General features: G+C 49.4%; 8 protein-coding genes and 1 long non-coding RNA gene across 16 annotated transcripts; 5 read left to right on the top strand and 4 right to left on the bottom strand.

Moving 5' to 3' along the window:
- Positions 1-2,540: 2,540 nt before the first annotated feature.
- On the bottom strand, positions 2,541-27,394 carry Dao (D-amino acid oxidase). Of its 5 annotated transcripts, none has more exons than XM_048342775.1 (11): positions 27,188-27,393; positions 20,700-20,902; positions 14,018-14,132; positions 11,570-11,646; positions 10,685-10,750; positions 9,388-9,442; positions 7,463-7,567; positions 6,489-6,571; positions 5,306-5,423; positions 3,990-4,088; positions 2,541-3,032 (listed from the first exon to the last, which is right to left on the bottom strand). In XM_048342775.1, exons 2-11 carry the CDS (start codon positions 20,891-20,893, stop codon positions 2,901-2,903), a joined length of 1,044 nt encoding a protein of 347 aa, XP_048198732.1. In that variant the 5' UTR covers positions 20,894-20,902; positions 27,188-27,393; the 3' UTR covers positions 2,541-2,900. The 5 variants fall into 5 exon arrangements, with proteins under 5 accessions (XP_048198732.1, XP_048198729.1, XP_048198731.1 ...); XM_048342772.1 differs by having other exon boundaries at positions 27,174-27,392; XM_048342774.1 differs by lacking the exon at positions 27,188-27,393 and adding an exon at positions 26,987-27,116.
- Positions 27,395-29,951: 2,557 nt separating this feature from the next.
- On the top strand, positions 29,952-82,513 carry Ssh1 (slingshot protein phosphatase 1). The gene is made up of 15 exons (XM_048342771.1): positions 29,952-30,136; positions 34,760-34,800; positions 54,275-54,378; positions 56,310-56,374; positions 56,769-56,890; positions 60,570-60,638; positions 61,959-62,024; positions 63,480-63,674; positions 64,752-64,845; positions 65,777-65,905; positions 68,266-68,312; positions 70,903-71,049; positions 72,610-72,810; positions 76,930-77,479; positions 81,120-82,513. The coding sequence occupies exons 1-15, from the start codon at positions 30,068-30,070 to the stop codon at positions 82,368-82,370; spliced, it is 3,150 nt and encodes a 1,049-aa protein (XP_048198728.1). The 5' UTR covers positions 29,952-30,067; the 3' UTR covers positions 82,371-82,513.
- A 1,373-nt stretch (positions 82,514-83,886) lies between these two features.
- LOC125349015 lies at positions 83,887-104,758 on the bottom strand. The gene is made up of 3 exons (XR_007210436.1): positions 104,467-104,758; positions 92,666-92,671; positions 83,887-83,926 (listed from the first exon to the last, which is right to left on the bottom strand). It is a non-coding gene; the product is annotated as an uncharacterized LOC125349015 (long non-coding RNA).
- Positions 104,759-110,887: 6,129 nt separating this feature from the next.
- On the top strand, positions 110,888-181,642 carry Coro1c (coronin 1C). Its single transcript, XM_048342767.1, has 11 exons — positions 110,888-110,988; positions 140,099-140,298; positions 157,838-157,960; positions 170,433-170,562; positions 172,575-172,756; positions 173,615-173,734; positions 175,053-175,157; positions 176,267-176,412; positions 177,932-177,989; positions 178,107-178,352; positions 179,465-181,642. The coding sequence occupies exons 2-11, from the start codon at positions 140,104-140,106 to the stop codon at positions 179,582-179,584; spliced, it is 1,425 nt and encodes a 474-aa protein (XP_048198724.1). The 5' UTR covers positions 110,888-110,988; positions 140,099-140,103; the 3' UTR covers positions 179,585-181,642.
- Positions 181,643-189,296: 7,654 nt separating this feature from the next.
- On the top strand, positions 189,297-194,774 carry Selplg (selectin P ligand). Of its 2 annotated transcripts, XM_048342770.1 has the most exons (3): positions 189,297-189,612; positions 193,528-194,061; positions 194,152-194,774. In XM_048342770.1, exons 2-3 carry the CDS (start codon positions 193,533-193,535, stop codon positions 194,739-194,741), a joined length of 1,119 nt encoding a protein of 372 aa, XP_048198727.1. In that variant the 5' UTR covers positions 189,297-189,612; positions 193,528-193,532; the 3' UTR covers positions 194,742-194,774. The 2 variants fall into 2 exon arrangements, with proteins under 2 accessions (XP_048198727.1, XP_048198726.1); XM_048342769.1 differs by having other exon boundaries at positions 189,301-189,612; positions 193,528-194,773.
- A 12,581-nt stretch (positions 194,775-207,355) lies between these two features.
- On the top strand, positions 207,356-209,218 carry Tmem119 (transmembrane protein 119). Its single transcript, XM_048342766.1, is given in 2 exon segments — positions 207,356-207,393; positions 207,395-209,218. Coding segments are annotated over 2 exon segments (813 nt in total). The 5' UTR covers positions 207,356-207,358; the 3' UTR covers positions 208,173-209,218.
- Positions 209,219-220,975: 11,757 nt separating this feature from the next.
- Positions 220,976-225,589, bottom strand: Iscu (iron-sulfur cluster assembly enzyme). Its single transcript, XM_048342765.1, has 5 exons — positions 225,434-225,589; positions 224,034-224,147; positions 223,164-223,274; positions 222,120-222,198; positions 220,976-221,474 (listed from the first exon to the last, which is right to left on the bottom strand). The coding sequence occupies exons 1-5, from the start codon at positions 225,545-225,547 to the stop codon at positions 221,392-221,394; spliced, it is 501 nt and encodes a 166-aa protein (XP_048198722.1). The 5' UTR covers positions 225,548-225,589; the 3' UTR covers positions 220,976-221,391.
- Positions 225,590-226,809: 1,220 nt separating this feature from the next.
- On the top strand, positions 226,810-248,265 carry Sart3 (spliceosome associated factor 3, U4/U6 recycling protein). 2 transcript variants are annotated; one of them, XM_048342764.1, is made up of 19 exons: positions 226,810-227,115; positions 231,425-231,551; positions 232,848-232,952; positions 233,980-234,164; positions 235,799-235,850; positions 236,795-236,919; positions 237,970-238,125; positions 238,804-238,942; positions 239,588-239,695; positions 240,233-240,310; positions 240,403-240,461; positions 241,573-241,682; positions 242,460-242,572; positions 243,140-243,216; positions 243,781-243,949; positions 245,077-245,522; positions 245,764-245,916; positions 246,275-246,465; positions 247,491-248,265. In XM_048342764.1, exons 1-19 carry the CDS (start codon positions 226,825-226,827, stop codon positions 247,660-247,662), a joined length of 2,856 nt encoding a protein of 951 aa, XP_048198721.1. In that variant the 5' UTR covers positions 226,810-226,824; the 3' UTR covers positions 247,663-248,265. The 2 variants fall into 2 exon arrangements, with proteins under 2 accessions (XP_048198721.1, XP_048198720.1); XM_048342763.1 differs by having other exon boundaries at positions 235,745-235,850.
- Positions 248,266-249,998: 1,733 nt separating this feature from the next.
- Positions 249,999-254,991, bottom strand: Ficd (FIC domain protein adenylyltransferase). 2 transcript variants are annotated; one of them, XM_048342762.1, is made up of 3 exons: positions 254,898-254,991; positions 253,346-253,703; positions 249,999-252,057 (listed from the first exon to the last, which is right to left on the bottom strand). In XM_048342762.1, the coding sequence occupies exons 2-3, from the start codon at positions 253,644-253,646 to the stop codon at positions 250,985-250,987; spliced, it is 1,374 nt and encodes a 457-aa protein (XP_048198719.1). In that variant the 5' UTR covers positions 253,647-253,703; positions 254,898-254,991; the 3' UTR covers positions 249,999-250,984. The 2 variants fall into 2 exon arrangements, with proteins under 2 accessions (XP_048198719.1, XP_048198718.1); XM_048342761.1 differs by having other exon boundaries at positions 249,999-252,060; positions 254,898-254,989.
- Positions 254,992-271,157: the final 16,166 nt, after the last annotated feature.

Raw genomic sequence — 271,157 nt, 5'->3', positions numbered from 1 at the left:
GGGAGGAACTGGGGGTGCTGACAGCCATGACATGACATGCAGAGCCACCATGTTCCACTCACCAAAAGATCTCTGAAGATCCCTACCCTCCAGGCCCCTGCCACCACCACCAGCTGGACTTAGTTGGTAGGTTTCTTCCATATCCTGGCCATGACTTCCTTTGGAATTACAGGTAATTTAGATGTGCGGCCTGGGCAGCTTTACTTTGGGTCAGAGTTCTCCCCAATTTAAAGTTATCCCAGGCAAAGAGACTCTTCTGGCTGCCTCCCAGGGCCCTGGCTGCTGGAGACACTGGTGGATAGACTTGTATTTGTGCTTGAGCCACTTCCTCACCTGCCCCCTCTGCAGTTGCTGTTTGAGGGTCTAATGGGAGACAGGTAGGGAGGAGGAGCTAGTCTGGCACCAAGTAACAAGCTCAGAATGTGGCTACCCCATCTCCAACCTGGAAATTGGGAATGGAGGCCCAGAGGTGGTGGGGGAGGTTCAAGTTCAGAGCCCATGTGCCCAAGAGGCAGGCTGGGGCTACTTTTCCATCTTCTTCTTGATTGGTGATGGTTAGGGAAAGAAATGGCTCTCTCAGGTTCCAGGACCTTGGATTTTGTGCCTAGGTAGATGGCCAAATGGGCTGAGAAACCTAAAGGGTGTGGCAGAGTTACAGGGACTAGGCTGGGTGTCTCAGGATTCCCCAGGGGGATGAACTCCCCCATGGTCTGAAGCATTTCCACCACCTCATCTATTAAGGGCATGCAGCGCTTCCCACAGGCTTAGCTCCTGCCATGGCTTCTAGGACAGGATGCCCTGGCATGGGGAACAGCAGGATGGATCGGATGGGCAAAGTGTGTGCATTGCACAAGAGGAGAGGGAGGCCTGGTGAGTTGGATTCAGGAGGAAGAGTGGCCCCTGAGTCTCCCAAGTCTATACCTACTCCTGGGGCTGGGTCTACACAGCCTCTTTCCAGCCTGGAAGGTAGGCAGGAGAAACTCCAAAGGAGGAAGGAGGCTGTGTAGTCCTGGCAAAAGCCAGAGGGGACTGACTTCTTGCTGGATCTAAACATGGCAAGGAAGCCAAACGTGTGAACAGCTCATCTCTTATTAAAACACGTTGATGATGGACCCTGCAGGGCTTCAAGTTTGGTCCTTTGTAAATGACGTGTGTGTGTGTGTGTGTGTGTGTGTGTGTGTGTGTGTGTGTGTGTGCTGGGGCCTCCTCACACTTATGTGGCTATTGTACAAAAGACTGGTATTCCACCACTTGAACCACACCTCCACTTTGGGTTTTTGGTGGTTAATTGGAGATGAATGTCTCATGGACTTTTCTGACCAGGCTGGATTCAAGCCATAATCCTCAGATTCCAACCCCCTGAATAGCTAGGATTACAGGTATGAGCTACTTGAGTGTAGTGACAATTCAGCCTCACAGTGTGGCTACTTTGCCATCCCAGGGAGTCCCCATGTTTATACAGCACGCTCTCCAATGAGCCAGGAAGCTGAGTGGTTGCCTAGCAATGTTGTGTCCTGGAGTCTAATGCAAGTAACACTTTGTTCCAATGGTGCAGAAACCTGACTTCAGGCTCAAGTCTTAGGTCAGCTGTGACATTCTCCTTGTCCCTGAAGTAGAAGCTGTGAGTTTCTCTTCCCAGGAGGGCAGTCGGGCAGACACAGTTGTATAGAGCTGCCTCTGCCTAACATCTGCTTTTTTGTTTTTATCCAGCCAGGCCTGGGACTTGAACTCAGGGCCTGGGCACTGTCCCTGTGCTTTTTTTTTTTTTCTCAAGGCTAGCACTCTACCTCTTGAGCCACAGTGCTACTTCCAGCTTTTTTTGTCTATGTGGTACTGAGGAATCAAACCCAAGGCTTCATGTACATGAGGCAAGCACTCTACCACTAAGCCACATTCCAGCCCTGCTTTTTCACTAGGCTCTTTCATACTCAACCTACTAGCCAGGTTGAGGATTGGTGGACCGGAATGCAACCCAGGGGCTGAGGTAAAGTGGGGGGGGGGGCGGGCACAGTGCAGTTTACTACCCAAGGAAAAAAAGGTTAAAAAATTCTCTGCATCTACATAACCTGACCTTTAAAAACATTAATATGGATGTCTAATTCTGAGCACTCCTGTTCAAAAAAAGGTTTCCATTCCATTCATGGAAATGTCATGCACTTATTTCCATGTTAGAGAAAATTTCAGGAGATGTCAGAAGATGTTGAGAGTAGCCTGGATTCTATGTGTATTCCTCTCACATCGCGTACTCTCAGTGGAGCGGAAATGGCCTCAAGCTGGGTGCTGGTGGCTTATGTAATCCTAGCTACTCAGGAGGCTGAGATTTGAGGACAGACGTTCAAAGCCACCTTGATGTGAGACTCACATCCCCAGTTAACCATCAGAAATGCCAAAAGTGGAGCTGTGGCTTGAGTGGTAGAGCACTAGCTTTGAGCACAAAAGCTCAGGCCCTGAGTTCAAGCCCTAAGACCAGAGAGAGATAGGGAGGGAGGGAGGAAGGGAGGGAGGGAGGGAACGAAAGAAAAGAAGTATCTTTGTTGTAGATCTTTCCAAAACCTTTAATACATTAGTGTGACTTATGATCTGATTACTTAACCTTATCTAGCCTTGTTATTTTTTTCCTTTTGGCTCTGAGCAGCTGGCTTCTTTGATTTTCTGTGTTTTCCTTTCTTCTGAGAATTTGTGGGATTAGAGCTCCAGCTGCCCACAGCCTCAGACCCAGAGGCCCAGGTGCCAGCAGAGGGGGTAGAAGGGAGATTGGATTTCCCTCCAGTAATGGCCTTGACATTTCCTCCAATCAGCTGCCTCCTGTTTGGAAGGAAGCCAGGGGTGGGGGCGTCTCAGGGAACACTGTTGATTAGTAGGTTGAGGGGTATGAGGAGTCCTCCTGATCATGGGAGTCCTTAGAGGTTGGATGGTGGCATCCTGCACAACTTCTTTTCTTCCAGAATTTTCCCAAAGAGCTTAGCCACCTCCAGGGCACAACCCCAGTGAATGGTGAGCCCGTAGCCACTATGGCCATAGTTGTGGATGACCTGGGAGAGACAAAAACAAATGGTAGCCAGGCTGTGGGAGCCAGTGAAGGTTTACTTTCCTGGGAGATTCAGGAACTTTCTGAGGCCTCTTGGGATTTCCATGTTGTTTTGGGGAATGATGGTGAGGCCCCTGAGCCCAGCAATAAGAGATCCCCAGTTCTGTGTGGGGAGCTGGAGGACAGCACCCCAGGCTCTTGCCTTGTGGGTACAGCATGGGCCTCAGGTTACTGAAGTGTCCACTCGGGGTGGATGGTCCCTCCATGCCCCTGGACACAGTCTTGTGCCCACCACGAGATGGGGAAAAGCAAGGCTCCTGTTCAGGCAGGCGCTACAGGTGGCAAGACCTATGGGTCTCTGTCAGACCTAGAACCATTGTCATTCCCACACACCCTTGTCCCTCCACATTTGTACATACACAACTCTCCATACATAAACAATTACACACACACACACACACACACACACACACACACACACACACACACACACACCGGAGATAAGGGTAAGGCAAGGAGGATGGTGTCCATAAGGAGGTTGCTCTAACACTGGGACCCCCCACTGAGCCTCTGCCCAGATCAGCCCCTTGGTTTTCAATAAGCCTAGTTCCTACCTCAGAAGCAGGAACCTGAGAGGGATTCTCCCCACCCCCAAAAGATGATGACCACCTCAGAAATGGCTCTGGAGTAAAGTTCAAATCCTTTCAGCACACTGTCCTGTGGGTGCCCTGGGCTTGCAGGCTGTGGACTACAAACTACCTAAGTTCCTTCCACTCCACCACATCCTGTAGCAAACTAAGGCAGTGCCCTCGTTCTAAGCTGGTCCGTGGTGGAGCCTCCATTTGCCCATTTGCAGAGGGTCATTAGTCACCGCCGTGCTCCCCTACCCCCCATCTCAGGCTGTGTGGACTTTGTCATCTCCAGAGCCAGGAGGGGGCCCTGTTGCTCTGTCAGGATCTACCTCTGCATTTGCAGATCCTGAGCCAAGCCGTTCTCTTTCTAGTCGGATCTGGGGGCGAACTGGCCGGAAGCCAGTAAATTCACCAACAATTCTTGCATTCTGAAAAGAAAGGAAAAGTTGCCTGTGGTGGCTCTGGATTGTTCTTTCGGGCTGTCACACTAAGATGATGAAGCAGTAGGGAGTTAGCCTTTAGAAACCTGTTGCCATGGTTACCAACATCTTCCCCTTTTCTCCCCATTATTCCTGTCTATTAATCCCCACTTTCATCATCTACCACATCCCTCACCCCCACCACTACCAACCCCCACCTGTCAACTCCTCCCTCTACCTCAGCTTCTGCCATCCGCCACTGCCACAGTCTTGTCAACAGCCCTAGCTGATCACCATAACCATCAACACCAACCACCACTGCCACCCCCACCCCCATACCATGAATCAGGCCAGCACCAAACCAGACTTCCACAGTAAGTGCATCTGCTCCTTCCCAAGACAGACAAAGGTGTTTTATTTATTTATTTTTTTGGACAGTACTGGGATTTGAACTCAGAGGTTCATGGGTAATAAAGCTTGCTACTACTTGAGCTATATTCCCTGCTTTATTTTCCTTGTTTATTTTTTTCAAATAGGATCTGGGCTTTATGCAGTCCTCTTATGTGCCTTAGAATGATAGGCTTTCCCCACTGCATCTGTCTTTCTTTCTTTCTTTCTTTCTTTCTTTCTTTCTTTTTTTTTTTTTGCCAGTCCTGGGCCTTGGACTCAGGGGCTGAGCACTGTCCCTGGCTTCCTTTTGCTCAAGGCTAGCACTCTGCCACTTGAGCCACAGCGCCACTTCTGGCCATTTTCTGTATATGTGGTGCTGGGGAATCGAACCCAGGGCTTCTTGTATACGAGGCAAGCACTCTTGCCACTAGGCCATATCCCCAGCCCCATGCATCTGCCTTTCTACTGGTTGTGACTGGGGAGAGGGTGGAACCTCACCAACAGTTTGCTGGAAGTGATTGATCTTAAGCCACAGTGTTTCCCATCTCTGTTTCCCAGGTTCCTAGGATTTCAGGTGTGACTCACAGTGCTTGGCTCAGACTACGTTGTTTTTCGAGATGCTACTCCAGGAGAGGTGTTTTGCCACATGCCTGGTTACATTTATTCATCCATAGGAAGGATCTCCTTGTACACTATCACATTCTGGTGGATGCCCCAAGTCCTTGCTGGAATGAATTTGCTTATTTCATCCAAGGGGGTCCCTTCCCATCTCTGCCATCCTGGGGACCTCGCTGCCAGGGCCCTGGTCTAGGACACCGATGTGACTGCCCACCTACCTTCAACGTGGGCTCCAGGCTGCAGCAGCCCTTCCAGATGGTGGCATGGTCCTGGCTACTGCTCACCTCACTCCAGTTCCCCAGCTGGAAGATGCCTCCAAGCGTCACAGAATGCATCCTACATGCAAACACGGAGAGAAGCCCGGCCAGTCTTCACCCTCATCTCTACCAAACCGCTACTGCGTCCAGGCCTGTCCTCTGCCAGCACCAGCCTCATCATCCTCAACTGCACTTCCTTCTCTTCTCCCCACCATAGCGCTACCATGCACGCTGTCATCTCCATCAGCATCACCGCCTCCACCATGTCATCACCATAGAGATGGCACAGGCAGCCACACCACCTCCATCAGCCCAGCCATGGACCCCATTCCACTGTCAACAACACCAATCTCCCCAAGCCCTGTCCCCATCCCCATAAACATCCCTGCCAGCCTGACACTAACCTACACACCCTCAGCGTGGTCTTGCCCATCACTAGCAATATTCCCTACTACTGTCATTCCACTACACATCAGCCCTCCACATCACCACCATTCCACTCACACTGGTGCCTCCTCCATGCCTATAATCATCACCACTGGTCCCTGATGCAGTCGTCATTTCCCCACCCCCATTGTCTCCGATACTACTTCTGGTAACACCATTACTGTCATCCAAAAGAATGTTCAAGACGCAGCCCACAGCCAGACACGGGTGGTTCATGCTTGTAATCCAAGCTACTCAGGAGGCTGAGATCTTAGGAGCACAGTTTAAAGCTAGCTCAGGCAAGAAAATCTCTGAGACCCTCCCTTATGAGCCACCAGAAAACCAGAAGTGGAGCAGTGGCTTAAAGTGGTAGAGCTCTAGCCTTGAGCAAAAGAGCTCAGGGACAGTGCCCAAGCCCTGAGTGTAAGCCCCACAACCAATAAAAACAAAAAACAAAACAGAAAGAGAGAGGGAGAGAGACAGAGAGAGAAAGAGGAGAGAGAGAGAGAGAGAGAGAGAGAGAGAGAGAGAGAGAGAGAGAGAGAGAGAGAGAACACCCAATTGGAGCAGTCTGTTTTTCCAGATGTAGTAAAAACAACAAACAAACAAAAACAACTCTGGGAGAAAGCCCAAGGAAGGAAGCCAGGCCTGTGCAGGAGGCAGGGGGGCATGGGGAGAACTGGAAAGTGAGTCTCATCCACTCTGCACTGGGTTTTACCCTGGGATGATGTAGGGGGATGTGTAGATACCGCTCCCCGGCTCATGGGTGATAATGAAGTGTTTCATCCACGGGGCCTCCACCTGTGGGTTTAGGACACAGAAGTCTTTTCAGGAAGCTGGATAATGGGCTCACTTTGATCTAGCACCCCTCTCTAGGCAGCAGGTTGTTTCTCTCTCTCTCTCTCTCTCTCTCTCTCTCTCTCTCTCTCTCTCTCTCTCTCTCTCTTTCTCTCTCTCTCTCTTTTCAGTGGTGGTCAAGAGGCTTGAACTCTGGGCCTGGGCGCTGCCCCTGAGCTCTTTTGCTCAAGGGTAGAACTCTACCACTTTGAGCCACAGTGCCACTTCTTCTGCTTTTCTGGTGGTTAGTTAGGTATAAGAGTCTCCTGGACTTTCCTGCCTGGGCTGGGCTTTGAACCTGATCCTCAGATCTCAGCCTCCTGAGTTGCTAGGATCACAGACATGAGCCACCAGTGCTCAGCTCTAGCCAGCAGTTCTGCCAAGAGTAGAAATGCTGATCCCCAAGCCCTCAGGCCCATGATTATACCTAGCTGTCTGCTTCTCCTGGGAAGACCACCCCCACTCCTTGAAGTGCCACGTGTCCCCACCTACCTGTTGCATGAGCAAGCAGGAACATACCCCTGCACATCCATGCACACATACACATATACACCAATGTGCAGGCACACGTGTGCCCACCATAGGCTTGCACTAGCACATAGCACCCTACCCACCTCAGTGAGGGCAGCCTCGGTTAGTGGTGACTGTCCAGGCTCCTAAGATAGGTTTCCTGGGTTTGAATCCCAGTCACACATGGACTGCTGTGTGTGGACTCGGCTACCTCAGTGTCTCACCTCTGAAAGGTGGCAATGGCGATGTAATGGCATCTATCTCAAAGGGTGGCAGTGACCACTAGATCTCATCAGCTCAGTAAGGTGTGGAGTGAGTGCCTGGAACTGAGGAAACCACTCTCACCTTGATGATCTGCCCCCGGCCTGGCTGCAGCAGGGGGTCAGGCTGCAAGGTCCCAGCCCACACCCCTGGGCAGTTGATAATCACGTCCACACCTCCTCCTGCCACCTGGCAGCAACAGCAGATGCATAAGAAGCAGCAAAGACCCCCATGCCCCTCCTCCTCTCCTTCCTCCCTCTCACCTACTCTGTGAAACAGTGGCTACAAGTCCTAGTGAGGAAATCAGATGGGCCAGAATCCAAATTTCCACTCTGCCATTTACCTAATATGTGATCCTCCCCTCCCCCCAAAAATCACTTTATTCCGGGAGGTTATAATCATTTTATAATTGGGACGGTAATGCCTGGTCACAGGCTACTATGTAACCCTCAACATAAAAGTGCTCCATGCTAGGGTACAGTGCACCCCACCTGTAATCCCATCCACTCAGGAGGTGGATGTAGGCAAGCACTCTACCACTGGGCCATATTCCCAGCCCCAGGAGGTGGAAGATCAAGTTTCAAAGCCAACCAAGGCAAACATTTGCAAGACCTCATTTCAACCAAGAAGCCAGATATGAAGGCACACATCCGCCATCCTAGCTATGCTAGAGGTGTGTGTAGAAGGACCTTAGTTTCAGGTCTGCCCAGACAAAACAAGACCTTATCTGAAAAATTACTAAAGTGAAAAATGGCTGAGGGAGTGGCTCAAGTGATATAGCACCTAGCAGTCAAGGCCCAGAGAGAGAGAGAGAGAGAGAGAGAGAGAGAGAGAGAGAGAGAGAGAGAGAGAGAGAGAGAGAGAGGCATTGGTGGCTCATGCTTGTAATCCTAGCTAAAGAGGAGGTTGAGATATGACGATCACAGTTCAAAGCCAGCATGGGCAAGGAAGTCTGTGAGAATCACTAATTAAAAACCAAAAAGCCAAAAGTGGAACTATAGTTCAAACGGTAGAGTGCTAGCTTTGAGCAGAAAAACTTAGGGACAGCCCCCAGGCCCTGAGTTCAAGTCCCAGGACTGGCACAGAACCAACAAAAAAAAAAGACAAGAAAGAAAGGAAACAAAAAAAAAAAGAAAGGAAACAAAGAAGGAAGGAAAGAGGAAGGGAAGAAGGAAGGGAGAGAGGGAGGGAGGGGGAAGAGGGAGGGAGGGAGATGAAATGATGCTAGATAAGAAATATTGTGGACCCCTTCTTGCAACCTCAAAGGAGTCAGAAAGGAAGGCAAGGTGCTACTCTAGTCACAATTTTGCTTTGTGTCCTTCTCTTGCCCTTGACTCTGCTCAGACATTCACTGGAAGGCTGAGCACTACGTCTTGGACACTTGTTGACTCAAGGGCATAGTGTGAGAAGCCCCAGGCCTCCCACCCAGCCCCAGAGCAGTGGCTCCCCTCCCAAATCATGGACACACACACTTTACAATGCACTCTTATTATTCATGAGCCAGCCATTGAGAGTCAGGCCAGTGGTGGAGTCACCCATGAGTCTCAAGGGCTCAACCGGAGCAGGAGAGTCACTACTGTGGAGACCTAGCTACCTTCTGGATATAAAGAAGAATTATGGGAAGTGCTGGGACTGAATGAGGTCACATGGTCAAGCTCTGGTATGCTACCGAGGCTGACAATGGTAGCTGTTCCTGGCTATTTCTTAGGGTGGGTTGGGGTTGCTTTAACCAGTATCCCAGCTGAGGGCCTGTGTTATGCAGAAACCTCAACCAGAGGCCAATAGGAAGAACTTGGCAATGGAGTGTGGCTGATAGGAAAGAAAGAAGCAGACAGCTCTCTAGCCCTAAAACTTAAACTGGGATTTAGGTGGCCAACATGATTTCATTCTTTCTTTGTTCTTGGAACCCACACCAAGGAAGATACCTTCAGCAGCAGGAGACAAAGCCCTGTGACTCATCTCTCTCCCCCCTTCCCCTCTTCCCATCTCCTCCCAGTCCTGCAGCTCACCTCCTCCAAAGACTTCACCTTCCGCTGGAAGAATTGCACTCCCCTCTCTTTCAACCTGGAGACATCAGACACCATAAAAAGGGTTTCAGCTTGGAATGAGGCTTAGTGGTAGAGTATTTGCCTAGCATGCATGAAGTCCTGGGTTCGATTCTTCAGCACCACATAAATGGAAAAGGCCAGAAGTGGCACTGTCACTCAAGTGGTAGAATGCTAGCTTTGAGCAAAAAGAAGCTCAGGGACAGTACCCAAGCCCTGAGTTCAAGCCCCAGGACTGGCAACCAAAAAAAATAGTTTCTCTATCCCCTCCTTCTTACTGAGTGGCATAAAGGACATCTCTGAGGTCATTTGTCTCACAGGACACTCCCTGAGAAGATGACTGTGTAGTCAGATCTGTTCATGAGCGCAAGGCTGGACTAGTGGGCCACAAAAAAAAAAATGTCCTTTTTGGGAAATAGTCCTCTGAGATGGCCCAAGCCCTTCAAGGGGAAGATGAAGAAGGGACCAACGGCTTTCTGAAGGTCATCTGTAAGTCTCAGTGAGTGTCTGGGACTGGGACCCAGGCCTTTTCTTTTCCTCCAGTTCGACTGTCATTGCATGGCTTTGCAACGTCAAAGGAGATGAGATTTGGGATGGGGGGGGGGGAGTAGGACAAGGTTGGGCCAATGCCAACTGTCCCTTGGTTAGAAGCTGGGCTCAGGATACCTACTACTACCTCTGAAAGTTTTAGATGACAGCTAGAGGCCGGAGGCTCATTCCTGTCATTGTAGCAACTTGGGCCCTGAGATCTGAGGATCTATAGTTTGAAGCCAGCCTGGGGCAAGAAATTCTGTGAGACTGTTATCTCCAATGAACCAGAAAAATGGCGGGAGTGGAGATGTGGCTCAAGTGGTAGAATGCTAGCCTTGAGGGAAAAAGCTAAAGGACAGTGCCCAGGCCCTGAGTTCATGCATACACAAGTGCACACACACACACACACACACACACTAAATATATCCATAAGGCTTAAGAGAATCTGTTTTAAACTATTACACAACAATGGGGTATTTGGGTGACGTTGCCAGTGAATCTAGTATATGAAAAGCTGTCCAGGTTATTCTGATACCCAGCCAGATACAGAACAATGGGCTCAGTGCACGGTGTCTGTCAGGACCAAGGACAGCACCCATGCCCTGGCCTCAGGGTTTTCCTCAGAAAGCTTGGGGACTAGTCAGTACCTAGAGAAAAATCCCATGACCTCTCTTTCCTACAGCTTGGCCCCTGGAAAATGCCTTCTTCAAGCCATAGATTAAATCCTTACCTTTCAGTCAGCCACTGCAGATAGCTCTTCCCCTCTAAGATCAGGCTTGTATTGAACCAGCCGTAGCTAGAGTCACAGAAGGCAAAAGGTAGCAAGCAATCAAGGTCAGCACCAGCCATGTTGACAGAAAAGGAGTTGGGTCACCAAAGTCTAGAGCCAGAACCACCACCGGGTGATGTTCAAGGGGTGGGGGGAACAGGGAGAGATCTTCAGCTCAATGCAAGGAAAGGGTTCCTATTAGAGGAGGCCATCACCGGCAGGGGGGTGTGAGTGGATATTGGATGTGCTTTGCAGAGAGGGCTCAGGCATGGGGTGAGGTGAGTTGAGGAGAGGACTCTAGGCTGCAGAGGAAAGGTAAGGAGGGCTTGGGATAACAAAGGCAGGGCTGGAATCCTAGTGGGCAACCTGGGAAGTCACTTGACCTCCTAGGGGGTGGGGTGCAGTTAGGTAATCAGGGAACTTTCTTGAAAAGGTTCGTGAGACCCCTGACCCATCCTCAGTCTCTGCTTCCTGGCTTGTGATGTGAATTGCTCAGGGGCACTGTCCTGCCCTGACAAGCCCCCTGCCCCTCCTCAGAGGCCCTAACTCAAGATCTTGGACTTGAACCTCAAGAACCAAGCAGCCTGCATTGGGTATTTTATTACAGTTATGCAAATCTGCCTGATACACAGAACTTCTGGGCTTGTGATGTCTGACTCCATATCAGCCCCCTTCCAGCCCCATGTGAGTAGGGCCTATGTGAAGAGCTGGACAGAATGCCAGGAGACCCATACCAGGGACTCTAGATGATATGGGGGGTTTGGTGCCTCCATCCTCTGCTGTTTTCAAGGTAGTTCTGTCCAGATCGTGGTGGCCCAGACCCTTTGTGTGTGACAATAACCTTACCTGTAATTAGGAAACACATCCAGCTCTCTAGGGGTGAGCTTCCTAAATCCCAGAACTATGTCTTTCCAGGGAGGGTCCTGAAGAGGAAGGAGAGAAGGGTACCCTTGATGATGATGATGATGATGATGATGATGATGATGATGATGATGATGAGGATGATAAAAGCTTATATAATGTTTTCAATGCCTAAGATATATACTATTGCAGGCATTTACTTACATGGATTCCCTTAATCCTCAAAGCAAACCATTGGAGGTGGACACCATTCTTGTCCCCAGTCGAAAAAAGGGCGGCTTAGAGAGGTTAAGTAACTTACCCAAGGTCACACAGCTCACAAATGGGCAACTGAGATTTGAACCCTCACTGTGTGGAGATCATGTAACTCTCAGAGTCAGATGAGGACTAAGTGGTGGAGTCAAGGTAAGAAATAGGGGAGAAATGGGGATCACATGAAGCTCCTCAAAGGGTGGTGCAGGAGGCAGTGGGCACATGGGCTCCGCTCACCCAGGAGGAGAGCCCAGCCCCACCCCTAGCCACCTTGCAGCCTCTGAGCCTCTGTAGTCCTGTATCATGCAGTCAGTGAAAAAGCACTCTTGGGCCCATGGAAAGTAACAGATAATGTGTTTATTTGTTTTGTTTTTGTTGCCGGTCCTGGAGCTTGGACTCAGGGCCTGAGCACTGTCCCTGGCTTCTTTTTGCTCAAGGCTAGCACTCTGCCACTTGAGCCACAGCGCCATTTCTGGCTTTTTTCTATTTATGTGATGCTGAGGAATTGAACCCAGGGCTTCATGTATATGAGGCGAGCACTTTACCACTAGGCCATATTCCCAGCCCAGATAATGTGGATAAAGCTCTAAGTCCAGTGCTCAAGGCTGAGTAACTGTGAGATCTGGCATGGGGTAGGTGCTTAGTATCATACCATCCTCCCCAGCAGTCTGAGTGTACCCCCAAAGGCTGGGGGCACACTGGACACCCTACATCTGAGGCTGCCTGGGTCCAAACCCCAGCTCTGCATCTGATGAGCTTTGTGGCTTTGGGTGTTGCTGCAGTGCTCTGAGCCTCTGCTTCCTTATATGCAACGTGACCAGCAGAAAGTCATTACAACTGCATCTGTCACAGGGGTTTTGTGCTCTCTCTGCCTCTCTCTCTCTCTCTCTCTTTTCTGCCTCTCTGTCTTTCTCTGTCTCTCTATCTGTCTCTGTGTCTGTCTCTCTGTGCCAGTACTAGGGCTTGAACTCAGGGCCTGGGTGCTTTTTCTGAGTTTCTTTTGCTTAAGGCTAGCACTCTACCACTTGAGCCACACCTCTACTTCTAACTATATATATATATTTATTTATTTGGTGCTGGTCCTGGGGCTTGAATTCAGGGCCTGGGAACTGTCTCTGAGGTTTTTTGTCTGTTTGTTTGTTTACTTAAAGCTAATGCTCTACCCCTTGAGCCACAGCTCTACTTCCAGCCTTTTGGTGGTCTATTGGAGATAAGAGTCTCCCAGACTTTTCCTGTCCAGGCTGGCTTCCAATGGAGATCCTCAGATCTCAGCCCCCTGAGTAGTAGGCCTACAGGAGTGAACAACCAGTGCCCAAGTTTATGATTCTATCTTGAACAAGAGCCCTGGGATATCCTTGGGTGCCTGGTATTTGTGATTCAACTGTGAGAGCCCACTGCTGCAGGACATGTAACCGTTTTGCCTGCACCAATGAACGACTACTATCCTCTACCTATATACATCAAACTTGTTGGTATCTGCCAAATTATAACAACATTTGAAACAAGCAAAATATGTGGGTATATACACATATCACAATTATATATATATATATATATATATATATATATATATATATATCACATGTTTTAAGGAGAGGGAACTTTGCCTCACTGTGCCTGCATTTACTTATTGCTTGCTTTTGTTTTGTTTTGTTTTGCAGTATCAAGGCTTGAACACAGGGCCTTGAACCTGTTAGACTAGTATGATGTCACTTAACTATGTCCCCAGGTGGGAAAAAGCAATTTTTTAAAGCACAACCAGAATTTAAAGTGATGGGTTAGGAACATAGTTCAAGTTGGTAGAGCACTTGCCTAGCATGTAAAAGGCTGTGGGTTCAATCCCTGTACCAAAGGATTAAAGGCAAAGAAAGTCAAATACACTAAATGAGTTAAGTGATCCTAGTGGCCCGTAGTGGCTGGCATGAATCTATAGTTGCAATACTCAGGAGGCTGAGGCAGGATAATCACTTGAGCCCCAGAAGTTCTAAACCAGCCAGGACAACATAGCAAGACCCGGTCCTCCTTGTGACCCCCACCCAAATAAAGAAATATGACTGAAGTTAAATAAAGTAAATGTAAGTTCAGCTCTGGCGTCTGGAGCCTAGGTGATACCAAGTGTTTTCCCCAGGCTTGGAGCCCCTGCCCCTTCTTGGCTGTGATTTCTCAAGGTCAAGTACTCACCGGAATGGCTTCACGGAAGAGGTTGTAGCCTGAGACCAGAGCCAGGCCCATTTGCTCAGCATCGGGAGAATGCACGTGGCTCAAGAGATAGTCAAAGGTCTGCCGGTTCCACTCCCTAGAAGGGAAGGGCACCCAGGATCTCAGCTTGTGCTGGGACACACCCAACCCCAGACATTCCCAGGAGATCCTGTAGTACCCTGCCCCACGCCTCCCTTCGGCTGGATGCAGTGCAGGAAGCCCTTGGGGTGCACCTCAGGCTGGGGCTCAGCAGCCCATGTGCTTCAAGGAAGGGTCTGCCCTGGCTTCTCAGGCAGCCTGGCTCTGGGTGTCCTGCGCTGCTCCCCATGAGGCCCACTCTGGCTTGTTTCTTTCAGATGGTTATCCTCTACATCCTGGGCACAAAGGCTCAGCTACATTTCTTCCACATGCCCGCTGGCACAGAGGCAGGACTATGTGATGTAAGACTACACAGGGGGCCAGAAGCTGGTGACTCATGCCTGTCATGCTCATGCCTACCCAGGAAGCTGAGATCAGAGGATCGCAGTTCAAAGCCATCCCAGGTAGGAAAGGCCATGAGACTCTCATTTCTAATGAAGCGCCAGAAAATTGGAAGTGGAGCTGTGGCTGAAAGTGGTAGAGCCTTAACCTTGAGTAAAAGAGCTCAGGGACAGCATCCAGGCCCTGAGGCCCCATGTCCAGGCAGCCAGCCTACCTGCTCCTTCCTTGGTCACATGGGAGGACATGGGACATTGATGTTGACCTTAGAAGCCTTGCCAAGGATGAAGAGTGGTGAGATGGAAAGGGCCTTACCGCCCCTCCCCCCCATACACTGACCAGGGCTATTGGTTATGGAATTGACAAGAGTGGGGTTTATGGTTTGTTTGAGATGTTATTCTCTAGAAGGTTCAGTTGCGGAGGCACCTGGCAGCTTCTAAGCTGACATAGTGACCTGTGCGTCTTCCGTGCCCCATTTAGTTCTCTAGACTCTTTGATACAGAGGGTACTGAGGGCCACCTACGTGCAGTGGGTGGGGGGTGGGGGGTGGGGACAAAGCCCTTCTGTTCCAGCCACATCTCTGACATAGCAGAGGGCGTAGTCAGCACCATTTCCTTTTTCTTTCTTTCTTTTTTCTTTTGCTCTTAGAGACAGTGTCTTGCTATGTTGCCCAGGCTAGCCTTGAACAGCTGGGCCAAGAATCCCCCAGCCTCAGCCTCTTTGTAGTTGGGACAACAAGCATGTGCCACTTCTGGCTCATTAATTGTTTCTTCCATCTCCTCCTCTTCCTTCTCCTCTCCTTCCTCCTGCTCCCCCTTTCTTTCCCTTTCCTCCTTCTCCTCCTCCTCCTCTTTCTTCTCTTTTCCTCTTTTTGGTAGTACCAAGTACTTTGGCACTTTGGTAGTACTTCAGACGAACTCAGGACTTCAAGAATGCTAGGCAAAACAGAAAGAACAGCTCACTAAAGACAAGAAAAAAAAAAAAGAGGAAACAACAGCCCAACAAGAAAATGTAAAGAGAAAGAACACCCTTATCCTTGATCTCTTTAAATATAAATGGCTTAAACTCTCTGATAAAGGGGAGCAGACTGGCAGAATGGATTTGCAAACAAAAAGGTGACATCTGCTGTCTACAAGAGACATACCTTACAGCAAGGGACAAAAACAGGCTCCAAATGAAAGGATGGAGCAAGATCTACCAAGCAAATGCACCTACCAAAACAGCAGGTGTAGCCATCCTGATCTCAGATAAGCTGGACTTTTCATTAAAATCAACTCAAAAAGACAAAGAAGGACACTAAAAATTAATACAAGGAAAAATACAGAATCAAGACATCACGGTGATAAATGTATACTCACCGAACAAAAGAGGCCCTACATATGTCAAGCAAATTCTCACAGAATTACAGAACAAGATAGACGCAAACACAATCATAGTGGGTGACCTTAATACCCCACTCTCTCCAAGAGACAGATCCAACACCCAGAGGATTAGCAAGGGAGCTGAGGACCTAAGTAACACCATTTCCCAAATGGATCTGACAGACCTATACAGAATCTTCCACCCTACAGAGACCCAATACACCTTCTTTTCAGCAGCCCATGGATCATATTCCAAAATAGACCACATCATAGCCCACACAAAGAACCTCAGCAAATACAAAAGTATTTATGTCATCCCATGTATTGTATCTGATCACAGTGGTTTAAAGGTAACCCTCAACAACAAAGGATACCACAGAGGCTATACACACTCTTGGAGGCTAAATCCCACACTGCTATCCAACACTTAGGCCACAGACCAAATTAAAGACGAAATCAACGAATTCATAAGCCACAATGACAATGAAAACACATCACAAAGAAACCCATGGGACACAGCTAAGGCAGTACTGAGGGGCAAGATCATTGCCCTCAGCACTCACATTAGAAGAATGGAAGCAGAGCAGGTGAATAACCTCACAATGAAACTAAAACAAATGGAGAAATAAGAAATGACAGACTCTAAAACGACTAGGAGGGGAGAGATCACAAAGATTAAAGAAGAGATAAATCTGATTGAAAATAGAAAGACATTCAACAAATAAATAAGACTAAAAGCTGGTTCTTTGAGAAAATAAACAAAATTGACAGACCCCTTGCAAGACTTACAAAAAAAAGAAGAGAAGAGACTCATATACGTAAAATCAAGGACTCCACCGGAAAAATTACAACAAGTACACACGATATTCAAACAATCATAAGGAGCTATTTCCAAAACCTCTACTCAGCAAAAAACAATAATTTTACAGAAATGGATCAATTCTTAGAGAAGTACAAACTGCCCAAACTGAACCAAGAAGAAATAAATCAACTAAATAAACCAATAACTTACAGTGAGATACAGGAGGTAATCAAGAACCTCCCAACAAAGAAAAGCCCAGGCCCAGATGGATTCACCAACGAATTCTACAAAACCTTTAGTGATGAGCTAATACCAATACTCCTCAAACTCTTCCGTGAAATAGAAACAGAGGGAGAAATCCCAAACTCATTCTACAAAGCTAATATCATACTCATTCCCAAACCAGGCAAAGACCCAACAAAAAAAGAGAACTACAGACCAATATCACTAATGAACACAGATGCAAAGCTCCTCAATAAAATATTAGCTAACAGGATCCAGAAACTGATCAAGAAAATCATACATTATGACCAAGTAGGCTTCATCCCACAGTCACAAGGATGGTTCAACATCCGTAAATCAATCAACGTAATTTACCACATAAACAGAACTAAAATCAAGAATTACATTGTTATCTCAGTCGATGCCCAAAAAGCCTTTGACAAAATACAACATCCATACCTATTAAAAGCTTTGGAGAGAACAGGAATAGATGGAACATTCCTCAAAACAATAAAAGCCATATACAACAGACCAACTGCTAATATCATATTAAATGGAGAGAAACTTAAATCATTCCCCCTAAACTCAGGAACAAGACAAGAATGCCCACTCTCCCCACTTCTTTTCAACATAGTGCTGGAATCCCTAGCCATAGCAATAAGGCAAGAGCAGGACATCAAAGGGATCCACATCGGCAAGGAAGAAATCAAGTTATCCCTATTCGCAGACGACATGGTCTTATATGTGAAGGACCAAAAAAACTCAGTACCCAAACTCCTACACCTAATAAACCAATTTGGCAAAGTAGCAGGATACAAAATCAATCCACAAAAGTCAGCAGCTTTTCTGTACACCAGCAATATACAAACAGAAAAGGAAATTATGGAAACAATTCCATTTACAGTAGCCAAAAAAAGAATAAAGTACCTAGGGATCAACTTAACCATGAAAACTATAAAAATCTAATAAGGGAAATCAAAGAAGACACAAGGAGATGGAAAGACCTCCCATGCTCATGGGTAGGCAGAATCAATATAGTGAAAATGGCCATATTGCCCAAATTGTTATACAAACTCAATGCAATATCTATCAAAATCCCAGCCACAGGGGCTGGGGAGATAGCCTAGTGGCAAGAGTGCCTGCCTCGGATACACGAGGCCCTAGGTTCGATTCCCCAGCACCACATATACAGAAAAACGGCCAGAAGCGGCGCTGTGGCTCAAGTGGCGGAGTGCTAGCCTTGAGCGGGAAGAAGCCAGGGACAGGGCTCAGGCCCTGAGTCCAAGGCCCAGGACTGGCCAAAAAAAAAAAAAAAAATCCACATTCTTCACTGAAATAGAGAAACCAATCCATAAATTCATATGGAACAGCTAAAAACCTAGAATAGCCAAAGCAAATCTAGGCAAAAAAAGCAGTGCAGGAGGTATCACAATATCAGACTTCAAGCTCTACTACAAGGCCATCATAACAAAAACAGCATGGTATTGGTATAAAAACAGATCAGAAGACCAATGGATTAGAATTGAAGACCCAGAAATAAAACCGCACTCTTACAGCCAACTGATATTCGACAAAGGAGCTAAAGACATACAATGGAATAAACATAGCCTCTTCAACTACTGGTGCTGGGAGAACTGGGCAGCCATATGCAGAAAACTCAAAGTAGACCCAAGCCTATCACCATGCACCAAGATCAACTCAAAATGGATCAAGGACCTCAATATCAGACCTGAATCCTTGAAACTACTGAAGGACAGAGTAGGAAAGACGCTAGAACTTATAGGCACAAGAAGGAACTTCCTGAATAGAGTCCCAGGGGCACAACAAATAGGGGAGAGACTCGACAAATGGGACTACTACAAATTAAAAAGTTTCTGCACAGCTAAGGACATAGCCACCAAAATAGAAAGACAGCCAACGATATGGGAAAGGATACTTACCAGCACAGCAACAGACAAAGGCCTGATATCTGTCATCTACAGAGAGCTCAAAAAACTAAGCTCCTCCAAGCCCAATAAACCTATTAGGAAATGGGCAAAGGAGCTAAAGAGAGACTTCACAAGAGAAGATATAAAAATAGCAAAGAAACACATGAGGAAATGCTCAACATCCCTGGTAGTAAAGGAAATGCAAATAAAAACAACCCTGAGATACCACCTCACCCCAGTTAGAATGGCCTATACTCTGAACTCAGGCAACAACAAATGCTGGAGGGGGTGTGGGGAAAGAGGAACCCTTCTCCATTGTTGGTGGGAGTGCAAATTAGTACAACCACTTTGGAGAACAGTATGGAGGTTTCTCAAAAAACTCAACATAGACCTACCCTATGACCCAGCCTTACCACTCCTAGGCATCTATCCTAAACAGCAAACACCAAGATATCAAAAAGACATTTGTACTTCCATGTTTATCGCGGCACAAATCACAATAGCCAAAATATGGAAACAACCCAGATGCCCCTCCACAGATGAATGGATCCAAAAAATATTGTACATATATACAATGGAATACTACACAGCGATTAGGAATGGTGAAATATTGTTATTCGCAGGGAAATGGTCAGAACTCGAACAAATAATGTTGAGCGAGACAAGCCTAGAACACAGAAAACAAAGGGGCATGATCTCCCTGATATATGACTGTTAACAAAGGGAGACGGAGAGACAGTAGAGACCAAGTCTGTGAAACCAAAAACTGCTTGTCAAATAGTATTCCCCACAGGATTGGGGCAGCGACCCAACAGTATGTAACTAAAACCAAACAATTACTCAACATATAAATGTCAAAAATTGACCTCTCAGGGGAATACAATAGCTCAAAAGCTAGGTATGTACGCTCATATAAGACTATTGTTGACATATGGTCTAATATCGACATTACATTTAAAGCCCTAGGCGAACTTTCTTGGGCGTGGCCACATGGCTACTGTATATGTTCTTGATACATTGTATATTGTATATATGTCTACCTGACCTAGAGAAGAGATAGAAAAACAGGACGTAAGATATCACAAGAAATGTACACACTGCCCTACTATGTAACTGTACCCTTTTTGTACAACACCTTGTCAAAAAATTTGTGTTCAATTAATAAACAAATAAATTTTAAAAAAATGCTAGGCAAGTGCTCGACCACTTGAGCAACATCAAAAAGTCTTTTAAAATTTTTTATTATTATGGTTATCACTATTGTTATTATTATTTACCCATCCTGGGCCTTAAGCTCAGAGGCTGGGCACTCTCCATGTTTTTTGTTTGTTTGTTTGTTTTGCTAGCACTCTACCACTTGAGTCACAGCTCCTCCATTTCTGGCTTTTTGGTGGTTCATTGGAGATAAAAAGTCTCACAGACTTTCCTGAACGGGTGGACTTCAAACAAACTTCAGATCTCAGCCTCCTGGGTAGTTAAGCATGAGCTACCTGCTCTGATCTGTGCTTTCACCCTTTGTAGGTATGTACTTTTGCCCAGGGTCAGCCTCCGTCCTTGATTCTCCTATCTACAGCCTCCTATGTAGCTGAGATCAGCATATGTGCATGCCACCGCACCGGGCTTATTGATTGAGATAGAGTCTTGTTAACCTTTTAACTGGGCTGGCTTCAAACTGCCATCCTCTCAGCCTCCACCTCCTGAGTAGCTGGGATAGTAGGCACGGGCCACTGTGCCCAGCCTAGAATTTTCTTTCTGGGTCAGATCAGAGCTTCCATGAAGGACTTGTTCTTGGTGGTGCACAGCTTAATGGCAGGGCCCCCTCTTCAGCCCCATCCCCGTGGGAGCCCATGTCTACCCTCAGGACCCTCACTCACATTTCCTGGGGGTCGCTGGGGGTAGAGAGATAGGGCTGCCAGAGGCCAGCAGCCACATCAGTGGTGGTGAGCGGGGTGAAGCGGTCGGCATAGATCTTTATGTCCAGTGGCTGCAGGACAGAGTGGTAGCGCTCGTGAATGCACAGGGCAGTGGAAAGCCCGATGACCCCCGCTCCAATCACCACCACATGCATCGGGCTGGCCTGCAAGAAGGAAGCGGGGATTGTAGCACTGCATTCTTTCTATAGCCTCTATTATTGTCCTGGTCATCGACAACATCTCTTGATGGCTTGGAATATCAGGCACTGCCAAGCCTGTGGCTTGAACTCGGGGCCTGGGTGCTGTCCCTGAGCTTCTTTGGCTCAAAGCTAGCACTCTACCCTCTGAGCCACTCAGTGCTACTTCCAGCTTTTTTGAGTAGTTTATTGTAGACAGGAGTCACATGGACTTTTCTACCCTGGCTGGCTTTGAGCCCCAATTCTCAGATCTCAGCCTCCTGAGTAGTTAGAATTACAGGCATGAGCCACTAGCACCCAGCCAAAACTCTTTTTATAGGAGGTTATCAAGACCCAAACATATTGGGATAGAGGGTTATTCGATTTTTCTACCTAACAGGTAGAGGCACAGAAAGGCAAAGCTGTTGGCCCAAGTCCATACAGTGACAAGTGACAGCTTTTGCTGGAGAGCTTCCTGAATGCCCCCAACCTTAGGCTGGGCACATAAAAGGTGGGTGATGTGTGGGTAGAACAATGAGTTCTGCCTTGGAATCTTAGTGCTCACCTCAGCCACCCACTGATCATTAACCTTGGGCAAAAAGCTTCATGACCGTCAGTTTCATGTAAAGGGGCTCTCGGAAGATCAGCGGGCTATTTAACCTGACGTCAAGCCCAGGTGCTAAGGGGAGGTGAAGCGATTCGCTCACTGACTTTCGTGCAGTACCTGCTGTGTTCCAGCCCCAGGGCTGTATCTCATGTGCATGGCTTTACCTCCATCTTCCCACAGTCTTCTGAGGTAAAGGCTGCTGCATCGAATCCCATTTCACAGATAAGGAAACTGAGGCTGAGGGTGGTGGAGTGACTTACCTGAGGTCACACAGCCAATGAGTGGTGCTGCTGGGAGGACTGAATTCTAATCTGCACTGACTGCACACCTACTATGTGCTAAACTGGCAAATGAAGTGGCTCAGAACTCGGTCTTCAGCACAGAACTTGGCCTGCCTTGGGCTGGCCAGATCCTCAGAAGTTTATAAGGCCAGTAGCTTTTGACCTTGAACTTCTCTACTGGCTCCTGCTGAGGCAGAACAAGAGGACTGTTTGTGCCCGGAAGGACCAGATTTAACTTTTCCTCTTTTTTTTTTTTTTCTTTACTCACAACTCCATAGACCCAGCTCCTGGCAACTCGGGCCTCTATGGTCCTGAACAGCAGGACATTCTCAATATGGCCTAGTTTTGCAAAGGGGGGAAACGGCTCCAGCCCGAGAAAGCTGGACTCCGCTGGGGTTTCAGAAGCCAAGTTGGACATCGAGTCAACAAACAGAAAGGTATCATTCTTTTAGACTGTTCTCCTTCCAGCTTGAAGTCTAGACTTAGATGCTGATGGGTAGGGGGAGCAGACATGACCAAGGACCCCCTAGTCTCCTCCCTCCCCTTTTCTCCTGCACTTTGTCTCCCTTGTAAGGCAGTGGTAACCACAAATCTTCCAGGCTACACTGAGATGAAATGATGAGCTCTGGGCTGAAAATGTAGTTCAGTTACAAGGCCTTGCATACTTGAAGCCCTAAATTCAATCTCCCTGTGTACCACTAGTGTGTGTGTGTGTGTGTGTGTGTGTGTGTGTGTGTGTGTGTTCTACAAAGGTCCCCAATTCAGAGCCTGGCTCTAAATAGTAGGTCCTCTGCACACAGTAGGTTTTCTCTGTCCCCTAGCATCCTGAAAAATCTCGGTTGAAAAACAATATCAAGAGATAAAGGAAGAAAGAGAAGACATGTCAGAGCTAGTGTGATTTCTGGTTTACTGTGTGATTTTTTCCAGATTCTTTTCCTCTCTGGGCCTCCTGACTGTTGCATCATCTCTAGGTCATTCTTTTTTTTTTTTTTTTTTTTTAAAGAAGCAATAGTAACTAAAGGGCTTTCCTGTATTTAAAAAAATCCTCCCTGATAAAAATGCAAGAAATTGGCTGGGATTGTGGCTCAGTGGTAGAGTGCTTGCATAGAATGCATAAAGCCCTGGGTTTGATTCCTTAATACCATATAAACAGAAAAAGCCAGAAGTGGTGCTGTGCTCAAGTGGTAGAGTGCTAGCCTTGAAAAGAAGCTCAGGGACAGTGCCCAGGCCCTGAGTTCAAGCCCCACGATTGTCAAAAAATGCAAGAAATGAGGGTGGGTGAGGTGCTGGCAGGAACAGCTAGATAGGGCCTCCCAACCTGGTGTTGGCACACACTAGCAAAGTTCCTCTACTTGACTAGGTGATGGGTCACTGGCCTCTCCAGTTTGCCCTGGTGTCCTCTGGATGCTCATTTTCAGTGACAAAATATGGAGAACCTTGGGTGAGTTAGGATAAGTTGGTGTATACTAAATGAGCCTCAGTTTCCTCTTCCAGTGATGTTTCCATGGTAACAAAGCCCACCCCTTAGGGCCTCCACCCCCTCCTCCCCCAGCACATCAGCCTGCAGGACATTGGTCTTGGTCTTTACTCTGTCTCCAGGCCTATATTAGTGACAGGCAAAGCCTGGCTGCATGAATGGAGTTCTTACAAGGATTAAGGAAGAGAAAAGTGCTTGGAGACCCATCCATGACAGCAACATAGCTTGTCCCAGTGTACAGATGAGGGGCTGAGGCTCAGAGTGACCAAAGTCAGCTATTCAAGGGCACAACAAGAACCTCACTTTTCCATTCTCACACTACCTAGAAGATCAGTACAAGACTGAGGGTGGGAAAAGAGAAAGGAACTACCTATCAATAGAAATGCATAAGATGGGAGAAGACAGGTCTCAGATTAAAAACAATAACTTCAAACCAGGTGTAGTAGCTCTTGCCTATCATCCCAGCTATGTTGGAGCTAAGATTAGAAGGACTGAGGCCATCCCTGGAAAAAAGCAAGTCCTGATTTCCATGAACAAGCTGGACATGGTGGTGTAGGCCTGTTATCCCAGCTACGAAGGAGGTATAAGGAAGATCGAAGTTCAGAATGGCTCAGGCAAAAACATGAGACTCTATTTGAAAAAGAGCTAGCTGGGCACTGGTGGTTTACACTTATAATCCTAGCTAGTTGGGAGGCTGAGAGTGAAAGGATTAATGTTTGAGGCCATCCTGGGAAGAAAAGATCTTGAGACTCTTTCTCTCCCTGTAGCTGGTGAGTGTGTGCTATTATCCTAGCTTTGTGGGTGGCTGAGAACGGGAAGATCATGCCTCTAGGCCAGCTCGGGGCAGAAAGTTCTTCAAAATTCTGTCTTAAAGGTAAAAGTTGATTATGGTGGCACATTCCCAGTTATGTTCAGAAGCCTAAAAGAGGTGAGTCATACCCAAGTGCATGTCTGAACAGGAAGCAAAATCCTACCTCCAAAGTGTTAGGTCATCCAGGGAGAAACAGCTCCTTCCCGAGGCTCTCTCCCCAGGCACCCAAGAAGCTCCCAGCCCAGCACTTGTAACCTAGACAACAGTCACGCCTGGGGGCAGTGGAAGGTCCTCTGGGCTCTGAGGTCATTTCCTCATCCTCTGAGGCCACCTCCCCTTCTGCTGTGGCCACACTGTCTCCCTTATATAATCTCTCTCCTCTACCATAATCTCTCTTCCTCTACCCGACTCTACCTTGTGCAGCTGGAGGTTTGCTCTCTCCTTCTCTCAATAAACCCTCTTTCCTTGAATGGCATAGGAGTTTCCTTTCAGCAACCCCTACAGAAAGTAACCTGTGAGCCAGGTGCTGGTGATTCACACCTGTAATCCTAGCTACTAAGGAGGCTGAGATCTGAGGATGGCAGTTCAAAGCCAGCCCAGACATGAAAGTCCATGAGACTCTTATGTCCAATTAACCACCAGAAAAATAGAAATGGAGCTGTGGCTCAAAGTGGTAGAGCATAGCCTTGAGCAAAAAGAGCTCAGGGAAAGCGTCCATGCCCTTTAAACCCCATGACTGATAAAAGGGGGGGGGGGGAAGTAACCAGTGCCAAAATCAGCTGGGGCATGGCTCAGAAGTATGGCATTTGCCCAGGAAGCATGAGGCCTGGAGTCCAAACTCCAGTACCAGTAAAAGAAAAATAATCACAAAATAATTCAAAATAAACGAGGCTGAGGGCATGGTTCAACTAGTAACGTGTTTGCTTAAAAAGTGTGAAGCACTAACTTCAAACCCCAACACTGCCAAAAGAAGGAGGAGGGCTGGGAATGTGGCTTAGCAGTAGAGTGCTTGCCTAGCATGCACAAAGTCCTGGGTTCCATTCCTCAGCACCACATACACAGAAAAAGCCGGAAGTGGCACTGTGGCTCAAGTGGCAGAGTGCTAGCCTTGAGCAAAAAGAAGCCAGGGACAATGCTCAGGCCCTGAGTTCAAGCTCCAGGACTGGCAAAAAAAAAAAAAAAGATAGCCAAGAAAAATATCCCAGCTTCCAGTCAATTATATGTATGGAGAGAAACACACACACATAGGAAATGAACCATGCTCCATACTGATTGTAGCAACTTCATTTAAGAAAGTGTAATATAGGGCTGGGGATATAGCCTAGTGGCAAGAGTGCCTGCCTCAGATACACGAGGCCCTAGGTTCGATTCCCCAGCACCACATATACAGAAAACGGCCAGAAGCGGCGCTGTGGCTCAAGTGGCGGAGTGCTAGCCTTGAGCGGGAAGAAGCCAGGGACAGTGCTCAGGCCCTGAGTCCAAGGCCCAGGACTGGCCAAAAAAAAAAAAGAAAGTGTAATATAAACACATGAGTTTCTGAATAGAATTGGGAGCCCCATTGTAGGACCCAATGTAGTCAACCACAGGTAAATCACTTGTACGTGTGAGCAATGAACTTCAGCACCCATGTGCAGTGAGCTGGGCTACTGAGTCAGCTATTTCCTTGTTGCTGTGGTTAATGTTTTCATTTGTCCGTGCGTGCGTGTGTGTGTGTGTGTGTGTGTGTGTGTGTGTGTGTGTGTGTGTGTGTGTACCTGAACTGGAGCTTGAACTCAGGGCCTCGGCCTTAACTTTTTCCCTCAAGGCTGCTGCTCTACCACTTGAGCCACAATTCCACATTCCAGCTTTTTGATGGTTAATCCAGGTTGGCTTTGAACCTTGAACCTCAGATCTCAGTCCTTTAAGTAGCTACAGGCACAAGCCACTGGCACTGGTTTTGTGCCCATTTTATACCAATAACTGCAACCAAGCAAACATGAAGTGTGCATGCAGGGAGGTGAAGCAACTGAGGTTCTTAAGTGTGTCACTGTGTATGCATGTATGTGTGTGTGTGTGTATGAGAAAGAGAGAGAGAGAGAGAGATTATAATATTCTGCAAGCTCAGAAGAACAAGGAAACCAATGCATTTTGTTTCTGTCACTTGCCGAGTCATAGGAAGATTCTGGATAGACATACAACCCCCCGACCCCAGCTCTCTCCATTGCTTAAGGAGCTTGGAATTATTGTTATCCTCAGTCTATGCCCAGGACTTAGATTCAGAGAGGGAAGCCAGTTACCTCAGGTGGCACGCCAGGACGATGACACTCAGCTATGACCCAGTTCCTCTCAGGTTTGCACACTGCACAGTAGAAATATTTAGGCAGCTGGCCGTAAGCTGAACTGGAATTCTTTTTTTTTCTTGTCTTTTGGTCTTGTCTGAGTTTGTCTATGACCTTCTTGTCCCCTGGGAAGCCAGCCTCCCAGGCAGCTTCTGTCTTTTGACTGCTCTGTGTTCACAGCAAAGAAGGTGAAAGATGCTAAGAAAACCAAAAAGTTTGCCAGGCCAGGATGGCTTATACCTGTCACCCTAACTCAGGAGGCTGTCAGCCTACTCAGGAGGCTGATATCTGAGGACTTTGAAGCCAGCCAGGGCTGGACAGTCTGTGAGACTCTACTTCTAAGGAATCATCACTACCCCGCCCATCCCCTCCAAAAAAAAAAAAGCCAGAAATGAAGCTGTGACTTAAGTGGAAGAACATTAGCTTTGAGGGAAAAAAAAATCTCAGGGACAATCATCTATCTAGGGCCTGAATTCAAGCTTAGGACCAATACAATAGACAGATAGACAGAGGGAGTTGAATTACGATCCCAAGTCTCAGATGAGAAAGTGGAAGCCTAGAGATGAAAAGTCACTTACCTGCAAACCCCCATCGGACTCCAGGGCTAGAACTTGACCTCTCTGGGGAGACTGTCAGTCACCCAAGGCCAGGTCTGTTTTCTCATCTGTCAGCTGTATCTAACGCTGAGTCTGGTCTATTGACACTGGGAAGACCCTGTGTCCTCCCCCCCCCACTCCCCCTCAAAAGTGCACCTGTGTCACTCACCCCACGGAGCAGACCTGTGGAGAAACGTGGCAGATTCTGGGGTGCAGGGTCCTGTTTCCTGCAAGGAGACTCCTTTTTTTTTTTTTAGGGGAGACCGTTCTGACTTCAGTCCCTCTGCCTGACAGCCAGGAGAGCAGCACGCCGTGTCAAAGTCTGAATACATGGACCCAAGGGTAGTAAGGGGTGGGGCTGACCATCCCTGGAAACTGGACTTAGCCCGACCAGCCAGAAGACCTCTCCTCCCCTCACTCCAAGTCACTGAAAAGTTGCCTGACTTTTCTGGCTGATCCCAAGTCCCTGGGGACAGGCTTGGGAGGGGGGGTGGGTAGGAGAGGGAGGGCTTTCTCTGAGGGTACAGGGAGGTCCGTCTCTCTGGCCAGCTGGAGACGATCTTCATCTTTTTTCTGTCTCCGTCTGGCTGACAGAGAGTAGTTCCCTGGCCTGCTGTGAGCCTGGCCTGCAGCATTGGGGGTGGTCACCAAGCAGTCCCTGAGTTAAGCCACAGCCCCAAGACAGAGGCTCCCAGGCCAGCTGGCCAGCTCACTACCATTCTGGGACATCGGACAGATGAGGCCAAGGAGGGACTTGAGGGGGCATCCATTTGGGCTGGGAGGATGTTGGCTTATTGCTTTTCCTCCCCTTCCCTCTTTCCCTCTTTCTCTCTTTCCCTCCCTCCCTCCCTCCCTCCCTCCCTCCCTCCCTCCCTCCCTCCCTCCCTCCTTTCCTTCCTATGCTGGAGTGGGTAACTCAGAGCCTGGGAGCTGTCCCTTAGCTTTTTTCTTCTCAAGGCTGCCACTTTACCACTTGAACCACATAGCCACTTCTGGCTTTTTAGTGTTTAACTGGAGATATGTGTCTCATTCCTTCCTGGACTGGCTTTGAACCAGGATCCTCAGCTCTCAGTCTTGTGAGTGGCTAGGATTATAGGTGTGAGCCACCAGTGCCAGGCTCTGTTTTTGTGTCTTTCTATAAGCTATACACCTGGCTGACACCTTAGAATTCAGGAAGGACAGTACTGACTGATAACTTATTTATAAGAAAGAATGGAGGAAATTGCCATTAAGAAAAGGAACCAGAAGTTTCCTCAGGTAGGACCACTCCCACCCTTCTCTACACCCAGGCAACAAAGACTTGCTGCTTGCCTCAAGAGATGACAGAGGTAACTCCAGAATCACCTTTAAAAGCTGCTTTTTCTGGGCCCCTGAATTAACACAAAGCAGGAGAAAAGCTTGATATCTCTGCCTTCATTTCATATGTATAGCTGCTGTAAACCATTCTCTCTGCAGTCACTTTGCAATCAACTTGGAATCTGGGAAGGACAGGTTATCCTTATGGGACCAGTCAAAATTGCCCTTAAGGACAGCCCACCTACCAGGCAACTACACTTGTTTATGCTAACTAGTAGTGACAGTGCTAACAACTCTCCAGAATCCTCCCAAAACAAAGACTGAAATAATGACCAACCAGGCCGTACTTTGGCCAGGACTGTTTAATAATTATAAATCCCTCTCTTCCACTGCCTTCCCCCAAGTTCTTTGTTTACAAAACCTGAAGCTCCGGTCTATAGCTCAAAACATGGACAAAGCGGTACTTAATTGCTGTTTTCCATGGCACACCTGTGCTGTGCAAAAAAAAAAAAAAAAAAAAAATCTCTCCCTGCCTTCACCATGTCTATTTAATTGGCTCACATGAGCAAGTAGCCTGAGCTGTGGAGGTCCTGACATTTGGGCCTGGGGTCCAAAATTCCAGTTTTACAAGGAGTTAGCTGGGTTTCTGGACACATAGAAAGCTTTCAAATCCTAGGCCTGGAGCATACTAGGTAAGTGTCCTACCACAGAACCAGCCTCATCCACAAGAAAAAAAACATTGTCAGTCTTGGGGCTTGAATTTGGGGCCTGGGTGCTGTCCCTGAGCTCTACCACTTGGGCCACATCGCCACAGCGCCACTTCTGGTTTTCTGGTGGTTAATTGGAGATAAGAGTCTCACACACTTTCCTATCCAGGCAGGCTTTGAACTACCATCCTCAGATCTCAGCCTCCTGAGTAGATAGGATTACAGGCATGAGCCACCAGCGCCAGGCTAGCAAACTAACTTTTAAGTGTATGTAATAATCTCAGGCACCTCAAATCCCCAAGGATGGGCCTAATCTTATTTTGCTCACTTTTGTATATTCAATGCTTAATTTGGTAGAAGCTCAACGAATAGTTCACAAATGCACGAGTAAGCGAATTGAATTTCTGCAAAGTTTAGCAGGAGGAATTTTTTTAATTCCTGAATCATTGCATGTCTCATCCCCTGAAGAGTCTGGCGCACTTGCTCCACAGACCTCAGCTTTCCCACCCGGCCAACTCAGCAAACCGACTTCCGGGGGAGGGGGCGGTCCCCATTTTGGCCCGCCCCCACCCTCGGGCACCCAGGCCAATTAGGGCAAAGGAGAGGCCGCTGCTTCCTCGGACTCCTAGAACCTGCGCGTGCGCAGTGTTCCGCTCCGCCCACTCATCCCCGCCCCTCCTTTCATTCTCTTCCGTCCCGCCCCCTCCTCCTCTGATCAGCCCCGCCCCCATCGCACGTCTAGCCCCTCCCCGCCCCGCCCACTCAGCTCCTCCTCCAACCCATCCTCGAAGCCCCGCCCCCTCTTCGGCCGCTCGGCCCCACCCCCTTCTTTTCCCCTCCTCCCCCGCCTCCAGGCTCAGCGGGCGGGGCGCGCGGGCGCGAGGGGCGGCGAAGCGGGGGCGGCGGACGCTGAGGGCGAGGGGCGGGCTCGGCCCGGCTCGGCCCGGCCGCCCGCCCGCCCGCCCGCGCGCGGCTCCTGGAGGCCCCGGGCTCGGCCCGGCGGCGTCGGCGGCGTTTCTAGCTTCAGGCCGCGGCGGCGCCCGTGTCCCACGCGGCAGCCATGGCCCTGGTGACCCTGCAGCGCTCGCCCACGCCCAGCGCCGCCTCCTCCTCGGCCAGCAACAGCGAGGTGAGCCGGGCCCGGGATCCTGGACTCACCGAGTGGGCCTGATGGGGACCCCCGGCGGGCGCGGCTTCGGGGAGCCCGGGCATCGTGCCCCTGGGGGCGGGTCTGCAGCCCCTTCCTGCGGGCCTGCGGCGGCGTGTGACTGCGTGTGACCCGGGGACCGTGCCCACCGCCCCGGACCCGGCCTGGCTGCCGGCCTCGGGGGTTGTGGCCCTGTCTTTTGGGTGGGCCCCCGTGTCCCGCGTGACCATCCCTGGGCATGCTCTGGGCTCGGGGCTGGGTCTTGTGTCTCTCTGTGGCTGAGAGCAGAGTTTTCCTTTCCATCCTTTCCCTGGGGCTGTGTGTTCCTTGGGCACCCGTGTGGTTTCTAGGCCTTTCTAGGGCTTGGGGGGTTAGGAGTGCAGCAGGGGCAGTGGATGTATAGCTGCTCCGTGCTAGTGACCAGGCCCTTGTTTAGTGGGCTCCATGTTTGTTGTTGTTGTTGTTGTTTTTTAATAATTGGGATAAGTGCCCCCCTGTGAGCCTGCAGAATGAGGCTTTCTGCCCAAAGCCGGGGCCTGTCCTCTGAGTAGGTCACAGCAGCAGCTGAAGGCTGGCTCCCCTTTTCTTGGAGAACCCTTAAGGCCCCTGGTCTAAATTCCTGAGCCGACTGAAGACAGCAGGGCAGCTGGAGCCCCTTAGCTCTGTTTAGAGAAGACAGGAGGAGCAGCCCTGAAGGAGGAGGAAGTTGCTAGCCAGCATCTAGGGTAGTACAACTCCCGGGGCAGCAAAATTGACTGTCAACATGGTGACTGACTGAGACCCAAAAGAGGATCCTATCTGGTGTCATCACAGCGCTGTCCCTTCCCCCTTGGTTCTTCAGCTTCTTCACTGGGACTGGCAGGAACTTTCCCAGAGTGGCTGTGAGATCTGGGAGCTTCCCCCTTGCTCCCCGTCTGTGGAGAGGAGGGCCTGTAGTGACTTTTATCTTTTCTGCAGACCAAAGGGTTCTTACCATCGGCATCTCCCCCCTCCCCCACTGATTTAGAGGCAAAAATAATATTGGTGGTCTGTAACCAAAAAGTTAGGTTGCTGTGGTGACCCTGCCCTGCAGCCCTCTGTTCTCCTAATCACTTCTGTTACTGCCAGTCTGGAAGTTTACAAAGTACTTTCAATGCACTTAATCTCATGTTCTCTTCGCAAAAACTCCTGAGAGCTGGGGGATGAACCTGGCTGCCAGGAGCAACAGAGCCCCACTTCATGTCACCTATGAAACCGTAACACCTGATCTGCTCCTGTCTTAGACACATTTTTCAGTTCCTCTTTTATTTTTGCAGTGGAGCTACATTTCATGTACTGTCCACTCACTGTTTCAAGTGCACAATTCTGTGGTTCTTTAGGGTATTCACTGGATTGTGCAACCATCACCACTAATTTCAGAGCCTTCCAGTCACCCCAGGAAGCAACCATACCCATTAACTATTGCCCACTAATCCTTTCTCCCTCCCTCCCCCCCCTCCCCCCGGATTTGCCTGTTCTGACCATTTCATCTAGGAAGAATCATGCATCATAATGACTTTTATGTCTGGCTTCTTTCACTTAGCATCACAGTTTTAAAGTTCATTCACATGTAGAATGTGCTGGTATTTAATTCCTTTTTGTGGCTGAATAATAAATATTCTTTGGTTGTACTACGTTGTGCTTATTTCTTTTTTTCTTTCTCTTTTGCCAGTCCTGGGGCTTGAACTCAGGACCTGAGCACTGTCCCTGGATTCATTTTGCTTAAGGCTAGCACTCTACCACTTGAGCCACAGCACCCCTTCTGGCCTTTTCTGTGTATGTGGTGCTGAGAAATGGAACCCAGGGCTTCATGCATGCAAGGCAAGAACTCTACTGCTAAGCCACATTCCCAGCCCCATTTTGCTTATTTCTCTTAGACACATTTTAAATTATAAACCATGATGTATTACCAAGGGCCAGTGACATCAACAGGCGAGAACTGCAGGCAGCTTTTCTGTTACTTCAGTACATCAGCACATGCTTTGCCCCGTGAGGGAGCAGAGGCTGGGATGTACCTTGGAAGGCAAAGACTGTCTTCCAGACTGTGGTTTGTCCTTTCCCCATTTGCTTCCTCCTTTGTCTGTGCCTCAGCTCATCTAAACCTCCCACATTACCTCTTATGGAGTTCTTTGACATCTGTAGCTTCTCTGGAATAACTGGCCGTGTGTTGCCCTTTACCCGAGTACCTCAGAGAGTGACAGAGACATCTGTACCCACAAATCACTACATCACTCTTCAAGATGCAACTCTTTCTGTGAGTCAGAAGAACTGTTTCCTGACAGAGCCAGGCTAGTTCAAAGCGTGGGAAACCCAGTGAACTCACAGCCCTCTGCCCTAAAGCAACTCCCCTCTTGGCTATTTTTTTTCCTTCCTCATTCTTTAATTATCTCATGTATGTCGTTTTCCTGTTAACCTAATCTCAACTCCTTTGTGAGAACAGGCAGCTCAGAGGCCCAGATAAACCAGCGATCTGCTGGAAGGGATGGCTAACATTGTTATTTTTGACCAGTATTCAAAGTGACTAAATTTTCTTGGGCAGATCTCCAGGCATTTTCGTGGAGGGTTCTAACACATGGAACCAGAACATTCTCTGTAGTGAGGACTGCCCTGTACCGTAGGATATTTTAGAGCCTCCCATCTTCTACCCACTAGATAGCAACAGCACCCTCCAGAACCCACGGTAGACATTGCCCAGTGTTCCTGGTGCAGGGGACTTACCTCACTGTGCCGGCATCCACCTTTGCTGTCACTGTAGCTTTGTCGTTTGCTGCCCTGCAGATCTGATGACCCAGCTCTGTGGTCAGCAGTGGGCAGAGCCTTCCCCAGCTTTCCCACTGCCCCTAAGTGCAGGACAGGACATGTGGACAGGAGATGCAGTGCTTGAGGCCACATCATTCCATATAGACATCTTCATGCCCTTGATGTGCTTATTCTCAGTAGAGATGACTGACCACCTTCCTGTGATGCCTCCTTCTTTAAAGCTCTGGATTGGTCCAGTTTTTTTGAGTGTGGGTTTTTGTTTTGTTTTGTTTTGTTTTGGCTTTTGGCATTGGCCTCCTTTCTGTCCCCAGTCAGCCTTGCCTTTGTCCTGGCCTATATGCTGTTCCAGGATTCTCATCCCATTCTGTGGGCACCTCTGTATAGCATGTAGATGTTCCAAGGCCCTGTTGCGCAGGAAAATAGCAATGGAGGCTGAAGTCAGAGTTAAATTTGGAGATCAACCTCTTGGTCTTTGGCTTTTAGAAAATATTGAATATTCTTTTCTGTCAATTACATAAATAAACTAACAGCCTCCAATGTTTCATATTAAACATTTAAGTCTTTTTGAGAACCAGCAAGAGCTTTTGAACTCCACAGCCTGACTCCTGGCTGTCTTCCATAGTACAGGCATGCTGAAGTGGACTGGTTTTGTTTTTATTTCTTGAGACAGGGTCTTCAGGCTGACCTCGAATTTCGGGACTCAAGGATCCTCTTCTTGTGTCATTCTCCTTAGTAGTTATGAGGTGATAAGTGTGCAGCCACCTTTGTGGCCATTTTATTTGCTTATTTGGAATTTTTAAAGTTTTTTATATTTCTGTTACTGTGGATTGAACTCAGGGCCTCACGCTTGCTAAGGTGGCACTCTACCCCTTGAGCCACACCTCTAGTCCCTTTCTGCATTGGTTCTTTTCCTTTTTGTGTGCCAATACCAGGGCTTGAACTCAAGGTCTCACATTCTTGCTCATAGCTAGTGCTCTACCTTGTGAACCTCTAATCTAGCATTATGCTAGTTAATTGGAGATGTAGTCTCTCAGACTCCTGCCCCTGATCCTCCAGGTCTTAGCCTCCTGAATAGCTGAGATTTCAGGTGTGACTCACAGGTTGCAGTCATTGGTTATGTCCAAAGTAGGGTCTAACTTTCTGCCCAGGCTGGCTTAGACTGTGATCCTCTTGTGCTTCTCTGTGTTGCTGGCAATGATGGGAATTTGCCATTGTGCCCAGACATTGGTTGAGATGGAGTCTCATGAACTTTTGGCCTTAGCTGGCCTGGGACCATGGTTCTCCCACCCCCCATCTCTACCTCCCAGGAAGCTAAGATTATATAGGCATGAGACACTTATTATACCTGGCTTTGGAGGTGGTCTTCTGTTTTTTGATGATCAATTGTGTAGCCCAGGCTGGCTTTGAATGGAATGGTGTTCCTTGTTCAGCTCTTGACTGGCTTTTGACAGAAGAGATGCATTCTCTTAAGACCCTAGCCCCTCTCCTTAAAAGCAAAACAGGATAAGATCCAGAACAGTTTGGGAAGTTAAAGCTGAGGGACAAGATGGTGGTTGGGTAAGGACACCAGGTAGGAAATCCTGTGTTTGCAGGGGTCAGTCCTCCGGATGGTAGCAAAAATGTGGGTAAACATTTGGAAATCTGGAAATTCCTCAAAGGCACAATGGTAGATTGGGGAGGAAAGGGCAGGTCTGTTCAGAAGCAGCCAGGTTTCCTGGATGTCTTTATCTGTTCTCCGGACACCAGGGAGGAGAATGTGAGCTGCTGGCCTGGCCCAGGCTGCCTGAGAGTGCTGTCTGGTGTGACATTCTCTTTCTTTCTCTCTAGCTGGAGGCTGGCAGCGATGAAGAGCGAAAGTTAAACCTCAGGTAAGCGGATTGTATTTGGGTTCTTCAGTCTTTCTTCCAAGTAGGGAAGGGTTACATTACATTTGTTGCCTTCGAGAAGGAAAAACCCTCAGGAATGCGCTGGGATTTTTTTTTTTAGTACTTTTAAATTTTTATATAAAACATCAAAGTCATACTTTACCAAACTGCACAATGTTAAAAGCGTTAAAAACTACAGGATTGTGAATTCAAGACCAGCCTGGGCTACATGGCAAGACCCTGTCTCAAGATGAAATAAAAAGTCATAATTTATTATTATCTATAGATGGCAGGTGGAGGGGTGTGATGCTGGGGATCAAACCCAGGGCCTCAAACCTGTTAAGCTGTATCACTAAGCTCTGTCCCAGCCTTTTAAACAGCTGTAATAACAGTATATCACATTTAGAAAGAAGGCATTGCAGTTATTCTACCCTCTTAGCGTGCTAAGGATCTTCATGTATTTTCCTGTAGACTTTTCCTGTGTCATTAAAAACAGCCTTTATAGTATGCCCTTACTTTCATATCCTGTTTGGGTTAACTTTTCCTTTTCCGGTTAAATACATGGTCAGTTTGAAATTGATGTTCAGCCTCCTAAGTTAATCAGCTAATTCAAGGTGCCCTATTAACATGAACTTGTGAGAGAACCCTTCAGTTGTCCATGCTTATTTTTTAAAATCCCTAAGATGTAGTCCTGTTTACTGTATTCACTAGTGGACACCAAAGACATTTGGTTCTTCTTTGCCAGCGATGCCTTCCCTTTGTTTTGGTATTCGCTGGTTTACAGAAGAGCAGGCACACACTTCATTATAGAACATTCCTTTGTAGCATGGAGGCCAGCTTCAAGTCCAACCTTAGAACATCAGCACCATAAACAGACCATCAGGGATTTCATTCCTTAAAAAAAAAAAAAAACTATCTGTTTTGTCTTATGAGGAGGAAGAACATTAGTTGGGAGAGGAAAGAAGTATTCAGAAATTGGGGTCAGCCATTTATTGCCGAGAGCAGGATGTTCTCTGGGCTAAACTCACACTTACACGGTGGAAACATGCCTATCCATCTTTGAAGTTTTTCTGTGTTGTAGCGAAGGGAGGGAAGCTGTTCACGGTGATTGTGGTACATGCTGCTGTTTGTAAAGATTACAGGGCTAGGGAAATACTAGCCTGCAAAAATCAGAGATGTTTCTTCTTAGTGGCTGGGTCTTGTTTAGAATGTTAGTTAGACTCAAGGCAGAAGACAAATTGCCTCTTTTACCCTAGGGTTAGGGGCTGGTCAGGGCCAAGGCCTGGGTTCTCAAGCTAGAAGCCTTTGAGTTCCCTAGAAGGGGTGGAAATGGGTCTTGTTGCTTCAGCCTCTGGTGGAGGGAGGGGGAATGGAATTCAGGCAGGAACTGGGAGAGGAGCTTGCTGACCCCTGGGACAAGCCCTCAGGGGCTGTGCAGCTGTGTGCCCTACCCCCACCCCCCCTTCATCCTGGCAGCCCTTTCTTGGGGTCAGAATTCCTTCTTCCTTCCACCTACCCATTTCCAGGCTCTGGTCCCAGTTTAGCATTGAGCTTGCTCCCATCCACTGTCTTTGGGCAGTGAATTGGTCTGTTAATTACCCTTCATTAGCTGACAGCTCGGTGTTTAGAGGAGTGTGTGGTTAGAAGCTATCACTGTGTGTGGAGAATTGCGGATGTGGTCCTCTCTCACTGACAAAGGCCCCTTCTCTGCCTGGAGGGGACTGGATCTAAAGGAGGGATTGGAACTCACCTCACCCCAGCTTTAGGTGTCCTGTTTTATCCTTAATACAGCCCCAAAGGAAGGCATTTTTAACTGGTTCCAGGTGAAGAGCTTGAAGTTCAAGGTTGCATGTGGGAAATAACCACGCTCAGATTGAGGCTCTGTCATCTCTAAACCCCAGGTAGACCATGTAGCCTTTCTGGCGACCAGGGATAGTTGTCCTGCTGAACCAGCTGTCCCGACTTGCAGGTGAGGGTGCTTGTCTCAGGGCACCCAGGTGGCTCACTGCCAGGCCCAGAACCCAGGACTCTAACTCCAGGCAGGTGCCTCCTGGGGCATTAAATCACTCTGGGCTCACAGCAGGTCCCCAGTGCCATTGGGAACACCTGGAAAGCTTGGGGACTGGGGCTCTCACACAAGATGAGACACTGGCTTCTGCATTTATCCAAGTTCTGATTCAGTCCCCTTCACAACTCACTCCTGGTTTTTTTTATTTATTTTATTTGCTGGTCTTGTCCTGGGCACTGTCCCTAAGCTCCTTTTGCTCAAGGCTAGCACTCTACCACTTGAGCTACAATACCACTGGCTTTTTCTGTAATTAATTGGAGATAAGAGTCTCACAGACTTTTCTTCCCAGGTTGGCTTCAAACGTCCATCCTCAGATCTCAGCCTACTTAGTAGCTAGGATTACAGGTGTGAGCCACCGACAACCCGGCCTCCACCCCTGACTTTTAGGCAAAGAACACCATCCTACCTTCTATTCTTTCCCAAACAAGAAGATTCTGTGTCCTGATTTAACCTTTGAGCCTTATTTGCATTTTTAGGCCCAGCCAGTCCTAGAAAAACATTGTGGGGTCTGTGGTGGTTTTTGTTTTGGCAGGAGAATCGAGGGAGAGATTCCTTTCTGTTCAATATGGATCCAGGAGGTAGTGCTGTTGTTGAGATTGTTTCTTCTTTCTTTTTTTCCAGTCCTGGCTCTTTGATTCAGGGCCTGAGCACTGCCCCTGCCTTCTTTTTGCTCAAGGCTAGCACTCTGCCACTTGAGCCACAACGCCACCTCTGGCCTTTTCTGTATATGTGGTGCTGAGCAATTGAACACAGGGCTTCATGTATACAAGGCAAGCACTCTTGCCACTAGGCCGGATTCCCAGCCCCCTTTCTTCCTTCCTTCCTTCCTTCCTCCCTTCCTTCCTTCCTTCCTTCCTTCCTTCCTTCCTTCCTTCCTTCCTTCCTTCCTTCCTTCCTTCTTTCCTTTTCTGAGACAGGTGTCACTACATAGCTCAGCTTGAGCTTGTGAATTTCCTGCTTTGGCATCCCACATTTTGGGATTATAGGTATGAATCACCATGCCTGGATGAATTATAGTTCCTAAAGAATGCTAATAGGGAGAAAAACTAGGGGAGCAGTGGCTTTCCTCTCCTCCATTTGATCCATCACTAATTATCCCTAGTCCTCTGTACTCTCACGTCTGCATCCCAAGTTCCACCCACTCAGGCTCAGTTACGGTGTTGCTGGCCAGCACACATACAGTTTTCCCTAAACAATTTAGGATAGCAACTGTTTACACAGTGTTACTAGTAGTTGGGTCATAAACAAGGCATGACTGAAAGTACACAGGAGGATGTAAATAGGCCATTTTATATGGGCGACTTGAGTACCTGCACATTTTAATATCTGTAGGGTGTCCTTGAGTCCCTGGTGCATGGATGTGGAGATAGTTTACTTCTTCAGTCACCTGGGAAGTCAAGGGGTCATGCAATTTGTTGGATCCCTGGGTTGAGTTTTCTGAGTTTGGCCTGCTGTTCTCTTCCATATTCCCTCTTCCACGTCCCCTCGATGCCTCCTGACCTCATTCCCATACCTCCTATTGCAGCTCAGATTCACCTAATCAACCTACCCTTCTCTCGAGAGTGCTTCGCCCACAGGGCCTATTTTACTTCTCCCTCTTGGTCCCCCTTTCCTTCCCATCCTCCAGCACATACTGTTTCTCCATCTGACTTTGGGACTACTCCCTGCCCCTCCCCACACCCTATTCCTTTCTCACTGGCCTGTTGAAAGTGCCCATCCCACTGCTGTCATCAGTGCGTTTCTTTGTGACAGAGGTTGCCATACCCAGCCTTTGGCTGCTATGTTTTGTCATAGCTCTGACTGCACGTGCTCTCTTTCCTGGCAGGCCTTGTTGGCTGCCTGCAGATGGTGGCACCTAGACAGTTGGAGAAGGGAACTTGGGCCTTACAGACATTGCAGGCCTCTGAGAAATAGCAGGGGAAAGCACATGAACTCCAAGTTAGGCAAGTGTGCATGTAGCTTCTGGCTCCCATGCCCACATTCAAGCTCCTGTGCCAATATAAGTGTCTGGAGACTCTGGGACTGAGCGCTGTGCCTGTGTGGGTTCCTGGGGCTCTGTGGGGTGGCTAGCAGCTGGTCTGATGGCTCCTTGCACGGAATAGCATGCCCATGGACTTTGGGGCTGCATTTGGTATTGCTCACATGTAGTTTTGGCTCCTGGCAGTGCTGTGTCCTGACCTTGGAGGGCCATGGGGTGGGCACTGTGCCTGGGAGCAGCCCTCTTGCCTTGAGCTCTGTTTCCATAAGATACAAATAAATGCACTGACCAGTAATCGGACAGTTTCTCTGAAGGCCTTTTAGAAAAGTCTCAAGAACTGACTGTCTCCCACTCAAATGTAGACGATTGATGCCCAGTGGCAGAGCCCAGGTTCCCCTCGTTCCCTGCACATGGCTGCTGGGCCTGAGCTGAGCACTTCTGGAAGCGATGCTGTTCAGACTGTGGGAATCAGTGAGCAGATGGCACTGCTGGCAGCAGCTCCTGGCTCCCTTGCTGTCTTGGGAGCTGGGTTGGGCTGGCATCAGATATAAGTGGTGTGCGCCAGGCAGGGCACGGGAGAGAGGAGATGGTAGTGAGCTTCCCTGTGTGTGGATCTTCTTTTTTTTTTTTTTTTTTTTTGCCAGTCCTGGGTCTTGAACTCAGGGCCTGCTCACTGTCAAGTTTCTTTTTGCTCAAGGCTAACACTCTACAACTTGAGCCATAGAACCACTTCCAGCCTTTTCTGTTTATGTGGTGCTGAGGAGTCGATCCCAGGGCTTCATGCATGCTAGGCAAGCACTCTACCAATAAGCCACATTCCCAGCCCATTGTATCTTTTTTTTCTTTAACCTGGTGTTTTGTTTGTTTGTTTGTGGTTTTTTTCTTCTTTTTTTGGCCAGTCCTGGGGCTTGGACTCAGGGCCTGAGCACTGTCCCTGGCTTCTTCCCGCTCAAGGCTAGCACTCTGCCACCTGAGCCACAGTGCCCCTTCTGGCCGTTTTCCATATATGTGGTGCTGGGGAATCGAACTGAGAGCTTCATGTGTAGGAGGCAAGCACTCTTGCCACTAGGCCATATTTCCAGCCCTTGCTTTGTTTTTTGAGAGAGGATTAGCAATACTGGGTATTGAACTCAGGACCTTAGTCTTGCTAGGTAGGTACTCTGCCACTTGAGACCCACCTTCAGCCTTTATAGCTTTAGTTACTATTTAAATAGCATTTTACCTGTATGCCTGGTCGTATATCTGGACAGTAGTCCTACATATGCTTCCTGTGCAGCTGGGGTGACAGGTGTGTACCAAGGCGCCCAGCTCTGGTTTGTTTCTGTTTTATTTGGTTTCAGTGGTAAGCTGTAAAACTCCCTTCCTCCTCTCTCTGCTGTCCTCAATATTCCTTTCCCTTCTGGTTTTGACCTGGGGCTCGCGGGGAGCCCTGTTCTGCTTACAATTTCTGGAAGTGGTTTTGTCTTCTCTCCTTTCCATAGTGCTGGGATGGTCAGAGGTCAGCATGTCCTTGCTCTGCAGGCCACACTTCCTCTTCATTGAGCCCCTGTCCTGTGTCCGGCCCCCTTTCGGGTTCCTCTCTTCCTTGCTCAAGAGTGATTTCAGCCTGGGCTCTCCTGTGCCCAGGAGAGTCCTGCTGAGCGGCGTTGCCCCTGCCATGTGTCCAGGTTGTGTTTGGCTTCCCTGCTCCATGCTGCTCCTGGTCATGTATGTTGGTCACTGTCAGTCACACATTGCTGCAAAACAAGTTGTGAACTTTTAGCAGTTAAAAATAGTTGGGTTGGGAGTATAGGTCATATAGTTCAGTGGTAGAGCACTTACCTCCATGCGCAGGGCCCTGGTTCCCTATGAGAGCCAGCCCATATCCACAATCATTATGCTAAGCCTAGGCTGGGGAATAAGCTGTCAGCCCTTTCTGGGCCTCCCTCCTGGCCTTTGGCTCACAGTGCCCAGCATGCACCGCATAGCCCATGGAGTTTGTGTACATAGAATTTTCTGTGGAGCAGCCTAAAGTAGTTGTGGACCACATGCAGTAAACAGGACCAAGAGGCCTCCCTGCCCCTTTCCTCTGTAGTTTGGTAGCAGAGGCACTTTAGAGCAGCCTTAGTATCCTTCTACCCCAATCTTTACACCAAGGAGCCATTTATTTTTTTATTTTATTTATTTGTTTATTTTTGCCAGTTCTGGGGCTTAAACTCAGGGCCTGAGCACTGTTCCTCAGCTTTTGCTCAAGGCTAGCACTCTACCACTTGAGCCACAGTACTACTTTTGTTTTTATCTGTTTATGTGGTACTGAGGAATTGAACCCAGGGTTTCATGCATGCTAGGCAGGCACTCTACCACAAAACCACATTCCCAGACCCCCAAAGAGCTGTTTATTAACATGTTTATTGAGCCCCTACTGTGTGCCAAGCTTTGTTCTGGCATGGGGGAATACAGCAGTGGGTATGACAGACAAAACTCCTGCCCCAAGGCTGACATTCTGTTGGTAGACAAGACCAGAAGGGAGATCAACTAGCTCTACAGTCACTGAGGAGGAAAATAAAGCAGGGATGGAAGGAGAGAACTGAGTGCTCAGCTGTGTCCTTAAGTGTCGGTCTCATTTCACTTGTGCTAAAGTACTGGCAGGAAGATACTGTGTTTATTCTGCTCTGCTCAGCTGGATTCTTGAGAAGACAGCTTCTGCGAGGTGAGCAGCCTCATTTTATACAGTGGTACATGGAGGGGCCACAGTACAGTCTGCCGTCCACCTAAAAACTCAAAAACCTCATCCCCCTCGTCCCACAGAACACTAGGTGGCAGCGTGGCGTTGTCTCGAAAACCATTCTGGCTGCAGCCCTCTGGTCCAGCAGAGCTGTGTGCTTTCTCCAGGAGATAACTGGGAGCTGGGCCTGTTAGGTCAGGCCCTGAGTTGGGCTCTGAGTCTGTGAATACAGGTGTGCCCTTCCTCTCTCCACACTTCCCTCCCAGGAGTGCAGAGCAACACACATGTCAGTCTGTGTGTAGTTTGTGCCTTTCTGTCCTGTCCCATTCCCACCCCCTGCCCCCAGCCTCCAATTTTGAATATTGAGGTATAAAGACTGTTAAATTTGTGGGCCATTAAGACAGGAACTATGGTTCATGTCTGCAATTCTAGTTACTCAGGAGGTTGAGACATGGAGGATCAAAGTTTGAAGCCAGACAGTTCATCAGAAAAATCCTGGAGACTTCATGTCCAGTTAACCAGCAGAATGCTAGTGTGGAGGCATGGCTCAAGGTAGAGCACTAGCCATGAGCAAAAAACGCTGAGAGCTCGAGGTCTGAAGTTCAAGCAGTACCAGCACAACACAAAGAAATCTGGACCATTATATTATACTACTGAGATGTTCCCTTTAGCTCAATGTAGGTATTATTCCCAAACAGGTTGTTGGAATCTTTGATTTTAAAATCAGAATTTTCTTTCAGAGAGAGAGAGAGAGAGAGAGAGAGAGAAAGAGAGTGTGTGTTTCATACTTGTAGTAGGTATTAATTGAAGACAGTGAGGCGAAGGGTTAATTTGGTTCTAACAGTTAACTTAAGTGAAATTTGCTTAGTGCTAGTCGGCTTCATTAATCTTTTTTTTTTTTTTTGGCCAGTCCTGGGCCTTGGATTCGGCCTGAGCACTGTCCCTGGCTTCTTCCCGCTCAAGGCTAGCACTCTGCCACAGCGCCCCTTCTGGCCGTTTTCCATATATGTGGTGCTGGGGAATCGAACCGAGAGCTTCATGTGTAGGAGGCAAGTGCTCTTGCCACTAGGCCCTATTCCCAGCCCCTTCATTAATCTTTTGACATACCAGTACTCAGAGTTCAGAAGAGCACCTGGCTCATTCTCTTCGTTCTGGAATGCCACACAGGAGCCAGGAGCACCACAAATCTGGCAGTGGCTCTGAGGTATGGGGCAAAGCTGCTGTTCTCTCTGCTGTCCAGGGGATGAGAAGACTTGCTCAGAAGCCTCTGCCCACCCTGGGAAAAGCCTGGGCAGCTGCACCATGGTGGCAGGAGGGTAGAGGGAGGAGGATCTCTTGTGAAGCAACCTGATTATAAGGGTGTTTCTAATTTTGTTATTTGCTTTATTTATCAACCCAGTCACTGTGTATTTGATTCTTATCTATGGCTGCTGTGCCGAATGCTCAGAATTCCATGTTGAGTAAGAAGAGTCCTTCCCCCTCTTCTTACCCATAATGTGTGGGCTGTGTCTATTGTGGCTCATTCCAGAAACTATTTGAAAGACCTTTAAATTCATAGAAAGCAATGGATTATTACATTAGTGAGAACATTGAAGCATGGTAGAGAGAAATAAAGTTGGATAATATTTATACATGGAATACATGACATACATTGATAATTAACAGGATTTGACTGCAAGTCTGACTGAGCCTCTTAGTCATCAAAGCAAGAGAGAAACACGATCTATGGTTGATTCATTATGTCCTTAAAATATCAGCAAGTCATGGTGGCTGGGAAAGTGGCTTAGTGGTAGAGTGCTTGCCCAGCATGTATGAAGCCCTGGGTTCCATTCCTCAGCACCACATACACAGAAAAAGCCAGAAGTGGTGCTGTGGCTCAAGTGGTAGAATAGCTAACCTTGAGCAAAAGGAAGCCAGGGGGCTGGGGATATAGCCTAGTGGCAAGAGTGCCTGCCTCGGATACACCAGGCCCTAGGTTCGATTCCCCAGCACCACATATACAGAAAACGGCCAGAAGCGGCGCTGTGGCTCAAGTGGCAGAGCGCTAGCCTTGAGCGGGAAGAAGCCAGGGACAGTGCTCAGGCCCTGAGTCCAAGGCCCAGGACTGGCCAAAAAAAAAAAAAAGGAAGCCAGGGACAGTGCTCAGGCCCGGAGTTCAAGCCCCAGGACTGGGGGGAAAAATCAGTAAGACAGAGAGCAAAGCATGGTAGTGCATACCTGTAGTTCCAACTGCTTGGCAGTCTGTGTTCTTTTGGGAGGGGGTGCGGGGGGGTCATTGTGGCATTTGAACTCTGGGCCTGGGTGCTGTCCCTGAGCTCTTCAGCTCAAGGCTAGTGCTCTACCACTTTGAGCAACAGCACCACTTCTGGTTTTTCTGGTGGTTAATTGGAGATAAGTCTTGTGTCCTTTCCTGCCCAGGCTGGCTTTGAACCATGATTCTCAGATCTCAGCTTCCTGAGTAGTTAGGATTACAAGCATGAGCCACTGGCACTCTGCGAGTCTGTGTTGTTAATGCACTTGGAAGATCACTTGATCTTGTGTTCAAGACCAGCCAGGGTAACATTAGCCAGGCCATTCTCAAAACAATAAGCAATTCCTCTGAATAACTCTACTGAGAAATAATGTGTGATGTTTTACCAGTTGACACAGTGGGACAAATGAGCAAGCAGGTTGTCTTGGGTATGGTCCTGAGGCCCATGGGGAAGGCCTGGTGCTGCATGCCCATCTTGCCAGTTAACCTGGTAATTGTGGGCCTACAAGGTGAGGTAAAGGCAGCACTTGGTGCCAAGGCTGTCACTGCCCCACATGGGAGTCGGATGCTGAGTCACATCCTGCAGGGGCTGAGCATCCTGGCTTCCCTGCTCTCCACAATGGGAGGCCCACTCAGGCAGGGCTGCCCCTGTGATCCCAGACACATGGTCACAGCAGGAGAATGCTAAAATTAGGCCTTGTGTATGGGAGAACCCTGGGGTTTGTGCACGCAGATGAGAGGCCCTGAGAGAGCAGCACTTCCTGCTGTTTTCACCCTCTCTGTTCTGGGAAACACTAAGAGGGAAAAGGGCTCCATTAGTGAGGGTAAAGAGATGGAAAGGGAAAGTCATGAAATATACCAGTAAAAATGATCAGTCTAGTGACACATACCTGGAACCCAGCACTAGAGAGGTTTAGGGAAAAGAATCACAAGTTTGGGGCCAGCCTGGTCTTTATGTTGAAACCCTGTCTTAAAAAACCACAAACCCAAACCACAGCAAAGCAAAAAGGTCAGTAAATGGGCATGTTTGCCTAGCATGTAGCAGGCCTGGGTTCCATCCCCAGTGACACAAACACACACATATACACACATTACCAAAATCTAATTAACTGGGACTTGTAAAAGGAAACAATTTTTAAATTTTTGAGATAACTTCAAATTTACAGACAAGTTGTTACTATGATGTCTTTCATAGTAAAAGCAGCTAGCTCCGGACAGCTTATTGCTTTTAGCTGTTTTGGTCTGGCCCAGTCCTTGGGTTTCCTCTGGCTCTTACAAGGTGGGCTCTGTGGTTATCTGAGTGCACGTTTGGTAGTGCCTAGCATCTTGTTGTGGTGTCTGCCGACTCGAGTGGCTGTGTTGTGCATCTTTGGCAGAAACAGAACAGCACGTGACTGAGGCGAAGCCTTTAACACATGATCCCATGCCGGCTGCTCACCGCGTCCTCATGGTGGGTTTCACCTGGCTTTGGTTACCATCTTGTCCCCATCAGTGTACTTCTCAGTGCATTTGTGTCTGTGTGTACGCATGGCGTACCATCTAGTAACTGTGTCATTGTCTTTAATGTCCAAACGTGGCTTCAGTGTGCCTCTGACATGTGCATGAAGTATTTCTGTGTTTTTGTTCCAGACATTCCAGGCCTCATGATGTCCTTCCCTGCCTGCTTCCTTTCAGTGGAGGATGAGGTTTATGGCCGTTGGGCCTATGTTTATTGCTTTGGGGTATCATAGCTTCCGGTCCTCTTGGGTAGAGATCATACATGTGGGTGTGCATGTATGCTCATGTGTCTGTATTTATCTGTTTAAAGTTATTGAATACCAGGATTTCAAACTGATGCCTCCAGTTCTCATGAAGTACATCTGAATCTATTCTGAGCTCTTTTCCCCCGCCTCACCTGGGCTTCTGTCACTCAACATGTGTGAGTTTGAGTAAGTGATTCAACCTGCAGAGGAGAGAGTGAGCCATGGCCTCAGCTAGGGAAGCCAGGGAAGGCTTCCTGGGGGAGGCAGGGTGTCAGAAGGCAGCACTTTGGGGAGAGGGGGAGGCCATGATAGCACCCAGCGTCTCTTAAGGACAGCAGTGGGCAAGGAGGTGTCAGGAATTGTGGTGTGGTGGAGGGGGAAGTCATGCAAGAGTTCATACAAGGAAGGCTTTTATTACAGTCATTTCTCTGTATTATAAGCTCCCTGAGTTCAGGACTGTCAGCTTAATGAAATCGAAATTACTGATATATGACCAACAGCTATAGACTGTTGTGACTACCATAGAAAGCCTTACCCTAGGAAGTTTGGGCTGTGTGGATAATGTCATGTTGTAGAAAGTTCTGGGGCTTGGGAGGAATGCACTGAGATCAGTGACTAAACTGGGGAGCAGGCTTGAGACTCAGAGGCCTCTGCCCAGCTTCTTACCAGCCTGAAGCTCCCCTGGCTTCAGCCATTAGCTCTGAGATAAAATTGTTGTTCTTTTTTTGTGGTACTAGGAATTGAACCCAGGCTCTCACATGTTAGGCAGGTATCCTACCACTTTAACACTAAATTAACAGTTTCTTGGTCACACTGAATGAATTTCAAGTGTCCCCTAGGCCCCTATGGTCAGTAGCTACCATATTGGACAGTACAAACATGTCCACCCTTTCAGACAACTCTGCCCTACAGGACTTTCTGGGCACTCAGCACGAGGGGGCTGGGGGATTGTTGTAAGACTGGAACTCGAGGTTCTCAGAAGCTGGGAAGCCCCTGAAAGAGTTGTATCCAGGTAACTAGTGCCTAGGCGACCGAGCAACAGCACGCATGGTGCTAAGTACCTAGTATGGTAGAGCTAATCTGCTGTGGGAACTTGAGTTGTTACAGAGTCAGTTGCTCTGCACCTGCTGTTTCTGGCTGGCTGGCTGTCTTTGCTGCCATAGCGTTTCCTGCACAATGCAGCCTTTATGCCTTCTGCCCCCAGGAAGAGGGGCTTTGTGCTGGCCTGGTGTCCCAGATGAGGGAGAAAGGCCACAGAACTTTGATCCCACCAGCCGGAGGGCTCCCAGGGCTATCCTAAAATTTCTCATCACTGGCCACCTTTCTCTCTTCTTAGGTGAACTAATGGTCGGCTTGCCCCTGCCCTTTAGTATGAAGGCAGCTGTGGAACTGGCTCAGAGACTGTCTCTTGATGTCTGAAATGCTGCTGTACATTCCTTCTCTCTGAAAGAAGCCTACGCCTCCAGCCAAACAATATATAGCCTGGCAGCACATATGTCTGTTATGAGTCCTGTTCCAGGGGCATATAGCCCCACACAGCCAGAAGTTCCCTCTAGTCAGCACTGTGTGTTTAGGACAACAGTTTGGGAGCACTGACTGACAGGTGTGTCCCCTGAGCCACCTATCTCCTTATGGTCTGAAGAATAGTATGATTCAAAGAACAGCTCAGAAGTCTTGTGATCTAATGTGTGCAAAATGAGTAAGGGCATAACTTACATACATACATCAGCTTTATATAAACTATTTATTTTTAGCCAGTCCTGGGACTTGAATTCTGGGCCTGGACACTGTCCCTGAGCTCTTTTGCTCAAGACTAGCACTCTACCACTTTGGACCACTCCTGGTTTTCTACTGGTTAATTGGAGATAAGAGTCTCATGGACTTCTTTGCTCGGGCTGGCTTCAAACTGCAATTCTCAGATCTCAGTCTCTTGGGTAGCTAGGATTATAGTTGTGAGCCACCAGCGCCCAGCAGATCCAACCATCTTGCCCTCTGCCCTGGGGTTCTGAGGGAAAAGACCATGACTTGGAGCTTCCCTACTCCATCCTGCCCATTTTCCATAAACCTACAGAAGATGTGAGTCTTCTCCCAGTCTTGATTCTAAGAATGTGATCGCATTGATTAAGTGAACCGGCAGGTGAGCTCTCCATTAACTACAAAGTACTATTCAGACCAGAGCTGTAATTTACTTAAGATGATATGCGCTGAGTTGCCTGCAGGGGACCAGACTTTTGGGTGCTGAGAACCTGCTATGCTGACAGATTGATGGCTCAGCCACAAGCCTAGGGTTTGGTTTCTCAGCTTTACACATTCTGCAACTTGATTTATGAGTTTACTCAGCGATGATCAAGTTCTCAAGAGCCAATTTATGCTCACTAAACTTCTAAAAAACTGATATAAAAAAGTAGAATTTATAAACTCATTTATGAACATCCACAGTGGGGTCTTTTACATCCCCTTTTGGTCCCTGGAGGTTATGTGTCACATGTCCTTTCAACCCTATTTAGCCTGGCTCAGCCTCAGGAGCCCCTGTGAATGTGCACCCGCAGCACCTGAATCTCCTGTCCTGAGCCTGTCTGGCCCACTATACTGTGAGATTTCCCCTGGGCAGGTGCCAAGCTAGTATTTTTAGTTCCAGGGCTTAGCCCTTTCTGGGCACTGTAGACATTCAGTAAATAGTTCTGATCTAAAGAATTAGCAGAGGGCTGGGGATGTGGCTTAGTAGTAGAGTGCTTGTCCAGCATGCATGAATCCCTGGGTTCTATTCTTCAGTACCATATAAACAGAAAAAGCAAGAAAGGCGCTGTGGCTCAAGTAGTAGCGCACTAGCTTTGAGCACAGAGAGGCTCAGGGACAGAGCTCAGACGCTGAGTTCAAGCCCCAGGACCACAAAAAAAAAAAAAAAAAGTCATAGTGTCTCTGACATGCATCTCATCTGCAGTGACTTCACGTTAGTTCCTTTTACCCCAGAATTACCATCAAGTTTTCTGCACAGACTGCAGACCCCTTGGCAGTCACCATGCAGAGTTGAGGACAGCCCAGGGTTAATTCTCTCCATAGGAAAGCAGTTCCCTTAGCTTCAGCCTAGTCAATTTAAGATGATATATACCAAGCCTGTGCTTTAGGCTTACGCTGTTTTTTTGTAAGCTACACACAGGCAGCATCCTGTCTCTTCAGGTACAATGTAGTATGATCGCACTGATTTGGTCTGCCTCACAGTTGTGTGTTGATCCAATGGACCAGCATCTGCCAGAGTGCTTTGCCAAAGCAGAGCCTGTGCAAGATATATCCAATTGTCACTGTCTTCTTCCCTTCCCATCATAGTGCCTGGCTGCCTTTAGTTTATCCCAGTGTGGCTCTGAGGTACTTGGGTGCAGTGACCACCAGCCTCTAGTTTTGCTGCTTCCTAGGTGTAGCAGTTTGGCTTCTCAGCCCCTTGTGGCCTCCCTACATTTCACCTCCTTGTGTTGCTCCCTTCATGAGGAGAATGCGCATGTCTGTTGATGTTTGTTTCTGGGTAGATCTTCCAAGTAGAGAGCATCCTCCATTGACTAGGAGAGACACAGGTGGAAATAAAAGATTTCATCACCTACAGGGCCTGGGGGTACATAGCACTTTCATACACTTGTGCATTGACACACACACACACACACACACACACGTACACACATTGTGGGGGCAGTGGGCAAACACTCTTGATCTGTTCAAGAGTTATCCGAAGAGGTTTCCTACAAGGAGTTCTATTTCCTTTCTTCTTTCCTTCCTTCCCCTCCCTTCTTCTCCCCTCCCTTCTCTCTCCTCCCCTTCCCTCATTCTCCTCTTTCTCTCCCTCTCTCTTCCATTTTTTGCAGTACTAAGGATTGAACCCAGGGCCTCACACTTGGTAGACAGTACTCTACCACTTGAGCCACACCCACTCCTGCAAGAAGTTCTAACTGGCCCATTTAAGCAAGCAGTCCTTTGAGATCACGCAGTGTCTGGGAGGTGGTGGCTGTGGTTTATCTGTAGTCCATTCAGCTGTGGGGATCAGCAAGGCCAGCCAGGCAAGCCTGTCCTGTCCTCTAGGGAACGTGGTCATCAGCTGTATAAGGCTGACATCCAGATTGATGACCTTGAAGAACTTAGAGTAGATGGAGAGCCGGAACCATGTCAGGGTGGCTGCACCCTGATCCTGGTTTGAGTCTTTCTTACGTTGCAGGTGACTTCCGTGGCAATGGAAATCAGGATTTCCATTGTGATGCTCCCCTTCCTAGACCATGTCCGCAGATGGCAGCAGAAAACACTGTGGAGTGCCAGGGTGTAAGGGGTTTCTTTTTTCTTTTTTGTCTGTTATGGGGCTTGAACTCAGGGCCTAAGAGCTGTCCCTGAGCCTCATTTTACTAGTATTCTACCACATGAGCCACAGCATCACTTCCAGTTTTTGAGTGGTTAATTGGAGATAAGAGTCTCACCAGGGACTTTTCTGCCTTGCTGGCTTTGAACCGTGATCCTCAGATCTCAGCCTCTTGAGTAACTAGGATTATAGACGTGAGCCACTGGTGTCTGGCTTTATGGGGTTTGTATGAAACCAACCCCTAGGCTTCTATGTGCCCCAGAATCCCACTGTGGGTGCCCAGGCTGTCCCTGGAGATTTGAGTTCCAAAGCTTTGTCTGCTTCTTTGACTTGTTTTTGTGGAGAATAAATTGCTGAGCTGCAGGAAGCTGACGATGTGGGTGGCTGACCGCACAGGCCTCTGCCAGCTTTGTCCGGGCGCATTGATGGAGGCCCACTTTGAAAGCGTGGCTCTGTCATTCAGGGCCACTTGGGAGCTGGGGGGAAGCCTCCCAGACAAGACGTTCTAGAATCATCTACTCTGGGCCCTACCTCCTCCCGTGTTCCCCACCTACCACTTACCTGCTGGCTTTCCTTTCCATTTAGGACACTTACTGTGTCTTGCCTTGTAGCTATTCGTGTCCTTATTTCCCAGGGTGAAAGAAGGGCCTCAAAAAACACAGCTCAGGCTGGGAATATGGCCTAGTGGCAAGAGTGCTTGCCTCGTATACATGAAGCCCTAGGTTCGATTCCCAAGCACCACATATATAGAAAACGGCCAGAAGTGGCACCTTGGCTCAAATGGCAGAGTACTCGCCTTGAGCAAAAAGAGGCCAGGGGCAGTGCTCAGGCCCTGAGTCTAAGGCTCAGAACTGGCAAAAACAAAACAAAACAAAAAAAACACAGCTCACTCCTGGAACTTCTGCTGGTTAATTTGGGGATCATGGCTCCTCCCTCTGGGATCTGAGCCCTGCTTTACCTTTGCAGTCTGTCTGGCCTAGCCCAACACTGTGTGCTCAAGGCTCCCCATAAAAGCTTCCGGGTGTGGCTCCCTCCTTCTGGACCATCCCCAGCCCAGGGTCACTAGGCTGTTCATGCAGCTATTAGCATGACTGAAGCATTTTCAGAATGTGAAAGCACTGAAAATGAGGCGTGAGTAACTGTGGTGCTGCCCACATCCCTTCCTCCCCTGTTGGGTAGACGTGTGATGATTTGAAAGAACATTGATTTTAACTGGAATGGGGTCCTCTTGCTTGTGTTTAGTTACTTAGTGGCCAGCTGTGGCTCCCAGTGCACCCCCATGGTTTGTTCCCAAAGCTACCGCAGCAAAGCTGTAGGAGTGAAGTGATGAGAGGAACTTAGGCTGTTTTGCTCCTCTGAATGGGTCCCTTTCATCCTGCAAGGCTGGGACAAGGGCCTTTTCAAGCCAAAATATCAGAGCAAGACGAGAGCCACTTGCTCCTTGGGTGTGACCATCGTGGAACGACTTCACCACTGCCATTTCTGTGGAAGAGCAGCCAGCCTTCTCACCTGTCCTGTATCCAGTGGGGAGTGGACGGCAGGACTCCTCGGCACTACATGTCTCAGGGGGTGGTAAATACATGAACTCTGCAGTCATGGACCTCTTTTTTCTGACTTCTGCGTCTTCCTTCGACCAACTAAGCATCTCCACTGTTCAGAGGTTTGCAGCCCAAATTAGTACGTATGACCACAACAGCCTGTCTTTCCCCTGCCCTGCCCATGGGTTCTGGATGGACCTGCTGTTTATGTTCCGAGGGCTGGACTGCTGGAGGAGTGCTGATTGAGGGGTGTTTGTTTTCCTTGTCTTCCTTGCTTTTAGAAACTTGCAGGTCTTGCAGGTCTCCCCAGAGGTGGCTGGGATGTCAGTGTCACTTGCACTGCAGAGATAAAAGCACTGAGTGTGGTGGGGGGGGGGGGGGAGTTTTCTTAGCAGGAGTCTGACCCAGTGTGTCTTCTGGGGACATGGAATTCTTTTCTGGGAAGGCTGGTTTGTTGGTGGCTGGGGTGGTGGGTGGGTTTATAGGCTTCCTCACCATGGTGCATACCATCATCCATGTGGACATCTTAAACAGCCCTCTCCAGCAGGTGCTCCAGGTGCCGATGGACCTGGGTACGGAGCCGCTGGGTGATGGAAATTGCAGGGAGAACCCTGGGAGGCCCTGGAAGTCTAGGGGGAATGGTACTCACCCCAAACGCTTGCAGGAGAGGCTGGGGGGGGGGGGGGGACGTTAGTGCAGGGTCCAGGTCATGGAGAGTGTCTGCGTAGATGCCTTGACTGGCCACATTCTGTGGCATCTAAACGAGAGGCATGGTATGCAGTTTTTTCTTGATGTGTGCCTTTCTTGTATCTCTAGGTCCCAGGACATAGGTGAGCTCAGTCTGTGCTCCTGGACTTCTGTGTCAGGCTTGCTCCTTGTGAGACTCTCAGGACTTCAGCCAGGACTTGGTGGGCTCATGGGGGTAGGGGGGACTCCTTATCCGGCTGAGCACAGCCACTTGGTAGTGATCAGAGTTCAACCAACTTTTTTTTTTTTATTGTTCCCTTTTTTCCAAAGGAAATGTAAGGGAAGCTAAGGGGAATTTTTGCTCATGATTTCCAAGACAAAGGTCACCATTCATGGTTGGCTGTTTCCAGTATGCTGTGGTTTCTCGTCAGTATGGATAGATTTCCCCCCACCCCCACCCCCCTAAACTCATCAACAAAAAAAGGTTGATGTTGCCTTGAAAAGATTGTTGTTTTGTTTCCTGGGCCTGAGAGCCCCTGGCTGGGCGTTTTCAGTTTGGAGGTGCACTCGTAGCAAATAGTGTCTGTGAGGTTCAGCATTGTTCCATACTGCCTTGGTGTGAAAGTTGGGGGGTGGGACAGTTAGGGGGTCCAGCAGCCTGCTGAGGAGACAGCCTGCATCGTGACTGTGCCAGGTGGGTGCTCAAGAGCTCTGTTCTTCATGTGGGGGAGGGGTGTCAGGGGAGAAGGATGCATCCCCCTTCTTTTATTCCTTACAGCCCTGGGATTCCTGGTCCTTGGAACTCGAGGCAGGGAGGGAAACTTGGCAGTGGATTTGGGTAGTAGTGGACCTGTGAAATGTAGGTGTCAGAAATAATCAGTTGTCAGTATCCAAAGGCTGTAGGAGCAAGGCAGACCAAGCCTTACTTTTCAGGGTTGAGCAGTCTAACATAGGAATTTAGCCAGAACAATTAATAGATCTTACGATGGACTTTCTCAGAAGCCGCTGGCCTACTTGCTAGTTCTTATGCCATTTCCTTAACATTTGGAGTTATATTCTGACCTTAGCTGAGTTTTTGTTGCTTGTTTGTTTGGGATGGGACCTTTCTATGTAGCAGGGTGGCTTTGAACTTGAAATCTTCCTATCTCAGCCTCCTAAGTACTAGGCTTATGGGCATGCACTACTTTTTTTCTCTTTAACTACTAAGTTTTTAATTCCAAGATAACAATGTTTAATTACTAAAATTAGATACTTGGAGCAAAGATGATCTTGCTTTTTTATATTATGTTAAATACCTTCTGTTTTCTGCCAGGGACTGATTTCCCTAGGTCTTAAAGTTTCTATTTTTGCAAGTACTGCTTTTTTTAAAAAAAGATTTCCCTTCAAGACACTTACATGTTAAATGGTTGTGCCTGAGAGAATTGCTGCATTTTTATATATCTCTGTAGTTTGAACTGATTTTTTTTTGCAAAATTTAAAAAATGTTTTTATTATCATGTTTCATGTCACTTTTGAAATAAAACAAAAGTAGTCATTTAGAAAGTTAATGTGTTGGGCACTGGTGGCTCATGCCTGTAATCCTAGCTTCTCAGGAGGCTGAGATCTGAGGATCATGGTTCAAAGCTAGCCCAGGCAGGAAAGTCCATGAGACTCTTATCTCCGATTAACCACCAGAAAACCAGAAGTGACACTGTGGCTCAAGTGGTAGAGCACTCACCTTGAGTTGAAGAGCTCAGGGACAATGCCCACGCCCAGAGTTCAAGCCCCAGGACCAACACCCCCCACACCCAAAAAAAGTTAATAATGTGTTTAGAATGGGGCTAAACATTGGGGAGGTGGAAACAAAACCAAATAGCAGGAAAGTTAGGCATGCTTACCATGTGTGTTCTGTTTTGAGGAGATACTGTCCTGTCTGCTGGAAGGGGCTGTAGGCCCTGAGAGAGCACACAGAGAACCCAGGGCATTTTAACAGGGCTGTTCCTTCATTCCTGAGACTGCAGCAAGACGTTTGGAAGGGTGAGGTTGGGAAGAGTGGCGAGTGAAGTTAAAAAACAATTTCTTATCATGTGCCTTGTGTGCTGGTTGTCCACTCTGAAGCTTTTCCTCTGCAGCAGGTCTGGGCCCATTGTCCACTGTGAATGCAGTCTTAACTGTGCTCTGGTTTTGTCCTTCCCAGCTTAAGCGAGAGCTTTTTCATGGTGAAAGGAGCTGCGCTCTTCCTCCAGCAGGGAAGCAGTCCTCAGGGCCAGCGGAGTCTCCAGCACCCTCACAAGCATGCAGGTGACTGCTCTCCCTCACTGCTCTTACCTTGGGAACCTACCATGGTGGGTGGGGAGCAGTTTGCTGGGGTCTTGAGGCCAGGCAAATAGTGGACAAGAGTGTGTGAGGACAGGTACGAGTGGAGATTCATGTGCTTGTGAGGAGCCCTGGGAGGAGCGAGCCTTCGCAGCCGTGTGTGCCATGAGAAGTGTGGGGTCAGCAACACCCTGTTGGGGATATCTGCAGATTTTCAGTTTTGCTGGGACTTGTAAACAAATGTGCCAAATGTAATCTAGGCTAATGCAGTCTACTTGAAAATAAGCACCTGATATTTCCAAGTTTGGGTCAACAACTTTACATTATGTATCCAAAACCAAACAACTACTAAACAAACATAAAAAGATCTAGGATATACCTATCAGAGGATCATAATAGCTCAATAGCTATGTACACATGATTATAAAAGATGAGGATATGCAAAAAGATCTCCAGGAGAAGAACACCGGAGGATTCTATTGTTGTCGTTACGTTTAATGTTCTAGGTGAATTTCCTTTGGCATACCCCACGTGGTTACTGTATATGATTTTGGTACACTGGATATTGTATATATGCTTACCTGAACTAAGGCAGGGAAAGAAAAATGAGGGAGGGTATGTCAAATATGACAAGAAATGTACTCACTACCTTATTATGTAACTGTACCCCCTTTGCACATCACTTTGTCAATAAATTTTAATTAAGAAACAAAAAGAAAATAAGCACCTGAGGTGCTGTGCACCTGGGGTACACTGCCATTTCTCTCAGCATTTGGATAACCCTACTTTTGGAGTGGTTTTTGGCACCACCATCCTTCCGATTTCTGCCTTCCAAGCAGCTGTGATTACAGGTGTGCACCACTGTACCCAACAGGAATTTCTTTAAGAACCTTGGCTTATACTCCGAGTGGTCTTTGTGATGAAATATGTTCATTCAATAATGACCAGTTTGGTTTTGGAAAAAGGACAGAAAACTGGAGTGGCATTCATATAGATATTGACATAGGTCCAAACACAAACTAGTAGGTAATGCCTGGAAAGTATTAAGCCTGGTTTTCTTAAGCAACATGACTCTGAAGCCGAAGGCAGTCTGAAAGAGGAATTCAGGCACTTGCCTGCAGGTAGATCCTGAAGTAGGTCAGGGCCTCCTGGGGGCACCTCTTGGAGAGGCAGCACAGGAGCCAGGAAGACATTGCCTTTCATAACAGTATTGGGTGAAAACAGCCAGCTATGGAGTTGTTGTCCTGTCGATCCTCTGTCTGCTTAGGATCTTAAGGTTCAATTCAGAATTTCATGTCCTACAATTTCAGCCTTGTAGCTCAGTCCAGATTTTTATATACTGATAATGACAAAGGGAAAAGTCTCAGCTGGGAAGGTGGCTCAGTGGTAAGAGTGCTTGCCTAGCATGCATGAAGCCCTGGGTTCAATTCCTCAGTACCACATAAACAGAAAAAGCGGGAAGGGGCACTGTGGCTCAAGTGGTAGAATGCTAGCCTTGCACAAAAGAAGCTCGGGAGCAGTTTTCAGGCCCTGAGCTCAAGCCCCAGGCCTGGGGGGGAAAAGAGAGAGAGAATGCTCTTTGCTACCAGGTATTGTCCACCAAGTATGAGAGCAGTTCCATGTAGCTCTTGAACATACACCAGAGCAAATTCCTCCCCGCTACCCTAAAGAGCCCACCCATTGCAAGTATTTCAGCTAAAAGAGAACTTTGCACCTTGGAGCAATGAACTGTGAATTGGAGTCCTGGTCAGGGCTCTGGAGGGACAAGAAGGGTTTATTTGATGTTTCTCCTGTGGTGAGATAGTTTTAACTTGTAAGTCTTCAGCCCTCAAGGAAGCCCTCAGAGGTTCCTTCCCAGAAAGCAGGTGAGCCCTTCCAGCAGCCTTCACTTCTCACCTTGCCCGTTGCTCCCACAGGGGACCTGCCACAGCACCTGCAAGTGATGATTAACCTCCTGCGCTGTGAGGACAGAATCAAGCTGGTAGGAATGGCTGGTGGGGCAGTTCTTGTTCCTTCTGGAACTTGGTGGAAGCTTCTACATACCAGTGCCTTCTCCCACACTGGGCTGAGTGTGGAGCTTGGCAATAGAACTCAAGCTTAGCATGGGCAGGGCCCTGAGAAGCAGAGCCAGGGGTCCAGCAGAGGTGGCCCCTGTGTTGGCCTGTACAGATGTCTTCCTCTGGTTCACGCATGCTGGATGGCTCTTGGCACCAGCTCTGTGTCTGCCAGCGATGGAAGTGAGGCCTGCCTTCTCCTCTCAAAAGAAATGTTCTTTGTCTTTGCCCTCAAGAAGGGAAAGCCATTGGTCTTCATTTGGGGAGGGAGGGAGGCTGGGAGGGCCAGCCAGTGAGAGCAAGAGCATCGTCCCCATGCAGGCTGTGCGCTTGGAGAGCGCCTGGACTGACCGCGTCCGCTACATGGTGGTGGTGTACAGCAGTGGGCGCCAGGACACCGAGGAGAATATCCTGCTGGGTGTCGACTTCTCCAGTAAGGAGAGGTGAGTCTCTGGCATGCTGCTTCATTCTGGCATGCTGTGGAAGAGGTTCTTGTGGTCTCTTATATCCACAGGAGAGGGTGGGAGGCATGATGGGGGTCAGGGAGGACTTGAAGCCTGGTAATAGTGCTACTGGCTCAACTTCTGCATGCCAGTGCCACTTCTGGGCCACTGTCTGCCGGCAGGAAGTCAGAGTATACCAAGAAGTCAGTACTCTGCCCAGAGCTCAGCACTAGGGGAGAGGGGAGGAGGGCCTTGGTCCTCTCCCTGTTGTTATAGCAGAATACATGGAACCGCCAGTTGATGAAGAAGAGGTTTGTTTAACTCACGGCTTTAGAGGCTGAAAGTTGAAGATGGGTAGGCAGGTGCTCACTCCTGTAATCCTAACTACTCAGGAGACTGAGATCTGAGAATTGCGGTTCAAAGGCATCCCAGGTATGAAGGTCTGTAAGACTCTCTCTTATCTCCAGTTAACTACTAAGATGTCAAAAGTGGAGCTGTGGCTCAAGTGGTAGGACAAAAAAAAAAATGAAGATGGGTAGTCTCTCCTGTGTGGGTTCTTCTGTGGGCCTCCGCTGTGTAGTCTGCTATGAATGCCCTCTTCTGCATGGCCTCATCTTTGCAGCCTCTGTGCGTAGTATTTCCTACATGGCCACTTCTGTGTAGTCTCTTCTGTGTGCCCCTATGGCATGTGACAAACATCACAGTGGGGGAGCCAATGTGTCAGAGGTCACATATTGAGACAGGTTTGCTCTTGTTATAACCACTGGCTCTCAGAGGAACTGAGCACTCTGTGAAACCACACTCATTCCTTCCCTAGGTACCAGTGCTACCACCTAGGGGTGGAAGCTGGAGGTCTGCACTTTGTTGCGACTGTCAGAAACAGTCAGAGGCCTCCAGCCTTGGCATGAGGCAGAGACATTAGCATCTATCAGAATGGCAGTTAAGATGGTTTGTTCCGATGAGAATGGGCATGTTCTGGTTGGTCTGGCTGTCAATTGTGGTTCTTTCTTCAATGATTGCCCAACCCTTTAGGCACCTTCCAGGGCCTTCTCTCACCACAGAGTCCATTCCCATTACCCACTTTATTCTTGAACTGGAGCCTGCCTGTGTGCCCTGTCCCCCTCTCTTTGATCTAATATGACAGGTAGAAAAAGCCTCTCCCCGTCATCTCTGTGGTGAGCTGTGAGCACAATACAACATAGGAAGCCCAGGTGCAGATGAGGAACCATGGGGTCACCAGGGTCTGCACGTAGCTGAGCTCACACCCTCTCTCCTACATGTTTGGATCATTCATTCATAACTTCTTACCTCATTCATTTATTCATGATTTATCATGGAGAAGATAGCAGAAGCCGGAGAGCCTCACATTGTATCTGCACACACTCCTTGGGAGGCCAGAGTGGCCACCTGTGGATGCTGAGTGCAGGAGGGGTCAGGGTCAGGAGCATTTCAAGCACCGTAGCGTTGTGTGTTTGTGTGTTGCCTGTTGCTCTCTAGGAAGGTCTTCCAGAATGGACTTTTGGAGTAGGCCTGTCTCCTGCCAGTACCTCTTCTGACCAGGTCCAGCTAGCCCCTGCTCTGGTTGCCTTGGAATCTGCTTTCTGCTCACATAGTTGCTCACACCCACTTAATTCTTCAGGAACATCAGGAACATTCTTCTTCTTCTTCCTTTTTTTTTTTTTTGTGGTCCTAGGGTTTGAACTCTCGGCCTGGGCACTTACTCTGAGCCTCTTTTTGCTCAAGGCTAACACTCTACTACTTGAGCCACATTGCCACTTCTGGCTTTTCCTGAGTAGTTTATTGGAGATATCATGAGCATTGGTACCCGGCACATTCTTCTTCTTTTTTTTTTTTTTTTTTTTTGGCCAGTCCTGGGCCTTGGACTCAGGGCCTGAGCACTGTCCCTGGCTTCTTCCCGCTCAAGGCTAGGACTCCGCCACTTGAGCCACAGCGCCGCTTCTGGCCATTTTCTGTATATGTGGTGCTGGGGAATCGAACCTAGGGCCTGGTGTATCCGAGGCAGGCACTCTTGCCACTAGGCTATATCCCCAGCCCCCCATTCTTCTTTTTAAAAGATCTTCAGTGTCCCTTCCCTGTCCCCACACGTGTGACCTCATAGTCCCTCCTTTACTATAGAATCTTTTTTTTTTTTGGCCAGTCCTGGGCCTTGGACTCAGGGCCTGAGCACTGTCCCTGGCTTCTTCCCGCTCAAGGCTAGCACTCTGCCACAGCGCCCCTTCTGGCCGTTTTCCATATATGTGGTGCTGGGGAATCGAACCTAGGGCCTCGTGTATCCGAGGCAGGCACTCTTGCCACTAGGCTATATCCCCAGCCCCTTTACTATAGAATCTTAACTGCTAATCACTATGGGGCTGTTGAAGGGAACATGTGTGGAGGTGCAGTTGTGTCATGTTCCTGCTAGTTCTGGGACTCTGCTCCTCTGTGGGGTTTGGGCTCACCAGTATAGAGCACACCTGCTTCTCACTGCCTCTGTGCATAAGGAAGGAAGGAAGGCCAGTATGCCTCCACGCCCTGGCCTGGAGCTGTAGCCTATGCATCTTGCAGCTGCACACCACAATCCCCTTCTCTCCATCACTCCTGGTGTGGGCAATCAGCTCAGACCCAGTCTTCCAGGACCAGGCCTGCCTGGTTATTGGGAGTGTCACATTGTTGTTTCCTGTCACTGACTTGGCTGAGTGGTGCTGAGGGCTCTAGAAACTCAACGTGAATCTTCTTTTGCAGCTCTGCAGAGGAAATAAAGTGAGCAGGAAGGGGAGTCAGAATTTGCCAAACCCTAAAGGCGTAACCTGGAGGCCTTGGAACTACCCCTCTCCCCCAAAGATGCAGAAAAACAGGACCCAGGGGGCACGCTTGGTGAGCAGTGCCCCAGAACAGGAGTTAGCTCCATCCCTAGAGCTGCTCCATCTGTGTGGCACACCAGGGTAGAGTGTTGCCCCCTCCACACCCCCCAAGGTTGTTAAGCAGTAGCAGAGGTATAAGCGCAGGATTGCTGAGGCTTGGCAGGGCTGGCTCTTGGCACCACTGCAGCTGTTCTCACAAGCCAACTCTTTTCTTAAGTGCCCAAAGCATTTTCAACATAATCTGAGGAGACCCTCTGAGAAGCCCTTTCTTTCCATCTGTTTTTCAGTGGCGCCAGTTTCTAACGTCGCTAAGTATCATTTCACTGTTGGGATGGGCAAAAAAAAATCCCAGTGTAAGCTAGTGTGTGCAATGCACAAAAGTTAGAAAAGCAGAAATCTGAGCATAAACTGCAATAATGATATAGGCTGCCTCCCCTCTCCTGTCCCCCAGGACAGACGAGGCTGGGGTTGGCTGCCACTGATTGCCTGTAGACCCTGGCAAGGTGTGGACCTCTGCCAGTTCCCCTGCCACTGTGTGGATGTGCGGCCAGCTCACAGTGCTCACAGTTCCCCGAGCGACTCAGCTGGTTTATGGAGGTGCAGCCACACAAGTAGTGCAAGCAGCCACTTAGTGACTTGCTTTCACACCCGGACCCATGTCTCATAGAACCCAGCGGTGAGGGGCTCCTGCCAGGCAGCCTGAGAGCTTGTCCACATACACAGCCGGTGGTAGGCTGTGAGCTGGCCAGGCTGGGTGAACACTGAGGGAAGACTATTTCTTGGGGATGCTGACTCCTTGCCTTCTCTTTCCCCACTAGTAAGAGTTGCACCATCGGGATGGTTCTCCGGCTGTGGAGTGACACAAAGATCCACCTTGATGGAGACGGGTAAGGACATGCCTGAGAAGGTGCCTCCTCGTGGGCCCTGAGCCTGCACTGGTTGGGTGCCTGGGAAAAAGGGTTCAGCTCATAGAGTGTCACTAGAAGCGTTCCCAGGAGGTTTGCTGCTGTGTGATGCGCAGGAGTGCAGACAGCTCCCTTGGTAGGCGAATCCTCTCTGTGTGCCCTCTATGGGCTGGGCCCAAGGCAGTGCACAGTGTCGCCCAGCAGGGCTCTGTTCTGTGGGGTCAGAAAGGAAGGTACAACTTCAAGGGCCACTTTGGAGACTGCAGAGGAGAGGCGGGTTGAGGGAAGGGCTGCTTGGGTTCCATGTATACCCCCTCCAGGGAACTCCTGGGAAGAGAAATTTCATCACTTCAACATGTATCAAAACAAGTATCTGCTAAAATGGCAGGATTATGGGGACATTTTCCCCTTTTATAAATATTATGTTCCATTAATATATTTTCATTAAATTTTAAAAAAGAAAGAGATGAGTACACAGTGCCTGAGGCAGTGGGTGACAAGGACGGTTGTGGAAACAAGATGCTCCCTTGCCTGGCACTTTTTTCTGGTTTTCTGTTTCTGGCCTGGCTGGTGAGAAACAGATTTTCCTGGGGTGACACTGATCAAGGTGTATTGTACTCATAAACTAAAATGTTGAATTTAAACCCCTTTGTACAACTATTTCTAAAGATAATGTTAAAAAATTTAAAAAGTGGGGCTGGGGATATGGCCTAGTGGCAAGAGTGCCTGCCTCATATACACGAGGCCCTAGGTTCGATTCCCCAGCACCACATATACAGAAAACGGCCAGAAGCGGCGCTGTGGCTCAAGTGGCAGAGTGCTAGCCTTGAGCGGGAAGAAGCCAGGGACAGTGCTCAGGCCCTGAGTCCAAGGCCCAGGACTGGCCAAAAAAAAAAAAAAATAATTTAAAAAGTGAATCAACAGCTGGGCATGCGGGTGGCTCACACCTATAACCCTAGCTACGTAGGAAGCTGAGATCTAAGAATCTAGTGGCTCAAAGCCAGCCCTGGCAGGGAAATCTGTTAAAGACTCTTATCTCCAGTTAACCCCCAGAAAACCAGAAGTGGCGCTGTGGCTCAAAATGGTAGTGTGTTAGTCTTGAACAAAAGGGCTCAGTGATAGTGCCCAGGCCCTGAGTTCAAGCTCTAGGACCAAAAACAACAAGAGCAGCACTAATGGAAAAGACATCAACAGGTCTTCCTGTAATCCCCTTCACAAACCCTCTGAGTGCACCCTCCCATGTGATTCTGTTCAGGGCCTGACTGCTCAGCACAGTGTCTTCTTTTTGTGTTTCATTCTCAGTGGATTCAGTGTGAGCACTGCAGGAAGGATGCACATATTTAAGCCTGTATCTGTCCAGGCCATGTGGTAAGTAAGGTTTGGGAGACTTTTAATTCCTTGGAAATAACTTTCTAGCCAGGCACTGGTAGCTCAGGCCTGTCTGTAATCCTAGCTACCTCAGGAGGTTGAGATCTAAGGATCACAGCTTGAAGCCAGTGTGGGCAGGAAAGTCTGTGAGATTCTTAATTCCAATTAACCACCACAAAACCAGAAATGGGGCTGTGGCTCAAAGTGGTAGAGTGCTAGCCTTGAGCAAAAGATCCCAGGGACAGCACCCAGGCCCTGAGTTCAAGGTTCACTTTTCTCTGGAGTGGTGAGAGTTAGGCAGAGTTCTTCCAGGTCACAGAGCAGTGTCATGCCTCATTCCTGCTCCATGCTTCCTCACGGCAACCAGTCCAGGGTCGCTGGGAAATCTGGAAATCATGATCTTGCTGCTGAACCACCCCATGCCCAGATGATTTTTGGTGTCTGGCTAATTTCTTTGTTTCTTCAGGGAAGTGAAAAAATTAGGTCCACATATTTTTTTTCCCTGAAAACTTCAGCAGTGGGGCAACTTGCAATCTTTCTATGGCATCTTGTACATTCTCCATAACCCCTCTTTCCCACGACTCTCTTGTACCCACTCACTGAGACATGGCCAGCCTGGATTTTTGTAAAAGGTAAGAGAGGGTGACTAAATAAAACAAACAGTATTGTGTCCTCTGCCTCCCCAAACCTGCTCTCAGGGGGCTTTTAGAACTCATCACTTTCAGAAATCCAAGCATCTGAGCTCTTAGCATATGGTAGGCCAGTGAGGGCTTGAATGGCCAAGGATATGGTCAGATGCCATGCCAATCGTCAAGAGCTTTTTTTCCTGCCATGAGGCCTCACTGTGGTTCCTGCATGCATGGTTACCAGGGCTACAGAAGTAAAGCTTAATTCTATGTAGTGAATTGTTAGAGTATAAAGTAACCTGTAGCTGGGCACTGGTGGCTCATGCCTATAATCCTAGCTACCTAGGAGGCTGAGATTTGAAGAACACAGTTTGAAGCCAGCCAGGCAAGAAAGTCCTGCCTGTGAGTCTCTTATCTCAATTAACCACCAGAAAAGCCAGAAGTGGAGCTGTGGCTCAAGTGGTAGAATGCTAGCCTTGAGCATGAAAGCTCAGGGACAGTACCCTGGCCCTGGGTTCAAGCCCCATGACCACCACCAACAAAACCTGTGAACTAGCCTGGTTGGAACTTCAGGGGTAGGGGCTTTGTTTATATTTCCCCTTTGGAGACAGGACTGTTCCATGCACTTGGGGATTCTGTTGGTACCTGGGTCTGAGACCAGCAGTAGGACTCCACAGCTGTAAGTTTCAGTCTGTGTGTGTCCTCCATACAGCCTGTATGTACGCAGCACTCCAAAGGACTGACCCACTTCCCTGTCCTAAACCCTGCGTTCGAGAGGAGAACCAGCCCTTCTTGCGCCTTCCTAGACCTGACCCCCTCTCCTCCTCAGGTCTGCACTGCAGGTGCTGCACAAGGCCTGCGAAGTGGCACGGAGGCACAACTACTTCCCTGGGGGTGTAGCACTCATCTGGGCCACCTACTATGAGAGCTGCATTGGCTCTGAGCAGAGCTGCATCAATGAATGGAACGCCATGCAGGACCTAGAGTCCACACGGCCGGACTCCCCAGCCCTGTTTGTGGACAAGTACGTGCCATGCCTACCTCCCCATCCCCTGGGCCTGACCTTGAGCCTGCACAAGGTCATTCTTCCCTGCAGGCCCTTGATGACAGTCACCTTCCTAGAGCCAGCTTTTAAAGCCCTGTCCTGGTCTGGGGTTTGTGGGTGGTCGCTGACTGCAGGATGAGTTTGTAGGGTGGGGACGAGCCCCTCACTTCCATCACCCCCACAGGACTGCACTGCCCTCTGCATTTCCCACTCCTAGCAGTGCTGTGTCCAGGCCTTTCTGCAGATGCCAGTGACTTCACTTCTGAAGCCTGCCTTGCTCCTGGGAGGGGCGGGGAGATGCACCTCTGCTTCCTGAAGCTTCTTGTTGGAGAGCAGCTCTCTTTGCTGCACTCAGAGCACTTGGCTGTGTCATGCGAGCTGAGGCTGTGTCATGTTACCTTCAAAGTCTAATTTGAGAAGAAGGAAGCTATTCTTCGCTTCTCTCTTGATCAGGCTTCCAGTCACCCCAGACCGCTGTGTTGTGCTGGGACCCGTGTTTTAGGAGGATGTGGACAAGCTGCAATGCCCAGAGGGTCACAGCCTGAGTCCTGAAAAGGAGTGGGAGAAGTGATGGTCGCCTTTTGAGGAAGGATTGTTGTGGCCTGTGGCTTTGTTAGTATGGCACTGGCGTGTAGAAATTACGAGCGAGTCCTAGGTTGTGATTCCGTGTGAGAGGAAGTTACAGGAACTGGACACAGCTAAGACAGGTCTCTCAGGAAACGGCAGTAGCCACCTACCCAGGCATGCTCAGGCAAAGCCCCAAGGGCCTAGTGGAGTGGATGTTCCACAGGCAGTTCCGGCGTCTTGCCCCAGAGGTCTCCCAGCCTGCAGGGTCTGAATGGGAGGAAGTCTCCAAATGGTCACCTGTTCTGATCTGCTTCCCACTCTGGCTCCTCCCGTGAGAACTGGAACACGGTCCACTTCTCTACCTCCCCTGACCCCTGAGAATGTGCCTCTGTGTAACCAGCCACCACTAGACCCAAGTGCCTGGTGTTTCTGTGTTCTTGAACCTCAGCCCTGTGCTTCTGCAGTTTCCTAAATGTCATTTCTCTCCAGGCCAACAGAAGGGGAAAGAACCGAGCGTCTCATCAAAGCCAAACTTCGGAGCATCATGATGAGCCAGGATCTTGAAAACGTGACCTCCAAAGAGGTAAGAGAATGCTCCCTGTTCTCTGCATGTGCTGTGGGGGCAGCAGGACCAGTGGGGGCACAGGTATTAGAGTCAGGCTTCCGTTTCACTGCTGGTAAAGTTGTGACATCTCAGATTCATGTCTGATCCTCTCTAACCTTATCTGTACAACCTAAGTCCTGAGGATACACCACAAAGCACTTTCCTACTTGTTTATTTGCTTATTTATTATTGATCTTGGGTCTTGAACTCGGGGCTTTAGCTGGCACTTTATCACTTGAGCCACAGCTCCACTTCTGGCTTTTTGCTGGTTAGCTGAAGATAAGAGTCTCATGGACTTTCCTGCCTGGGCTGGCTTTGAACTACAATCCTCAGATCTCAGCCTTCTCAGTAGCTAGTATTACAGGCATGAGCTGTCAGTGCCCAGCTAGCATTTTCCTTTAAAAGCCCTTTCTTTCTGTACAAAGAGTACAATGGATTTTAATGGCAGCTTCAACTAGGTAGATCTAAGAAGTTGAAATCAGTATTCCTGTCTCAGTCTCCTGAATACTGGGATTACAGGTGTGCACTACCCCACCTGGCTTAATTTATACACTTTAGAATTTTATTGTGATATGTTCCTGAGACTGACTACATTCTCAGGATGATGTATTTAATAGTTAATTATAAACATAAGCACGTTAAATTCAATGGAAATGAGCACAGACAAAGCAGATCCCCTGTTTGAAATAATAAATTCTGCTTCAGTTTACTCATTAGCTGAGTAACCACTTTCCTGCCACCTACACACAAGTGTGGCGATTGTCCAGATGCTTTACTGTGGGTGGGGGGAGATAAGACATACCTCCTTTTTTGTAAACAGCTGTGGTTTGCATTGTGACTTTAATCGTGTAGAGGTGGGCAACTATTTTCTTTAACAAATCTCTTTTCCTGATGTTTTGTGCTCCCGCAGATCCGTAATGAGTTGGAAAAACAGATGAACTGTAACTTGAAAGAATTCAAGGAATTCATAGACAATGAGATGCTACTTATCTTGGGACAGATGGACAAGCCTTCCCTTATCTTTGACCATCTTTATCTTGTAAGAGGCGCAGCTCAGCATTATCTAAGTTGGGATCATAAATCACTCCTGTTTGTTGGGGGTGGGGGGGAATAAGTAGGCAGAAAGCTTGCATCATGGAGCTGCCCTGCTCTGGAGCCAGGTGTTTGAGGTGTTGTTCAGCTGAGCTTCAGGGAGTTCATCTGGAAGCAATTTGGCCTCATCTGGTGGTATGTGCTTTCAAATCCTGTTGACACGCTGGCTCATCTAGTTACCCCCAAGTGGTTCCTGAGATACACACACACACCGCTCCCATGACTTAACAGACACATAGCCACCAAGCTCCACAGTGTCACCAAGATGGACAGTACGTGACTGAATTGTAGCTTCTCCCCCCAGCTGGCCAACTCCTGTACCCTGCCCCTAACCCACCTGGTCACAGACCCGGGCAGCTTGTGCTGACTCCTAGCACATCTGCCCATGCTCAGTGTCTTCGTGTTGTAAATATCCTTAGAAGGCAACTGGAAAGTTTTCAAAGGCAAGCATGTTGCTAAAATTAGGCAGCTGAAGGGTGGAGAGAAAGTCAGATCTAGCAGGGCAGACTTCCTTCTCCGCTGCCTCACCTGCCCTCTCACTTGTGTCTAGTCACTTGGCCTCTCCTGTCCTCCTTCCTGGACCTCATGGGATGATGATGGGATTGCGTAAGACACCCCTCCCCCGCCCCCCCCTCCAGAAGCCAGGGCAGTGTCTTCGTGCCTGGCTGTGAATGGAGATCCGGGCTAGGGAGGCTGAGGGAGGAGGGCCCTGGCTGCCAGGACAGGAGGCTTCCCCCTCTACTGCAGAAAGTGAGCAGTCCCTCAGGTGGCTCTGTGGGGCTTTCTGCATAGGTACATGTGTTTTAATGCTTTCAATGTGTGGACGTCTGCCTATTCCTAGAGGCTTTTTGTTGACATTAAGATGTAGAAGGACATGTGAGTTTGAAGCTGTCCTTGAAAGACACTGGAATCCGCTGGGCTGATGGCCCTGGAAACTGTGAAGACTCCCCTCCTCTCCTCCCTCCGCTCTCCACTAGGTGGTGGTCACAATCAGAGAAAACTCAGCCTCCGTGGAGCCCTGGGCCCTCTCTATGTGGTTTGGTGCTTTATGTCACTTTTTCCATGAGAAATATTAAAAGAATTTTTATGGTTGAGGTTGTCCTGCAAGCATGAAAATCCAGCTTACAGCACCCGTAAGTGCCAGCGTGGTCAGAGCCCTTGAGCCCCAAAGCCCTGCCTCTGGGAACTGGAGGGACTTGGCCAGGAGCTGAGTACCTGGGTGTCAATATCATCTACCTCCTAGGAGCTGTCGCCCTTTCTATTTGCTGTTTGCCCTTCCATGTTCTCTGAGTGCTCAGGAGGGGAAGGGATTTTTATGATAATATTTTTTGTTTTAAGTATTAAGCTGGCATGTTGTAGACAGTTGGGAATAAGACTCCATCTGGAGAGGAAGAAAAAGGCACTTCTGAGTCTCCCACACTCCGAGGTGGTCCTGCGTAACATCTTGGTGGGTTTGTTTTCCCGTTGGTTTTTTTTTTTTTTTTAAATTTAGTGAGGGCTTTCATGATTTGGCTTCTTCAGTGCCTGTGTAGCTTCTTTCTTTTTTTTTTTTTTAACTGTATTTTTTTGTGTTTTCTTTTTTGGTACTGGGGATCGAACCCAGGACGTTGCACTTGTTTGCCACTGAGCTACATCCCAGCCCCCGTGTAGCTTCTTAAAGAAGGAAGAAAGAAAAGGAAGCAATCATAATGTTGGTTTATAGATGTTCTTTTTTGTTGTTGTTTTTATTTTTCCTTACATGGCATGCCCAAAAGGCTGCTTTATCTTAATAGCTCCATCATAGGCCTCTGGCCATTTATTTTATTGGTTTCTTCCTGTGAGACCTTTGGTTATTTCCATTGTTTTATTATGAATAACTGAAAATATCCTTGCCCTTAAATCTGTGTGAATTCTGGCAATTTCCTCGGAACAGCTTTTTTGCAGAGTGTAATTACTAGGTCAGAGGGTAGGAACTTTTATAATATTGCCAGGATATTTCCCAGCAAAGGTAGACCAATTCCCAGTTCCTGTGGTGATCAGGAGTAAAGGAGGCACAGGCTTTAACCTCTAATGGCTGAAGCAATGAACAGGGAAGAACTGAGGTCCTTAAAGCCAGGGGGCCAGGGAGGACTGTGTACACACACACACACACACACACACACACACACACACACACACGCATACGCATGCACGCACGCTGTTGGACCTCAGGATCCTGCTTGGATTTCAGCCTCGGCCAAGGCCACAGGGTTAGGGCACTCTGTGCATCCATAGCAGCTCTGAGGCTGATGTGTGACACTCACGGGGTTTGTGTGATCTGTCCCCCAGGGTTCTGAATGGAATGCATCCAATCTGGAGGAGCTGCAGGGCTCAGGGTGAGTCTGCTCCCTTGTCTTCCCCTCCTTCCAGCAGCTTAGGAAGCCTCCCCTCAGCCTTGGCTGCAGAGGCCCAAGACCGTGGGCTGCCCACTGCTGACTGCCTCGCCCTGCTCTCAGAAGTGGCAGGAAGAGCTTGTTCATAATGAAACCAAAGCCCATCAGTGATTACCTAGTGATGGATGAGTTTTTAATTCTGGAGTCTTCGGTGATGGCATGTGTCAGGGAGAATCCTCCTAAATGGACACTCAAATGACGCGTAGGACAGCCTGGACCTTACTCTGGCTCTGATCTCCCTGCCACCACCTCCTCCATGGCTGCCACCCCCAGCATTCACCTAGTGTTGGTGGACTGTGTGAGCACTCCATAGCCCTGACAGCTCCATCATTCCTGCCTCTGTCTGGGGTTCTACTTTGAGGCCTGAGAGTAGCCTTGAATTAAAGTAATGTGTGTTGTATGGGAACATGCTTGTCTCTGAGCAGAACCCGATTTGTGGGAGTGAAAATGTTTAACTGAGACCTTCAGGAACAGATGTCTGGACTTGGTTTTTTTTTGTTGGGGAAAAAAAAAAAACCAAAACAGCTGTGAAATCACTGTTCTGTGGTCTGTGTGATGGCCTTCTTGAATTGCTGCACTTGAAAACCAAGACTAAACAAATCTTAAAATATATCTTTAAAACTACTGATTAAGATGTGTGCTCAGCTGACTGGCACTCAGATGTGGGGAGATGTTCTGTGTTTCCATCTTGCCGGGACCGACAGGTGGCTTTTAAGGATACTGTTTGATGCATCTTAAGTATTTGTCTATGAAACCTCTGTGAGACGCTTTCCAACTCCTGAAATTATTTTGGTGGACTTGCAGAAACTAAAGTACAACTTTGATGCCATCTCTTATACTTCTTCTATACCTCTTATACACAGCTGAGACAATAGGTGTGAACCACCACATCCGGCTCCCTCCCTTCCTCCTTCCTTTTTCTCTTTCTCTCTCTCTTTCTTAGTTTTTTTTTTTTTTTTGGTCAGTTGTGGGGTTTGAACTCTGGGTGTTGCACTGTCCCTGAGCTCTTTAGTGCTCTACCACTTTGAGCCACAGTGCCACTTGTGGTTTTCTGGTGGTTAATTGGAGATAAGAGTCTCATGGACTTTCCCAGACTTTCCTGCTCAGTCTGGCTTTGTTCCATGATCCACAGATCTCAGCCTCCTGAGTGGCTAGGGTGACAGGTGTGAGCCACCAGCTTTTTCTTGAGATGAGTCACATTAACTTTTTGTCCTTGCTGGCCTTGAACTGAGATCCTCTGGATTTCTGTCTCTTGAACAGCTGGGATTATAAGTGTGAGCCACCATACCTTGGTCCTAACCTTTGTTTTTGTTTTTTTGAGATATGGTCTCATTTCTGCCTTTGCCATAGCTGGGATTACAGGTAATGGTTGTAAGTTTTGGAACTTTAGAAATGTATTTAAATAACACATAAATAAATGTTTATTTTCCAGGATTAGTGATTAGTACTGGTTAACACTTCTTCAGACTTTTTCCCTCCTTCCCCTTCTTCCTTCCTTTCTTGTTTCCTTCCTTCCTTCCTTCCTTTCTTTCTTTTTTTTTTAATGTTATGGTACTGGGGCTTGAACTCAGGGCCTGGGCTCTGTCCTTGAACTTTTTAAAGATTAATACTCTACCATTTGAGCCACAGCTCCACTTATGGTGTTTTTGGTGGTTAACTGGAAATGTAAGTTTCACAGACATTCCTGGCTGGGCTGGCTTGGAACCTCAGACCTCAGTCTCCTGAGTAGGATTACAGACATGAGCCACCAGTACCCAAATCAGTTTTCTTTATTAAAAGTTTTTGTTGTTTTTTTGTTTGTTTTTGGTTTTGGGTTTGTTTTTTTTTAATTGTCATGGGGCTTGAACTCTTAGCCTGGATGTTGTCCCTGAGCTCTTCAGCTCAAGGCTAGCACTCTACCACTTTGAGCCACAGTGCCACTTCTGGTTTTCTGGTGGTTAGTTAGAGATAAGAGTCTAAGAGACTTTCCTACCTGGGCTGACATTGAACCATGATCCTCAGATCTCAGCCTTCTGAGTAGCTAGGATTACAGATGTGAGCCACTGGCACCTGGCTAAAAGTTTTTTTTTGTTGTTGTTTTTTTTTGCCAGTCCTGGGCCTTGGACTCAGGGCCTGAGCACTGTCCCTGGCTTCCTTTTGCTGAAGGCTAGCACTCTGCCACTTGAGCCACAGCGCCACTTCTGGCCGTTTTCCATATATGTGGTACTGGGGAATTGAACCCAGGGCTTCATGTATACGAGGCAGGCTCTCTTGCCACTAGGCCATATTCCCAGCCCCTAAAAGGTTTTTTAAAATAGATTTGTGTGTGTGTGTGTGTGTGTGTGTGTGTGACAGTCACATTATGTATGTGTGTGTAAATATACATTCTTATCTACAGGGAATATAAAAAATTACTGTTCAGTGAAAACAGAATCTCAGCCTTTATTTGTATATGTTTAAATTGTTTTTCTCTGCCAGTTTTTTGTTCCTTTGTTTTTTTAATAGCTTCTCATCCTGAGTCTCCAGATTTGTTTTTGCTTTGTTTTCATTGCAGGGTTGACTATATTTTAAATGTCACTAGAGAAATAGACAATTTTTTCCCCGGCTTATTTGCATACCACAACATCCGAGTGTACGATGAGGAGACCACAGACCTGCTTGCCCACTGGAACGAGGCATACCACTTCATAAACAAAGCCAAGTAAGTGGGCAGCGAGCAGCGTGGGGAGAGACTGGATGCCAGATGCCCACGGGCTGAGGTGCAGGGCAGGCCAGGGCCTGGGTACTTGCTGGGTGGAGGAGGCTTTGCCATCTGCTGACCTTTGGTTTTAGCTGCAAGACCCCAGGCACCAGAGAGGATGTGGGGTCTTCTCCAGGTGGGGTCCTGATAGGCTTCTCTCCCAGCTGCCTGGATGATGGCACAAAAGGTATCATGAGCCACACTGACTGGCAAGGGTCCCATGCCAGAGGCCATTGGCAGCTCCTTATATGGGAGTGGGGCAGGTCTCTGGGTCAGGGAAGGGCTGGCACTGGCATGTTCTGGCTTAGATCTCTTGGGGAGTGCTCCCCAGAATACAGGCTGCTTCCTCTCCCCATGCTCCTGTGTGCCAACAATGAGATAGGCCCTCTGCCTCTGAGCTCTGGTTCATCCACTGGTCTCACTGAGGTCCAGAGTGGTGACATAGTTAACCCTGAGTTACTGGAAGAGAAGTCCCTCTTCTCACTGCTCCAGCTCGAAGATGCTGGTGCATCTTCTCACTGGGATCTTCTCACAGTTCCCAGGGACACACTCGGCTCCCTGGATGAAGACTGTAGTGGACAAAAACACAGCTTTGGGAAGGAGTTGTAGGCCTAGGGTACAGAGAGCTGGAGCCCAGTCATACTAGTTGGGTTTCCCTCCTCTCCCTCTTGTGAAAAATCAAGGTTCACTGGCGCAGCCCTTCCTATCATGACATTCCCTTCTTTTTAATCAGTTGTGTGGCTTGAACTCAGAGCCTGGGTGCTGTTCCTGAGCTCTTTGCTTAAGGCTAGTGCTTTACCACTTTGAGCCATAGCTCCACTTCTGGTTTTTCTGGTAATTAGAGATAAGAGTCTTGTGGGCTTTCCTGCCTGGGCTGGCTTTAAACCACGATCCTCCAATATCAGCCTCCTGAGTAGCTAGGATTATAAGCATGAACCAGCCACTCTTCCTTCTTGTCAGAAGCAGGATTTAGAGAGATAGTGTCCCTGCTCTGGCTGTATACCTTCCTCCCTGAATCTTAAGCTGTGCTGTCTTCGCTCTTGCTCTAGCCACTCTGTCTGGCTAGCACCACACTGCTCATTCCCCAGGGCCCAGCTTTGCTGACCTAGTTTCCTCAGCAGCCCAGCCAGCACCTCCATCTGCAGAGGCAGTGGGGGACAGCCTTTGCTGAGGCCCCTCAAGCAGCTCCTGGCTTCCCAGGAAGGTCTGTGGGTGGCCTCACCTGTCCCAGGTGCTGGACTGGCTCCCAGTTTGTCCCTAAGGACTGTGCACTTGAGCTCAGCTGCTAAGTGGGGCCAGGTTTGGACAAGCCAGGTTTCTCATGCTCTCTATTGAGTGCCGATCCACCTCTCGGCTGCGTTACTTCCTTTGCAGGCAATGTCACTGGAATGTGCTCCAGAAATGGAGGGCTTGGGTGAGTGTGGGCTGTGAGATGAGTTAAGGGTTTAGAAACCTCAGGTGGTGGAGCCTGAGTGATGAACACTTCTAATCCCTGCTCCCCTCTGCCACCCCACCCTGCAGGAGGAACCACTCCAAGTGCCTGGTCCATTGCAAAATGGGTGTCAGCCGATCTGCGTCCACAGTCATCGCCTATGCCATGAAGGAATTCGGCTGGCCCCTGGAGAAAGCGTATAACTATGTGAAGCAGAAGCGCAGCGTCACCCGGCCCAACGCCGGCTTTATGAGGCAGCTGTCTGAGTATGAAGGCATCTTGGACGCCAGGTGGGTGCCAGCCTGGGGGGGCGGACAGGCAGAGCCCAGCCAACCAGGCTGTCCTGGGTATCCCTTGGGTTGGCAATGGCTTTTGAAGCCAGAAGTCTGGTGGGAAGAGGGGAACTGGGCGGGGGGGGAGCAAGTTTGAGAAAAACATCTATTATTTGGGCTTCAATTTGTAGTTTCTGGGAGGCTCCGTTTGAGTTTGTTGGTGCACACTGGAAGCTTGAGAGAAGGAGCCTGACTCCTTAATTGAGGCAGCTTGCTGTCTGGTGTGTGCTGTGAGTACGCGCCCCTGCATTTCCTGACTCCCTGTCGTCAGGTGCCACCAGGGATGTGCTGGCGGTCCCCCCCAAGCCCCATGCCCCTCTTGTGAGGTAAGATTCAGTACCTGCCTGAATGTCAGCTCTGCAGGCACTGGAGAAGCAGTATGGTGGTCCCTCCAAAACCCGAAAGAGATGCATGGTCCAGGCTTTCACGCGGGGCATGGACCAGGAGAGCCGAGGGCAGGACTCTTGGGTTTACTTCCCAAAGCAGCAGCCCTGGAAAGCAGCCCAAAGGTGGCTACTGATGGGCTGATGGATAAATAACGTGAAACATACACACAATGGGATCTTTCTCTGACTTAAAAAGGAAGAGAATTATAGTCAGGCTAGGTGGTGCCTACCTGTAGTCTTTGTTATGTGGCAGGATCACTTGAATCTGGGAACTCAAGGCCAGTCTGGGCCACATAGAGAGGCTACATGTCAATGAAAAGAAGGAAGGCAGGAAATCTGTCACTTGCTACACCATGAATGAACCTTAGGATATTATGCTAAGTTAAAGAAACCAGTGGCGGGGCTGGGGATACAGCCTAGTGGCAAGAGTGCCTGCCTCGGATACACGAAGCCCTAGGTTCGATTCCCCAGCACCACATATACAGAAAACGGCCAGAAGTGGCGCTGTGGCTCAAGTGGCAGAGTGCTAGCCTTGAGCGGGAAGAAGCCAGGAACAGTGCTCAGGCCCTGAGTCCAAGGCCCAGGACTGGCCAAAAAAAAAAAAAAAAAAACCAGTGGCGGGCTGGGAATGTGGCTTAGTGGTAGAGTGCTTGCCTAGCGTGCATGAAGCCCTGGGTTCAGTTCCTCAGCACCACATAAACAGAAAAACCCAGAAGTAGTGCTGTGGCTCAAGTGGGAGAGTGCTAGCCTTAAGCAAATAGAAGCCAGGGACAGTGCTCAGGCCCTGAGTTCAAGCCCCAGGACTAGCAAAGAAAAATCTCATTAAAAAGAAACCAGTGGGGCTGGGGATATGGCCTAGTGGCAAGAGAGCTTGCCTCATATACATGAGGCCCTGGGTTCAATTCCCCAGCACCACATATACAGAAAACGGCCAGAAGTGGCGCTGTGGCTCAAGTGGCAAAGTGCTAGCCTTGAGCAAAAGGAAGCCAGGGACAGTGCTCAGGCCCTGAGTCCAAGGCCCAGGACTGGCCAAAAAAAAACAAAAAAACAAAAAACAAAACAAAAAGAAACCAGTGGCAATAAAGGCATAGAACAGGATTGCACTTATTGAAGGCAAAAAGTAATCAGAGACAAAGTAGAGGAGTGTTGGCTGGGGTAGGGGAAAGGAGAGTTAGTGTTTAATGGGTCCTGGAGCCTTAGTTTTGCAAGATGAAGGCTGGTACAGAAGCAGTGGTGATTGGTGCACATTATAAATGTGCACTGCAGAGCTCTGCACTTGAAATGACTAATATGGCATATATATATACATATTATAAATAAATATATGCATATATGCATATGTTGTTGGTGATGGTGGTCATGGGGTTTGAACTCTGGACCTGGGCACTGTCCCTGGGCTCTTCAGCTCAAGGCTAATGATCTACCACTTGAGCCACAGCACCACTTCCGGTTTTCTGGTGGTTAGAGATGAGTCTCGCAGACATTCTTGCCCAGGCTGGCTTTGAACCGCAATCCTCAGATCTCAGCCTCCTAAGTAGCTAAGATTACAGGCCATGATCCATTGGCGCCCAGCTAACCACAATATTTTATTTACTTATTTATTTTTAGTAATACTTATATCTCTCTTTTTTTTTTTTTTGCCAGTTCTGGGCCTTGGACTCAGGGCCTGAGCACTGCCCCTGGCCTCTTTTTGCTCAAGGCTAGTACTCTGCCACTTGAGCCACAGCGCCCCTTCTGGCCGTTTTCTATATATGTGGTGCTGGGGAATCGAACCTAGGGCTTCATGTATACAAGGCAAGCACTCTTGCCACTAGGCCATATTCCCAGCCCCACTTATATCTCTTTTATATATATATATATGTGTGTGTGTATATATATATGTATGTATATGTATGTATATGTATGTATATATATATACATACATATATATTATTATCAAACTGAATTACAGAGAGGTTACAGTTTCATATATTAGGCATCGGATACAGTTCTTGTAGTTTGTTACCTCGTCCCTCATTCCCCTCTCCCCAACCACAATATTTTAAAAGAAGGGAAAAGGGGTCAACATCCACAAGAAGGGCTGTTGTAAGGTTTGCATGTTGTAAGGTTTGCAGGAGCACCAAGTAAGCTCACCTTCACAGGTGCTTGTACTTCGTTTTCCAGAAAGTCCTCAATAAGCCAGGTGTTGATGGCTCATGCCTATAATCCTAGCTACACAGGAGGCTGAGATCTAAGAATTGCAGTTTGAAGCCAGCCCAGGCAGGAAAGTCTATGAGACTTTTATCATCCATTAACCAGCAAAACCCTGAAAGTGGACCTGTGGCTTAAAGTGGTAGAACAAAAGCGTTCAGGGACAACACCCAGTCTAAGAGTTCAAGCCTCACAACCAACAAACATAATAATAATTAAGTCCTCGATAAGTGTAGGTGCTAAAATCTGTGAATTTATCCACGAAAGGATCTTTCTTCTTCAGGCTCTCCCCTTTACAAGGAGGGAGAAGGAGCTGCTATCTTCCCCACAGCCCAGGGGCAGCCACAGGGAGATGCACAACCCAGCCGGTGGCCTTTGGTAGCAGGGAGAGCTCGGTGTGGGAGGCCCTGAGGTTATCTGCCTACCTGGGATGGTGGGAGTCCCCCAGTGATCACAGACAGATCCTTGTGTGACTCTGATGCCCCAATAGCTCAGGACTCACCCTCTTCCTCTCTGTTACCTTCCCTCAGTATGTGTTAGCAGTGGCCTTCCGGGATTCTTTCTGCCTGGTGTTGGAAAGAAGCCAGAGGCAAAGTCCATAGGCTTCTTGGCCAAGTTTGGGAAAGCAGGCGTGCTCTGGCAGAGTTGAACTGAGTCCAGAGAACTGCTCGGGGCATCTCTGGACTCCCTTACTGTTAGTCAGAGAGCAGCTGGCCAGGGCCCCAGGCAGGGCTAGGGGAAAAAGAGAAAGGGGAAGGGGGGAAGGAGGAGGAAGACAGCTGGGTGCTCACTACCTTTACGGTAGCTGAATTGGGTCTGCAGGCCAGGCTCAGGGCTACACAGCATTGACCTTGTGTTGTAGCTCTCAGAGCCACAGTACCCGACGGTCAGGGCACTCCCTCCCAATGGGACCCCTCAGTGTACACTGCGGTATGGTTACTTACCTTCTACTTCCCATGTCACGCCAACGCTTTGCCTGTGAGGCTTGTGGGAGTGACTGTTTACTATATATATCTCTCTCTACCTCCTTCCCTCCCTTCCTCCCTCCCTCTTGAATAGTTCCTAGTAGAGCACTAGCCTATCATGCACAAGTCCTGGGATTCCATCCTCAGCAATAGAAAACAAAACCTAAGTGACATACTAAAGCATTTAAAACTGACCCATCATATCTAGGCTCTTCCCAAATGTGTTGTGCCCATTATGTTTCCATAGTTGTACTAGTATGTGGCTAACACTGAAGTTGAGTTAGGAGAGCAGACACATGGAGTGAGGGGCATCAATGTGGGCCAAGTGCACAGTTAGATGAGCCAAACCTCCACATGTCTGCCTCACTGCCTCCTCATGGGAAAAGGCACGTAGAGCATCTCATGGGAGCCTTGATGTTGTAGGGTCCTGGTGCCGTTTCTCCCCCCTCCACGTATGTCTTGGGAGCCCACACCCTCAGTGGGGCCCTGGGGTGCTATCTTCCTGGCTCACCTTCCTCTGCCCTTCCTCCCTGCAGCAAACAGCGGCACAATAAGCTGTGGCGCCAGCAGACGGACAGCAGCCTCCAGCCGCCTGTGGAAGACCCTACGGAGCCCAGCGGCTTCTTGCCTGAGAGCCTGGATGACGCCCCAGACACCCAGCTGCTCTGCTTACAAGATGCCACACAGCCCGGGCTCCCAGGAGGTCGTGCCCCAGGAGGGCCCCTTCTCCCCTACTCTTTCCGGAGACTCTCTGACCCCCCCAATGGCGCAGGTAGCTTGGTCCACCTGGAAGATCTTGAGAGGGATGCTGTATTGGACGAGGCAGCCCAGCCAGTGGAGGCACCCAAGCAGGCCCCACATCCCCAGGAAGGCTCTGGGCTCTGTGATAAGGATGTGAAAAAGAGACTGGAGTTTGGGAGCCCTGAAGCCCACAGCCCCTTGCAGCAGATGGAGGACATGGACCCGGAGGAGAGCCCCAGGGCAGGGAGATGGGGGCGGCCCACTGCCCCACCTGAGAGGAGCCCACTCAACCGGGAAAACCTAAATAACAACAACAGCAAGAGGAGCTGTCCTGATGACTTCGAGGTAGGCTAGCAGGCCAGAGTGTTGGGAGAGCCTGTTCTGCAGAATAGCCCCCCACTACTTTGCTGCAGATCTGCTCTGCTTGGTGGGATGTGATTCACATCTCAGCCACCTGCAGTTGTGCTTCAGAGGAAGGCTGATGCCGGCCAACTAGGAGGGTGAGGGTACATGGACCTATCTAGAAGATGGGAGTCAGGAGGGAATAACTGGACCCCAAGAGCCATCTACTCCTCATACCCTTTATTTGTGTCTTGAGTAAAATTTCCAACTCATTTCCTTTCCTCCCTTCCTCCCTTCCCTCCTTCCCTCCCTCCCTTCTTCCTTCTTCCTCTCTCTCTTTTTCTTCTAGTCTTGAACTCAGGGCCTGGGCCCTGTCCCTAAGCTTTTGTGCTCAAGCTAGTGAGCCACAGCTCCATTCCTAGCTCTATTGGTGGTTAACTGGAGATAAGTCTCATGGACTTTCCTGTCTGGGCTGGGTTCAAACTGTGATCCTCAGATCTCAGCCTCCTGGGTAGCTAGGGTTACAGCTATGAGCCATCAGTGCCTGGCTTCATTTCTTTATGTATAGAGTCTAAAGCATGTAACTGATCACCTGGTTATTCCATCATCAATACATGGCTGACCTCCCTCCCCCTTCCCATTAATTGGCCTGGTTAAATTCCAGGGGTGCCATTTCATTCCTCAGTCCTCCAGTATGTGGTCACAGCGCCGCACCAGCCTTTGAGAAAATGGCAACAGTTTCTCCCTCTTAGTATCTGGTCTTCCAGTGCCCAGACCCACCTGTCTCTTTAACCTATTGGTTGGGGTGAGAGATGTGCAGCGAGGCTGAGCCCCAACCTCATGCTTACTCAGAAAATCATATCTCCCAGCCACCTGCCTCAGCCCCCCTGGCCCATGGGCTAGGGCTGGCTTTCTGCTGGGCATAAAGGTAAGCTTGGGTCTAGCTCTCTGGAGGGTAGACAGTAGTCTTGGGTATGGCCTCTGCTCTGGCTTCCCTAGGCATGGGGCTAGGAGCTAGCTTCATGTCCCCCAAGTCCCCTGATAGGCAGCTGGAGTTCTCGTGTGAGAGCAGAAGCCAGTGTGGAAAGCCAGTGTGTCTAATGCAAATCCCAGCACAAAGATGGCTTGCTGTGGTATACACTCCAGGCTGTCTGCTGTGTTGCAGATGAGAGAGGCTGTTCTTGTGGATTCCCCCACTTCTCACTACCCCTCAGAGAACAGAGAGCCCCCAAAGACATGCAGAACCACTTCATTCAGGAACAGAGCTTGGCTGGTCCCAAGTGGCCTGACAGAGTCACTGAATGAGGGCCAGGGGAGGGACTGGAGTGGGACTCACGCTCCTTCACCCACCAGCCTCCATTGGGTTCCTGGCAGCAGTGGGAGAACAGGACCTAGAGATGAGCACTCGTAATCATGTCCCAGTCGAATTATTTACCATGGTGTCAGGATGGCTCAGGGCTTGGCTCCACATCAGATCATCCTGCTCCAGCACAGTTGGATGAGGTAGCTCTAGGGCAAACGCATGAGGATGTGACAAAGATGACACCATGCAGCCTTTACAGGGAGTGGTGACAGATCAGCTGTGGCAGTGAATAGCTTATCAGGAGCAGGCTGAGGACTGCCATGCAGACAGAGCCTTCTGGGTGGAGAGAGCGTGGTGGAACAGGGAGGTGACAAGTCATGCTGGCAGGTGAGACTACCAGCTGGAATTCTGCCATGATGGGCAAGGACAGGAATTACTCTTCATGTGGCTGACCCCTCTGTCATACAGTCCAGTGTGTGGACCCTTTTCAGGCCTGCCCCGTGGCCTGATTGGCCCCTGCTTGTCCAAAAAGTCTCCACTGAGGCACCCATTGTGCTGTGAAGCCTTCCTCTGGGGATACTCAGGTCAGTCCGCCCTCCCTAGCAGTTCATACAGCTCCTGGGTCCCTCCCCACCGAGAGCCCCAGCACTGTGTCTTGTTCACCGGCCACACCCAGTGCAGATCCTGACATGGAGCAGGCACCCCGAATGAATCTCCTGCTTTTGTCCCCCTGGGCTCTGTTTTTTGTTTTTTTGTTTTTTGGCCAGTCCTGGGCCTTGGACTCAGGGCTTGAGCACTGTCCCTGGCTTCTTTTTGCTCAAGGCTAGCACTCTGCCACTTGAGCCACAGCGCCACTTCTGGCCGTTTTCTGTATATGTGGTGCTGGGGAATCGAACCCAGCGCCTCATGTATATGAGGCAAGCACTCTTGCCACTAAGCCATATCCCCAGCTCCTCCCCCTGGGCTCTATAAGATGCACGCTGATCCCCACTGTGTCAGGTCTCAGTCCCGGTTTTAGAAGAAATTAACTTGTAGGCATTTTGGTTAAAGCTTTAGAAAAACTTACAGGTCAAGAAAGCTGGTTCAGCCAGGCATCAGTGGCTCACACCTGTAATCCTACTTACTCAAGGAGACTAAAATCTGAGGATCCAGGTTTGATGGCAGCCTGAGCAGGAAAATCTGTGAGACTCATCTCTAATAAACTACTCAGAAAAAGCTGGAAGTGGCACTGGGGCTCAAGTGGTAGAACGGTAGCCTTGAGCAGAAAGAGGCTCAGGGACAGTATCCAGGCCCTGAGTTCAAGCCCTAGAACCAGCGAAAAATAGAGTATGCTCATCTCGGGGTTCCTGACAGAGAGAATGTCCTCCAAAAGACCCAGCCCCCCCCCATGCACCCCATGACTGCTCCACAGGCTCAGGTAGGACCCAGGATTCCTTGGCTTCTCCCTTGTTGGGCCACCTTGACCTGTGACCTTGTGGAACTTGGGTCTGCTTCACAGGACGGCATTACCTTGGTGATGGGAATGAGGTCCCTGACTCTACTTATGACGTGGGGCTCTGGGGGTGGTCTCATGGGAAGCCTTTACAGTTCTTAACCCGGGAGGGAATCCTTGACCCAGCTCTAGCATCTCATTGCCAGATAGCACAGAGTCATGTCCTGGCTGCCTGTGTGTTTCTCAATCTCAGCCCACTTCTGTTGGCCCACGATGGGTAAGGGTTGACCTGGCCAGCAGGGGACACGATGTAGAGACATTCCATCCACTCAGACCCCTGGAACCAGCAGGCAGCCATAGAAACAAGCTTGGGACTGGCATAATCCCACCTCTGCCTGACTCCCATCCGGGCCTGTAGGCTCCTGATGTAGGTAAGGGAAAGCTCTCAGCCATTGTGGTGGAGACCATGCTTCCAGAAGCACACTGTGTCCTGCCACTCTGGACATGCTCCCCAAGTGTAGATTCTCTTTCCAGGAGCAGGGGCCTTTCAGAATTTGTCAGAACACTCATGGCTTTCTTTTTCCAGAAGCACCATTCACATGGTGGTTACCTGCTTTCCAGGTGAGATCATGGCTTGGAAAGGCTCACCCTGTGCAGGTGCAAGGGGGTGAAAAGACAGGGCCTGCGAGGCCCTGCCCAACCGTACTGACCGAGGCCAAGGTTTGCCTTGGTCCTTGGGCTTTGGTTTCTGGCAGGTCAGTTTTGGCATCTGTGAGTCCTCTCCAACCTTACTTCCTCGTGATCCAGTGGGTTCCAAGAGGTCTGGGGGATTCCTGAGCTACACGAAAGGGAAATTCTGCCTCCTCAGCGTTGCCCTGTCTCACCATGTTCCATCCGTCCCTTTGCAGCATGATGCTATGTTTGGGATCCTTAACAAAGTGAAACCTTCCTACAAACCCTGTGCGGACTGCATGTACCCTACAGCCAGCGGGGCTCCTGAGGCCTTCCGAGAGCCATGCGAGGACCCCAGCGCCCCCGCCATCTGCACCCAGCCAGCTTTCCTGCCCCACATCACATCATCCCCTGTGGCCCATGTGTCCAGCAGGTCTCAAGCCCTGGACAAGCCAGCTTCTGGACCAGCCGACACTCCCCCATTCCTACCATCAGCAGGCTCCAAGAGGCGTGACGGTAGTGGCTCTGGGGCTGCCCTAGAGCTGTCGGCTGCCCCAGAGCTGTCAGCTGGCCTTCCAGAACCTTCTAGAGAAACCCCAAAAGTCCTTCCCAAGACCCTCCTTTTGAAGAATTTTCACTGTGATAAGAGCCCTCCCTGCACAGAGGTTGTCAAGGAAGAGATGTCCCCCAGGAGAGACCCGAGAGCAGCTAAGGACCTGAGGCTCCTGTTCACCAGCGAGTCTGAGAGACCCACAATCAACAGCTACCTGACGCAGCACCAGGAGTCCATTGTCCAGCTGCAGAAGGCAGGCCTGGTCCGCAAGCACACCAAGCAGCTTGAGAAGCTCAAGAGCCTGCCGGCAGATGCTGTGGTGGCCCGCAGGGACAGTGCAGCCAGCAGGCTGGAGGCCAGCATCCCTGAGGGCCAGGAGCTGGCAGCCGGGCAAGAGCCAGGACCCCCTGCTCTGCCTGGAGATGACGAACCAGAGTCTGCTCCACCGCCATGCGAAGGAACCTCGCTCAAGAGCCCCCCTCCCCTCCTCTCCCGCCTGGACCACACCAGTAACTTCTCGAAAGACTTCCTAAAGACCATCTGCTACACCCCTACCTCCTCCTCCATGAGCTCCAACTTGACCCGGAGCTCGAGCAGCGACAGCATCCACAGTGTCCGTGGGAAGCCCGGGCTGGTAAAACAGCGGACGCAGGAGATCGAGACCCGGCTACGGCTGGCAGGCCTGACTGTCTCATCCCCGCTGAAACGCTCCCACTCTCTTGCCAAGCTTGGAAGCCTCAACTTCTCCACAGAAGACCTGTCCAGCGAGGCTGATGTGTCCACCATCGCCGACTCCCAGGATGCCAAGTGGAGCGAGTCTTCCTTCCTCCAGGAACCCCAGGCCACGCCGAGGAACCCAGCCACGGCCTCTAAACCATCAGGGAAATCTGCCCCAGAACACTTGAAAAGCCCCTCGCAGATGAACAAAACCTGACACACCTCTTGCTCCCGTGGACTTAGGATTCATCCTCCCTTCCTCTCATTGTGGCTTCTGAACCACCCCGACATCTTGATTTGTCTCAGACAACCGAAGTCATCCAATCTCTCCCTGCCCCCCTCTTGCCATAAAGAAGAAAAATAAAAATAACATTCAGCACAAGAAGGGAGACTGGATGTACTGTGGAGATCCAGAAGCTGTCAGCCGGGGACATGGGACTCTGACCCCCACGTTTCTGGCTTTGGAAGAGTCATGTTTTCCATGAAGATGTGCGCACACATCCCAGATGATCTCTGTGCCCATGTTCCCAGCCCAGTCAGCCTTGTGGGAAGCCCTTGGAGGGCAATAAGTCCTACCTCTATTCTCACTGTGCTTTTTGTTTTGAAAATAGGATCATGACCAAGACTCATTCCCAGGAGTAGTATACTGTGTCGCAAAGGATTTTTGCAAGAGTGGAAAGGTTTGTTTTGTTTGTGTTTTGTTTTTTAATTCCTCATTATTGGCACCCCAGAGTGGTCTGGATGTCACTGGTCCACACCAGGTACTTGCTAGATACAACTGTCAGACAAAGACATCCAGTCAGCACCGTTGAGCTCGCTCTGGCTGGGTGGCGTTCAGCTTTGTGGTCAGAGTCCGTTGTCCTGGTTCTGTGGTTGTGGTTGAGTGGTGAGCATTCAGCTAGCACCAAGGTCAGGTGGGAGGATTATGGGCCATATTCTCTGTTGTTGCTAGCCATGGTGTCACATCCATCATCTCCGATTGGGTGGGGAAAGACCCCAAAGCATTGTTAGGCTGCATCTGTTACTGAATTGGGACATGGCTGCAATTAGGTTTTGACACACTCAAGCATCCAGCAGGTCTGGGATGCAGAGCCTCCTGCTAGGATAGGATGCCTGGTCCTTGGCCCTATTAGGCCCTATCTACTCATTTTGGGGTCTGAGACTGTTTAAAAGCTTCACAGATGTTTACAGTTGTCCCTTCCTGCCAGAGAACATTCCTTTCTGTTCTCCTAGCTCTCCCCAGCAGCAATGATAAGTGGAAGGGGCTGGAGCCTAAGCCTCTACTCAGCGTATCACCTTTTAAAATTAGATGGACTCAGTGTAGCAGGCAGCAAGCACCAGGTACTGGGTTCAAATCTAAGGCCTGATCTGTCAGCAAGACAAATGCTAAAATATTTTGAAGACAGATAAGCAGTCTAGTAAGGCAAAAGTGCCTGGTTCAGGGTTCATCAAACTATGTATTCAGCCCTGGGGGCTAAGACTGGTTTTACCTGGTTTTACTAGGGGTATTTGTGAGTGGTCCTGAGGCTTGAACTCATGGCCTGGGCATCATTCCTGAGCTTTTTTCTTCCTTTGTTGGTGGGGCTTGAATTCTGCCTGGGCACTGTCCCTGAGCTCTTCAGCTCAAGGCTAGTTTGCGCCACAATGTTACTTCTGGTTTTTTGGTAATTAATTAGAGATAAGAGTCTCGAGGACTTTCCTACCCAGGCTGACTTTGAATTGTGATCCTCAGCCTCCTGAGTAGCTAGGATTGCAGGACTGAGCCACCAGTGCCTGCTCGGTTTTACATTTTTAAGGAATTATAAAAATAAGTGGAGAAGGGCTGGGAATGTGGCTTAGTGGTAGAGTGCTTGCCTAGCATGCATGAAGCACTGGGTTCGATTCCTCAGTATCTATAAACAGAAAAAGCCAGAAGTGGCACCGTGGCTCTAGTAGTTAGATGCTAGCCTTTAGCAAAAGAAACTCAGGGAGAGTGCCCAGGCGCTGAGTTCAAGCCCCAGCACTGGCAAAAAAAAAAAAAAAAAAAAAAGAAGAAGAAGAAGAAGGTGGTGGAGTGGAATGGTTCATGCCTATAATTCCAGCACTCGGCAGGGAGAGGCAGGAGGATTGATTACACATTCCATGCCAGGCTGGGCTACATACCAAGACCCTGCACAAAAGCAAAAGAGTAAACTTAAAAAAAAAAAAAAAAAGCTGAAATGATCAGGTATCCTGCAAAGCCTTAGATATTTACTGTTGGGCCTTTGCCGGATTTATTTGATGACACTGGGCTGCCTGTGGCCCCACTAGAAGAAATATCACGTTGGAAGGCCCTTTCTGCCTCAGGCTAAACCCTGGCCCCCTCCTGCCCCAGGCCTTTCCAGATCACTCCTCTTACTTAGCCCCTTGTTCAGGATGGAATTGTCTGTCCAGTCTTTGACTGTCATCTGTTTGGGGGTACACAAGCTTGTGCCCAGCGCCATCCTGTGTCAGCTGCGTCACCTTAGTAACACCAGAAACCTCCCAGGGCCCACCACAGTCTGGCCTCAGGGGAAGGAGTCGCCACCCTCCTTGTCAGAATGGAGCACCATATAGCTGCCTAGAAGAGCACCCCGGCTGGGTCTGCAAGAACAGAGCCAGCTCCTACTTCAGCTAGTAGGAAGAGTTTGGGCGAATTCCCTTGTCAGCAGGAGCTTTGTCTTCCTGATATGCTTTTTTTTGAGGGGGGGAGGGGAGTGTCAATTGTAATCACTTTAACGGTGATTATCCTCTTGTTCCAAAATCCCTTAGGTTTTCCTCCCCTTTCCCTCAGCCAACAAAAGCATGTTTTTTTTTTTTTAAAAAAGCAAATCCAATGTTTTGCCAAATTCAATTTCACACAGTAGATCAATTTTTATGTCAAAATAATCCCTTAAATTTGGTGATGATAGGCTTACGTTGGTGTTTTAATCAAATCTGTGTAGGAGAGTGGTGTATTTTTGAAAACTTTATGTTTGAAAGCCATAATTTTCCTTTTCCCATTAAAGAGTGGGGGTGGGAAGATTCCACATCCATGGGAATCTTTGGCTCTGGCAACTTACTTGCTCCTTTTCTAGAAGCACAGCTAGTACATATATCAACCAACATCCAAACTGGCCAGGGGCTCCAGCCCCATCATCGCATGCTTTGCACCACTCTGGCCTAGAGAAAGGGTGAAGATTTTTCTCAGAGACTCAAACCAGTTGCCTCTAAACATATGGCCAGCTGGTGTTTCAAGTGTTACACTCACCAAGCAAAGGCAGTCTACCAGGTCAGGGAGCTCCCTGGCGGTGACTGCCCCATACTGGTCTCACAAAAGGTCAGTTGCATAAGCTAGGCCAGCACGTGTTCCCTGCTTTACACGTCATCTTAGGTGATGAGGCGATTGCAAACCTCAGTGGCACCAGACAGCAGCAGGCAAAAAGTCAGGCAGGATTTAGGCTGTGTAAGTCATGGATTTCTGTGTTCATTGCATGCCTTTGTTGAATTAAGATAACAATTCTGATCATCTTGATACTCTGGGTTTTACGTTTTTCTTCCTTCCATCCCACCTAAATTCATACAGTGTGCCAAAAGTCAGCCTGCCTCCTCTTTGTGCATGGTAGAGAAAAGATGGGCTCTGCAGGTTCGGCAAACAGAGGGGGATGACAGTCTCAGTGAGAAAGCCAGCCGGCGAGCTGGAGAGCGATATTGACTTGCCTTGCTTTCTCATATAGCGGTGTCAGGATCAGCCAGCATTGTCCTTGTGAACTAAGAACAGGATTCTTTCTCTTTACATTCCCTGCCTCCTGCCAACTTCTGGGCTGCCACATAGCTCACCACTGGGTAACAGGCCTCTCTCTGTGGCACTTTGTTGCTCAGCCATCCAGGTGCCTGCAGCTGGCTTGTGGGCCCAGCCCTGTCCACCCTTCACTGCCTTCCCCAGTCAGTCCAGAAGCCCTGTCTCCAGATAAGCCCAGAGGACTGGGCTGAGGCTGGCTAGGTCTTCAGGGAATCCCTGTTCCTCTACACTCGTCTCAGGGTCAGTCCTCAAAAGCGATGAACTTCCTCCCTGCTTCCCTGGGGCTGTCTCTCCCCAGCAGGAGCAGGTACTCCATCTGGCTGAGATACTAAGGAACTTGGCCCAGGCTCCCGAGGGAAGAGAATTGCTTCCCCATAGCCAGACCTTCTTAGTGCCAGAATTCACTTCCTCATCCCTGCTGGTTGGCTGGCCATCGGGAAGGGCTCCTCATAAACATACAAAACCCCATGAGGGCAACGGGTTCACTTGGGCAAGAGAGCTAGGCAGGTAAGAGACGACAAGGCAGCATCTGGCCTGCATAGCACAGCTACATGTGTCCTGGTCCCTGCCCCAGCTTCCAACTCCAGAATGGACCAAACGAAGCTCAGTGACATCCCCCACACAAGCCCTCTCTGCAGTAGAGTGCCTCCTGTGTGAGGCCACTTTGCCCACATCTGTGTGCCCATCCATTTTTAGTGGGTGCATCACAACCATATATGGCTTGAGACAAATAATGGTGCATTGTTCCTCTCATCCACATGCTGTGTCACCCAGGCCACCATGGGGTCCCCTAGTCCCATCTGCAGTGCTGCTGCCCCAGAGCCACCTTGTACTTATTTGGCAGCCTGTCAAAAGTCCCTCTTTCAAACAGCAGTCTGTGTAGCAGACTGCCTGCCCGCCCACCCGCCCAGCCTCTGCTGCCCTCACAATCTATTGGCCTTGCTGCATGAAAAGAAGCTGCTTCCTACACTGTAATTATTGTTTTACAATTGAGTGCCTTAATGATAGTTTATAAATACTATGTATTTATGCGGAACTCTTTGTAAGTGTTCATCTTTTGTGACTGGGTACATTGTCCTGCCTTGGTGGTTGGCATTAGGCTTTGAGCTTGTCCTCCTTGGGACCCATGTTTAATCTGCTATCTAGTCTGACATTGTGTGTTCACGACTACTCCTCAGACCCATGTTTAATCTGCTATCTAGTCTGACATTGTGTGTTCACGACTACTCCTCAGAGCCTGCTAGAAGCCGCTCTGTGAGTTCCTGCAGGCCAGGCAGGCGGCAGGCAGGGTGATGCGGCCTATGGTGACCAATGAAGGAACACATGTTGGTTTGCCAGGCAGCTGGAGACTGGTGCAGCCTGGTACCTGCTGAAACACAGCCCCTACCTGTCCAGCCCCCGATGGTATTCTTGTTGGATGGAGGTTTTAGTGCCATCGTGGCCACCTTGTTCATCCTAGTAGTGTCCTGAGCTCTTGTCATAAATGGTAGGTACAAACATCCCCCACCTCTGCTCAGAGCTCCCCCAGATAAGGTTTATGGGGGTTTTGAGAAGCTGCCGATGGGTTCCTGTTGTGTTGCATTACAATATCAATGATTTTTTTTAATTGTTTTTCTTCATGGTTTTTTTTTATATTGCATATTTAAAAGGCAGTATCTTTGTACTGTGAACTTGCAGTAGAAGATGCATAATGCACTTTTTTTTTACTTCTGTTGGTATGTACTGTGTAGTCTGTACTTCTTGTGATGAAAATAAACTTTTTATAAGTGCCTGATGACTGAATATATGCAAAAGAAACCTCCCTGAGCCTTCCCTGAGACAGCCCAGTCTACCATACCCCCCAGCTGCCTCAGGGGCGGTCCTAACCAAGCGCCTGTGCAGCTCAAACACCTAGACAAGGCCAGCCAAAGAAAGAGCCTGGATGAGGTAGGTGCCTGCCACCCCGCAAGACCCATCTCCTCGGCTTTCCATCACAGAGTAAAACTCCTGAGAAAGACAACTCAGAGAAAATGCTTGTTTGCTCACAGTTTCAGAGCTCCCCTCCCATACCTTGGAGGCTGTGGTGAGCATCATGGCAGAAAGGCATGGTAGAAAACTACCTAATGATGGCCAGAAAGCACAAGACAGGAAAGGACCAAAGTCAGACCCACTATTCCCTTCCAGGGCACACCCCTTGGCCTACTTCCACTAGACTCCATCCACTACAGAGTTCTCCACCTCCCAATAGTACCTCCTGTTGGGGACAGAACCTTCAGTACCTGAGCCCTAACACTTGTTGGCTCTGTAAGACAGGCTGGCTGCCACCGGAGCCTTTACTTCTAGCCTTGTAATTGTGTGAGAGAAGCAGGGGGTCTCCACCCCCTTGTGGGTACCACATAGCACATGGGCTTGGGGAGTACCGCCTGCTCTTGTGTGTGAGTGAACCGCCGAAGTCCAGTGGCTGCAGACTCAGATTCAACTTGTGCCTCAGCTAGACTCACAAGAAACTGATAGATAAACCAGAATGCAAATGTATTACCTTGCAAGTCGAGCAACTGAACTTAAAAAGACAGTCCTAATGGGGTACCAGTAACGCATACCTGCAAATTCTAGCTCTTCTAAAGGCTGAAGTCCAGAGGATCATAGTCCATGGTCAGCTCTATCTCCAAAATAACCAGGAAAAGAAAAGTAGAACTGGAAGCATAGGTCAAGTGGTAGAATGCCAACAGCAAATGTGAGACCCCAAGTTTAAACCTCAGTATCTCTGAAATAGTTCTAGATAAATACATGTGAAACCAGAGTTGGCTAGGAGTTGCTTATTGAGTTACAAGTCAAAGCAAGATAAATTTAGTGGGATATATTTAGTGATTGCCAAGCTATAACACAACCCTCTTTTTTTGCCATGCCCGGAGCTTTCATGCTTGTTAGCTTTCTCACTACCACTCGAGCCATGGTTCTAGCCCAGCTTCTTGCTGGTTATTTTGGAGATAAGAGTTTCACAAACTTTTCTGCCTTGATTGGCTTAGAGCCTCAATTCTCCAGATCTCCATCTCCTGAATAACTAGGGTTGCGGGTCTGAGCTAGAGTACCCAGCTCATGAGAGGGTTTTTAAATGCACTAAGGGTCGTGGTTCAGGAATTCTTTGATGAGGCTAGAGATAGCAACCAATTCTCTTTGGATCCAAACATAACATGGTCTGGGGGGACAAGGCCCAACCATCTATAAGCTTCTGGTAGAAACCCTGGGAACACTGATGGTGAGGGTTAGGAATCATGCAAATGAGAATGATGCGTAAGTAGGCTTATCATTTGCTGATTGCAGTCACGTTCCACACAGGCTTTCTGAGACAAACTATGATACTCAGATCTCAAGTTGCTAGGATTACAGGCATGAGTCACCAGTGCCCGGCTCTTCCAGCTTTTTTTGTTGACTAATTGAAGATAAGAGTCTCATGGACTTTTCTGCTGAGGCTGGCTTTGAACTGGGATCCTCCGATCTCAGCTTCCTGAGTAGCTAGGATTACAGGCCTGAGCCATGCATGCCTGGCTATAGACTGTTCTGTAGGGAATGATGGTAAGAAGATGTTCAGTATATGGGTATTTTTTTTTCTCCAGCTATTTTTTGATCTGTGTCTAGCTGGATCTTCAAGTGTGGCTGCAGAGACTCGACCCAGTTTCTCACGTGTTTCCTACCCACTTTACATTAGGGTTCCCATGGATGCCTCACACAACAACTGTATTGGCCTTATTCTCCCTTTATAGATGAGGAAACTGGCCTGCTAAGCCAGTTTGCATCTACAAAGCAATGAAAGTGGACAGGTATTGTGTCCCCTTCCCCAAGTTACATCTCCGCCACCCAGGGAAGGGAAGAAGCCAGCCAAGTGTGCATCTTGGTCTCCCTTTAGGTGTCAGCCAGCAAGCAGAGGAGTCAGAAGTGAAGCCTCCCACCCCGCAGAGGTGAAGCACGCACCTTGGTCCACACAGGTGTGTGTCCCTCACCATGCTTTAAAGGGAAACTGTTTGTTCATGCATTTCAAAGTACACTTGTTACAGCCTGGGAATATGGCCTAGTGGCAAGAGTGCATGCCTTGTATACAAGAGGCCCTGGGTTCGATTCCCCAGCACCACATATATAGAAAACGGCCAGAATTGGTGCTATGGCTCAGTGGCAGAGTGCTAGCCTTGAGCAAAAAAGAAGCCAGGGACAGTGCTCAGGCCCTGAGTCCAAGGCCCAGGACTGGCCAAAAAAAAAAGCAAAGTACACTTGTCCACTTTCAGCCTCAGATCCTTTTTTTCTTTTGCAAACTGTTCCAGCAAATAAATGTCAACTACACACGTATTAGCATTCTCCCATACAGGAAAGCATGCTGGGAACTTGACACACTTCACTGGCCTAGGGGCCAAGTTCTGTGATAGATCATGTGCTTAGTATATTCTAGGCCCTGGTCCCCATTAATAATAATAATAATAATAATATAAATAGGCCAGGCACTGGTGGCTCACACCTGTCTAATCCTACTTAGGGCTGAGATCTGAGGATCACAGTCCAAACCCAGCCTAGGCAGGAAAGTCTGTGTGTGTGACTTTTTTTTTTTTTTGCCAGTCCTGGGACTTGAACTCAGGGCTTGAGCACTGTCCCTGGCTTCGTTTTGCTCAAGGCTAGCACTCTGCCAATTTGAATCACAGTGCCACATCTGGCCTTTTCTATATATGTGGTGCTGAGGAATCAAACCTAGGCTTCATGTATACAAGGCAAGCACTCTTGCCACTAGGCCATATTCCCAGCCGCTGTGTGCCTCCTTATCTCCAATAAACTATTCAGAAAAAAAATCAAGTGGTGCTGTGGCTCAAATAATAGAGCACTAGCCTTGAGCAAAAGAAACTCAGGGACAGTCCCCAGGCCTTGAGTTCAAGCCCTAGGATTGGCGCACACACACACACGCGTGCACACACACACACACACACACACACACACACACACAAATGAGGGCTGGGAATGTGGCTTAGTGGTAGTGTTTGCCTAGCCTGCACAAAGCCCTTAGCTTGATTACTCAGTACCACATAAACAGAAAAAGCCAGAAGTGGCACTGTGGTTTAAGTGGTAGAGTGCTATCTTTGAACAAAAGCTCCATTGCTTCATTGCTGAGTTTATCCTTCCAGCAGAAGGTGTGACTATATTTTCTCACAGAAATTAAAAACGTGGGTCAGGGCCACATAGCCACAGAGGCCCAAAGTGAGCAACAGTGTACGTTCTATCTCAACACAAAGATAATAGCTTCTGACAGGCAACAGTGACTCACACCTGTAATCCTAGCTACTCAGGAGGCTGAGATCTGAGGATTGCCCTTCAAAGCTAGCCCAGGCAGGAAAGTCTATGAGATTCTTACTTCTAGTTAACCAGCAAAAAGCTGGAAGTGGCTCAAGTGCTGGAGTGATAGAGCCTTGAGCACAAAAGCTCAGCAACAATGCCCAGCCCTGAGTTCAGGCCCCAGTATTGGCACACACACATACATACACCCAAAATGAAGTCCCAACTTCATTGATGAGGCTTGAAAAGTTTGAGGATACCCATGATTGCCTAAATCAAGTTTCTCTCAGGCAAGGACGTGTCTCTGTCACCTCAGGATCCCCAGCAAGGGTGTGGCCAATTGGCTTGGGATCAGTGCCAGATATTCACTATGAATCAGAGAATCTTGAGGTTTCTAGACTGGAAAATTCTGAAAGATCATGCCAGCCGAACTCCTAATCACATCAGCCATCTTGGTACAATTCCTCCTTTCCCGGAGTCCCTGCCAGACACTGGAAAAGCAGGAGGTGGTCTGTTTCATCACCTGAGACTTGGACAGACATCAAAGAGGAAATGTAGCCCCTGCTAACCGTGGCGAGGCTAGACAGGAGGATTTGAGGTTTATTTATTTTGGAGTCCAGGATTGCACTGCGGATCTTGCTTGTGCAGAGGACATGCTTTACCACTAAGCCATACTCCCAGCCCCCAGAGTTGTTTCTGTTTTTCTTTTGGTCAGTCAGTCTTGGGGCTTGAACCCAGGACCTGGGCACTGTCCCTGAGCTCTTTCACTCAAGGCTAGTGCTCTACCATTTTTGAGCTATAGCTCCACTTTCAGTTTTCTGGTGTTCAGGTTCATGGATGGAGGGCCTTGAGAATAGCATGTTGGCAGGGAGCGTCATGAGATAGCCTGAGGCCTCATATAGACTGAGGGCCTACCCATTGGGGCAGTGGCTCAGCAATCTCCTGGTACCCAAGAAAGCCAGGACGCTTGTGCCACTGCTCAGAACACTTGGGCTCATACTCATTGATGTCGACAACAGATGTCAGCATCCACGGCGGGCTGACAAACACTTGCACAGGACCTGGAGTTTCTAAGGCACCTATGCTGGCTTTGCCACTCTGCTTGTTACAGTCTTTAAATCTCTAGTAATTTGCCAGGCGCCAGTTGCTGACACTTGTCATCTTAGCTATTCAGGAGGCTGAGATCTAAGGATAGCGGTTTGAAGCCAGCCTTGGCAGGAAAGTCAATAAAACTCTTACCTCCAATGAAATCACTGAAAAAGCTGGAAATGGCGCTGTGGCTCAAGTGTTAGATTGCTAGCCTTGATTAAGCTCAGGGACAGTGCCCAGGCTCTAAGTTCAAGCCCCAGGACTGGCACATTAACACTGTAATGAACTCACAGGAAATCCTGCCCTGAATTTGGGTATTCTGTATTATATTAAGTGCTTAGCTCAAGCCACCCAGTGACCAGATTCTCTGACAGCTCATCTCCCTTAGCATCTAAGGGACAAGGGATGCCCGCGCAAACTCTCTGTACACACATCTTCCCCCTCCTCTGCCACTAACTCTGTAGAAGACACAGAAGCTTCCCTTCTGGACATAAATACCATGTGTCCCCAACCTGGGCAAGAGAAGTTTGTCCCAATGGGTCTTTGAGGAGGGGAATACACATGCAGCCTGTGAGCGTGGGCTCCTTCCTGCTGCAATCCAGAGGTACATCCTGTTCTGCCGTTGCTGTGATACATCCAAAAACATCTGCCACAACACAGGGCTGGGGCTGGTGGCTGGCAGCAGAGCCATGAAGGAGCCATGACCTGGGCGGGCTGGGTACCAGAGGGAGCCAGGCCTGTAGCTGGGCAGAGATCTGAGAAACTTCCCTGACCTCTGTGTTCATGTGCAGCCCCGTGTGCATATGTGTGCATGCACATGTGTGCACACACACACATATACACCCTCTATATGGAAGGCAAGATGGACTTCCTGTACAGGGAGATTTCACCTAGTAAAGAGTTCCTAATTCTCTGTATTCTTCCTGGAGGTCTCCAGTCCAAAGCCCCAGGGGGATAGGGCAAGGCCCTTCAATTTCCCAACTTCCTCATCCTGTCCACCTCACACAGCCCACAGACATGCCCCAGGCCCCATCTTGCCACCTGACCCTTCATGGGGAACTCATTGTCATGGTTCTTTTTGATCAGCAAGGAAACACAGCGAGGATTACACATCTGTAATCCTAGTTATTCAGGAGGCTGAGATTTTGAGGATCATAATTCAAAGCCAGCTGGGGCAGGAAAGTCTGTGAGACTCTATCTTCAATTAAGCACCAAAAAACCTAAAGTGGAGCTGTGGCTCAAGTGGTAGAGGGCTAGCCTTGAGTTAAAAAAAATAACACAAACTAAGGGACAGTTCACTTGCCCATAGGGCAAGCCCCAGTACCATCACACACATACATAGAGAAAAAAACAAAACTACATTCATGGTGACAAAGCCACATACTGTGGAAGAGAGAGTTGCTTCTTACAGACAACAAACACCTATAAAGTGCTCAGAACAACCCCTGACCCCAGGGAAGTACTCTGTTAAATTAAAGGATGGACCACATGATCTGATCCCAGGAACAAACTGGTGTCACAGGAATTCTAAAAGAGAAACTGAGGTTCTGATGATATCACCTGCCAATGGTCACACAGCCCAGCGGGATCTGAACCCAGGTCACGCCAGCCCTAAAGCTATAGCTTGTAATCCCTCTTCCGCTCTTTTGTGGCTTTTTCTTAGGTTTCCAACCCTCCATGGCTCCCTCGGGCCACAGCCAGCCCTGACCTCATTCTGCTGGTGACCCGGGTCCAGCGGAGGTCAGACTTCCTGTCCAGGCTGCACCCTGCCCAAAGCCCCCAGGGATTTTCCCCCTCTGGCTTGCCCCTTGATCCTAGATTCTAAGGGTCTCCTGCCTTCTCCACCTGGCTTCTCCCAAAGTTTGAACTTCTGTGAGTCAGCCCTCCACCTTGCCCTGTGGTGGGGCTGGGCTCATAGGTGACATTTCTTTAGTTATGTTGAACAAAGGGAGCTTTGTAGTCACCATTTTTTCAGATGAAGAGTCTCAAGTCAAATGACTTTCCCAGATGGCCCAGCCTGAGGCTGATGGAATGACTGAGCCAGCCACCTCCTCTGGGAAGCTGTCCCTGATAATCCTCCTCCCTCTAGGTTCCCAGGCCAGAGCTGTTCCTAGAACACCCCCCTCCCCTTGCAGTTTTCCATATTTGTCCTGAGTAGATAGACACTGCAACAGCCCTGCCGTGGCTTTCTGTGCTGTGGGGTGGGCGGGGTGGCAGGGGTTCCTCCAGGCCAGCCCCTCCCTATGCAGGCTGGGAAGGAGGTGGGAGCACACAGCTGTGTGACCCTGGACAGGTCGCTTCCCCTCTCTGAGCCATGTTTCCTGAACAGGGGGACTGGGGTCCCCACGGGGTTGCTGGAAAGAGGGAAGCTTGGAGCATACAGTAAGTGCTCCACAATTGCACCAGTCACTAGGGAGCCTGGAATCATGGCAGCAGAGCATCTGTCTTCCACTCTTGGGAGACTGAGGCCCAGAGAGGGGCAGCGACGTCTCCAAGGTCTCAGAGCCTGTCTCTTGCTGGCTCCAGTCCTGGCCTGGCCATTCTCCCTGCTCAGCTCTGAAGGGAAGGGCTGGGCTTGGGGCAATCCAGGCAGGGGTGGGGTCCCCCTGGGCTGCAGGTGGGTGAGGAGAAGAGAGACCGGATGGAAGTTTCCCCAGTGCCAGCCCCCATTGCTGAGGGGTGCCTGGGTGCCAAGGGCTTTGCTGCTTTTCTCACTGAATTCTAGAAGTCCTGGGAGAGCTGCAGCACTGCCCTCTCCCGCTGGACACTGGGGGAAACTGAGGCTCAGGGTGATGGAGGGGTGGGGGAGTAGAGGCCTCAGCCTTGGATCTGACTGTCTAAGGAGATGGGTGATGTTCACTAGTGTTGCTCTGTGGTTTACAAAGCTGTGACCTTCCAGACATCTTAGACGGGAAGTGGCAGGGGACACAGGGTCAGAGGCTGCTGAGCTTGATGCTCTGGGAGCCGCAACTGGGCCCCAGCCAAGGCCAGGGCGGGGCGCGGCCTCCGGACGACCACGCCCCCATGGAACCACGCCCCGACCTGGCCACGCCCAGTGTGTGCCTGGCAGTCATGTCCCCCTCCCTCCAGGAGCTTAGAGGGCAGCAGGATCTACACCTCCGGGAGCCTGGGGACTCCAGGGCCTGGCCTGGACAAAGGGTCCCCACTCTGCTCACCTCCCCCCAGGGAACACCCACCCTGAAGGCCAAAGTTTGACAGAAAAAAGGCAGAATCCCCACCAGACAAGGGCATGGGGCCATCTGCAGACTTGCACGGGCAGTTGACCTCTGACCTCCGGTGAATTCCAGGCCCTCAGGGACCCTTAGTTCCGGTCTCCGTGGGGGAGTGGGGAAGAGGGGAGGCGTGGGGTTCAATGGGAATAGGGCTCCACCTGCGGGTCTGAAGTGAGAGTGTGCATGTGGATTGTGCAGACCACCCAGGTCACTGCCCCTGCTCCGTCCTTGGTGCTGAATGACAGGGAGAAGGGGGACGCGCCTCCTCCCCGCCCTAGCCGATCCTGCTGGTCACCACCCCTCAGTTCTCTGAGGCACCCCCCTCTCCCCTGCATTCCCTTTGGGTACCCCCTGGTGTGCAGGGCAGCTCACGTGGACACTGTGTAACTAGCACAGCTCATCACCAGGGTACACACTCACACACACAATCAGATTCAATCCATGTCTAATAAGATCCGGGAGGGAGGTTGGGTGTGGGGGCAAGGGTGAGCGTAGTAGGCGCACAGCCCAGGTGCCTGTTTAACGGGCACCGTGGAGATGGCTCAAAGTCTTGGACTATTTGAGCCCAGGCCGAGAAATGTGAAAACCAAGGGCAAGGGAGGACTGTGGGCACACAGACAATGACAGGCAGATGGAGAAGTTAGCAAAGCCAGCACCCAGCTGAGTCCTGGGCCTTTGGGGGACCTTGGAAAGAGAAGCTCCATAGCTCACGAGGGAGGAAAGGACACATTGGAAGTGAGGGAGAGGCAGGGGTGGCAAACAGTGCTGGCAAAGTGTGTGCTGAAGGTTTGTGACTTGCATCCCCATACGTGGATACCCTGAGATCACCTTGTCAGACCAGAATCCTCCTCTAATTCTGTGAAGAGCCTGTGGGGAGATACAGGTAAAGACCGTGTGTGTGTGTGTGTGTGTGTGTGTGTGTGTGTGTGTGTGTGTTAGTGAGGTGTGTACTGAACTCAGGGCCTGGGTGCTGTCCTTGAGCTTTTCTTTTTTTTTTTTTTTTTTTGGTCAGTTGTGGGGTTTGAACTCAGGGCCTGGGCTCTGGCCCTGAGCCTCTTTGTACTCAAGGCTAGTGCTCTACCAGTTGAGCCACAGCTCCACTTCCAGTTTTTTGAGTGGTTAATTGGAGATAGGAGTTTCAATGGGGACTTTTCTGCCTGGTCTGGCTTCAAACCCCAATCCTTAGATCTCAGCCTTCTGAGGAGCTAGGATTACAGCATGAGCCACCGGCACTCAACTCAGAGCTTATTTTATTTTTTTAACTTAAATCTGGCACTCTACCACTTGAGTCACAGCTCCACTTCCAGATGTCTGGGATTAAATCCGCTATTTAGGCTTGGCTCCAGGGTATGTCTCCCACACGTTTCCTCTTTTCTGGATAAACAAGCCACAAGATGAGTTTTTTAGAAAAAGTACCAAAGTTCCCAGGTAGGGATAATTTAGCCAGAGGTAATGAGAATGGGAAGATACACATGGTATAGGGCAGTGGGTATTTCCAGGTTTAAAAACAAGCACATCCTGCCACTGTCCCATCAAATTATGTTCTGTCTTGAGGGTTTGCCATGGTGTAATTGTGGTTAGCATTTATTTATTTATTTATTTTCCAGTCCTGAAGCTTGGACTCAGGACCTGGGCACTGTCCCTGAGATTTTTTTCACTCAAGGCTAGTGCTCTACCACTTCGAGCCATAGCTCCACTTCTAGTTTTCTGGTGTTTAATTAGAGATAAGAGTCTCGTGGACTTTGTAGCCTGAACTGGCTTTGAACCATGATCCTCAGATCTCAACCTCCTGAATAGCTAGGTTTACAAGCATAGTCATAAGTACCCAGCTTTTTTTAAGTATTGGGGTCTGAGTGCAAGATCTCCTGTTTACAAAGTAAGTACTACCATGTGAGGCTTCCAGCCCTTTATTGCTTTAGTATGTTTTTGTTATGGGATTTGAGAAAGGAGATTCCCTGTCCCTCCAAGAGTCTACCACTCAGAGACAGTCTCAAGTAAAAAGATGGGTTTATTGGGGAAGTAAAAAGCAAACTGACCAACCAGAGATGCAGCACAGACTTGGGAGCTGAAACTGCAACAGTGAAAAGTGCTGACCGGCCAGGGACACAGTGTAGACTCGGGAGCTGCCACCATGACCCAGAGCAGCCCTCAAATTGGGGTTTATAAAGGTAAAAGTGTAGCACAGATGTAGAGGTTGACACAGCAGGTAGAGCAAGCAACAAACAAGTTAAGCAAGCCACTTACAAAAGCAGAACTTTGGGGTCAGGTTGGCCTAATCTACTCCCCCCAACATTTCCCACCATGTTTTCCTAATCAAGATGGCGTCAGCTGTACTCCCTACAACATTTTCAGATAGAATCTATTGCTTTTGCCAAAGCTAGCCTCAGACCATAATCCTACTTCTGCTTTCCAAGTGTCTAGGATTACAGGTATGTGCCACAATACCTGGCCCTTATGCTTCCCTTTTGGAGGTTAGAAAATGGAGGCAGAGGGAAGGAGTGACTTTCTCCAGGCCATAACTTGTCAGAGATGAAAATTAAAACAGGGTCTGTCATCAAAGCTGCTGTTCATATGCCAAACTGCTTCATGAATATTAAAATTATATAGGCCGGGGCTGGGGATATAGCCTAGTGGCAAGAGTGCCTACCTCGGATACACGAGGCCCTAGGTTCGATTCCCCAGCACCACATATATAGAAAACGGCCAGAAGCGGCGCTGTGGCTCAAGTGGCAGAGTGCTAGCCTTGAGCGGGAAGAAGCCAGGGACAGTGCTCAGGCCCTGAGTCCAAGGCCCAGGACTGGCCAAAAAATAAAATAAAATAAAATAAAATAAAATTATATAGGGTCTTTAACTCCTTTTCTACCTGAGGAAACAAAGTATTTTCTCTCTTTTCCATTTTTCCCTACTTTAACTCTGTGATATGAAAATAAATCCTGCTATAATAAATCATAACAGAAGCAGAGTACTGCTGGCTCCTGCTTATAATACTAGCTATGGAGGAGACTGAGATCTGATAATTGAGGTTGAAGGCTGCCCAGGCAGGAAAGTCCATGAGACTCTTTATTTCCAATAAACTACCATAAACCAAGAAGTAGAGCTGTGGCTTAAGTGGCAGAACACTAGCCTTGAGGGGGAAATAAAAAGCTCAGAAACAGTGCCCAGGCCCTGAGTTCAACCTCTAGGACTGGCAACAAAAATAAATACTATAGCAGAAAAAAAAAAAGTGTTGCTTTTCTCTGTCACATCTAGCTTGCTGGCGGCGTTGGGAGGGGGGGGTGTGAGTGTGCAATGTCAGCCCATCAGCCTCTTCTCCCTTAGGGGTGTAAGTGTCTAGGGCCTCAGGAAAAGACGCCCCTTGGTCTGCAGGAGACTGCAGTGTGTCTGGAAGAAACCTGTGTTTGCATCCACAAAAGGCTTTTTGAGGCCTGGGAGCCTTAGGGACTTAGGGACAGATGGGGGCCATAGATTTCTTCCAGAAATGGTCTCACTTTCTTTCTAATCCCTGGATAATTAATGTGCTGGGATCAAGACCATGGCTGGCCATTTTCTACTGAATTGGGAGAAGGAAGCATGGGGTGGGGGATGTCTGTTAATGATCCACAGGACACCCCCCCCCCATCCCCTGCCTTTCCTCGCCCTGACTGATCCCAGTCTACTTGGGTGACCAGAGATGAGAGAGACACAGAACAACCAATCTCTGACATCAGATGCTCCCACTCTGGGGCTCCCTGCACCCCCTTCTCTTACAGTTTTTGGGACATGCCCACCCACACAAATGACCATCAGTTTTCCTCTGCTTCCTCCCTTCCCTCCTTCTCCTCCTCCTCCTCCTCCTCTTCCTCCTCCTCCTCCTCCTTCCTCTTTTTCTTCGTCTTCCCTTTCTTCTTCCTCCTCCTCCTCTTCCTCCTTCTTCATCTTCTTTATTTTTTGCACTGGTACTGTGGCTTGAACTCAGGGCCTGGTGGCTAGCCTTTAGCTTTTTCACTCAGGGCTGGTGCTCCACAACTTGAGCCACAACTCCACATCTAGGTTCTTGGTGGTTAATTGTAGGCAAAAGTCTTACGGGCTTTCCTGCTTGAGCTGGCTTCAAACTGTGATCTTTATATCTCAGCCTCCTGAGTAGCTAGGATTACATGTGTGAGCTAGGTTCCTGTCTTCGTTGCTTTTGGGATTTTTTTTTTTTTTTTTTGCCTGTTCCAGGGCTTGAACTTAGGGCCTAAGCACTGTCCCTGAGCCTCTTTGTGTTCCAGACTAATGCTCTACCACTTGAGCCACCATGCCACTTCCAGCTTTTTCTGAGTAGTTTATTGGAGATAAGAGTTTTTCTGCTCAGGCTGGCTTTGAACCGCAATCCTCAGATCTCAGCCTCCTGAGTAGCTAGGATTATAGATGTGAGCCACTGGCACGCAGCTCATTGCTTATTTTTGAGGTAGGGTCTCAATTATGCTCTGGCTGGTCTGAACCTCAGTGCTTCTATTTACGCTTTCCTCTATTGTTGAGGATCACTGACATGCACCAGTACATTTATCCAGTGTGCTTCCTCTATAGCTGGGATGATAGGCAGAGTAGAAAGCACTGGGCGTGGCCACGTCGGGGCGTGGTTCCATGGGGGCGTGGTCGTCCGGAGGCCACGCCCCGCCCTGGCCTTGGCTGGGGCCCAGTTGCGGTTCCCAGAGCATCAAGCTCAGCAGCCTCTGGCCCTGTGTCCCCTGCCACTTCCCGTCTAAGATGTCTGGGAGGTCACAGCTTTGTAAACCACAGAGCAACACTAGTGAACATCACCCATCTCCTTAGACAGTCAGATCCAAGGCTGAGGCTTCTACTCCCCCACCCCTCCATCACCCTGAGCCTCATGTTCCCCCAGGGTACAGCGGGAGAGGGCAGTGCTGCAGCTCTCCCAGGACTTCTAGGATTCAATGAGAAAAGGTGGAGTGCCCAGCCATTTGTTGAAATGGAATCTCTCAAACTTCTTTTTTTTGCCCACGATGGCTTTGAACTTTGATTTTTCTCAATCCCTCATTCCACCTTCCAAGTAGCTAGGATTACAGACTTGAACCACAGTGCCCGACTGTCAAAAGCTTTTGTAAGGGATGTATGTAAGCAAATACACTGGCTTGTGAAGGAGTACTTCTCCCATATGTCTGGAGTAAGAGTTGGGCTGAGGAAATCCCTTTCCATTTCCCTGGCTGACACACTCAAAGGTCCTCCACACGAGGCACCCACCCAGAGAACTACGTGGGCCCATGGAGGTGTACCTAGGCCTCCACTTACTTCTTCATTCATATGTTCAACAAGCCGGGTGTTGGTGGCTCACATCTGTCATCTTTTTTTTTTTTTTTTTTTTTTTTTTTTGCCAGTCCTGGGGCTTGAACTCAGGGCCTGAGCATTGTCCCTGGCTTCTTTTTGCTCAAGGCTAGCACTCTACCACTTGAGCCACAGTGCCACATCTGGCTTTTTCTATATATGTGATGCTGAGGAATCGAACCTACGGCTTCATGTATGCGAGGCAAGCACTTTACAATTAGGCCATATTCCCAGCCCCAACACATTTGTCATCTTAAGTACTCAGGAGGCTGAGATCTAAGGATCTAAGGATCATGGTCTGAAGCCAGCCCAGGCAGGAAAGTCTGTGAGACTCTTATCTCCAATTAACCACCTAAAGCCAGATGTGGAGCTGTGGCTCAAGCAGTAGAGCACCAGTTTTGAGAGAGAGAGAAACAAACACCCCAAGAGACAGTATCTAGGCCCTAAGTTCAAGCCCCAGTATACTCCCACCCTCTTTCTCCACTCTTTCTCCCTCTCTCTCTCTCTCTCCTTCTCCCTCTCCCTTTCTCTCTCCCTATTGCCCTCTCTCTCCCTCTCTCACACACACATAAATACTCAATAAGTATTTATTCAGCATCCTGTATGATTTGGAGCTCTGGGAAGAGTCAGAGAAGCAAAAGTCACAGTAGCAGGAGTTGTTCACAAAGGCAGTAAATGAAACAAAAACTCCACAGATATTGTAGTTTGAACTAGGTTCAAATCTCAGCTATATTACCTACAAGCTATATGACCCTAGACCTTTTTGGGCCTTAGTTCTCTTTTCAAAAAGAAAAGCATAATAGTGTCTATCTGAGATATGAATAAATGAAATATGAATAGGACACACTTAGTATGAGACAGGGTGGGGGCATGGGTTAATACCTGCTGAGTTTATTATTACGGGAAGGCCCTATGGTGAGGGATGAACCCCTATTACAAACTAAGGCAGACCCAGCTAATACTATGGATCAAATACCTTCACTCTGAAGAGCTTCCGTTTTGTGATCTGAAGAACAGGTATATGCACAGGTAACTTGCTGGATTAATGGCCCAGTGCACGTACAAGGCCTGCAGCTATTTCCTGTAGGAGAGTGGATTGGAAGAGCAGAGCAGAGATTACCACACACTACAGTGCTGTAACAAAGGCCTCTGACGAAGGCTTGTTGTCCTGGGTGTGATTTCTGAGAAATCTAGCTGCAATCCCCTTGGGTAGTAGAACCCTCAAGAGCAAGCAAGTCCTTATTTGACCTCAGCACAGGAACTGCAGCCTACAGAGCGAGGCATGAAGTAGAAGCCAGACAGTATGGACTAAGAGACACAACTTAAGTCTTGTGCTAGGCCTGGAATCCCAGCTACCAAGGAGGCTAAGAGCTGAGGATCGGGTTGGGAACATGGCCTAGTGGCAAGAGTGCTTGCTTCCTACACATGAAGCCCTGGGTTCGATTCCTCAGCACCACATATATAGAAAAGGCCAGAAGTGGCAGTATGGCTCAAGTGGCAGAGTGCTAGCCTTGAGCAAAAAGAAGCCAGGGACAGTGCTCAGGCCCTGAGTTCAAGGCCCTGCCCTGAGTTCAAGGCCCTGGACTGGCCAAAAAAAAAAAAAGGGCAAAGGATCAAATTCAAAGCCAGTCTTGGCAGAAAGTTCATGAGATTCTTCTCTGATTAGCAAAAAGCTGGGTTGGAGGCGTGGCTCAAGTAGTAGAGTACCAGCTGAACAAGTAAGCTGAGCAAGTGGGAGGCCCTGAGTTCAAATTAATATGGAAGACAGACAGACAGACAGACAGGCAGGCAGAGGTGTTTGTGTGCCTGCAGACCTTTAGGAGGAGAGAGCTGTGTTGGAGCCTCCACAGTGAGCCATTTCTTTCTGTTCCTTAGAATTTGGGTGGCAGGCGTGTGGTTTCTGAGCAGATGTTCCCCTTCTCAGCTTTCCTTGGAAAAGCCATTTTCTCGCCTTTCAGAAAACTAGGTGATCATTCCCTTGGGGAGAGAACAGACAGTCTTAGTTCTAACTATGGCTAAGAAAGGCCACCACTGATCTGGCTGGGAGCAAAACCTGGAAAGGAGATGGGAACATTTCAAATGACCTGGAGTAGGAGCTCAGGATGTTCCCAAGGTCCCAGCCAGGTGTGGTTGACCTTGAGACAGGTGCTGAGGGAGTCTGGGCTCTGCAGGGCAGTTATAGGCGCAATGCCTACAGCCTTACAATGAACAGTGAGATCACAGTTGTCTGGTCAGTTGGTTCCTTTATTTAAACACAACTAAAAATAAGAACAATAGTAGCAAGAATGTAGCATTTGGGGGCTGGGGATATAGCCTTGTGGCAAGAGTGCCTGCCTCGGATACACGAGGCCCTAGGTTCGATTCCCCAGCACCACATATACAGAAAACGGACAGAAGCGGCGCTGTGGCTCAGGTGGCGGAGTGCTAGCCTTGAGCGGGAAGAAGCCAGGGACAGTGCTCAGGCCCTGAGTCCAAGGCCCAGGACTGGCCAAAAAAAAAAAAAAAAGAATGTAGCATTTGGGGAATGGGGAAGGAAAGAATGCAAATTTTGAAGTTAGAAATGCAGGACACTCCTTTTTTTTTAGACAGGGTCTGAGCCACACTGATGGCTCATGCCTATAATCCTAGCTACTTAGGAGGCTGAGCCTGAGGATCATGGTTCAAAGCCAGCCCCATCAGAAAAGTCCCTCAGACTCTTATCTACAATTACTCACTAGAAAACTAGAAGTGGAGCTGTGCTTCAAAGTGGTAGAGCACTAGCCTGAAGCAAAAGAGCTCAGGGACAGTGTCCAGGCCCCACAACTGCAAAAGAGAGAGTGGTTGGGGATCTAGCTACATAGCCTGGGCTGGCCTTTTGATCCTCTTGTTTCAGCCTCCCAGTGTCTGGGATACAGGTGTACACCACCATGCCTGGCTACAGGTGAACATTTGAATTGGTGGACTATGAAAAGCAAATAACTCTCCCCAGAAAATGTCAGGCCTGAACCAGAGGCCAAGGAGGATGGGACACACTGTCGCCATGGCCTGTGTGAGGCAGGACTCCCTGTCTTTGGACTTCCAGGCTCTCAGACCTTCACATTTGAGCTAGAATCCATACTATAGATTATCAGCACTGGGGTTTGAATTCAGAGGCTGGACTTGCTTGCTCAAGGCTGGTGGTCTACTATCTGAGCCACAGCTCCAGCCTTACTTTTTTTTTTTTTTTTGCCAGTCTTGGGGCTTGAACTCAAGGCTTGGGCACTGTCCCTGCCTTCTTTTTGTTCAAGGCTAGCACTCTATCACTGGAGCCATAGCACCACTTCTGGCTTTTTCTGTTTATATGGTGGTGCTAAGGAGTCGAACCCAGGGCTTCATGCATGCTAGGTAAGCACTCTACCACTAAGCCACATTCCCAGTCCCTATATAATATTCTTTTTTTTTTTTTTTTGGCCAGTCCTGGGGCTTAGACTCAGGGCCTGAGCACTGTCCCTGGCTTCTTTTTGCTCAAGGCTAGCACTCTGCCACTTGAGCCACAGCGCCACTTCTGGCCGTTTTCTGTATATGTGGTGCTGGGGAATTGAACCCAGGGCCTCATGTATACAAGGCAAACACTCTTGCCACTAGGCCATATTCCCAGCCCCTACCCTATATAATATTCTTAAAATGATCAAAATTTTAGAAATGTTGAACAGATGAGTAGTATATTAAGGCAGGGTGAGTTACAAAGTTGTGATGGGAGGGTGATTAGAGTAAGGGAACTATTTTGTATCTTCCTTGTATCAATGTCAGTATGCAGGCTTGTAATATTGTATTACAGTTTTGTAAGATTGTTACTGTTAGGGAAGTTGGGTAAAAGATACATGTAATCTCTATCTGAGAAAGACAGAGAGACAGAGACAGAGTCCCATCTAGAGCTCTGTCAATCATTAGGTCTTTTCCTGCTTCTATTTCTTTTTTTTTTTTTTTGGCCAGTCCTGGGCCTTGGACTCAGGGCCTGAGCACCTTCCCTGGCTTCTTCCCGCTCAAGGCTAGCACTCTGCCACCTGAGCCACAGCGCCCATTCTGGCTGTTTTCCATATAGGTGGTGCTGGGGAATCGAACCGAGAGCTTCATGTGTAAGAGGCAAGCACTCTTGCCACTAGGCCATATTCCCAGCCCTCCTGCTTCTATTTCTTAGGACAAAGTGCCCTAAGCAGACAGAATGAAGATTTATCAGTGTAACAGGAGTAGAGAACACTTACTTTCTGGCCAAACATGCCATTGATAGATGGCAGGACACACACATATGCTTCTTGTATGCTTTTTGTTGGCTGCCTGAGGCCATCTACTATCATTGAGAATATTTTAGCACCCATAAATGATGTTATACATATCCAAATAAGCCCTTGGCAAAAGAAAATGTTCTGTATCCCTGGATGTAGGGTGAATTTTAATATTTTACAAGCTTTATTCTCTTCTATGAGTTAATTAGAGAATTGCCTACTGATATTGCGGGGCGGGGCTTCTAGTCTCTTGTCTATTTAATTTTATTACTTGTGAATACTTCTACAGGGCTATCTCATCAGCTTCTACATTGCCCTGGCAACCTAAGACTCATGTCCACACTTGGTCCTGAGAGAAACGAGAGAAATGACATGCTAAGGAGCCTCTGGATGCAGGTCCATCATTCTCTCCTATCTATATATGAGTGGCTGGTCCCTGTGGGGCTTGCGATTACTCTTATTTCCTGATCATTACGCTCCTCTCTGATGAGCATCTGTCATTTTGGAATCAACAGCTTTTGAGAGCAGGAAATCACTCTTTCTCTTTCTTCCTTCTGTCCTTCCTTCTTTCTTTCATTTGTTCTTTTGTGTGCTAGTCCTAGGGCTTGAACTCAGGGCCTGGGTGCTGTCCTTAAGGTTTTTCACTCAAGGCTTGTGCTCTTCCCCCTTGAGCTACAGCTCTATGTCCAGCTCTGTGGTGGTTTCTTGGAAATAAGAGTGTCACAGACTTTTCTACCCCGATTGGCTTCCAACTGTGATCCTCATATTTCAGTTATCTGAGTAGCTGGGATTACAGATGTGAGCCACTAGTGCCTGGCAGGAAAGCACTGTTAAATCAGGCTTCATACCTGAATCTGAATCTTTCCATGAAGGGCCATGTTGGACAGGTATGAAAGTTTTCATGTTGTCTACCAAGGGGTTGTAAGGATCACAGTTCAATGTCTGCTTGGGCAGACAAGTCCAAGAGACTCATTTTTCAATTCACCAGCAAAAAGCTGGAAGTGGAGTTATAGCCTAAGAGGCAGAGCACCAGTCTTGAGTAAAAAGCTAAGGAGAACCCCCAGGCCCTGACTTCAAGCCCCTGTAAGAGTCACAAGCATATAGACACACACACACAGACACACAGACACAGACACAGACACACACACACACACACACACACACACACACACACACACACACACACACCGTGACAGAATTTTCCAAGGGTGATGCAGTTTTCTGCTGTTCTGGGAGTAACAGTTTTCAGCTGGCCACACTGGAGGCAGATTCGAGTGAGGCATTGCCTCTGGCTTTGAGTGCTTTTGTGCAACCAACACTTCCTCCAACTCAAGGATAAACTAGGAACTACAACAGACAGAAGGAAGATGATGTCTTCTGGATGTTTATATCTCAACATAGTCTCCTGACCCACTGTGGTAGTCATGGGGGGAGGGGGGTAGTATCTCTGGAAATCTTTTGTTTTGTTTTGTTTTTGCTGATCCTGGGGCTTGAACTCTGGGCTTGGGTACTGTCCCTGAGCCCCTTTTTGCTCAAGGCTAGGGCTCTACCACTTGAGCCACAGTGTTACTTCTGGCTTTTCCTGTAATTAGTTGGAGATAAGTGTCTCAACAGCCAGGTGCCTGTAATCCTAGCTACTCAGGAGGCTGAGATCTGAGGACTGCAATTCAAAGCCAGCCGTGGCAGGAAAGTCCATGAGACTTATTGCCAATAAACTATTCAGAAAAAGCAAGAAGTGGTCCTGTGGCCCAAGTGGTAGAACACTAGACTTGAGTACAGAAAGGCTCAAGGATAGAGCCTAGACTTTGAGTTCAAACCCCAGGACCAGCAAAAAAAAAAAAAAAGTACCTCAAAATACCTCACAGACTTTCTTGCCTGGGCTGCCTTTGAATCATAATCCTCAAATCTCAGGCTCTTGAGTAGCTAGGATTACAGGCATGAGCCACTGGTGCCTGGCTGGGATTTTTTTTCCAGTCCTGGGGCTTGAACACAGGGCCTGAGCACTGTCCCTGGCTTCTTTTTGCTCAAAGATAGCACTCTGCCACTTGAGCCACAGTGCCACTTCTGGCTTTTTCTATATATGGGGTGTAGAGGAATCAAACCCAGGGCTTCTTGTATGCGAGGCAAGCTCTCTAGCAGTAGGCCATATTCCCAGTCCCTCGGCTTCTTTTTACTCAAGGCTAGCACTCTACCACTTGAGCTACAATGTAACTTCTGGCTTTTTCCATGTATGTGGTACTGAGGAATTGAACCTAAGGTTTCATGTATGCTAGGCAAGCACTCTATCGCTATGCCTCATTCTCAGCCCTGGAAATCCTTTTGTGTGTGTGGATATGTATGTGTGAAGGTATTGGTGCTCAAACACATAAAGCCTCCTAATCTCACTCAGTTTTTCTCCTGTACCACTGGAGCCATGCTTTCAGTTCTGTCCCTTTTGCTAGTTCATTGGGTGTAAGAGCTGTCTGCCAGAGCTGGCTTCTAAACTTCCTGAGTAGTTGGGATTACAAGCATGACCCACCACGACCTGGCACTCTGGAAATATCATAATTCTATCATATTAAAGAACTGGAAGGGAATCAAATGATATTTATTATTTTGTCCATATAGAAATTTGAACTAAGGGCCTTGAGCTTGCCCAGTTGGTATGTTACCATTTGAGCCATGCCTCCAGTCTACCTTTTTGCTGATTCTTTTGGAGAGGGAGATCTGTGGACTTTATTTGGGGGGATAGGCTTGGCTTGGCTTTGAACTTTAATCCTTCAAATTTCAGCCTTCTGAATCACTAAGATTACCAGCTGGAAACAACATGTTTTAATTATCGGCTGAGTGTTTGACCCTGCCTTCATTTATTGATGATAAAACTCCTGGGGCTGAGTGTAGTTCAGATAGTAAAATGCTTGTCTAGAATTGCAAGGCCATAGGTTCCATCCCCAGCACTGAAACCAACAACAACAAACCCAAACAACCAGAGGCTGGGAATGTGGCTTAGTGGTAGAGTACTTGCCTAGCATATGAAGCCCTGAGTTTGATTCTTCCGTACCACATACACAGAAAAAGCCAGAAGTAGAGCTGTGACTCAAGTGGTAGAGTGCTAGCCTTGAGCAAAAGAAGCTCAGAGACAGTGCCCAGGTCCTGAGTTTAAGCCCCAGGACTGGCAAAAAACCAAACCAAAACAAAATCACCTCTCTCTTCTGAACTCCTGAATTTTCTTTTTTTTTTTTTTTTTTTTTTTTTTTTTTTTTTTCTATTTTTTTTTTTTTGGCCAGTCCTGGGCTTTGGACTCAGGGCCTGAGCACTGTCCCTGGCTTCTTCCCGCTCAAGGCCAGCACTCTGCCACTTGAGCCACAGCGCCGCTTCTGGCCGTTTTCTGTATATGTGGTGCTGGGGAATCGAACCTAGGGCCTCGTGTATCCGAGGCAGGCACTCTTGCCACTAGGCTATATCCCCAGCCCAGAACTCCTGAATTTTCAAAATGACTTTCTGAAGTAAGTATCTTCACAATCCTTGATGAGAAGAGGAGGGTCTAGAGGGAGTCCAGAGCAGAATCCTGTCACACCCTACCCAAGTTCAGCTGAATTGAAACCCCAGTCTGTCAACATCCAAAGTCCATGGCTTTTTTTTTTTCTTGTCCTGTCCTGATAGCCCAGAGAGAGGCTGTCTGGCATAATGACTAACTGGTTAATTCTGCACACTCTGCACTTAGGGAAGCCACTGACCCTGGGTAATCTCAATTATCCAAGTCTCTGTCTCTGATTCTTGGGAATCTCTGAGATTGATTTCTATGCCTGGCCAGACTTGTTGGGGGAATTTCAGATGAGTTTATGGCATAAGGCACGCAAATCATGTCTGATATAATCTGTTTTCCCAGGAGGGTTAATCAGGGATTCCCAGCTCCATGTCCAAGCACTTTATCTACCTTCATTTCCCCCAAACCACTAACACACCCGTTGCTAACAATGCCCTTGTTTAAGTAAAGTTAGGAATAGTGGAATAGCAAGTCACTTTTCGACATCATCACACGCCAGAATCTTCACCTTTATCTAACTTAAATGAAGCCAAGTGGCAGATCTTGGGGTCTTTCCTGTTAGCAACAGTTGCTTGAAGGTAAAATAAGACTTTCCTTCTATACCGTTGAGTCACAGCAGCAGCAAGAGGGTCTATATGTTTATCACAAGCCAGTGTCCAGAGCAGTACTACAGCTGTACTATCTAGCTCACAGAACACTGGAGGGAGAACTGTCATTCCTCTATCTCACAAAGAAACAGAAGGATAGCAGAGCCCATACCTGTCATCCTAGCTACTTAGGAGGCTGAGATCTGATGATGAAGGTTCGAGGCCAGTCCCTGCAGGATAGTCCATGAAACTTACCTCACCAATTTAACTACCAAAAAAGCCAGAAGTGGACCTGTATGGCTCAAGTTGTAGAGAGCCAGCCTTGAGTGAAAAAGCTAAAGGACAGTATCCAGGACCTGAGTTCAAGACCTCCCCCCCCCAAAAAAAAAAGAAAGAAACTGATCCTTTAGAACAGAAATAATTTGCCATGAAAGAAAAAGAAAAGAAACAGCTTTTAGAGAAGTAATTTGCCATGAAAGCTGTTTTGGTTTGGTTGGACCTTAATGTATATATGTAACATATTTCTTCATTCCCCCCTTTTTCTTTTAAATGCTGGGATTGAACCAAGGCCTTGTGCATGTCAACCTAAACTAGCTCCTTCCCATTTTACAACAGTGCTACATCCCCAGGCCTTGGGAATCTGAAGTGAGTTGCACAGATATCTGCCTTTAGGCTGGCCTCTCAGTCCCCACCAGGGCCTGTTCCCCCAAATCCTGACATTTCACAGTTTGGCATTTTTGAAAAGGAGTCTTCCTATAAACTGGGTACCTCCACTCTGAAGCCTAGGAAGCAGAGGCCCAGGTGACACAGTCTGACAGGGGTGGAATCCTAGCTTGCACTCTGATTTACTAAGGAACTTTGGAATCTTCATTTCCTTACCTGGGGAATGGGGTTGATTAGCTGCCTCAGATGAGGTGGGGATTATAAGGGTGTGGCCCAATCCCAGGACAGCTGTACCTTAACAGGAACGACATCGAGAAGGACAGAGGGCCTGGAGTCCCCCCAGCCCCGCCCTCATCCAGGCGCGCGGGTGATGGGGGCGAGGAGAGAAGCGTAGGGCGGAAGTGGGGGCGGGGACTCGAGAATCCAGGGCTGAGCTTGCACTTGAAGGCTTTGACAATGGGTGGGGCCTGGGATGCAGCAAATAAGATTACAAGACTTCTGGAACTAGGTGTTTTTTTTTTTTTTTTTTTTGGAGCTGACGGCCTCGACCAGAAACAGAGTGCCGGGGAGTTGTGCTTAGGAAGCCTGGAGGCTGGTTTAAAAGCTTGGCTGGGCAGTGGGCAGGGCTCCAGGAGGCTGAAGTTACCGGCTTAAAAAGGGCTCTGGGGAAATCTTGGAGGAGCCCAGCGGGTTAGTGGGCGTAGCTCTAAGAACCCCGCCCCAGGTTCTAAGGCGCACTGGGCGTGGCTCTGGGCGCCTGTGGGCGTGGCTCCCAGGCACTGAAGTGACTGAAGAGCGGGGCGTGTGCTGGGGGCACCGCCCTCCTCTGCAGCCCCCTGTATCCATCCGGGTGACCAGAGAGGGCGCTAAAGAGGACAGAGGTGTGGAGCGTAGAGTGGAAGCGGGCTTCCCTCCCGGAAGTGGGCGTGGCACGCCGCGGCTCCGCGGCCTGTGGTTGGGTGCGACGCGGAGCGGGGGCGGGGCTTGCGCACGGCGGCCGGGGCGGTGGCGGCTGTCCGCGCCCCTCCCCCGCGCCGTGCTCAGTGCCTGGCGGGAGGCGGCAGCGGTTGGAGGGTTTGCCGGGCTTTGCAGCTGGGACTTCGGCGGCGCCTCAGGCACCTCGGCCTGGTGAGGGGCGCGCGCTCAGCGGGGTTGCTCGGGGGTCCGGCGGGCGAGAGGGCGGACGGTGCGGGCAGGTGGGCCGGCAAACCCGGCCCCTCAGCATGTGCCGGCGCCGGCTGACAGGAGCCGGCGGGGCGCGGGGCCGTGCGCGGCGGAAGGCGGAGGGCTGGGGTGCGCGCGGGGCGCCGATCCCGGGGTGCGCTGCTGGATTCTGGAGCCTGGGGACCTTAGGAGCCAGCCATTTGTCCTGGGGAGCGCGAAGCGGGGTCCCGGCGGGGAGGAGGTTGCCCTGGGGAGGACTTGGGGGGGGGGTTCTGCAGCCCTCGCTGCCGGGTGGGGGAGCCGAAAGCAGCTCCAGGGAGGTTCTCCGGGGTCCGGGACCGGCCGCCGGGTTCGAAGAGGACCTGGGTGGCGAGGGGGGGGCTGGAGGTGATGGCGCGGAGCCCCGGGGGCGCCAGGCCTGGGGGCGGGGCTTGAGCCGTCCTGGGGAGCGGGAGCGGCGGCCGGGGCGGCTCACGTGGGGCCGGGGGCCACGGGGCCCAGCCTGGGGCGCAGGGCCGAGGGCGGCTGCCTGATAGGGGCTTGGCTGGCTCGCGGCGCGCGTCCTTTGGGGGGCCTGGCGGGCCGGTGGAGGGCCTCGACCGGGCAGGGCAGGGCAGGGTGGGGCTTGCTTGCTTGGAGTAATTTGGGTGGGGGCTGCTTAGGGAAGCGGGAGCCTGGTGGCTCGGAAGAGGAAGAACCCGGCTGCAGGCTCGCTGCAGAGCTGGGGGATCTAGGGGGTCTGAGCAGTCCGGGTGATTCAGAGATCTGCGGGGTCCCCCCCCCACCATGCCGGGCAGCTGGCGAGGGACGCAGGAAAAAGGAGCGCTGTGCAGGTGGGGCTAAGCTGGAGATCAGATGTGGAAAGGGTGGAGATGCAGGAAGCCAGGTCTCCCGCCTGTCCCCGACAGACAGCACGCACACCGAGCTCTCAAATAATTGCAGCGTGTTGGGGGAAGTGGCCGGCTGCGGGGGAGAGCCGAGAAGAAAGGGGCTTCCTCTTGGGAGGGAGGTGCCGGCCCTGCCAGCCTTTTTTGGGAGTGTTCAAAGGGTTTTCATCGCTGGAAAAGGAAATGTAAGCTTTACTGCCTCGTGGTTTAGAATCACATCCTATATTTGGCCTTAATGTAGGCTGTCCTTGTTTTGTGGTGTCTGAAGTGCTTGCTCTACACGTTGCAAATGTGGGTTTCTGAGTGAGAAGAAAATCACAAGTTGTTCACCTTTCCCAAGAGAGCAACATGCAAAGGCCTTCCCTTCCTGTAAGATACTTTAAAGGCTGGAATGTAGTATGTGCTGGTGCAGCGAACGTATTTGCTTTTGGAAAATAGTTGTCACAAAAATTAGGCCCTCTTGCCACAGGCTTCCTACCTGGACTACATTGTAGAACAGTATTTATAGGGCTCCTCCGTCACTCAGTATAATGCAGCTCATTGTCCTTATCTGGCAGAACTCTCTCCTGACATCAGGGCCTGCAAAAATAGACAGAAACTTGATTAAATATAAGCATTTGCTTTTTTATAATCAGTTCAATGGTGAAGGCAAATAATCTGATTTAAATTCAGTTTTGTATTCCTCTTAGAACTGAAGAAATGGGCAAGTTGACTTCAGACTTGATTCTGTATATGATCAAAAGACGCCTTAGAAATAACACAGGTGCCTGTAGTTCACGCCTATAATCCTAGCTACTCAAGAAGTTGAGATCTGAGGATCAGTGTTTGAAGCCAACACAGGCAGACAAATCCAAGAGACTTATCCAGTTAACCAATCAACAGCTGGAACTGGAATGACTCAGTAATAGAGTGCCAGCACAGGGTGGGGGAAACTGAGTTAAAGCTCCAGGCCCTTAGTTCAAGCTCCAGTACTGGTAACCCCCACCCCCCAGGGGGGGAATAAGTGTTTTTTACTGGTGAGGTATGTTTCCTACTCATAATGTTTGAGTAGGAGGCTTGATACTAAACATTGGATCTGAGTGATTGCATAACTTAATAGGAAAAAAGTGAACTAAAGTATAATTGTTGTATGGTAGGTCTGGAAGTCAGTGTCTTGTGTCCGTGGTGGTGTGTGTACTGAGGATTAAGCAGAGTTGGTATAACGGTCAAGTACATACCTTTTAGACAAATCTAGAGCTTGCATGGTCTATGTCTGTGTTTTGATTACTTGTGGATGGCCATATTTATATGTATATATGCATATGTGTTGGTCATGGGAATTGAACTGAGGGCCTAGATGCTGTGCTGTCCCTGAGCTTTTTAACGGTTATTACCTAACAATGTGAGCCACAGCTCCACTTTCAGCTTTTTGAGTGGTTAGAGGTAAGAGCCTCAAAGACTCTCTTGCCCAGGCTGGCTTTGAAACCACAATCCTTAGATCTCAGCCTCCTTAGTAGCTAGGAATACAGGTGTGAGTTAAAGCCTAGTATATTTAAATAGACAAATGCCAGTGGAGTATCACTGTATACAATATTGGATTTTTCAGAGTTATTTGTTACTTTGCCTGAAGATTATGCAAATCACTATTTGTGTATATGGATAAGATTCAGGATGGATGAAATAGTATTTTTATTTTTTATTTTATTTTTTTGTCATTCCAGGGCTTGAACTTAGGGTCAGGGCGCTGCTGTCACTGAGCTTTTGTGCTCAAGGCTAGCACTCTACCATTTAGTCACTCCTCTGCTTCCAGCTTTTTGGTGGTTAACCATAGATAAGAGTCTCTCACTGCCTTTCCTGCCTGTGCTGTCTTGGAACTACAATCCTCCGATCTCAGCCTCCTGAGATTACAGGTGAGAGCAGCCACCACCCAGCAACCCTTGGAATTTTTAATGTAAGTGTATGTTTAACATCTGTCATTTCTGGGATCCAGACTAGCCGTGGGAAAATGTTCAAAATGATACATGGTTGAGTTCCTAGTTATGTAAGTGGCAATGTGTAAGATTCAGTTCTTCATCGTGGCTGAATATTAATTTCTTAATATTTTGGTTGATCACAAAATGGTGCTTTAGACACAGATACTATTGCTGGGTGTGGTAGCACTTGCCTGTAATCGTAGCACACAAAGCAGAGGCAGAAAGATGGCAAGCTAGAAAGACTATCTCAAAAGCAAAAGAACCATTGTTTACTGATTGTAAATAAACAAAAATAAGGCAAGTATCAGTCATAGGGCTGTTTTATTTCTAACATCTTTCAAGGGTGAAGCAGAATAAAATTGGAGAGCTACTTTTATATTCAAGGTATAAATCTATGTAGCTAAACCTCTAGCTTGTTATCCAGTGATGGTATTCCTATCTTTTTTTTTTTTTTGGCCAGTCCTGGGCCTTGGACTCAGGGCCTGAGCACTGTCCCTGGCTTCTTCCCGCTCAAGGCTTGCACTCTGCCACTTGAGCCACAGCGCCGCTTCTGGCCGTTTTCTGTATGTGTGGTGCTGGGGAATCAAACCCAGGGCCTCGTGTATCCGAGGCAGGCACTCTTGCCACTAGGCCATATCCCCAGCCCATGTATTCCTATCTTAACCTATCAGTTACAAAAACTTTTCTGGCACTTTTCAGTTTGTCTTTTTAAATTGAAGTTGGCTTTTTTGTATTAAAATACGGAATTCTTCATGAATATTTCAGTATGACCTAGTACCTAAGAATGTTAAGTAATAGAATCTCTCTGGGTTTCATTGCCCTAGTTGAGTTCTTTTAAAGCGAGTGAACAAGATTCTATCCACTTTGTATTACGATGGTGCATAATGAAATTTTTTTGTTATGATAGCTTTATTAAATTAACCATAATTCTCTTGGATATATTAGGGTTTGAACTCAAAGTCTTTTGCTTACTAGGAAGCCACTCTACTATTTGAGCTATACACTGCTCTGCTCCTCCTCCTCCCCCTCATGCCAAATCCTTTTTACTTTAGTGGTTTTTCAGCTAACTTATTGTGTCTGGGCTGGCCTGGAACATACTCCTGTTGTAGTTCCTATGTTGCTGGGATGACAGTTGTACACCATTAAGCCCAGGTTTTTATTGGTTGAGATGAGGCTCTTGTAAACTTTTTGCCTGGACTGGCCTCAAACTGTGATCCTCCCATCTTGAGTAGATAGGATTATAGGGAAAAGCCACTATTCCTGGCTACAGTTCACTCATTTATAAGTGCACAGTTGAATGGTTTTTAGTGTATTCACAGAGTTGTGTAGCCATTAACCACTACAATTTTACATGTTTTCATCACCCCAAGAAAGAAGCCCACTACCAGGCAGTCTCCCTTCACTGTTCTCCCTTCCCAGTCCTCATAACTACACATCTACCTTCTCTGTGGATTGCCTGTATAGCATTTATCATGTAAATAGACTGATTCAGTATGTGGTCTTTTGTGTCTAGCTCTTTGATTTAGCATGTTTTTAAGATTTATATAGTCTTTCTCTCTGCTCTTGGTGGGACCAGAGTGTGAATTCAGGGCCTTGTACCTTACTAGACAGGTGCTGTATTACTTTAGCAGTGCACCTAGCCCTTTTGCTCTAGCTTTGTGCTCGTGATCCTCTTCCCTATGCCTCATGAGTAGCTGGGATGACATAACCACACCTGACTTGTTCACTGAGATGCAGTGTTTCAAACGTTCCCCAGGTGTTCAACCAGAGTCCTTGTCTGCCTCTGGAGTAGCTAGGGCCTCAACTTTCCTTTTGTGATACTGAGGTTTGCTCTCAGGGCCTTCTGCTTGCTAGGCAGTTAGATAAGCATACCGCCACTTGAACCACAACCCTAGTCTGTGGATATGTGTGTGTGTGTGTGTGTGTGTGTGTGTATTTATATATATATATATATATATATATATATTTTGTTTGTTTGTTTGCCAGTCCTGGGGCTTGAACTCAGGGCCTGAGCACTATCCCTGGCTTCTTTTTGCTCAAGGCTAGCACTGTACCTTTTGAGCCACAGTGCCACTTCTGGCTTTTTCTGTTTATATGGTGCTAAGGAATCAAACCCAGAGCTTCATGAATGCTAGGCAAGCACTCTACCGCTAAGCCACATTCCCAGCTCCGTGCTTATGTTTTAATTGTTGTGTTATTTGTGTGTTTTAGATACAAATTCTTTTTTCAGATAAGTGATTTACAAGAATTTTCTCCTATTTGAGTTATCTTTTGACTTTCTTGATTCCCTGCACTGAAACACAAAACATTTTAATTTTTATTTATTTAGCATGTCTTGGTACTTGAGCTCTGGGCCTGGATACTGTCCCCAAGCTTCTTTTACTCAAAGCTAGTGCTCTACCACCTGAGCTACAGTGCCACTTCCAGCTTTTTCTGAGTAGTTTATTGGCGATAAAGCCTCACAGATTTTCCTGCTTGGGCTGGCTTTGAACTGTGATCCTCAGATCTCATCCTCCTGAGTAGCTAGGATTACAGGTGTGAGCCACCAGCACCTGGCAACATTTTAAGTTTGGATGATATGCAGTTTGTAAATAATAGACTTACAAGTTAGGAATGACAGTCCTGACATGACACTGTCATCAGTCATTGATGTTCTGTAAATTAGAAGCCAGGGATAAAAGGGCTAGGGAAAAACTTGAACAAGTTCATTTTCAGGTATGCTTTGGTGCAAAGGGTTCATTAGGGACTATATCCTTTGCCTGTTCCCATCCTGTAACTGCCACCACCCATTCTGTTCTTCCTCTGTATGTGAATCACACACAGATTTCTTTTCCCCTTCCTTCCTTTCTTCCTTTCTCTTTCTTCCTTTCTTCCTTTCTTCCTTCCTTCCTTCCTTTCTTTCTTTCTTTCTTTCTTTCTTTCTTTCTTTCTTTCTTTCTTTCTTTCTTTCTTTCTTTCTTTCTTTCTTTCTTTCTTCTCTCTCTCTCTGTCTCCCTCCCTTCCCTTCCTTCCTTCCCTTCCTTCCTTCCTTCCTTCCTTCCTTCCTTCCTTCCTTCCTTCCTTCCTTCCTTCCTTCAACTCACAGCCTGGGCACTGTCCCTGAGCTACTTTTGCTCAAGGCTAGCACTCTTATCACTTGAGCCACAGCATTACTAACATTTTTTTCTGTTTATGTGGTCCTGAGGAAATGAACCCAGGGCTTCATGCATGCTAGGCAAGCACTGTACAACTAAGCCAAATTCCCAGCCCTCAAACAAACAGGTTTCTGATGTGGGCCTGCTCATTCTTTCCTTCCTTCCAGTCTTCCTCCCCAGAGCCACTCCCTGAACCATCCTATCTCTAGTCTTGTGATTCGCTCATTACTCACCTGCCCCCTTTCACTTTCCAAATCCTGTGGGACATGTGGGCTGGAGGGTGTGACGTTTCCTCTCTGCATACTGCCTCTTCCAAGCAGGCAGGCACAGGCAGGCAGTGCCTCTGCCCTCCCTGGTGTACCATACAGCCACCACTCTTGTGTGCTGAGGAGCCCGACCTGGATTTGAGTTTGCACTGTGGCAGCTCTTCCCAGAGAGCAGTGAGGCAGGGATTCCCACAGAGGGAAGGCACACTGCCATCGCTGCTCCCTGCTTGTCCACCACTCCTGCTGGTATTTGCTGGGTGAAGCATGCATTATTGAGCTTAAGTGGGGTCAGGGTTTCTCTGAGTATTAACATCCTTATATTTAGGTTAAAATAACCTGACTTGAGTCAGTATATCTATACATAGTCTTCTATTCTTCATAAATGTATTAAATATATTTATTCCCCCCTCCCCTCCAGTCCTGGGGCTTGGGACTCAGGGCCTGAGCACTGTCCCTGGCTTCTTTTTGCTCAAGGCTAGCACTATACCTCTTGAGCCACAGCACCACTTCTAGCCTTTTCTGTTTATGTGGTACTGAGAAATTGAACTCAGGGCCTCATGCATGCAAGGCAAGCACTCTACCACTAAGCCACATTCCCAGACCTTAAATATATTTAGATTATCCTTACTACTCACAAGGCTGAGAACTGAGGATCATGGTTCAAGACCAGCCTGGGCAGAAAGTCTATGAGACACATATCTCCAATTAACTACCTAAAAAGCTGAAAGTGGAGCTGTGGTTCAAACAGTAGAGTATTAACCTTTATAAAGCTCAGGGACAGAGCCCAGGCCCTGAGTTCAAGCCCTAGCACCATAAATAATTTTTTTTCATGTATCTGAATTCAAGTCTGGGTATCAACACACACGCACACGCACACGCACGCATGCACACACGGTTATATGGGCCTTCAAAACCAGGCTGATCTGGGTTTCACTCCTGGCTTGGCTAGAGCCCCAGTTTCCTGCTGTAGCTGATGCCTGCTGGTTACCTTTCAGGGTTCTTGCCAACATTCAGTGGAGGAAGGGGTGAGAATGGTGAGATACAGAGTAGACCCTAGTGTTAGTGAACAACTGTGGGGAAGGAAATGGAGCAAGTCTGATACATTGTACTTGATGTGAAGCTGCTAAGGTATGGATTCTCATTTCTACCACTGAAGGGTGCAGTGTCTTATTTTGGGAGGAGTGGGAGGTTAACAGCAAACAAGGGAGTACATTTGCATCTGTCTGAGTTGAAAATGCCTATTCAGACAAGTTTCCCTTATTCAGGCTTCTGCTTGTATTCATTCTGCCTGTGTCTGCTTGGGGAAAGGGGTTTGGAGTTTAGAAGGAGATTGTACTACAGCCCTGAGATACTCATCTGCTCATAATGTGACTGGCAGCATTGTGATAAAGTGTAAATCTGTGTGTGGGAAAAGAGCCTTCATAGTTCATAGAATGGTAAATTAGGCCTGTCATTTGGGTCTTAAAAACAGTTTCTTCTGTTTGATTGCAGAACTAAGAAATGCGTGATGCCGAGGTCTGAGGGAGACAAGACTTGCATGTATTAGAATAGTCAGTATTCTGGACTACAGGATTTAAGGTGGTCCTTGCATAAGTTATTTTTCCCCTTTAGGTCAGATAATTATCTACTTTAAAATTCTGAATAATAAGATCATATCTAATGCCACTATCTTTTTTTTTTTTGCCAGTCCAGGGGCTTGATCTGAGGGCCTAGGCTCTGTTTTTCTGTCTTTTTTTTTCTTTTTTCTTTTTTGTAGTTTAGTGGAGATAAGAGTCTTACACACTTTCCTTGGCTGGCTTCCACCATGATAATCAGATCTCGGCCTCCTGAGTAGCTAGAATTACAGGTGTGAGCTACCGGCACTCAGTTTTATGCCCACTGTCTAACCACCTTGTAAAGAATCTGTCCTGTGAGGAACATTTGGGAATTGTCTGGTGCAGAGGTGTGTGAAGTCACTGTGAGCACAGCTGTCTGAGCAGGAGCTCCCTTGACAGGTACTCCTTCCTGGCCAGAGCTGGACACCCTGAACTATTCCTTGAGTGTCTATCGTAGCTTTGTTTGTTTGTTTGCCAGTCTTGGGCTTGGACTCAGGGCCTGTGCACTGTCCCTGCCTTCTTTTTACTCAAGGCTAGCACTCTACCACTTAGCCACAGCGCCACTTCTGGCTTTTTTCATATATGTGGTGCTGAGGAATCGAACCCAGGGTTTCATGTATGCGAGGCAAGCACTCTACCACTAGGCCATATTCCCAGCCCCTATCCTAGCTTTGGACATGTGCATCTGGGCTCTGCTCTGAGCTCACAGGGCAGAAGAGACCTTGCCCAGGAGCCTAACTGTCCCTATCCCCTCACACTTCATGCCATATGGCGTTTACATTTCTTTTCTAATTAATTATTAGAGTGGATTCATAGTAGTATAGTGTAAGGTTTTTTGTGGGTTTTTTTTTTTTTTTGGCCAGTCCTGGAGCTTGAACTCAGGGCCTGGATACTGTCCCTGAGCTTCTTTTTAATTTATTTATTTCTTTTTTGTCAAAGGGATGTACAGAGGGGTTACAGTTTCATATGTAAGGCAGTGCATACCTTGCTTATCCAACTTGTTACCTCCTCCCTCATTTTTCCCCCATCCCTGAGCTTTTGATCAAGAGTAGCATTCTACCACTTGTCACAGCTCCACTTCTGGCTTTTTCTGTGTATGTGGTAGTGCGGAATTGAACTCAGATCTTCATGCATACTAGGCAAGTACTCCACCACTAAGCTACATTCCCCACCCTTACTGTAAGTTTTTCTTCTAATTTTGGGTTACTTTTTTCTTTTTTTTATAATTTGATCTGGTCATAGCTTCCCATTTTTAGTCTCTGACCCAGTGCAATAGTTCAGCCTTGGACTCAGGATCTAGGTGCTGTCCCTTAGCTTTTTCACTCTAGGCTAGTACTCTGCCACTTGAGCTGCATCTCCACTTCCACCTTTCTTGCTGGTTGATTGGAGAGAGTCTCAGGGACTTTTCTGTCCAGGCTGGCTTTGAATCATAATCCTCAGATCTCAGCCTCCTAAGTAGCCAGGATTACAGGTGTGAACCAATCCCGTCGTCAGGCTTCAGTTCAGCTTTCTTAACTTGCACCTGGTCTTGTGCCAGACCTGCACACTGAAACTGTGTCCAGGTTTTATCTCTTCAGTTTGTTACACAGTTGTTTTTCCACATCCTCAGGGAGCGCTCGAAAAAAGCATGATGATTGGTCCATGTTGTCAGAAGGCTTTTATGTGTATTTTTTTTAGAAACTTGAAAAATACAGGGAATCTCTTAGCTGGGCTTTGATGAACCTTGGTAGATTTAATTTCCTAGATTTTTTTCTTGGGGGCTCAGTGGGGGGAAGAGTCTTGCTATGCAGCCCAAGTTAGCCTTGAATTTAGGATCCTCCTGCCTCAACCTCAAGGATTCTAGAATTATAGTTGTGGACAACCACACCTGGCTAATTTCCTAGTTTTAAGGTGAATTTTTTTTGTCAGCATATCATTAATTTTAAGTTTTCTGTTTCACAGTCTGAGCATTAGTCAGCAGTGATTTATAAGGATTTGTCTTTGACTGTTTTAAAGACCAGTTAATGTTACTAAAGTGCCTTTGTATTATGCCTTGCCAGAAGAAGTAGTACTAGCAGATCATCTGTATGTGAAAGTATTAAGTCTGGACAGGAAAAATGCCAGTGCAGTGCTGAAACTATATAGATTGTAGAGGTTATAGAATACTATTTGGGATTAGCAAAAGCTGGTCATTGCTTCTCAGTGTGGTCCCTCTGTCTTTGGGGCACCAAACCAGTCAGCAAGTTGGTCACTTGGTGGTCTGACAAGTATGCCTTGCTTATCCTGTTGTGGAATCCGGTGCGGGTCTCCAGGTGCTGACCACTATGGAGGTCTTTATCCTGCAGTTATTTCATGAGAGTCTGTAGGAAATACAAGGGAAAGGAAGTTGGGAGAGTAAAGCCCTGGGGGTATATTTTCCACTCTTGACATTGTGGGGTGCTTGACAAAATTCTTAAGCACCCCTTCTTTATGACAAATGTTTAATCACTGTTATTTGCTTACTTCATATGAAAGATACTTAAATTCCTTTTCAAAGTAGTCAAGCATTCTTTTCTAGTTAAAGATTGTAATTCCATTCATTCTTCGGAACTTAAAGAATCAAGACTGACTTACTAATATGAAAGCTCACATGCCGCCTGAGTGGCGACTAAGAAACATGCGTGAACTTGAGCTAGGCTTTCCGTTAGGCACAAGATTTATGAGGAGACTAGTCACTTTATAAGCTAGATGGTGGTGAACTAAGTTTGTGGTTAGTAATATCTTTAACTTAACATTGCCATCTGAGTTTTTCTTGGCAAGCAGGAGAGAGACTGGAGCCAACCAGGGCTGGCCACTACTCTTTGGGGGTGATACTTAATAACGCATGTGTTGTCTGCTTTAGAAATAGAGTGGCTGTCCTGTAGGTTCTTATGTGGGCCATGCGGTGCTCCTTTGTAGCTGCTGCAGGGAAAGGTGAATTGGAAGTCTTGGATTTCTTCGTTTAAAGGCTTCTAGTGTGATCAGATGCATGCAGAGATGTCTGAAATTTAGTGGGCTGCACTGCCCTGTCAAGTGGAGCCTGGTGTAACACACCTGCACAGGGTAGTTGTGGCCTGTGCAGTTTTGTAAAAGTGACCCATTGAGAGCCCTGGTGTAGTTTCTGTTTCTGAGACAGTGTGTACCTTTGGTCCCCAGAGATTATAAACTCACTCACTTGGAACTCAGATGGCATTTTTCATATGGATTCAGCATTAGAAGCTGTGGGGAAGTTCCCAGCTTACACAGTTTTTTTTTTTTATAAGTGGTTAGTGGGGATAGTGGGAGTCAGGATCTTGGGAACTGTCATGTGGGGAAAGAGAAGTTAGGAACCATTTTCCACCTCCCAAGTCCTCCCTGCATGAAGGCCATGTGGCACCCAGAGGCTGCATTCTATATCAAAGAAACCCTCCAGGGGCTTTGGCTCAAATTAATTTCCACTAATATATTTTTAGATTACTATAGTTGCTACTATACTACCACTACCACAATTACCCACTGTTAGGACAACATGTTGCTTTACTCACCCCTGTTAAAGCCACAACATCTCTGTCTTTGTCTCTCTCTTTATCTGTCTCTGTCTCTCTCTTTCTGTCTCTGTCTCTGTCTCTCTCTCTCTCTCTCTCTTTCTCTCTGTGCCAGCCTGGAGCTTGAACTCAGAGTGTTGGTGCTGTCCCTGAGCTTTTTTGCTTGATCCATAGGTCTTCTTCCTTGATCCATAGGTCCACTTCCAGCTTTTTGGTGGTTAATTGGATATGAATCTCATGGACTTTTCTTTCTTTTTTTTTTTGGCCAGTCCTGGGGCTTGGACTCAGGGCCTGAGCACTGTCCCTGGCTTCTTTTGCTCAAGGCTAGCACTCTGCCACTTGAGCCACAGCGCCACTTCTGGCCGTTTTCTGTATATGTGGTGCTGGGGAATTGAACCCAGGGCCTCATGTATACGAGGCAAGCACTCTTGCCACTAGGCCATATCCCCAGCCCTCATGGACTTTTCTGTGAGGGACTTTTCAGTTCTCAGTCTCCTGAGTAGCTAGGAATTCAGGTATGAGCTTCAGGGCTCTGCCTAACATAAATAATATTTATTTTTACTTTGCCAGTCTTGGGGCTTGAACTCAGGGCCTAAGCACTGTCCCTGGCTTCTTTTTACTCAAGGCTAGCGCTCTACCACTTGAGCCACAGCACCACTTTTGGCCTTTTCTGTTTATGTGTTACTGAGGAATTGGACCCAGGGCTTCATGCATGCACACAAACAAGAACCCTACCACTAAGCCACCCTCCCAACTCCCCCTAATTTTTTTTTTTTCCCCAGTCCTGGGGCTTGGACTCAGGGCCTGAGCACTGTCCCTGACTTCTTTTTGCTCAAGGCTAGCACTCTGCCACTTGAGCCACAGCGCCACTTTTGGCCATTTTCTATATATGTGGTGCTGGGGAATTGAACCCAGGGCTTCATGTATGTGAGGCAAGCACTCTTGCCACTAGGCCATATTCCCAGCCCCCTAAATTTTTTGTATTGTGTTAGCAACAAGTTTTCAAGGAGAAAGGTAAGTGAAGGCATAGAAAGTCTGTCAGAGCCCAGGCAAGTAGGGTAGCCCTGAATCAGGAAGAAGCACAAAAGTTCAAGGACAATACCGAGCTCTGAGTTCAAATCCTACAACTTACACTCCCCTCCTCCCCTGCAAAAAAAAAAAAAACACTGATGGTCCCTTTATCTTTTGCATTTGGGGGGGTCATAGCTTGAAAGGCAAAGTGGCTTGGCTTTTATGACCTCTGGGAAATTGAAAAGACAGGGTAGCAGTTGTAAATTGGAGCAGCAGCTTGATGCTGGCCAGAGCTAGGCCCTGGGCTGTTTCTATTTCTTTTTCTTTATTTCTTTATTTTTATTTTTTGGTTGGTCGTGGTACTTGAACTCAGGGCTTGGGCACTTTCCCTGAGCTCTTTTGCTCAAGGCTAGCACTCTACAACTTTGAGCCACATCGCCAACTTCCAGTTTTCTAGTGGTTCATTGGAGATGAGAATCTGATGGACTTTCCTGCCCTGGCTGGCTTTGAACCAAGATCTTAAACCTTCCGAGTAACTAGGATTACAAGCATGAGCCACAAGTGCCCAGTGTATTTTTTTTTTTTTTTTTTTACAATATCTTTTGGCAAGCCATGGGAAATACCACTTTTTTTTGTTACTGCCTTTGTGGAGCCTTGGACTACCTGGTTTCCAAGAATGTTCTTCACACAGACGTTTTATGATGCTCGGGGTAATAGAATTTTTTTTCTGGTGCCATTAAGATATTTCTTATTTCAGAGGTTCTTAATAGCAAGATTAATACCTTGTTTTACTTTAGAAATGTATAAAACACTTAAAGAATACACTGTAAGCCTCCTCTGGTCCTTGAGTGTGAAACGCTTTGGTGAGTTTGGTGTTGAATCAGTCTGTATCTGAACATAGGGTCCTGCCCAGGGTGTGTGACGTGCTGAACTGACAGAACAGGTGTAATAGGGGAGCAGTATGAGATGGGCAACTGGGGTGCCCATATTATGGGAAGTCATGACAAGGCATTTATTCATGTAGTATATCTGAGTAAATTGCAGTTAGGATTGGAGATGGAGTTGCAAAAGAAGAAAGAAATGTTAATTTGTGCGTATTGCTAGTATTAGTGGTTTCTATGCCTTTACTAATTAGTTTTGGGGATTAAATAAGTGAAAATTAAACAGGAAATGTGAGCAACACTGTGATACAGCATTCCTGTTTTTCTAGGTGAAAAGAATGAAGTTTCCTGTGGAATAGGAGCCCAGTTATAAACATTTGTTTATTATAAGTCCCTCTCAGAATTGTCATATATAAATGGCTTAGCAAGGTGTGTATGCATATGAATGTATCCACTTATTGCCATGTTGAGGATCAAACACAGAGTCCCTCCCTCCCTCCCTCCCTCCCTCCCTCCCTCCCTCCCTCCCTCCCTCCCTTCCTTCACAGGGCTTGAACTCTGGGCCAGGAGACTGTCCCTGAGCTCTTCAGCTCAAGACTAGTGCTCTACCAACTGAGGCACAGTGCCACTTCCAGGTTTCTGGTGGTTAATTGGAGATACTAGTCTCACGGACTTTCCTGCCTAGTCTGGCTTTGAACCAAGATCCTCAGATCCCAGCCTCCTGATTAGCTAGGATAGGATTACAGGTATGAGCCACCAGTGCCCAGCCAGAGTACCTTTATTGAAAAATGTTTTATTTGAAAGGTAAATTTTAGAGTTTTTTTTTTTTTTTTTTTTTTTTTTTGGCCAGTCCTGGGCCTTGGACTCAGGGCCTGAGCACTGTCCCTGGCTTCTTCCCGCTCAAGGCTAGCACTCCGCCACTTGAGCCACAGCGCCACTTCTGGCCGTTTTCTGTATATGTGGTGCTGGGGAATCAAACCTAGGGCCACGTGTATCCGAGGCAGGCACTCTTGCCACTAGGCTATATCCCCAGCCCTAAATTTTAGAGTTTTAATTAAAGTGTAAATTTCATAAAAAGCAGAGTGACATCCTGGAAAATATTGGAAACATGGGGCTCTTGTGGCTTTGCTTTGTTGCTAAGAACTAATGAAGTTTTGTCCCAGTGGAAACTCACTTTTCTCTGAAAATCTTAGACACAGTAGATGTGGGAAGGTCTGTAGTTTTTCTCAAGATGAAGATTTTGTGTTAAGATAGCCATTGAAAATGTCCAGTTTCTCTGTTTATGGACAGTAGAGCTTCTCCTTTTTTTTTTTTTTTTCTGGTTGGCAATGGGGCTTGAACTCTGAGTCTAGGCACTGCCCCTGAGCTTTTTAGCTCAAGGCTCTACCACTTTGAGCCACAGTGCCACTTCCAGTTTTCTAGTGGTTAATTGGGGAGGAGAGTCTCATGGCCTTTTCTGCCTGGGCTGGCTTTGAATCTTGGTCCTCAGATCTCAGCCTCATGACTAGCTAGGATCACAGGCATGGGCCACCAGGGCCTGGCTAGAGCTTTTCCTTAATGGCACAGATGGCCCGGTGCAGTACGCATCATGACCTCACATTCTCCCTGGAGAAGGAAGTGGTGTTTATTCACAGTGGCCTAGTAAGGATGTGGGCCAGCCCCAGAGGAATCAGAGGGCAGGGCTTGGGTCATTTGATGTGTTTCATGTGTTTGAAATTGATTTTGTGTGTGTGTGCACTTGTTTGGGTGTGTGCTGGTTACTGGACTTAAACTCAGTGCCAATGTGCTGTCCCTGAGCTTTCTTGCTCAAGGCTAGCACTCTGCCATTTGAACCACAGCTCCACTTACAGCTTTTTGGTGGTTATAGATAAGAGTCTCTTGGATTTTCCTGCCTGGGCTGGCTTTAAACCCTGATCCTCAGATCTCAGTCTCCTGAGTAGCTAGTATTATGTAAAGGCATGAGTCACTGGCACCTGGCATATGTTTGAAATTGAGTAGAGAATTAACAAGAGCCGAGGAAGTAATGTAGGGGGACTCTTGATCCATTTCATCTCTTCCACCACTACATCATTTATGAGTTCATCAGTACTTAATGCAATTTGAAAACTCTAGGCTTAGGTTTATGTTTTATTTTAATTTTTTGCTGGTCCTGGGGTTTGGACTCAGGGCCTGGGCACTGTCCCTGAGCTTCTTTTGCTCAAGGCTAGTACTCTACCACTTGAGCCACAGTACAACTACTTGCCTTTTCTATTTATGTGGTACTGAGGACTCAGCCTAGGGCTTCATGCATGCTAGGCAAGCACTTTACCACTAATCCACATTTCCAGCCTGTAAGTTTGTATTTCGTTAGTGATATTATAAATGTAGCAAGTTGTGAATTATAATTACATTTGTGTGTATGTGTGTTATTATGTGGGGTTTTTTTTTTTGCCAGTCCTGGGGCTTGGACTCAGGGCCTGAGCACTGTCCCTGGCTTCTTTTTGCTCAAGGATAGCACTCTTCCTCTTGAGCCACAGTGCCATATCCGGCTTTTTCTGTTTATGTGTGCTGAGGAATGGAACCCAGGGCTTTGTACATGCTAGGCAAGCACTTTACTGCTAAGCCACATTCCCAGCCCTCTGTGTTATTTTTGGAGATTACTACAAACTATAAATGTAGTTGCTTCAAAGAGTTTCAGTAACAGACGTGAATAAGGGCTGTGGTAGGGGCTGGAAGGGAGGTGGCTTTTTTTTCCCCCCTGAGTTAGGGTTTTACTTCGTAATGTTGGTTCCACAGTAATCACTCTCAGGACAGCCCAAATGTTTCCTCCTGAAAGTGGGCTTTAGTGTATTTGTCTTTAGTTTCCTGGGGGGATTTTTGTTTTGTTGATGAACTTGCATATATGATGTTTTCTTCCCAAAGAGCTGATTTGTAAAGGCACAGGAGTTGTGGTAAAGTATCTGGTTGTTGTTATTCCATTGTCCTCAGTGAGTTACCTTCTTGCAGCTTTTTTTTTTTTTTTTTTTTTCCAGTCCTGGAGCTTGAACTCAGGGCCTGACACTGTCTCTGGCTTCTTTTTTTTCCTCAAGCCTAGCACTCTACCACTTGAGCCACAGTGCCACTTCTGGCTGTTTTCTATATATGTGGTGCTGAAGAATCGAACCCAGGGCTTCATGTATATGAGGTGAACCCTTTACCACTAGGCCATATTCCTAGCCCCTCTTGCAGCTTTTTGTACTCTATTGAAAGTAATGCTACTGTAGTCATCCCCCAGCCCTTTTTAGAGCAATGCTTTGCTGAGGAAATAGTTTGCAGTTTTACTAAAAAGGGTTAGGTAGACAGAATGATTTTTCCTCAGGTGCAGGCATAACATCATTAGGAGATATACTTTCCTGTTCTATCGGATGTCTGTCCATAAATATAAGGAGATTTTTTTATTCTAAACCATGTTATTTTTATTTTCAAATAGCATGCTCAGTGTTTTTATTCAAATTTCAGATATCTTTTTAGGCAAGCAACTGTAGTTTTTTTTCCTTTTCCTCTTCTTTCTCCTCCCTTTTTTCCCCTTCCCTGTCCCTCCTCTCTATGTGTATTTGTGTATGTGCTGTTGTTGAAGATTGAGCCTTGGGCTTTGTGCATGTTCTACCACATAAATGCTCTACTATTGAGCTATACCTTCAATCCATAGTACTGTGCTTTTTAAATGTAATTATTAACCTGAAAAGATAATTATTTTTTAATATATATTTAAAAATATCTCCATGTGGCCTTACTCCTTTTAGATACCCTAGCCTAGCTGTAACGGGAAGGAGCTACTGCTGCAAGGTAGTATGTCATCTTTAGTTCTAAAGAGCTCAGAGAATTCCTTGCCAGCAATCTGGTTGCATGAGTCAAAACTAGGCATCACTGTTTTGTGTCCTCCTTATTTGGAACTGAAATCCTTGCCATCAGTCTTTTGCTTCTACCCATTTATCTATCTTTCTATTGGGACTGTCACTTGTGGCCTGTCGAAGTAGGGATTTCCGATTGCTTCCCTGCATCGTTGTGGATGCCCCTGCCTACTCAGCCGTCCTCTAGCTGCATTCAGGGAGAGTTTCTCAATGCAAATCTAATTGTGTCAGATTTAAGCAATTTTCTGTGACTTCCAAACATTTTCAGGGAATGATAAAAACCCTTAACTTGGCCTAGACCCTGTGTGATCCAGGTATAGCCAACTCTCCACCCATAGCTTTGTCACCTTGCTGTCTAGGCTCCGTTTCCCTTTCCCCCCAGGCTTTGCTTAGTAGTATATAGATTTTGACTAGCACTTACTCTTGATATAGCTCTCTGCTGGAGCTCACTTGTATTTTCTTCTGCCCAACTAGCTTATATTCCTTTGGTTTCAGCTTGGGTGCCCTTCTCTGAGCTCTTTTACAGGTTCTGTCTCTGTGATTATTGACTCTGATCCCTTTAGGCACTTCTTTATCCCAGTGCTTGTCAAACTTGTGTGACTATCTGATTATGGTATGTCTCCACCCATAGACTGTGAGCCCCATGAGAGCCAGGACCAGAACAGCTTGCTTGGTTGTTGGCATGGTTCCTGGCACATGATCAAATCTTAACACATAGTGGTTGAATGCAGCATTCACATCAGAGTGTATGTGTGATGTATCAGCCCTGGGGATTATAACCTTGGTAAATTAGCTTGTTCTCTCTCAGTTGTGTTTTCTTATGGGGTGTGGACTGGTCCCAGTAAAAGAAGGAGGCTATATATTGAGCTTCCCATTTTAAATTTGAAGAATCCAACAGCAGAACAATTTTGGAATGGTTTTGGTGGGTGAGTGACAGTATGGGATAAACTTGTGCCTGGCCACAAGCAGCTTTTGGTACTGTTCAGTAATACTTCTTTCACACACTATCAGGAGTATGTTCATTTTGACCACTTAAATCCTTGCTTGCTCAAGATGTAGGGCATTAAAAAGAATACAGAAGTTCTTCAGTTGAAGTTATTATTATTATTTTTTTTAATATTTTGAGTCAGTATTTCAGTGTGTACCTCAGGCAGGCCCCAAACTTGGGATCCTCCTGCCTCTGCCTTTACCTCCTGAGTGCTGGGATTGCAAGCGTGTGCCATCACACTCAGACAGAAGACTGTTCTTTTTTTCATACTGCCAGTTTTACCTGCGCCTGGCTTTCTGAGGTTCTTTTTCAAAGATCGAGAGTCCAGTAATTTCATTTCCTGGTATAAGAAGCTTGCCAAAGAATTATTAAAAATTTATTCCAAGAGAAACTCCATCTGACTAAGTAGTGGAAAACAGACTTAGCAAGTTTGGACAGTCATTCCTTTTTTTTTTTTAACCTGTTGTTGATAAGAAAACTAGGTCATTAGTATAGTGAAAGAATTTTGAAATACATGTTAATTTTAAGTGAGATCAGTGGGTCATTCATGTTTATGAAAGTTGTGCAGTTGGTTCCAGAACTTTGGGATTAATTTATCTCTACAGAGAGAGGCAGAATTCAGCTTCAGCATCTAGTCTTCTGGGACACACTTCAGGGAGATGGCTGGAGCCTGGGGCAGGTTTCTGGGGTGCTGGTGGTGGTGCTGCTGTTCTCTGGGGCAGGGAACGCCTGCACTGCCTTTAGGTGGTGGTTTCTCCAGCAGTGCTCTCCAAAGCTCCAGGGATGGGGTAGCTGTGTTTATAAAGACACTGGTGATTAGCAGAGGACTGGGAGCTCTGAGGGCTTATAAACATGTCATCCTGGCACATTATCTCTGCAATAAAATACACACTTTTGATGATGTTGGCCAACTAGGGATTGTCTCCTAAGGCCTTAAAATCTCATGGTTTAATAATTGCAAGATTTCTGTATTATCATCCCTATTTACTGGACTGTAGTGGAGTTCTTAAAGGATCTCTGTAATATAGATGCAGAGAGTGAATTTGAGTGTGTGTGTATGTTTTCTGGTGCTGATGTTGGGGCTTGAAATCAGTGCCTGTGTGCTACCCTTAGCTCTTTTGCTCAAGGCTGGTGCTCCACCACCCACGTCACAGCTCCACCTCTGTTTTTTTTTTGCTGGTTAATTGAACATAAGAGTGTCACAGACTTTTCTGTCCAGGCTGGCCTCAACCTGCAATGATCAGATTTCAGCCTCCTGAGGAGCTAGAATTACAGATGTGACCCACAAGGGCCCAGCTGAATTTTGAAAAATTTTGTCTTGTCTTCGTGACTGTTTTGTTTAGTTGCTTTGCTTTTTATATTGGATTAATTTCATTTCTTGTCAGATGAGACTTTTCAGTGGTTGTTTTCCTTCCTGTCCTCCTGTTCTACTCTCAACTATCAAGGTTTATGTATTACATTTTGCTTATGTTTATATTATATATTTGGTAGTCTCCAGTTCCCCAAGAAGTTTCTAAGTTTTCAGATTGTGACACTTGTCTTAGAAAACTTTACAATAAAAATATAGACTGTTTTCATTATGTTTTACCTATTATTATTATTATTATTATTATTACCATTCCTGGGGTTTGAATTCAGGGCCTGGGCACTGTCCCTGAGCTTCTTTTGCTCAGGGCTAGCACTCTACCACTTGAGCCACAGTGCCTCTTCTGGCCTTTTCTATTTATGTGGTATTGAGGAATTGAACCCAAGGCTTTATGCATGCTAGGCAAGCACTCTACCACTAAGCCATATTCCCAGCCCTATATCTTACCTTTTAGAAACTGTCCTTGAAATATACATTTCTAATATTCTAGTCTGTTCTTTCATGTTTCTTTTTCAACAGTTGAATTACAAGGGATTTCAAGCTGAAGAGACAATTCACTTTCTTGGATGTACTTAATTAATGGTCTGTTTTATTTCAATACATTTGGATGATTAGAGCCTCTTCTGTCTTTTGATTTTTCTGTTCTTACCTATGTTTACAAAAGATAGGGTGGCTTGTTGTAGTTTTATATTTTAAAAAATGCACAGAGGCTGGGGGCATGGTTCAAATGGAAGAGTGTCTGCCTAGCAAGTACAAGGCCTTGAATTCAAATACCAGTACCTCGGAAAAAAAAGGCGGGGGGGAGGGGAAGAAAACTTGTTGACTGGCTTAGAGGAGAGTTGTTTGCGTGAGGTGGAAGGCAAACTGCCCTTTACCTTGTGGCTTGGCCGCTAATGTGCCAGTCACCTAAATGCTGGGAGTGGAATGATGAGCTCAGGAATTTCTTCCACTCAATGCTTCTGTGTGACCCAGGCCTGGGCCTGCATGCTATAATCTCTTTGTTCCTAGAAGCATTCTAAAGACTATATTGGACTGTGGAATTATAACATTGAATTTACAGTGGTTTTACTCCTTGGCATTTTTGTCTGTTACCTGGTTGAAGAATGGAATATAACTACTTGGAGGCTGGGAATGTGGCTTAGTGGTAGAGTGCTTGCCTGGCATGCATGAAGCCCTGGGTTTGATTCCTCAGCACCACATAAACAGAAAAAGACGGAAGTGGTGCTGTGGCTCAAGTGGTAGAGTGTTAGCCTTGAGCAAAAGAAGCTGAGGGACAGTGCCCAGGCCCTGAGTTCAAGCCCCAAGACTGGCCAACAAACAAACAAAAACTACTTAGAAAGCCTCACTGAGTATGAATTTCCCTCCTCTCATTCTTACCATTCTTATTGACCTGATACATGGAACCAAGGAAGTCAGCAGTTTCTCACAAAGAACATTTTGCCCACAAATCCATGTCAGCATGGCATGGAGTCTCAGCCATGGCTGCAGTGGATGAGCAGGTCTGTCATGTGGCAGCCTGTCTGCTGTGCTTTGTAGTGAACGTTATATATAGTCGTTTTCCTTTTAAAGTAGATCTTATTAAATTTAATAGGTAAATGTTTATTTTTCTTGGAATATCTCATTTATGAAGCTTTATGAAAGAGTTAGTTGCAGGAAAAAGCATGACATATTAGGATTTCTTGAAGTGTCACTGGTGGATTTTTTTTTTTTTTCTTTTGCCAGTCCTGGGCCTTGGACTCAGGGCCTGAGCACTGTCCCTGGCTTCCTTTTGCTCAAGGCTAGCACTCTGCCACTTGAGCCACAGTGCCACTTCTGGCCGTTTTCCATATATGTGGTACTGGGGAACTGAACCCAGGGCTTCATGTATACGAGGCAGGCTCTCTTGCCACTAGGCCATATTCCCAGCCCACTGGTGGATTTTTGTGTAGGAAAATTAGAAAAAGTCTAGTCATCTCAAATCTATAATGATAAATGTTGAGGTTTTTTTTTTTTTTTTTTTTTTTTTGCCAGTCCTGGGCCTTGGACTCGGCCTGAGCACTGTCCCTGGCTTCTTTTTGCTCAAGGCTAGCACTCTGCCACTTGAGTCACAGCGCCACTTCTGGCCATTTTCTGTATATGTGGTGCTGGGGAATCGAACCCAGGGCTTCAAGTATACGAGGCAAGCGCTCTTGCCACTAGGCCATATCCCCCGCCCAAATGTTGAGGTTTTATATTTAATTATTTGCTTTGGTCCTTAGTTTTCCTGAATGTGTATTCTGCACAGGCTTACTACATTTCTAACTTTTTTTGGGTGCCAGTTCTGGGATTTGAACTCAGGGCCTAGGTATTGCCCTGAGCTTTTTTGCTCAAGGTATTCTATCACTTGAGCCACAGATACACTTCTGGCTTTTTGGTGGTTAATTGGCGATGAGTCTCATAGACTTTCCTGACTCGGCTGGCTTTGAGTTGCAATCCTCAGATCTCAGCCTCTTGATTAGCTAGGATTACAGGTGTGAGCCACTAATGCCTACTCCCATTTCTGACTTCTTAAAATAATTTTTGTTGTTAAGTGTACATATATGTGATTGAACTCAAAGCCTCATTCTTAGTAGACAGGTGCTCTACCACTTGAGCTTTTTTTGCATTTATTTTTCAGGTACCATTTTCCTTTTTTTTTGTTGTTGTTGGGGCTGACCTGGACCTCAGTCCACCAACTTATACTGTCTATATAACTAGAATGACCAGTGTATACCCAACCTGTTTGAGATGGCAAGTTACTCATATTTTGTGTGGGCTGGACTTGAACTGTGATTCTCCTAATCTCTTTTTTCCAAGTATAAGCCATTTCACCTCCCAGCTTAAAAGGAATTTTTAATTATTGCCATTTAAATATCAGAGTTTGGACATATGTGTTCTCATGTGTTATCCTACTTGCTATCCGAACCTATTAAATAACATATAAATTCCATCTCTTTTGCAACAGGGGCTGCCAGGGAAGCAGCAGTATAGCGGGAACATGTCCTTTCCCTCATGGGACATTCTAGAGTCTTTCTGTGTTTGCTCCTGTGTAAGGAGCCATTTGGGGCCTCCCGAGTCCTCTCAGTGTTAACTGGGCAGTGGCTCAGCAGCAGAGCCTAGCAGGATCTGGCTGCTGGCAGGGGTTTTCCTGTATGTGTTCCTAGCAGGATGTGTTTCCTTTCATGTGAGCCATAGGAATACATCTGCTGGAATCTTTAAACAGATAACTTCTCAACAAACAGGAAAATGTCCAAATTGTGGTCATTTTAAAAAAATGAGATTGATGGAAGCAGGAAGAGAAAAATATAGTAACATTTACTCAGGTGTTTTGAGTACATTTTATTTGATGCCATTGCAGTATAAACTTAATTATATTCTTTTCATCCACCATATTTCTTCATCACTGAGATGGTCCTGCAATTGAAGGCCTCGTAGAGTTTTAAGTATTTGTATCTAGATCCAACAAGTAGGTGTCTTCTGAAGGTTGAACTGTTCTCTTGACAAGAGATTTGAAGTAGTACCTATTGTATCACTGGATTTGGGCTAATTGCCTTTGTTTATTATTTTTCATATGGTTGAGGGTGGAATTCACTTATAAAGTACTTTAGGGGAACACTTTAGCTTTGGGGAATACTTGTAATTTGTCTAACCAGTTTGGAACAAGATATCTAATGAGAAGCTAGCTAGGTATGGTGACGCATGCTGTAACCCTAGCTCTCGGGTAGCCAAGGCAGGAGGGTTGTGAGACCAGCTTGGGCTATATAGTGAACCCTCTGTCAAGAACAAAAAAAAAAAACAAAAAAAAAATAAGACCAAAAAAAAATCTTAGTAAAAGAATTCCTCCTAGGTTTGATATTTCTCCTTCCCCCACACTGGGGTTGAGCTTAGTGCCCCGTGCTTGCCAGGCAGATGCTCTGCCACTTGAGCCACAAGGCAAGTTTTGTGTTTCAATTAGTTTCCAATTTTTCCTCAGTTTGAAAGGAAGTTAAAGAGTAGTAAATACCATTACTAAGATAAGAGAACATAGAATTTTGTAAAGGAGGGCTGGGAATGTGGCTTAGTGGTAGAGTTGTTGCCTCGCCTGAAGCCCTGGGTTTGATTCCTCAGCACCACATATCTAGAAAAAAAGCCAGAAGTGGTGCTGTGGCTCAAGTGCTAGCTTTGAGCAAAATGAAGCCAGGGACATTGCTCAGTCCCTGAGTCCCAACTACCAGGACTGGCAAAAAAAAATAATTTTGTAAAGGATTCTTGATAAGCCAGTACTGGTTCTTTTATTCTTGGGCCTATAATCAGTAGAGAGTTTATTTGAATTTTTACTTTGGATTGGGAAACCTATTCATGTGCTCTTAATTGCTAACATTTGTTAGATAATATGTTCTATAGATTCTATGTAAGGTATTTGTCAAATTTTTCCTCCCTCCCTTCCATTTGGTGCCAGTACTGGACTTAAACTCAGGGCCTCACACTCTTGCTTGACTCTTTTTTTTGGGGGGGGGGGGGGCGCGGGGGTTGCCAATCCTGCGGCTTGAACTCAGGATTCAACTGGACACTGTACTTGAGCTTTTTCACTCGAGGCTAGTACTTTAAACTGAATCACAGCTCCACTTCCTGCTTTTTGGTGGTTAATTAGAGATAAGAGTCTCATGAACTTTACTGCCGGGGCTGGCTTGAACTGTGATCCTCAGATCACAGCCTCCTGAGTAACTAGGATTAAAGGTATGAACCATTGGTTTCCAGCTTCACTGGCTGTTTTGCTTTAGGCTGGTGCACTACTATATGAGCCATAGCTGGAAGTTGAGCTGTGGCTCAAGTGGTAGAGTGCCAGTCTTGAACAAAATAGCTAAGGGACAGCATGCAGGCCCTGAGTTCATGTTCCAGTGCCAAAAAAAAAGTAGAAACATAATTAATTGATATATGCTAATCTTATATATTCTAACTTTGCTGCATTTGTTTGTTGTAGTAATTCTTTTAGTGGATTCCTTAAGATTTTCTCAATCTAAGATGGTGCCATCTGTATGTAGAAAGTTTTACTTCTTCCTCTCCAATCTGAATGTCTTTTACTGCTGCTTGTTTAATTGCCCTGCCAGAACCTGTAGGGCAAGAACAAGTGGGCATAGGTCCTTGCCTCCTTTCTCATCTTCCCCACTGTAGTATATTAGATGTGCTGTCTGCATGGATGTCCTTTGTAAGACTGAGGAAGTTCTCTTTTATTCCTAGTTTATCTAATATCTTACTGTGACTAGGTGTTAGATTTTGTCACATGCTTTGTCTAAGACGGTCATGTTATTTTTTGCTTTTCATCCTATTGTGAGAGTTACATTAATTAGTTTAGGTGTTGAACCAACCTTTCTTGAATTTTTGGTATAAAACTAGCTGGTCATTGTATATTACTTTTATATGTTGTTGGATTTGATTTCCCTTTTTTTTTTTTTTCTTTTGGTGGGGGCAGGGAGGATTGGTATAAGATCTAAATCAGGGCCTCAAGATTGCTAGGCCAGAACTCTGCCAATTGAGACATGCCTCCAACTGCCCACCCTCCTCCTTTCTTTTCCTGTAGTTTTATTTCAAAGGGAGCTTTTGCCTGGGTAGCCTCAGCCACCATCCTCCTTTCTCTTTCTCCAAAGTAGCTGGGATTACAGGCATACTATCATACTCAGAGGTTTGCTGATATTTTGTTGAGTTGGTTTTTCATCCAAATTTATAAGAAATAATGTTCTGTAGTTCTTGTATTGTCTTCAGATTCGGTATCAAGATAGTCCTGACCTTATATAATTCATTGAAGTATTGTCATGGTTTTTGGAAGAATTTGCAAATAATTTGTGTTCTTTGCATGTTTCATAGATAATAGTGGTGAAGTCATTTGGACACGGGCTTTCTTTGTCAGATTTTGGTTTACATTCTTTAGATATCATTCGCTTCATTTTATAGGCAGGGAAACAGATGCGCAGAGAGGTTAAGTAATTGCTAACAGAAATGGTAGAGCCAGGATTTGGATGTGGGTTGTCCTGAGTCAATTCCTGGTAGGATAACAGTAGTTGACATTCGTTAAACGATTAGTTTTGTGTGTCTAACTATACTAGATGTGAACACATGGTAATCTCTTGCCACCATCCCATCACCGAGTGCTGACCTCACTATCAGTTCAACTGTATGTGCATTGTCTACTTCTAAATAGAGAACGTGACATGGAGAGATTCAGTGATTTGCCCAGTGAACCATGGCCAGTAAGTAAAGGGCGCAGCTGTGCTCCTCACTCTCGGCAGCTGTCTGTTTCTGGAGCTTGCTCTCTTAATTGCCATTCTCTATTGTGTGCCTGGAGGGCCTGAGACACAGCACTGCGCAGCTGAAACTGTGGAGTCACGTGTGCACAGCTGAGCCCAGATTGGGTTTGACCTTGGATGTGAATGGGCTCCAAGGCCCTTCAAGCCTTTCTCTAGCCTACCTGACTCAGCACAGCACTGTGGAAAGACTGGCTCTTCCCATGCTGCTCTGTAGCTAGCACTACTCAGTGCCATTCTGCCCAGATGTCATTAGAGTGAAAAGAGTTGTCACCCTATGTGATGAAGAAGTGACTTTCTAAGATCAGACAGCAAATGTGTACATTATCCATCAAAACAGACACAGAATTACATATTTTTTTCTGCACATTGGTAGGAGGTTAGATGGAGAGGAAAATTGTATGTTTTTAAGTTAGAGGCCTTCTTGTATTCTCACATTGAAAAGTGTGAATGCTGGCCTGATACCTGGGAAAGTAGAGAAGCTCCTTGATTGCAGTGAGGTCTGCTCTTCCAGACCTGGTGAGTTGGGGCTATTGGAATTGTGGGGAACATTCTTCAGCCTACAGAATCATTAGGCACAGTGATAGGGCAGGCACATATGTGTGCCTCTCATATGTGCTTATTTGGTGGCCTGGGGGCCATCTGCCTCTATTGGTCATGTTGTATGGCCTGTGATAATGTTATACATATGCAAATGACCCTTGGCAGAATATTTCCCACTCTCGCTAGTTGCTTGACAGCAGGGACTGTGACTGTCAGTGCCATGCCTGGCCCCTCCTAGCTTCTTCTGGGAAGGGAGCAGCCAGTTGCCTAGTTAAATAGCTGTGAAGAGAGGGGATCTGCTGTGTAGCAACTGGCCATTCAGGCTTTCATTTAGTTCTCTGTGCATCCCTCTCCCACACCCTTCTTTAGAGATGCACACACTTTTATTTTTTGTTGTTGTTCTGGGGATTTGCAGAGCACCTTGCTCTTCCTGAGGTACTCTGTTGAGGGAATGACACTCAGCTTCATCCAGTTGCATGCATACCACTTCCCGGCATTCAGTATTTTGTTGTTTGTCCTCTTGCAGCCTCCTTTCATGCTTTCTTGTCCTTTGGTGCGTACCCTTACTTTTATTCTTTTACTGGGGCTGTTTTAGGATTTCAGGAAGGAATGGTGCTAAATCCCATGTATATATTTGTGTGTGGATTACCTCATGTCTGTTTCTAATTTCTATTGGATTTTAGTTGTATGAATTTGTAAGGACTTTTATTTTTCTAACCATAGTGAAGATTGGGTACGCAAGGCCTCATATTTGCTAGGCAAGTACTCTACCACTTCAGCCATACCTTAGCCTTTTTTTTTTTTTTTTTTACCAGTCCTGGGGCTTAAACTTAGGGCCTGAGCAGTATCTCTGGCTTCTTTTTGCTCAAGGCTAGCACTTTACCACTTGAGCCACAGCACCACTTCTGGCTTTTCTCTTTATGTGGTGCTTCATGCATGCAAGGCAAGCACTCTACCCACTAAGCCACATTCCCAGCTCCTACATTAGCCTTTTTTGCTCTTGTTTCTTTCAAAATATAGTCTTGCATTTTCCACAGACCCACTTGGACCCTGATCCTCCTATTTGTACCTCCTAAGCAACAGGATGACAGTTGTGGGTTACTATGCCCAGCTCTTTATTGGTTGAGATGGGGTTTCATGAACAATTATGCCTGGGCTGGCCTCAAACCACAATCCTCCTCATTTCAGCCCCCAAAGTAACTAGGACTCTAGATGTGAACTACCACACTCAGCTAAGAACTTTTATATGAAGGATATTATCTTGCTGACCTGCTGCAATCTTTTTTTTTTTTTTCCCTTCCATGTAACTTGGAATACTCACTGGAAATTTTTAGTTATGCAGGGAGATGGATCCTGAGACCAGCTGGCTCTACCTTGGCTTTTGTTTGGATGTGCTTTCCTTCTGGTTCTCACATGTCATGGAAGCTGTCGTTAACTTATACTTGAAAAACTAATACTGTTTCACAAGTGAAGGAGCCTGGCCAAGTATAAGCATACTGTTCACCATCTCTAGCAGAGACTCAAAATATATGGTTCTCGTGGTGTGCTGGAAAGATCTGGTAACATGGTAACAGCTGGGCCAGGAACACAGTGCTCTTGCATGCCAAAATGCCCCCAGCATTGGAGAGAGGCCACTTGTGCATGTGCCTGGGAAGGCGAGAAGGAGCTCTGGTAAACATGAGTTCCCTCTGCATTTAGCAGTGGGCCCAGGGCCATGAAGAAGGGAGTTGGAGGATGAGGATTAGCAGCAGCCCACTGTGTGTTCCACTTGGAAAGAGTGGACAGGTGTCAGCCTGTCTCTGTTCATGACAATTTGGTTTTCAGCTCAGTTGTTGAGGTTTGACTGTGTTCCAGTTTCACTTAGGCTCCATCCAGACTCCTTCTACTCTAACCAGATTGAACAGAATGTTGCAGATTGGGAAATCACATCCAGTACAGCCTAGGAAACCTTAGCCAGGTACAGCCTGGTGACCTAAAAGAACAAATCTGTCAGTGCACCTGTCTGTCTGGCCAATGAGCAAGCCCAGGGACCTGACGCTCTGTCACCTGTACCTGCCCTCAGATTCTCCATCTTATCCCTCTACTGTGCCACTGCTAGACTTCCTGTTATCCTAAAAGTGGCTTTGGTTGCCTGCTTCCCACTTAAGCACTTTTTCCAAGACCTGGCTCTCGACCTATGGCAGCTGTGGCCGGTCTTCCTGTTCTCGCTGTGTGCCACTTGGGTGTTGGGCAGTTCAGAAGTGAGTTGCTCTGATTTTTATTCCTGTCTTAAAAGGGAGGCTACAGGCTCTTGCATTGAAGACAGAGTGGTTGCTTATGTCTGAACTCCCTACCCTGCATAGCTGCTCTGTGGGCATCCTCTGGGTAGCAGGCAAAGTTCTCAGACAGCAGACTGCTGATGTCTGGGGAAAATGCTAAAAAACTGGAAAAGCTACCTTGGCAGGCTGAGATGAATGGCTGGGAAGCACAACTTGTGTGAAGCTTTCTTCAGCTCCACACAGAACACTTGGGAGTTTTCTTATCTTTGGAAATGGGGAGGGGTTAGAGAGCATTGCCCACCAGTTCTCACCCATCCCTGAAAGGCTAATTGTCCTCTACGCTTTGCTGAGAACTGTTTTTGGACTTTGGATTAGGGATTTTTCCCTTTCACATTTTGCAGTTTTTTTCTGGGTATGTGGAAATTTGGATTTGTGATTTGGCTACCTTTTAGGAGAGCAGACAAAAATGCGATACTGTTCCTCTTCAGTTTGGTGTGAAGTTCTAACAGAATTCCCACTCTTCTGCAGGAACCATGCGGCGAGTGGTACGACAGAGCAAGTTCCGGCATGTATTTGGACAAGCCGTGAAGAATGACCAGTGCTATGATGACATTCGGGTTTCTCGTGTGACCTGGGATAGTTCCTTTTGTGCTGTCAATCCCAGATTTGTTGCCATCATCATAGAAGCCAGTGGGGGAGGAGCATTCCTGGTGCTCCCTTTGCATAAGGTGAGTGATTTGACTTCTCCTGCTGCTGCATGTCCTCTTAAAGTTTCTGTACTGACGTGGACACTGAGAACTGACAGCTGAGACTCTTAGACTCTAGTGTAATCATATCAGTTTTTCTCTGACAGAGAAAACATGAAACAACGCACAGTGACGCCTGACCTTGGGTGTGCTGTCTGGGTGAAAAGATTATAATGAGGTTGTGAGTATAGGTAGGCATAGGAATTTTATGATATGATTTGTAATTGCTTTTCACAGATGCTTCGCCCTGCCCCTCCTTGCTGGTCATGAAGCTTGAACTCAGGACCCGGGTGCTGTCTCTGAGCTTTTCTGGTCAAGGCTATGGCTCTACCACTTTAAGCTACCACTCCACTTCAGTTTTCTGGTGGTGGTTAATTGGAGATAAAAGTCTCATGGCCTTTCCTGAACAGGCTGACTTTGAACTGTGATCCTCAGATTTCAGCTTCCTGAGTAGCTGGGATTACAGGTGTGAGCCACCAGCACATGCCTTCACACGTTTCTTTTAGAGGACATGAAGGGTAGTTTAAACACACATGTGTGTGCACACAGGCACACACACACACACACACACACACACACACACACACACACGGCTATAGCTCTACCACTTTAAGCCACCACTCCACTTCAGTTTTCTGGTGGTGGTTAATTGGAGATAAAAGTCTCATGGCCTTTCCTGAACAGGCTGACTTTGAACTGTGATCCTCAGATTTCAGCTTCCTGAGTAGCTGGGATTACAGGTGTGAGCCACCAGCACAAGTCTTCACACGTTTCTTTTAGAGGATATGGAGGGTAGTTTAAACACACGTGTGTGCACACAGGCACACACACACACACTCCCCCTAGTCACCTGATATTGAGGTTTAAATTTGGAGCCTAGCATTCACTCACTTTACTTGCTCATCTTGATCCATACCCCTACCCAGCTCATCTTTTTGCTGATTTAGTCTGGTAGACTTTTCTGCCTCAGCTGGCTTTGAACTCCAATCCTTTGGACCTTAGCATCCTGGTTAGCTAGGATTATAGGTATAAGCCAATGGTACCCAGTTAAAAGCCCGGCTCTCTCTTTCTCTTTCTCTCTCTCTCTTTCTCTCTCTTCCTCTTTCTCCCTTTCCCCCTCTCTTCTTCCTTCCCTCCTTCTCTCTTTCCTCCTCTCTTTTCATGAAGTCAAAGTTTTTGAATTGTAAAGTAGAACAAAAGGTAAAGAAAAGATTCCACAATAACAAAAGCAGTACAGATTTCATTCTTGACAATTTGAAGCTTTAGTGTAGGATTTAAACACTTTATTTGTAAAAGCAGAGCTATTAGTGGTAGAAATGGAAGCTGTTGACTAAGAGTGGGTCTTTGTGTACTTTATCCTCAGTGGGCTTCCATATCTCTTCCTTCTTTCTTTGCCCTCCCAGATAACCCATTCTCCCAGTGGGAAAAGATAGAAATGTTGTTTGTGTATTGTAGAAGGCTCTTTTTTTTGGCAAGTCCTGGGCCTTGGACTCAGGGCCTAAGCACTGTCCCTGGCTTCTTTTTGCTCAAGGCTAGCACTCTGCCACTTGAGCCACAGCACCACTTCTGGCCATTTTCTATATATGTGGTGCTGGGGAATTGAACCCAGGGCTTCATGTATAGGAGGCTAGCACTCTTGCCACTAGGCCATATTCCCAGCCCCTCTTTGTGTATTGTAAAGATTAAAATCCGTGCTCATTTTATTAGCAAATATCAGTGAGGGTAAGGGGAGAAAAAGCTGTACAGAGATGTGAGAAACAGTTGTTTTCTAGTTAGCTTACAGGTAGAAAATGAACTTGGTGAATCCTGAGCTCTGAGATCGAATTGGGGCTCTGACCTGGTGTGGATACCTGTGTTGAGCTGGAATAGCCATTTCTCCTCTGTTCCAGACAGTGGGGAAGTGGGCCTCACCCCTGTGCCTGCTGAGTGCGTGTCAGGGCACAGCTGCCTCAGCAGAGTGGGTGGTTCTGAAAGTGGACGTTCTGTCAAAGTTCTGCTTCACATTATGTTTGATGGTTTTTTTCCCCCTTAGGACATGTTCCAACTCTCTTGCGGTTTTCTCTCAAGAAGCTCATGACTATCTTGTTTTATTTTAACATCTTTCTTTACTGACTGGGATGATGTGATATTATGCAGCAGTACCTTTTCTCTACAGAAATAGGGAAGTAGACAGACACCTTTGGAATGGGGACAAATTTGATACATTTCCAAAGGTGCCTTGGATCAACAAAGGCAAATCTCATTAAACTGAAAATTCTCACAGAGGGATTTTTCATTGATGAAAATTTCCTATTTAGATTTATTTTGTGAAGAAAATTTCTATGGAATGGCAAGTGCCAACACTATTCTATTATGTATTTAACTTGATTTGTGGAGTGAAACTTAGATTAAATGTTAGTTACATTTACTACTCACAACTTCTTAGTGTATTCCTTTTCAAGATCAAGGAGCATTTGCCAAATTGCCCTTTAACTTGAGGGTTTTAGGGTGGCCACACTGAGAAAGAGCTTCAGCCCACCAACCTCAGTCTTGGAGCAGCAGCATCTGCTTTGGAACTGAGTTTTTATTTTCCCCTTTATAAATGGAGGGATAAATTTAAGACATTCTCTCCTTCAAAGAAATAGAACATTCCAATGAATACACCCCAAATAGACATTTGAATGGCAAATTCTACCAAGTTCATACAGTTCCCTTCATCTTCCACATCCACAAAATGCTCTGTGAGTCTTTCTTTGGATTCTGTAAACCATGAGAAACTCATCTTCGCTTACACCATTAAAGGAGTCCAAGTGCAGTCCTGGAACTAACTGGCCCTTAGGATATGGTTTTCTTCTGCATTAATGGCCTGCACTTAATAAATATTAGTATTATTTTGTTCTTTAACCAGACTTACTGGAATTAGAATAGAATAAGTTGCTTCAAAATTGTCTTAGTTGAATTAAATATTGGGGATCTTCCTTTTCCAGGCTATACTACTGTCTGTGGGGTTTTGCTTCTTAAATATTAATTAATTAGTTTTAGAGGAGGTGACATTAGTGTAAAGTAAGCCTAGTGATAGTCCTTAGAAATAAGGTCAGTGCCTGGTGTGGATTAGCTTTTATCTTTGACAGGCTCATAAGTTGGGTGATGGGGTGGGGAGAAGGAGCTGTATGTAGTCAGCTATGTGCTTGTCCTTAGTGTCAGTATGGCATGGAGACAGAGGAATGAACGTGGTCTGGGAAGTCCAATCCTGTCTTGGTTGGCTCTTCTGGTTCTCTTTGTACATGAAGGGCTTTGTAAAGAAAAGCGATTTTCTGCCCAGATAATATCAGATGTGCCTGTCTCCCACCATGGGTCTCACTTATGAGCTGATTTCTGATGTTGCCAGTTTGGTACTCAAAACTCTGCAAAGGATACAGTACGCTTCATTTTCCCTTCTTAGCCTGACATCCAGCTTTGCAAAATAGATGCCTTTTCATTGTGGCTGCTTTTCCACCAAGAACAAGGCTGAGCCTGGCAATGAAGGGTAGTCTCACAAGGATCTGCTGTGGTGGCAAGGCCTACCTGTGTGCTGTGGAGTGTCAGCTGACACAGCCTCTGCTTTCCTTCCTAGGATGCTGAGTAGTTGTTGGGGAATCAGTAACTATAGGAAACAGAACCACCTTCCACATTGTCAGGAAACTGCACTTCTGTCTGCTCTGTAATTGTGGCTTAATCATTAAAGATTTGAGTAAGGATTATGAGTTTTACCTTTTTTTCACGTATTTGATTGTTAGTAATTCTTCATTATTTTTTGGCTATCATTTCTGATGAGGGTTTGTTCATTGGTAAGCCAAGTCCCTGCTGTGCCTACCACACATTAGCAAAGTATTATGATCATATTCACCTTCCTTCATCCTAAAATAGTTTTAAACTCAAGGGGTGCTTTTTTAATCAAAAGTACCCTTTTAATCAAAAGTACCCTAAAGTCCCAAATCTAATATGAAAATGTTTGACTCTAAGAAGTCCTTCCTTAGAAGTCTAAAGTCTAATTGTATATGCTGTTACCTCTGTTACTGTTAAGGGAAAAGCCCTCCCTCACTTCCTCCCTTTCTGTGCCTATACTGGGGCTTAAACTCAGGTCCAGAGTGTTGTCCTTATGCTTTTTTCGCTAAGAGCTTGTGCTCTACCACTTGAGCCACGACTCCACTTCTGAATCATTTTGGCAATTAATTGGGACTAAGAATCTCATGGACTTCCTGCCTGGGCTGGTTTTGAATTGCAATTCTTAGATCTCAGCCTCCTGAGTAGCTAGGATTACAGGCATGAGTCACCAGCACCAGGCAGAACATCATTTCTTTTCTTTTCTTTCTTTCTTTCTTCTTCCTTTTTTTTTTTTTTGCTGGTCCTAGGTCTTGAACTCAGGGCCTGGGCTCTGTCCCTGAGCCCCTCTTGTGTCAAGGCTAGCACTCTTATCACTTGAGCCACAGTACCACTTCTGGCTTTTTCTGTTTATGTGGTACCGAGGAATTGAACCTAGGGCTTCATGCATGCTAGGCAAGTACTCTACCACTAAGCCACATTCCCAGCCAGTACAGCATTTCTTAATTCACAGGTAGAACTGGATTGTAAAATAAAACTTTTCTAGTGAATATAGGTAAAAAGGGGAGAAATGCTTTAAGTGTATTAGATTATAGTACATGTTAGTAGTAGAGTGGGTTATTCTAACATGAACTGAGAGACCTGAGTATGTGGGTTTTTTTCTTTTCTTCTTTTTTTTTTTTTTCCCCTGGTGTCAATACTGGTACTTGAACTCAGGGCCAGAGTGCTGTTCCCTCAGTTTTTTGCTTAAGACTGGCACTTTACCACTTGAGCCTCAGCCATATAGCTTCACTTTCAGCTTTTTTTGTTTGTTTTGTTTTGTTTTTTGCCAGTCTTGGGGCTTGAACTCAGGGCCTGAGCACTGTCCCTGGCTTCTTTTTGCTCAAGGCTAACACTCTACCACTTGAGCCACAGCACCACTTCCAGCTTTTTCTATATATGTGGTGCTGAGGAATCAAACCCAGGGCTTCATGTATACGAGGTGAACACTTTACCAGTAGGCCATATTCCCAGCCCCATTTTCAGCTTTTTTTGTGATTAATTGAAGATGAGAGTCATCTTGGGATCTTAGCCTCCTAAATAGGTAGGATTACAGGTTAGGAGCCACTGGCACCCAGCACTTGAATATGGTTTTTTAACAACTACCTCAGTGGCTTCTGATAAGGGTGTTTTTTTTTTCCTGGTTACTGGCAGGCAGATGGTTTTGGTGATGCTTTTGGTCTCTGTACACATAAATATTGACTCTTGGCTGGATCACAACCCTTTCAGAAAGTCTTGTATTTAACAACATGGTCTTGTATGAATTTCTCTTGAAAGCAAGTTGTCTCAGCAGTAAACAGTAAGTGTAACTTCAGGTAGCTTATGGATACATTCTGGGCGAGTATAAAATAAGCTAGACATGGTCTCTGTCTTCAGGACTTAAAAATCTGTAAAGATTTTGGAAGAGTAATGGGGACAAATACATGAGAACACATAGACACACATGCACACATACCAGAAGCACACCTAAGTATGCATGCATACTTTATGTGCATGGTTTATGAGGCTCTTAGTAGAGAAAGTGGGATAGTAAGAGGTCACTGGTTGAAGAATAAATGTCAAGTGCTCAACCCCATGGCCCACGTGATCGGTATTCCCTTTTGTAATGCTTCTATCAAGCTGTGGCAAGCCATTCTGCCAGACTTCCAGGTGTGGCTTCTTGCATTTTCTTTTCTTCAGTCTTTCAGAGGGTGAATAATAAATAGCAGTCTTGTTGAACACAAGTTGGCTTTGTGGTTGTGGCCAAATGGGTAATACTTAAAAAAATTTTTTTTTGCCATAAGCTGCTTTGTCTCAAGAGCACACAGCTTTCAGCCCCCTATGTTGTCTACCATATTGGCAAGAACAAACCTTTCCTTTGTGGGCTGGGCTCACTGATGTGAGACCCAAGCCTTCCCTTCCTCTTGCTTATACAAACACAGCTGCATTGGAGTTGTACACGTGCACACATACCTCGGATCACAGCATATCTGTTAATCTTGACTTAATAGGAGTGGAGGTGTTGGTTAGAACTGTTTGCTCTTGTGTGTGTGCACACGCATGCATGTGCACACGTGCACCAGTACTGAGCTTGAATATGGGGGCCTAATGCTCTCACTGGGCTTTTCCCACTCATAGCTGGCACTCTGCCACTTGAGCCACACCTCTATTTGTGGCTTTTTCTGTCTAGTTGGAGATAAGAGTCTCACAGACTTTCCTGCCCAGGTTGGCTTTGAACCTCATTGTCAGATCTCAGCCCCCTGAGTAGTGAGGTGTGAGCCACTGGTGCCCAGAAGAACTATATGTGCTTGATATCTGGACATTGACTTGATGGAGGATGCAAACTGCATGGCCTCTCTTTTCTCTAATTGCTCTCTCCCTCGGCTGTTCCTGCTGTGAAGGGACTTGAAGTGATAGATGATTTTGTCCTTGCAGTATCTGTGATGGGAGGAGACTTGGTCTGGGCTATGATGAGGTGGGGTTGTATAGTCAGGTCTCTGCTAATCTTTGGGTCCCTGTCTTTCCCTCTCTTTTTCTAGTTCCTTGGTATAGCTGCACAGTATTTCTTTATCCACAGTTAAATGTTTTTCCCATTTGTTTTGGGTACTGTGTACTGAAATATTTGGAATCTAGTTGAGTCTCCATGAACACTCTTATCCATGCATCTTGCTATCTTTTCAAGTAGCATTTTGGCACAGAATTCAGTCCTTCAGAAAATCATTTAGTTGACAGTTCTTGCAAGCAATGGTGCATAGAGTCTTCTAGATGCATAAGAGAGAAATTGATTCATTACCTATATAATAGCTGCCAAAGGGCATTAGGGCTTAAGTCTTTTTTTTTTTGGCCAGTCCTGGGGCTTGAACTCAGGGCCTGGGCACTGTCCCTGACCTTCTTTTGCACAAGGCTAGCATTCTACTACTGAGCTACAGCACCACTTCTGGCCTTTTCTGTGTATATTGTACTGAGGAATCGAACCCAGGGTTTCATGTATGCTAGGCCAGCACTCTGCCACTAATCCACACTCCCAGCCCTAGGACTTAAATCTTTTATAGGACTTGGGTCAGAAAGGGCTTCTTTAGCAGTATGTGCCATGTTTATTAATGAAGACATTTTGATTTTCATTTCTTTCAGTATCCTGAGTTTCTAATAAGTACTTGGTTAGTTCTTCTTATTAATTCTTATTCTTCTTAATACCCAGCTCATGCATTACCAGTGAGTTGCTGAGCCGAGGAAATCATCCTTTCATTTCTCTTAGTTGCTTGTCCAATACCACAGCCTGCATCATTACAGTGTACTGTAACTATTTCCTCATTCTCGTAACAGATGGGGATAATGGATAGAATTATATGCTCTTGATCTCAGTGACTTGCTTGGATAGAGGATGTAAATGGAATGATATTTGTGTGGTGGCTTTTGCACAGGCTACTGGTACAAGGGCCACCTGTTCAAAGGCTACTTGGAAATGTGTATGGGACCTTTTGTACAAGCTTCCCCAAATCTTACCTGCCCATATTGCGGTACACAGACCCCAAGATGGAGTCAAGTGATGGTTGTCACTCTGTTCATTCTATTGTGTGACTCCATCAGCATCCATAGGGCTGAACTATGTGAGCACGGGGTGTGGTGGAACTGAGGACTGCAGCTTCTGGGACCAGTCCCTCAAAGCCCACTAGCTTTGACTTTGTCTCTTGGAGCTATCATATTGTGAGGACACTTAAGTCATAGAGGGGTCCTCAGGCCCTTCAATCCACAGCTGCCATCACCTCACCAACTATGTAGACGTGCCATCTTGAAAGGAATGGTAGATGACGGATAGCTTTTTGGTAGAAAAATCATGCATTTCTTGACTCTTCACATCTAGTGTAATTTTCCTTGATCAGAAGCCAGAATAAGCATGTAGCATCACCTGTGTAACAGGATCAGCATGGCCTTTGTTCTTCTGTATCATCTTCAGGAGGAGGCAGTGACTGCTGTCCTTCTTAAAGCGAGATAAGCCTGTGTTTGGAGGGGCCTTTCCCAAGTAGAGTTTCAGTTTGGCCTTCAGGAGGGTTGTTGCCATTCCTGCCTGTGCCAGTCCTGGACTGAGCACCTGACTGTGGGGTCTATGGTGGGTTTAGAAATCAGTTCTCTGGATTTTTCTTTAATTTGTTCATGTAGATTTTTTTTTGGTTGTTGTTGTTGTTACCATTTTTCCTACTGGGTGTGAAGGGGTTTCTTGGTATAGAAACTGTGGTCTATTGACACTTAATCCTTTGCATTCTTTGTCTGGATAGAAAGCTTAGTAACAAAAACAAGTAATATTGTTTGCCCAGGTTTTGATTGTGTCAGCTCAGAGCATTGTCGTAAGGTTTGGAAATGCTTGGTCTATGCCCAGCCTTGTGTGGAAGCAGCGGCAGTGATGATGAAATCCCTGCAGTTCAGTTTACTGAGGGCTGGTGTAAGTGTCAGGCGCAGGGCTGGTAAGTGCCTTCTTTCATGGGCTGCTTCAAAAGGAATGGCAGCCTCCTGATGGTGCTTTTCTGTGGGATCCACAGTTACTGCCAGCACCTGCTGGATTTGCATTGGCTGCATCTCTGCCTGCTGTACATGCTGACGGGCAATTTTCATTTTTGCAAACAGCAGTGATCGGATTTGGAGCTAGGGTAACAGTGCCAGTAGACCTTTGTACAGATGTGGGTGCTTGGCATTTGGTAGCATTGGTTTATGGGTAGAGGATTTTTATTCCATGTCCTATCATGTGTTGTGGCCTGCCCATTCACTCCCTACTGAAATAGATTGTCCAATGCTCAGAGCACCTTAAACTGTCAAGTGTGTGGGCTATGAAAGGCTGGGGGTGCTAGGGAGGAGTGGAGGATGCAGGGGGAGGGCACCAGGTGCAGAACAATGGCCTCCAAATTATGTCACTGAGCTGCCAGCCATAGGCATACTGCGCAGCCTCATTACCACATGAAGTGCCACAGAAGGGCCTTTTCATTTTTATTTTCTCCCTGGTGCCTGTGTTTTCCACAGCCTCTGGAGGGGCAAGGAGGAGCGAGACATCCAGTTAACAATGGAGCACAAAGTCCTGGCAGAAGGAACCTCACAATGTGCCCTGGGGGCTGTTTCTGATGACAGTGAGTGGCTGTGACTCACTCTGAGTATGCCCTGGCAGATGACGGTTCTGCCCGCCCCTTCCCCCACTCCCCAGAGATGAGCTGGCGGCCTGTCCTTTGTGCATTTCCTGGGCAGCTTCTGCTGCTGCAGTTCACAGATATGTCCACAGCAGCCGGCCTGCAGGCCTGACAAGCTCTGACAGTGGTTTTTACCATATATGGCCATCAGAGCTCCGTGCCTGACAGCTGGCCAGGATAATTTCCTTCCTTTGCTTTGATTGGCTGCACAGTGGCTCAGGGAATGGTGGGATCTGGGAATGTGTGGTGAAGAAAAGCCACGAGTCAAGTGCAAAGAATGTTTAACTCTTTCCTGGGTTTCTGGAGAGTGTGTGTGGGTGTACGCAGACCAGGCCTGTGCTGTGGGCCAAAGCCTTCTGTGTGAACCAGGATGGCCTCGGGCTGGAGATGTGGCTTTGGCTCTGGCCAAGCAAGGTTCTGAGTACAGGTTGCTCTGAAATGTGGAGTGAACACAGTTTTGCAGTTGTGATCTGCCCAGAAGCCACTTTATAGCCATATGTAGCAAACTGTTCCCACCAAGTTGGGGATCTCTGCTGGTTAGGGGTAGGACCTGAAAGTACAGTCAGGGAAGACTGAGCCGGGATGCCAGGGATGCAGCACATGTCTGCTCCCTATGGTGACTCGGGTTTCATTTCTGGCTGAGCGCTAAGCATGTGTAAGTGATACAGGCTACTGAATTGGGTCTGCACTCCAGTCCTCTAGCTTGTTTACAACTCTACAAGATTTGAACAGCCGGGCCATGGAGCCTGCAGGCTCCCCCTCCCCCCCATAAGACTTTCCCTGCCCTCCCCCCCCAAAAAAAACCCACCAAGTAATTATTTTTGTTTTTTCTTCAAATTAAAAAAAAAATCTCCACTTCAGGAAGGGTGGACTTTCATTCTGAGGCTGTGGATAAACTGCAGAGCTGCGATGGGAAGTACTGGCCCTGAAGTTTGTTCTTCTAAGAAAATCCCAGTGGAGACATCTCCAGTGTACTTTGCTTACTAACAGGAATTAGGCAACCAATTGATGTCCTTTCTGATCCTAAGGGTGGGTGCTCTAATTTCCGACAGTGCTCTCACACCTGTAGTTGGTTCTTTGGTATGTCTGCCTTTGCTTTCAGGATGCATTTTACTTTGACTAGGTTCTACTTCGTGTTAATCCCTGGCTTTTGTTTATTCTCATCTCAGAAGCATCATGTGGAATTAATCATCTGCAGTGATGAGCAGGAAGTATTAGGTTTTCGCTGTACAAATGTTTTCTTAAGTCAGATAGTTGGGGAAAACAGGTTGCTATTGTATATTTAGACATAGTTGAATAAGAAAACATAACCATGTCATTTGCTGGCTTTCAGATAATAAGATATTACTAGAATTTGCTCTCAAGTTCTTCATGTGTTTTAACCTGGACTATGCAGTATTAAATCAGTTATTTTTTCCTGACGCTAGTCTTGATTTTTTTTTTTTTTTTTGCCAGTCCTGGGCCTTGGACTCGGGGCCTGAGCACTGTCCCTGGCTTCTTTTTGCTCAAGGCTAGCACTCTGCCACTTGAGTCACAGCGCCACTTCTGGCCATTTTCTGTATATGTGGTGCTGGGGAATCGAACCCAGGGCTTCAAGTATACGAGGCAAGCGCTCTTGCCACTAAGCCATATCCCCAGCCCCCTGACGCTAGTCTTGGGGCTTGAACTCAGGGCCAGGGTGCTGTCCCTGAGCTTTTGTGCTCAAGACTAACACCAGCACACCAAGCTTGGTGTTTCTGCTTCCCTTAAAGTAAAACCTCCGGATGTTTTATTCTGGGGCTGTGAGCTGTCACTCTCAAGACACCAGGTAACCCGTTACTAGATCATTATTGTGGGCCTTTGCGGTACCTGCCTTGTTACCCATGCCACTTGCCTTGTCCCTGACCACAGTCACCAAAGCTCCTCCCTAAGGAACAGCGGAGGCTTAAGAGATTCCAAGGGAACACGTACCTCATAAATAACTCTGTCATAAGAAAAAGGAAGTTGGAGGAAAAAGGAAAACCCACTTCAATAGATGTCCTTTTCTGACTCCTTTGAACTCTGCACAGTGTGAATGGAGCCCTTATGCTTGGACTGAAAACTTTTCCTCTGCTTCCCAGCACACATGTGTGAGACTCAGCCTTCTCCTTTACCACCCCAAAGCCACATCAGTGGTTCTTGAAGTTTGATATTTTTTTTTTTATTGGCTTGCATTAGTTGTATTTGTGGGATTTCACTGGTACTTTTCCACACATATTTACAATGTATTCCAACCAATCTGACCATCAAATGGTTTTGATACTCATTTTTCCTAACGTGCAAGCTTAGGAGAGTTTATAGGCTCTGATGCAGGTGGTGTGGCCAGCATGAGGACCACAGGTGAGAAGTTAGGGAGGGCTGGAGAGAGAGAGCCAGCTGCCTGTGCTGCCCTAGATGAGGGAGCAGGGGCATAGCACAGGCCAGCACCATGACACTCCAGGATGTAAGCTAGGAAGGAATGACATGTGGAATACCTGAGCATCATCATGTGGAGAGCACGGATTTGATTGATAGATGTCTTATGTCAGTTATCACCATGGGAGTTGATCCCCTTTGAGTTAGTTATAAGGGCTGGGAATATGGCTTAGCAGTAGAGTGCTTGCCTATCATGCAAGAAGCCCTGGGTTCAATTCCTTAGTACCACACACAAAAATTTAAAAAAGATAGAAACTTTGAGTTAGTTATGAGAAGAGTACGCCTGCTGGGTGAAGTGCAGTGTGCTTTTAAACATAATATTATGTGTTTCTATTCTTTTTTTTTTTTTTTTTTTTTTGCCAGTCCTGGGCCTTGGACTCAGGGCCTGAGCACTGTCCCTGGCTTCTTCCCGCTCAAGGCTAGCACTCTGCCACTTCAGCCACAGCGCCGCTTCTGGCCGTTTTCTGTATATGTGGTGCTGGGGAATTGAACCTAGGGCCTCGTGTATCCGAGGCAGGCACTCTTGCCACTAGGCTATATCCCCAGCCCGAGTGTTTCTATTCTTGAGAGAGCCAATGATTATTAATTAGTCCTAAGACTATATTGAAAGAGCCAATGCATGGGTTGAAAACAATTATGTGAGAAGCCCTGTAACATTAAGAGCTCAATCTCTGTGGTCTTTTGTGTGATATGTAGGCTATATTAGAGGCAACAGTGGGAGGATATACCTGCAAGTACCTTTGGCTCCTTTAAAAAAAATGTACCCAGAATAAGCCAGGTACCCATGGCTCACGCCTACAATCCTAGCTACTCAGGAGGCTGAGATTTGAGGATTGTGGTTTGAAGCCAGCCTAGGCAAGAAAGTCTGTGAAACTTAGCTCTAATTAACCACCAAAAAGCAGAATGTGGAGCAGTGTTGCAAGTGGTGGAGCACTAGCCTTGAGTAAAAACAAAAGCTGGGCACTTGGGGCTCACACCTTAAACCTAGCTAATCAGGAGGCTGAGATCTGAGGATTGGGGTTCAAAGCCAGCCTGGGCAATAAAGTCCCCATGAGACTCTTAACTCCAGTTAACCACTTAAAAATGGAAAGTGGTGCTGTGGCTCAAAGTGGTAGAGTATTAGTAGCCTTGAATAAAAAAGCTCAGGGACTGCACCCAGGCCCTGGGTTCAAGCCCCATGACCGACCAAAAAAAAAAAAAATCAAACCCTTCAGGGATAGGGTCCTGAGTTCAAGCTCCAGGACTGACACACACATACACTCCTTTCTCTCCCCCCCCCAAACAACTTTATTGAAACATATATATGGGATATTTTCTATTTGTTGTGTATATTAAAGGCAATTTTTTGGGGGGGGGCAGTCCTGGGGCTTGGACTCAGGGCCTGAGCACTGTCCCTGGCTTCTTTTTGCTCAAGGCTAGCACTCTACCACTTGAGCCACAGCGCCACTTCTGGCCGTTTTCTATATATGTGGTACTGAGGAATCGAACCTAGGGCTTCACGTATATGAGACAAGCACTCTTGCCATATTCCCAGCCCCTAAAGGTGATTTTATGGCTGTCAGTGGTGATTTTTGTCATTTTGTATTTTTGAGACTGGTTGTACTATGTAACCCAGGATCTTCCTGCCTCAGCCTTCTGAGTTCTGGGATTACAGCATGCATCACCATGGCTGTTTGGGTGTACTTCTTAATTATGGATTCCTTTTTGGAATGAAGTATAAGGCAGATACACTATTAGAACTACATAGAAGCTGTTGTGGTTTTATTTGAAGTTGATGGTAAATAACCTTACAGATTAGAAACATAGTTTCTTAAATGTTATGTGAATTTTATATACCTCTAAATGGTAAACATTGCTTTTTGGAGCTATTATAGTTTCATACTTATTGATGTTTATATTTTGATTTTTTTCTCTCCCCTTTGAAAAAAAATCCATTGGAGAAAAATGGCACCTAATTTGATAGGCTTAGTTGAGAGATGTAAGCCCTTTCTAGGAGCTCTGTTGTTGGTTTGTTGTTGTTTTTTTTGTGTGTGCCCATACCAGTATGAACTCAGGACCTCGAGCATTCATAGATAGTGTTCTTCCATTTGAGCTATGCCTCCACTCTAGCATTTTGCTGGTTACTTGGAGTCTTTGCAGACTGTTCTGTCTGGGCTGGCTTCAGTCCTCAGATCTCAGCCTTCTGAGTGGCTAAGATTATAGGTGTGACCCACTAAGTACCCTGCTAGCTCTGCTATTTTTGGAGCTCTCCTTTGAAATGTCTAAGAACTTTCTTCAAACACAAAACAAATATTAGGGTGTCTAGTATGTTTTGTGCCACAGTGAGGGTTGCTGGCTGCAGCACACTCAAAACCAGCCCCGTGGAAACTGTACCGGATTTCAGAGGTTGAATTTTCCCTTGGGTTCATATTGCTTGGCTCTGAGCTAGCCACAGGATCTTTCAGGTACTAATGACTGTAAGACAGTGTCCTGACCAATTTCATAGTACCCTCAGCTTTATGAACTGGGCTGGGCCAGAGCTTTTGGAAAGCTTGTGCTGGTCATTTTCTTCCGTTTGAATTGATGTTCAGATAATCTCAATTACTGGGGTTTTAGCAAGAAAGCACAATAAAAGTTATTCTATAGTGGGGCTAGTAAGTCATGAACAAATCCAAAAAATTAAAGCTTGGAATATAAATGCCTTTTACATCCAGCCAAACCTTCTATTTCCATGCTAAAAACTAGTACTAATTCTAGATGATGTAAACGAGTGACTTGTAAAACCATACATTGATTGGCTAGTCGAATGAAATTATATGTGAAAGCCTTGGGAAACGGATGAAAGGTTCTTAACATATATCAACGCATAGCCAAAAGAAAAAAAGGATAATATCTGGTATTAGTTCTCATGAGCCCTCAGCCTCAGCAGTAATTTCCGTGTGCTGCTTCAAGGGGGCAGGTGAGCATGCTGTCTCTAACAGGTGGTGGCTGTCTTTCTGAATGGCCTACACTGTCTAGCAAATTAGACACGGATTCCTTGGTGTTTCCACTACCTGATGATGGCTGCATGTCCTGGGGATACATTGAGACCTGGGTGCTCATTAGCTCCTGTTGCACAGCATCTTTCAGAATGTCTCCTCATCTTTACCAGGTGACGGTTATTATGATAGTTTCCAGGGGTCTTTGGGTACATCAGCCTCAGTAGCTTGTGTGGGCCCACCTCTACAGTCTTCCTAATGGGTCCTTGAGGGATGGAGGGTGTATGTATTCTTCTTGTTTTGGTTTGATTGTTACAAATATAAGAAATTACTCACATATAAACCCTTGAAAGCAAGAGAGCTGATAAGTGTCAACATTCAGTATGCCAAATGATGGAAATCCCACTAGAATGCCTTTTTCTCTCACTTTCTTTTTCACGTTTGTTCTTTTTCTATTATGAGATATTCAGTCAGTTCCTTTTTCTTGTGCTGCAATATGATGCTACATTCCTAGGTTTATTAGTTGTAAGGATTTATGGTGACATCACAGCCAGAGGAAGCAGCTGCTTACAGAATATCACTTGTTATTAACTCCCAGTGGCTAATGGCCAGCTGCCAATGCCTTTAACGTTACTTTTGTGCCCTATTCACAGCCCATGGCATAATGGAAATTTTCTTTCCCTGTCCTAGTCTAGTCTAGAAGATAAGGGATATTTTAGGTCTCTACATCTTCACTTTATTTATCTGTGTCTCCCGTATTTAGAAAGTAGGGATGACTACATTCCCATATTATTAATGGTCCTATGAGGACACGGATATAAAGATCTTCAGGCAGTTCCCAGCATGTAAAGTAAGTCTCCTAGAAGTGTTAGCTGTTACTGGTTTTGGTTTTTTTGTTTGTTTCTTTGTTTTGCCAGTTCTGGGACTTGGACTCAGGGCCTATGGCCTCAGTTGGCTTTTTCTACTCACAGCTAGTGCTTTACCAATGAGGCTATACTTCCACTTCTCTCTTCTTGCTTATTAATTGGAGATAAGATGTACTGTACACCTTGATTCTCAGATCTAGTAGCTAGGATTATAGGCATGAGCCTCATGCCTGGTTGCTTTTGCTGTTTTATATAGAAATGATGGAATCAATGGGACTGTTTGTGTGCATGTGTGTGCCTGTGTTTGTGTATGTGGGATTGGAACTCAGAGCCACATGGTTGCTGGTAAAGTGCTATGCCACTTGAGTCACACTCCCAGTCCTCAGAAAATTTATTTGAAGAATACTGACAAATAACTATTAACTTTTAGGCAAGGTTGTTTAATTTTAACCAGGGCAGGGCAGAGGGTCATGTAGTATGCTCCTTTGTATGTAATTAAGCACAGCTAGTACTAGTACTTCCAGATTCCTCTCAAAATCCATTTGTATCTCACCAAAAGTTCTACTTAGTCTAGATTGGAAAAGATCATTCTGTTGTTCTTGGAAGTTCAAGTGCAGTACTATGCTTTGCCATCAAGGATGCCAAATGTGGTTTGCTAGGGCCAATGTGGGAATGAAAAGACCCCAAGAGAAAACAATTAAGGTAGAAAAGGCTTTGCCTCTTGGAAGAAAAAAAAATTTCAGTATAAAATATATTAACATTATCATTTTTAATTTTTTTCAAAATAGGAAACATATGAAATAAAACAATAGGATATGCATGTGCTCACCCACAAGATTAACCAGATGTTAATATTTTGCTATGTTTGTTTCCTATCTCTTTTTTTGGGGAAAAAAGGCATAACCAGATGTAGGTAAAATACCATTCCCCTTTGTTTTGTTCCTTGCCAAGGGAAATTGTTTCCTCAGATGTGTCTGTATCCTACCTGTATGTGTCTGTCACAAAAGTACTTGTGTGTGTGGGGGAGAGAGAGGAGGGGGAGGTGTGTGTGTGTGGGGAGTGTGTTCTGCCTCTGCCCCTGCTCCCAGCCGCTCTGTAGTCAGGCCTTTCCTCATGGAAAGGGGAGCCATCCCCCTCCCACACTGCCCACAGGCTGCATGCTGCATGGATGCCATCTTGGTCATTTTGAACCGGGATCAGGAACCAGGCTGCTCTGCTTGCCAAAGGAATTATAGGAGCCCTGTGTGAGCCCCTCCTTCCCTGTTTACTCTGTTCACATTGTACATTTGCCAGTTGTGAATTACCAGTGAGATGGAGTGTCTCCTTAATCTGTGGTTTTCAGGTTCCCTATGAATTCCCTCTCTGTCACCTGCCCACTGGTCTCCTGGCTGGCCTTTTCCCTTCCATTGTGGACCATGAACGAGTGCTGGTGCTCCTGGGCTATGGAGCTGGAAGGGGGTGAGGTCTAGGTTGGTGTGCATCCCATTGTCTGTCTGGTGTTCCTGGTGACTGAAGACGGGAGAGGTGGAGACCTTTCAGTGTTGCCATTTAGTCTCTAAGCAGTCTCAAAGCATTTACTTATTTTTACTTTTAGCAATGCCAATCATTTTGAGAACTGTCAGTTTGTATATCCAAAGATACCGTATTATTTATTACATTAAGAGTTACATATTAAATTTTGAATAATACCAAGGGTTTGTTTTGTTTTTAACCCTGTAAAAATCCATCTATAACTCACAGTTGGTTATTGTAGAATTATGTTCTGTTAAAAAAGACTTATGAGTTCCCTTTGCTGAGTTTTATTAATGCAGACCTGGAAATATGGATCCTTGTAATTTGGTGGAGTATCCTTAGTACTAGCTATTTCTAGACATGGAGATTGACAGATTTATACTCACTGACACACTAATGTCATCCATCATAGGTTGAGAGTTGTGAGTGTAAATTGTAATGGAGAAAGCGTATACACTCAGGTGGTGTTGATGTTACATACCAGTTTGTTTCTCTCTTGTTTCAGACGGGTCGAATTGACAAGTCCTACCCTACAGTATGTGGCCACACAGGACCAGTGCTGGATATAGACTGGTGCCCGCACAATGATCAGGTCATTGCCAGCGGCTCAGAGGACTGCACAGTTATGGTAAGTTCCTAGTGAGTTGTACAATGGGCCTCTGAAACTTATCTTTCTCTTTCAAGTATGTATGTGTGCCCTCGTGAGTGTGTGGTAGCAGAAAAGAACTTAAAAAGCAGTAAATCAGCTGGGCATTGGTGACTCATTTCTATAGACCTAGCCACTCAGGAGGCTAATATCTGAAGATCCCAGTTCAAAACTACTGTGGGCAGGAAAATAAGACTCTTATCTCCAATCAACCACCAAAAAGCTGGAACTGGAGGTGTGGATTAAGTAGTAGAGTGCCAGCTGTGAGCAAAAAAGCTGAAGGACAAGTAAGCACCTAGTCCTTGAGTTCAATCCCAGTACTGGTACCCAAAAAGAAAGAGATGGGACAGGGTTGGAAATGTGGCCTACTGGTAGATTGCTCGCCTTGCATGCATGAAGCCCTGGGTTCAGTTCCTCAGCACCACATAAACGGAAAAGGCCAGAAGTGGCGCTGTGGCTGAAGTGGTAGAGTGCTAGCCTTGAGCAAAAAGAAGCCAGCTCTTGCCTTGTATACATGAAGCCCTGGGTTCGATTCCCCAGCACCACATATACAAGAGGCCAGAAATGGAGCTGTGGCTCAAGAGGCAGAGTGCTAGCCTTGAGCAAAAAGAAGCCAGGGACAGTGCTTAGGCCCTGAGTCCAAGCCCCAGGACTGGCAAAAAAGAAAGAAAGAAAGAAAGAAAGAAAGATTAGCAAATAAAATCCTAAAAAAAAAAAAAAAAAAGAAGAAGAAGCCAGGGACAGTGCACAGGCCCTGAGTCCAAGCCCCAGGACTGGCAGAAAGAAAGAAAGGGAGGGAGGGAGGGAGGGAGGGAGGGAGGGAGGGAGGGAGGGAGGAAGGAAGGAAAAGTAAAAAAAAAAAAAGTCAGGGACAGTGCGCAGGCCCTGAGTTCGAGCCCCATGACTGGCCAAAAAAAAAGGGGGGGGGGGTGGGGACAGAAAATCATAGTGATTTTGCCTATATATTGGATTACATGAGGATGTCATGACCTTAAGGCTTACCTGCAAATGGCCCTTTACAAGCCTTGCACCAGTCGCTTGTATTGTATTTGTTCTCTATATGAATATGTACATGCATGTGCATATTGATAGCTCACATCTGCTCTGTGGGGAGGATTTTAGAACAAGCAAAGTGACTCCTGGCCTGTGAATGCCATTTGGCTACATGACACCTCACTCCAAAAAGTGAAACTGCAGGCACAGACTGTATATTCCAATGCAGTAAGACGCCACACAGTGAGCAGAGTGATGAGCACTGAGAGAGGAGAGTTTAACAAGAGCTTGTTCTGAGGTCGCGTCAGAAGGCGCACGCTTGCTCTGTGGTGGACACTGCTCAAGAATCTTTTTTCATGAAACACAAATCCCTGTAAGTTCTTTATAGTCCTTTTAGAGTCTACAAGTAGCTTATGTATGAAACCAGGCTTTGGGATACTTTGGGGGCGGGGAGGGGGTGGAGAGGGGGGCAGTTGTCATTGCTCTAGTTTGTTTGGAAGCTGAGTCTTGCTGTTACCCAGACTAGTCTTGAACTGCTGGGCTCAAGTGATCCTTCTCCCGCTCCCTTCTGAGTAGCTGGGCCTGTTGGCAAACATTACCATGCTCCGCTCAAAAGTACTTCCTTTTTTTCTTTTTGTTGTTGTCTGTACTGGGGCCTCGGTTCTTGTATGGCATTTTTCACGCAAGGCTGGTGCTCTACCACTTGAGCCATAGCTCCAGCTCCACTTGAGTTTTTGCTGGTTAATTGGAGATAAGGGTCTGGGTCTTGTCCTCCTGAGCTGGCTTCTCACCTCCATCCTCAAATTGCACAGCCTCTTGAGGAGCCAGGGTTGCAGGTATGAGCTCCAAAGTACTTTCTAGCACAGAGAGTCTTGTTCTTTGTTCCAGGCTTTAGCCTTGAATAGGATTATTGGTTTGGATCCATTTTTCAGTCCTTGCCCCAAACATGTTGAAGACCATGAACAAGATAGAGAATGCTATTTCCCCCGGGCCAGTGAGGGTAGTCTAGGTCATGGTAGGCAGGTGGAGCGCTTGCAGTGCCATGCTATTTTGATTTTCCTTTTTCCTGTCTGTGGCCCAAAATATGGCTTCATTGTTTCGAACACTTTATTAATTGCAATTATTTTACACAAACAAATTAATTCCAGAACTGTGTGATTTAAATGTCTACCCGCTTTTCCTCAAGGGTTTCTGGCTTCTCCATGATCTGCTCATTTTGGCAGTTGTAGCCTGTCATGCTATTGTTAAGAGAAATTGTTCTGTTTAGTAGGCCTTGCTAAGGGGATCCTTTTACTACCTGCAACACATTTTGCAAAAGGAAAGGAACACTAGAATGTGCTACTGAGTCTTAAGCTTCTAAAGGGCAGTTTTGATCCATCTCTCTTTCTTCCTGTCCAAATACTGATGGCTCATGCCTATAATCCTAGCTACTCAGGAGGCTGAGATCTGAGGATCATGGTTCAAAGCCAGCCCGGGCAGGAAAGACCATGAACCTATTCTCCAATTAACCACCAGAAACTGGAAGTGGGGCTGTGGCTCAAGTGGTAGAGCACTATTTAGTCCTGAACAAAAAAAGAGCTCAGGCAGTACAAGCTCCATGACAGACAAAAAAAAAACAAACACCAAAACCCAAACAAAACAAAACAGTGCTTTTAAACTAAAGAGTAGACTGAGTAATTTCTTAGACCGTGAGCACGGGGAAGCTGCTTCCATGTTAGGACCTTCCTCAGTCTCCTCCCACTACTGCCTGCCTCCCTAGCTCATCATACTCTCCTGATATCAGAATAATGGACTTCTATTTTATTCATGCCCTTGTCCTTCTTATTATGTTAGTCATGCAAGTGTGCATCTCTAAACACTGTGACTTTACCTGGCTGGTTAAAACACCTTGATAGGTTTGTGGATTCCTTATTCTTTTCCCCCCTTCTATCTATGTGTTGAAGAATTATGACCTTTGGCCCACGCTGTTCAGCTGTCTGGATTTTGCCTGTTGCCCCCTGGTTCACATACTACAGATCCGTGTGTAGCTCCTTGGGTGAGACTTGCTAGTTAACTCAGCAGGCACATGGTGTATGCTTTTCACTCTTGTTTGATTTGTGCAGGTGTGGGGGCTGAATGCCTCCATCTAGTCAATAATTAAAGGGCTACAAAATCATCGTTCTAATATTTATGCCTTTCCTTTTCTAAAATTTATTTATTTATTTATTTTGTGCTGGTCCAGAGGCTTAAATTCAGGGTCTAGGTGCTATCCTGAGCTTGTTTTGCACAAGCTAGTGCTCTGCTGCTTGAGTCATAGCTTCACTTTCAGCTTTTTGGTGGTTAGTTGGAAATAAGAGACTCTGGGACTTGCCTGCCTGGCTGGCTTTGAACCACAATCCTCAGATCTTTGGCTAGTAGGATTATAAGAGTTAGCCATCAGTGTCTGGCTTGTTTTCAGTTTTTATGTGGTAAATTTTTATGAGGTGATAGTCCCTCTTCTTCCTGATTCTTTGGGTCTAGGGCTTGAACTCCAGGCTGGATGCCATTCCTGAGCTCTTTTTCTTTTTCAAGGCTAGTGCTCTATCACTTGAGCCACAACACCACTTCTGGTTTTGTGGTTCATTGGAGATAAGAGTCTTTTCCTGCCCCCTGGCTGGTTTTGTACAGACTAGATCTCAATTTCTTGAATAGCTAGGCTTACAGGCAAGAACCACCAGTACCATACTTCCTGGTTCTTTAGTGACCTAGTGTCACCTCTCACAGAGGAGAGGAATAAATATTGATTTTCATTTACCCAGTTTTTAAGGGAATGACTGGGCTCTTGGTTATCCTGTGAAGGTGACCCGTTAGGGATATTTTTCTTCCTTTCATTTCACTTTGATGTCAGAGATGTGAATATATTTAATGGGTTTCAATTTGCTCTATTTCTTGAAGCTCAAAGCTCAGTTTGTCCTGTCTTTGCTAATGAGAACGTCTTCAAGCTTCTGAGGTCATTTGCAATGACCCCAGTTTCAGTGGTGTTTTACAACTTCCTTGTCTGAAACAGTAAGGTGTTTCACGCTTTCCTTGGACATCTTCGCCCAGACTTTGAAGCCACTGCTTCCTTCAGAAGATCTTGGTGTCTTTGAATTAGAAAATGATGTTTCTACATCTTGGACTGGGTGCTAGGGAGTGTCAGCATTACAACATAGTGATCATTTTTTAAATGATTTAGTAAAGGAGCTAGAGAGTGAATATTCAGATAAAGATACAAGGCCTTGTATTATTTTAATATCTAGTTCACTTCACGCCTGAGTTTGCTACTGTCTCTGTCTGCTTTCCTTTTGCTTTGAGAGTCTGGTTCTCAAGGTGCACAGGGTAATAAATTAGAGCACTTTGCTCTATGATCATTGCTTTATCATATTATGCATGCTATCCATAATATGATGAACTGTGTATAATATGATTAGTCATTGGCTCACAATGCAAATGTTAATACCACCCCCAGTTAGAGTCCTGAAAACTGTGTATTTTGCCTTTTGTTTTGTTTTTTGCCAGTCCTGAGGCTTGAACTCAGGGAATGGGCACTGTCCCTGAGCTTCTTTTGCTTAAGACTAGCACTCTACCACTTGAGCCACAGCATTACTTCTGGCTCTTTCTGTTTATGTGGTACTGAGGAATTGAACCTAGGGTTTCGTGCATGCTAGGCAAGCACTCTATTACTAAGCCACATTCCGAGCCCTGAAAATTGTGTTTAAGAAATCAGAAACTCCCCTCTGTATATGACCTCCTTTTTTTTTTTGTCAGTCATGGGGCTTGAACTCTGGGTCTAGGCACTGTCCCTGAGCTCTTCAGCTGAAGGCTAGCACCACATCCAGTTTTCTGGTGGTTAATTGTATATAAGAGTTTCATAGACTTTCCTGCCAGGCCTGGCTTTGAACCGTGATCCTCAGATCTCAGCCTCCTCAGTAGCTAGGATTACAGGCATGAACCACTGCTCTACATGACCTTTATAATAACAAAGAAAAAAAAAAGGAAGAATAAGTAAAAAACTTAGGGCTGGGTAGGGCTGGAGGTATGGCTCAAATAATAGAACACCTGCCTAGCAAGTGAAATGCCTGAGTTCAAACACCAGTACTGTAGAGGAAGCAGGGGAAATCCCAAAACTTCGTTCATAAACAGAGAGAGAGAATTGATGCAAGCATTGCTGCTCCTCTTGCTTTGTCTCTGCTCTGTTCTTGTGGCCTCAGCAGAAGCAGATGGGTAGCTGTTGGCAGATGAAGGTTGCCATTGTTTTCAGCTGGATATAGAGAACATCCCTGTGCTGCTGCAGGCCAGGTGTGGTGCCACTTGACAGGGGAGAGGTGCTGCGGGCCCAATGCCCTCCTAGCCACTGAGAGGACCCCCAGGCCATTGCTTAGGTAGGGGCTGGCTTCCACTTGCGCTCCTTTCCAACACCTTGGCCTTCTTTCCTTTCAGCTTCTGTTGTAAAACTTTCTATTAATCTTTACATCTTGAAATCAAAAGATAGAAATAGAAGTGATGTTGTGACTCCCCACTTTTTCAGTTTGTACAGATTATGTCTGGGCCACTTACCTTGGTAAGAAGATCAGGGTTCATCTTTGATTTGTGGTCCTTTGGGAGATGGTGTGATGCTGTGCCCTGCCCCGTGGGTGCCACTGGGCTGAGGGGCCTGGTGTTTCTGGGGCTGTGGGCTATAGTCTGTGCGCTGGTCTGCAGCTGCTCCCAACTCTGCAGGCTCGGAGTGTCCTAAGACCATCTTCCCTCTGCAGTCCTCCCCTAGTTTTTCAAAGCATGGCTTTTGGTAGGGGCAACTTCCTGGCTAGATCCTGAGCACCTAGCCCAGTAGCAAGTTCATGGTGGGTGATTAAAATAGGAGAGCAGGGCCTGGAAACATTTGGTGTGTGATTTACATTTGATGGCTTGAAAAATAAAACCATCAAACTCCCTGCACTTTCCTACTCAGGAAGCCCCAGCCTGCGAGTTCCTCTTCTCTGCTCGCCTTTTCTTCACGCGCTTTCACGTGGGAAATGGAGGCCATGAGGCAGCGGTTCCAAACATGTGCTTGAACTTGTTTTTTTCCAGAACCTCAGTGGGTTTTCAGTGATTGATTCACTTTTTCATCTGGAAGCCCTTGGGACTGATTGTGTTTTTGTCCTTTCTTTCAGAACAAAACAAAACATCGCCATAGTAATGTGTTGTCCAAATGGAACATTTCAGGAACATACAACCCTGGTTTCTGTAAGCGGGCAGGGCAGCAACTCTGGGGCTCGGCTGCCCGCCATGGGTGCCCTGCACGGGGGTGTTTACTGTTAGAGCTCTAGGTTGTATCAGAGAGCCGAGACTGGCTATCCTTGCCACACTGACTTGCCTTTGCGCATACAGTATCTTGTATGTAAATTAGTATTAACCAGGTGGCAGGGTGCTGAGTTAATTTGAAGATAGTATTTGTTGGAAGAAGCCCTGATATCTGTGGGACTGGGGCAGATGGGACAGGGGTGGTGACACAGAGGGCTAGAAGAGTGGTCATGAGACATAGCAGCTAGCTGTGCCAAGCCTTCCAGGTGTGATTGCATTTCATCTTTGCAACAGTGCGCACCAAGGTAGGAATGCAGCTCATGCTACAGCTGAGGAAACAAAGGCCCAGAGAGTAACAGCTTTGTCAGAGCTCACACAGCTGAGAAGGAGCATGTGCAGAAGTTTGTCTTAAAGCCAGGTAGCCTTAAAGCCAGGACTTCTCCCTACTTCTGCCATTTCCCATTAGCACTGGGCCAGGCAAAATGTTCTAGTGCATGTCACCTTCCTCTGTGTTGTCACACAAGGAAACTGAGGCTCCCAGAAGGGAGACCCTGCTTCGTATCAACATGGCCGGTCTGTCCCAAACTCTCCCCGGGGCCCAAGTACTAGATTACACACACGACTGACTGGATACTGAGGAGCGTTCCTGCCCTTTGCTGTCCCAGATGCACTGTAAGAGGCAAGGCTGCAGTCCAGTCTGGCAGGCATCACCAGGAAGGGTAGAAAGCCATGAATTGCCAGGCTGTGAGGAAGGCCTGTGCACACCAGCCAGGGGACGTGTGTGCTTAGCATGGAAAGCCCCACAGCTTCCCCATATTGCACTGCTCCCAGCAGGCCAGAGTTCACAGATCTTCACTGTCACTCCCCACCCCAGCCGATGCCTGCCCAGCCCCTGGGTTACCTTCTTGACTTTGGTACCTTTCTCTGTTGGCCTCTCCTCCGCCAGTCTCTCTGGGGCATTGTTTCTAAGTCTCCCCTGTTTCTTAGAAATCTGCTGCATATATCTGTGCTGCTTGTTTTGATTTGCTTCCTTTTTCCCTTTCACCTCATGCTTCATTCTTAGGGGTAGTCTCAGGAACCTTCCACTGACTTGGCAAGCGAAGAAGCTGGTGGCACTGCATTTTTATGGAGTACTTGGCAGAAACTGGCCCGGTACTGGTTACCCTGAGTGCGCTCCTTGGGAATGGTACGAGGAGTAGCCTTGGCTAATGGTGGTTAGCTGATGTAGGGAATGATCCTAAATGTGTCCCCACACAGTTGTCCAGACACGAAGGCAAGTTATTACAGTTCCCATGTTAGAACGCAGGGAAACGCAGGGCTGTGGCTGGTATGTGGCCGAGTGAGGATTCACAGTCAGTCTGCCTCGAACCTATGTTAAGCACTGCTCTAGACTTTGTCTACATCTTGGGAGCACTGTTAGTGTGCCAGGCTCTGTTTTTTTTTTTTTTTTTTTTTTTTTTGCCAGTCCTGGGGCTTGGACTCAGGGCCTGAGCACTGTCCCTGGCTTCTTTTTGCTCAAGGTTAGCACTCTGCCACTTGAGCCACAGCGCCACTTCTGGCCATTCTCTGTATATGTGGTGCTGGGGAATCGAACCCAGGGCCTCATGTATACGAGGCAGGCACTCTTGCCACTAGGCCATATTCCCAGCCCTGTTTTTATTTTTTTTTAATTTTATTAATTAAATTTTGTTGACAAGGTGTTGTGCAAAAGGGGTACAGTTACATAATAAGGCAGTGAGTACATTTCTTGTGATATCTTACACCCTCATTTTTCTTTCCTTTCCGTAGATCAGGTAGGCATATGTACACTATCCAGTGTACCAAAATCATATACAGTAACCACGTAGGGTACACCAAAGGAAATTCAACTAGAACTTTAAATGTAACATCAACAATAGAATCCTCCTGTGTCCTTCTCTTGGAGTTGTTTTTGCTTATTCTCGTCTTATATGATCATGTGTACATAGCTGTTGAGCTATTGTGATCCACTGATAGGTCTATTCTAGACCTTTTTATGTTTAGTAGTTGTTTGGTTTTAGATACATAATGTAAGGTTGCTGACCCAAACCTGTGGAAATGCCATTTGAAAAGAAGTTTGTTTTGCAGACCTGGTCTCTACTGTTCCCGCCCCCCCACCCCCAACAGTCATATATCAAGGAGGCCATGCCCCTTTGCTCTCTGTGTTCTAGGCTTGTCTCGCTCAACATTATTTGTTCAAGTTCTGACCATTTCCCTGCGAATACCAATATTTTATCATTTCTAATCGCTATGTAGTATTCCATTGTGTATAGGTACCAAATTTTTTGTATCCATTCATCTGTAATGGGGCAACTGGGTTGTTTCCATATTTTGGCTATTGTGAATTGTACAGTGATGAACATGGATGTGCAGATGTCTTTATGATATCCTGAGACCTGTTGTTCAGGATAGATGCCTAGAGTGGTATGGCTGCGTCATAGGGTAGGTCTATGTTGAGCTTTTTGAGGAACCTCCATACTGTTCTCCAAAGTGGTTGTACTAATTTGCACTCCCACCAACAGTAGGGTTCCTATTTCCCCACATCCCCTCCAGCATTTGCTGTTGCCTGAGTTCAGAGTATAGGCTATTCTAACTGGAGTGAGGTGGTATTTCAGGGTTGTTTTTATTTGCATTTCCTTTACTGCCAGGGATGTTGAACATTTCCTATATGTTTCTTTGCCATTTTTATATCTTCTCCTGTGAAGTCTCTCTTTAGCTCCTTTGCCCATCTAATAATTGGTTTATTGGGTTTGGAGGGGGCTAGTTTTTTGAGTTCTCTGTAGATGACTGATATTAGGCCTTTGTCTGTTGCTGTGCTGGTGAAGATCCTTTTCCCAGGCTCTGTTTTGTGAGTATTGTTAACTAAGTCCTATTATCAGCCATAGGAGGTATAGGCACTGCTTCTTCATCTGTGTCTGCCCAGAATCATTGCAGTATAGTCTGAGCAGTATTTGAACCAGAGTCTACCTAGCTCCAGAAGCCACCTTTTAACTATCTACAGCCCATCACATGTTGTCTTTGATTTTCAGTCTTCCAGAAGTATCTGCTCCAAGAACTTCTCTAGCTCAGGCCTCTCTGTGTGATCACCTGGGACCAGATCTGCTCAATAATGTGTTGCATGCGTGTGTGACTGAGGTAGAAAATGCACCAGCAAGTGGAGAGAGCCAGGCACTTAACACTGAGCTGCTTCACTGTGAAAGTTTCTCAGTTCAAACAAGAGGATGGCTGAAGGGGAGGCTCGAGAAAGGAAGAGGCAGAGTCTCATTACAAACTGTGCTTGTGCCTCTTATTGAAGGGCAAAAATGCCCATTAGATATAACCTAAATCTACTGTGGCTTCATGCTCCCTTATCCAGCATTACCTGGTCAGACAGGCGGAGGTTTTGCAGGCCCTTAAGAACCTCCACAGCCTGTGGTTATGGCGCCATCTGGAGGTAACAGATGGCATCACCACACTTCCTGTTAGCAGGCATGGGGCAGAGTCATCTTGCAAAATACATTTCCTGTTGAGTCACTAAAGTCCCATTTCATAACTGTTTTTCTTCTGACATCATGCTTTGATCAAATTAGTAGCCATTGTTTTCTGTGTTTAGTGTTCACAATTTCAGTTCTGTTTTGTATTCAAATAGCCAAGTGCAGTTTGGAGCTGTCTTTGCTAATCATAAATCTTTGAATTAAAACAGTGCACACACTGGGATGAAAGCAGACATGTCCTGCTGGAGGGAAGCGGTTGCACACATCTTCCCAGGGGAAAGGGGAACAGCTTCTGGTTCACTCCTCAGTGGGGGCTGTGGTCTGGGGGAGGGGAGGAGAGGCTAGAAGGCTGTTATCTCCTGGCAGCTTGGTTGAGGGATGGGATGGGGCAGTAAGGCAACCTCCAGGCTTGAATGAATCAGGATTTCTTTCCCTTTTACTCTTTCAGATAACAGCCATCTTCTCTTTTTAATTTTTCTATTCTCACCCCCCCCCCCCAGCCCCTTGAGATAGGATCTTACTCTGTAACACAGCCTGTCCTGGAACTCAATATCTTCCTGCTCTAGCCGCCCTAGTGGTGGAATCACAAGTGTGTACCATCGGGCCCAGCTTCTCTCTCTCTCTCTCTCTCTCTCTCTCTCTCTCTCTCTCTCTCTCTCTCTCCCTCCCCCCCTCCCTCCTCTTCCCCCTTCCCTCCCTCTTCCCCTCCCCTTCTCTCTCCGTAGGAAACAACTGAGCTGAACCTAAGCACTCATCTAATCCAGAACTAAGCAATTGAAAACAGACACTGCTTTGTCTCCTTAAAAGTTCCCACAAAGGAAGATGCTGTTTCTCACTTGTTCCACACATGAGCGACTTTTCAATAGCAAGCACTAAATTTTTCATGAGTTAGTTCCTTAAAAAATTCTTCCTGTGGAACTGGGTAAAATGGCTCTGGTCTGTAATCCCAGGCACCCAGGACATGGAGATCAGGAAGGCCCCAGTTTGAGGTCAGCCCAGGCAAAAACATTCATAGAGCCCGTCATAACCAACGAGCTGGTTGAGGTGGTTCATGCCTTTCCAGCTGTGTGAGAGGCATAAGTAGGAGGAGGACTGGGGTTCATGGCACCTGGGGGTGAAACACAAGACCCTTTTAAAAAAAATACTGAGAAAACAAAATGGTCTGAGGATGTGGCTTCAATGGTTGAGCACCTACCTAGCAAATGTGAGGCCCTCAGTTTAATCCCAGCACTACCTCTCTGCCCCCCCACAATTGTTTTAAACCTTCATTCATAAAAATAATATTTAATATCTGGTCTTCTGGGTGTGGTGGCACTACTGAGTTTTACCTGTAACCTTTTCTTAGAGGGGGTTTCTGCTTCTTGAGCTTTAAAATCACCACCTTCTATTGTCTCAAGTCTCTGCTCTTTCCGTTGTGCTCTCTGCCCCTCCTCCACCACCACCACCACCCCACCCCCCCACCCCCGCCAGGCTCCCCTGCAGGTCTTCACCAATTAAGGTGACTTTTTGGGGGGGGGAGGGGCTGGTCCTGGGGCTTGAACTCTGTCCCTAAGTATCTCTGTGCTCAAGGCTAGCACTCTACCACTTGAGCTACAGCGTCACTTCCAGCTTTTTATTTTTCCTTGCCAGTCCAGGGGCTTGATCTCAGGGCCTGAGCACTGTCCATGGCTTCTTTTTGCTCAAGGCTAGCACTCTACCTCTTGAGCCACAGTGTCACTTCTGGCTTTTTCTGAGGAATTGAACCCAGGGCTTCATGTATGCTAGGCAAGCACTCCACCACTAGGCCACATTCCCAGCCCCTACTTCCCACTTTTTCTGAGTAGTTTTATTGGAGATAAGAGTCTCACGTGCTTACCTGCCTGGGCTTTGAACTATAATTCTCAGATCTTGACCTCCTGAGTAGCTAGGATTACAGGAATGAGCCACTGGTGCTCAGATCAATGTTTCTTTTAGCACTATTGGGGTTTGAACTTTGGGCCTCCCATTTGCTAGGCTTCCCACTTGTTCCATACCTCTAGCCATTTTTGTTCTGGTTATTTCTGAGGTAAGGTCTCATGTTTATTATGCCCAGGCATGCCAGGATCTTGATCCTCTTAGTTACGCTACTTGTATAGCAGGATGACTGTCACACCCCCCACACCAGCTTCATTGTTTGATACGGAGTCTTTTGAACTTCCCCTTCTAGGCTGGCCTAGAACCATAGTCCTCCCAGTCCGCTATAGTACAAAGCTACTATTGGTTTAATTTTGAGACAGGTCATTGCTCTGTAGCTTGAGCCAGGCTTGAATTTCAAGATCTTTCAATTCTTCCCCACCCTCCACCCCCAGTCCTGGGGCTTGAACTCAGGGCCTGGGCACTGCCCCTGAGCCTCCTGTGCTCAAGGCTAGCACTCTACCACTTGAGCCACAGCACCACTTATGGCTTTTTCTGTGGTACTGAGGAATCAAACCCAGGGTTTCATGCATGCTAGGCAAACACTCTACCATTAAGCCACATTCCCAGCCTAAATATCAGCTTGTTTTTGTTGTTGTTTTTTGAGACAATTCACTATCATTTCACAATGAAATGTGAAGTGCCATTTATCCAAGTACAGTATCAGGGTGTTCTGAGAAGGCAGAGCAGGGCCTCAGGTGGAGCATTCCTAGGACAGGTGATGGATTTCCTGTTGCTCCTCAGCCTTTCTTTCCCAACAGGTGTGGCAGATCCCAGAAAATGGACTCACCCTTTCCCTGACGGAACCTGTGGTGATTTTGGAAGGCCACTCAAAGAGGGTTGGCATCGTGGCCTGGCATCCGACAGCCCGCAACGTTCTTCTTAGTGCAGGTAGGGGGCTGACAGGCCTTCCGTGCCCTGCCTGGTGCGCTTGTGCGCTGGTCTCCAAGCTGAGCCTTAGTGCAGCATGGTGAGCTGCAGGTCACCATGGTCACCTGACACCCAGAGGTGGACTGGGACACCCTGCCCGTAGTGCTCTTCCCACTGTGGTCCTGATCATTCCAGAAAATGGTATTATCTGAGGATACCTCAGTTTAATAGTCTAAACAGATGCTTAACAGACCCTTGTTGCTGTCTCTTTGTGAGCTCACAGACTTCTCATTGGAGTGTTTTCTGTGTTTATCTTACAGAAATCTCTTCCTTTGCCCGAAATTTGAGGTTCCATTGTCTTTCTTAGAAGCACTAGGGGTGATGGACAAACTGTGTCTTGCTTGTGGTTACAGGATTAAGTACACTCATCAAAATGTATCCCTAGTATACGTAAATGGATGCATTATACACAATGTGTTATACCTTAATACCACTGGTTTGTTTATTTATTTTACAAAACTATACTAATGTTAGTGATAGAATTTCTAAGGATCTTTACCCTAACCATTAAAAAAAAAAAAAAAAAAAAGAGGAAGGACAGGACAGGACAGTTAAAGTTTAATACCAGGTACCCACTGAGACCAATGGCACTTTTCAAAAAAGGCATTACTGTAGGATACTGCTTTGGGGTTTTTGGTTTTTAATCATCTTTGTCAATCACTTTTTGAAACTCTTTCAACAATGTGCTGAGAACTTAATTCAGTCTGATAGAGAAGAAACTCCCAGAAGTAGAATTCCATCATCATGGAAATTTCCTGCTTCCTGTCTCATCTAGGCCAATATAAGGTGCCACCAGGAGACCTGTCCGCCCTTTTACAGTTGACTGCAGGGTCCTGTTTTTTTGTTTGTCTGTCTGTCTGTTGGTCCTGGGGCTTGAACTCGGCGTGGGTGCTGTCCCTGAGTTCTTTTGCTCAAGGCTAGCACTCTACCACATTGAGCCACAGCACCATTCTGGTGTTCTTGTGGTTAATTGGATGTAAAGAATCTCATGGGGACTTTTCTGTATGGGCTGGCTTCAGACCATGCTCCTCAGATCTCAGCCTCCTGGGTAGCTAGGATTACTTACAGGTGTGAGGCACCAGTGCTTGACTCTGTATGTTTTAAGACTGTGTCATCCATGTGGTGGCTGTCCATGACTCTGAGGAATGAGGCTGAGGAAGGGGCCGTTCTGCATACTAGAATTTGGCTCCAACTTTTTATACTGTTGTCCTGGGTTTTTCTTAAATCTATTCCTGACCTTAGATAACAGGTGGTATGACTAATTTTTCTAAAGCACCTACAAAATGGCTTTATTGGCAAAAATTCACTTTTAGTGTGCCTTTCTCTGATTTTGCCTTTTCCTGGACTATTGTCCTGTGAAGGCCTCGGGCAGACTGTAATGGGAAGGCAGGGAGGGTGGCGTTAATGACCTGGAAAGGCCTTAAGCCTCTCTGGGGCTCAGTTTCTGAATGCTACTTCATGGATTTCAATTATCATGGGATCTAGCCTCTCTCTCAGCCTCCTTTGTTCCCCTTTAATAAGATAAAGATGTGTCATTTCCCCTCCTCTGTTGTCATATGTCACAGCCTTGCTCATATGAAAAGCATGCCTGCTAAAGTTACTTCGGGGGAAAAAGAGAAGTGGATTCTGTGCTTGTTTTTACTAGGAAAGGAAATTTGAAATGACTAGGGGCTGCTAGCCCAATTAGCCATCAAACAATAGGATTCTGTTTGATGTAGGTTCTGTTGTGCTTTGCTTTGGGGGTTGTTCCACTTGAAGCCAAACTGAATAGGGTGCAGGTTTTCCTTTATGCAGTCTGGTTTCTTTTCTGCAAATCTTTTCCCTTTGTTACTTTTATCTCCAGCAAGTAGGGCCCCTTGTCCTCAGCACCTGCCTCCTGTGCATCTGTTTTGTCCTGGTGGTGCTCACAGTTTCTCCACCGTTTGTTGTGCAGGTGTTTCTAATCTCCGAGGGGCTTGGTTTGCTTGTTGCAGGCTGCGACAATGCCATTATCATCTGGAACGTGGGGACCGGGGAAGCCCTGATCAACTTGGATGATATGCACTCAGACATGATCTACAACGTGAGCTGGAACCGGAATGGCAGTCTCATCTGCACTGCTTCCAAAGACAAGAAAGTGAGAGTCATCGATCCCAGGAAACAGGAGATTGTTGCTGTGAGTATTGTCTGGGACAAACCCCAGTGCTTATGGCACATTCCCTGCCTCAGGTGGCTACAGTCCTGGCCAGTGGGCCCTGCTGAACACAAGTGCCAACTGTGAGTGAGGAGAGAGGCTGGCAGGCTACTGGCTGTCCCCTGTCACTTTTCTTTCCAGTTCCACTCTACTGGCTCAAGTGGTGGCCATGTTGACGAAGGATCGGTTTTGATCTGTTCACTAACACCCTTAAGAGTTTGAAGGTTTGGTACAGCTAAACTGGACTGCATTCCTTGCTGACCCTTAACTTGATTCCTTACACTGTCTGCAAGGGCACTGTGTTGGTACCTTACAGAGCTGTGTGGGGTTCTCTGTTTAGAAGGCCTTATAAAGTCATCTCCTGACAAAAGATAGATGAGGGAGTCTTTAGTCCGTTGAATTCCAGCATGCCTCACTTCTGTTCCACACCTTTCCTGAGATGTGTTGTGTTTGGCAATGTGACTTCTGAAGAGTGGGTTGAGCCTACAGACCATTGGTACTTGCCTGGCATACTGAGCTACAAAGAAGCTTAGGGAAGGAGGGCTGGGCTTCCCTCCAAACTGTGATTTGGGTGAAATTGTAGACTATTTGGAATCTAGAGCCTTGGGGGCCCCTTGTGTGGAGTGCTTGGAATTGGGCTCTGAGCGGCATCTGGTGCTCTTGCTTGCTGGTGTCACTGTCCCCTCACTGGGCAGGGCTGGCTAGCACTGAGATCTCACCTAGAAGCATATGAGTGGGTCCAGGTGAAATTGGGTCCAGTGTGGGGTCCCATGTGCCTTTCCCTTGCTGTCCAGGTATGTGAGATACAATGGATCTCTTCACCTCTCTTCTCTCTCCCAGGAGAAGGAGAAAGCACACGAAGGAGCCAGACCTATGCGAGCCATCTTCCTGGCTGACGGCAATGTCTTCACCACTGGCTTTAGCCGCATGAGTGAGCGGCAGCTGGCGCTCTGGAACCCGGTAGGCCCTTTCCCAGCCTTCGGCTCTGCTTCTTCTCTCTGCTCCAGCTGGGGCTCTGGGCTGGGAAATGGGTTCTAGGGTTCTTCCCTGTTGTCAAGTGCTCTTCCTCACTGGAGACTTACAGACAAAGAATCCAAATATGTTAGCCTTGGGAACTAAGCATAGCACTTAGTTGTATTTCATGGTGAATGGTCGATCAGATGTCTACCTAAACTCGAAGAGCTATGGTTGGTGACTGGAACTAGCAGAGGTGGACTTCTGAGTGGTATGAGTAGTGCGGTCCACACACGTGTGTGTGTGAGTGTGAATGACAGACAGAGAGGCAGCCCATGGTGTTCGTACTTCCTGCTGCCGCCCCTTGGACTAACTGGGCAGTTCTGGAAGAGGGATGGCTTTTATGTTCTTGTCTTTTCATTGCTTACAAGTATTTGTTTGTTTGTTTTTTATTGTGCTAGTACCAGGGCTTAAAGTCAGGGCCTGGACTGCTGTCCCTTAGCTTTTCCAAACTTAGAACTGATGCTTTACCACTTAAGCCACAATTCTACTTCTGGTGCTTTATAGTTAATTGGCGATAAGAGTCTCACAGACTTTACTGCTCAGTCTGGCTTTGATCCTTGATCCTTAGATCTCAGCCTTCTAAGTAGCTTGGATTATAGGCGTGAGCCACCAGGCACCTGGCTAGTTATTTACTTTTGCTTTCTTACTTTTTTAGCATGTATTATGATTATATTCATGACATTATATCTATGATTATTGCATTTCCATATATGCATATTATCCTCTTTGAATAGGTTTGTCCCCTGCATATGTTTATTTTATAATAAAAACAAAATATTCCTTAAAAAAGAGAAATAGCCACAAAGGAGAAGGGCTCTGTCATCATGGACCCTCACCAGTGTGTGCATTAATGATGTGATCAGATGCACACAATGTTCAGTGAGCTTCATCACTGGTGTTTACATGTATGAAGAGTATGTGTACGTAGTTCAAACTTCATATTACACTTAGAAGGAAATCGCTCATCTAATCCATGAATATATAATGAGGTCACAGAAATTTGTCTTTGAGATTAGATTATAGGTGGCTCACACCTATATAACCCTAGCTACTCAAGAGGCTGAGATTTAAGGATCTCAGTTCAAAGCCAGCAAAATCTGGAAGTGGAGCTGTTGCTCAAGTGGTAGAGCACTAGTTTTGAGTAAAAAAAAAGCTGAGGGGCAATGCCTAGGCCCTGAGTTCAAGCCCCAGGACTGACACCCATACACACAAAAAGATTGTCCTTTAAAAACATGCCCACGTTTGTGTATTTTGTTTTCAGAAAAACATGCAAGAACCAATTGCACTTCACGAGATGGACACGAGCAACGGGGTGCTGCTGCCTTTCTATGACCCTGACACCAGCGTCGTGTACCTGTGTGGAAAGGTGGGCTGTGGGTTTCATGTCGAAGAGCCTGCCTGGCCTGCAGAGGTGGAGAAGAGGGAGCTTGTGTTGTAGAACTTGCAGGTTTTAATTTGTCTGGGAACTTGGTGTTCCTCTAGCTGAGATAAGGATAGTTTCGGTGTTAGTTGTGCACTAATAGTGTCCTGTGCTTGATGCTCTGGCCCAAGCAGAGGTTGGGCCTGGCCAAGATTAGAACAGTTACCTGCTTGCTCAGGCAGTCCAATGAACAGGAGGATGTGCTGAGTTCATTTCCACATCCCAGCGCTTCATGATTGGTGGTTTAGATCTGAGTTCACACAAGATAGAACCGCACTTTGGTAATTCAGAAAATGACTGATACATGTTTGGCTTCTTCTCCATTGCTTTAGATCTTTAAATCACTGAAACTAGAGACTATGAGAAAGAAGTCTATGTTAGGGCATAAAACCACCCCCCTCTTTTTGTCTGCCTTTGTGTGTGTTCATGTGCATGTATTTATGTGTGTGTGCGCGCGCATGCAAACATACCCATGCCCTCTTCCCCAGGCAGGGAAGCCCTCAGTGTGCAGGTTGGCATGATTATATGACATTTATTTATACTTGGACGAAGGTAGGCTTCAGGCTTTATCTTTCCAAAGAATCTGACCACTCTAAGCAAGATAATCATAGAATTTTGCAAAGTGCAACATGATAGTACTTGTTCTGAAGTTTTGGGCTACTCATGAAAAGGGATGTTTTGAGTAAGCTGTCACCTTCTCTTGTCATCTGCTTGTCTGGTGTTAATGCCCGTGGTCTGTGAGCAAATCCCTAGTCCCAAACTGCACTCCTAGGTCAGATCACCTGCACTGCTTTATCAGGGGCATTGTTGTTGTTGCCCTAAATTTGACCTAATTTCTAGGCTCAGGAGGATAAAGGAAGAGCCCTGAGGAGGTGGTGGAGACTGTGCAAAAGGCACTAGTGGCTGATAAATGGGTGGGTGGGGGGGCTCTTGTGAGGGAGGAGCAAGGTCAGCTCCCAAGTCCCACCCTGGGATTGCTGGTGATGGAGGAGAGAGGCGCCTCGCTGAGCACAGCGCGCCTAACCGAACCTGGGCGTGCCTCTGGTGTCTTACAGGGTGACAGCAGTATCCGCTATTTCGAGATCACGGATGAGTCCCCCTATGTTCACTACCTCAACACTTTCAGCAGCAAGGAGCCTCAGAGGGGCATGGGCTACATGCCCAAGAGGGGACTGGACGTCAACAAATGTGAGATTGCCAGGTACAGAGTCTTCTAGCTGCGGTGTGCCGCGTGCAGAGTGCTGGAGCAGTATGTCCGCCATTGGCTTCTCGGTTCCTGGGGTTTGGACTTAGAGCCTCACCCTCTTGCTGGACTTGCTTCCTTATAGCTGTTGCTCTTCCACTTAAGTCATTGTTGCCAGACTGGCTTTTTGCTGCTTATGTTGGAGAAGGAGATTGGCGGACGTTTCTGCCTAGATTGGCTTTGGTTACAGCCTTCTTGATCTCAGCCTCCTGAGTAGCTAGAATTGTAGGTTGTGAGCCAGTGGTGCCCAGTTAAGAGAAGGACTTTTTTGTTTTGGTGGTACTGGGAATTGAACTTGGGGCCTTGAGCTTGCTAGGCCATGACTTTAGCCACTACCAGTAATTCTATAATGCCAGGCTTTCTACCTGTGTGTGGTTTGGAATGAATTATTTTCTCTTTCCTGCCCTTACCACTTGAGTGGAACAGTTCTGTGGCACACGGAACTGATTTAAGTGTATCTCACAATTAAATAATGAAACCTTTACTCTTATCCTCAGAGTGAAGCTGTGGCTAGTGGCCTGGTGGGCAGGCAGGCTCTGGGACAGAAACCAGGTGGTTTTCCTGCCCTTTGGGAGAGAACCATGTTCCTGCCAGGGCTGTGAGATGGCTGGCTTGGCAGGCTGGCCTGTGTGGTGGTCGCTGCCTCTCATCATAGTGCTAGCGGCTTTCCTCCAGAGCAGGCTTTTCCTACACAGCCAACCAAAGATCTGCAGTGAGGCTGCCCTCTGGCTACATCGTTTTGCAGACAGGCGACCATGCTGAGCACTGGTATGGCACAAAACTATATGAACTTCAAGTGTGCTGTTCTGATACTTGCATCTTTAAGAATATTTATAAGCCCTTTCTATATTGATCATTACAGATTGTCAAGATTGATTGAGAATGGGGTCTTGCTGTGCTGGTATCAAACCTAGATACTCTTAACCACCACCTTCCTGTACTGGGCTTACAGGCATGACCACCACCAGCTTAATCATAGGTTGTTTTTTTTTTTTAAGTAGTCAAAGTAATGAAGGAAAAGCTGTCACAAATAATAAAAATTGTGATTTAAACAAAACAAATCAAGATGTGATCCAAAATAAATTCAGTCTTAAGATCATATCCAGACTGGGGGGGTGGGGGTTCTGTGCTAGGGACCCTGCCTGCCTATCAAGCATAAGGACCTGGGCTTGAACCCCAGTACTTCAAGAGGACCTAGCACCCAGGGCATAGGCCTGCCTTCCATTGTCTTAATGACACGATGACTTTTCACAAGGGACTTGCTACCGTGCTCCTACCTGTATCAGTGTCCCCTGTGTCCCCCATTTGGCTTTCCTGTCTGTACAGTGGTACCCTGAGCTTTGCCTCCTGCCTGGGTGGTCACATGAGGGGTGGTGGGAAGCGCTTCCTGCCTGGGCCGCTGCAGAGGGTGTTTAAGATCCTGCTCTCTTGTCCTATGTCACATCATGAGACATTACCTTTCTGTCTCCTTTTGAAGGTTCTTCAAGCTCCACGAGAGAAAGTGTGAGCCCGTCATCATGACAGTCCCCAGGAAGGTGGGTACCTTTTGGGGTAGGACATGGTAAAAAACAAAACAAAACACACACACACACAAAAAAAGCAAGCCAACCCCCTGTCTTCCTTACTGAAGGGTCCACGCGTGTCTCTTGCAGTCCGACCTTTTCCAGGATGACCTGTACCCTGACACAGCGGGGCCAGAAGCCGCGCTGGAGGCAGAGGAGTGGTTTGAGGGGAAGAATGCTGACCCCATCCTCATCTCCTTGAAGCACGGCTACATTCCTGGCAAGAACAGGGATCTGAAAGTGGTCAAGAAGAACATTCTGGACAGCAAGCCCACAGCAAACAAGAAGTGCGACCTGATTAGTGTCCCCAAGAAAACCACAGACTCAGCCAGTGTGGTAAGCAGACAGGAATGTGTGTGTTCATGCAGGCTATGTCCTTGGGGAAGCCACGTGCAGAGCATTGTGGGCACTGTCCTAGCTGTGGGCACCAGGTGAGAGAGTCCTGGGGCATGAGGCTTGCTGGGCTCCAGAATGCCGGCATTGGAGGACAGTGTCCCGCCATCTGAGAGAGGACAGGAGGACTTCTAGGGTCTTCCCTCAGGCCCTTCTGGTAGAGAAGAAATGGGAAGACACTGGAGTGTGGGGTTACAGGAGCCAGGAAGAGAAGTCCTGGCAGGAGGAAGTGGTTAGATTTCGGGTGTGGCTCCAGGTCTCTGACAGCAGATTTCAGCAGTGGGTGGGGCTGGCAACAGAAATGACCTGAGCCAGGGGCTGGGCCCAGGACCACTCCTCCATCCCTGCCCCCAGGACCTGGTAAGGCAGCTGGAGAGCTGCCGTCCCCAGAGAGCAGGAGGAGAGGGGTAGGGTGCATGAGGGCCTGGAGGGGTGGAGGGGGTTTCTTTTCCTCCTGGAGCCTCTGGAAGGGCATTCCCCATGCCCTCCACCACCACCCTTCCCACACCTGCTTGGAGGGAGCTGCTCCTGAGGGGTTGGGGGAGGGGGAGACAGCCTGAGGGATTCTCTTTTTTTTGTTTTTTTTTTGGGTTTTTTGGCCAGTCCTGGGGCTTGGGCTCAGGGCCTGAGCACTGTCCCTGGCTTCTTCTTGCTCAAGGCTAGCACTCTGCCACTTGAGCCACAGCGCCACTTTTGGCCATTTCCTGTATATGTGGTGCTGGGGAATCGAACCCAGGGCTTCATGTATACGAGGCAAGCACTGTTGCCACTAGGCCATATCCCCAGCCCCTGGGATTCTTTTATCCTGCACTTTCCTACCCAGAGTCCTTGTCCAGTAGGTAAGGCATAGGCATGGGACCAGGGGCAGCGCTGAGCTTTCAGAAGGGCTGACCCACATAAGTTGTGTCTCCTGAGGCCCAATTGACTCCGGCTTGGTGGCTGTGCCTTGCCATCTGCAAAATAGAAAGTTGCATTACAAGTCTCCACCCGGACTGTGCTGAATGAAGCTTGTTTACTGCTCTGTAGTCAGCACCCCGTTTTCTGTTTGTTTTTAGCAAAATGAAGCCAAGTTGGATGAGATTTTAAAAGAGATCAAATCTATAAAAGATACAATCTGCAATCAAGATGAGCGCATTTCCAAGTTAGAACAGCAGATGGAGAAGATAGCCGCCTGAAGGCCCCTCCCTTCTCCCCCTTGTGAGCCTGGGAGGGAGAACTTGTGCTGGGTAGCTGGCTGTTGGCACGGTCCTCGGGCGGGCGGGAAGGGCGGCACTGCCATCAGGAGACATTCCATTCAGATCTGTCAACCAGCCATAGGCCACATTCCAGTAGGAACTCAATTCCTCTCCTAAATTTGCAAAATCAAGAGCTGAGCTTTTTTTATCCGAAAGCTTTTTGACGTTTTAAGTGTTATGTGACTTGTTGAACTTTTATGAGACAAACATGCTACTTTTAAAATCCCCGATCTTCTGAATTTCAGAAAACAAATCAATTCTGATTCAGTGTCGTGCCCAAGTACCTTTTTTTTTTTTAAGTGACTAGGGACCAATGCCACATTGCTTTTTGTATTTCTTTCTTTCTTTTTTTTTTTTTTTAATGTTGCCAAAACCAAAAGTAGCTTTTTTTCCTTTGTATTTTGCTACTTTGCAGTATTTGTGTGGGTTTTTTTTTTCTTAATTTGAAAGGGACAGCACTGTGTATGTTTATAAGGAAATGAAGATAAGATATTATTTTGTATAAACACTCATCTGAGAACAATCAGCGGAAGCCACAAGGTGCTGGCTCATTTGCAGCACAAACCTGGTCATTGTATTGACGATGGAAGGAAGACTTGAAAAAATTACATGGACGGACCACTTTACCACCTGCATTCTGTCGAGTCTCCTGATCAAAAAGAGCTCACATCCTGTCCTCTTCCTCACTTTCTTTTCTCTTTTCTAGAAATCGGGTGGGTGTAGCAGAATGGAATATTGCTTGATCCTGTGCGTCAGACGATTATAATCTAACCTAAACTTGCATGCGTTTCTGCGGTTTTGTTACCACACAGACTGTTGCCTTCATCACTTTGAACATTGCGGCTCAGGTTTGGTGCGTGCTTGACCAGGGTGCCTGTGACAGGTGGACACACATGCTGCTGAGCGTCCCTTCCTGTGGCAGTGGATTGCCTGGGCCAGAGGGCATTCAGGAAGCCTTTGCCACATGGTCCTATCTTCTGCATGACCCCCTGCTGTCCCTGACACCCATAGAGCTCTCCTCCTTCCTCCTCTTCACTCCCCTGTGACCTCTCAGGGCTCCCCAGTCAGTTCAGCCCTAACCATGATCAGCAAGGCGAGGCTCAGGGAACACTGGATGTGCAGACTGAAAAGCATGATCTAGAACAAACCAGGGGCAGGAGGGCAGGACCTCTGCTGTCCCTCTGAGCCCTCCACATGGCCAAGGCTCTGTCTCTGCGGCTCGTGTCCTCACCCTCACTGACCACAGAGGCCCCTGGTGAGCATGGGTGGCCAGCATGGCCAGGCCAGCAGGAGCTTTGCACTTTTCTCACAGCACATGCTTGGGAAGCCAGACACAGGAGGAAGGTGCCTCTGTCCTGGAAGGGCTGTCGGTCACCACCACGGGCCCAAGAGGGAGCTCTTTGGCATGAGCTGGGGCTGGCTGCAAGGGCGTGGACGGGGGGCAGCGTGCCGGAGGAGCGTGGCAGCTGGTTAGACCACATGGCCCAACTGGGGGAACTGGCTACTGGCAAGGCTACCAAATTCCTAACCAGCCATTCCAGGTTCCCCTTCGCGTCGAGATGTTCTGTGTGCATGTGTGTTGGATGGTGACATGGGTATGGGATGTAAAGAAAAGTTATAGTGACTTGTCGTTGACGCCGCACTGTTCAGATGAGCTCTTCTGGGATGCAGAAGTGTCGTTGAGGTTCTGAAAGCAAAAAGAGTTTGAGAAGAAAGCTGTGGGTGGTAGTGGTGCCACCGGGGAATGCGGCCCACAGAAGGGGGCCGGGCCTGCGCCCTGCACTGACTGCAGCCTCGCCCTCCACTCGGGTCCCAGTGCTGCCTGGAGCTTTGTGGATGCTCTCCTGTCTCCCAAGTTGTGTTTGTCCAGCATTGTCTTTTGAAAGCCAGACATCCACAGGAGGACATGCACACTCCCCGATCGGCTCTTATAGAGCGGCCATAGTGTTCTGTCAAAAACACTTGCTTCCATTTTCCAAGATAAAATCATTGACTACAGCTCTGTGTCCCGTGTTTCTTTTACACTCTGGCTGGCCCGCCATGGTACTGCTGGCTCTGAGCAGCCAGGGGTCTCTGCTCCTCGGGGGGATCCAGCCTCCCCCTGTACCAGCAGCGGGGGGGGGGGGGCCCAGGCCTGGCCTCTGAGCCCTTCCCTTGTCTTGGTGACACGCCTGCACCTGGTCATGCAGCCGGCCCAGCCCTGTGCATGGGGCTGCTGTGGCTGGCCACCATCAAGCCAGGTCCCCTCGACTTAACTTATACAGGATGCCATTGCTGACATTTCACTGTGGCCAGGAATTTCCCACTGTTTGCCTTTTTCTAAACGTTTATAAACGAGGTAAAGAGCAGTTTGATCTCGGGGGCCATGGCCTGGGCGGCCTGTGCCGGACAGGCAGGTCGAGAGCCCAGGCTGCAGGAAGGAGTTGGCAGACGTCTCCACAGACCCAGCGTGTGGTGGGGGGTGGGGGTGGGGTCTGTTTACCAGAGCCAAGTTTCTGCTTTGGCCACTGTCGCTTTGCCAGCAGGCCTGCAGCCCATCATGCTCGCCCCAGACGGCGAGCCAAACTTGTCTGGGACAACTTCTATTTTTTAAAGAGTTACTTCCTTCGCTGTATTTGGTGTTCTGTGTCCAGAAAAAGTCTCTGTGGGGTCTTTAGAACCTGTTAACTCTTGAAGTGAAGTGGCATTTCCTGATTCTCCTGGCATCTTAAATACCAAAACTCGTTTTCCTTCAGAGGGGTAGTATGTGTTGCTCAGACTGGACAAAGCCCTTTAGTTCCAGACACAGCCCTGTCCCCTCAGTGGCAGATGGTGCATCCTTCAGCCCTTGCCAGAGCAGTGAGTAAGATGGCACAGCTCACTGCAAAAGGCCCACCACGATGCCCAGAGTCAACGTTCTGACCTTTTGTTTTGTTTTTGTGCTAGTTCTGGGGCTTGAACTCAGGACCTTAGCTCTGTCTCTGAGTTTTTTATTTTTTACATTTGTTTATTTTGGTTTAAGGCTTGGCAATCTACCACTTGAGCCACAGCTCCACTTCTGGCTTTTGGAGAATTATTGGAGATGAGATTCTCAGACTTTTCCTGTTCCATCTGGCTTTGAACCGAGAGCCTCAGATCTCAGCCTCCTGAGTAGCTAGGATTACAGTTATGGGCCTCCAGCGCCCAGCCTTGTTCTGACCTTTAACCCAACAATCAGTTAATTCTAGCTTTTAAAAGCATATCTAGGGCTCACTGGTCCACACCTGTAATCCCAGCACTTGGGAGGCTGAAGCAAGAGGATTGAGTTCAAAGACAATTTGGGGCTCCATAGCAAGACAGTGTCTTAAACCCTATTTTTTTTAAGTTCCCCAGAATTTCTATATTACAGAAGGAAATTGTTTAACACATTAACAATAAGTAATTATTAAAAATAAGCACTGTAGAGCAGTTGGGATGCATACACCAAGATCGCCCTAACGGAACCAATAGCTGAGGGAAACGGGCGACTCAGTTACTCGGGTGACTCAAGCTTAGGAGGGGGGTGCTCTACCCCAGCCACGCTGCCAGCCTTTTCTGTGGTGCAAGTTTCTTGTTTTTTGAGACGATCTTCCTGCCTGGACTGTGATCTTCCACTTTTCTCTTGCTGCCATATTTAGGATAATGGGTATGTGCCACCAGGCTCAGCTTCTACCATCTTAGCCTCCCAACACCCAGCTGAAACTTTTTTTTAAAAAAAATCTTTTTAAGGAAATGAATCACTATTTAGACTTCAGGCTAGGAGAAAGTTATTTAAGCTCCAAACCAATGGAATAAGTCACACACACACAAAAAATGGCCACATTAAAAAAAATTACACCAATTTTCCCTCCCCCCCCCCAAAAAAAAAGGCCATAGGAAACGGGGGGAATGTAGTAGATGTTGTCCAGCCTGGAAAGGTGTTCAGGCTAAAGCTCAGGGCCTGAGGGTAGAGAGCCAGCTGTATCAATGCAGCAAACCGGGTCAGTGTTGAGGTTCAAGGCAGGACTGGAAGCTAGGCCCTGCTCACAGGAAGTCGTTGCAGGCCTGTTCCTCCGGTACCTGTGGTTTGTAGCCTCGAGGGTGGCTTCGTGCTGCTCAGATATGGGTCCCAGGTGACACATGTGCTGCTGTTGCCCCAGCCTGTGTCTTGTACAAGCAAGTGTCAAGGGCTAGGGGTCCTGGGTTTCAGTCCCAGCACTGTCACAGGGTATGGGGCAGAAGGTGGACATTCTCATGGGCCTCTGACCCAGGATGCCTCCTTGCCAGGCCATGGGCTGCACAGCCTTACAGCTTCGTTCTCTGCCTCTACCCACCCATTCCTACCTTTGTGTCCAGAACTTTCTACAACAATTTCTCTGAAGGAGACCGTTTCTTCCCTTGTCTGGCAGATAAAAGGTGGCACTTAAAGAGTTAAACCACATATCTGGGCACCTGTAGCCCAGGCAAGGTAATAGATGGGACTAGCCATCACAGCCTCCGACCAAGCCTTCCCTCCCCCACATTAACTGAGTACCCGCTTTTCTCAGGGTAGGAAGTGAAGCTCTTCAGAGCTGAGTCATGACAGACACTGTGCCACAAAGATGTACTGGCTGCCTAGTCCTTAAAGCTCCCGCTGGCCCGCATAGCACGGCTCAAAGCCCACCCCGGCTTTCCATTCACCTCAGGATAAATCCGTGACCTTTTGATGGGTCCAGAGGCCCTGTGTGCTCTACCCTGTCCCTGTTCTGTTTTCTGGAGGTTTCCTCCTCTGGGCTCCCCATCATTCCCACCTACTTCAGGATTATGACTTCTGGCCAGGCTCTGCTGGCTCACACCTGTAATCCCAGCTATCAGGAGGCTGAGATCAGGGATTGCAATTCAAAGCCAGCCTAGAAAGTCCATGAGACTCATCTCCAATTAACTACCAAAAAGCTAGAAGTGGAGTTGTGGCTTAAGTGGCAGAGCACTGGCCTTGATCAAAAAGGCACAGAGACAGCCCCGAGCCCCTGAGTTCGAGCCCTAGTACCAGCACAAAAAAAGAAAAAGAATATGACTTCTAGTTATGTCAACCCTGGGCTGAGGCAATGAGCTTGGTACCCCTTCCAGAGATGGTAGAATTTCCCTTTCTGGGGTCCTGGAAGCTGAGGAAGCTGGGTTGGGTGGGGGGCAGAACACAGGTACAATGATGGTGAAAGGGCATCTGGGTCTGACTCCCCAAGTTTGTGCCTGAGGTCCAGCTGTGTTCAGTTTTTCTGCAGCCCATCACCTGTGTGTTGCCAGTACAGGTCAGACACAGAGTTGTTCAGATCGGACATGGGCCTCCTTCCAGGCCTAGGCCCTGAGGGCTCTGGGCCTGAGGATGGCTACAGCAGAGCCTTCCGTCACCCTGTGGACAGTCACTCCATCTGAAACCTGCTTTTGCCTTCCAGATTCCAGTCACATCCCTGGGCTTTTTGTTCGTTGTTGTAGGCCATGGGGCTTGAACTCAGGGTCTGAGCACTGTCCCTGAACTTTTCCCCTCAAGGCTAGCACTCTACCACTTTGAGCTACAGCTCCACTTCTGGTTTCCTGGTGGTTCATTGGAGATGAGTCTCACAGACTTTCCTTCCTGGGCTTGCTTCCAAACTGTGATCCTCAAATCTCAGTCTTCTGAGTAGCTAGGATTACAGGTGTGAGCCACAGGCACCCAGCTTATTTTTGTTGTTTGCTTTTGAGATAGAATCTTGTCACATAACCTAAGTTGTCAAAGTCACGATCCTTGTGCTGCAGCGTCCTAAATGCTGGGATTACAGGCTGGCATCACCATGCTCATCTTTGCGTTCCAGCTTTCTAGGTCTGGGACCAGGCCCCGTGATGCCAAAACTACTTCGTGAGCTTGGAGGAAACCCCTGTTCTTTTCCCTCTGGAGAAATGGTTCTACACGGCAACCTGGAAATCGGCTCCTGGTGCTGCCCGGACTGGCAGCCCCCATTGAGCTGAAAGGCATGATGCCCTGAGGCTCAGTTCCTGTTTGGAGTGGGGAATCGAATCCTGGGCACAGCAGCCTGAGTGGCCATTTCCCCTTCAGATGACTAAGATTGGCACACCCATGCTCCCTGTCCCGTACACCGCAGACCCCGGACCTTCGCTTTCATAGGGACAGAGGGGATATAGGTGGGGATATATATATATATATATTTTTTTTTTTTGCCAGTCCTGGGCCTTGGACTCAGGGCCTGAGCACTGTCCCTGGCTTCTTCCCGCTCAAGGCTAGCACTCTGCCACTTGAGCCACAGCGCCGCTTCTGGCCGTTTTCTGTATATGTGGTGCTGGGGAATCGAACCTAGGGCCTCGTGTATCCGAGGCAGGCACTCTTGCCACTAGGCCATATCCCCAGCCCGGTGGGGATAATTTTTAAGCCCCTGCTCCAGAGAACCAGGTTGCAGAGCTGGCTCTGGTGAACCTAGCTTGACCGTCCAGCCAGCCTGAATCACACCCAGCTCCTAAAAGGCCAGGGTTCCCAGGCTAGCCTGTGGTGGGACAGAGGAGGAAAGCAGACACCTGGTTAGTTATGTGGTTGGCTGAGTGGGGCTTTGTTCCTAGTTACCAACAGTTAAATTGATGGGCCCCTTCTGATTGGTGGAGCGCAAGTTCTGTTTTTCTTTAGTCATTCCCCACAAGCAGCCTAGGTTTTGCTTCTGTGTGCGAATTAAGCAGGACATAGACCACTTTCCAGGTCTGTTGACTACTTAGGGCCTTTGGCCCTGTTCTCCACATGTTCTTTATTTGCTTTAACACGATTGAATTCAACTGTAATGACTCAGTGGGTGCTGGTGGTTCTCGCCTGCAGTTCCAGCCACTCAGGAGGCTGAGAGCTGAGGACTGCGGTTTGAAGCCAACCCAGGCAGGAAACTCTGGGAGATTTTATCTCCAATAAACTACTCAGGAAAAGGCAGAAGGGGGCTGGGAATATGGCCTAGTGGCAAGAGTGCTTGCCTCCTATACATGAAGCCCTGGGTTCGATTTCCCCAGCCCCACATATATAAAAAATGGCCAGAAGTGGTGCTGTGGCTCAAGTAGCAGAGTGCTAGCCTTGAGCAAAAAGAAGCTTGGAGACAGCACCCAGGCCCAGAGTTCAAGCCCCAGGACTGGCAAAAAAACATTAAAATAATGTCTCCATCAAGGGAGATTTACATGGTAACATGGTATGGAGTTTCTTTGTCTCTGTCTCTCTTTCTCTGGTGGTACTGGGCACTGAACTTAGGGCCTTACACTTGTTAAACAGGTGCTCTACCCCCCTTGGGCCACACCCCCAACCCTCTTTAACATCGGTTGTTTTTGAGGTAGAGTCCTGCTTCATGCCTGGGCTAGGCTGTACGCTTCCTACTTCTGCTTCCCCCATAGGTGGGATGACAGGTGTGCACCACTGTGCCCAGTCATTGTTGAGACGCAGTCTCCCAGACAACTTCTTTTTTTTTTTTTTTCCGGTGTTGGTACTGGAACTTAAACTCAGGAACTTGAGTTCTTGTTTGGCTTTTTTTTTGCTCAAGGTTGCTGTCCTACCAATTGAGCCACGGTTTCACCTCCCCAATCTCCATCTGTTATGTGGCTGGGATTGCAGGTGTAGGCCACTGCACCTGGCTCTGGGTCGCATTTCTAGAAGGAGAAGTCCACTCACTCAGAACGCGTGGGCTCACAGGGGCCAGGTACAGTGAAGAGGTGGTTTTATGATCTTCACAGTGACAACATAACCCCGAGTCTTTGTGAAAATGTGGTCCCCTGGAAGGTGGATCTAGAGGCTCAAGTGTGACCTGTGGCTTAGAGGTGCTGAGTCCCTTACATGAAGGGAGAACTGGCTGCACTGGGGTGCGTGGCATGGGAGGGCCCAGGGTACACGCAGAGCTCCAGGCCGCCTAGCACACGGGAGGGCCCGGGGTGCACGCAGAGCTCCAGGCCGCCTAGCACACGGGAGGGCCCGGGGTGCACGCAGAGCTCCAGGCCGCCTAGCACACGGGAGGGCCCGGGGTGCACGCAGAGCTCCAGGCCGCCTAGCACACGGGAGGGCCCGGGGTGCACGCAGAGCTGGAGGCCGCCTAGCACACGGGAGGGCCCGGGGTGCACGCAGAGCTCCAGGCCGCCTAGCACACGGGAGGGCCCGGGGTGCACGCAGAGCTCCAGGCCGCCTAGCACACGGGAGGGCCCGGGGTGCACGCAGAGCTCCAGGCCGCCTAGCACATGGGAGGGTCTGCAAAGAGTAGTAACAATAATAGTAATAATAAAGTAAAGCCTGCTGGTATGAAAATAGTCATTGGCACTTTCCCTGCAGCCAGCCTGCACACTCCCAGGCTAGGGGTGAAGAAGTCAAGGGCCTGGGTTCCAATCCTGTCTCTGTCTCTGCTTTCTCCTTTTTTTTTTTTTTTTTTTCTGGTCAGTTGTGGGGCTTGAACTCAGGCAGGACCTGGGCACTGTCCCTGAGCTCTCTTGCTCAAGCCTAGCACTCTACCACTTGAGCCACAGCACCACTTCTGGTTGGTTTTTTGGTGGTTAATTGGAGATAAGAGTCCCATGGACTTTCCTGCCCAGGCTGGCTTTGAATCACGATCCTCACATCTCAGCTTCCTGAGTGGCTGGGATTGTGGGCATGAGCCACCAGTGCCCGGCTGGGTTTCATTTGAAAAACAATCTGTGTGCAGGTGGAGTGTGGCCTTCTCTGTGTGGGGTTCCTTATCCCTGGCCTTGGGCAAGGCTCCTGGGACAGCCTGGGCCCCATCCCTTCCCTTCAGAGCCTGTTCTGGGAATTCTCAGGCCTGCTGGCCTTTGGCCTGCACTGACCCCAACTTGTCATCCAACACTCCCTCCCCTCCCTTCCCCTCCCGTGTTTACCCCAGGGTGAATGACCTGCTCTCTTGTTAGTTGCTAGACTGCCTCCCAGGGGGTGGGGGTTGCAGGGGAGCCAAGAGCTCTGGCTGACTGAGGCCTACAGTCTCCATGGGTCTTAGCCTAGGGTAGCTGAGGTGACCAGGGGACCAAATTAAGACGAATAAATAACACGGGCAGATCTCAGCTCAGCCTGTGGGGCTTGGGGTGTGTGTGTGTGTGTGTGTGTGTGTGTGTGTGTGTGTGTGTGTGTTGGTGGCATAGGATTTAGACTTGCTAGATAGTTTTTGCTTGAGACCAGCCCTGGGCTTAGCTCCTACATTATAGCTTCTCCTGTTGCTGGAATTGTAGATAGGTACTACCATGCCCAGCTTGTTGGTGGAGATGAGGTCTTGTTAACATTTCACCGTGCTGACTCCAGCTCAGATCTTCCCCATCTTTACTTCCCTAGTATCTGGGATTATGAGGGTGAGTCACTGTACCCCAGTGCCCAGGGAACCCCTTGATTGCTGCTCAGGGACCTATGTGAATCCAGAGATAATGTTTGAAGGAGAAATGACATCATATTTGTGAACCCCACAAAACTCTGTGCTTTGTTTTCTACTTCCGGTCCAATCCTGGGTGAGACGCAAAACCCCTCCTTTCCTCATTGGTTCCCCCCCCCCCTTTTCCAGGCAGGGTCTCCTTTTCACCCTACTGTCCCCTGATTGCTGGATAACTCTGTGGCCCTTCTTGGGTGTGTGGGGGGAGGGTTCCATTTATTGGGTCCCCCCTGCAACCACAGGGTCCTGCCCTAGATAGTTCCCAGACCATTTTTAGTGTTTTCAAGGCGACTGAACCCAAGAGCGATGGCAGGCTGGACAGGTGTCCGCCTGTCTCACTGCCCACCCTTCTTGATCAGTTTTGTCACCCAAACTGTCACAAACAAGGGGGTGTGGGCTGTCACGTGGCCAGCCTGAGTAACCACATTCTCACTTCCTTCTTTCACACACTGCTGTTGGGGGTTGGTGAATCTGGGCCACGCAGGGGGCTGGGGTGCCACACAGTGGCCCGGCAGTGTGAGCGGGGGGCCGGGTCACAGAAGCAGAGTCACTTGTGGGCCCACGAGGCTGCTGTCTCCTGCTCCACTGAGCACGGTGAGTGCCCATCCACCAACCACAGCGAGTGGCTGGGGCCCAGGGGACCGCGAGCAGGCCCAGGGTGGGAAGGCCAGGCCCCTGGGAGGGCACCCCAAGGCTCTGCCTCAGTGGAGGCTGGCCTTGCCCTTCTGGAGGCTGTGGATTTCTTTGTCTCTTCTAGATCCTGTTTCTGCTCAGTTGTTACCCACAAGCCGTCCCAGGGGAGGCCTGGGGCGGCTCCCAGGGGAGCTTCTGATGGTGGGAGCCACAAGGGCTCGGGGCCACTCCTAGAATTAACTCCCCCCTTCCTTTTAGGAGGGGGAAACTCAAGCCCAAAGAGCGGGAGTTGATTATTATTGAGGGGCAGGGCTGTGATCTGGTGTGCCACATTCTAGAGAAGAGAGGGCAGTGGGATTGCTATTAGGAGCCGTGAAAATGCTGTCCTTGGACCCTGTTTTGATTTGGGGTCTTTGAGATGATGTTTTCTGGTGTTGTCCAGGTCGGCTGCCCGGCGATGGCAGTCCTCCCGCCTCGGCATCCCCGCAGCCTGCATTACAAGTGTGCGCTAGCCGCCCAGCTGCTGTCAGCATTTTTTTTTATTTTTCATCAGATTGAGAAAATTGCACTGTTCCTGACAAAATCATTAAAATAGTAGGTTTAGGGAGGGTTGGGGGTGTGACTCAGTGGTATGGCACTGCCTGGCAAGTGTGGGGCCTCGAGTTCAAACCCTAGTGCCAACAACAACGAGTAAAGTTAGATTTAGAGCCAGGGCGCCCAGCGGTGGCTCACATCTGTCATCCTAGCTACTCAGGAGGCTGAGATCTGAGGAGGGAGGTTCAAAGCCAGCCTAAGCAAGAAAGTCTGTGAGACTTATCTCTAATCAACCACCAGAAAACCAGAAGTGGAAGTGGCGCTGTGGCTCAAGTGGTAGAGCCCTAGCCTTAAACTGAAGAACTCAGGGACAGCTCCCAAGCCCAGAGTTCAAGCCCCTCGACCAAAAAAGAAAAAAAAATAGGTTTAGAGTACTCATTGTTATCAAATGCAAGCAATAATAAAAACCAAATAGTAATTAGGATATTGTTTATTTGGGCTTGGGGTGTTTTCTGGGCAGTAAAGGATGGAGGGGGAGTGGAGAGCCAAGCAGCCCCCTAACACCTCATGACAGATTGATTGTTTGGGTGTTCTCCGGCTTAGCCATGCCTCCAGCCCCTCGCTGTGGTTGGGTCTGCACAGGGAGGCCCAGGCCCAGTCTCTCAGTGGGCAGGGACTGGGGCTGGGGCCTCCCTGGGGCTGTCCCAGGGGTGGGGGAGCAGCCTCACCCCTCCAGGCTTGGCTGGCAGCCAGGGGTGAAACTCTGACAGCACAGCACAGGGATCCTGGCCTGGAATCTAGGGCTAGGCCTGCGGGGAGTCTTCACAGGGGCTGGGAGGGGTGTTGTTCAGGCACTTGGAAGGCAGGGCTCCCTTTGGCCCATGAGACAAGGGAATCTCCGGGGAGCAGCAGCTCCTCTGCCCCCCTTCCCCCCTACTGTCCTTGAGCTTCTTTTTGCTCAAGGCTAGCACTCTACCACTTTCCAGCCTTTTCTGTGTATGTGGTACCGAGGAATTGAATCCAAGGCTTCGTGCATGCTAGGCAAGCACTCCACCGCACATTCCCAGCTCCCAGGCAGCAGCTCCTTAGGGCAATATGGGGCCAGGAGTTGGCTGTGCTGAGTCAGATGCTGTCTGTGCTGGGTATGGTACCCTGGTGGGGCCCACGGTGACCAGGCCTGGGTCTCTCAGTTCCCTGGGCTGCCGTATGGGGCAGGAGGGTAGCGAGGGGCCTGGGCTGGAAGGAGCCGGCATGGCTGGGCTGCTCTGCAGGCACATGGGCCGCTTATCCATCTCTGCCATTTGTCTGATCATCTCTGCTCTGAGGCCACACCCTGGAGTTCTGACAAGCAAAGCTGGGCTCCTGGGGGGGGGGGGGGAGGACCCCCCAAACTCACCACCACACACGGTGGTCGGTGGTCTGTGTCTGGGCTATGGGCTGCAGGAGGATCAGATGGGTGGGGCAGCACACTGGGCAGCTCTGGGCTGGACACCCTGCTACAGGCCTGCAACAGGCTTGGAATGAGCCTCTGGGGGTCCTGCTTCCCCCCCACCCCCAGAGTTCATGCCCTCCACAGGCTTGCAGTGTGGGTGGGGGGACAGCAGGGGGACAGCAGCCATGTGCCCACCCTCCACATCCCGGCAAGATGTCTGGGATCTCCATGCCCTCCCTGAGTCTGAGGTCTTACTCTCCTCTGCTCTCTGCCTACCTCCGGGAAGAGGAACCCCAGATAAAGCGTTGCCCATCCGGGACCTTCCTAGCTGTAGCCCACTGGAGTGTTCCATTTCACAGAGAGGGAGGCTGGGGTTCAGAGAGGGGCTCAGGAGTGGCTGTGGGACTCAGGCCCACACGCCAGCCCCGGCTGACTGCGCTTGGGGAGTGTGGGTGCTGTAGGTAGGCCATGAGGCATTTGATGCCCAGAGCCACCTTCAGAACCTGCCCTGTCCCCGCTGCAGGTGGGTGGGTCCCTGACTCTCCCTGGCACCTCCCCTACCCAGAACCACCCCACCCCTCACCCTCACGGTCCACCCCAGCTTCCAGGAAGTGGCCAGGGCTCTGCCTGCCGAAAACCAGCACCGCCCAAGTGGGGCAGTGGGTGGATGCAGCTTTGCAGTACTGCTGCTGGCTCCTTCCGGTTGTCCCTTCCCCCTAGGAAAGCAGGGCCAAGGTCAGGGCCTGGCTCCCCAGCCCCCTAGAAGGGGGGTGTGGGGGGGAGGGAGTCTGTCCCCCCGAAGGCATCAGGCATCATTGGAGATGCTTGCCTAAGTGTGTCTCTGTGCCTGTATCACTGTGTGTGTGTGTGTTTGTGTGTGTGTGTGTGTGTGCGTGTACGTGTGTGCGCACGCTGGTAGTTGGGGCAGCTTGAACTCAGGGCCTGGTGCTCTCACTTGGCTTTTCCCTTCAAAGCTGGCACTCTACCACTTGAGCCACAAGTCTACCTTCTTTTTATTTTTCTTTTCTGGTTAATTGGAGATAAGAGTCTCATGGATTTCCCTGCCCAGGCTGACTTTAAACCATAATTCTCAGATCTCAGCCTCCTGAGTAAGCTAAGATGACAGGAATGTACCACAAGTACCTGAATGCCTGGCACAATTTTTTTTCTTCCAGTCCTGGGGCTTGAACTTTGGGCTTCAGTGCTACCCTGGACTCCTTTTACTCAAGGCTAGCTCTCCACCACTTGAGCCACAGCATCACTTCTGGCTTTTTCTGAGTAGTTTATTGGCGATAAGAGTCTCATGGACTTTCCTGCCTAGGCTGGCTTCAAACTGTGATCCTCAGATCTCAGCCTCCCAAGTAGCCAGGACAACAGGTGTGAGCCACTGGCACCTTGTGGCACCGTGTGTGTGTGTGTGTGTGTGTGTGTGTGTGTGTGTGTGTATGTATGTATGTATATACATATATATGCCAAAAAAAATAATGGCAGGGCTGGGAATGTGGCTTAGCGGTGGAGTGTTTGCATAGCATGCATGAAGCCCTGGGTTTGATTCCTCAGCACCACATACACAGAAAAAGCCAGAAGGGGCACTGTGGCTCAAGTGGCAGAGTGCTAGCCTTGAGCAAAAGAAGCTCAGGGACAGTGCCCAGGCCCTGAGTTCAAGCCCCAGGACTGGCAAAAAAAAAAAAAGTGCAAAGAAGCAAAGTTTCTCTATCTGGAGGAATGCCTTTATTAGATAATAACAACAACTACAACAAGAAAACAGATGCCACCCACAGAGGGGCTGGCCAGCCTTGTGCAGGGGTCAACGGGCATGGCTAATGCCGCAGTACCTACCACAGACCAGCTCCAGGTGGCGTGTGAATCCCCGGTGGAGCCAGAGGTGACTCTGTCCTTGTGTCCCTCAGGTGCCATGCTTCCACAGCTCCTGGTGCTGCTGGCCTTGCTGGGCCCGGGGAGCAGCCTCCCGCTGGGGAGCCCCTGGAGGGATGGAGCCAAGGCGGCCCTGGGTGCCGTACCTGTGCGGACCCGGAGACAGGTGACCCTGGATGAGGAACTGGATGAAGATTACCACTTGGAAGGCACAGACCCACCAGAAATGCTGGACAGCCACACCAGAGTGTTGGGAGCAGACACTGAGCCTCTGCCTGCCATGACCACACCGGGGCAAAGGGCCTCCACAGGCCCTGGAACCACTGAGCCAGCCACTGTGGACATGGCCACTGGGGGGTCTGTGGGGCCCCCTGCAGGACATGGTGCAGCAGGGACATGGGGAAGGCCAGTCTCAGGGGACTTGGCCACAGAATTGACTACTGTGATCATTTCCACCATGGCAGCTCCATCCACAGTTTCTGCACAACCAGCAGCAACAGAAGCAAAGGCCACACAACCGGCAGCCACAGAGGCAGAGACCACACAACCGGCAGCCACGGAGGCAGAGACCACACAGCCGGCAGCCACGGAGGCAGAGACCACACAACCGGCAGCCACGGAGGCAGAGACCACACAACCGGCAGCCACGGAGGCAAATGCCACATGGCGAGCAGCCACGGAGGGCCTGGCCATGAAGCCCACACTCATGGAGGCTATGTTTGTAAAAGCCCAGTCCACAGAGCCCACTGCCACAGTGGCCCGATCCACAGAGCCAGTCACCACAAAGTCTCAGTCCATAAAACCCCCTGCCACCATCGCCGTGGTCTTCGAGGAGAAAGGCGTTGCCCAGAACACCCCAGAACCCACCAGCCACTTGCCTGGCAGGGACCAGAAAGCTGGGCAGGTGGTGCCCCCTGTGAGCTCTGTGGCCCCCAGCCCCACGGGGGCCGCAGAGCGCATCCCTGTGCGGCAGTGCCTGCTGGCCATCCTCATCCTGGCCCTCGTAGCCACCATCTTCCTCGTGTGCACCGTGGTGCTGGCGGTCCGCCTCTCCCGCCGGAGCCACATGTACCCCGTGCGCAATTATTCCCCCACCGAGATGGTGTGCATCTCGTCCCTGCTGCCCGATGCGGGCGAGGTGGGCCCTGCCGTGGCCAACGGGGGCCTGCCCAAGAGCCAGCGCCTGATGCCGGAGCCCCTCGAGGACCATGACGGTGATGACCTCACCCTGCACAGCTTCCTCCCGTAGTTCCCTGCCCGTCAGCCTGAGGGCGCCCTCGGGGGCTCGGCCACAGTGCACAAGGCCACAGGTCTGGGCTTCCTTAGTGACCCCCCCTCAGGGGGTCCTCAGGGCAGGGACCTTGGCTGCTGTAAGCAGAGACAAGGGTCTTGCAGCCCTGTAGGACTGGCCAGCCAAACTACCTCCTCCTCCCGTCTACCCCTGGCCTGCAGGCCAAGGACCATGGCAGGGGGCCACGTTGCCTGGACAGGCTCTTCCTCTTTCTGTCCTCCATCAGCTCTGGTCCTCATGCACCCCCACTGAGTTTGTAAGATAAGAACTCAGGAAGAAGGTGGAGCGTCTCTGGCTGGGCTGTCCCGCTAGCCTGCGTGCGTTACCTGCTGAAGGAAGGGCTGTGGCCCCCAGGATTGCGGAGCCTGGGGTCCTGGCTGTGGAGCCCAGAATGGGATCTGCCCACGGTAGAAAATATTCATGCGGTCAAGGGTGCCTCCTTTAGGGAGCCCTGCCTGAACCCAACATCCCTCACTCAGCAGGGCGTGGGGGCTGCGTCTCAGCTGCTTGCCCTCAGTCCCAGGGCCCTCAGGGTGCTGCCTCCTGGGCCATGCAGGATGGGAGGGGAAGTGGAGGGCTTTGTTCAGCTGCACACCCCCCCCCTCCTGCCCCATGACACAGCTCTGGGCAGTAGAATTAGGTTCCTTAGTTTAGACCAGCACCCCTCTTTGCCAGGCGAGCCCATGTCTCTCCTTCCTAGCAGGGCCCACCGCCCACTAACAGCCCGCGGCGTGTCCTCAAATCCTCCATTCCTCCCGGTGGCCCGAGGGGCTGCCATTGCAAGTTCAGGGCCAATTTTTTTCTTACAGGGCAAGACAGATAATGTTTCATCATCCGTGTTCTAACTTCCCGCTCTTTATTCTCAGAGCCCTGGACAAACCAACAGGCATGGCTGTGTTCTAATAAAACTTTATTTACAAAAGGCTGAGTAGAGTACTGACTCCTGATTTCGGCCTAGGGTAGCCTGCTGTCCCAGCTGGCCTGAACCCTCCGATTTTAGCACCCCCAGACCTGTATAAGCAACACACACCAGGCGCATGCACAAGCTCACCCCCAAGCCACATCCATCCATCCGGGGACAGGCCAGGTAACTGACGCTGCGAAGCTGCATGCTTAGGGGCTGAGCTCGGCAGACTGGTCGTTCTACCAAGAGCCGGCTAGTCACGTCCAAAGGCAGGAAGAAAGGGTTGCTCTAAGCTAGTGCTGTCTTCTCTGCTAGGAGGGGGGTGAAATTTACCTCTTCTAGAAAATAGCTCCCACTGGGAGCTGGTAAAGGACCTTTCTCTTTTATTCTCTGGTCTGGCCTTCCATTGGAGTTCAACAAGGAGGCTGAGTGTGAGCATTATTTTTATCAAGGAGCCCAAGGACCCACATAGGGTGGCAGACCAGAGGCAGAAGGACTTGGGGCCTCTGAGCAGATCCCCAAGGCTTTGTCCCGCCCCCCCCCCCTTTCCCTGAGGGCTGTGGCGTGCTGAGGCCCAGGGATGCTGTGTGATTGAACAGATCTGGTTTCCTACCTGCTGGAGGAGGGACCCCCCCCCACACCCCGCCCCCAAGTAATCAGCGTCACTGATGATGGATCTCCACAGAGCCACCAGGGGGCGCCCGCCACCAGCTCCTGGAGCCCTGGGGAGCCGGGCCTCCCGTCCTGTCTTTGAGGAGAGGGGAAGGGAGGCAGGAAGGAAAGGTGGGAAAAGATGGAGGAGGGGAAGGGGGTTGGAGAAGAAGGAAGAAATGGGAGGGGAGGGATCAAAGGAGGAGGGGAAGAGGGCAGGAGGGCAGGCAGGAAGGAAGTGGGGCAGGTGGCTGGTGGACTAGAATCACCCCCCCCCCCGCCCCCGTCCTTCTCTCTCCAGTCCCATTTCATATTTGAGTACACTAAGGCTCAGAGAGGTTGCGGGACTTCACTGTAGCCACACATCTTGAACATCCCAGACTAGCCACACATCTTGAACATCCCAGACACAGGGGTAAACTTGGACTTTGTGGTGCCAACTGAATGACCAGAGCCTGGCTCCCGGCGGAAGGGCTGGCAGCTTTCCAAGTTGCCAAGTCTCCGAGACAAGCCCTGGGTCACCCCTGCCAGCTGCAGAATTCCTCCCTGGAAATGACTCTCAGCCGGTGCCAGCCCCAGGTTGGTGGGGAACTGGGCCCTGCCTGTCCATGGTGCTCCTAGGGTGGGTGCCCGAGGGGACCAGGGGACCAGAGGGGCCACTTAGTCCTTCCAGGCCTGACCAGGCACTGGCTTATCTTCCTCCAGAAAGGACAACTCCAAGTTGGGGGAGGCCCTTCCCAGGGGGTTGAAAGGGTTAAAGAAGCAGACATGAAAAACAGGCAGTACAAAGCCCAGGAGAGGATGAATGCCCAGGCTACGAGGATTTATTTATTTTTATTTAAAAGTTTATGTGTGGGCTGGGGATATAGCATAGTGGCAAGAGTGCCTGCCTCGGATACACGAGGCCCTAGGTTCGATTCCCCAGCACCACATATACAGAAAACGGCCAGAAGCGGCACTGTGGCTCAAGTGGCGGAGTGCTAGCCTTGAGCGGGAAGAAGCCAGGGACAGTGCTCAGGCCCGGAGTCCAAGGCCCAGGACTGGCCAAAAAAAAAAAAAAAAAAGTTTATGTGTTGGTCATGGGGCTTGAACTTGAAGCCTTGGCGCTGTCCCTGAGCTCTTTTTGCTCAAGGCTAGTGCTCTATCACTTTGAGCCACAGCGCCACTTCCAGTTTTGGTGGTTCGTTGGAGATAAGAGTCTCATGGACTTTCCTGCTCAGGCTGGCTTTGAACCACCATCCTCAGATTTCAGCTAGGATTACAGCCATGAGCTACCATCATTTAAAGGGAAAAAAAAACAAAAACCCAAGACCAGATGCTTGGAAGGTTGAGATGGGGAGGCTTGCGGTTCAAAGCCAGCCCAGGAAGAAAACTTTGAGAGAATGTTCCTCATCTCCACCCACATCTGGGAGCAGCAGCATGTGCAGCTGCCTTGGCGGATGGGGGTGGGAGGGGGAGGTGAGAGCGAGTCTCCCCTCGAGGGGCTCTGTGGCAGCCCCGTGTCCCCCAGCCCCGTCTGTCCCTGGGCTGTGGGGATCCAGGCCCCACCCCTGCTCAATGCTTTGCATTTTGGCCTAAAATTAGCTCACAAATTCCTTGGCTGCTGGGCCCCGGCTTCCAACTGACAATTCAAACCAGATGTTTCCAGCTGTTCCTCCCTCTTGCGGCCCCAGCTGGCTCACCAGGTCAACACTGCTGGGATGGGGGGGGGCAGCTTGGGCCTCTGTGTGCAGCTCCTAACCCCCAAGACTGAGACTCCCTGCTAAACCCAGAGGTGTCCTTGCCACCCACAGCTGCCCCCGCTGCCCACCCTCTGGCCTCCCCCCTCCCCAGCCATGCAGAGTCCTGGCCTGGCCGGCCCCAGTGTGGTGAAGGCCCCAGCCCTGCAGTCTCCCCCCATGCAGTCACTGCCTAAACTCAAGGCAACGGGCCACACGTCCTACCTGTGGGGCCCCCTGCTGGGAATGGCCAGCACCTTGGGGTCCCTGCAGGGAGACAGCCCCAGCTCGGGGCCCTGTCCCCCTGCTGGGTGCAGCGTGGCCTGGCTCCAGCCAGTGGGTGGGCAAGGCAGGGCTACTGTGGCTGAGGGGCAGGGCAGACGCGGGCTCGGTAGTGGCACTCGGAGCTTCTGCCTCTGCTGGATCAGAAATCTGAGGTCTGCATGGAGTCTCCATTGTCCATGGGAGGGGAGGGGAGGAGGGGAGGGGAAGAGGGAAGGAGGAAGGGGGGAGAGGAGATGGGAGGAGGGGGGAGAGAGGGGAGGGGAGGAGGGGACAGAGAAGGGAGGGGAGGAGGGGGAGGGGAGAAGAGAGGGACAGGGGGAGGGGAGAAGAGGGAGAGAGGAGAGGAGGGGGAGGGGGAAAGGAGAGGGGACAAGGGGGAGAGGGAAGGGAGGGAGGAGGAGAGCAGAGGGGAGGAGGGGGGAGAAAGGGGAGGGAAGGAGGGGAAGAGGGGTGACGGGGAGGGGGGGAAGGGGGGAGAGGAGGGAAGAGGGGGGAGGAGGGGGAGACTTTGGTGGGGAGACGTGGGCTGACCAGAGCCCCAGAGTGCAGCTTTAAGTCGTCCCCCGCCCCAGCACGGCCGCATCCACGTCTGCTGGCCAGGAAGGCATGCCAAGCCTGCCGAGCCGTGGCAGCAGGAGGCGGGGAGGGGGCGGTGGCCATGACAGCCCTGACTCCTGCCTTGCCATCTCCACAGCGCCATGTGGGTGCTGACACGGAGACCCCAAGACCCGTGGGCCCCTGCACCTTCTCCCCAGAGAACAGGCGACATTCTCAAAGAAATAACCGCACGCATCCACATATGCACACGCACGCACACACACACACGTGCACACACAGCCCTTTGAGTCCCAAGGTCATCAACCACACAGGTCGGAAGGGCGCAGTTGCACCATCCAGTACTACCCACTTCCTGCTATAGAACCTTCTGTGGCTCTGCCCAGCCGGCACCTCCCCCAGGTGACAGCTCCTCTCCCTTCTCACCCAGCAGCTGAGTTTGACCTCAAGCTTCATCAAAATGGAACCATGCCAATGGTGCTTGTGCTTTGGTGTGACATGGTGTGCCATGGCATAGTGTGGCATGGTGTGGCATGGCGTGACATGGTGTGGCGTGGCATGGTGTAGTGTGGTGTGGCGTGGTGTGGTGTGACGTGGTGTGGGGTGGGGTGGCGTGGCATGGCATGGTTGGCATGGCATGGCATGGCGTGGTGCGACGTGGTGTGGCATGGTGTAGCGTGGGGTGGGGTGGCGTGGCATGGCGTGGCATGGTGTGGCACGGCATGGAGCCCACCACACCCATGTCCCCTCTCCTGCCAAGGGACAGCCTCGGTAGTCGCGAGAATTCTTAACACAAGGGAACACTATACTGAGAATCACATAATATCAGTGGGTAGGGAAAATGCCCCTGACCCTTCCCCGCCTAAGGAGGGAAACTGAGGCTCAGCTCACATCGTGGGTCTCCCCATTTCCAAGCCCTGCCCACCCCCCTGGTGAAAACAGTTTAGTGCTCAGTCTTGCCTTCCCAGAGCAGATCTCAGCCCAGCCCTTTCCTACCTCAGGGCCTTGGCCTGGAAGCCCCTCCTCCTGCCTTTGCACACTGAGTTTAGCCCCTCTCCAAAGAGGCCACTCTTTGCTAGAATGGCTGCCCCAGCACCTGCCCTTGTCCCAGTCCAAGCCACTCCATCTCCTGGCCTTGCTGTTTCCTCCACATCAGCGCAGTGTGGGTGACATTCCTTCTTCCTTGTTGAGCTGCCTCCTGCACCGATCTCCACTACCAGCCTGCCTCAGTTTCTCTCTCTCTCTAACCCTGCTGGGCTACATGGATTGGCCAGAGGGTGGGTGTTTGTTGAGCAGGTGCTGGGGCAAAAAAGGCCCTGATTCCAGTCTCAAGCTTCTTTTGCCCAAGACTAGCACTCTACCACTTGGGCCACAGCACCTCCTCTGGCTTTTTCTGTGTATGTGGTGCTGAGGAATGGAACCCAGGGCCTCATGCACGCTAGGCAAGCACTCTACCACTGAGACACATTCCCAACCCAAGGCTCACAGTCTTCAGACTCAAGTAAAGAGATCATAGCAGCCCCGATGTCCTCAGGGCCAAGTTGGGGAACCCCCTGGGGATGCAGGGACATCCAGGCGCTGCCCAGTGTCCCTGGTGGAGGCTGGCTTCGTGGAGATGGTGACGGCTGAGCCCCCAGATTTGGAGAGGGGTTTCAAGCTGAAGCTCCCACCACATACACTCAGTAAAACTACCAGGCAGATGGGGAAACTGAGGCCTGGGGCAGTTTCACAGCACACCCACAGCTCCAATCTTGCCTGGAGGAGGCCATGCTGCCTCCACAGAACAATCAGGCAGGAGGCAGCTCCACAGGAATCCTCTGCCGGCCAGGCTCGGGCCTCGATGGCCACAGCTCAGGCCTCCCCAGCCACATGAAACGCTGGGCTATTTTTGCCTGGGTAACTGTGTCATTAGAAGTGGCTTTGACCCACAAGGGGCCAGGGCTTGTGCTGGGCCAAGCCTGAGCAGGCCCCAGGCTTAGCTAGGCACTATCCTGCCTGAGGCTGGAGCTGGGGGGGTTTCTCCCCAGACCCCCATTCTGGCTGCTCAGCAGGGTGGGGCTGTGGCCGCTAATTACAGCAGACACAGGGCGGGGTCCCGATGCCCTTGGGCTGGGCGGCGGGCTTGGCACCACGCCACACCTCTGAAATGACAGGATGCAAGTGCCATGGGCCTGGGGGAGACCTGGGCCCCACACGTGTCCCAGCACAAGAGCACGTGGACTGTGGGATTGGAAAGGATGGGGCCCAGCTGCAAAGCCTGCAGGCCTGGCTCATCCACTCCTGACAGGCACACTTCGCTTTTTCTTGTTTGTTAGTTTTATGGGTGCCAGTCCTGGGGCTTGAACTTAGGGCCTAAGCACCATCCCTGAGTTTTTGTGCTCAAGGCTGGTTTGCTACCACTTGAGCTACAGCGCTGCTTCTGGCTTTTTCTGTGATTAATTGGAGATGAAGAGTTTCATGAACTCTCCTGCCCGGGCTGGCTTCAAACTACAATCCTAAGATCTCAGCCTCCTGAGTAGCTGGGATGACAGGCGTGAGCCACCATGCCCAGTGACAAAATTCCTCAAGAGCTGTCCAAAGGGTGCCACACTGCCATCTAGCTCTGAGACTTCGCACCTGTTGTTTTCCTACCCCAAACCCTTCTGTCTCCTTGGCATCCTAAACCGCCCCTCATCTGTTGCCCTGAGGGGGCCCCTTGTGAGGGCTAGGGCCAGATGAACCCCCTGATAACTCCTCTCAGTCTCTGTGTCAGTCCTCAAATTCAGCCCTGTGTGCAAGGAGGGCTCCATTCATTTGTTTACTCGCTCAGTGCAGGTCTCTCAGCTCCTCTCTGCTGCCTCCCAGGGCCTGCTAGTGAGCTGCGTGGATAGGAAATAAGGGCTTACGCCTGTAATCCCTAATACTCAAGAGGCTCAGACCTGAGGATTGCGATTCACAGCCAGCCCAGGCAGGAAAGTCTATGCGACTCTCATCTCCAGTTAGCCACCAAAAAGGTGCAAGTGGAGCTGTGGCTCAAGTGGTAGAGCATTAACTTTGAGCAAAGCCCAGGCTCTGAGTTCAAGCCTCAGGAAAAGCGCGCGCACACACACACACACACGTAAGGGCTCTGGAAATATTCCTGGTATTGCTGTGTTGGGCCTGAGGCTGTGCACGGGAGCACATAGCTGGACCCCATACTTGGTATGGCCTGGGGAAGGGCAGCAGTTTGTGCAGACGCCCTCATTGGTGCTGGAGGCTGGCTGGGCCTTTTTGTCTGAGATCATAAACGATACTTGCTGTTATGTTCACTGATATGTGGGCTCATGCGTGTATGTCTGAATGAGAATGTGGGTGCATGCTGCTGTCGGTCTCTAAGTGTATGAGTGTACGCGTTATGCCTTTGTATGCACATGTGTACACATGTATGTATGAGTGTGTCAATCTGACAGGCCATTTTAATTTCTCAACTCAGTGCCTTGCACTTGCTTGCTTGGCTGGTGCTCTACCACTTGAGCCACATCTCCAACCTAGCTTTTGGCTGGTTATTTTGGAGTCTTGCAGGCGTTTCTCCCATTGGGTCAGGGTCTCAGCCCCTGGGGCTTAGGTCGTTGGGATCTCATGGCTGCGCTGCAGCCCTTCATGCAGCCCTGGCTCGGCTGCAGACACACTGGGCCATGGCAGAAGGAAGAAATGGGTGCAGGCAGGAAAGAATGAACGCAGGGGCCACCGGGGCCCCCAGGTTCCAGGGCCTGTCAGCAGCAGCTCACCCCAGGGCCCATGCGAGCCCTCTGCACTCACGGGGGCCTCACCTCTCCATCTGAGAAATGAGTCTGTAACTCCCGCCCAAAAGGCCCCACTGGGGGGCATTGAGATCAAAGAACCCAGAATATCGGCACCACGGGAGGGAAGCTTGCCAGCAAGCTTCCCTCTTGCCCTTATGAATGGGGAAACTGAGGCCCCAGAGAGGAGAAGGGCTTGGGTAGAGCCGATGTCGGGGACTCTGCTCTCTGCCTCAGGCTTCCATGTTCCATCCAGCCTCCCCCAGTTCCTCCAGCTCCCCCCACCCCCAGCTCTACTCTGCACCCCAGCCTGGAAAACCTGAGTCACAGCTGGAACCCCAACGGGGAATTTCCCATCTCACTTTCAGGGTCCTGGAATGCCCCTGACCTTGTCCCTTTCGGAGCCTGGTGGGCAGTGGTGGGACCCCAGCTTGCATCCCCAGTCTGCCTGCTTGCCTGTCTGTCTGTCTGTCTGTCTGAGCCTGTCTGTCTGCCTGTCTGCCTGTCTGTCTGAGCCTGCCCTGGGAACTCAGGTCAGGGAGGAAGCACTAGGCTTTCCCCAGAGACAGCTGGAGTGCGAGGGGGGCTGGGATTGTGTGTGGCCCCGCACAGCTCCGCCCTTCCCCTGTCCCCACCCCAAAACTCCTTAATGAAATCAAGCTGGCCCTGCAGCCCAGTGGGGCGGAGGAGGAGACGAGGCTGAGGCGGAGGCTGAGGCGGGCAGGCGCCAGGCAGAGCAGCGGGTAGGGCAGCGCCTCTGTGCAGAGCCCCGAGTCCAGGGCTCCCCACTGGGCAGCGCTCAGGCCCGCAGGGAAGCGGTGAGTCCCCCACCTGGGCCGGGCTGTGCGCGTGCACAGGAGGTGGTGCAGGCTGGAGGCCATGAGCTTTGGGGAGCCCCCTGTGTAGGGGCCTGGGGGTGATGAGGGAGCAGCTGGGGGGCCGGGAAGGGTTGTGTCGGCATGTGGGGTGATGGTGGACTGCACTGCCCCACACCGCCTGGCTCTCTGCGCGTCGTGGGGTGTGTGTGTGTGGTTCACGTGTTGTGTGTCCTTGTGTGTTTGTGCTGGGGGCTGGGGGGCTTTGGGGAGTATTTCCATGGGGTTATGAGTAACTTGCTGTGCCTGCCTTGTGTGTCCCTGTGCTGATGGTTCTGTGTGTGTGTGTGTGTGTGTGTGTGTGTGTGTGTGTGTGTGTGTGTGGCTTTGGGCCTTCAGCACCTTCCCCTCCCCCCCTCCCCCCCAGGGGCTGGGGTCCATCCCTGGCTGGTAAGCAGTGCTCCAGGCTGCAGCCCCTCCCCCCCCAAGCCACTAATTGAAGCCAGCTTTCTGTGGCTGCCCCTTCCCCTGCGCCACTGGTCTTTGGGTGGGGGTGGGGCAGCTGTCCCAGCCTCTCAGCCTCAAGTCTTGTGGGGGGGGGGGATACCCAGGCCTAAACAGATGCGTGACCCCAAGTGGGGTTATTTCATTCTCAAATAGCAGCTGCAGAAGGGAAAGGCTTTGGCCCCCTTGCTGAGCCCACCACGGGCCAGTCATCGGCCACCGAGCTCAGCACCATGGCCAGGAAGGGCCTTGTGGCATTCGGAGCCGCCTCTGGGCTCCGGCTTGGCCTCGTCTCCCCAGGCATGTCATTCCCTCCAGTCAGCAGAATTCTCGTCTCAGAGTTGTGTGAGCCACGCTGCCACCTCTGCAGAAGAGAAACCGAGGCCCAGAGAGGGCGGAGGACCCACACGGGGCCACACAGCCGTCTCCTGCCAGGCCTGGCTGGATGCAGGCAGGATGGGGACTCCATACCCACTGCCACTTTTCTCAGGGGAGCAGGGGTTGCTAGGGGACTCTGGGAGTTGGAGGATCAACCTCTAAGAGCTGGTGTGGCTCCAAGGAAGGCAGTCCTTTCTCTGGTTCATTGGTGTGTGTGTGTATGTGTGTGTGTGGGGGGGGGGGATTTTGGTCGCGCATTCCTCTGTGGCTGGAGGTAAGGGTACAAAGTTGGTCTTTTCCTGGGGGTGAGGAGGAAATACACAATTGTTTCAGGCAGTTATTTGAGGGGTGTGCGGGAGGGAAGCTGGCTGGCTGGGCCTGGAGCTTTCTGTTCCTGAACTCCACCTTTCCTGGGTGAGCACTTTCTGAATGTCCCCTCACGAGGTTGTAATGGCTTGGAGTGGTCACCCCTGCTGCAGCCCATTCACAGATGGGGAAACTGAGGCCTAGAAGAGTCAGCTGGCAGAACTAGACATGGCAGAACCAGGATGCCGGCCCCTTTTCTCACACCCATTTGGCTGCCCGGCTGCCATGTTGAGGCCCACTTAGAGCTGCAGCACCCTCGATAGAGCAGGGGCGGGGGGGAGGGGTGTCCTGTAATCTCGGGAGTGGGGAGTAGGCACAGATTTAACACCTCCTCTCCTTGTTCTGCTAAGAAGGGGTGGGGGAAGGAGAGAGGGCCCCATTTCCGAGCTAGAGCCCCATCCTCAGCGGATACATGGAGCTCCCCGTCCAGTTACCTCCTCACAGGCCCCCACGTGCGTCTGGGCTGTCCGCCATCAGGGCAGGGTTGTCCCAGTGTCCCTCCGTCAGGGTCGGCCTTCTCTGTCTTTAGACTGGACCACCGCAAGACCCAATCTGCCACACACAGCCTCCAAGAGTTAAAAGTCATGAGGTGGCCATTCCAAACACAGGGCGTTCACATGGTGTCTGCTGGAATCTGCCAGAAAGTCAGTGAAATCATTTCCATAAGGCGGAGCTTCTCCTGCTCTATGTAAACTTTGTAGAAAGCATTTGTGCATCCCACTTGGTTTGGGGTTTGGGGGCAAGTAGAGGGGGGCTTGGACAATGAAGGCCCAGGTCACCTTAAATTGGTCCTGTTACTACCTCACCTCCTTTCCTTTCCTTTTCTTTCTTTCTCCTTCCTTCCTTCTTTCCTTCCTTCCTTCCTTCCTTCCTTCCTTCCTTCCTTCCTTCCTTCTTTCCTTCCTTCCTTCTCTCCTTCCCTCCCTCCTTCCTTCCCTCCCTCCTTCCCTTTCTCTCTTTTTTCCTGTCTTTCTCTCTCTTTCCTTTCTTTCTTTCTTTCTTTCTTTCTTTCTTCCTTTCTGTCTGTCTGTCTGTCTTTCTTTTATTGTTATTGTTTGTGGGGCTTGAACTCAGGTCCTAGGTGCTATCCCTGAGCTCTTTGGCTCAAGGCTAGTGTTCTACCACTTAGAGCCACAGTGCTACTTCTGGTTTTTTGTTTGCTTATTTGTATTGTTTTGTTTTTTGTGAGATCAAAGTCTCACCAGGACTTTCCTGCCTGGGCTGGCTTTGAACTACAATGCTCAGATCTCAGCCTCCTGAGTAACTAGGATTCGAGGTGTGAGCCAGTAGTGCCTTGCTTCTTTTCTTTTTTCCTCTTGTGTCAGTCCTGGGGCTTGAACTCAGGCCTGGGTGCTGTCTCTGAGCGTTGTGCTCAAGGCTAGGATTCTACCACCTGAGCCACAATTCTACTTCCAGCTTTTTTTTTTTTAAATTAGAGATAAGAGTCTCACTGACTTTCCTGCCTAGGCTAGTGTCAAACCGCGATCTCAGCCTCCCGAATAGCTAGGATTGCTGGTGTGAGCCACCACTCCTGAGCCCTCACAGACAATGTCACCCGCCCCCAGCAAGCCCTGTGGCCTCGAGGCTGAGCAGGAGACCCAGGCAAGGCACAGGGATCTTGCTGTTTGGCCTTGCTCCTGCTTGGTGTCTCCCTTCTCCCTTCTCAGCTTCTAAGCTGGGGTCTGAGAGGGGTCGGCAAGCTTCTGTGAGTCAGAGCTTGGAGCCCTGGGCAGCTTTGGGGACTGGGGCCTCCCGCTGGGCTGGGAAGGCTGCCTGGGGACACTGACCCCAGGACCCCACCCTCTTGGGCTGGGAGAGCTAGAGCTTTAGAACCCATGCTCCGCCATGAACTTGGGCAGTGTGCAGTTTGCTCATGGGCTGGGGCTCTCTGGGGACCCAGCATGGGGGAGGGGAGCCTTGGACATGAGGGGGACATGAGGGGCCCCTGTGGGCCCTCGCCGCCTTGCTTGGGCCCTCAGGGTGAGGTATGGTCAGCGATGGGGGAAATGCGCTTCCAAGCTTCCAAGGAGGACTCAGAGATGTAGAGCCTTTTGGATAATGAGGCAGAGCTGGTAGGAGGGGGTTGAGGAAGTCTGAGCTCTCAGAAGGGGGCAGTGGAACCAAGATGGCTCCTGGGGTCAGGGACTCCCCGGGGTGGGCCCCCCTCATTCCCTCAGCTACCGACACAGCACCTCCCTAAGCCACACCACACCTCCTCTGCATGCCACCCAAACCACAGCTCTTTCTGGCCCTCCCAGCCTCAGTTTCCCCACCTGGAGAATGGAGATAACCTAGGTCTCCTCCTTAGGTTGTTTTCAGGATCCAGTGAGAAATCCCTGGTTAAAAAAACCAACAGACCCAACACCTCAGGACACACTAAGCCATGAAAGTGTGCCATAAGTATGACTGATTCAGCCATGTCAGTCCATGTGCGATGATGGTGCACCGAGGGAAACGGGGAGTAGGTGGCCTCCTCTGTGTGAACAAGTGGGGCCCACTGTACCATGGGGTTCAGCCCCAGGAAGGAAGAGACTTTCTGGGGCCTCTTCTGTTCCTGGGGTGGGGCGGGTCTGGGCAGCCATGTTTCTGGGGCTGACTTCTCCCTCCCTCATTTCCCTGCAGGTTCTGAGGGGGGGTCATCATGGTCCCCGGCCTCCTCCTAGCTCTGCTGCTCCTGAGCCCCAGGCCCTGCGGCCCCCCACTCCGTGTCCCTGCCCGCTCCTTTTCTGGAGGACCTGGGGGGCAGCGGGGAGGCTGAGGCCTCATCAGCCTCCTCCCCGAGCCTCCCACCACCCAGGACCCCAGCCCTGGGCCCCACATCCTCGCTGAGACCCCAGCCCACGCCCTGGGAAGGCCCGGCACCCCCCACCACCCTCCTCGAGGGGCTCGTGGACTTCTTCCGCCAGTACGCCATGCTCATCGCCGTGGTGGGCTCGCTGGCCTTCCTGCTCATGTTCATCGTCTGTGCCGCCGTCATCACGCGCCAGAAGCACAAGGCCACCGCCTACTACCCGTCCTCCTTCCCCAAGAAGAAGTATGTGGACCAGAGCGACCGAGCCGGGGGCCCCCGGGCCTTCAGCGAGGTCCCCGACAGAGCCCCCGACAGCCGGCCGGAGGAGGCCTTCGATTCCTCCCAGAAGCTCCAGGCTGACATCCTGGCTGCCACCCAGAACCTCAAGTCGCCTGTCAGGGCAGCCCCGGCCAGTGGGGAGGGTGCCAGGCTGGCGCGGGGCAGTGCCCACAGCAGCCAGGAGGAGGCCCGGGAAGCCCCAGCCGCTGGGTCCTCGGGGGAGAAGTCAGAGGTCCCAGAGGAGAGGTGCTCAGCTGAGGGAGCTCTGGCAGCTGGCGAGGGCCATGAGGATCCAGAAACCTCCTCCTCAGCCCAGGAGACCCAGGGACCAGCGGGTCCCCCGGGAAGCCCCTGTGCCTGCAGTACTGTCTCCCCCAGTGTCTAAGAGCTGGGGCCTTGATTGTGGGGACCTTCCCCTCCCCTCACCCCGCGGTTACCTCCTCGAGTGAGAGGTCTCCAGTTCTGACCATGTCCTGACACCCCTTCCTGGACCATCCACCGTCCTCCAGGGCGCTCGGGCGCTGGACTCTGCTGCACCCCAGAAGTCTCCCTGGAAGTCAGCACCTGGGAATGCCCCTGAGATCCCCAGGTGCTCCCCCGGCACCCATAGGGGATGGGGTGCCCCCAGGGGAGCCCACAGTGTCTGTGCGCCACATGTCACGGGGTGGCGGAGGAAGTGGACGGCCAGGAGCTTCTGCTCTCGGAACCCAAAGGGACCAGTTCCGTGTCTCCCCAACCTGCAACATCTTCCTGCGGCTCAGAGGCATTAAGAAGTTTCTGGAAGGTGCCAGCAAATACCATGAGGCGTTCCCCCAAAGGGTTCAGTGGGCCCCCTCCCCGCGGAAGCAAGCTGCTAACATCAAAGGATCTGAGGAAATGCTACCTCACTTTCCTTGGCAGCTTCACCTGAGAGACCCCCACTCATCCTGAGAGACCCCTGCACCCCCTACAATCACTACCCAAATGCTTCTGCTGCATCGAGTCTGGCTCACCCCTTCCCAAGTTGTTTTTATTTTTCCTTTTTAATTTTTCCTACAGCTACAGAGTCAAATCGTGCAGCTCCCACTTTGGAGAGCACTGTGCTTCATTTCCTGATGGCGCCTCTCCCTCGCTTCTAAGCTGGTTTTGAGTTGGGGTGTAGAGATTCGGGGCTATTTCTTGTCTCACTACAGCTATGGGGGTGGGCACAGGACTTGAGCTTTCCTTGTCGATGCCTCCACGCGGGCTGGGGCAGCATTTAGCCCCTCCATATTCTGTCCTCTGCTCACAGACATGGCCTGAAGGCCACATTGCTCTTCGACAGGGGGGCTTGGCCTCCGTCCTCTCTGGGGGTGTCTCTGAGGAACTCTTCCCAGCCCCCTGCCCCATAACCTCCACATAGTTCCCCAGGTGGAGAGATGTAACATGCCAGCATAATAAATCTTAATTTGGCTTGGGTTGCACTGGTTTTTGGGTGTGTGGGGGGTGGGGTGGGGGGAGGAGCCCATCAAGTGAGCCCTAAAAGTGGAGGGGACAGATCTCCTCCCGCTCTGTGATGGGCTGTGGCCCTGGCGCAGGGCGGCCTTCCAGGACGGAGCAGTCGAGGATGTCTCTGACGGACGTCTCTGGGGCCCAGCCGCGCAGGGTGCTAGGACAGTGCCTGTCTCTTCGCTCTGCGCCCTGTGGGCAGGCTTCTTCTTGCCTTGGATGGCAAGTTTTTGTGGCAGTCCCTCCCCTCGTCCCGTGTCCTGGGCGACAGCTGGGATCCAGATGTGAGGCTGGAGCCTGTGTGAGGTCCCCCGGGGCGGGGGGGGGGGGGGGAGGCGGGGGGCGGGGAGGCCATGCCAGCAGCAGCCCTCTCCTCTCACAACCTCACAGCAGCCAGAGGGGGCCCGGCTTGGGTTTCATAACACACAATGGCCTCTGTCTGCCTCTGTCTGCCTCAGCCTGGGAACCGGCCCTCCTTTCTTGGCTCAGCCCAGCTCCTGTGGAGAACCTCAGGAAGAGTCCTAGACCAATGCCGGGATGCTGTGTGGCTCTGGCCAAGTCAACCCATGTTTCTGACTCTTGCCCCTTGCTCCTGAGCCCCTGTAGGGACTCGGGCACTCATCTGCATGACTCTGCCTGTGACAAACCCAGGACACTAGAGAGCTGGGGGTGGGGGTGTCCAGTGCCCCATTGGTCCTCGGGAGGATGTGGAGTGCGCTGCCTTGGGGGGGGGTAAGGGAAGCTGTGTCCCCTGAGGCCAGTGGGGAGTGGCCTGAGTTGAGCTCCGGGGTCATCTGAGCTTGTATCATCTGAGCTTTTCTAGCTGCCTATCACACTGTTCCACCTTCCTTTCTCCCAGTGTCAGAGTAACTCCCACAGCCTCAGCTTCTGCCCTCGATGTCTTGTCTTCCCGTGGGGTTCCTTCTCCAACAGCCCCTATTTGCCCCTTGTATGTGCCTGGACCTAGTGCCAGGCCTTGCTCCACACACTTGACAACATGAACCCACTGCCAACTCAGAAGGGCGAGTCTGTCATTTGTGTTCCAGAGGAGGAAACTGAGGCCAGAGAGGTGCAGTTGGGAGCCTGGCCCTGGTATCTATCTTCTCCAGTGGGCTCAACTTCAATGAGGAATGAATGGACAGGTGGCTGGATTGGTAGGTGGTTGGCTAGAGGGATAGGATAGGTGGATGGGTGGATAGATGGATGGGTAGATGGGTGAATGGATGGGTAGTTAGGTGGATGGATGGGTGTGTGGATGTGTGGGTGGGCGGATGGATAGATGGATGGATGTATGGGAGGGTGGATGGATGGGTGTGTGGATGTGTAGGTGGGTGGATGGATAGATGAATGGGTGGATGGATGTGTGGGTGGGTGGATGCATGGATGGGTGATGGATGCATGGATGGATAGGCAGATGCATGAATGCATGCCAGGAGGGGACAACAGGGTTCTGCCTCAGGATTCCTCTGGCTGCTTAGAAATAGCAGGGGGCTTGGCGCTGGCTCTGGGGGGCCAGGAGGGTGCTTTGCAGCTGCTTCCTATCCCCAGGGCTGCCCCGGGTTTATGGCAGCAGCTGCAGAGTGGAAAATAGCCCAGCTTGTAAATCCGCGTCTCTTGGGGCAGTGATGCCAGTGGCAGCTGCCAAGTCCATCACTCCCTGGGGCCTGGGGGATGCCTGGGGCACCCTGGGCCCCAGTGGCTTCTCCCTTAGGGAGCTGGGAGCCAGGCTCCAGGCAGAGGCTAAGGAGGCAGAGGAGGGCCTGGGTTGCACAGGATTGCCGACTGGGGACAGCAGAGCATGCTGGGGAGAAGGCAGGACACTGGAGGATGCCCCAGAATGCTTTGTGGCTCAGGAGTGCAAACCCAGCAGGCAGATGTGCAGGGTAGTGTGGCGTGCTGGGAAATTTCTGTGTCCAAAGAGCAGGTTCTTTTAGAGGCCATGTTTAGAGGCTCCATCAGATCAGCGATCCTAGAGTCATCAGTCATTCTTTAGTGCAGGAAAGAAGGTTCTGGAAATGCTTGGGAAGTCAGACTAGAGGCTACAGCCAGGGGAGTTCTGGGACTCCTGCGTGGTGTGAAAGGTTGGGTGGGGGGAAAAGAGAGACCTGTCCCATGTCACGCCTCCCCCATGGGGTTAGAGGTCACAGCTCAGCTGTTCCCTCATCTTCCTCCCCCACCCCCCAGCCAGGGCACTGCTGTTGTCTGGGTCAAGATGGCTGATGCTGGGGAAATTGATGCTTGGGTGTACACAGCCAGGGCCCTTGGAGGCTGGTGCCAGGGCTAGGAGCTCGTTACTCAGTGGTGCTCAATGGTTGCTGAGAAGGGCACACAGAGCTCCTCTCAGGCTGGTTTCTCAAATGGAGGGTGGGGAGGCCTGAATTGCTGGGGGAGAGGGTGGACATTCTTCTCTTCGCCCCTGTACAAGGCTGGACTACGAGGAGCACCCTTCAGCACCCCCTCCACTCCACCTTTCTGTGTCCTTCCTTTGTGCTCCAATCCCCCTTTTGTGTTCCTGCCCTTTTCTGTACCGGTATTGGGGCTTGAACTCAAGGCCTGGGTACTGTCTCTGAGCTTTTTTTCCCTTCAAGGTTGGTGCTCTACCACTTGAACCACAGCTCCACTATTGGCTTTCTTGCTGGATAATTGGAGATAAGAGTCTGACAGACTTTGCTGCCTGGGCTGGCTTTGAGTCGTGACCTTTGTATCTCAGCCTCCTGAGTAGCTGGGATGACAGGCGTGAGCCACCGGTGCCGGCTTCCATACCTGAGCGCGGGGCGTGGCGTGGCAGGCATAGCACCACGCACCTGCTTTGCCCAGATCCCCAGATGAGAGAGAGCTGATGCTGCCAGGAGGAAGATGAGGCGCTCAGAGAGGTCAAGACTGGGCTAGGATCGCACAACCAGGTCGTGTCTGTGCTGAGCTTTGAAACTTTGGGGGCCCTTGGCTTCTAGCCATTGTTCTGCACCAGCTGGAGTAAGGAATGAATGAACGAACAAATGAATGACACCTCAGGGTAGAGGGCCAGGGCCCTCAGACTTCTCCAGGGCCCGCAGATCGGCTAGTGGCAGCGGGTCCCATGTGCTTTGCAGGGCGGAAGGGGCCTAAAGGGGCTTTGACCACCATCTGCCTCCTGTCAGGGTCAGGGCCTTCCCGTACGCTCACAATCAGCGGCCGCCATCAGTGCCCCTCGCCACGGGGGGGAAGGCCACACGCTAGAGCCGCGGTGGGCCAGCACCCCCACAAGCTGCAGTGGCTTACCCCGTCCTGCGGAAGGGCGAGCTCTGAGTGGCCGCCCTCAGTGGCAGTAGGTGACCAGCTGTGCCTGTCAACACCCGTGGCCTGGGCTTGGTCCCCAATGTCACATGGGGTCCGGAAGCTGGGCCACCTGCCCCCCACCTCCCGCAGGGACTCTGCACAGATGAAAATGGGGAGCTGGGAGTTTCCTGAGCAGGTGTTGGTCCTGGCAGAGCACCTGAGGATGGCTCTGACCCAGCCTGCTTGATGTAGACTAGATAGAAGAAAGGACTTCCTGAGTGTGCTCGAGATGAGAGAGAGGATCAGATGGTTTTCTAGTGAGTCTCTCTCTCTCTCTCTTTCTCTCTCTCTCTCTCTTTCTCTCTGAGGAGGAGGGTTGAGACAAGGCCTCACTATGTAATCCGGGCCTTGGATTCAACTCCAGATCCTTCCTCCTACTTCCATTTCCCTAGTGCTGGGACTACAGGTGTGTGCCACAATTCCTGTCTTTCTAGTGGGGTGAGGAGGGGCGCTCTCTTAAAATGGGGAAGTGGAAGGGGTGTTCTGTCTGGGATGCCCTAAAGGAGGAAGAGAGGTCAGGAAGGCGTCTCCCCAGCCCTTCCTGTGCAAGAACTGCATTTAGATTTAGGAGGAAACAGTAGCCTTGTGTCTCTTCAGCAAGGCCCTGGCAGGCCTTGAGCCCCGCCTGCTGCCTGAAATCCAGCCCAGGCCTCAGGCTTCCCACTGTTTAAGATGGAGCTGGGGGGCGGGGAGAATGGGAGGGCAAGCAAGTTGCCCCTCTCGTCTCTAGCATGCCCTGGAAGTCCCCTCTTTTATCTAACCTACATCTAGAAGGCTGCATCAAAGACCAGTTTTCTGGTTTTTGTTTTGTGTTTTTGGCCAGTCCTGGGGCTTGAACTCAGGGCCTGATGACTGTCCCTGGCTTTTTTTTTGGCCAGTCCTGGGCCTTGGACTCTGGGCCTGAGCACTGTCCCTGGCTTCTTCCCGCTCAAGGCTAGCACTCTGCCACTTGAGCCACAGCGCCGCTTCTGGCTGTTTTCTGTATATGTGGTGCTGGGGAATTGAACCTAGGGCCTCGTGTATCCGAGGCAGGCACTCTTGCCACTAGGCTATATCCCCAGCCTCCCTGGCTTCTTTTTGCTCAAAGCTAGCACTCTGCCACTTGAGCCACAGCACCACTTCTGGCCTTTTCTATATATGTGGTGCTGAGGAATGGAACCCAGGGCTTCATGCATGCTAGGCAAGCACTAAGCCACATTCCCAGCCCCCAAAGACCAGTTTTCTCATCGCCGGCTCGCACAGACTTCTGACAGAACCACTGAGCTCGCCATGTTATCAATACTCCTTTTCTTTTTGGTGGTACTTTGGTCTGAACTCAGAGCCTTGCATGTGATATTGCAGGTGCTTTACCACTTGAACCATACCCCAGCCCTTTTCAGTTTGGTTATTTTTTTTTAAAAATAAAGTCTCACCCTTAAGCCCTGGTTGGCCTGTACTATGATCCACCTGTTCATGCTTCTCCCATAGCTGAGATGACAAGTGTGAACCACCATGCTTGGCTTATTGGTTGACATGGAGTCTCATGCAGTAAGCTGGCCTTTGTCCACCATGGTTTTGTTCTCAGCCACTGGAGCAGCTAGCATTACAGGCATGAGTCACGGCGCAGGGCCAGGCAACACTTGAATTCTTCCCATGACCTCTTCTAAGATAAGGACATTTTTGTTTTTGCTGGTCCAGATCTGAGTGTGCGGTGTGTGGTTTTGAGCAGCCTGGAGTGGAAGACAAATGTCGGCCTTCAGAGGCTGCCATGGTACACCTAGAAAAGCTGTCAATATCCTTGCCCTTTGACCTGGAAGCACCTGTGCCTGGCTGCAGGGGGCCCTGGGGATGCTGGTGGGGCTGTGGTGTGTTCTAGGGTGCTGGTGGCCTGGTCCATCTTCACCCCTATGTTAGCTGCTTTCTGAGGTGCCGGCCCAGCACCCCGCTTCCCTGGGCAGCTGGAGGGGGCTGGCTGTGCTTGGGGGCTCTGGTGACAGAGCTTGGGGCCTGTGTCCCCAGGAGTTTCCGTGTGTGTGTGTGGCTCTGGCTGGCAGGGCACAGCGCACTCACACAGTCTCGGCCAGGAGCCACTGGCTCATGCTCGGTCCCGCATCCTTGCCTCTCTGGGGAGGCCGCTGGTCCCTTCGGGAGCCCTTTCGTGTGAAGGACGGGGTCAGTGCCTGTCTGTTCTTGGCATGGTGTGAGCATGGCGTCCTTGGTGCCGACTCATTCATCTGGGAGCCTCACACAGAGGCTCGTGGGCACAGAGCTGTGTCCTTGGGGAGTGGGCAGAGGCCTGGGGCCCGAGGGTCTGGGGGTATACAGAGCCACTGGAGTCCTTCATTCAAGTCCTGAAGCTGTGCAGAAGGCTCACGATCAAGCAAGGCAGCTCTCTGACTCCGCCACCTGACTGTCTAATCCTTACTCAAGGATCAGCTGCCAGGCTGGGAGAGGTGGTGCACGTCTGTGCACCCAGCACACAGGGGGCTGAAGCCTAGGGGACCGTGGTCAGTTTGAGGCTGGTCTGGGCTACACAGACACACCCTGACTCTAAATACCAAGGCCAAAGATGTAACTCTGTGGTGGGGCCTTGTCTACCATACCAAGCAAAAGAGAAGGCAAGAGGAAGCGGCCGTCTCCTCCCTCCCTTTCTGCTGTTCCCCTCTCATGTTCTGGGATGCTCTTAGGGCTGTGGTGACCATGTCTCATTCAGTACTGAGGGACTGTGGTGATGGAGTGAGAGAGGATGGTGGATGTGCTGACAATGGGGTGGTGCCTGTGGAAAGGAGGGAGGAGGAGATGGAGAAGGAAGAGATGATGGAGGAGGAGGAGATGATGGAGGAGGATGTGGAGCTAATGATGGAGGAGGAGAAGGAAGAGATGACGGAGGAAGAGCAGAAGGAATAGGAGGAGGTGATAATGGGGAAAAGGCAGACATGATGATGGAGGAGGAGGAAAGAATGGAGGAGGAAGTAGAGCTCATGATGAAGGAGGAGGAGATGATGGTGGTAATGGAAACAGGTGGCAGAAGCAGAGGTGAAGGTCATGGGGTCGGAGGTGAAGGTCAGAAGTCTTCCTAGTGGATTAGTGATGAGGTGAGCACCCTTTCTTTGCTCCCGGAGGAAAGAGAATACCATGGCAGCGTTGCCAGGAGATGTCTGCCGTCTGGGCTCAGGTCCTTCAGTGGGAAAGGTGTTTTTTTCCTGGTCTTAGAGCATGGGTTTGTATCACTTCAGCCGCCATGGGATGCTGATTCAAACCCACTCAGGCAGGGATCCTCCCCCTCTTCCCCTCCTCTGCCTCCCTCCCAGGTCTCTCTGACCTTCCTATGTCCCCTCCTGGCTCAGGTGCCCACACTGCCCAGTGCAGCGCTGCCCAGAAGGCCGGGCTGGGCGAGGAAGCTCTGGAGCTGCTGCTCCTCAATGCTGTGTCAGCGCTTTTGCCAGCCTGCTTCAGCTGCTGTTTCCGGTACACCCGTCCCAGGGGGGGTACCCTGCTTCCCCCCCCCACCCCCCAGTTGTTCCAGATTGAGCCGGAGACATTCTGAGGTTGGGTTAATGTGCTGGTGGCCAGGACAGACGGGAAGGAGGGGATCTCGAAGTGTTGCATTCCTCCGCAGGACAGGCGAGGGGGAGGAACGTTTCTGGGGAGGGGAGAAGGGCCAGGCTGCTGGAGTGGATCATAGTCTGGGCCCGGCTGGTTGTTGGGTAAAAGGAGAAACAACCCAAGTTTATGGAATCTTTTTGTTTGAGCTGGAAGGGAAAAAGCCGCCTGGGATCCAGGTTCTCATTTTGCAGACCCGGAGAGGAACAAGGAGGGGGATAGACTGAGGGAGGGAAGTTAGGATGAGCACCTGCTGCCTGGTTTTCCTGGGCCTCTGACTGTGGGTGGGGGTCACTGGCGAGAAGGAATGGGGGGAGGGGAGAGGAAGGCCCCTACATTATCCGGGCTCCTGGGACTCAGTGGGCACCTCTGGAGTGCTCGCTCCCTGAACAACACATACATGCTCTGTGAATGTAGAGTGGCTGCAGGACCTGTACCTCATGAGCCCACCTGGGAGATATTTATAAGACATCCAATTGGAGAGGAGGAAGCCTTGTGAGTCCTGAGGAAGAGGGCTCTGGGCAGTGGGAGCAGCAAGTGCAAATGTCTGGAGGCAGAATGAGCTGGGTGAGTTTGAGGGAGGGAGGACAGAGAGGCCCAAGAGGTGAGCAGGTGAGGTGGGATCCTAGGGTGGGAGGGTTGGAGGGGAGCTGTTGCTGGGTGTAAGTCTGTCTCCCTGGCTCTGTGGAGAGGCATTATTTGGTAAATGTCTCACACTTAGCTGACTGGGCACTTTCTCCATGTAGTCCTACAAACAACCCCTCTTGGGTGGTCTGATGAAGAAAGCAAAAGAGCCCATGTCCACTCCTGGCCACTACATGGTGGTGGCACAGGCCACTCCCAGCCAGCCTCCCTCCCCGGAGGCCCTCAGCTCAGCTGGAACAGGAAAGGACTCTAACTAGTGGATTGTCCTCCCTTGAAAGCAGTGGGGAGATCCAGACCCTGGGGGTAGGAGAGGATCAGCACCTCTGGGTCGTGATGAGGGATGGTCCCCTAGGGGCCCTGCTGCTGTGGGAAAGTGAGCAGGATTCTGGGGCTCCAGGGCCAGTGGGGCTATGTGAGGTGCTTCCCCCACGCCCTTTGTCCTCAGCAGCAAGCCCATTGGATGCCTGGGACTCCAGGGACTTAGTCATGGGTGGGAGCACCAGCCTCTGCTCCTCATTGGTGGAGAGCACCAGCCTCAGCTTCTCATTGGTAGACAGCACCAGCCTCAGTTCCTTATTGGTGAAGAGCATTGCCTTCAGCTCCCCTGTGAGAGAGTGAAAAGATGAAGTTCCAACCCTAACAAGAGTTGGGCTGTACAGACTCTATGGGAAAGAGGTCCAGGCAACACAGGGGAATGGCAAGCTGAGCACTGCCTGCCAAGTGGACCTAGATTCTTACCAGGCCCCACTGCTACCCCTCTACCCAATCCCCCTCTACCCAATCCTGCTGCTGAAGTCCTCTTCCATGGGCCTGGTGGGTCCCAGGAGCCCCCTCATGAGAATGCTCAGTATAGAAATCTCCATCTCAGGGTTTTTTTTTGAAGAATTGAACTGTAACACCAGTGGTGATGATGGTGTTAAGATGGTGATGGTGATGGTGGTGTGGTGGTGGTGATAACTGACATTTACTGGACACTCACCACATTCTTGACACTATGCTTTTTTCACTTCATAGTTAATATTTAACTGCATTCTCACAAAAATCCCATGACTTAGGAGCTACCGTTATGACTTCAGAAAGGGAAAATGAGATTTAGAGAGGTTAAATACTTGCCATCATGGAAGAGCTGGGACTAGAACATGAACTCCCAAACTCCTACCCAAAATTCCCTATTGTCCTCAGTCTCTGTTGTAGGGGGGCAGTGGGGATGGCTTGTGTTTCAACTGAGCCTTGCTTTGACACACTGAACAGAGGCTCCTGAGGCACCTGGAAATTTGCTGTCCTCACCAGGAGCCTCTTGCGACTCTTCTGGGAGCTGGGTTTCTCTGGAGTGAGGCCTGGGGCAGGGTGTGTGTGGGGGGGGGGGGGGCCCTGGGGCAGGGTGTGTGTGTGTGTGTGTGTGTGTGAATCCTTTTTTTGGGGGGGGCAAGTCCTGGGCCTTGGACTCAGGGCCTGAGCACTACCCGGGCTTCCTTTTGCTCAAGGCTAGCACTTGCCACTTGAGCCATAGCGCCACTTCTGGCCTTTTCTATATATGTAGTGCTGAGGAATCGAACCCAGGGCTTCAAGTATATGAGGCAGGCACTCTTGCCACTAGGCCATATTCTCAGACCAGTGTGTGACAATCTTTAAGACTGGACCTGGCGAACAGCTGCGCTCCATGGTGTCAGGGAGCAAGTAGGCTTGTGAAGGAATGTGTGGCACTAGTCACTCTGGGTGTCTCTGAGACGGGTGTGGCCAGGCCATGGGTGTGTTCCCCGCTGAAGACTCCCTGGACTGTTGTTCAGTAGCAGTGTAGCAATAATGGTTTCTAGGGCTGGGGATATAGCCTAGTGGCAAGAGTGCCTGCCTCGGATACACGAGGCCCTAGGTTCGATTCCCCAGCACCACATATACAGAAAACGGCCAGAAGTGGCGCTGTGGCTCAAGTGGCGGAGTGCTAGCCTTGAGCGGGAAGAAGCCAGGGACAGTGCTCAGGCCCTGAGTCCAAGGCCCAGGACTGGCCAAAAAAACAAACAAACAAAAAAAAAAATAATGGTTTCTAGCCACCACCAGTGCTCAGAGGCACAATATCACTGCAGGAGGGAGGCAGGACAGCAGGGAGGAGAGCATGGGGCTCTGCTCTGTCCCCGTCTGCCACCACCACCACCTCCTGCTTGCCTTGACCTTGGACGCATCGCTTTACCGTTTCCTTCCCTGGTCTGTCAGATGGGATATTCAGAGTAGTTAGTATTGTGGGCAGATGAGAAAATATAAATTCCTAAATAGAGCCTTGCTCGATACCTCTCATATATATATATATGTACATATATATATAATATATATTTGTTGTTGTTGTTTTGTTTTGTACTGGACCTGAACTCACGGCCTTACCCTTACCCAGTTTTTTCATTCATAGCTGGTGCTTTACCACTTTGATCCACACCACCAGCCTGGATTTTTCCTAATTAAAAGTGAAGTCTTGTGTTCTCTTCTGCCCTGCTGGCTTCAAACCATAGTCCTCTGGATCTCTTCCTCCTGAGTAGCTAGGATTACGGGGGTGAGCCAGTGACGCCTGGCTCAAAGAAAACTAAACATTGAGACAGAGAGTTTGTATACAACACTGCTGCATGTGGGCCTCTAAAGCCATGCATTTTGATGTGATCGTAAATCCAGGAACAATTGGGAAAGGTGAAATGAGAGGGGGGTGGTGGCTTGAAGGGGTGGGAGGTGGGCCGAGCAATCTCAGTGGGAGTTCCACCCTAGCTGCATGTGCAGGGCAGTTATTTCATCTCTGTGAACATGTTTCTTGTCTGTCCATCTTCCCATAAACCACCCACCCCTCTGGGGATGAGGGTCAGATTGAAGGGGTCCATGGTTGGGGTATGAGGAAGGGCTCCCTTCCTTTATGACAGGTTTAGAGTGAGGCTGGACTTGTGTTCTGTCGTGTGGGAAGGGGCAGAAGGATCTGTTCCTTAGCCCTGAGCGGGAGCCCTAGTTTGAAATTTTGTCGGTCTCAGAGGGGGGCCATGAGAAACACAGATTCGAAATGGCAGGGCCTGACACAGAACAGAGCTGAGGGCTCCACTGACTCAGCCCATCTGACCAGACCGCCCATGGGAGGGGCCACAGAGGTGCTAAGACGCCCCTTGGTGACTTCAAAAATCCCATTTTGAGCTGCGTGAAAGGCACCTGTGGCCCTTGTGTGGCCCAAACTGGACCTGCCCAGAAAAAGGTTAGTCTAATCTAAGTTAAAGAAAAATAGCCCTTTCTCTCAGCTGCCCTAGCACCAGGGTGTGGGAGGGGTGGGCAGGTCATAGACCGCACTGGAGAATTCAATCCAACTTTCAGGGAACATTGGGCATGACAGAAATGTCTCTTTCTCAAATGACAAGGCAAAGTGGGGACTTGTGGTGCTGCCACATGCCACGGACAGACGGCCCAGCATGGAGGGCGGGCCTGTGAATTACAAAGTGGGGACACCATGCAGGACAATTTGCCATGGGTCCACCCAAGCTTCTAATTTGAGACTCTGAGCTGCCTTGGTCTGTGGTCCCACCCGCCGGGACAGTGGCCTTTGAAGTCCACCGCTCCTCAACCAGAACTCAGAGCATTAAAGAAACGAAGTATTTTTTAAACAAAGGAGGTATATTTTAGAAGCTTGTGCTTGAACAAAAAGCCACTGCCGGAACACACAAACCCACTTTTGAAGTTCACTCCATTAGTTTCACTGGGAAATATCCTCCTTCGGTGATCTGATGTGGGCACTTGGAATGCCAGGGCTTCGGCAGCAGACTTACTAGAACATGTGGTTGTGGGTCAGAGGCAGCCATGAAGGCTAAAGAAATTTCAGAAACAGTAGGCTGCTTCCTCCTGGTGGCGGCTTGGCTCTCAAGTTGGGGCACCACCACCGCCCACCCAGACCTGTGCTTCTGCATTCCCCCTCCTCTAGGGGGTCCTGGCGTTTGGTCCCCAGGTTTGTGGCGTCACCTCAGCCAGTGTTTTGGAGATTGCACACACACTGGTGAAATGACAACAAAAACCTTCAGGACTGTGTCAGCAGCTTAGCAGTAGAGTGACTTCTGCCTTCCACCATCGGTGTGAAACTCTTCCAGGAAAGCTATGCAGGTCGCCAGGGTCACCTGGGGGGGCGGGGGCAGCACTTGGAGGTGAGTGAGGGATGCAAGGGACAGAAGCCGCCATCTTACATTACATTCTTTTATTATATGTGTGAATATATATATGCAGATCTGTTCTATGTACATCAACTAGTCCTATCAAACAATCAAACGAAGGCATTCTGCGGATAATCCTTCCCCCAAATAGATTGAGGTTAGATTAAATATTTATGCACTTTTCAGGTTATCAAAACTCATGACTCCAGTACTGATGTCAGTTCTGAACCCATATACAGAAATTCAAAATATTTACTAAGTGCATTAAGGCAACCAGAGTGGGCTGAAAGAAACAACGGGATTCAGAATAATTGAGTGGTGTATTTTGCCAGTGTCAGTCACAATGTGCATGAAAGGTATTGTGTGCGTCTCAGCTTCCGGTGTGCATCTGGGTAGGTGTGCATCTAGGTGGGTGGGCAGGGGGTTGGCTGCCTGACTGGCTCATTTCTTCTCTGTCTCTCCTTTGCCTTCCTGTTTCAGTTTGTAATCAGCCAAGGCAGCTTTGATTGCGTCTTCTGCCAGCACTGAAAGGAACAGAGGAAAGACAGCCTGGGCTTAAACACTAGGGATGTGGCCCAGGAAGAGGTTCCTTGTGAACCGGGGTACCTCTGTGCCAGGGCCTAACAGAGAAGCAGCCTAGCTGGGTGCTGGGTGAGCGGGCCAGCTGCAGGTGGCTTTGGGGACATGTTGGGGCTGGGGCTTTGGCTAGCTCTGCAGCCTCTTGGGACATACTGTCTCTCCTCAACAACCTGATGGTCCTGCTGTTCCTGCTGGGACAGGGAGAAGACCCTGAGCAGGGGCAGAAGAAATGCCAGTTCTCATCAGTTGTGGGGACGTGGACTCATGTCCACACTGGGCTTGAGGCCTCCCCTCCTTATCAGCTGTGTGATGGGGTACCTTTACCTAAACCCTCCCCTCGAGAAGGGGGGGGTCATGGGCCACCACCAGGGGATGTCAGTGAGTCAGCCTGGCACACCCCACCTCCCAGCAGGACTCTGAGTCTTTGGCTTGATACCATGGGGCTCTGCCCTGCAGATGGCTACAAGGACTAACACCATGAGTGCTAATTCTCTCCCAGTGATATATGTTACAAAGGCCACATGATCAAATAGGACCCATGAGTCATGTCTCTGCCAGGGCCCCTGCCGGTAGCATGAGAGGGCACTCACTGGAGCAGTGCAGTTTCACAGGGGGCAGGCAGAGCTCCTTGGCAATATCCGTGTTTTTGATGGTCAAGGCTTCATCCACCTGAGAGACAGGGGGAAGAGGAGACAGGGAAGAGGGGTACGTGGCAGAGGCTACCTCTCACATGGGCCAGACTTAAGACTCCCAAGAAAGTTCAAGAATATCAACAACTTAGAGAATGCCAGGGTTTCTTTTCTATTCTGTTTTGTCAGAGGGACACATTAGGATCATTTTCCTGTGTATGTGGCAAAATACCACCCAACCCCCTAAACAAATGAACATGACCCATCAAGAGCCTCAGCGACATCTGACAAGCCGGTCCATAATCTCTGATGAGAGAAAAAAAAGTTTTTTTTTTTTTGTGCCAGTCCTGGGGCTTGGACTCAGGGCCTGAGCACTGTCCCTGGCTTCTTTTTGCTCAAGGCTAGCACTCTACTATTTGAGCCATGTCGTCACTCCCAGATTTTTCTGTTTATGTGGTGCTAAGGCAAGCACTCTACCTCTAAGCCACATTCCCAGCCCTGAGGAAAAAAAAAGTTTTAAAGGGAAAAAAACATAACCCATCTGAGTAGGGAGAAATTAAAACAGGTATTTTGACCAATATTTTTAAGAAGTCATGGTTACTATTTTTCTTTTGTTGGCTGTGGTGCTTGAACTCAGGGCCTGGACACTGTCCCTAAGCTCTTTCACTCAAGGCTTTCCACTTTGAGCCACAGTACCACTTGTGATTTTCTGGTGGTTAATTGGAGATAAGAGTCTCAGGGACTTTCCTGCTCTAGCTGGCTTCCAACTGTGATCCTCAGATCTCAGCCTCCTGAATAGCTAGGATTACAGGCGTGAGCTACTGGTGCCCAGCTCCTATTTTTCTTTTTGAGATAGGATACTGATATGGAGCCCAGGCTGGCTTTGAACTTGCAGTCCTCCTGACTTGACCTTTTAGGTTGATGCTTTTCTCAAAAGGCTCTGAGAGAGGCAGTGAGGCTGATAATAAGGCCATTTAACTCCATCACCCTTGTGAGCAACCTTACCGTCTTCCCTTTCACCCATTCCGTGGCTAAGGAGCTAGAGGCAATTGCAGAACCACAGCCAAATGTTTTAAACCTGGCATCCACAATCTTGCCGTTTTCGTCCACTTGAATCTAGAAGGAAGATAAAGGTTAAGTGGCGGCTCCTGGGGCCGCCCCTGGAAGTCAGGAGCCTGGCACCTGTGTGCGCGCAGCTCACCTACATGAACTCTGGGCTGGCTGTTCACACTAAAAATTATGCATTCAATTCTGCTGCTTTATTCCAAAGAGCTCAGTGATGAGAAATGAAACCTAGAACCCAAACAGGCAAGATAGGATGGAAAATAACACCCCTCCCCCACATTTTGATTTGATTGTGACCCAGCTGTTGTTTGGGTGAATTCTGAGGATGGCTCCTCACGACTGCTGGGGCAATCTGGGAGAGCCTGCAAGCAAGGGCTCTGGTGAGTCCTTTTCTCTTGGGCACCAAAGTACAATTAAGAGTTCCCTCCTGCCTTATTTCTATTGTTCAAGACGGGTATGAAGACCTCCAGTGAGCTGCCTGCGCATTATAAAGGAGACAGTTCTGGTTTATACAAAGCGTTCTTTTCTACCTTCCATCACTTCCAGTCTAAGAGAGGTCCTGTTTATCTTGTTCTGCTTGGAGTTTTTCTTTGAAGGAGGAATTGTAACTGAGAAGCCAGCATAAAGGCTACAGCAGCAGGAGAGCTGGGCCTTGACCCCAGGCTCCTGTCTAACACTGACTCATTCTGCCTCAGGGGAAGAGAGCCAAGAGATGTAATGAAATGCTTTAAGTGCAAGACCACTGGGAAGCACAGGGGGAGAGGGGCCACTGTTACTGACACTGAAGAGGAACACATGAACGGGCTGCACCTGTAATTTCATGACGTCACCACATGCTGGAGCACCCACCAAGCCTGTGCCGACGTTTTTAGATGTCTTGTCGAGGGAGCCCACGTTTCTAGGATTTTCATAATGATCCACAACCTGAAACCACAGGGTGAAGACAATTTATGATTAGTCAACACCCTGAACCTGGTAGAGCAGGGAAGACTACGTACCTGGCAGAGACCCCTAACTCTTTCTGTACCTCCTTTCCATCTACTTCAGATACTGGAAGCGCTTCTGAAGATTGGGGCCAAACAACACCACCAAACCCAAACCTCACACCATCAGTGAAGTCATGTCTAAGTTCAGAGCTTCCAACAGAGACAACCACTTGACTTTTAAACACCCACATCACCAGATTTGGCTGCAATACCATTTGTGTTATTTCCAGATCAAATCCATTCTCAGCAGGGAATAATTATCTAAAGAATTCCAAGAGTCAGTGTGTCACAGGAATGGAAGGCTTTCTTAGAAGCTTCAAGGTGACTGTTACAAAACAAGCAATTCTAGGGAACAGCGCCATTGCAGCACTGCAGCACCCCCTGGTGTTCAAGGCCCGGCAGTCCAAGCTCCTTCGGCTCTGTCTGAGGTCAACAAAACACACCGGACGGAATAAACACTATGAAAACCGACACACGCAAGGCTTTAATAACCCTGGGGTTTGCCCACCTATCAGCAACGAGCTTCCCGCTCCACATCCGGCCACGGATCTACCTCTCTCAGGCAGTCACAACATGCCAGCTGTAGTTTTTACTTCTAGCTGATGTTATGTTATTTTTAGTTGTTGCCGAAGTGAATTTCCCATCTAAGGACTTTAACGGCCCCAGAAGGCAAAGGGCCACAAACTACGTACCTATCACTCTTGTTCCCACCTGGAAACCCCAAACTTCTTGCTTGTTGTTTTATGTATGACCCCTCTCAGGGGCTCTGCGCCCTTAAAACCATCACAACGCCACACAGGGTGTCCACATGGGGCGAAATGTGTGCCAGGCACTGCGCCTTATCTCTCGCAGGGGACAGACGGCTGAACCCCGCTTTCACACGAGAGTGGGGGAACAGGCCCAGGGAGGGGCCGTGGCCGGCCAGGCCGGTCCAGGCGCATTTAGCCGGGGCCGCGGGGCGATGGCGCCGGCGAAATGTACCTGGACCCGGGGTGACAGGAATAAAGGGACCCTCCCTCCCGGGTTGCCGGAAGGTTACCAGTTAGCACCACGAGGCCGTGGATAGCGGCAGGGTCCGTGGCGGTCGCCGCCCCCCTCGCGGTTGCCGTTATCCGGGTACCGGGGGACAGGGGAGCCGGCCGCTTCCCCCAGCCTAGGGGCCCGCCCGGAGTGTGGTCGCCTCGGTTCTTTCGGCGGCCCGCGCACCCCATGGCCCGCCCGTACCTTCTTGTGATACAGCCGGGCCGGAGCTGACAGCTCTCGGGCTGGCAGGCGCGGACTGCGGAGCAGCAAGGCGGACGCGGCCCGCCTTAGACGGCCCGCTCCCACCGCCGCCATTTTGCCGGCTTGCACCTGCGTCAGCCTAGAGCGACGTTGACGGGAAGGTGAGCCGGCGAGTCTCTGACGCCACCAGGACTCTGCGCCTGCGCACTCTGGCTCCAGGAATGCAAGCGGATTCGGGCCCTGCCTTGGCCACGCCCCTCGCGGGGGCGCAGAGCGGGAAAGTCTTAAATCGCAGTAGGGTTTGTCCCGGGTATCCGGGAAACGCCGGCCTAAGTTCAGGTCCGCTAGGCCTGAGATGCGCTGGGATGCGGCGCAGAGGCCGCCTTTCACGTCTCTATTTTGTAGTGGTGAGGGCTGGAGTTCGGAGCGGTTTAGTGACTTGTTCTGTGGTCGCAGACAGCGTCACCTGGGACGAGGACCTAGTTGGCCTTGGGTAGACCTGGTGCTGGCTGGTGACCGACCCGGGGGAAGGAGGTCGGGCCGGTGAGATTCGAGCCTCTCTTGTATTGAGTTCGTTCACCCGTGGAGCAAATACGGCATTCCACCGAACTCCCGGGATCCCGTGGAAATCAAAATGGACACAATCTTGCTAATGAGGGAGAAAGTAATGAAGGAAGTTAACGCCATAGTTTTTTTTTTTTTTAATCAATGATTGGTTTTGCATGTCCTGATTTTGAAAGAACAGCAAACCATTTACAAGTCTCTAAAGCAATGCTTATTATAATTTATGGACAACATTAGTTTGAGACTATGGTCTTGTAAGATCGGAAAAATAACATGCACTTAACATGTAGGTAGTCATTGCAGAGGAAGCTAATCGGGAAGTAACTTTTTCTCAAGAATGGAGCATTCGAATCTTCCCGAAGGACTGGAGTTTTCTCGGCTTTTTGGAAGCTTGGTTGCTGGGAAACGGAACCACGCACTCAGGGCCCTGCAGGCATCAAAACGTTTATTTCCCAAAGATCACTTTGACCTTCCCAAGATGGCGCAAAGTCCTTCCCTGCAGACATTACGTTCACTCCACGAGTTTCTCTATGGCCCCCACTTACGGTGCAAAGACCCAACGTCTGTCCGAGGCTGTGACGGCACCCTCGCCATGTTAAGGAGCCATGTTTTCCCCGACCGAGGCTTTTCGAAGCATGCAGACATTTTGGGAGCCGCATGCGGCTTGTGGTTTCCCCGCCAACGAGCCGGCGGGCCTCCCCTCCGGCGTCGGGTGGGCGGGTGTTTGGTCAGGCGCGCCGCGGGCAGCCCGCCGCTGGCGGGTCCTAGCTGGCGGGGGGGTGGGTGGGGGGAGGGAGGAGGACCCTGGGAGTTGCTGCAGACGCAAGATGGCGACGGCGGCCGCCGCCACCTCCGCTCCGGAGCCCGAAGCCGAGCCTAAGGCTGGGCCCGAGGCCGAGGAGGAGCACGGGAACGCTGCGAAGGCGGCCCGCGCGAGGAGCAAGGTGCTGACCCTGGAACTAGGCTGGGACCAGCCGGAGGAAGGCGTGAGCGAGAGCGATGGCGACGGGGAGTACGCCATGGCCTCCTCCCCCGAGAACTCTCCGGGGGAGTGCGAGTGGGAATTCGAGGAGGAGGAGGAGAAGAACCAGCTGGAGATCGAGAGGCTCGAGGAGCAGGTGGGCCCGGGGGGCACACGGGGCGTTCGCGGGCTCGCAGGGCACGGTGCTCCACCACGCGAGCCACGCCCCCGTCCCTTTACTCTTCTAGCAGTTTTTAAGATGAAGGTCGCACTTTTTGAGGACTGGGCCCGAACTGCGGCCCTGTTATCCTTGGCCTGTCTCGTAGTGGGGCTTGTTTAGGGTGTCCTCACCACGCCCGGGGGCCGCACTAACTTTTTTGCCCGCGCTGGTCTCAAACCGCGGTCTTCCCCCTGAGTCCCCACCCTTCAGCATACCGTGTCCGAACAGTCGAAATAAATACAAGTCTCATTCGTCAGAGGTTTGTGTTCTCCTGGGCACAGCGACGCTGATGAAATAATGGCGTGGCAGGAAGGAGACTGAGCGAGAGGGAGAAGAAACGGAAAGGCCAGGGGTTTCCATAGCTGAAGATGAAAGGTTTAGTTCTGAATGTTCTGCTAGCTGATTCATTCGCTCGTGGGCACATTTCTGACCTTTATTGAGCTGTGGCTTCCTCATCCCTGCGGAATGGAGTCGTAATTCTTACCCTGTGCTTGGCACCTACTAGTAGCGTGCATTCTGACCTCAGACCTTATGAAGGTGGCGGTATTATCTCCTGTAGAAAACAATCCAGGGTCCTAGTCAGAGGTAGGCGGCAAATTCCAGTGAGGAGAATATGACCAATAACGGATGACCAGATTTATCCAGGCAGGGACCGGATGAGCAACAGCAGGATCTTGTGTCCACCTTTACTTAGTCCTGAAGGGAGGAAGAGAGCCCTTGTTACCTGCCTGAACAGTTGAGTTTGGTCCAGAACCAGGGAGGAATTCCCAGTTGGAGATTTGACCTCCCTCCTTTCCTCTCTCAAGACATCTGCTGGTGCCTCAACCTATCTGGAAGCCAGGGAGCCAGAAGCCCCAAATGTGCTGTTTAAAAAAAAAAAAAAGTTCCCCTAATTGTGGTGTTTGTGACCAGCCAGTCATGTCCATGGAGTTAAAGAATACACCGTCCCCCCTCTTTGGGAACTTTCCTCTGACTTTACCAACCTCCTTCAACTTCAACTGTTGCCATTCAGCCCTTGCCTCACTAATAGTTACAGTAGTACTTTTTGACTTCCTTGTATTCTCTCTTGACCCTGGTAGCCAATTGTAAAGAAAAGATGAGCTACTTAGCAGCAAGGAGAAGGGACAAGGTCACTCCCAGGTTAGAATAAAAACCCAGCAGACCAGCCACCTGGTGTGACTGCCCAGCTCTGGGGAGAGAGTACAGAAGTAAAATGCCTTGGGGCTGGGGATATGGCCTAGTGGCAAGAGTGCTTGCCTCATATACATGAGGCCCTGGGTTCAATTCCCCAGCACCACATATACAGAAAACGGCCAGAAGTGGCGCTGTGGCTCAAGTGGCAGAGTGCTAGTCTTGAGCGGGAAGAAGCCAGGGACAGTGCTCAGGCCCTGAGTCCAAGCCCCAGGACTGACCAAAAAAAAAAAAAAAGAAGTAAAATGCCTTGACAGAATCTCCTGTATCTCTTGTGTGTCTATTCGTTTTCTGGTTTTTTTTTTTTTTTTTTTGGCCAGTCCTGGGCCTTGGACTCAGGGCCTGAGCACTGTCCCTGGCTTCTTCCCGCTCAAGGCTAGCACTCTGCCACTTGAGCCACAGTGCCCCTTCTGGCCGTTTTCTGTATATGTGGTGCTGGGGAATCGAACCTAGGGCCTCGTGTATCCGAGGCAGGCACTCTTGCCACTAGGCTATATCCCCAGCCCTATTCGTTTTCTGACACTTGGGTACACAGGACAGGGAGGAGAGCAGGCAGTGGATTTGGAGCCTCCGGGCCCCAAAGAGCTGGAGCACATTCTCATTTTACACTGAGGAAACAAAGCTTAAACAGTGATGAAACAATTTGCTTTAAGCCATTCCTAATGGGACTCCAGCTTATCTGGGATTCATGGCATAGGGGACATGCAGTCCCCTAGAAGGTGTAAGATGACTAACCTTGCTACTCAACCTCACTGGTCAGTTTCCACGATGCCCCCAGTTTTGTTTATCTGTGAAGTCTGGACAGCATATTTGGGTGACACTACAATTGGGCATAGTTTGTCCTGTCTCATTTCTGGTCTGATTGTCTGGGGCAGGCTGGTGGTTACCATTTCTGCCTTTGAATCAGTGCGTATGCTCATACTCAGTTAATACTTTTCAGCAAATACAGGGTGGCATGGGGTGCCAGACTATGCCCCTGCCCTCACTGAAATCATTTCTTCGGCCTGCTAGCCTTTTGATTGTTCTGTGAGATGGAAGAAACAGGGTCTCCTATTCTAGAAGGAAGAGGAGGAGTCCTCCGTGGGTCTGGGTCAGAGCAGAGTTCTGGCTTGGTGCCCAGCAGTTGTCTGCCCTACTTCAGCTACGTGTCCACCCACTGGGGTGGGATGGAGCCCAAAGATGACTGCACGAGGTGGCACGTGGCATGTGAACGAGAACTGAGAGCCTTCAGCCTTGGCTTGTCTGTCTTAGGTCTAGCTAGGGGCTTTTTAGTTTGATGCTCTCAACTCTCCCATACCATCCTGTTCTTCACCTCTCATTCCTGCTTCACTGCCCTTCTGGTGAAGCCTCCTGATGGGACTTCTAGATAGACCTGAGAATGACCTGGCCCTGCCCAGGGTGTGGCTTCCGCAGCCAGGGTGCCCAACTTGAGGCTGGCTAACTTACAGGATGAATCGCCCCACCTGATCTGTTTCCCTTGAGGTTTGTTTTAAAATTAAAGCTTTAAAAATCACGAGGGGCTGGGGATATAGCCTAGTGGCAAGAGCGCTTGCCTCGTATACATAAAGCCCTGGGTTCGATTCCCCAGCACCACATATACAGAAAATGGCCAGAAGTGGCGCTGTGACTCAAGTGGTAGAGTGCTAGCCTTGAGCAAAAAGAAGCCAGGGACAGTGCTCAGGCCCTGAGTCCTAGGCCCAGGACTGGCAAAAAAAAAAAAAAATCACGAACAGGTATCTGTACCAAATGCCTTTTCTGCATTGACATCACATTTTTCCTTCATTGGCTACAGTGGAAAATTACACTAGATTGCTTGTCTGAAGTGAAACCACCTTGCTGTTCAGGGATAAATCTGAATCCAACATGTGTCTGTGGCCTTTTGGGATGTGCTTTTCCCCTTAGCTTCCCTGACTCTTCAGTGTGTATAGCAGCTCAGTCTTGTGTAACCAGTCACTTTTCAAAGGCAGCAGCTGGGTTCTTTCCAATTCTGGCTGCTAAGGATTAAAGGTGCTATATATTATGTCATCTACCAATCAGGGCAGTTTTCTTTCTTACTTCGACCTGTGTACCTTTTATTTCTTGCACTTGTCTAAGTGATTGGGTTAGAATTTCTAGACTCTTGAAAAAAGTGTCGAGAGTGGACATTCTTGCCTTGTTTCTGGTTTTAGGAAAGAAGTAATCATTTTCTCACTAAGAAAGACGTTGGCTGCAGCTCAGGTTAAGATAGTTCCCATCCTGTCCTCCCTTGCTAAGAGCTCTTGTCAGACACAGTTTTGGCATGGTTGATACCATAGCTTGTCTTCTTTAGCAGCTGCTGCACAGGATCACCAGGATTGGTTTTGCATGCCTGGAATGAGTCTCACTTGCTTTTGTACATTTATGTGCTGGCTTTAGTTCTCTTAATGTTTCTCTTTCTGCCTTGTTTTAGCTGCATCCTGTTGATCTGCTGTAGTTTTGTTTTCATTCAGTTCTGTGTGGTTTTATTTTTATTTTTTTGCCAGTCCTGGGGCTAGAACGCTGGGCCTGAGCACTGTTCCTGGTTTGTTTTTGCTCAAGGCTAGCACTCTACCTCTTGAGCCACAGCGCTACTTCCTGCTTTTTTTTCTGTGTATGTGGTGCTGAGGAATCGAACCCAGGGCTTCGTGCATGCTAGGCAAGCTCTCTACTACTAAGCCACATTCCCATCCCCAGGATTTTCCTTCTTTGAGTAGTAAAAGAAGAATTCTTACAATGCTGTTGGATACCGTTAGTTGCTCACAAAAGCCTCAGGACTAGAAAAGAGTCCTTTCCCCAGTTTACAGATGAGGAAATGGAGACTGGCCAGTGCCTGAGGACACACATATTTTGTTTGTTTCATTGAAACAAACCTCTCTTTTATTTAGAGGCTCCCGACAGGAGTTGCAAGGGAGCGTGGTGCTACTTTGTGTTCTGTGGTAGAGGTGGCATGACCCTGTTTATCTAGTTTGTGGCAGATGGGTGCACTGTCACCAGAGGGGACAAGGGCTGCTCCTCTGAGGCAGGCATTCACAGTTCCACCGGGGTTGCTTTCCTCTAGCTGTCCATCAACGTCTATGACTACAACTGCCACGTGGACCTCATCAAGGTGCTCCGGTTGGAGGGGGAGCTGGACAAAGTGAGGGCAGCCCGCCAGAAGATGAGTGAGATCTTCCCCTTGACGGAAGGTAAGGCCACCTCTGTGCACTGGAGGGGTGGGCCTGCTTGGTGCTGACCGTCATCCAGGCAGCTGCTGTCCTTGGCCTTGGCTAGTTTTGTGGCCATACACCACAGACCACATGTTCAGTCTGCTTCATCAGATGCCATGACACAATGTTTTTCTATTCATTGTTAGATAGGACTCTCCCCAATCTGCTATGTGTGTCCATTCTCAGCACCTGAACATTATAAACATAGTTGAACTTTTTTTTTCCAGTCCTAGGTTTGAACTTAGGGCGTAGGCCACTGTCCTTAAACTTCTTTTGCTCAAGGCTAGCACTCTACCGCTAAACCACGTTCCTCACTCTACAGTTGAACTTTTATGGAGTTTAATGTAAATGTTCCTTTCTTCACTCGTTGAGCCCTGGTGGCTCAGGTCATTTTGGCATATTTGCTTATTGGAACATCCTTGCTCTGAGCAATGTTCTAGTTTGCTTTATTTTAAATTATTATTTTTCTTTGATTGTTTTCTGGTAGGGGCCTAGATCCTCCTGCTTAAACCTCCCACGTAGCTAGGATAATGCTTTTTTGTTGAGATGGAGTCTTGCTAACTTTTTGCCTTTGGCAGTCCCACAGCGATCTTCCCCATGCCCACTTCCCAACGAGCTGGGATCGCTAGGCACAGCCACTGTGCCTGGCTGTAGGTAAATATTCATCGATGCTTGGAAGTGATGTCTGGGGTAGGAGCTCTGGGCCCAGCTCTGCCCTGCCTTCCTCTTGCAAAGCACAACTGATGAAGGGCATTGCCCATGTTTGCTGCTTGCTGATTCTTATGAACTCTGAGACCCTTCAGCCCTTCATGGCTACATCTAACTCAGTCATTCTTGAGTAACGTGGAGACGACTGTAGTGTCTGCCTTGCAGTCATGACAGAGCAGGATGAGTGCTTCATTGCACAGACTTAATACCTGCTGGCAGGTGGCAAAACCTTAGATGGATGCCATTGTTACTAGTATTACTGGTGGTGGTGTTCATGATCCTGATCCCTTGTAGACCTTAAGAGAGCTTGCAGGTAAAGATCGAATGGGAAGATAGACACGCAGATACATGGGTAACTGTGTAGAAACACAGTGCGGCACAGGTGTGGGCTGTGTTTTTGGTGATTCATGATTCTTGGAAGCATAAACCTGTGTGCTTGTTTGGGTGACTGGGTGGAGGTTGTGCAGAAATGGAGGAGGTATTGGTGCCATGCTGTGTGTGGTAAACTGCTCCTCCTCCTTTGGGGAAGGTGGTACTGATGCAGGCACTGGTGCGCTTGTCTCCTAGAGCTCTGGCTGGAGTGGCTGCAGGACGAAATCAGCATGGCTGCGGATGACCAGGACCGCGAGCGTGTGTACCAGCTGTTCGAGAGAGCTGTGCAGGACTACATCTGTGAGTTCGGGACGCAGGCTGGGGCCTGGAGCTTGCTGCATCGTTTTCACCAGTCCTAGAAAGCAGAGCCTCAGCCGCACAGTTACAAAGAGTGAAGTTCAGCTTCCTGAGGTTTTTCAGTCTCTGTTCGCTGGAGATATTTGGTATTTTTGTTTTCTGGGTGGTAGTGGCTTTGAACTCAGGCTCTTATGCTTGCCAGGCAGGAGTTCTTTGGCTCAGCCACATCTTTTAGTTCTGGTGTTTGATTTTTAATAGAGTTGTAGGAAGAGAGTGAATATATTTACATCCAGAATTTATGTGGCAAGAACTCTGTTACATGGTATTTCTAGGTCATTAAAGTTTATCTTTTGCATGCTGAATAAGCTTTAGAGGTTTTGAGCAAAATGCTTTAGAAAAACAATCAAAACTTAAAAGTAGCAATTTGGAAATAATTATGGTTTCATAGGAAGTTGCAAAAATAGCACAGAGAAATTCTTATTTCACCTAGTTTCTCTCCCCCCATCTTATAAGACAGGACAAAATAAAACCCAGCCAGTTGGCTCGTTGGTTGGGGTGGGGCTCATACATTCTTTTTGCCAGGTTTGGCCTCTTTTTTTTTTTTTTTTTTTTTGCCAGTCCTGGGCTTTGAACTCAGGGCCTGAGCACTGTCCCTGGCTTCCTTTTGCTCAAGGCTAGCACTCTGCCACTTGAGCCACAGCGCCACTTCTGGCCGTTTTCTGTATATGTGGCACTGGGGAATCGAACCCAGGGCCTCATGTATATGAGGCAAGCTCTCTTGCCACTAGGCCATATCCCCAGCCCCAGGTTTGGCCTCTTAACTGCAGTCCTTGCTGGCTCTACTCTTTGGGTAGGTGGGATTATAGGCATGAGTGACATGGCCCATATGAGAATAGATATACTAGGTTATGGCTCTTTTATGGCTGTAGTGTATTAGTATAGCCACTTGGGTAGCTTGCTGCTGATGCTCTGTTTTGGTATTTGGGTACTGTGTTATGTCCGGAACTAACACTGTGCTTCTTATCCTTAGGCCCTAACATTTGGCTAGAGTATGGCCAGTACTCAGTTGGTGGCATTGGTCAGAAAGGTGGCCTTGACAAAGTTCGCTCCGTGTTTGAAAGAGCTCTGTCATCCGTGGGTTTGCACATGACCAAGGGGCTGGCCATCTGGGAGGCTTACCGAGAGTTTGAAAGCGCCATCGTGGAAGCCGCCCGGGTGAGTGGCCCTCCTCTGCCCCCAGGCCAGCCTCACATGCTGCAGGGCTGTCTTGGTAGTGTCTGGAAATGTTATTTTGAAACAGACGGCCAGGGTGGGTCTTCAGTTAGTCCAGCTAACTGGATGGTCATGCTAGTCCATTAAAGGATGACCAGTAAATAAATCAAATTGGTGATCGCCATGGAGTAGCAAGAAGGGAATCTTTGCCTTAAGAGTAGGTGATGGCCTTTTTTTTTCTGTGTATCAGAATACTCCTGTCTTAGTTACAAGGTTCTGAGTGGGCATGCTAGAACCACCATGCCAGCAGATAGTGCATATAGATACAGGTATGTGTGGGTATGAGTGCACATGCATATGTATCTGTGTATGAGATGTGTAGAATTTTACAGCTATGTCCTCTCTCTACTCTCTGTGCAAAGCACAGTATGCATTGCTACACAGCAGGTTCCTTTAATATATCATTATAGGTTGAGCATTCCTAGTCTGAAAATTGATATCCAAAATGCTCAAAAATCCAAAAACACCCACAGAAAGAATTGCATGTGGGATCTCCTTTTATGAGGCTTATACTCAAAATTCAGGGTTTAAGCAACACCCGCTCTGAGCAGTGCGGAGCATGGTGTAAAGGGTGTGTTTGCCCTCAGTTCTCTTCCCCAAGGGAGGTGCACAGATTGTAAAACTTGAAAAATCTGCACGCTCCATCCATAGCCATTTCAGTGGCTCTAATACTATTGCTGTTTCTTTTTCTTTTTGCTGGTTCTGAGGCTTGAACACAGGCCCTGGGTCCATCCCTGAGTTCTTTTGCTCAAGGCTAGTACTTTACCACTTGAGCCACAGCTCTATATCCAGTTTTTTTTTGTGGTTAATTAGAGTTGAGTCTGACAGATTTTCCCGCCTGGGCTGGCTTCAAACCACAGTCCTCAGATCTCAGCTTCCTGAGTAGTTGGGATTACAGGCATGAGTACTGGAACCCAGCTACCTGTAGCTTCTTGATCAGATCTCTGTCCAGAAGACTGTAGAGCCTTCAGTGAACCTAGATAGAGCTATCAGAGCTAGAACCTCTGTTTGGTCTTTGTAAACCCTACATGGACTCCCTTAAACTTTTCTTTTTTTTGAGACAGGTCTCACTTTGTAGCCCAAGCTGTCCTGGAACTCATTGTCTGGCCCTCCCTGAGTGCTGAGGTGACAGGTGTCTGCTGCCTTATCAGCTGCCTCACACATTCTTGTATTTGCTACCATTTTACTCATGCCATTCTTCTTCACATGGAAGTCACTGAGCCCACTCCTAGCTCCTTGCTCCTGCAGGAAATGTTCTCTTTCCATAGCCTCCCCCGCACCCCCAACCCAGCAGGGACACAGCCCTGCCCTACCTTGTCTTTCTGTGGCCGCCATATTTATCTCTCCCTGACAGGCACCCTGGCAGTCAGGGTCAGTACCCTTCCCATCTGGCAGGAAACCTCCCTCATGTTTGACACATAGGGCCGTTGTATTTTTGTTTTTTTGGTTGAGTTGAAAATTTGTTCTACTTTTGTTATAGAAAGAACCAAAGTTTGTCATTTACTACTGATTTGCTTCTTTAGCCCATAGCTGGCTTCCTTTCCCCTTCTGACTGGGAACAAACCTTTGATTCACAGCTTGAGAAAGTCCACAGTCTCTTCCGGCGACAGTTGGCGATCCCGCTCTACGGTAAGAGACAGACGAGTCGGTAGCTGCCCTTTGTGGCTTGGAATAGCTCCATTGTAGGTCCATGTCCTGTGAGGTGGCAGGGCTGGTGATCTCACTAATTGGGCTGCGCCATCCTGTCCTTAGAGCTCTTCATGCCCCAGAGCATCGCGGGACAGGCAGGCAGGTGGCTCTGGCAGCCCCACACCTGGTACCCACTCAAGTCCTTTTCCTATTTTACGACATAGTTGTAAAGGGGAGCAGGGTCTCAGCAAGGAGAAATAGGGATGCTGTAGAACACCAGTTTTACGCCAGCGCATGTCTGCCTTATGTGGGTAATGGGGTTTGAAAGCATGGTTGATTGCCAGCATTCTTGTGTGAGATTTGATCCTCCTGGGCATGGTCCCGGTTTGTCTACAGCCGTTATGCCCTCTTCCCATCATGGCTTGTTTGGATTTGAGTTCATTGGGAGTTATGGGGAAGTGGCTGTGTGTGACTTGCTGGGTGACAGCAATTCTGGCAGCGGAGACTAGAGCTGCGCTGTGTGTGGTTCCCTCATATGCTCAGGGGAGGCACCGGGTTAAGGCCTTGCTCTGCATGGCTCTTCCAGTGTCTCCCCCCGCCCCCCTCCCACATCCCCTCCCCTCCACTTCCACTGCTGCGCAGTGAGGATCATAGAGCAGCCCACCTGGCAGAATGATGAAGTCTGAGGAGGGACCAGACCTGAGGCATTAGGACCCAGCTTGAAGTACTAGGTCACCTGAGCCTGGCATTTTGTATGTTTTGTACACTTATGGATGGGTTCTAAGGCCAGGTGCAGGCTGGGCAGGAGGAGTCAGAATGTGGTCAGTAAGAGCTGCCATACCACAGGTGTGGGAGGGGCTGCTGGCTCAGAGGCCCAGGTTTCCCGGTTGGGTTGGTTAAAACCAATGGCAAGATCCACGGGGGCTGAATCTGTCTTTCACCAGACATGGAGACCACATTTGCTGAGTATGAAGAATGGTCAGAGGACCCAATTCCGGACTCAGTGATCCAGAGCTATCACAAAGCATTGCAGCAGCTGGAGAAGTACAAGCCCTATGAGGAAGCCCTGGTGAGTGTGCTTCTTTCTAGAAACTTCTCTCCTCCAGCAAACTTGTTTTACTGTGAGTGTGCAGAATGTATGAACATGTACATGCAGTGTGCTGTACTTCCTAATAATAAAGTGAACATCCTTGTACCCACCTCCCAGCTTAAGGAATAGAACACTGCCAGTACCCAGGGGACCTCTCTTCCCTTGCCTTTCTTCATAGCTCCACAACCATGAGCTAGCCTCCGTTGATGTATGGTTCCATTTTGCCCCGTGCTGAGTTTTTACTGCATAATCGATTCATGGGTTTGAGTTTAATGCATGCTGATAAGTAGCATTGTAGTTGATCTGAGGATGGACAGACAGATGGACACTTCCAGCCTTGCTGGGGAGCAGATGCTCCAAGATTGCTGAATGCAGCCAGGGCGGGCTGTGCCACTCTTTTCTACTGAAAGACCTGAATTTTAGTCAGTCTGATGAGTTGGAAATGCTAATTTTAATTTGCATACTTCCTTATTACTTTGCTTCTTGGGAGTCCTGGGTTTTAATCTCTTTTGTTTTGTTTTGTTTTTTGCCAGTCCTGGGGCTTGAACTCAGGGCCTGAGCACTGTCCTTGGTTTCTTTTTGCTCAAGGCTAGCACTCTTACCACTTGAGCCACAGTGCTACTTCTGGCTTTTTCTTTTTTTTTAAATTTAATTTATTTATTTATATATGTGGTGCTGAGGAATCGAACCCAGGGCTTCATGTATGCGAGACAAGCACTTTACCACTAGGCCATATTCCCAGCCCCCTGGGTTTTAATCTTATTTTTGGCCTCCCCTCCCAAGTTGATGGTTTGTCTTCCTACTTGTTTTTCATTTTTATTTTTAAATTGTCATAAAGATGATGCCCAGAGAGGGATTGCAGTTATATCAGACAACATTGTGCCTGCCATTTGTAGTTGGAGTGGGGATTTGGTGATTCTGATTTTGGTTCTACATCTCTTGCCAACCTTCACCCGCTTTGAAGATGCTTGTGCTCTGATAGGTTCAAGTACCTAAACTTAACTTGAGTGCAATTGTTCCATGCTCCAGTTGCAAGCAGAGGCCCCAAGGCTGGCAGAATACCAATCCTACATCGATTTTGAGATGAAAATTGGTGACCCTGCTCGTATCCAGTTGATCTTTGAGCGTGCCCTGGTTGAAAACTGCCTGGTCCCAGACTTATGGATCCGTTACAGTCAGTACCTAGTAAGATAACTGCTCTGCTTTTATTTTGGTTTTGTTAATCTAGAATCTCTTTAAAGGACAACCCTTAGAATGCCTTTCTGCTTTCCTCCTTTTTCCTCCAGCCTTTCTCTCCTCTTTGCCAACTTGTTGCTTGGGGTTTTCTTCTCATTTGAAGTCACTTTAAATTGATTGCCAACTCTACATAGACCTTACAGTCAAGACCTTTATCACAGATTTATTTTTCTCTTTTGTAAAGAACAAAATATAGACATACAAAAAGTAGGCAGGTTAAGTGGAGCCTTATCTTCCATGCTGAGGAACGGTGATGGCTTTAGTCTGGTCTTGCTTCCATCGGTGTCAGTCCTTACTTCTCTGCCTGTCATTTTAGAGCAAAGTGCAGAAAGCGCATTGCACTGGTGAACATCTTAGTGTGGATGTGTGAAAGCTCTGTATATGGAGAGATGCCTGTACCGAGGCTCCACACTGGGCTTGGTACTGTCTCTAAATCAAGACTATTTTAACTAGGGGCCCCTACCTCCCTTTTCTCCTCCACTCCTTGGCTGTTTCTTCATTAAACCAGATCACAAGAGACATTTTAAAGGAAATTTCCCTTAGTTGGTTTTGCTGGCAGTGTTACACTGATGCGGATGTCTTTCTTACCAGTGAAGTTTATCTTCTCCCTGGAATTGTGTGTTGTAGGACCGGCAGCTGAAGGTGAAGGATTTGGTTTTGTCTGTACACAGCCGCGCTGTTAGAAACTGCCCCTGGACAGCTGCTCTGTGGGCTCGATACCTCCTGGCCATGGAGAGACACGGAGCTGACCATCAAGACATTTCTGGTGCGAATGTAATTGTGGAAAGACTTCTAAGCTGCTTTTTTTTTTGAGACACAGTTACACACTTTTGCTGTCAGGTTAGCCTTGATCTTATAATCATCCTGACTCAACTCTCAGATCTGGGAATCCAGGTGTGTACTGCTGTGCCTATCCACTTCTAAGTTTTCCGTCCTAAGTGAAAAACAACTGAGTTGAAGTCATTAACCAGCATTAGCCAGCTTTGCTTTGGAATATTGAATATTAAAGATAAATAAGGTCCTTTTGTAGACTAATGCTTAGGATTGGCTTTCTGGAGCTTGTAACATTTTGATTCTCATGGTGGTCTTTTAAGTTGGGGTCTTCTCTCCAGACTCATTTGAAGTAGACCCTTACTGCAGGGTATAGGTGCAATGAGTAAGTTCTAGAACAGTGAACTTACCTTTCGGATGCTTTTCTCTGTTTATTCCACCTGTTGCATCCTATTGTCTTTATAATATAGTCATTACGCATGTGGTGCTGGGGGTGCAACCCAGGTGCATCTATTATTATCATCATTATTAACCCCATTATCATTAAGTCCTGTAGGGCTTTGTAGTTAGTGGAGTTTGGTAGCTATAGGAACTTCTTTTTGATCGGGCAGTGAGTCCTAACTTTTTCTCCAAACTCCAGCAACCTTTGAGAAAGCTTTGAGTGCTGGCTTCATCCAGGCCACGGACTACGTGGAGATGTGGCAGACGTACCTTGATTACCTGAGGAGGCGGGTCGACTTCAAACAAGGTATAAAGGGCCTGTGGTGTTCCAGTTTCCCAGATGTTCCCCCCCCCCCGCCCCCGAAGTTGAGCAGTTTCCAGCTTTACCAAGTCCAGCTGTGGGTGGAACGCAAATGCTGCCTTCAGTTTGAGTGTTCGATACTGCCTATGCCAACTTCTTCGTCCTCACCCCTTCTCCTTTCCTGCCTATAAATAAAAACTGCTGTTTTCTTCAGATCTCTGAATCTCTACAGGATCCCCTCCCCTCCCTCCCCTCCCCTGAAAGCTAACCAGACAAACGCTAACTTGTGTCTGCACACCCTGTATGCTGCTTCGTGCAGGAAGCTTCAGCCAGCGTGCTGCTTGCTGCGCCCCTGGTGTGCACTCTGGGCATCCCTGTGCTCACGCTTCGTGCTGTCCAGTGTGGCTTGTTCCTTCCCCACCTCTGCATGAGGCGGGGCTGTGATTTCCACACGGTGGTGAGCTCCCAGTGGGTCTTCAGGCCCTTTTAGTGTGGGATTCGAGGTTGTGCGGCTTTGTAAAGTCTCCTGTACGTTTCCAACAGACTCCAGTAAGGAACTGGAGGAGTTGCGCGCCATGTTTGCCCGTGCTTTGGAGTATCTGCAGCAGGAGGTGGAAGAGCGTGAGTTTGGCTTGGCCTTAGTTGGTGAACCTTTTCAGCCCAGGGCTGTTTGCCTCCATCTCTTTCTAATTTTCACCATCGTGTTCCTGAAGGTTTTAATGAGAATGGAGATCCGAGCTGCGTGGTCATGCAGAACTGGGCTCGGATTGAGGTAAGCACTCCTCTGAATCCCTGCGGCTTGTGTTTGTGAAGCCCTGGCTGACAAAGCTAGACACCGCTGTCCCATGGTGGTCTAGGCTCTGCGCATTGGTGTTGCTTACTCAGTGGGGTTCCTGAAGCTGGCAGCTTATGTGGCCTAGGGCCAGTTTGCTGTCCTTGCTGCACTCACGAGTGCCTGCTGAGCTGGGCCTGGTCACTTGCCTGTCAGCCACTGGGGAAGCAGAGGACACATCTGCCTGCTGAGGCTTTGATTCAGGGCAGAGGACAGTTGGACACACACTTAGAAGATGTAAGCCTTCAGAGACACTGAGCTGAGTGGACATAGACCTGCCCTTGCTCGGCTTTTCCACTGGGCACAATTTACCTTGGGGGGCTTGGGCCGAAGCTAACATCTGTGAGGTGGTTTCTTCACGGGTGTTGTCAATTTGTAGGATGAGGAAACTGAGGCTCAGGGAGTTCAGGAAGTGTCGTTTGCCCCAACACTGACTAGTGTCTTTGCAGTGCTCTCAAATCAGACAGTAGTAGCTAAGCTTGATTAAAAATACAAAAGGGGTCCTGGAGGTGAGTGACAAGTGCTGTGCACAGCTAAATAAAGACTCCAAGCCTGATTAAAAAAAAAAAATACAAAAGGGGGCTGGGATATCGCCTAGTGGCAAGAGTACTTGCCTTGTGTACAAGAAGCCCTGGGTTCGATTCCCCAGCACTACATATACAGAAAATGGCCAGAAGTGGCACTGTGGATCAAGTGGTAGAGTGCTAGCCTTGAGCAAAGAGAAGCCAGGGACAGTGCTCAGGCCCTGAGTCGAAGCCCCAGGACTGGCAAAATAAATAAAAATACAAAAGGAATGATGAAACAGCAGTTGTTGGCGTGAGCACTGGGTGCTGTGTTCATAAGCACAGGCAGGCCTCTGGCTTTCTTCCCTATGCTCGGGGATCAGGCCTTGCCCACACTTGTGTGCTCTGCCACTGTTCTGCATGCCCAGCCCTGAGGGCACACCTGCGATGCCCAGGGATGTGAGCTGATCTGTGTGTGAGGCAGGTTTTGTGGGTGCCATGTCATAAGGTTCTGGTGTGGTCCTAATGGAGCTTGCTTATGATTTTAGGCTCGACTTTGTAATAATATGCAGAAAGCTCGGGAACTCTGGGACAGCATCATGACCAAAGGAAACGCCAAGTATGCCAACATGTGGCTTGAATATTACAACCTGGAAAGGTAAGTGGCCCGGTGTGGTGGGGTGGGGTGAACCTGCTCAGGGGGCTTCCTCCCTCCTGTTGCTTGTAATTGCACAAGGGTACAGGACCAGAGAGGATTTTGTGCCTGGGGCTCTTATTTTTTTGACAAGTGTTTGTTAGACTTGTAGGTTTTTTCCTTACTGTATTTACTTTTTACTTTTGTAAGAGAGTAGAAAATGCTAAAACTTTACTTGAAACCACTGACTCATGCTTAATTTAACTATTGCTAATGTGTGGTTTGAGACTTTTTGATGCCAAAATTTAGAAAATAAAAATGCAGTTATAACATACATGTTGCCAACCTTAAGAACTGAGGTGTGTGTGTGTGTGTGTGTCTCTGGTGTTGAGATGAACAGTCCAGTTTTCTGGTGTGGACAGGGACAGAGGGTCTGCCTCTGGAGTGAAAGCTGACCCCCTCCTGGCCTTGTAGCTTTCCTTTCGCACACCTCACAGTGTCCTCAGGGTCTTCTGGTTCTGTGGAGGTGGTGGGCAGTGCCCTTCTGTGTGTGGCACAGAAGCTGCTTCTGGCTTTGAGACCAGAGCTGGCATTGCTGCTGAGAAGGCCTGATTTGCAGGCTGCTGCCAGGCAGAGGGACAGCACGATGTGGAGAGCATCGGCCTATGTGGCTGCAGAGGCTCCTGGAGAAAGGATACATCGCAGTGGTTCTGAAAGCCAGGGCTCCTCCAATCGAGCACCACCGAGAGAGGGTGGTGTGCTCTGTGCCCTGGTGGCAGGAATGCTTGTTTTCTTCCCTAGGGCGCATGGTGACACGCAGCACTGCCGGAAAGCTCTGCACCGGGCTGTCCAGTGCACCAGTGATTACCCTGAGCATGTCTGCGATGTGCTGCTTACCATGGAGAGGACAGAAGGTGCGGCCCTGTGCCATTTCTGGTGGCTGGTGCAAGTGGGTCAGGTGATAGCCATGGCCACTGCCCTTAGTGGTGGTATCGTTAGGAGGCACTCACTGGTGGGAACCCTGACCAGGGAGCTTTTCCATGATGGCCGCCTGCCTGTCCTCCTTGGATGTCATGAGTTCCACTACCCGCCCCCCCCACGTAGCCATACCGACCCCCAAAATGTCTCCAGACAGTACTGATTGTCCCTTGGTGGGTTGAACCCCTCATGGACCCCTTTTCCCCCTTTTTTGTGCCACCGTGCCCGGCATGGACTCAGAGTGTAACACGAATGCTGTGCCTCCCCACTGGAATGCCTTCATGACGTCCACCACAAGCCCCTCAGGCCCCTGAAAGGAGGGATGAAGCACCCCTAGGCTGTCTGGGTTCCCAGCTTCAAGCCTGCATAAGCTCAGTTTCCTTAAAATGAGGTGCTGACCCTGCACTTGCTGTCCCAGGAGTGGTCTCCTGGGTGTATGGGAAATGGAGAAACGTCACTCCTCAAAGCCCGTGGTGTGATGGTTTTGCCTCTTTGCCATCCAGGTACTTTAGAAGATTGGGACACAGCTGTTCAGAAAACCGAGACTCGCTTAGCCCGCATCAATGAGCAGAGGATGAAGGTAGGACATTGGTGCAGTGCCAGTGGCCCTTCAGCTCTCCTGGCCCTGGGCCTTGGGCGTTGTCCCTGAGCTCTTCAGCTCAAGGCTAATGCTTTACACCTTCAGCCACAATACCACTTCTGGTTTTCTGGTGGTTATTGGAGATAAGAGTCTCACAGACTTTTCCTGCCTGAGCTGGCTTTGAACCACGATCCTCTGAACTCAGCCTCCTGAGTAGCTAGGATGACAGGTGTGAGCCACCGGTGCCCAGCTTTGAATTGTCTTTTCAGTTTTGGACTTTGGCTCTGTTAACAACTTTTTTTTTATGGACTGGGTGGTTTCTGGCCCCAAAATTTTCTGGAGCAGATGGAAAAGCATAAAGAGTAGAACACGAACACCCCAGCTTTCTTAGTGCTCCTGTTTTGTAGCATAATGGCTCTTTGTCCTGTTGCACAGTGATTTCGGACACTAAGGCTCCGGGAGACTTGAATGAGGCCCCAGCGGCCCTGTGGGCCGCTCCTCGCTTCTGTCCCTCTCCTGCCATTGCCCGTGTGTTCTAAGTCAGTTTTCTGGCCCCATCTCCAGGCTGCGGAAAAGGAGGCCACCCTTGCACAACAGGAGGAGGAGAAGGCTGAAGAGCGGAAGAAGCTGAGGGCTGAGAAGAGAGCACTAAAGAAGAAAAAGACCCGAGGCACCGACAAGCGCAAGGCAGCGGAGGAGGAGGAGGAGAACGAGTGGGGCGGCGAGGAAGAAGGTAAAAACACCTGTTTTTTTTTTTTTTTTTTTTTTTTTTGCCAGTCTTGGGGCTTGGACTCTGGGTCTGGGCACTCTCCCTGGCTTCTTTTGGGTCAAGGCTAATACTCTACCATTTGAGCCACAGTGCCACCCCCTGGCATTTTTTGTGTGTGTGGTGCTGAGGGCTTCATGAATGCTAGGCAAGCACTCTACCGCTGAGCCACATTCCCAGCCCCTCCCCTGAGTTTTATTTGGAAACATTTCAGGCTTACAGAAAAGGTGCAGAAGCAATGCAGTGTTTCTTTCCCTGAAATGTGCCAGCCTCGTGCCCATCTCTGTTGGCTCTCTTGAAGGTGTGTGGTTGCAAGCAGGGCTTTGCGCATGGCTGCTGTGCCGCCACCCTGCCCTTAGTCCCTAGGTCCCGCCCACTGGTGCCCTGGTCCCAGCAGGGTCCCTTACAGGGTCCAGCTCAGGGCGCTCCCGTGTTTTGGATCATCTTTTGGGTGGATGCTTGTGAAGAAGACAGGCTCACTGTTGGGTTGCCCTAGTTTTCCTGGGTGACGTAACCCTGGGTGTTAGGATCTGGTGAAGACACAGCAGGGCCTAGCACGGTCTGTTTGCAGAGTTGAGTGTGCACTTAGCTGCCCAGCGGAGAGCGGGGCATTGGCCAGTTGGGAGGCGGCTGGAGCGGGGACATGGCCAGCTGGGCCCAGTCCTGGAGTCGTGGTGTAGCCAAGGGCTTCAGCTTGATGGGAAAGGCAGGGAGAGGCAGGTGGAAGGGTAGTCTGTGGGTGCTGCCACTGCTGGAAGCTTCAGGAGAGGCTCGAGAAGAAGGGATGAAGGTTCTTGGAGGTCACATGATGGTATTGAGAGTGTTCTGCTAGAACAGGCAGACTCCCAGCCGTCCTGGCTGGCGGGGGCCGCTGAGGGGCTGTGGGAGATACCCACCTGTGTTTGGGTCCTCTGACCTTTCATATGGTTGAGTGGACAGTGGAGGTTTGTGCTACTGCGCCACTTGATGTGGCCATGGGACCACCGCGAGGAGGCCCACGAGGACTGGACTGAGGCCCAGGTCGCCCAGTTTGTGCGGGCGTGGGCCTTGAGCTGCTGTTAGCACTCACCGTGGCACTTGCTGCTTCTTTTGAGGCCGAGCCCAACAGCCCCCCAAGCGCCGGAGGGTGGAGGACAGCGCACCCCCAGAAGCGGAAGAAGCAGGGAAGCCAGGGAAATGGGCGGCTGGAGACCAGGCTCCGCCAGCAAAGCAGAAGGAGAAGGCAGCCGCGGCGCGGCGTGATCTGCCCAAGGTGGCCCACGACAGCAGCAAGGACAGTGTCACGGTGTTTGTCAGCAACTTGCCCTACTCTCTGGCCGATCCCTCTGCCAGGCTCAGGCCGCTGTTTGAGGAGTGTGGGGAGGTGGTGGAGGTACGCCCTGTCTTCAGCAACCGTGGGGACTTCCGTGGGTACTGCTACGTGGAGTTTCCCGATGAGAGGGCCGCCCTGCAGGCCCTACGGCTGGACCGGACCAGTGTGGACGGGAGGCCAATGTTTGTGTCCCCCTGCGTGGACAAGAGCAAGCACCCTGACTTCAAGGTAGGTGGGTGGATGAGGTACTCCTTTCCTGTGGGCTGTGGGCTTGTGCAGTATTCAGAGGTGCCATGTGGGTGATCATACTGAGGACAATTGTCACTTACTGGGGACCGAGGGACACCGCCAGCCCGCCCTGCCTTCTTCCACTTGCCTTGAGGAGGCCGTGGAGGCTGGGAGGCTTGCCTGGGTCGTGTGACCATGTGCAGTGCCTCTGAGCCCGGCCCCTGTGTACTGCTCCCTGCAGGTGTTCAGGTACAGTACCGCCTTAGAGAAACACAAGCTCTTCATCTCAGGCCTGCCCTTCTCCTGCACCAAGGAGGAGCTGGCGGACATCTGCAAGGCCCACGGCACCGTGAAGGACCTCAGGCTGGTCACCAACCGGGCTGGCAAGCCCAAGGTCAGCATCGGCACACCACGCCGGCTCTGCGGGGTCTCAGGGCTGTTTGGTGCTGGGGTGGCTCCATGGCCTGCTGGATGTGGTCATCTGACCTGGCTCCACACAGGACTCTGAGTAACGTGTGCCCCCCCCCCCCCCCCCCCGCCATAGGAAAGTATTAGTTCTCAGGGCCCATAGGGGACCCTGGAGCAGCCATGATTCCTCCAGCGGGCTGGGCCCTAGCATCCTCCTGCCCCCTCGTCCTCTGTCCTGTGGAGTGTCTACCTCCCTTGAGCAGCATGCTTTCAGTGCGGTTGAGGCCTGGCCTGTGTGGTGCCCGGGGGGTGGCTTCTGACCAGGTCTGGCCCTCGCCTCTCAGGGCCTGGCCTACGTGGAGTATGAGAACGAGTCCCAAGCATCGCAGGCGGTCATGAAGATGGATGGCATGACCATCCGAGAGAATACCATCAAGGTGGCCATCAGCAACCCCCCTCAGAGGAAAGTTCCAGAGAAGCCAGAGGTGGGGAAGGCACCCCATGGCCCTATGGTGCCGAGGCAGATATACGGAGCGTAAGTTGTCTGTGGCTGGGTGGTGCGGAGGTGGGATGGGAGCCAGGCCTGCGCTCTGAGGGTCCCTCTAGTTCACCGGGGCAGGGGAGTGGTCACCCCTGTCCGCGCCATTTCCCTAAGGCCACATCTTGCTAGGCAGTGATGATTGTCATCTCCCGTCCTGCCACAATTGATGGCGACCACTGGCAGAGAGGACAGGCCCTTTGTTGAAGCTGAGAGAGGAGAGGGCTTTCTGCCCGCCTGTGTGACTCCTCATAGGCTATCCTTGCCAGGACGCGGAGCAAGGCACAGTGACACAGTGGGTGCAGCGTGCCAGCCAGAACCAGGGATAGACGTGGCGATGGCTTATTGTTCCTGATACATACGTGCCCGTACTTTCTAGATCGTGTGTGCGCGTGTGTGCGTGTAATATATATGCTTTTTATTATGCTCTTTTTCTGGAGGTGATGAGGATCGAAGCCAAGTTGAGCCACACACCCATTCAACCCCCCCCCCCCCTTCTGGGGCTTGAATTAAGGGGACTGGGCACCCTGTTTATGAGCTTTTATTCACAAGGCTTGTGCTCTGCCACTTGAACCACGGTTCCATTTTTAGCTTTTTGATAGTTTTTTTTTTTTTTTTTGCCAGTCCTGGGGCTTGAACTCAGGGCCTGAGCACTGTCCCTGGCTTCTTTTTGCTCAAGGCTAGCACTCTGCCACTTGAGCCACAGCGCCACTTCTGGCCGTTTTCTGCATATGTGGTGCTGGGGAATCGAACCCAGGGCTTCAAGTATACGAGGCAAGCGCTCTTGCCACTAGGCCATATCCCCAGCCCTTTTGATAGTTTTTAGGAGCTAAGAGTCATAGACTTTTTCTACCCAGGCTGGCTTTGAGCCGCAGTCCTCAGATCTCAGTCTCCTGAGTAGCTGGGATTACAGGTGTGAGCGACAACCCCCAGTGCCCCAGTTCTTGCATGTTTGGGTGATTTTTTGTTAGATCAGGGGCCGGGAGTCTTGGGTGGACATCGTGGCTGTGTTTGCTTTCCAGGCGTGGGAAGGGGAGGACCCAGCTGGCCCTACTGCCTCGTGCCCTGCAGCGTCCGGGCGCGGCCACCCCTCAGGCGGAGAATGGTCCAGCCCCTCACCCAGCGGTGACTGCCGCCCCCGAGGCGCCCAAGATGTCCAATGCTGACTTTGCCAAGTTGCTTCTGAGAAAGTGAGCAGGACTCCGCGATTGGAAATGCCTTAATCATGCGGCACCCCGGACAGAGGGCCGAGCACGGTGCTTGTGCCCAGACTCTGCTGAGCAGAACGTGCTCCACGCAGACACGGGAGTGCTCCCTCACATTGAGGGCCGGCCCACGTGTGGGCCCAGACCAAGAGCAGAAGTAACGCTGGAACAAGGCCCTAGAGCCCTCGCCCCGGTGCTTGTGCCACCCTGGCCTGAGGCCCCGTCACGGCCCGTGTACCCTCCCTGTCATCAGCAACACGCTGCCACGGCCTGTGTTAGTGAAGGCAAACACGTTTGCTGGCATTTTGTCCAAGCTGAGGATTTTTTGTTCTATTTGTAAATGACGGGTGGCCTGTTGTGTTTCCGAAAGCTAAATCCTGCAGCCTTGGTTCTGTGTAGGAACCTGCGGTTCGCCGCTGGGGACTGCTTCTCAGCCCGGAGTGAGAGGGTTTCAGCCCTTTGCTTTGTTCACACCCCATCAGCTCCCGCCTCCTCCATGCTTCACCTGTTCACCCAAAGCCACGCAGCGCTCCTGGGGTGGAGGTGTCTGCCCAGCCCACCTAGCTGTGTAAATAGAACTTTTCTAAGTTGCCTGTGTCTCTGATTGAAATCATTTCAGCAGTCCCACGTCGTCCCCTCACAGCCTCACAGCATTTGGCGGCGGCTCTTACTCGTTCCTGAGGCGGCTGCTCTGCAGGCGGCACTGCGGAGATGGCCGGGTAATGGGAAGCAGCTCATGTATCTGCAGAGTGTGATGGCTGCACACCGTCAGGCTTCCTACATGTGATCTGTGCAGGGCCAGGGCGGGAACCCAGGGCCTCGGTGAGCTAGGCAAGCACTCCATTCCTGAGCTTACTTTTTCTATTTTGGCAGTGCTGGGGTTTGAACTCAAGGCCTTGCTAGCAAGAGCGTTCTCTCTACCTCTTGAACTATGACCTCCGTTCTTTGGTTTTTCATTTGTTTTTAGACAGGGCCTCCCGCTTTGCCCTGGTTGACCTTCAGACTGCAGTCCTTCTTCCTCTGCTTCCTGAGTAGCTGGGACTACAAGTGTGAGCTACCACATTCAACCCAACCTACACTCTTAACCTAAGTTGTCTTTATTTATTTTTTAAAGATAGTCTCACTGTGCAGCCCAGGTTAGCCTCAAACTTGTCTTCCTCCTGCTACAGCCCAGCAGTTGTGTGCTGCCATGCCCAGCCACCTAACGTTTTTTCATGGAAAATTTTGAACATATTAAACCATTTTACTGAACTGTAAAAATAAATCTTCCATGCCTATCTTTGAGCTTTAGCTCACAGCTGACCTCTGCCTCTGCCCATCCTCCTCCCTTGCTTGGGGTGTGTGTGCAGGTGTCAGCATGGAAAGGTCATAGGTCATGTCACCCTTGGGAATACCAGTGCCTTCATGTCTCGGATCCTGCCCAAGATGTCACTTGTACTCCCTGTGAGTTTAAAAGTGCACAGAAAGCAACTATTTCTAGGCCTTCCCTCCGGATTCAAGTACACAGCAGTTGTGGGCAGCAGGAGGCTGCTCAGGCTGTCGTGTGTGATGGCTGCTCTGAAACCTGTTCCTCTGGCGAGCCAGGCTGAGCTGGGAGCACCATCTCGCACCAGCACAGCTTGGCTGCCCTCTCCATGGGCTCATGGGTTGTGGGCCTCGGCCTTTCCACACTAGGTGCAGGGTGTCCACGTGAGCAATAGTTCCGAATCCACCTTGGGACAGATGGAAACACTGCTCAAATGAGACGTGAACCTCAGTCGTGTATGTAATAAAATACTTTATTAGAATCAGTAGTTTGTTAAAACAATATCCTTCACACATAGCTAAAGTGCAGATTCTCACTGTGGTACTGCAAGCAGGCCCCACGCCTTGGCGTGAGAAACCAAGACAAATGCCACTTTGAGCACGGGTCAGGGAGAGGCGCCATCTTCTGGCTTTGAGGGCCCAGCCACCACTGGTGGTCATCTTGTGCGTCTCACTTTTCCTGAGCTTCAGAAAACCGGCTGAGTGTGCCAGTTAAACAACTAACTTCACAAATAGGCTGAGTATGCCACTGACGTATCATGTAACTTTACAAACACCTGCTACATCGGAGCAGGTCCATGAGGCTGTCAAAAGCAGGTGTCAAGTCTAGTGTGGTGTACCCATTGCTGACAAGCCCAGCCTGGTGCAGACACTGCCACTCAGCGTGGGAAAGAACCCTGACGTTTCCAGGCCTTTAAAGGCACGTCCAGTTGACATTTATGCCATGTGATTGTCCTAAGATTACACAGGGCACTGGGTTGTTTAGTAAGAGAAGTTGCTAGGAAAGTAAGGCCCACAGGCACTGACCGCCAGGGGATGCTGGGACAGTAGAGTGACTTTGCCAGGTGGAGGCAAAAAGGGTATGGGTTCAGAAGGGACACACGTACTTTGCCTCTCTGGTCACATAATCACTGGATTCTAATTTATGATCAGAAAGTTACTTAGGACCTCACTCTTGTTTGACTTGCTTGGCTGGTGCTAGATGTGAGCCACAAGCAGTGGCACTAGACTTTGAACTTGCCCCGACCCCAGCCCTCCTCCTTGTGGGACTCTTCATCTGTGGGTCGGCAACCCTGCGGTTACTGGGGAACCAGCCCAGAGAACTTTTACACTAAAGCGTCTGGTCTGAGCTGCTGCCAATGAAATGTAAGAAACATCAAGAAGTGAGTCCAAAGCTGCTGCTCTCTGAATTAGAAAAATCGTTCCCTTATGAAAATCCTAGCCACCGGCACTCAGGTCTGAAGGATGGCTCCAAGGACTCCTTGGAAATAAGTCAGGCATCTAAGGCAAATGTCAGCATCCACTTCCGGCCTGGAGAGGCAGGAAAGCCACTGAGCCATCCGGGTGTAGAGACAGAAACCTCGGCACATGGGCATGCTTCTCCCCAGCATGGCCCACTTCATGGTGCTAACCATGGGGCCATTTCAGACAGAAAATGGGGAGAGCCTTCTCCCATAGGCTCTGCCTCCCTCCCTCACCTTAGTGCAAATCCTGCCCACAACCTGCATCCTGGTCACCCCCAGCTGCCAACCAGCATGGCCACAGGGAGACACCCCCCCCGCCCCAACATGGCTAGCTCGCTCCAAAGAAGCAAATAAATAACATCACTGAATTATAAATTACCTTAGATACATAGCTTATAGTTTAGTCTTTTTTAACTAAAAAAACCCCAACAACAACCAAACGTCTGGAGATAGTCTTTGAAGGTCTGGATTTGCAGAACTAGGTTTCTGTAAATGGCATTTTCTTTGGTTCCCTCTTCACCTAGAGAGAAACGACGCCAAGGGTCAGGGCCGGATGGGGAGTGTCTCCTTGAACCCTGAATGGTTGGGGGTGGCTTCCGGCAGGGCCACTGAGTAGTCAGTGGTGGCAAGGAGCAGGGTGTCCAGGGTGCTCTCGGCGCACTTGGCGATGAAGCGGATGAAGGGGCGCACGTCGCCCTCGTTGGCGACCTCCAGCATGTGGTAGTACTCGGAGCGCTGCTCCTTGCGGATGGTGATGGGTGGGTAGCCAGCCTGCATGAGGATGAGGTTCATCAGCAGCCTCGAGGTCCTGCCATTGCCGTCGATGAACGGGTGGATGTACACCAGCTTGTAGTGAGCCAAGGCGGCGAACTCTACGGGGTGCAGGTTCATGGCATCCTCTGAGTTGAGCCACTGAAGGAACTCATGCATCTGCTTCTCCACCTCCCGGGGGTGGGGGGGCACATGATGCCCCACCAAAACCTGGGTGGTCCGAAACCTGCCCGCTTCCACCGGGTCCACGTACCCCAGCACCCGCCTGTGGATCTCCAGCACGTCGCTGATGGTGACCGACCCGATGCGTGAGACCAGCGTGGTGTTGACGTACTTCATGGCAGCGTGCATGCCGATCACCTCGTTCTGCTCCTCCAGGCTCTTGCCCGGCACGGCGTAGCGCGTTTCCAGAATGTGTCTGATCTCGGACAGCGTGAGGGTGTTGCCCTCGATGGCCACCGTGTGGTAGATGTGGTGGTAGTACGTCTCCTCCAGCACCCGGCGCAGTGCCGAGCTGTCCTTGGGGATAGACAAGAGTTTCTTCACCTTGCTGTCGATGGTGCTGAAAGACCGCTGGTCAATCTCCTCCACCAGTGGCAGCATCCGCTCCCGGTTCACCAGCGCCTTCTCGTGGAAAGGGGAGAGGGTCAGGGCCCGGGTGTACAGGTAGTCGGCCTGGATGATGTCCTTGTCCTCTTCTGAGAAGATGCCCAGCTCATTGAGGGCGTCCACGTAGTGCGGGTCCATCTTGAGAGCGTGCAGGAAGAGCTTGCGCGCTTTGTCCCGCTTGCCCTGGCGCTTCATCTCCAGCGCTTGGTTCAGGGCTGCTCTGGCTTCCAGCTTGCCTGCTAGGAGACAGCCAGAGGCCTGGTCAGCTGACATGCCTAGTGGCCCTGTGGCCCCGTGGGGAGGGAGCCCCCTGCCTCCCACTGGGACCACACAGAGGGCTGGGCATTGAGTGTCCTTGTCCCTTCCCCACTGTGCTGCTGTCCAGGGCCCACAGCACCACCAGGTGAACTCTCCTACCTCTGCTGCTCATCCTACTGGTTGCTGGGCCCTGCCCCGCCCCACCCCTCTGGCCCTAGCGGTGCTGCTGGCTCCTAGTCAGCCTGGTGTCTAGGTCACCACCCCTGGACATGTCTTCCCTCCCTCCCTCCCTTTGTTCCTTGTTTATTTATTTATTTAGTACTAATACAAGGACTTGAATACAGGACCTAGGTACTGTCCTTTAGCTTCTTTGCTCAAGGCTGTCACTCTTATCACTTGAGCTACAACTCTATTTTCAGCTTTTTGTTGGTTAGTTGGAAAAAAGAATGTCAGACTTTTCTGCCCAGGCTGACTTTGAATCACAATTCTCAGATCTCAGCCTCGTGAGTAGCTAGGATGACAGGCATGAGTCACTAGTGCCTGGCTGTTTGGGGGTGTTTGTTTCACGGGTTGCATTCTGTGCCCAGTTGAGGGGTATTGTCTGGCGGTCTTTAGTCATGTTTGTGGGGAGGGGTGCACCGAGCGTCTGAGGGCGCAGGCAGGGGAGCTATCCCACCGCTCCGATCCAGGGGCTGGAGGCACGTGTGGCTATGGGTCCCGCCCTCTTCCCAGTGTCAGCCTTACACAACTAGCCCCCACATGCTAGGACCTCCACACAGAGTCCTCGGCGGCCCTCCTCCCTGCAGCACACCCACCTATGGCTGGGACTCGGTGCTCATGCCACCCCCTGTCCTTTGTGCTTCCTCTGCTCCCATGATGCAACGGCGTGGTCACCAGTCAGCTTGTCTCAGCTGGGAGCTCAGGGCTGAGTTATTCACCACAATACCACAGGGCCCTGTTCACAGGTCACAGTGGGGTCCTCTGCAAACCACTTTCCTCTTAGCAAGTGTTGAGCTGGGTGCTGTAGCTCCTACTTGTAATCCTAGCTACCTCAGGAGGCTGAGATCTGCGCATCTTAGTCAGAAGCCAGCACTGGCAGGAAAGTCCAAGATGCTCTTTATCTCCAGCGAACCACCAAAAGGCTGGAAGTGTAGCTGTGACTCAAATTGCAGAGAGCCAGCCTTGAGTGAAAAAGCCAAGTGAGAACACAAGGCCCCGAGTTCAAGTCCCAGTACACACACACACACACACACCACCGTGCCTTACCTGGAGATGCCTTGGTCTTGACTACCAGCAGCCCCGCGTCCCTGGAGGTGATGCTGAGCTCCGTGGATGGGCTGGTGCGCTTGGTGGTGGCATGCTGCGCCCTATCCAGTCTGCTGCTGAGCAGGTAGAAGCCTTTGAGCACAGCCAAGCAGCGCTCCTCTACTGCTGCCAGTGGCAGCAGCAGGGCCAGCAGCGACCCCAGGGCCATGCTCAGCAGCGTCAGCCACAGCACACGGCCCCACACAGAGACCCATTTTGGTTCGGTCACCGCCATCACTGACGCCATTGGCATGAGCGTCATCTGGAATCAGGGGTGGGGCCCCCTGCCCATGTCAGGCCGGCCTGGTAACAGCAGGATCTGCAAGGGACGGAGAGTTGTAGAGGCAGGGACAGAAGTGGATCTGTTTCAGGGGCTGGGCAGGTGGGAAGGGGAGGCCTGGACATGCCACCACGCCTTCCAGTTCCCCAGGGACCAGTGTGGGTCTCACAGCCTGCAAGGATTGGTGACTCTCTGGGGCAGTGTGGCAGAAAAGTCACACTGTTCCAGGCTAGGTACTACGCTAGTGTCAGGTCCTGCACTAACACTAAGCACCACCTCACACCTATTATCCCTCGCCATGTTAAAACATCCTGAGCAGGAGGTGCCGCTGTGACTTGCATACTCCAGAAGGGGAAACTAAGGCTGGCAGAAGTGAACTGCCAAAGTCACCAAGAGACAGGTTGAGGACCCGAACTCTGGAATTCCACAGCTTGAAAGTACCTCAGCCGCCATCTCCTGGCTCCTAAAGCCAGGCATGTGAGGCCCAGAAAACACAGGATCCTCCACGGCAGCTCTCTGGTATATTAGACCTCGCTGCTGCCTGGTGCGGGGTTCCTACCCTCACCCTGATTCAGCCTCTGTGCTCACAATGCTCTTCCCTCCAACCTTCCTTCCCTGGCCTGTCCCTCGGACCAGGCAGTTGAGCATCTGGAAAGGAAGTCAGGTCTTGGGTGAGCACGTCTGACCAAAGGCAAGGTGTGTGGGTGCTGGCAGGGGGAGTGGAGGAGGGCAGAGTTTTCAAGCAGCCTTGTGCCAACAATAAGCATTTATTGGGCAACTATGGGGGTGCTGGACACTGAACTGTTCACGCCTCTCATCTCACCAGACCCTACCTCACACCACCCTAAGGAGGAAGAGCACGCACAACTTCATGTTGCAAGTGAGGGGAATCAAGGCACTGCCGGTAAGTTCGGTTCCAGGAACGGGGGGAGGGGGGCAGAAGTCAGGAAGGAGCTCCCCAAGGGAGCCCAAGTCCGGGGTCCCAGGTCTCAATACGAGGCGGGGCCCGCGGGGGCTCCTCCACCCTGCCTGTAAGGGCCGGAGGACACCGGCTCTCCCGTGGCCAGGGGTGCGCGGGAGGGGGAGTGCGTGGTCAGAAGCGGGGAACTGAGGCCAGAAGGGGCGGAGGGACTGCTGGAAGGCCAGTCTGCAGAACCGGCCTTCGCGAACCCCGCCCAGGGCTCGCGGCCCCACTGCACCCTCCGGAGCCCCGCGGCCTCGTCCCCACCTCACTGCGCGCCGCTGCGGGGCCTTCCCACCGCGCTCCCCGCGCTCCCGCGCTCCCAGGCTCCGCGCCGGCCGGGCTTCCCCCGCCACTGCCGGGACCTTCTCGACAGCAGGCCTTCTGGACCCTCCTCCAGAGACTCACCATTGGACAACCCACTATTCCCGTCGCAGCGGATTGGTTGGCTTCACCTGTCCGTCCCTGGCATTTCCGGGTTCTAGCATCCGCGTCGGCTAACCCGGGAAAGGCCCGCCGTGGGCCACTCCCATTGGTTGTCCTCGGTGTGCGTCTCGTGCCAGCGGTGGCCAATCAGAAGCGAAGGGGCGTGGCCTGAGTTACAGGTGGGCGGAGCTGGTGCGCGATCCCCGTGAGAACGCAGATTGGAGGCGCGCGAGGGGTCGGCCCTGGAATCTTTGCCGGGCGCTGGTGCGGGTCCTGGGGCTTCAACGCAGGGTCTGGACCTCTGTCCCTGAGCTTTTTCGGGAGCTCTACCACTTGAGCTCCACTTGAGCTTAAACTTCATCGAAAGCTACGTACCATCCTGAAATTCAGCCTTCGGGGAGGACGGGCCTAGAGACGCGGAGTTCCACACGGGAGCGGGCCCGGGGCCCGGGTTTGCACTCGGATTCTGCCCCTCTGGGGGGCCCCAGGCTCTCCACGTCTCACACGGGAACAGCTCACCGGACTTTGGTCTTCAAGCTCGGGATCTGCAGGGGAATTTGTGCCTTATATCTTGAAACAGGCCCCACAGTTTCCTCATCTCCCAGGCCTCAACATGGAATCTAGCTCCGAGTAAGCTCACAGGACATTCTCCTGTGGCTCCAGCCTGTGATCCTAGCCACTGGGGAGGTGGAGATAGGAACAGCACGCTTCTGTGCCAGCTAGGACAAAAATTCCTGAGACTGCGTCTCACTAATAGCTGGGGGCAGTGGCATATGCCTGTGATCCCAGCTATGAGGAAGCACAATTGCTGGACTCGGTGGGAAGGATGGGGCAGGGGGAAGACCCTACTTCAAATAGCAAAACAATAAAAGGGGCCAGAGGCATGGTTCAAATGGTACAGTTCCTGCCAAACAGCCTTGAAAGTCCAATTCAGTCTCCAGTCCTGCCCCTCCCCCCTCCAGTTCACTGCCTTAAACTTGAAACCCCAGGAGCAAACTAGAGCCTTCGGAGTGCTAAGATTGCAGGTGTGCACCATTACATCCTTTTTCTTTTTCTCCCAGAGTTTTAAACAATAGGCAAGTCTTCCTGCTGGCTATGGGGTCTGCCAGATTGCAATCTTTGCTTTAGGGGTTTTAAGATGAGCTGGAAAGCTGTTGGGAGCCCTGGAAGAAACCTCAGCAATGACTGTCTCTGGACACTAGGGGGCAGTAGCACACTGGCATCCCTTCCTCAAATCCCCTCCTTTGTCAGATCAACTGTGCTGAGAGCACAAAATACGGTCCCTGAAGTGATATTGAAAAGTTGGCTTTTTCCATCTTAAGCATTCTGTATTAGATGGAAATTGCCTCCCCACGGCCCACCAAGGACTTGTTCAAAAAGCTTGCCTTGACACACGACAACGAACCCAGAAAGGGCTGGCCTGGGAAATAGGTCCATTATGCAAAACAAAGCAAAACAAAACACCTTCTGGACCTCTAAGAAATGGCAGCAGAGCAATTCTTGCTGGCAGAGGTGGAGCCCATGGCTTTGGAAGAACCAAACTCCACAATTTGAGGCTCTGTCATTAAAAGTCAATGAGTCATGCCTGTCTGTGTTCTCCTAACCCCCAGCTCCCCTCACCACAGCCTCGGCCTTTGCCTTCTTCCAGCTCAGCCCTGCAGCCTTTGTCCTTGCTAAACTCACCCCTTATACTCATGCAGGCCTCCTGGAGAGGGCTTAAGGGACCCCTTGGGAGTGTACTTGGTTGGTGATCGCCTCATGGTGTCAGGTTCATTTTCACCAATGTGCTACAATTCACACACATGAATGAGCCTTGTTTCCAGGGCAAGTCATTTTTTTTTTTGGGGGGGGAGCTGTACTTCTTATTCAAAATACATGCATACATACATACATACATACGTGTATCTAAATATCTATATCTATATTTGCTTCAAGTGGTAGAACACCTGTCTGGCAAGTGCAAGGTTCTGAATTCAAACCCCAATACTGCCCTCCAGAATGCTTTTTATTTTGCCAGTCCTGGGACTTGAACTCAGGGCCTGAGCACTGTTCCTGGCTTCTTTTTGCTCAAGGCTAGCACTCTACCACTTGAGCCACAGTGCCACTTCTGGCCTTTTCTGTTTATGTGGTGCTGAGGAATCAAACCCAGGGCTTCATGTAAGGGAGATGAGTACTCTACCATTAGGCCATATTCCCAGCCCCCAGAATGCTTACTTCTTTTTAAATCATTATTTTATTTTACCTACTTTCCTTCCTTGCTTGCTTCCTTCCTTCTTTCCTTCCCTCCCCACTTTCTTTTTGTTTCTTTGTACCAGTTCTGGGGCTTGAATTCAGGGCCTGGGCACTGGTCCTGAGCTTTTTTCACTCAAGGCTGGCACTCTACCATTTGAGCTACAGTTCTACTTCAAGCGTGTGTGTGTGTGTGTGTGTGTGTGTGTGTGTGTGTGTTTAATTGGTGGTTAGGGTCTCATGGACTCTCCTGCCCAGGCTGGCTTTGAGCGGCGATTGTCATATCTCTGCCTCCTGAGTAGCTAGGATGACAGGCATGAGCCAACAGTGCCTGGCTCATTCTTTCTTTCTTTCTTTTTTTTTTTTGGCCAGTCCTGGGCCTTGGACTCAGGGCCTGAGCACTGTCCCTGGCTTCTTCCCGCTCAAGGCTAGCACTCTGCCACTTGAGCCACAGCGCCGCTTCTGGCCGTTTTCTGTATATGTGGTGCTGGGGAATTGAACCTAGGGCCTCGTGTATCCGAGGCAGGCACTCTTGCCACTAGGCTATATCCCCAGCCCCTCATTATTTCTTAAAGGCAAAATGGCACCATAGTTTGAGTCAAGAGTCTTTAAGAGCAGTTTAGATGGATGAGTCTGGCTGCATTCTCTGATGATTACAGTCAAGATGCTGTGAGGGGGTGTAGTATTTGGTGGGCTGTACTATCTGAGGGCTGTGGTGTGTGTGGGGCTGTGGTATCTAAGGCTGTAATGCCTGAGGACTGTGGTATGTGTGGGGCTGTAGTGGCTGGCGCTGGAGCATCTGTTTCTTCAGTGTCTCACAGACATCAGCTCTTCTCTATGTGGCTTCCTCCATGCAGCTGGTAGAGTGTCCTCACAATATGGCAGCTGGCTCCGTCCATGAATGGACTCCTCCCACCTATGCTCCATTCAAGAGTGCTGTGTGTACTGTCCTTCCAGGAATGTCCCACAGACATCATCTCTGCTGTGCACATGGCCACACACATGAGCCTTGGCTGGCAGTGGGCGTGGGAGGTCTCCAGCAGGCTTGCCAGGAGATGAGATCCCATAGAGGCTCCAGCCTTTCATGCAGTACCGTTTCCTCCTCAGTCCCAACAACTCTAACTGCCAGCCTTCAAGGGGCCCTCAGCCCCCTGGGCATCTCGCGATGGGGTCTTCAGGGCCCTCGAGGCAGGAGCTGTGCAGATGGGAGACTTATCTGTCCTTCCCCTGCTGCCCAGCTCTCCTAATCAGCTGGAGAATCCACCTACCCCTGCCTAAAAATATGGTCCTGTTGACATGGAGACTGGCCCAGGTGCTCAATGTGCGGTTGGAGATCCCAGCCTCTAAAAGGTGTGACTAGCTCTTCCTCCACTTCCTGACAGGGACAGTGACTCAGGCTGGCCACAGGGCCCCTAGCTCACAACCTTCACCCCACCTTGGTGAAGGCGGCCAGGCAGAGTGGCTGGCAGGGGTGCTCCCCCTCTCCTGTTCCAGACCACTGTTCACGCAGCGTGTTGGAGGCTTGCTGTTGCCATTGTAACTGTGGAGCCCTGGAAATGAAAATGGTGCTTTGCTGGCCAGGAAGCCAACCTCTTCATACTCATTCCTCTCTTTTATAGAGATAAGAATTCCCAGGAGGTCTTGGCCAGACATCAAAGCATCTATTTCAGGTGCTGAGGAAGTGTTTTTAAAAAATGTCCTGGGGAATGAGTGTAGTCCTAATCAGAGACGGTGGCAGTGACCCTGACATCTCAGAAACAAAGAAATAGGTTGAGAGCTGAGGCCACTTTTTTTTTTTTCCATTTTTAACTTTTTATGTTGGTTGTGGGGCTTGAACTCAGGCCCTGGGCACTGTCCCTGAGCTCTATTGCTCAAGGCTATCACACTACCACTTTAGCCACAGCTCCACTTCAGGTTTTCTGGTGGTTCATTGGAGACAAGAGTCTCATAGACTTTCCTGCCTGGGCTGGTTTTGAACCTTGATCCTCAGATCTCAGCCTCCTGAGTAACTAGGATGACAGGTGTGAGCCACCAGTGTTCAGCTCATTTTTTCTTTAAAATAACAGGTTTATTGAGTTGTAATTCACATACTGCACAATCCATTTAAAGTGAACAAATCAGTGGTTTTTAGTATATTCTCAGAATCATGCGACCATAAAATCACAATCTATTTTAGAACATTTTCATGAACTTCCCTCTCCCCCCAGCCCCCAAACACCCATTAGCAGTCATTTCCCATCCTTTTTCAGGCCTGGCAGGTTGCTCTTCGTCTGCCAAGATTTCTCTATAAGTTTCCTATACATTCAATCACTATCATCATCATCTTCTTTTTCTTCTTCTTCTTTCTTTTAAATGCCAGTAATGGGGCTTGAATTCAGGGCCTGGACGCTGTCCTTTAGTTTTTGGTTGTAGTTTTTACTCGAGGCGGGCACTGTACCACTTGAGCCACAGTACCACTTCTGGCTTTTGGTGGTGAATTGGTGATAAGAGCCTCGTAGACTTTTATATCTGGCCTGGCTTTGAACTGTGATTCTCCAGATGCTCCCACAACAGGGGTGTGCACATCAACACACGCTGTCCATGCACATGTACACACATGTGCATACAGAGAGATCTACACAGGCCTCTGTTGACCAGTGTGGGAAAAGCCCAAGAAGGACGGGTGATCATTTGAAAAGAAAATGACATTGGATTCCCCCTTAGCTTGGGGGGTGGTCATGTGCAATAGCAAGACATCTAAAACCAGAATAGCAAGGGTATGTGTCATTTGTGCAGGACTGGGGTGAGGGGTCCTCAAAGCTGGGAAACTCACCCAGCCATGGAGCAGAACAAACAGCAAGAGGGGGAATGAGCTAGAAAGTGGGGGCAGGTGGGAAGTGCCTCTCCGCTCTCCGAGACCTGCTGAGGTGGTTGGTTGTAGGGGCTGTGCCTGGTGCACACACTTCTTCTAGAACAGTCCCTGACTTTTTCAGGCTGCTTGGAGCCCGAGCAGCATACATCAGAAACAGCCGAGGTTTATAGATGTGCCAGGGTGACTTGCTTGATCTTCTGTTTCTTCCTCTCCTTTTCTCGGGACTTTTATTTATTTATTTATTTTTTTATTGCTAGTCCTAGGGCTTGAACTCATGGCATAGACACTATTTTTTCTTTTTCCTTGCAAGGCTGGTACTTTACCACTTGAGCCACAGCTCCATGTCCAGCTTTTTGCTTGTTAATTGGAGATAAGAGTTTCGCAGAATTTCCTGCCCAGTCTGGCTTCAAATCCTAAACCTTAGATTTCAGCCTCTTGAGTTGCTAGGATGACAGGTGTGAGCTATCAGAGTGCCTGACTCCTGGGGCTTCTAGAATTTCTTTTTGGAAGCCAAGAAATGAAAATTTTACTTGTTCATTGTTGAATTTAGCAAATGTATATATAGATATTGATATTGATACTATGTGCAATTGCTGGGTCTAGAACTCAGGGCATTTCACTCTTTTTTTTTTTGGCCAGTCCTGGGGCTTGAACTCAGGGCCTGAGCACTGTCCCTGGCTTTTCCCGCTCAAGGCTAGCATTCTGCCACTTGAGCCACAGCGCCACTTCTGGCCATTTTCTGTATATGTGGTGCTGGGGAATCGAACCCAGGGCCTCATGTATATGAGGCAGGCACTCTTGCCACTAGGCCATATCCCCAGCCCCGGCATTTCACTCTTACTTAGCTTTTATGCTTAAGGCTGGCGCTCTACCACTTGAGCCATAGCTTCACTTCTGGTTTTTGGTGATTAACTGGAGATAAAGAGTCTCAGATTTATTTGCCGGGGCTGGCTTTGAACCACGATCCTCTGATCTCAGTCTTCTGAGTAGCTATTAGTTTTTATAGCAACAACTTTCTTTCCCCCTAACATTTGATACTACAAAACACTACTTAACTAAAATCTGTAATTACATTAGCAAGGGCAGTCCATAGAAACAAGCCTGGAAACAGACGTCTCACTGTGGTGAGAGGACAGCCCTGCCCCTGACAACTGGGGCTTACTTGTCTTTGGGGTTCTATAATATGTGGAAACTCATGCACCACTAGGCTCAGCCATTCCCTTTATTTCGTATGTGTGTGTGTGTGTGTGTGTGTGTGTGTCTGTGTGTCTGTGTCTCTGTGTGTCTGTGTGGATGCGCATGTACTGGTCCTGGGGCTTGAACTTGGGGCCTGGGCACTGTCCCTGAACTTCTGTCTTCCATGCTAGCCATGTCCACTGCTTGAGTCACAGCTCCACTTATGGCTTTGTGCAGGTTGGAGATAAGAGTCTTATGGACTTTCCTTCCCAGCTGAACCTCAATCCTCAGATCTCAGCCTCCTGAGTAGCTAGGATTACAGGTGTGAGCACCAGCACCTGGACGCTTCTATGTCTGATATTAGTTTGGGGTGGTTTCTGTCCCTGCGCTCAGAAGTCCTAGTTAATGGAGTGGTCAAAGGACAGGCCTCTGGGGCTAGCACTGAAGCCTGATGAGCCTTTTTGTTTTGTGCTCCCAGCAGCGCAGGAGAAAGCCCAGGAGAGGCTAGGGAAAGAAGGAGGTGTCAGTCATGGCCTTCCAGCCCCCTCCCAACCCCCCCCCGGCTCTTTTCTATTGTCCAGAGTTGTCCACAGACAACTCTGTTATGAAAGGAAAGGACAGAATAAGCATAGTGCGTGGAGAAAGACATTCTGCAAGTTGGAGGCACTGCCTTGCCATCTCCCTGTGTGCTCTGTCTTGTGTGGGTGTCCATGGCCCACTCATGTCCTGACCATGCTGAGACTTGTGTCACTTTGGTTACCCTGACACATGTGGGCTGGTGGCATAGTACAGTGGACAGGGGTGTCTCTCCTTTAGGTCACCTGCCCTGAGGCAGCCCTAGCAACTAGGAGATTGCTTTTTTGTTTGTTTGTTGGTCATGGGGCTTGAACTCATGGCCTAGGCGCTGTCCCTGAGTTCTTTTGCTTGCACTCTACCACTTGAGCCACAGCACCACTTTTGGCTTTCTGGTGGTTCATTGGAGATAAGAGTCTCATGGGACTTTTCTTTTGTGCCAGTCCTGGGGCTTGAACTCAGGACTGTGCACTGTCCCTGAGTTTCTTTTGCTCAAGCTGGTGCTCTACCATTGAGTCACAGTGCCACTTCTGCTTTTTTTCTGAATTCAACCCAGTGCATGCTAAGCAAGCACTCTACCACTAAGCCACATTCCCAGCCCCTCACAGGGACTTTTCTGGCTTCGAACCGTGATCCTCAGACCTCAGCCTCTTAAGTACAGACATGAGCTGCAGGTGCCCAGCTCTGTTTTTTAAATATGCATAGACAGCTGCTACCCAGATCTCTCTAAGAGGGCAAAGCAATTTTAAAAGCTCTGTCTAGTCAGCTTTGGGAGCAACCAGTCTTTTGTCCTCTTCTCTCCCCACCCGCTCTGGGAAGCTGCAGGGATAGGATGTGAGCAGCACTGACGGCAGTCCCCACTCCTCTCTATCAAGAGGGAAATCAGCTGCTCTAATAATCATGAATATTAATGTCTAGCCAATTTCACTCAATTAGAACCATGATGTATCATTCTGCCTCAGTGCTTTCAGGGAGCTGCCCCAGTGGCTGCTGGGAGATCTGGGCACTTCACAACAGTTGTGAGCTCACTTCACACTCAGCCCTACCCTGGTTCCATGAAGGAACAACCCTGGACCCCATGACCCCTGACCCCATGGCCCCTGACCCCTGGATCAGGTCTCTCAGCCTTCAGAGTGAGCACTTTCCCTGGCTTTAGGGCCCAGGAGATGTCATTGTTATGGGAGCCTCGACTTCTTGAAATGAGCTGTCCCCCTATCTGCCTCCTGCCTGGGTCCCCAGGAACTGTGGGCCGTGACCTGCACATGGCTGTTCACTGGAGTTCCACTTCCCTCCAGCGAGCTGGCGAAGGGGAGTGTCTCTCTGTGGGAGATCCTGTAGTGCTGGTAGGCTGCTTCTGAACAAAATGCCAGGCAGAGTGTGGGGGGCAGTCTCGCCTTCCGCCGCCATGACACAGGACAGCTGTGTGCACAGACACAGCTGAGGGGCAGGTGTGGGGGCGTCCTGTTCCTCCACCAGCGGGGTCTTGGAAGCAATCTGCATCCTTATAATGAAGTAATGCTCTCCCCTCCTCCCCCTCCTTTCTCTTCTCCCCTACCCTCTCCTTCCTCCCAGTCTTTCTCCCTTCCTCCCTCCCTCCCTTCTTTTTCCTTTCCCTACCTTCCCCTCCCTCCCTCCCTCCCTCCCTGCCTCCCTCTCTCTCTCTTTCTCTTCCAGCTCTGGGACTTGTACTAGGGCCCTGGTGCTGTCCCTGAGCTTTGTGCGTAAGGCTAGCACTTCTACTTCCAGCACTTGGTGCTTAATGGGAGATAAGTCTAATCGACGTTCCTGCCCAGGCTGACTTTGAGCCACAGTCCACAGATCTCGGCTTTCCGAGTAGCTAGGATTGCAGGCTTGTGGGTCACTGGTGCCAGCTTTGCCCTTCTGTTTCTGGTCTTAGTTTGGGGGTCCTGCGTCCAGGAAACCCTGGCTGCCACAGCTGTCAGAGGACAGGCCTGTTGTTGCTGAAGCCCGACATGGCCTTTTGTCTGTGCTCCCAGCAGCATGGCTGCACCGGGGAGGCCCAGGCCCGGGAGGAGATGGTGTGTCTGCCATGGCCTCCACCCCAGGCTCTCTCCCCTGTCCACAGACAACTCTGTCATGACAGGAAAAGCCAGGCAGAATAAGAGCAGCATCATAGAGAAAATCACTTTGCAAGGTTTGTGGGTTCCATGCACATGTGGGTGGCTGATGCCTCATTTCCCAGCCTGCAGCTGGGGGCTCCTGGGGGCCAGGTCCCCACGTGTCAGCGGCTCCCGCCACCACGGAAGCACAGATGAGGCTCAATCTCCCTCCCTTACCCACCGTGTCCTCCTCAAACTCATTGCCACCCAGCATTAGAACATTTTTTGGTGTGTGTGTGTGTGTGTGTGTGTGTGTGTGTATGTGTGTGTACTGGGGCTGAAGTGCCAGATTTTGAAGTCAGGCCCCACTTTACCACACGAACCCCACTTTACCACGTGAACCTGAGATAAGCAGGCCCTGTGAGCAAACCCAGGACAAGCTTATTAGGGCCCAGCAGGTCGAGAACTCTAACCACTGGGAATGCTTAACTCTAACTGCCCCAGAATGCCTCGAGCCCTGAGCCAATCAGATTTGTACCTGTGTCCTAATCTTACTTGCTTGAACACCTGATTGTTGTAACTTTGTTCTTTGCCTTTATAATCCCTGTGTAATCGCAGCTCAAGGCTTCCTCCTAACCTCCGCTGTGTCGGAGGGTAGGACGAGGCCCAAGTTGCAGCTCGCTTGAATAAAGCCTTGCCTTGCTTTTGCATTTTGGAATGTCTGAGTCTCGGTGGCCTTCTTGGTGGTTGTTTCGCGACTTGGCATAACATTTGGGGTTTCGTCCAGGATAGCCCCAGAGACCCCCGAGACCCCAGACTCCGAAGGTAAGGAAACAGCGCTGTTCATTTGTCTTGTCCTGTAATTTGTCTTTGTCTGTCTGTTTTGCTTTTGCTTATTTCTTAAAGGGGTTCTTGAAGGGGTTGTCGAAGTGGATGCACTTACTCGGCAATCCTGGGGAGACTGGGGGACGCCCCAGACTCTCCACCCTTGATACTTGGGTCCACTTGGGTCCACTCCTCCTGCACCCTTGCGGGAGGTTGTGGGCCAACTTAGGTCTGCTCCTGCTGCTTCTAGCTTGCAGGAGGAGGCTTGTGGGCCAACCTGGGAGATCTCCAACTCATAGCTTTTCTTATTCTCAGGCCTGTGTGTTGTTGGGTCCACTTGGGTCCACTCCTCCTGCACCCTTGCGGGAGGTTGTGGGCCAACTTGGGTCTGCTCCTGCGGCTTCTAGCTTGCAGGAGGAGGTTGTGGGCCAACTTGGGAGATCTCCAACTTGTAGCTTTTTCTCAGGCCTGTGTGTTGTATTGTTTGTTTTTTTTTGTAGTCTTTTGAACTAAACATCTGATCAGAGCTATGGGTAACGTTCTATCTTGGGGACCTTCATCTAGCCCCCTAGATTTGACCCTAGCTCACTGGAGGGAGGTCAAGGAGATAGCTCAGAACCGAGGTGTGGGCCGTAAGGAGGAAAATCACCCTGTGCAAGTCAGAATGGCCCACCCTTGAGAGAGCTAATTGGCCACCTGAGGGGAGCCTTGACATAGTTAAGATCAGGACTTTACAAAGCCTAATCGATGCCCCTTGTTCAGGCTATCTAGACCAGATTCCTTATATAGACACCTGGAGGGAACTAGTTGACAGGGACACTCCAGCTTGGGTTCGGCCTTTCTTACCGACTCCCTCCTCCACTCCTTCCCCTACCCCAATATTCACGGGGTGACAAGAGAGAAACCAAGAGGGAAGAGAAGAAATTGTGCCCACCTGTCCTCCAGGGAGGAAGCGTGGAGAAGGAAATATTTCCCCCTCCATACTCCCCACCCCAGTTACAAGAGGACTCTGAGGAAAATGTTCCAGCTGTGCCCTCCGCTCTGGAGGGGCCCGCCCAGTCCTGGCGCCGGCAGCCCAGGGCACGGAGGCGTCGGCCCCAAGTCCTGACCTGCAGCCGCCGACAGGGGCAGACATGGGGCCAGCCCAAGCCATCTGCAGGTGGCAGGGAGTGACCGCACCACGCAGCGCTGTCGTCTGTGTTTGTAAGTCTGACAGTCTCTTTTGTGTCAAACCTGCATAGCTCACTGGAAAGATGTACAGGCGACAGCTCACATTCAGTATGAGTGTAAAAATGTTTTACTAAGACTATCAAGCCCTAGAAAATGAGGCTGGAGAATGCTAAAATCATATATGAAAGGTTTTGTCTTAAAATTTGCGTGTTGCAGGAGTAAGATTGGCAAAAATATCTCTTGCCACTGGAAAATGTACAGCCGATGCTTATTCTGCACGCTTTAAGATCTTTTGAATATGTATGTGTGTGTGCATGTGTGAGGGTGAACATGTTCAAGACTGTTAATATGATGTAAAATTGAGTGAGTTTAAGTTTAAATTCAAATGGTCATCAAGTTTGGGCATTACCAAATGCTTTAAAGGATTATTGCATTGTTTTAAAGAGGAACTATAGTTAAAAAATGTTTAATTAAAAAAATCAGAGCTAAGTGTCAGAAATTTGGATGTAAAAGGATATAATTAAACTAATGGGAATAGAAGTAAACTCTCATTAACTCTATGTATGTAGGAAGAAATGGCAAAATGGGCCAGTTTCTCACTAATATATTGGAAAGCTGAATGGATAAGTATTTCTAATTGTAATTCTTGCATTAAGGAAAAATTGTCATTGAGTTCAAAGGTCTTCATGCCATGCAGTAACTGGGACTGAAGAAAAAAAAACAAACGAGGCTCTTTTGAAACAAGCAGCCCATAGGCAAAGGGTGGCACCTGGTTTCAGAATGCCTGTGAGCTTCAGTTTTTCCGATGCAGATAAAAGTGTTGTTAGTGTTGAAAAGGCTTTGAAAATCAAGAATACATTTCTAGATAAGAAATTTGGAAGTAAAATTGTCCTAAATAATTATTGCAAAGTGAGAAAAGGAGAATTATGGCTACCAAAATGTTTAATTGCCATTCCAGCTTCTTTGTAGGTTTTTTGTAACAGTTTCCAGCAGGCCCACAGAGAAGCACAGGTGATTCCTACAAGTTTGTCAAGATCTAATACTGGCCCTTAAGTTCCAGGTAAGAGCATGCTTAAAAACTACTTCTGTGTGGACCACCTTGTTGCTTTTTTTTTTTTTTGCCAGTCCTGGGCCTTGGACTCAGGGCCTGAGCACTGTCCCTGGCTTCTTTTTGCTCAAGGCTAGTACTCTGCCACTTGAGCCACAGCGCCGCTTCTGGCCGTTTTCTGTATATGTAGTGCTGGGGAATCGAACCTAGGGCCTCGTGTATACGAGGCAGGCACTCTTGCCACTAGGCCATATCCCCAGCCCACCTTGTTGCTTTTAATTGGAGTAAAGTGGCCTCTTGTAAGACTCACTGATCTGAAATCTGCGGTTCGAAGCCAGCCCGGGCAGAAAAAGGTCCCTGTGAGAGACTTGTCTCTAATCAGCCAGCAGAGTGCTGGGAACGGAGTTGTGTGGAGCTCAAAGTGGTAGGGTGCTAGTCTTGAGCTGGAGAGCTCAAGCCCTCAGCACTCAGGCCCTGAGTCCAAGTCCAGTGGAAAGTCACTTCTCCTGGGACAAAAGTGATAGAGCATCCAGAGGCAGTAAGCCACTGCTTGGATGGCAGAGATGGTGTCAGATCCTAGAGTCACTCCTGTTTGGCCTTTCAAAAGTTAATCAAAGCCGGGAAGTCCTAGAAGAATAGTTCGTAAGCATGCCTTTCTAATGCCCATGTCTGTCTACTGGGCAGGAACTTGCCAGTCATCTGTGATAGTGGGTCATAAGGGTAAGTTTGTCAAATGAGAGGATAGTTTAAAATCCCAACCCCCACATCTACTCAAAGCTCTGACTGGCAGTGAGAATTTTAAGCTGATACATCTGTTCAGGAAAGAAAGCTTGTAGACCTGAGATTGTGTCCTTATTGAGATCTGTTAAAGGCCTGCAAAGGTAATTTTTTTTTAGGTCATCAGAGACCAGTTCCCCAGCCAGTCAGGAAAAAGCTTTTACAACCTAGAATGTTAAAAGGCACAAATTTGTAAACCTTAAAGTCACCTATCTGGGCTTCATATTAAAAGAGGGCAAGCGTTGGCTGTCAGATGCACGTAAAGAGACTATGCTGAAAATCCCTGTGCCTAAGTCATCCAGACAAGTCAGAGTTCTGGGAACAGCAAGCTTTTGCTGGCTGTGGATACCTGGGTTCGCTGAGATGGCCAAGCTTCTATATGAAGCCACCAAAAACCTCCCAGAATTTCATTGGACTGAGCAGATGCAAAAAGCCTTTGAGACAATCTAGAAAAGCCTTCTGGAAGCCCCTGCCTTACGCCTACTTGACATGAATACCAAGAGAGGGGGCTACTGACAGCGGAAGGAAAGGCCATTAGAAACAAGCAGGGGATTTTAAGCCTCATTCGGGCCCTATGGGAACCAGCAAAGATTGCCATTATGCACTGTCCGGGTCATCAAAAGGGAGTTGATTCGGTGATTAGAGGGAATAATCTGGCCGACCAGGCAGCTAAGGAAGCAGCCCTTCAGCCCAGAGAAGTATTGATTCCAGTAGACCCAGAGCCACGAAGCTTTGCCTCCTGTGCCCCAGTATTCCCAGGAAGACTTGGAGTGGATAAAGAGAATTCCCATGGCCCACAAAACCCCAGACAGAGAAGGAAACAATGACTGGTGGAAAACTTGTGAAGGGAAACTTATCTTGCCACAAAGGCTGGGTAAGGGGATCCTTAAGAGAATCCACCGAGCTTCTCACATGGGAACCTGAAGAATGCAGGACTTGCTCCGACACTCCAAAGTGAAAATTAGAAAGGAGATCAACTTATTGAAAATATTGTTAAAAATTGTAAGGCCTGTCAGCTCACCAACGCCCCCAATCAACCAGTTGCTAAAGGAGCTCGCCTCTGTGGGGATAGGCCAGGTGTGTATTGGGAAGTAGATTTCACAGAAATTAAACCTGGAAAAATTTGGATACAAATATTTGCTAGTTTTTGTAGACACCTTTTCAGGATGGGTTGAAGTCTAGCCAACAAAGCATGAGACCGCGAATGTAGTGGGTAAGAAGATCCTGGAAGAAATCCTACCCAGGTATGGCTTCCCATCCACCATTGGGTCGGACAACGGACCGGCCTTCGTTTCAAAAGTAAGTCAGGGAATAGCCGCTGCACTGGGGACAGATTGGAAATTGCATTGTGCTTATAGAACCCAGAGTTCAGGACAGGTAGAATGAATCAGACTCTAAAAGTGACCTTAACTAAATTGGCCTTAGAGACTGGCGCAGACTGGGTGTCACTCCTTCCTTTTGCTCTGCTTAGAGTAAGAAAATCTCCCTATCAGCTTGGCTTTACTCCTTTTGAAATAATGTACAGGTACCCCCCGCCCATTATCCCTAGCCTTCAGACTGAATTGCTTGCTGATTTGGATGATGCTGAATTTTTGTGTAAACTTGATTATTTGTAGCTCGTGCACAAGAATATGTGGCCCCAACTTAAGGCATTATATGATTCTGCTTCTGTCCCTACCCCCCCAGGGGACCAGGGGACTGGATGTTCGTCCGGAGGCATAACCCCAAATCCTTAGAACCATGGTGGAAGGGACCCTACGTAGTGCTACTGACTACTCCCACTGCCCTCAAGGTATACAGCATCGCCACTTGGGTCCATTGCTCCCACGCCAGGCTAGCTGACCCCTTTGCCCTGGACGACATCTACCGTGGTGGAACATGGAAGGTCTCCAAGTACCCGACTCAGCTGCTTCGCCTTCACCTCAAGAAAAGAAAGTTAGACTGAATATTGTTATAATTTTCTTTTTGCCTTCTTTCCTTGCTACCCTGGCTAATGTTGGTTATTTTGGCAGCTCACTCCAAAGTGGGGTGACCCCCTTTTTTAGCAACTAGCAGGTGTCCTGTAAAGTCCCATGCAAGCAAGAAGGCATTGGTAGTTTTGAGCTTGCTCAGGAATACGGGTATAATTTCCAGTTTGGAGTAAAGCTCCTAATGGACATCTGATCCTGCAGTCCCTTGGTAAAGTATGAAGAAGCTACAGAAGATGGATGATCTTCACCCATCAGCCCCCCTTTAAAATCAAGGGACCAGAGTTGTTTTAGGTTACAACTTTGGGCCCTATTGGCCCATGCCTTATCTCTATATCATCTCCTAGACATGCAAGCCATTGAAATGGACAGAATGGAGCCATGATTGGCTCCCAAGGTACCAAAGAGAAAAGGGGGATATGAAGTGCCAGACTTTGAAGTCCGGCCCCACTTTACCACGCGAACACCACTTTACCACGTGAACCTGAGATAAGCAGGCCCTGTGAGCAAACCCAGGACAAGCTTATTAGGGCCCAGTTGGTCAAAAACTCTAACCACTGGGAATGCTTAACTCTAACTGGCCCCAGAATGCCTCGAGCCCTGAGCCAATCAGATTTGTACCTGTGCCCTAATCTTGCTTGAACACCTGATTGTTGTAACTTTGTTTTTTGCCTTTATAAGCCCTGTGTAATCGCAGCTCGAGGCTTCCTCCTAACCTCCGCTATGTCAGTGGGTAGGACAAGGCACGAGTTGTAGCTCGCTTGAATAAAGCCTTGCCTTGCTTTTGCATTTTGGAATGTCTGAGTCTCGGTGGCCTTCTTGGTGGTTGTTTTGCGACTTGGCATAACAGGGCTTGAACTTAGAGCCTTATGCTCTCTCTTGGCCTGCCAAAGCCAGGCCTTCTACCAATTGTGCCTCTCTAGAAGCCGTTCTTGTGTCGGTGATTCTTGAGGTAGTGTCTCAGTTTAGGCCCAAACTGGCCTGGACTGTGATCCCCCTATTTGTACCTCTCTATCACTGGGATGGCAGACATGTGGCACACCCAGCAAGTGTGCTTCCCCCACAACTTGGGGTGATAAGTGTGTGCTACTGTGCCTGGTGGCAAAATGGAGTTTTGTCACTTTTTTTTTTTTGGTCCTGGGCTAACTGTGATGCCCCAATCTCCACTCACAAGTATCTAGGGTAACAGTGGTGACCCACTATGCCCAGCGGATGCCAGAACCGAGACACAACCAACACAACCCCCCAGCGCCGGTACCACAGTTTCTGTAGAACTTGAAGTGTAGCCACTCACCCAACCCAGCTCCTTCCCTCCCTCTCTCTATCCCTCCCTCCATCTCTCACTCCCTCATTCCTTCTCTCCTTTCTCTTTCCTCCTTCCTCTCCCCCCTCCCCCTCCTGTCATGGGTCTTAGACTCAGGGCATGGGTG

Source organism: Perognathus longimembris, chromosome 3 (assembly GCF_023159225.1).
Source record: "Perognathus longimembris pacificus isolate PPM17 chromosome 3, ASM2315922v1, whole genome shotgun sequence".
NCBI classification, from domain to species: Eukaryota; Metazoa; Chordata; class Mammalia; order Rodentia; family Heteromyidae; genus Perognathus; species Perognathus longimembris.
Note: the sequence above shows the minus strand (reverse complement) of the source record. Positions and strands in the feature narration are given on the sequence as shown.

Excerpts from the sequence above, each read along its gene's own strand:
- Dao (XM_048342775.1), bottom strand. The coding sequence starts at position 20,893 with ATGCATGTGGTGGTGATTGGAGCGGGGGTCATCGGGCTTTCCACTGCC. Across the intron at positions 14,133-20,699 it reads CCCAGCGACCCCCAGGAAAT|GGAGTGGAACCGGCAGACCT; the intron begins GTGAGTGAGGGT and ends CTTCCCTTCTAG. Across the intron at positions 6,572-7,462 it reads GCCGGGGGCAGATCATCAAG|GTGGAGGCCCCGTGGATGAA; the intron begins GTGAGAGTGGTT and ends CTAAACCCACAG.
- Sart3 (XM_048342763.1), top strand. The coding sequence starts at position 226,825 with ATGGCGACGGCGGCCGCCGCCACCTCCGCTCCGGAGCCCGAAGCCGAG. Across the intron at positions 241,683-242,459 it reads GAATATTACAACCTGGAAAG|GGCGCATGGTGACACGCAGC; the intron begins GTAAGTGGCCCG and ends TTTCTTCCCTAG. Across the intron at positions 246,466-247,490 it reads CCGAGGCAGATATACGGAGC|GCGTGGGAAGGGGAGGACCC; the intron begins GTAAGTTGTCTG and ends TTTGCTTTCCAG.
- Ssh1 (XM_048342771.1), top strand. The coding sequence starts at position 30,068 with ATGGCCCTGGTGACCCTGCAGCGCTCGCCCACGCCCAGCGCCGCCTCC. Across the intron at positions 30,137-34,759 it reads CCTCGGCCAGCAACAGCGAG|CTGGAGGCTGGCAGCGATGA; the intron begins GTGAGCCGGGCC and ends CTTTCTCTCTAG. Across the intron at positions 65,906-68,265 it reads TCTTTGACCATCTTTATCTT|GGTTCTGAATGGAATGCATC; the intron begins GTAAGAGGCGCA and ends TCTGTCCCCCAG.
- Selplg (XM_048342769.1), top strand. The coding sequence starts at position 193,533 with ATGCTTCCACAGCTCCTGGTGCTGCTGGCCTTGCTGGGCCCGGGGAGC.
- Coro1c (XM_048342767.1), top strand. The coding sequence starts at position 140,104 with ATGCGGCGAGTGGTACGACAGAGCAAGTTCCGGCATGTATTTGGACAA. Across the intron at positions 177,990-178,106 it reads TCATGACAGTCCCCAGGAAG|TCCGACCTTTTCCAGGATGA; the intron begins GTGGGTACCTTT and ends TGTCTCTTGCAG. Across the intron at positions 178,353-179,464 it reads CCACAGACTCAGCCAGTGTG|CAAAATGAAGCCAAGTTGGA; the intron begins GTAAGCAGACAG and ends GTTTGTTTTTAG.
- Iscu (XM_048342765.1), bottom strand. The coding sequence starts at position 225,547 with ATGGCGGCGGTGGGAGCGGGCCGTCTAAGGCGGGCCGCGTCCGCCTTG. Across the intron at positions 222,199-223,163 it reads AATGGGTGAAAGGGAAGACG|GTGGATGAAGCCTTGACCAT; the intron begins GTAAGGTTGCTC and ends CCTGTCTCTCAG. Across the intron at positions 221,475-222,119 it reads TGTGAAACTGCACTGCTCCA|TGCTGGCAGAAGACGCAATC; the intron begins GTGAGTGCCCTC and ends TGTTCCTTTCAG.
- Ficd (XM_048342761.1), bottom strand. The coding sequence starts at position 253,646 with ATGACGCTCATGCCAATGGCGTCAGTGATGGCGGTGACCGAACCAAAA. Across the intron at positions 252,061-253,345 it reads CAAGACCAAGGCATCTCCAG|CAGGCAAGCTGGAAGCCAGA; the intron begins GTAAGGCACGGT and ends GCTGTCTCCTAG.